General features: G+C 36.4%; 13 protein-coding genes across 23 annotated transcripts; 8 read left to right on the forward strand and 5 right to left on the reverse strand.

Moving 5' to 3' along the window:
* Window positions 1-13,714: 13,714 nt before the first annotated feature.
* Window positions 13,715-17,529, reverse strand: LOC306881994 (homeobox protein zampogna-like). Its single transcript, XM_079436406.1, has 2 exons — window positions 17,047-17,529; window positions 13,715-15,790 (listed from the first exon to the last, which is right to left on the reverse strand). The coding sequence occupies exons 1-2, from the start codon at window positions 17,306-17,308 to the stop codon at window positions 15,333-15,335; spliced, it is 720 nt and encodes a 239-aa protein (XP_079292532.1). The 5' UTR covers window positions 17,309-17,529; the 3' UTR covers window positions 13,715-15,332.
* Window positions 17,530-22,182: 4,653 nt separating this feature from the next.
* nkx2.3 (NK2 homeobox 3) lies at window positions 22,183-24,976 on the reverse strand. The gene is made up of 3 exons (XM_079436709.1): window positions 24,840-24,976; window positions 24,390-24,735; window positions 22,183-23,368 (listed from the first exon to the last, which is right to left on the reverse strand). Exons 2-3 carry the CDS (start codon window positions 24,727-24,729, stop codon window positions 22,743-22,745), a joined length of 966 nt encoding a protein of 321 aa, XP_079292835.1. The 5' UTR covers window positions 24,730-24,735; window positions 24,840-24,976; the 3' UTR covers window positions 22,183-22,742.
* A 2,172-nt stretch (window positions 24,977-27,148) lies between these two features.
* Window positions 27,149-35,151, forward strand: LOC306882808 (uncharacterized protein). Of its 8 annotated transcripts, none has more exons than XM_079437711.1 (6): window positions 27,149-27,454; window positions 28,036-28,149; window positions 29,307-30,323; window positions 30,600-30,755; window positions 31,161-31,256; window positions 34,021-35,145. In XM_079437711.1, exons 3-6 carry the CDS (start codon window positions 30,174-30,176, stop codon window positions 34,312-34,314), a joined length of 696 nt encoding a protein of 231 aa, XP_079293837.1. In that variant the 5' UTR covers window positions 27,149-27,454; window positions 28,036-28,149; window positions 29,307-30,173; the 3' UTR covers window positions 34,315-35,145. The 8 variants fall into 8 exon arrangements, with proteins under 8 accessions (XP_079293837.1, XP_079293836.1, XP_079293834.1 ...); XM_079437710.1 differs by having other exon boundaries at window positions 27,349-27,454; window positions 28,036-28,170; window positions 29,264-30,323; window positions 34,021-35,151; XM_079437708.1 differs by having other exon boundaries at window positions 27,349-27,454; window positions 28,036-28,212.
* Window positions 35,152-44,700: 9,549 nt separating this feature from the next.
* LOC306882389 (aspartate aminotransferase, cytoplasmic-like) lies at window positions 44,701-54,229 on the forward strand. The gene is made up of 9 exons (XM_079436980.1): window positions 44,701-44,936; window positions 47,056-47,237; window positions 47,452-47,575; window positions 47,810-47,922; window positions 49,119-49,223; window positions 49,547-49,697; window positions 49,803-49,968; window positions 51,610-51,752; window positions 52,988-54,229. The coding sequence occupies exons 1-9, from the start codon at window positions 44,828-44,830 to the stop codon at window positions 53,125-53,127; spliced, it is 1,233 nt and encodes a 410-aa protein (XP_079293106.1). The 5' UTR covers window positions 44,701-44,827; the 3' UTR covers window positions 53,128-54,229.
* Window positions 54,230-58,079: 3,850 nt separating this feature from the next.
* On the reverse strand, window positions 58,080-76,444 carry LOC306882423 (metal transporter CNNM1-like; the record flags this gene model as incomplete). Its single annotated transcript, XM_079437025.1, has 10 exons — window positions 58,080-58,144; window positions 59,366-59,476; window positions 60,501-60,605; window positions 62,579-62,819; window positions 63,373-63,518; window positions 64,949-65,048; window positions 65,952-66,121; window positions 66,382-66,522; window positions 67,760-67,903; window positions 75,004-76,444. The coding sequence occupies 10 exons, from the start codon at window positions 76,442-76,444 to the stop codon at window positions 58,080-58,082; spliced, it is 2,664 nt and encodes an 887-aa protein (XP_079293151.1).
* A 4,359-nt stretch (window positions 76,445-80,803) lies between these two features.
* LOC306882305 (inactive heparanase-2-like) lies at window positions 80,804-158,094 on the forward strand. The gene is made up of 12 exons (XM_079436843.1): window positions 80,804-81,181; window positions 83,836-83,990; window positions 84,397-84,558; window positions 110,869-111,042; window positions 114,177-114,348; window positions 118,644-118,691; window positions 129,443-129,536; window positions 132,046-132,152; window positions 132,565-132,679; window positions 139,812-139,957; window positions 149,944-150,090; window positions 155,465-158,094. The coding sequence occupies exons 1-12, from the start codon at window positions 80,931-80,933 to the stop codon at window positions 155,625-155,627; spliced, it is 1,734 nt and encodes a 577-aa protein (XP_079292969.1). The 5' UTR covers window positions 80,804-80,930; the 3' UTR covers window positions 155,628-158,094.
* A 6,299-nt stretch (window positions 158,095-164,393) lies between these two features.
* On the forward strand, window positions 164,394-172,412 carry hps1 (HPS1 biogenesis of lysosomal organelles complex 3 subunit 1). Its single transcript, XM_079436430.1, has 18 exons — window positions 164,394-164,520; window positions 165,262-165,383; window positions 165,585-165,719; window positions 166,059-166,201; window positions 166,388-166,496; window positions 166,581-166,741; window positions 166,857-166,956; window positions 167,030-167,099; window positions 167,242-167,297; window positions 168,070-168,225; window positions 168,459-168,638; window positions 169,754-169,830; window positions 169,950-170,081; window positions 170,173-170,238; window positions 170,361-170,505; window positions 170,847-170,960; window positions 171,054-171,136; window positions 171,445-172,412. Exons 2-18 carry the CDS (start codon window positions 165,267-165,269, stop codon window positions 171,605-171,607), a joined length of 2,007 nt encoding a protein of 668 aa, XP_079292556.1. The 5' UTR covers window positions 164,394-164,520; window positions 165,262-165,266; the 3' UTR covers window positions 171,608-172,412.
* A 15-nt stretch (window positions 172,413-172,427) lies between these two features.
* Window positions 172,428-176,471, reverse strand: LOC306882008 (lactosylceramide alpha-2,3-sialyltransferase-like). Its single transcript, XM_079436431.1, has 7 exons — window positions 176,363-176,471; window positions 176,071-176,232; window positions 175,823-175,943; window positions 174,195-174,499; window positions 173,759-173,945; window positions 173,376-173,516; window positions 172,428-172,894 (listed from the first exon to the last, which is right to left on the reverse strand). The coding sequence occupies exons 2-7, from the start codon at window positions 176,202-176,204 to the stop codon at window positions 172,655-172,657; spliced, it is 1,128 nt and encodes a 375-aa protein (XP_079292557.1). The 5' UTR covers window positions 176,205-176,232; window positions 176,363-176,471; the 3' UTR covers window positions 172,428-172,654.
* A 1,896-nt stretch (window positions 176,472-178,367) lies between these two features.
* On the forward strand, window positions 178,368-181,296 carry ankrd2 (ankyrin repeat domain 2 (stretch responsive muscle); the record flags this gene model as incomplete). The annotated part of the gene is made up of 9 exons (XM_079437297.1): window positions 178,368-178,571; window positions 178,814-178,921; window positions 179,751-179,885; window positions 180,007-180,111; window positions 180,439-180,537; window positions 180,623-180,721; window positions 180,801-180,899; window positions 180,995-181,093; window positions 181,198-181,296. The coding sequence occupies 9 exons, from the start codon at window positions 178,368-178,370 to the stop codon at window positions 181,294-181,296; spliced, it is 1,047 nt and encodes a 348-aa protein (XP_079293423.1).
* Window positions 181,297-183,175: 1,879 nt separating this feature from the next.
* On the reverse strand, window positions 183,176-187,612 carry LOC306882300 (MORN repeat-containing protein 4-like). The gene is made up of 5 exons (XM_079436838.1): window positions 187,484-187,612; window positions 187,053-187,131; window positions 186,096-186,210; window positions 185,870-185,979; window positions 183,176-184,265 (listed from the first exon to the last, which is right to left on the reverse strand). Exons 2-5 carry the CDS (start codon window positions 187,117-187,119, stop codon window positions 184,117-184,119), a joined length of 441 nt encoding a protein of 146 aa, XP_079292964.1. The 5' UTR covers window positions 187,120-187,131; window positions 187,484-187,612; the 3' UTR covers window positions 183,176-184,116.
* Window positions 187,613-195,663: 8,051 nt separating this feature from the next.
* nkx1.2la (NK1 transcription factor related 2-like,a) lies at window positions 195,664-198,463 on the forward strand (the record flags this gene model as incomplete). The annotated part of the gene is made up of 2 exons (XM_079436839.1): window positions 195,664-195,886; window positions 197,871-198,463. The coding sequence occupies 2 exons, from the start codon at window positions 195,664-195,666 to the stop codon at window positions 198,461-198,463; spliced, it is 816 nt and encodes a 271-aa protein (XP_079292965.1).
* Window positions 198,464-213,423: 14,960 nt separating this feature from the next.
* Window positions 213,424-270,552, forward strand: prkg1a (protein kinase cGMP-dependent 1a). Of its 4 annotated transcripts, none has more exons than XM_079437573.1 (18): window positions 213,424-213,689; window positions 223,723-223,889; window positions 236,616-236,729; window positions 249,035-249,140; window positions 253,429-253,492; window positions 256,757-256,834; window positions 256,925-257,019; window positions 261,651-261,716; window positions 262,438-262,512; window positions 266,259-266,355; window positions 266,539-266,678; window positions 267,476-267,565; window positions 267,661-267,802; window positions 268,233-268,396; window positions 268,522-268,644; window positions 268,722-268,784; window positions 268,873-268,939; window positions 269,420-270,552. In XM_079437573.1, exons 1-18 carry the CDS (start codon window positions 213,436-213,438, stop codon window positions 269,516-269,518), a joined length of 2,004 nt encoding a protein of 667 aa, XP_079293699.1. In that variant the 5' UTR covers window positions 213,424-213,435; the 3' UTR covers window positions 269,519-270,552. The 4 variants fall into 4 exon arrangements, with proteins under 4 accessions (XP_079293699.1, XP_079293696.1, XP_079293698.1 ...); XM_079437570.1 differs by lacking the exon at window positions 213,424-213,689 and adding an exon at window positions 216,845-217,395; XM_079437572.1 differs by lacking the exon at window positions 213,424-213,689 and adding an exon at window positions 221,392-222,737.
* A 2,765-nt stretch (window positions 270,553-273,317) lies between these two features.
* dkk1a (dickkopf WNT signaling pathway inhibitor 1a) lies at window positions 273,318-275,718 on the forward strand. The gene is made up of 4 exons (XM_079437574.1): window positions 273,318-273,509; window positions 273,661-273,802; window positions 273,884-274,042; window positions 274,786-275,718. Exons 1-4 carry the CDS (start codon window positions 273,321-273,323, stop codon window positions 275,034-275,036), a joined length of 741 nt encoding a protein of 246 aa, XP_079293700.1. The 5' UTR covers window positions 273,318-273,320; the 3' UTR covers window positions 275,037-275,718.
* Window positions 275,719-288,358: the final 12,640 nt, after the last annotated feature.

Here is a 288,358-nt window from a genome sequence, read left to right on the forward strand (position 1 = left end):
TCAGAGCTGCTCTGCTGAAGAATCCCATTGTCTGGCTTCCCGTGAGTAGAAAGCGGTTCCCAGGACTTGGCTTGTCTAAATAAGCCATGACAGAGTGGGCTCTCTCCTGCAATAGCCTCTCTGACTCACTTATCTCTGGCAGATGCACTCTCAACACAAACCAGTGCCGTCTCTCTGTCACACAGCCTAATCTGTAATGTCATGGTTCACTGAAACACTCCCACTCTCTCCAAAAACTGGCACGACCTCCTTCAGCACTCTGATGGTCCAGTACGATGTATACACTACCATTCAAAAGCCTGGGGTCGGTAAGATTTTTTATTGTTTTTGAATTAAGTCTCCTTTGCTCACCAAGGCTGCATTTATTTGATCAAATGCACAGTAAAAAGTGTAATATTGTTAAATAATATTATAATTTTAAAAAACATTTTTTTATTTTATTATATTTTAAAATGTAATTTATTCCTGTGATGCAAAGCTGAATTTTCATCAGCCCTTTACTTCAGTCTTCAGTGTCGCATGATCCTTCAGAAATCATTCTAATATGCTGATTTGCTGCTCAAGCAACATTTCTTCTTATTATTATTATAATTAATCTCGAGAACAGTTGTGATACTTAATATTTTTTTTGAGAAAAAAATACTGATACATTTTTCAGGAATCTTTGATGAATAGCAAGTTCAAAAGAAGAACATTTATTTCAAATAACATTATAAATGTCTTCTCTGTCACTTCTGATTCATTTTAAAGCATTTTTGCTTAATAAAATTCATTTATTTGAAATATTTGAAGGAACCCCAAACATGTAAGTGTTTACAGAGTGAGAATTGACACCTTGAGAGAAATCAGCATAATTTATGCACCTGATCAAACATTTTTGTTGGGAAAAAAAGCCTACAGCAGCCCTAAAACGTAATAGCCAACACTATGAATAGCACTGAATTAGGTAACAAAATATCAATATTTAAGAAACATAGTACAAGCTAAGAAAATCAGTTTATGCATCAGAGTAATAAAATATTAAAGTAATTGTGATTTATATCTCACAAATGTCCCATAATTTCCCAACAAGTTTCCCATAATTGTTTCTATCGCTTATTATGAATTTAATTATGAATCTAAAATTTTTATTTAGTTTAAACTAGCATTATTTGTTTGCAGATACCTGATATTTTATCATGTAATGCAATGACATTTGTAATTTTCTTAAGTGTTGCTTTATTGTTCAAATACTTTTTGGCCTGCTGTACTTGCTCAGTTACCAAGCATTCATTTAGCAGTAAGTCTATTACATTATACGAGCCACACGTCCACACAAGCACACACTCTCTCAATCTCTTCCCTTCTTTTGTGTGCCTAAACCGATGTTTTGGAAACATAATCTATAGGTCAGAGCCCCTCAGCGTGTGCACCTGTGGAAGAGGCCACTGACAGCCCAGGTAGAGTAAAACATGCTCCACACCTAAAAAAGAGAAAGCAGCAAAATCCTAGAATCCTCTGCTGATACTGTTGCCTTGCTTTATAGACTCTCTGTTGACAGACAGCTTGTCTGGTCTCATGTCTATTGGCCTGTAGGCATGAGACTTCATCCAAACTGCAGTTCGGCAGTGTGTTTACACACCAGTAGTCAAACATTTTTCTATTATACTGTTGACAATCAGGAGACAGTGAATCATTTCGGTGAATATTAAGTTTAAACTTGACAAATTTGTTTATAAGTCTCGCTGTAACACTCGCACGATACTTACCGGGTGAGATGGGCACATGACAAGTCTTCATTCTGACAGATTACCTGAAGCTTTGTGGCTCTGTGAAGCAGGCAGAAACCCTGAAAGCGGTTTGAAAACACACCTGCCCTGCCTTTCCCATCCCTTCCCTCTGCCTGTGCTTGAAGCTGCTATCTCTCTCTGGCTTCTCTTCAGTTTGAGCCGAGGGACATAACAGTTGCGTAGTTCTTTGAGTTGGTTTGTTATATAGGTTAATCTGTCTTTCTGAAACACTAATGTTCCAAAAAGTTGACTCTGCTCAAAAAGGCAGCAGAATTTCGATCAAAAATACAGTAAAAATAGTCATTTTGTCAAAAAATAATTACAGTAATCGTTTTCCATTTTAATATATTAATTAATATTTAATTTATTCCTGTGATGATTTTTGCATCATTACATGATCCTTCAAGAAAAAAATTCTAATATGCTGATTTGCTCAAGAAACATGTCTTATTATAACCTAAGTTGACAACAGTTGTGCTGTTTCATATTTTTGTGGAAACCATGACTCTTTTTATTCTTTTTATTCTTTTATTTATTTTTAATGAATTTAAACTTAAAAATAACAACTGTCACTTTTGATCAATTTAATGCATTCTTGCTGAATAAATATATTAGTATATTGCAAAACTAACTAAATAAAGTTTACTTTACCAACCCCAAAAATATGTGACAACCTCAGTTCTCAGTTTGACACCATGAATACCATGAATAAAACATGAATATTACTTGAATATTAGTAGCCACAATAATTTGGACATTATATCAAACAAAGTGCAATTGTAACTTATTTCAAAAAGTGAAACGTTCATATATTTTAGATTCATTACATTTAAAGTAAAACATTTCAAAAAATATTTTTGTTTTAATTTTGATGATTAGAGCTTACAGCTCATGAAAGTCAAAAATCAGTATCTCAAAACATTAGAATATTTACATTCAAGTTTCAATTAATGACCATCCCTACAGTATAAATTACGGGTATCTCTTGTTCTTTGAAACCACAATAATGACTTGGCAATGATCCAGAAGACGAACATTGACGCCCTCCACAAAGAGGGTAAGTAACAGAGGGTCATTACTGAAAGGTGTGGCTGTTTACAGAGTGCTGTATCAAAGCATATTAAATGCAAAGTTGACTGGAAGGAAGAATTTGGGTAGGAAAAGGTGCACAAGCAACAGGGATGACCGCAAGCTTGAGAATACTGTCAAGAAAAGCTGATTCAAACACTTGTGAGAGGAGTGGACTGAAGCTGGAATCAGTGCATCAAGTGTCGCCACGCTCAGACGTCTTCAGGAAAAGGGCTACCAAGCCACTTCTGAACCAGAGACAACGTCAGAAGCGTCTTACCTGGGCTGTGAAGAAAAAGAACTGGACTGTTGCTCAGTGGTCCAAAGTCCTCTTTTCAGATGAAAGTAAAATTTGCATTTCATTTGGAGATCAAGGTCCCAGAGTCTGGAGGAAGAGAGGAGAGGCACAGAATCCATGTTGCTTGAAGTCCAGTGTGAAGTTTCCACAGTCAGTGATGATTTGGGCTGCCATGTCATCTGCTGGTGTTGGTCCACTGTGTTTTCTGAAGTCCACAGTCAACGCAGCCATCTACCAGGAAATTGTAGAGCACTTCATGCTTCCTTCTGCTGACAAGCTTTATGGAGATGCTGATTTCATTTTCCAGCAGGACTTGGGACCTGCCCACACTGCCAAAGGTACCAAAAGCTGGTTCAATGACCATGGTGTTACTGTGCTTGATTGGCCAGCAAACTCGCCTGACCTGAACCCCATAGATAACCTATGGGGTATTGTCAAGAGGAAGATGAGAGACACCAGACCCAACAATGCAGATGACCTGAAGGCTGCTATCAAAGCAACCTGGGCTTCCATTACACCTGAGCAGTGCCACAGGCTGATTGCCTCCATGCCACGCCGCATTGATGCAGTAATTCATGCAAAAGGAGGCCCAACCAAGTATTGAGTACATAGAAATGAACATACTTTTCAGAAGCCTGACATTTCTGCTTAAAATATCCTTTTTTTATTGATCTTATGTAATAATCTAATTTCCTTGAGACACTGAATTTTGGGTTTTCATTATCTGTAAGCCATAATCATCAAAATTTCAAGAAATGAAGGCTTGAAATATTTCACTATGTGTAATGAATCTATATAATATATTGGTTTCACTTTCTGAAATGAGTGAAAAAAAATTGACCTTTTTCATGATATTCAAATTTTTTGAGATGCACCTGTATGTGTGATTTAAGTGTCTAAATAATTTTTGGGGCCAATATAACAAAACAGGCCTGCACAAAACTACCTAACTGACTTTTTTCATCATGCCATCATGCCATTTTTCATCATGCCATCACTGTAAAGATCATATACGCATCAGTAAAGCCTGAATGATGAGGAGCTCATGGTATTTCTCTCCACTGCGAGTGAAACTAAATTGCATGTTTTTTATCTGAGTGCCTAAATATTCACCCAATGTGTGTGTACAGATTTAGTTTTTCATGTAAAGCGTGCGAAGGCCTATGAAGTTCTGTGTTGTTTTGTGCACTGGTTTAGGCTTGTGAAACAGGATATTTCACACCTTTCATGAAATAAAAGAAACTCATGCAAGGCTTGCTGTGAACAGAGAGCTCCCCCTAATAAATCCAGCTGTTTATAGTTCTGAGACACTCTTAATGGCCTCTAGACTTGAGAGCACAGTGCACAGTCTTGCTCTCACAAAAGTGATAGATTAATACCACACAGAGTGTTGGCATTTACGCATGAAGACAGTTGTGAAAATGAAAGAAGGGATTGGAGAGGATGGGCTGGTCTTATTTATTCTAGATCACATACACTTAATCCAACAGAAGAAAATAAATGAAAAGGCACGACATATTTGAAGTTATGATTTTAATGTAAATATGCTGCTTGCAAAGTGATTTTTGACTTAAAATTAATTTGAAACTTCAAATAATTCAGTAAATAAAGATTGGAGTTCACAGAATAGTTCACTCTGAAATCTTTTTATCATTTGATCACTCTTATGTCTTTCAAAACCTGCATGACTTTTTGCTTGAGTGGAAGGCTAAAGGTGTTATTTATAGCTTACAGTCAATTGCTGCTGTTTCCTGAACTATGAAAGTGAACGGAGACCAAATCTGTCAGGCTAGATTTCAAATAGTATGTCAAATTATTGCTACATTACATAACTTAATTTAGTTTGAAATGAGCAAAATTTAAATAATGAACCAGTACATCATACAACCATATTCCAAACGTTGTTTCTGGCTTACCCTAAAGACTATAACATTATATTTTAGAGCTGTATGGACGGATTTCGTGACAGCATACTTCCTTTATTTGTGAATGTGTATTTATGTTTAACCCTATCAGTACTGTGCCGACAGGGGGCGCTGCAAAATCATCATCACATTACTTCATATCTACTTACTTGAACAGCATAAAATAGGTGTCATTTTAAGATACTTGGCTTTACAGTGAATATAAGGAATATGACCAACTCTTAGCAAGTGCTGTTAAAATTGCTGAAATATTAGAGGTGCTCCATTTTCATAGCATAAGAAAAATTACTCTACTTAAAAATGCGATGAGTAAGAGCATCATAATCTTGTCAGTGTTGGGGAAAGTTACTTTTAAAAGTAATGCATTGCAATATTGCGTTACTCCCTAAAAAAAGTAACTAATTACGATACTTAGTAACTTTTTTTTGGAAAGTAATGTGTTACGTTACTTTTGTGTTACTTTTAAAATCTGGGCAGGGGTTACTTGTTTGTTTTTTATATAAAAAAAGTTATATTTTTGTCAAATGTAAAAGCCCTGTCACAACAAAAGTGAAATGAATACACCTCAGACTGAAGGAAAAGTACATTCACATCTGTACAGTACAATGCAGAAGAAAAAAGTTCAATACACTTCAGCAATAAAAAAAGAAGCACAAATGTTTATCTAGAGTAATTTTTGCTTATTAGTATGGTTGAATTGGATCATCAAAGGTCAGTAGCAAAGACATTGGTTAATAAAATGGAATAAAATACATAAATATTTGTCTTATTTAACATATTTAATTATTGCAGGTTTGTATAATACTCTGAGTTGCATTTCACTGTCTTTATTCATTTTGAGGAATGCTGTTTATTTTTTTTTTTGCAAGTGAGATGAATTAATGCATTTTCACATTTATTCTAGAACTATAGTAACATCTTACTCCTGATTTCTCTCAACATTGGGACAGGAGAGCTGTCAATCAATAAATGGGGGGGGGGGGGGTAGCTGGCATTACTTATTTGAAAAAGTAACTCAGATACTTCCTTCCAAATTAAAAAATAATCTGTTACTTTACTAGTTACTTGAAAAAAGTAATCTGATTACGTAGCTCGCGCTACTTGTAATGCATTAGCCCCAACACTGAATCTTGTGTCATATATTGTTGAAAAGGTCTCAACTAGCAGAATATAAAAAAGCATATCTGTTTCAGCTAGAGACCAAAATATTCAGAGTTTTGTATGTAAAATCTGCTGATGCACATGTAAGCAGTATACACACTTGAGGATTTTGTACCTCGTTTTGGCTCATAACACGAAACAATCGTAAACCACAGTAGTTCTTTATTTAGAGCAGGTGGTCTCGATTCAAACAAGCCCACACACAACATAACACGATACGTAGATCATAAGAAAATCCCCATGGAATAACATGAAATGCTGCTTGGCTAAAGCTATTTGACTTTCTGGATCTGATCGTGTCGTGATCTTGACGCAGTGTTCTCCAACGTCATTTGAAAGTTCACAACTAACATTTAATCATAGCTTTTGATTACTTTGAGATATCAACATAACATTTGGCCCAGATGCAGTTCACATGATTGTGAACAAGCCAAAACTTGATTTTATGACCAGTCACATACGCTTTCTAATAGTCATCATGTCAAGCATGAATAATAACAAAATAAATCTATATAACTTTTTCTTGGGTTTTCTCAGCAGTGTGCCAACATAAGAGACTCTAAACATGATCAAAATAAATTTTCATCAAATTTGAAGTTTTTCTATCAAAGGAGACCATGAACTTGATGCTACTTTTATTTATTTACTTATTTTATTTATTTATTTTTTATTTTAAGTTATTAGCCTTTACTTTTACGTATGTCACTTAGACATGAAATCATTAAAAATACCTTCAGGGTGTAAAAGGTTAATAAAAGAAAGAAGGACAGACTACTGCTAGGCCATAATCAGTTTAAGTAGGCCTAGCTTGAAGCCAAAACAAATGATCCTCAAACCGAAAAGCGTTAGCAAGCAAAAAAGCAAAAGCGACAGTTCCCGTAATAAAACACGAATCAACATAGTTTGCATAGCATCAAATGAGCTGTGCACTGACAATGTTTTCACAAAACAATGTTTTTGTTGGTTTCAATGCCGATCTCTAATCCACTGCTTTGGTCTATTTGCCTATAAATAGCCTATAGGCAAGTTAATAGTTTCCACCAAATTACCTTATCTGATATGAATAGAAATCGTTATGTCTAATATCAACACTGCCAAAGTTTTGTAACGTTGCATTTAAAGCAGGTGTTTTCACAACAGCGACATTTAAGCCACCTGCCCTCAAGGCCTATTTTTGGATATCTTTTTGGCTACTCTTTCGTTAATGATATTCACTTTGATACAGTGCACCTCAAGCCATCAGGGTCATGTAATTCAGACTTGGGTTATTACCAAAACAATGTCAACCCATCAGATTCACGTAAATCAGATTTACGTAATTACCAAAACAATGTCCTCCGCAAGCAACTTTTAGTTTTTTTATTTCATCCACTAGAGGGCCAGAGGTTACATAGGGTAGCTTTAAATTTAATCTTCCATGAAAATGGTACTTGTGGCTTCATAAGTCTTGAAATTTAGTGCATGATTCGTATGGAATTTGTTCTTGTTGCTTTCCCCATCCACTTTAAATATATGACAAGAGCAGCTTGAACATTCTTCTAAACATCTCTTTTTGTCTTTCTTTCGGGTTTGAAAATAATGATAATTTTTCACTATACCTTTAAGGCCACACAGGGTCTAAAAGTAAGCCGATTTTGTGTGCAGGTGTACAAAACTTTCTCTCTTTTGACTGACACCCCTCCAGCACAAGTTTTTTTTCTGCTCTCTTGAAAAATGCCTCTCAGAAAGTAAACAAGGACATAAAATATCCCGACAAGACCCTCAAAGGGAAGTGTGTCTGCTCTCTCTGCACAACGAGCCAGCCGTCAGGTGACTTCTCTTCCACAGGTGTGGAGAGGGCTGAGCGGAGAGGAGGGGTCTCAGCTGGTTGGACAGAACAAAAGCGCACCGGACAGAGCTGTCTGCTCTATGTTGACCTTGAGCAACAAACAAAAAGCCGTCTGTCATTGAGAAATTTCTTTGCTTGCCTCGACTGGTCATTCCATGACCATTCATGGCTAGTGACGGTCCACTTTGCTGAAACTTTGCTCAAAGCAGTGACTGCCAACCTTGTTCCTGAAGTATTCCAGACTGCACATTTTAAATGTATCCTTTATTTAAAACCTGATTCAGCTCATTAGCAGAGGCTCCAGGACTGAAACTGGGTGTGCCAGATAAGGGAAACATCCAAAATACAGTGGTGTGGCAAATACTTGGGAAACACTGACTCAAAGCATAGTTAAAGCAAATGTAATGAGTGTTTCGTTTTTTAAACGCAGCATACATTTTTCTCTGACAATTTATTGTAGTGTTTTTGGTAAAACAAATAGTTTTCTAAAAATCTTGGAGTTTCCTCATGTTATCACTGTGAAGATCATATGGATCAGTAAAGCCTGAATGAAGGTGCTTTGTTACTTGGGAACTGTATTATATTATATTATATTATATTATATTATATTATATTATATTATATTATATTATATTATATTATATTATGTTATATTATTTGCCTGAGCCACTTGATATAATGCATATAGCCTTGCTTCAGTTTACAGTAAAACAGTAACACGGTCCATGTATCCTTTTAGTCATAAAACAGATCATTTAAAAATACAAACAAAAAGTCAAGTCCTTTCTCAGGAATACTTAATCACGATAGCATCAGTTCAAGGTCAGGTAGTCTTCTTTCTAAGCTAGCAGTTGTGAAGACCTTGAATGTTTGCATTTTACCTGTCTGACAATAAAAGACATGATTTAGGCAAAGCAAGAACAACAGGACACCATTCCAGACAGTGGAGGAGCGGATGTGTGCCAAATCAGAGCTGGTGAGCAGCCCTAAGAGGTTCTAAGTGGAGGTCCTATCTCTGCTCTGATAAGTGAAGTTGCCTTGTGTCAGTGTTTTTCAATGCACTCCTTGTTTTTTCCTTATCTACAATAATTAAGACATTGAAATTCCTTTCACGGAGCTCAGGGAGTGAGAATCAGACCTGTTGGGAAGCATCTTGTGGAAATGTAACAGGTTGGAGCATATCAGAGCCCTTAGCAACCCATCTATGGCCAGAGGAGTGTAAAAATATTCACACACTGTTGCCAGAAAACATCACGTTCCCACACTCACTCACAAACCCATCTTTCAGCCCAAAAAGGAAACCACTTTTATCCATCTTTTTATGGTAAACAACAACTTCATGTGCATATTTTGAACTCAGCATGTAATACTGTTCATTTGCTTTGAGTTCAGAGTTTGTAAACCACTGCAGAATAATATGTAAAGGAGAGCAGGGCTAGTTGTAAAACACATGGTTTAAACTGTTGTACACATGCTAGCATGACTAAATTAATGCAGTTGCCATATTTACATTATATAGTGAAAACGTTCAAAACATCACAGAACGTGTATAGCGATAGAGGCGACTTACACTAAGTGCAAATAGCAATTAGTTGCTATTTACTCTAAGTGAAAATAACATATTTTCTTAGCGATAGATACTATTTGTGCAAATAACAATGGATTATATTTGCACTTAGTAAAAACAGCAGGTTCTTCATAGCGATATGCTATTTACACTAAGTGCAAATAGCTATAGATTCTATTTACACTATGTTAAAATAGCAGGATTTTCTGCAATTTATACTACTTATTGCAAATAGTGGGAATTATCTGCACCTCAGTATTGTACTATACATTATAAAACAGTATGCAATAATAACGTATTGAGTGCAAATTATCATTTTAATTCAAATCATTAAATAGATGCCACCTTATTGGGCCCTCCCTACACCTATCCTAACCCTTCCCAATAATTTATTTTCAACTTTTCGATAAGTTCCTTCATTTTTTTTTTATTGAAAATAAATGCTTTTCCGACGTGATATGAGATTTTAAAAGGGAGACAAAAGTTTAGCAAAAGGTGGATTCGAACTCGGGTCAACCGCGTCAAAAAGAAAATAGCCTACCATGCGATTTACCATCATTGGAGCTGTTTCTTCATAGTCATCTTTTGTAGTGTTGACTAGCCCAACAACATGTTTGTGGGTGGAGTTAGTGTAAATAGTGTAAATGCGGGGTATTTGCACTTAGTGTAAATAGACACTCCGTTAATTTAATCATATAGCAAAAGACAATTTCTTACTGAAGTAAATTTTTCATCTCAGTTTTTAGTGTTTATTTAAAATGAGACAAATCTGTTATTTAGCAGTTTCGATAGCTAAATGTTTGCATGCACACGAGGGAAATTTTTTCGTGTTCGCCATGCTTTGTTTCTGGTTTGTGTATGTCTGATTTTCCCTTTTGGACACAAAATGGTTGACCGCGTGGTCTAATGGTTAGAAAAAAAATAATGTAAAAATATATTCAGATTTGTGGTATAATGGTAATGTCACGTGTTTGCAAGCACCCCCCGGCCTAGTTCATGTGAAATCTTTCTGACGAGGGCAGTCGTGGCCTAATGGATAGAGAACTGTACTTGTAACCCAAAGGTTGTGGGTTCGAGTCTCAGGTCTGGCAGGGTTTGTAGGTGGGGGGAGTGAATGTCCTCCACCCTCAATACTATGACTGAGGTGAGACCCTTGAGCAAGGCAAGTGTGTGTGTGTGTACTACTCACTGCTGTTGGGTTAAATGCAAAGCACAAATTCCGAGTATGGGTCACCATACTTGGCCACACATCACGTTCTTTCCTTTCCAAAAAGTGTATTGTTACGCATGAAAATAGTCTCTTGCGCACATAAAAATGTCCTTTTTATAAAAAAAGTCACTGTAAAGTGGATCATCTCAAACTTAATTTAGCGAATCGTATCCTACCATAATCATATCCAACCAGATTCATTTTTTTAACCTTATTTAAAAGAGTTATTTATTTATTTTTCAATGTAACGTAACCTGAAACAACATTCCTTTGCAGCTGACGTCATGAAATCCTTCTCTTCCAATAGCGGCCACCTGCCCTGGCACAATTCTCCTGGTATCTAATTAACAAATCTAATTAACAAATCAAGTCCTGTTTCACACCGTTTCTCTTATAATATTTAGAGCAGCCTATCAAAAAGTGAAATGTGTTTAATTCACCAACTGTCAGAAAAGCCACAATCACTACATCACTACACTTAAAACATTCTAATCCTTAAAAGAAAAACATATTTTTTACATTTAATTTTTTTCTAACCACACACTCATAAAACTCTAGACATTTCAATCCAAAGCTGTACTTGTGGTTATAAAGCTCAGTGTGTGTTTTCACAGAAGAGAAGCAGAGTTAATGGCTGATAAATGCATCACACTGGAGGAGAGTTCATCTCGTATGATTTTACTGTAAATGTTTACATTCCAGCATGCCGTGATGTTATCAGCTAATCGTTTTTGGAACAGACTGTGGAGTCCTGTGGGTTGGATTATTGGTGGTGGTGTTGGGGGGTGATTCGCCTGAGGAGACAAGGTCAATGTGAAGCTGTGCTCTCTCCAAACAAAGGTATTAACTTTGGGCCATTTCTTTCCTCTTTCATGCCCTTTCTATAGCCTGGATGAATGCATTAACGTCTCTTTCCACTTCACACACATGAAAATTTAGCTTCATGTTACTTCCTCACACCTGGAAGCTTGATCATCAAGTATCATATGTGAGTCGTTAATGCATATCATGGATTCAATGACTTTCTATTTTGAAAGTGATATGTGTCATTTTTTTTCAACTTAAAATACTTTCACCTGTCCCAGATTATACAGAGACAACTTTAAGTAGGCTGCCAACTGAAGTAGGTTGATTTCCCTAAAAACGTTTAACATTGTTGATCTGTGGTGGTGACAAAATATTGCAAAACTGACTTGACTGATTCTTTTTTATCGCTCATCAAGGAAATTGTGTGACATTCTGGAAGTTGTTACAGCTCTTTGTGTGAAATGTCCTGTTTGAAGACAGACTCTTTGTACTGCATTAGATGAACTGGGAGGGTCCAACTCATGGTTGATGTATTTTGAATCATTTCTTTGTCTCACCTGTTTTAATTTCCTCACAGATGAATGTCAGAGTGAAACATGGCAAAATAACAATTGTGTCAATGTGAGGCTTAATTGCTAAGGGTTTTGTCGTAGCAGGTAATAATGAGCATGTAGTGGGCGAACTCTCCCTGCCACTTTTGTTGTCTTTGTGAGGGTTTATAAGCCTGCTCACTCTAGTCTGCACGAATCGTCTGCTCTACTCAAAACCTGTGTTTACATACTTTTTCAGGATAATTTTTTTTGTATAAACACAGACATCCATAAGGTGCTCAACTGCGCCCTAATTCCTGTTCACATCTTGAGTACTATAGGCCTTGTGCTTATAAAGACCATCATCATTAAGCGATTTTAATCATTTACTTTTTCAAGTATTTTAAAGCATTATATTTACTAGCATTTTTGTATTTCATTATAGTAAACGTTTACCCAAGCACAAGTAATTGACTCTGTACTGATGGTACACAGGTGGCATAAAAGTATATTTTAGTGCACTTTAGTTATTTTCGTTCTGCACTCTGTTGGTGGATTGTGAACGGAAATCTGTGTTTTGCCCTCAAATGGCGCTCACAAAATGAACATGGTATGTCATTATGATTTCATCCATGAATCTGGATTGACTATGTGTAAAACATTGCTGTCTCAGAGAGTGTGTTTGCAGATGGATGCTGTATTTTGGTGATACTGAACCTCCTTTCTCTTGCCTTTATGAGGGTGGTGTCTCCTCAAACACACATGATTAATGTGCTCTGGGCTTTAGCCAGACTTTGTTGTGCAACATGGACATGGTCTATTGACAGTATCTGAATCATGCAGATATCACGAAAGGGCTGCTTAAACTCACGTGAACTGCTTTATATTGTGATGGTTGAAATAGAATTATATTTCTCATCCCCCCCATATTTTTTTTTTTTTTTACTGCAATAAACAGCTGAATAATCCTTGGGTGTGTGTGCAAGGCAGCACAGCCTCAGTCACGTGGAATAACACACATCTCAACATCCTTACCTGAAAACTTCAAACAGTTAATGAACAGGCTAAATTAATTGGCTAAATATGAATTAATTTATTAATGTATTGCAAAATGATCTGCTTTCCACCCTAGTAAAAAAAAATAATATATATATATATATATATCCTATGCCATAATTTATTTAAAATACATTTATTTCATGCTAAGTATAGTTAAAATCAATTAACATATTTAGTGACATATCACTTAAGACTTACTGATATAAAGTATTTCTTTACTGCACAATGCACATTTCTTAATATTATGGCCAAAATGTGTTTTGATATGACTATTAATGAGGATTGTATGATCTCTGTGTAATATCTCTGTGTCTTTAAATGCAAGATATTTAAAGTGTACCTGAAGCAAGTATATCTTAATTTGGACCTATTCTGCACAATTAAAGCATATTAAGCTCAAAATTAGTTGTTGCAATTTAGCAGACTTTAAGTATACCCGGTAATATCCCGCAAGTACAAAATAAATGTAAATTAATAAAAATCCATGTATTTCAAATACATTTTAATATATATTTTTTCACTAGGGCACTGGAACAAAATGGTGTAAAAACAATTTTCATTCAGAAATTGCTTGTAAATTACAAAATGAAAGAAACAAAGAACAAAACACATTGAATTAAATGTGAAATATGTAAATAAAAAGACTAAAATTGATTTTTTTTTTTGTAAAGCAAACTCCAATGCGTATTGTTTGTTTACTTCAAAAACATTTTTAGTCAATCAAAATAAATTGGTCAGCAGATTATTTAATTTAAATTTGAGAGAGTTTTATTTAAATCATGCATTGTATTGTAATTCAGCATTTTAGATATTTAATCTAATTGATTTTGGAGAAAGAAAAACAAATAGATGTTTAATATTTGTACTGTTTGCTGTTGAATAATCAAGAAGTATGTTATTTGGCACGTAAACAACACTTCATTTGTAAACGTGTTTGACCTTACAGTGATACTGTCCTTCTCAAACACAGGACTGCAGACTTTGTTGTTCTTCATGAAAATGTACGGCACAGTCTTGCATGTGAGGTCAGAGACAGGGCAGATTATAGAGAACTTGATATTTCTAACGCCAGATTGGCTCACTTTTCATATTTGTGCATTCATTATGGTTTCAATAAGAGATTTTGGTGTTTGTTTGTCTAAAATTGTATTGAATTATTACTTTAATGTTACCGATGGTGTTTTCATTGGCTTTTATCTGTATGATAGTCTGTCACCAGTCAAGCCATTATTTACAAAGAATCTTTTGATGAGTTCTTCCTCTTAAATGATTGCCTTTAAGGCATTTATCTCTGTATGTTGTGTTGACAAACCCACTTTAAGCTTTCTGCTTTTGCGGTTAGTTTGTCTCAAGACACTTGATAGTTTGATTCTTCTTTTTTTAAACCTGTATTTTTCTGTTCAATACAGTGACTTTGAGACTGGATTTAGGCATTGAATTAAAGCAGTTGACACATTACAAGACTTAGTGCATTATAGAGTGTATTTTCCATTGTGATGGAAATAAACAAGAACTTTAATCAGTGACAAATACTAACAGAAAACTCTTTAAACTAGCTTAACACTCCATATCAAAGCATTTACAGTAGACCTACATTTGAACACTCAAGCAGCACTTAAATGCATGAATGCCTTTGCATTAGATAACAAATATTAAACTGAAAAATTTGAAAGCACAATAATGCAAAACATTTTCGATTTCAAATTATTAGACATTTTCTGACTTTGTCAGAACTTCTATCTAATAAAAATAGCATTAAAAAGTAAGCATCATTTTTTTTTGCAGAGACCAATTTTGGTTTAATATTTTATCTAAAGCAATATAATTCATAGATTTTGTGTATTTGTCCATATGCATTACTGTACAACATTTAAAAAAGACAGATATAACTACAAATGATGACAGTGAATTCTCTTTGCTTTGGCTTAATGATCATAATTGAAATGATTGATAGTGAACATCAGTGTATCCTATTCCTCTTTTGGTTTCACGGTCATAGTTTTATTATTGATAATCCACGGAGGAATAGCAGTTTTGTTTACTCTTTGGCTTTATTTTGACTGTTTGTGTCTCCACGGTTACTTTCCACATGTTGCTACAGCTCATGAAATCAGTACAGGCCACCGCTTAAAGTATTTCCTGAGATCCACGGCTGGAAGCAGAACATGTAAGGATAGTATGGGAATGACTGGTATAATGGAGGAACAGACGGACTGGGCAGCTCCTCGGTGTTGTATTGCCTCTGGTCGTTTCTCACCAGTACTTTCACTGCCACTCTCTTTGCCAGGGTTGTCCTGGGAGTTGTCACGAGCTCGGCTGCCATTTGTCGCCGTTTAGTTTTGTATCTCCTGTTCTGGAACCAGATCTTCACCTGTGTCTCGGTCAGTTTGAGCGCTCCTGCCAGGTCGGCCCGCTCTGGGCCAGACAGGTACCGCTGCAGGTTAAAGCGCCGCTCCAGCTCGTACACCTGTGCATGAGAAAACGCTGCCCGTGACCTTTTTTTGCTCAATTTAGGGTTGTTATCTGCAAAATTGCAGCTCTGTGGTTTATCTTGGTCCTTGTTGTGATCTGCACAGATGGATAAAAACAGGTTTAGACTCTGGAAAATCAGAGACCTTTGTGTTACATACAGAAGCCGATATGAAAAATAAAATCTTAAAATAGTTGTATAATACTGAGGAGGGGCTGTTAAGAGCTTAATAGGACTATAATGTGAATTGATGTGTATTTGAGGAGATCTTTACTTTAAAGCATGCGGTGAGAAATTCTGCATTGTAAAAGGAGACAAGGGCAGTGTTTTTTTATTTGAGCTTATTTACCTTTATTTGTCTTTGATATATTACTCTGGTATATAAAAGTGTAAATTAGTGTCAAGTGCTGTTTTTTAAATCCCATATGTTAAAATTCAAAAGATTACAAATGTTGTAAATGCATTTATTGTTGTAATCAAATACTTAATCATGCCACCCCAATTTAAATATAAACACTTTAATTCAAAATGGTCACTTTTTTACTTTAAAATAAACAAACATGCATCAAATATATAGGTTAGCAATTAAAAATCATAAGTGTCTGTGCGTATTTGTTTTTACACCTCATCTGTTTGTTTGTTTTTTACACATATTAACAGATGAATGTTATTATCAAGCATTATTCAAATATTCTTAAAAAGAACACATGGATGATACCAGTTATGCCATTTAATTTACCCTAACACGATTATAGATCAAATTTTATTTCTGTGTAAAAAATATTTACAGGTATTTGACAAGACAAAAACTATTTTTGGATAGGAAATTATAATTGTTTTACAGATTAGCGATAATGTTTAGGCTAAACGACGGAACTTGTATCATGTGAATTAGCAGTTTATGTCGTTTAATTTTGTTATATTGTACCCACAAAAGCTAAATAAAATAAGATTGTTTATAAGCAAAATTGCGATAACACACGCATTGTTACTACAGAGATTAGTCTGTTTTACTTATTTATATAATTGCATTTAAAATGCTTAATCGGCCTATATGTGTGCCGTTTTTAATTAAAATATTTCAACTGAATTTGAGTGATGCATAATAAATATATATATATATTTTTTTTGGGGGGGGGGGGGGGGGGGGGGGGGTTGATTACCACAATAAATTAATGCATTGCCTTGACGCTAAATAACATAAGTTTTTCTAAACGTTATTCATTTGTGGCAGACAAATATGGGAATATTTTAGCCAAGTTTGACACGTGTAGTGCAAAAACCTGTGGTTGCAAAATGTTTTACAACACTGCCCGGTCTCCAATACAACGTATAAGAAGTATTAATGGCTCACCGTGCCGTCTTTCTAGTGAATTGTCTTCTCCTCCTGTTGATCCTTCCTCACATGAATGCTGGTCGGAGGATGAGGAGTCCAGCACGAGCACACAGGAAGAGATGCTCTCAGCTCCGGCGGTCTCCACCGGCAGAGAAGAGCTTGAACAATCCCGCGCCTCCTGCTCTTCTGCGTATTCCTCAACAAGACCGGCATTTTTCTCGCAATCAAGTCCTCGGTTTAATATATTGTGAATAGAAAAGGAGGTGCCAATATTCGCCATTTAAAACATAACCTACGTAACCCGCTCGTCAGTTTCCGATGGCCTGCAGTTTTGCGCTTTTATCTGGGAAGCTCCTGCGCTTTCATGGCGGTGAATTAGTCCGCGGTGTAATTGGTTTCCTCTTTGCGTGTCATTTAATTGCGGCAAAACGTCTCCTGACTCAATCAACGAGCAAAGTGTCAGAAAATGTCATGTGTGCATCAGTTCCTCTCTTTCCTTTCCAGACGCGTTGCCAATGGGCTCACTGGAGCATTTCGCTCCTCCTCTAAAATATACGTGTAGAATTGAAAATGCTACCCATCCAAATCTGTTTACTACCACATGCTCTTACTGGCTTTGTTGAGTTTGAAGACATTTTTCGATGACAAGCAAGAATGTCTGAGACGATTAAAAGGAAAAATATTTTTTATAGTTATTTAAACATAGCTGTATAGCCTGTGTTCTTTGCCTTTCATTTTTTTCTTCTTCTCTTACGTTCTAAAAAAAAAACAACCTCCTATAATTAAAGTCGTTATAGGCTACTAAACGCTTTGCTACACGCGAGTATACATCATTTTTAGAAACGTTTTATTTTCAATATAGGCAAAAAATCTACTCCATTCGACCAGAAAGCGCGTCTTTTAATAAATATGGTCAACATATCTGACAATATTACGAAAAAACATAATGGCTTTGACACAGACTCATGAAGGTTTAAAGGAAAACCTCTCTATATTATGATTATTTTGTCGAAGGACAATAAAAATAGCTTCCCGCATGCTGGTTACGCCGCACTGACAAAATTATGTCAAACAACTTACGCCAACATTTCTCTCTTTTTTTCGCTTTTTTTTTAAACAGTTAATGTAGGCTATATTGAATTCTAGTGGGAAAATCACGATGCATTGCTATTATAAGAGTTATACATATGATTGATTGTTTTTTGCATAGTCCTATTTGATGCCTGAACTTTATAACTGACAAAAAAAAAATGCGTGTCACGTCAGTGGCCCATATTAAACGCCATAGGGTCATATTTTCAAAGGTAATGCTAAACTTTTGCATCTAAAAACATTTTTAAAAATTAAAAAATAAAACAAGCGTTTTTGTATAGACTGTGTAGGCTACATCTTACAACCAGCAATTAATAAGTAATGTTTGTTATTTTTTACGTTCAATATTTGTGTTGTTTAGACGCATAAAGTAAACATATTTGATTACTAGAATGAATCAAATTCTTTGCTTTTGATTCAAGCTTTTGTATCTGATCTGATGCAATTCACGCAGTCAATATATGATTTTTTTTATGTGTAGCTTATTACATTAGCTGTTATATGGCTATTAGATAGTTACTTGTTAGGATCTTCATTTAAATTCTAAAACACATTCTTGAAACTAAAAATACGATGCTGTATTTACGTTTTTCGTCTGGAAAACGGAAACATTTTTTCTTCTGCTATTCTTTTACTTCGAGCCTAACTCAAACGTTATTTATTTATAGGCCTTTATATTTATTTAGCAATGGGATTTGATTTTGCATCTAGAATTCAAGCCTGTACTTTTAAATATTTTGTGTTTATGTGCATTTTTATTTTTTTTGTAAATGCTTATTTGTAAAGCACTTACAACAGTCATTTCAATTCAAATGTCTTGTGTAATGCTCTTTAGCCTGTTTGTAATATTTATAAGTCATGCAGATGTTTTGTGAAATCTCTCTCTCAGCTCCTGGCAGGTTTTCTAATGAGTTATGCAGAATAAGCACACTAATAGTTTACAGAGACGTTCCAGTGAATGTGAGTATTTCGACTGTATGACATTATGAAGTAAATCTCAGCTTGCTGGAAATGTTTCTCAAAGCCATTGTTCTCCGTTTGTGTTTTAAAGAAATGCGATTGTAGCGCCTCCATGTGGCCAACTGATGTTCTGCTGTGTGTTTGAGCAGCCAATGAAACTAGCTGTTCCGAAAGCTTTAAAATAATAATAATAATAATAATATTTTTTTCCAGATAAATCTTCCAGCATTCTTAAAAATAAAAAAATAATAAAAAACAATTCTATGTGACGACATAATTTTATGCAGTCAGATAAAGACAGCATTTTTATTATGATAGCCTACTGCTTGATTTTCTGTTTTATTAAGGTTTTAAATAGCCTATTTGATGCATAGTGACATATTGTAGGCTACTATATGTACCTTTCATTGAGTGTTTTTCACTCACCCTATTCCAAATGATAGATTCTGATGCTCAACAAGGATCATTTAGGCTTGGTAGGTTATATTGTTTTCAAGATATTTGTACAAAAACAGAAATACAAAAACTTGCTGCGCTTGTATATATTTGGTGTAAAGTGGTTCATTTTTAAAACAACTTTTAGCAGGATGCTTTTCTTTTGTTTGCACTTCCACGACGGTTAACCAAATAAATATTACTCTGCTGTTGTTTATGTTGAGTAAGCCATATTGGGAGGTCTGAAATGTTGTAAATGTTTTTCACTCTGAAGAAATATTCTAATTCATCAGGTCAGAGGTTACACATCAGATTCAATTGCCAAGTTTATTTCTCTTCTTTTCAGATGTCAGATTTATTTCATTTTGTATTCTGTATCATATTCTCAGGTACCTCGTCTTCATATATTAAAACTGTCTTTATGTTTTGTATGAAGAACGTGAGTTTGGAGGACGGATATGATGTGACCAGCAGGGGGCGCTTTCCACCCTGAGCTCCCAGTGTTAAGGTGCTGACAGTATAAATTACATTTAGGATAACACCCAAAGCTGTAGTACTCAACCTTTGTGGATTTCTCTTAAGATATGCCATTTATCACCTTGAGATTTGAGACAAAATTAAGACCTGTTAATAATTCTTTATCTGCATATATTTTCCTCCTTAGTTAATGTGTTGTTCATTGTCATTCAGATTGTGATGTTTGAGATCAACATATAGGGTTATGAAAGCAAAACATTCAGATGCTGTGATTTATGCTTATGCAGCTGAATTCATCACACATTCTCTCTTTTCCTCTTTCGTTTTCATTAGCCCTTGGTTTCAATAATTGTCATCACTTTAATGTATTAGCTTATTTACTTTACGTTCTCCTTGTTTGCTCGCTTTTCAGTTGAAGATGAATTAATGTGGCCTTATATCTTTGACCTCATGTTCTCTTGAAATAATTATTGTGTTCGTAATCATCTTTTTTCCTTCCTTTTTTATCTCCATACAGATAACCAGTCCATGCACTGTAGATATTTTCTTCCTTAGTACCTCCTTGATTTAGGACTACTGATATTTTAGTAGTTATATGACAGTGATTAATTTTAGAATTCTAAAACTGTTATAAATGCATTTATAATATTTTAACCATATGTGGTCAAGCCAACGGTTTTTAGCCTTTAGTCATCAGAAATGGCCATGCAACTATTAATATTTGGCCTATGACACTCTTGTTTGGGGGAACTAACCACACCCTGTGCTGATATTCGTCCAGAAATCCTCTCTATAGATTCATATCTGTCGTCCAGCACTCTCTATAGCGGCTCATCCTGAGGCATCGCCGCTCTGTCGCCATGAGTATTTACACTGAAGTGTCTGGGCCACTTACCCTGAAAGCAGGTATGTCAAATGGCCTTGCAGTAGCGAGGGGAGCTGTTCTTCCTTGCTATTAGTAGATACAACCCCCCGATTACTCTGTTTACCTTTCTATTAATCTTCATTATTAGAGTGGGAGCTCTGGTGAGACCGTGAATGGGCTGAAGGATAAAAGAGTTACGCAGTGCGTAATGGACGAACATATACTTGTTTCAATCAAAGCTTTATGTTTGTTATTACGAAATCAAAATGATGAATTATGTAGTCAGGAATTGAAATACAGTAACTGAAGCAGGCCATTTTTTTTTCTTTCTACTGTTTCTTTTCTTTTCTAGATGATGTGTTTTATTATTTTACAATTTTATATGGTTATATATTGTCATTATAGGAACTGTCAGGTCAAAAGATGCTTAGGCCAACAATCTCGAAGGAGTTTTTTCGACAACTCGAAAATTGCAAAGTGCGAAAATATTTGTAGGTAATAATAATAATAATTCCATGTAGTATCCGAGTTAACAGGTTTTATTGAAGTAATGTTTAATATAATTCATACTTATATAAAGGTTGCACACCTTAAAGTGATTTGCAGGGAAATATAGGCATATATATATATATATATATATATACACACACACGAGATAAACGCTTGTAATGCTATTAAACACGATGTGTGTGATTATAGACTATTCAGTTACATCGTATAACAACATGCAATGACTATAGAGAAGATTGAAACCTGCTATTGGAGGAAGAACAAATAGGGTCAATCTCCCTTGCTAACAGTGCTTATGAATGTATTTTAAATCAATTACAGGTGTGAAATTATAAATAAAAAAAAATCATATTTCAAACACAATCAATCATGCTTATCAAAATAGGCCTATATAAACTTTTAACTTCTTGTCTGTCATGTAAAATCGGTGTATTGAGTGGATTAAAGTATCGATTTGAAGCGTTTTTGACCAAAACGTTTTATTCTTTGCCATAGTATGTTATGTATTTGCTTTCCCAAAAAATCAGGTAATTGACGTTAATTTTGTCACCCTTTTGCCTTTGAAAAACTGGGAATTAAAAGCGAAAGATGAGTTTAAATGTAGACGTAATTAATTTATGAGACGTCCGAATCTATCGTTATAACAAATGTGCTTGTGAGACTTGAGAAATTCGAATTATTGTTCTGAATATTAATAATCATCGGTCATTAAGCGTAGCTAGTAAAATAAAGCTCATTTATTTAAGCTGACTTTATATTAGAACTGTTTATTGAACGAAACATTATAAATTAATATTTTTAAAAATATATATTTTGGCTTGTAGGTTATTGCTTATATTGTATTTTTTTCTCTCTGAAATTGTCCACCTTATTAAAACATTTTTTTGCGTCTTGAATTGTACGTCTTCGATTTAAATTAGTCACTCTCTTTCTTTCACTTGAGCGTTTTTTAAATGTATAGATTCTTATATCAAATAGTAAATATTATAGTATCACCTTTTAAAAATAAAGTTTACTGTTTTTATTTTTACAATGTTTGCACAAAATTACACACACCGTTGTCAATATTCGTAACATTTCTTAGGTAATAACTTTTTCATCGATAAGTGCAATGAATGAGAAAACAGCTGTCTCCATGGTACCAGTCTAAAGCTAGACCGGCAAATGTTCCGGGAGTATATGTTGTCCAAATAGGTGGTCAAAAATTGCTATGAATATTCATGTGCATTCGTTCAGCCATCATGGAAGGGTTGCTAGAGGAAATTCACTCAAGTTCATACTGAAAAAGTACAGGACCCTAGGCCTATAAAACATGGCTAACTGTGTGCTAATATTGTAAAGCTATTTATATACAGACGAGTGGGTTGCAATGGCACTACCATGCCCGAATACCCTGCAGAGTCCCTTGGCACGCGGACACGGGTGTCCCTTGTGATGTCTGAGGTTGGGAATATGTTCCGAGGTTGTTCAGACTCATGCTCATCAGCGCATTAGTGGATGTGTTTGCTGGGAGAGGAGGAAGGCTGGGATATGTACAGCTGTAAGGGTTTGTGTAAGCGGCGTTATTATAAGACGAGTAGCCGTTATATGTGTAGGGGCCTGGGTTCACCGCGTACGTGGCATTGTAACTCTGTGATCCCGTTAAACACGGTTTGCCGTCCCGGACTAGGACCGGCACCGCCACTCTCCTGGGCGGCGGCGGGTGATGGTGTCCTGCCATTTCCAGTGTTTTGTCTTGACGCTGTCGCTTGCATTTGTATCTGCGGTTTTGGAACCAGATTTTGACCTGCGTCGATGTCAGTTTCAGGGTACTAGCCAAATGTTCTCTCTCGGGAGCCGATAAATAGCGCTGCTGCTTGAAGCGCCGCTCGAGCTCGAAGACCTGCGCCTGGCTGAAGAGAACCCGCGGCTTCCTGCGCGTCCTCTGCCGCTGCGCTCGCTCCGTGTCCGAGTGCACCTCTCCCTCGCACTCCGGGGATCTGATGATGGCACCGCAGCTCTCTAGAAAAACATGAGACATAAAAAATACACAGAGCTAACTCGGTTAACTCTCACTTCGCGTAATTCACAGAAGCATTTAATTGCATGAACAAAACAAAACCATAAAATTGCGGTTTGTCTGGGTGAAGGCCTTTATCAACAGTTTCTGTGTCACTTTTACAATCTTGCAGATAGAAAATCACCCAGGTGGATTTTTTTTCTTCTCAGAAATAACGTAGAAATAAAACTACAATTTGAATTGTATTAGCAATAATATAAAATAAAATAAAATTATAGCGCATAGTATTGTAAGATCAACCAACAGAACTTATACGAACAGGAGAACATATTGTGCAGCGGTCAGGAGATAAGTCTTTTAATTATGTAGTGCAATACATAAACAGTAAACAAGTGGTCAGTCAATGTTATTTATATATTATATATATATATATATATATATATATATATATATATATATATACACACACACACACACACATATATATATATATATATATATGTTTATGTACGGATGTCTCTGCTGGGTTAGATCGATAGAAAGTACGAAAGTGATCAAAAAAATGTCATAGCATGCAATATTCACATTAAACATTGTATAATGATAATTGTATAGCTTTATCATAATTACATACTTTTACGAGGTGCCTTACATTGAAGACACATAAAAATAGGCCTACCTCAAAGCTGCTGTTTTATGCAATCACAAAACAGAATGATTTTTTTCTTTTCAAAAGCTATAGTTTCATTTGTAGCATTTTTCAAAAAGAGTGTGGTAGTCTTAATTTACGCATTAACACTGCTAGTCAATGCAAATGACCTAATTAAAGTTAGTTTTATATAAGCTGTATGATTCGTGCAATATTTAATATTTGTTAAAAAACACAAAAATACAATGGCACTTTGAATTATTTGTCTCGTTTTTAATCTTTCTTTCTCCCTCTGTCTTACAGTATTTAGAGACACGATCAATTCGATCTCCTAGTCAGTTTCAAATTCTTTCAGTAAAACACAAATCACCCACTCGTTTCGTGGTCCTCAAGTTCATCTTCAAGTTTAGTGTCGACGTGTCCCAGGGCCGGATGGACGAACATAGGAGGCGAAAGACTGCTCTCCACTAAACTGTCCTGCATGGAGAGAGAGTTCAGAAAGGACATCTTCTCGTCGTTGTCTGAGAAGCCGGGGCTGTCTCCACCTCCGAGAAAACAGGATGATGGTGCCTGGAATCGCTCCTGCAGTTCCGGATGCAGTTGCGCGTGGTGTTGCGCGGGATGCAGAGATTGAATGTGGCGAGATTGCTGCTCCAGTTTCAGTATATCCTTCACAGAAAACGGCGTTGATGTAACCGGGCTCGGAAGCATCATCAGGCGCTGTTGGATTACATCTACAACGTTATTCCCGATTCAACTAAGCTTCGAGCTCTAAGCCCTGTTGAACAATTGTTTAGATAAGCAACAATTTCAAGTAAACATACCTAAATGTGTCGATTAATCTCCCATTTTGTCATGGCTGCTTGATTTGCATGAAGAGAGGTGAGGACCGCTACTCGTCGGTGTTAAACTGTTGTGGGTTTTTCGTGGAGTCCAGCAGCACAAGGCAGTTCTTCTGCCTGGTGATGTCACGTTACCGGGGCGGGATGTAATGATCCTTCCTACAATCCACAGAGGAAACGCATAGGCTATACAATTTCATACCAGCAGAAAAACAGCCTCTAATATCCCACTATATACGTTTTCGATAGCTACATCCAGGCCAACGTAATCATTTATGAAGAATAATCCTTGAAGAATAAAAGTTCTTCAAATTGTCCTCAGTTCAACAGAGCAACATCTTCTCGTCAAGTACACTGTTTTATTCATTTTTTGAGTCTGTTAATATGATTCTTTGGAGATGCACATTCTTGATTTCACCTTTAAAGTTTTTCAAATGGTTTTCTAAACTAGAAAAAGTTCTTTACGACGTCCTAGGAATCATTTTAAATTCTAATCGGAATCTTTCATTTTAATTTTAAGATTATGTGCTCCGAAAACCCCTACAGAGTTAGTAAAAAGAAGGCTTGGTGTGATCCAGCTCAAGAATACATTCTCCCACAAAGTACTTATGTAAATCATGTTAAATGACTCGTGCTCATCTGCTCAATGCAAATCCATTTGTTCTGCACAATTAAAATAATATTTCAAATTATATGTTTGACCACGATAAGACTGAAGTATATGTTTTATAATACACTGAATCAAAAATAGTTTTATATCCTGATGTCGTATAAGACTTTTTCGAGCTTTGGAAATAACTATTTATTTTTTATTTCTTGTAAGAGCCCAGAAACAAAAAACGCTTATCTGAAGAACCAATAATATGACATCAAGAACCGTATAATATTATATATATTGCATATGCCTTAAATGATAACTGCCTAAAAGCGTTACTTATATAAAGAGGAATTATTGCTGAAATTAATTGAACAATTATTCTTTTGAATCAGCCGCATATTCTTTGAGTTTTCTCTGGAAAAGACGCTTAACCTTGCTGCTGCTATTATCCCATTTAGATCTGACCTGCAGCACACTTGTGTGCCATTAGACAGTCAAGCTGGAGCAAAAACAGCTGCAGACTTTTGACAATTAAGCAGCCAGCGGATTTAAACATAACTTTGTTTGTGCGTGTGAGAGACAAATGGTGTCTGCATGTGTGTGTGTGTGCGTCTGTATGAGCGAATGGTCTTAAGTAGTTAGTTTTCAAAAAAAATAATTAAAAAAAAAATAAAATAAAATATGGAAAATCAATTTTAAGAAGTGCGGATTTCCATTAGTGGTCAAACTTACTGTAAATTATTTTCTATGGAAACGCAACAGGTTTATACCTGGATTTTTTTTTTTTAAAGATGTCGATTCTGGTTTAATCGAGAATTTTCACCTAATCTTGATTCCAGATTCTTCGTCGTAATCTTCTAATTAATTAATTTAAATTTCGTCGAATGTAATATTCACCTTTGCGTTTTGATCACTTTACGCACAATCGGGTAGGAATACAATGGTTAAAATTGTCTGTAAAATTCAGTGACTTTGTCGCATCGATTACCTCAGTTTCACTAAAAGGAACAGTAAGCATAACATTAAACTTTATATATGTTGTTTCGTTTGTTTTAGTGCCTATGACTGATTAAAACTAAACAGTTTTTCATTCAAAATATCAAAAGTTATACATCTATTTTGGAGACCCCGTGATGTGCTTCATTTGCGCCGAAGAATAAATAGCACCAGAACCAGAAATCATAGGTTTTATATATTTTTTCCCCCATCCTGTATCCAGTCCCAGGTATCGATCACTTATTGTGAGGAGGGTGCACAGGAAACCTGTTTGAGGGCGCAATGATGCGCATCGGTGTCTCTCTGAGCTCCTGCTCCGGCGCCAGAGACAAAAGCCTGCCAGAGACTACGAAGGAGAGAAAAGAAAAGGAAAGAGAGACGAGATTATCTCATCCGTTAGCTATCAACAGTGCTGTTTAGATCAGCTTTGTGTCCTCCAGTCCCAAGTCTAATGGATCAGGAGGAAAGTCGAAGTGGAGGGCTTCTAGCTTTTCTCTTAAGAACCGAACGGCAAGGTACATTAATTTCATGATATTTGCTGTAATTCACTCAATAATCATTGCCTTGTTTTTATTTATTTATTTATTCATTTATTCATTCATTCATTCATTCATAAGGATTTGATGATGATGCCTTATCTTTATCGTTAAACAGCATGTTGGCCTTGTGACACATGCAGTTGTTAATATATTGGTGTACACTGAAAAAAATGATTCTGACCCCTTGCAAATGTTACATGTTTTTATCTGGTTAATTTCACTGATTTTAATGTGTTATTTAATCCTACATATTTTTTATTATTAATTTTCAAATTCACTGCCCTTGTTTAAAACAAGTTAATTTCATTCAATTAAAAGTAATTAGAAAAAAATACGTTTCATTTAATTTCCATATACTGTCCGGTCTGCGCATGTGCAGAGTCATTTTTTTTCTGAAGGCGCCAAAGTGGGGGGATTGAACGTTATGCACTCGTTTGAATGCTGCATCCAGCTCTGCATTTTCGGTAAGTAAGCAATATATAATCATTGGTGTGTTATATTTGTTACTTAAACAGGGTTCTGTTTACACTTTTAAACGTTTTATAGAAAAGAAATGTGTTTAGCTAATGCAAAGTTTGTGTGTTTTTATATAAATTACATTAGCTAAGGTTTCAGCGACTAGCTTAACCACGTGAGTTGTGTAAGGTTAGTAAGTTAACTTTTAAGTTAATGCTTGGTGAATTCAGTGTTTGTCTTGACTTATTTATTAGTTTGTGGAAGCCGAAAAAAAGCAAAACAGTTTTACGTATGTTAACGTTAATTGTACCAGCATCTTCCTTGCTGTCTAGGCTTGTATGTTACGTTAGACTGGCCAAGCCTAACATTACATTAACGTTATTCCTGACTGGCTGTAAGCATGTTTTCTAATCTTGTCAATTAACATTAGGACAAAATACACCTGTGAAATCATGTTGGTAAAATGTGGTTAATGTGCACTGACGGCAATAATTTATGTTTCTACATAATCATAATGGCAGGCCTAGGTAACGTTGGGTGCCTGAATTGACCGTTTCTTTAAAACTTTGTATTTTTTTGACACCCGTAGACCCGCCCCTACTCTGCAGCTGACTGGCTCCGACCGACCGTGACATTTTCAAGGCCTGTCACTCCACTTGCGCAAACCTACCCAACAAATGCAACGAACACTAGCCAATCAGAGGCAGGTATTCGCGGAATGCGGGTAGGAATAAAATCAAGCTTCTCTTTCGTGGTAGCATCATCGGTAGCAGTCCTCGTGGACGGTATCCGACTCGCCTTATCAGAGCTTAAAACGTAAAGGTGTACATGTAAGTGAAAGTACATGTAGTAGAAGCATGCAAATATTTCATAACTAAATAGCAGGAGATTTGCAGATGACACGAGAGGACCAGCTATACGACCACAGCCGATAGTCCAGTGAACGACCAGTTAATCTGATGTGGTAGGCAGAAGAGGACAGGAATAAGAATGTGGGTTAAGCTAGCAGGTTGATGTTATTCAACTTTGTTTCTGCTCTAAACAAAACGACCAATTATGTTGGCACTGCATCTATTGCTCCCAATTTCAAACTAATACTTTAAGTATAGAAGTGGAACATGAAAAATACAAATACTAATAGAGTTAATGATATGGCATGAAGAAAAAATTAATTAATTAATTTTAATGAACAAATTAATTAAATTTACAAAACTAAGAGCTGGCAGGGGTCTTGACTTGTTGACTCAGTTATAATATCTCACAATGTACTTAGTAGTTGTAGGCTTGTGGACTGCATTGTGAAGAGATTTTTCTAGGGAAATAAAATTTTTCTATTAAATTTTTTTTTAGGGAAATCCAATCCAATCATCTGACATCTCCCTGTACTAAACTACCCTCATGTTGCCATTATATAAATGTACATGTTAAGGAAAACATTTGTGACTAAAATAATACAAATTCGTGTTCAAATCCGTCAGTTTAACCCCTTAACGCCTACATTTATATTTTTGTGTAAATAAAAAAAAAAATGTGTGTTTTGCCTTCAAGTAGATGGTAAATAATGTTGTCAAACGGTTTGTTGCATATTTATGACAATAGGCGTTAAGGGGTTAAATATATCATGTTCAAAGGAAGAACTACCACACAACCACAAACAAGGAAAAAAATATCTCAGTGTTCTTCATTCCACGCAAAGAAAGTAATGGTAAAAATTCATTGTGTTTTCAAGTGCAGAATAGCATTACAGATTGGAATTGTGTGGTGGTATGATCCTGCTCTGGTTCGGTTCATTAAAAGTTATACCTAAGTAACAATAGTACGAAATGCTGATTTACCTTTTTTTTTGTCTTTAACAATTAGATTGAAGAATGGCACAGCATCTGAAGTTGAGAGTCATTGTGGGCGACGATGACTATAGAAGACTTGATCTCCATTCAGGAATGCCAGAAACTTTGGCAGAGTTCCACAATACAATTTGCCAAGCATTTGGAATTGAAGCAGACTTTCGTATTCAATTCATGGATCCTGACTTCAACAATGAGTTCATGAATGTTACATCAGTACACGACATAAAGGACAGAAGTACAATCAAGTTGGTGTACATGGCAACCCTAACTCTAACCCCCCTAAATGATGTGGGTTTGAGTCCATCTTCTGTAATGCAGAATGCTCCCAGCACTTCTGGATCATCTGGAGCACCAATGAGCAACCAAACATCTCCCATTTCCTCACAGGCCTCATTGCCCACAACAGACTCGGATGACACCATCATTCTGCCACATTCAGACAATGAATTGAGATCACGTGCATGGCCACGTGAATTCCCCATTCCTCACTTTCCATACAATGTAGAGGTGCAGCTTCAACGTGGAAATGACAGCTTCAGAGAAACTGGCACTCAACTGAAGATTACTCCAGGGTTGAAGTCTGACATCTTAGAGAAGCTAGCCGAGGAGATCTTCCAGTATACAGCGTACCCACAAAATTACCAAATAGATGAGGTAGCAGAGGCACTCATCAAAAAATGTCCCTGTTTGAAGGAACCATCTGCCACTGGTTACTATGGCTGGATGATTAGCCTAAAATATAAAATGGCTAATTACAGAACGTAGTGATGACTGCCTCCCAGCCAAAAATGTAAAGAAGCCTAAAAAGGCTGAAGTCAACTTTTGTCCTTCACACCCTGCTGGCGAAACGGATGAAAGCTTAGAAAATGTCAGACTTGAAATGTTGAATGATGTCAGACAAAGAAACAGTGCATCATGTGTAAAAAAGATGTCAAAAACATTCTCCTATAGAAGAAAAGAGGTAGTGCAGGACAATCCAGCTGCTGGAGAGTTTAAAGCCAGGTGGCCTGCACTTTTTCACATTGATGAGGTAAGCACATGCTTGCTCCCTGGGTTTTTACATTGCACTTTGACCCCTTGTATATAAAAAAATATTAAGGTTTAAATAAGGATGCAGGATGCTGGTCCAGTTTTGATTTCTTGCCATTACCCTTGATTGATAGCAATACATTTGGCTAGAACACACTGTACACCTAATATAAGAAAATTTGAATATATCTATTTAATAGCTACAAAATATCATTACACCAATGGCTGATCACAGTGCTCTTTGTCTTCTGTTGTTGTTTTTTTGTGTGTGTAATAGATAAATGCTGAATTCCAGCGCATAACAACCGTCCCACTTGAAACAACCTTCATGGCTCAGTTGGACAGCCATTTTCCCCAGCTGACATCTATTTTCAACAAAAAGGGAGGTGTTTCTGGCCAAAAACTAGCCAAACATTTGGCGATCTTGCAAGAGGTAAACATGTTTTTACATTTTAGTAGAAAATATCTTATACACTGTGGAGAAACCTGAAATATACCCGTCTAGTGCCAGCCTTGATTATTTGTAAGGGGCAAGGTTCCTAACGCTACATCCACACTACTACATTTTTGTTTTAAAACGGAGACCTTTTGGTACATTTGCACCTACCATGCAGACTGAACTGTCACCCTATCGCCCTACACATTCAGACCTGATATTTAATGAAAATGAAGTCACAATACACTAACATTCTTTAGCTAAAGAAGGCAGTCCATTTACAAAATATATAATGAAGTCATTGTGTATATATTTTTGAGGCTACCACAGGTTTGAATTATTCTACAGTTTCAAGACATTTTTTATTTATTGTATTTTAATAGTTTTAGTCCTTTTACACAGGCTAGAAGTGGCATCAATCTTAAAAGGGCAGCAGTCCTCAAGGCACTTTGCATCTACCTTGGTGAGGATGATGGACATCTCATTCGGGAGTATAAGGCAAGTCATTGTAATTGCATTTATCAGTCTGATGTACTGTCTTGTATTATAAAATTTAAGATCCTAATGTCACTAACCCACTAGTTAGAAGAAAATGAATTTAAAGGGGCACTCAACAAAACAAACCCGATGCATAACAAAATCAGTGTGTTGACACCAAAACTATGGCAGCTGTAGTCCTATCACAGTCTACATGCTGTCGTGTTTTGGGGTCTAGAGCTATTATAGTGTGGAAGCCTGCTGTTTATTTAAATCAACTAATGCAAAACTTGAAAAATGCTCTAGCCACTAAAGCATGTCACTATATAGGATCATACTGGTGTTTTTATGTTTTAGCCCATTGATGACGAATGCATTAAAGGAGAACTCCGGTCAATTTTAACATTGAGCTCATTTTTTTGTAAATTTGGAGTGCTGTCAGTACAGAGAACCTGTTTTTTGGTCCACAGTAGTCGATTGTCGAGTTCAAGCGCATAGGTTTAGTTACCTATGATCACGCGCGTGATCTCGACAATCGACTACTGTGGACTTCGACCGAAAACAGGAAATAAATACAGTAGGGGTGGGCGATATGGGAAAAATATCATATCACGATTTTTTATAGAAATATCACGATTCACGATTTTTATCCCGATTCTTTGTTAGTTTTACTATTTTGGTTTTACAAGTTGTCTGAGCATTACAGCCAAACTAGAAAGACAAAGATGCATGGCAGATATTTAGGCCAAAGTGGGTGAAGATAAAAAATCTTTGTCATTATTTTATTTTTCTTATTAAAAAATAAGAACAAAGATACACATTACAAATACACATAATATACAAATAAAACAAACAGTGCTTTATTTCCAGGTACAATAGGTGTATTTAGCAGAGCATTCAATGAAATTGAATGAACAAATATAAAAATAAAACACTAGATAGACTGATTCCTAAAGCAACTGTATTAAAGTTTTTCAGTCAAGAATAGTGAGTGATTTTTCTCTGTGTTTTGTTGTTTTGTTAACGTTAAATGAATAGTTCCCCCACAAATTAATATTCTGTCATCTGTCTGTCAATTCTGTCATAATGTTGTATTTTTATACCATCATTTACTCAAAAGTTGTTTTAAACCGGAATGAGTTTCTTTCTTCTGCTGAACATTTATAAATGCCATTTTGAAGAAGGTGGAAAACCAAACAGTTGCTGGTCCTCAGTGACTTCCATAGGATTTTTCTTTCCTACTATCAAAGTCAATGTGGACCAGCAACTGTTTGGTTTTCCACTGAGTAAATAATGACAGAAATTAAATTTTAGGGTGAACTATCCCTTTAATGACAGTCGACAGCACGTTTAGTGTCCTGTCCCTTTAAGAGCTGCACGCATCTAATATACAGTTCAGGCACGCATCCGTTTCTCTCTTAACTATTTACTTTCATTTTAGAGATAACCAACTCAGTCTGTATGTAAACCTTGTGTGTTTTGACAGTATTAGCGCAAAATATAACTTAGTTGAGTAATCAGGCGCTGTTAGACAGGCGTTTTAGTGCGCGTGCTTCAGGTGTATGCGCTCAGAACAAGCGCACACAGACCAGCGCGCGAATTAAACATTTAACCAGCAAGGCTTGTGTGCAAATAATGTACTTTTGCGATCGCGAATAAGTGCAGTGTCCTGTCTGAGTAACTCTACTGCTGTATGTCGTGTTGTACAGTACATAGAGACGGCGGCGCCAGAACTGTATTTGACAATGTGCGCGGTAGCGCGATACTACGATATTTCTTCAAAAGCAGATCGTGGAGACATTTTTATCGTCCACGATCAAAAATCGTCATATCGCACACCCCTAAAATACAGGTATGTGCGCTGGCTGCATTAACATCACTTTTATTCATATCTTTCACATCTGCTGCAGTCAGATTCACCCGTGTTCACTTGAAAGGAATCACTCACATGGCTGGGCATTTGTAATGACACATCAAGGATGTTAAGAGGCTAAAAGCAGGTTTAAAACTTGCCCCATTGAAGTCAACAGGGTGCCAATTTTAAAAAGAGAATAACACTATGTAGGCAACCGATTTCTGTCGTTTTTCTCTGTACTGACAGCACTCCAAATTTACAAAAAAAATGAGCTCAATGTTAAAATTGACCAGAGTTCTCCTTTAACATTACCACTGACCATTTTCCAAAGCATCAATTTTAACCATATAAGTAGCCATAAGCTTTAGAATATTTTTATAAAAATCAACAATTTGCTGCACAGTTTTCAAAGCAGGTACCATTTTCTAAACACACCCTGGTGCATTCAAGAACTCTGACATACGATAATTATTAACAGACTCTTACAAACTTTATGTTGAGGAAATTAAATCCTGCAGAGTAAAACAACATGGATGTTGTCACAGGATGATGTACATTTGTCTGTGTCTGGACTGGAGATGTTCAGTAATTGGCTAAAACATTTTAAACCATCAGTTTGGTTCTTGAAACAATAAGGCAGGCTTTATTCATTATTTTTCTTATTGTTCAATTAAAAGGCCAAAACCAACAATGTGTTAGTCCATCTCTCAATCCATTCTGACTTCTGTGTCTCTGCTCCATTTGCAGAAAAGTTTGGATATTTTTCACAATGCCATAAAAACAAAAATCTGTGGTTTGTTAATTTACATGAACCTTTATTTTACTGACCAGTGTAATTATATATTGTAAATATAAAAAAATTTAGAATTTTCAGGTCATTAAAATCTATTACATAAATTCATGTTTTTCTTATATTCTACAAATATACAGGACATTGAAGGAGATGACATCCAGAGAGACCTGCAGAATTCCACCATGGGCGTATATGTCATCAACAAGGAGGGTGGAGAAATTGGAGCACATGATGACATTGGCATTTATGTTGAAGGAGAAATCATTCTGGACAACATTGGATCTGTAGCCCAAGCATGTGCAATGATGCTGGGAGTCATCTATGTATTGAACATGGCTTACCCCAAAGAGCTGAAATACTCCTATGAATTCTTTCAAAAAGTGCTCTTGAAAATGGATGGAGAAAGGCTTTCCCCCAAATCCTTGGACTAAAGAACAAAATTATTGCTGGACTGTAGGATTTCTTCAGCTGCTCATGTGAATGCCGCTAAGCTGCATTTTTAAATCTGGTTTGGGAGGCGATAGAAAACATTTAGTATGATGTAAAATGCAGCCCTAGAAGATGCAAAGTGAGTGGTGGACTGTAATACATAGCCACTGGTGTGAACATTTAAAGTTGTCATTTAAAATTGAGGCATTGCATAAGAAGAGGACGCAATGAGATGACGTCATTAAAAGAGCTCCAGTCAAAGTTCAAACGATGGAGAACCATGTGTAAAACATGGAATTATGACATTTCTTGTTAGTTTCATGTAAGAATGTTACAGCCTCCTCATTGCTCCACACAAATGTTATGTTTCATTTGCACCTATTTTTATTATTCTCAGGAACTTAAGCTTCAGTGGACATTTAAGTCACGTTTCATTTTATTCAGTAAGTCTTTAATTTTTTGTCCTATTACAGTATTTTTTGAATGTAACTGTTTGCAGTTTTTTGTAATTTCAGCATCAGGTCCACTGTGTTGCAGCTGTGGACAGTTCTTGTACTATAGTATTTTATGTTCTGTATAGTAATGGTGTATTTTGTTATTTGTGTATGTTGTGCTCTTCCAGCTAATCTGGTTCATTTGTTTTGTTTTTGTTAAGAATGGTTCAATGTATTTTATGTTAATTAGTGATACTACTGCAGAAAGCAATTTGAGAAATGGTGACTATTGAGATACATTACTGAGACTCTTGTTTGGGAGATTACTGAGTTACAGTACTGCCATTCTTGTTTGAGTGAGCAAAAATATCTCTTGGATCACAAATAAAGTTAAAGTTGAAAATATTGGGTTTGCTTTATTTGTCTGAATATTAATGAAAGATACAATAGATTAAAAAATATTGGATTAAATTAATTTTAATATGTAGAAATTAAACGATTAAATTGATCTGGTTGCACAATTAATTTGAGTAAATTCTACTCAAAATAGTTTAGCTAAAATTATGAATATAATTAATCTGAAATTACTGAATGGATTAATAAACTCAATGTATAAAATATAAGTACAACCAATTTATAAAATATAAGTAAACTCAACTTATAAAATATAAATTCACTCAACTTAAAAAATATATCTGGATTTAGATAAATTTATTTCGTGCAACCCCTTGACGTAATAAAATTAAGTAAATTCAACATAACATTTTTTTCAGTGTACTCATTGGCAGTGGGCCTAACATTTTGTTTAGGTTTTTGATTTATGCTTTATACTGCACCCTCAAAAAGATCAGTTCAGAAAGTATTTTTATTCTTCTTTTAAACCAGCAGCACTTATCTGTCACGGTTATCATAATGTTTCCCACACATAATGATAACTCCATGTGCTGACACGATGACAAACACCAGGTATCGATCACTTATTGTGAGAAGGGTGCACAGGAAACCCGTTTGAGGGCGCAACGTTTTGGTCGTCATGTTTAGTCGTCAAAACGCGGATTAAATTAAAAGTATATTACAAATAGGCCTTATATTAACGCAGGTATCCTTACAGGCCCATGACCAGAGCTTTGGAGGGTGTCCGATCACAGGATTTGGAGGTTGTCGCGTGTTTTTATCCGATCAGTAGTGATCTTTGCCCCACACACGACTAACGTGTGTGAGTGTTTTGTCTGGTTAATAGCACCATTAGGATGAGGACAGTCTCAGTCAAGCATGAAGCCAAGCTGACCGTGAAGAGCTCATGTCTGCACAGGACTCTCCTCTGGAGTCTCCAGTGTCCTGATGGATGGCCATATTGATGATATCAACATCAGAATAAACAGCAATAATTGAAACGCTTCGTTCGGTTTGCCCGGCTTGCCCGGGTAAAATGGAAGTACTGTTAATAGCCGATTTGCTTTATTGTTGCGTTAGCTTAACAGAATAAGGTCGAAAATAAATTAGAACGCATTCAAGTGTTTTTTTTCCCCCTCCGGTATCCATTTGGAAAAAACATATTATATTATATTATATTATATTATATTATATTATATTATATTATATTATATTATATTATATTATATTGTATTATATCATATTATATTATATTAAAGTCTAGACAGTTTTGTTAATATAATTTGCGATTAAATTAAATTAAATGTTTTGTACAGCTAACCTTAACAAAGCAGTGGCTTTATCTAAGACAAAAATATTTCTGAAATAACCAGAATTAATTTTAATTGTCAGACCAGAACAACTGCATGTTTTTTATTTATTTACTTTTTTACAATGGGCGACTTCTATCAGATCGCATGATGATATTGGGGGGGGGGGGGGGGGGGGGGGCTTGTGGTGGATCTTGAAGTCAAATAATTAAACTTTTAACATTTTAAAAAGGATGTTTACATAATAGGCTAAACATGCACATGATTCGTTGTTTATTTATTTTTTGTTAAATTGCACAAGGCAATTGTTTTTGAGCATCTAATTATATTGAGGTCAGCTTTATAAAAGTGTAGCTATTTCATGTTCTATTTACCTTTTTGCAGGATATATTATGAATTTAGATTTTAAGATGTTCGGGTATTGTAAATTAAATGAATTATTTCATTCATAGACAGCTTATTCTCCAGACTGTGGTGTTATTGATATTGTCCAGTAGCTACTTGTCCCTTTAGTTTTTGTTCAGAAGTTCGTCACACACACATCTTCTGTAGCTTTGTTAATTATCATTTTTATAATTTTTGTTTACTTATTTATACAAATATTATCCATATGTTACCAATACCTTCAGCTATTGCAGCACAGCAAATTATTTAGCCTATCTTAAATTCTCCCATCCTCCAAAATGTTTACTGCATGGCGCTTAAATGTTTAAAACCATAATTATCTATAGATTAATTCTTAGAATTAAAAAACATTCTATCGTGTAGTACCCAAACACTGAGGTACCGAAACGGCTGCATGCCGATGCCAGTCCTAAAAAAAAGAAAAAAAGAAAAAGGTTTTAAGCCCATGTTTATGTAAAGGAAGAGCCTGTTTCCTGGACCTAACAAAACCCAGGCCTGAGCACCATGACAGTGAGGCGGTCAGCAGAGGGAGGGAGAGGCCAATAGATCATCTTCATCTGGACGCTGACTGAGGTTAGATGTAGAGGTACCAGAAGTGGGTCAAGGGCCTGCGTCTTTTCGGACCATCAACTGCTCATTGACATCACAGCATTCTGTACAAACTCAAAGCCAGTGAATGCTGTGAACATCAGGAGAGTGTTTAGGCTCAAATCCAAAGTCTGTGAGAATAGAATGTCAATTCATGTTTATGAGTTGAGAATATGTTTTAGATGAATATCTGCAGCGTTTTAAAGCAACTGTATGTAGTTTTGTGTATTTTTGCCACTTTGGAGCCCCCTACAGTTAAGTGAGTGGAATTCCCTGTCGTAAATAGGCTGTATCAATGTCGTCATTACAGTGGCTAGCTGATCAAAATAGAAAAGCCTCCTCTCTGAGAATAAGTAACCACTTAGAGAGCAGGTAAAAATGAGTTCTGTATGGTTGCTTCACTGCCATTCACAAAGGTGGAGAACGTGGGAAAGATACAGAAGCCATTTGCCTTATTAGAAGTCAGTGTACCATCAAAATCATTCTGAAACTAACATTTCAAAGTTTATATTTATAAATGTACATACAGTTGCTTTAACCCATACTCTCTCCCATACTCACAAAAATAAATGTTCCAAAATGTTTCATATTTCATTCCCAAATGAACCTTTCAGTGAGCAGTTCGTAAAAGAACCATATTTTCTTAATGTGAAGAACATTTTAATAATCAAATGTTATTTCTGCTATAAACAAGCTTCTGTGAAATAGAAAGATTACTTGGATGTGAAACGCTCTTCATGGAACCAAAGATGCCAATAAAGAGCTGTTATTTTTAAGATCGCACGCAGGTAAGGACTCGTTCGCAGTGGCCAACTAGAGGAAATTTCCTCACACTGTTCTCAGCAGGCCCAGAAAACCTTCCATATATACAGAAGGCGTATCTGAGGAGGTGCAGATCCTGTTAGGTCCCGGAAGGTGAGTCTTATCAGCTCCTGGTTTCAGGCCGTGTGCTGCGCCAGGCCTTGAGACCTCGCCGGGAACCATTGTGCATCTGACCCAGCCATATGACTGATAGCCTTCCCCGTTTCTGCCGCAGACGGGGAGGAAAGGAGGGAGGCGAGGCGCTGCAGCACCAGACATTCCCTGTCACACCAGAGCTCTGAGTTAGGGAGGTCTGGTCTGGAAGCCCGCTGACGGAAGTCAGGCCAGGAGAAATCCACACAGCCTCCTGGGACTAATAAATTAGACAGCTGTATTTTCCCTCATGGCCTTAACCCTGCAGGTGTGTGTTTGTATACATGTGCACAAATTACCGAGCGTTTAGCCTGTAATGTGTGTGACCTATGCCGTGGGTAATGTGGTGAGAGAGGAAGGCTGTAACCTAAATATTCGATTACAACAGACAGGGGTGATTAAGACACTGAGTAGCTACACAAAGTCTTCGAGTGGGATGTGAACGGCTAGATTTCCTCTTTTTTTTGTCTAAACATTCCCTGGGCCGTGCCAGAGAGGCAAAAATAAAAGGAAAGGTTGCTTCAAGTTCATCTGACCGCTGGTATGCGCACAGTTTACAAAGATTGTCATTCAAACAATAATACAATTAATTTTATTCAGATTTATATGTTGTTCATTTGGGGATGCACACCACATGACCTTCCACTGGATAAACATGTTGCGAGCGGGGAGCCTGTGTTACTCAGTGCAGCCAGTGTGGCGTCTCCCATCAAACTGACAATTTGTTTCTATTCGAGCATGAGATCCCATTCATTCGCCATCACAGCTGTAAATAAAAAGGAAGCTCGTTTCTGCTCCTACATTTGCCTTGGGTTTGGAACGGCTCGTTTCTGTTGGGAAACAGGCAGTTGTGTGCAGCCCCTGAGATTGCAGTCCTGGGAATCCCTTGGTTTGTACAAGCAGGCCTAGTTGATCAATTGACAATTGTGATAAACAGTTGTGGTGCCATTTCCACCACAACCAACAATTTTGCCCCAATGATGTTTTTTCAAAACGTAGTATACTTGGTTACCAAATAGACAACTGTGGTCTCAAGAAACGTGAGAACGTGAAACTAGAGAAGGAAAATATACTATTCTGCATTGTTTCAGATTGAGATATATCTTGGTCAAAATTTGCTTTCAAAAGTAAAAATATTATTTTATTTTGTTCATTTTGGATGCATGATAATTAAGTAGAAATGGCCGAAACAACTCTCACCCCCAACCAGAAAATGGCAAAAAATATATTTTCCACTGAATAAAAAAAAACCAAAAAACTTTGAGATGGAAATGTTTCAGAACAAGAATGTTGGAGGATAAAATAAATTAACTTTTTATTATTATATTAAAAACTCTTATTGATAATAATGAATGATTATACCTTTATCTTTCTTAACATATTAAAGTCGAATTAAAGACTTGTTGAAATTAGAGATATTAAAAAAATTAGAGAATTAGAGATATTAAAGACTTGTTGAAATTAGATTGATTACCTTTAATGTCTTTATTTGCTTGGCTTCTTAAGGGGAAAAAATGGCAGTATGACAGTGTAGGACGAAAAGAGAAATTCTCAGAAGAATTCATAGCAGACGTGTAGGAACATGCAATCTTCCAAGTTGTCAGGCGCTGTGATTGCGATGGATTTCTTTCATTGCTGTGACTTTACTATTTATTGCTGAATAATCAGAAGTATTAGCGTGCCGCATTTATAATCTCTGAGACCATATAGATGTGGTTTCTTGTCAAATCTGCTTTGCAAATATTTGTGCGATTACACATTTGTCAGAACTGCTAATTCAAACAAGCATAATTGTGTGGTTTCACAACCTCCAAAAATCATGGCAAAGAGATTCAGTTTGTTTTTGATACATTTTTGCGAGTGACAATCCCAGTGTTCATACAAAGGCTCTGAATCTGGTGTGGACAGCTGCATGTATCAGCTATGTTTCTGCTGCCATTTTGACATGTTTGTGGTGAAGTATGAATTAAGACAGTGTTTGTACGGCCCTTTCGTGTATGTTTATTTGTTCTTTTCAATAAGACGTAAACCAATTGGTGGCAGCAGACATGTAGACATAAGGTTGCACTTCCTCCCATTGTTTAAAACGGTCAGATCGAAAAGTAGTCGAGGTCAAAATTGGAAGAAAAGGAACATCTGTTCAGTATGTAGACAGGCGCACGCATATCTGTGTTGTGCTACAGTGAAAGTCATACAAGTAAATGTGTTCGGCCTTCAATAAATAGGGTGTGACTTGTTCTGTTTGTACAGAACTATAATGGATTAGACTTTCAATGAGTAATGACACTTTAATCACACTTAACAGCACTTATGCATCATACTTTTATTCATGTTGACATACAGGGCTGTAACCACCATAGACAGAGGAAGACACTTCATCTCAGTGTTCAGATTAGTTCAGATTTGGTTGATTCTTAAGTTGATGGTTATTTCTTCAGTGTTTATGTCCCAAGGGTTAAATTTGAGAAACTTTTGTTTAATGAAGATTACATTTGCAATATCCTCTATGTGTAGTTTGTATTGATTCACTCTTGTCACAAACCCAACCTTCCATCTTAAACTATAAAAAACATCATATGAATTATTATATGTACAAGTATTTGCACAAATTACAACAAATGTCCCACAATCGATATTCGCCAAATCTAACAATTTTTCCCAATTGCATTTATTTTCCAGAGGTCACCAAATAGTTTTCTGTGCTGTCGAGAGGTAAATATCACTGATGAATAAGTTATTCTGCATAACTATTATGTATTTAGGATACATGTTAGCTATTAGATAACCAAAACAAGGAGTTAGCAATTTTATTTCTAAAATGTTTAAAATGCCATTTTACCCCAGAATGCTATTTAAAAAATGGATATGCGATGGAAATGTTTCATTATTTTATTAGCAGACAAATTAAACTCCAGTGATTTATATAATAAAATAAACAACAATTTAAATGAAATTAAATTTAAATGAACTTTTAAATTGATGTAAATATATGATGCTGAAATATATTGATATTTCAATTTAAAATAATATTAATAAAATAATAAGTAGCACCTGATAACAAAATAACATGTTAAAATGGCCATAGGGACAAATGTGGCCATAGACTCTATTACGTTTGTTGCCCCAATCCTGAATATGCAGTTACATGCTTGCTGAGATACGATGAGTTTCAGTGCTGTCAGATGAAATATGTGTTGTTGGACATTTTAGCCCATTTCTCCAACAGCGTATCTCTTACCAACATATCCCTCATAACATGCCCACTCTGGATCTTTAAGAGGTGTCTCCTGCTACATTTTTTTTTCTCCCCACTTTCTTTCTTCTCTCTTTTCTTAAAGAGTGACTCATGATATTTAACCTACTTACTGAGCTCCACCTATAGCTGCTCTCTTTTGGTCTCGGTAATAGGACCGTCTCGGGTCCGCAAACTCAGAATGCAGTGAAGGGAAAACATGGTGGTCTTTCAGTCAAGTCCATCAAACAAAATTGATGAAACTGAAAACAGAAAACAAAATAACCAACATGAAGTTTAGAAAAGGCCCTCACTCAGCGAAGTGCGCTGACCCTTAGCAGGGAGGCTAATGTAACACGTGAACAACACGAGAAGGTCCTGCACTGGAATGTCGCTCTGTGTACATGTTTGGTATGAGTTGCTGACTTTCCGTCATGGTCCGTGCATGTTTTTGAAGTCAGGAAGACTTCTCAAATTCTACCTTTTGAACACTGTTTTGTGTTTATTTGTAGAGTTTGTTAGAATGAAGCTGATCATTATGCAAGATTTAATGAGTTCAGATGTTTGTTGATGTTATTGCAAACTTATAATGTTATAATGTTTTCATATTTGTTGAGGCGGGTCTCTAATGAATGCTCTTTGATATGGTATTAGCTGACAGAAGCTGCAAACGTTTTCCCCAGGAGGCACTTGTGTCATACGCTTCGGTGGTCTCCGCTTTTCTCTCAGCCTGTCTCTCTCTGTCTGTCCCCAGGCCAATAAACCTTGTGCTGGAAGCTCCAAATCCCATAATTACAAAGCTGACAGTTAACACACAGGTAAGCTACCCTTACTGACCGGCAAAGAATGCAAACATCTACTGCACTGGGGTTGAGAGACGGAGATGGAGGCCATGCTACAGGTGCAGAAGTTACTCTTCCATATCTCCTGGGGGTTGTGAGGACATAAGATCCTCCCAACACAAAACTGAGCGATGGAGTTGGTAGAGTAATCATGAGAATTATGCATATAATATTTCATTGATAGGTTCACTCTTTAAAGCAAAGGGTCTTTATGCTTCATCCATGGAACCTTTTCTTTATACACTTTTAGGGTTCCAAAAGGGTGTTTTCACAGTGATGCCACAGTCTGTGGCCCACAGAAGAACTGTTTTTTGGTTCCCCAAAGAACCTTTCAGTGAAAATTCTTATAAGAACCTTTTTTTAGTGTCAAGAAAATTCTAATAATTAAAAAAAAATAAAGAACCTTTTTTTTTTCAATGAAAAGTTTCAATCAATATTATCAGTAGGTTCTTCATGTAACCAGATGCAATAATATAGTTTAAAATGGTTCTTTAGATTATTAAAAAATGTTCTTTAAACAAACAAAAAATGGTCATTTTAATAACTTTTCACTAGAAAGGTTCTTTGGAGAACCAAAAATAATTTATCTGTGGTATTATTGCAGTATTAAAAACTCTTTCGGAACCTCTATTTTTGATTTTTTTTATTGAGAAGCAGAAAAAATACTTTCCACATTTGCATAATTTAATAATTAAAATCTTAGGATAAAAGTTATTTAAATTATTTGCTCACTTTCTCACACAAGACAATCACAGTACTTGAAATACAGGTCTGGGCTGTGCGGGTGATTAGAGGTTGATAAGTTATCTGATGGTGCTGCCACTCTCTCTAAGCGGGAGATGGTAGTTTCGTATCTTTTTCAGGTTCATATCTTTCGCTAATAGCAGGTCAAGAGAAATAAAAGCATGCAATCTCTTAAACTGACAAAAATCTACCCTTTTAGGATACACCATACAGGCTGCCAGGAGTGGCTTTCAATCTACCTATCCTGACCATTGAAATATATCCTTTAAAAACAAACAAATAAAAACTTATTTAATGTTTTTGAAGTTTAAATGTATTATGACCATTTTTTAGCTAACTTCAAAATAAGTAGCCTATTATGAAAGAAATAATTTAAAAGTTTTAAGATAATGAATAAGAGGTCACATGTTGTCTGAACATACATTTTTAGAGACCTTCATGATATAAATACCACAGAACAGCTCATGTTTCGTTTTTTCCTCTTGGGCCTTGAATTATGATTCCATTAGAGACCTTAAAACACGTGGGACAGTATGAAAAGCTTAGACCACCACCTTGTGGCCTCACAGGCACATGACATACAAAATATATTTTTTCTTCTCTAATCGTATTTGTATATGCCTATGTACAAAAAATAAAAATAAAAACATTTATAGACTAAATACATAATATAAAGGGGATATGATATGATATGTCAGCAATTAAGCATTAATGATAATAAAATGTAAAGGGTATTTATATAAATTTGGAATGCAAGTTGTAAGGTTTTAATAAATTTAAGGTTTAGCTTTTGCATTTCTGGATGAGTTTCATTGTAAATCTTGATTCAATATAAATAGCCTAAATATTGAGGTCAGTTTTGCAAAACACGGTGTAGAAATTGACTGTATTTTATGCTGTTCTTGTTGTCTGAATACTTATATATAGCCTAACATAAAAAAAACTTAATTGTATATATTTGTGATGATTATTATTATTTGTGAAGTCTATCCAAAACAGGTGCTCTACTTCTTCAATTAAATTAGCTAGGAGTGATATTTTACCACATTTGTATAAACGTACTGTGTTGTAATTTGATAGCAATATCAAATACAGCAGTGTTTTTGATTGATATCTGGTGGAAGTACAGAGTACTGATAACATCATTAAAGGGAACTAAGCAAGATATTATGAAACGTTTGAAACAGCCATAAATTACACAACTTCAAATATAATCCAGATATCTGGATATGGAACTCAAATAACTCTGTGGGAGTGAATGAAAACAACGCTGCCTATTGAATCAAACGTAGCCCGCCCTCTCTTCTTCATCATTGGTCAAAAGGCACGTCGCTCTTACATGTTCGAGTTGTCATTGGTCCCCGCAGTTATCGACCGTGTTCTTTGATGACGTCGCGGCTTGACCTTCCAGTACTAAAAGGTGATTGGGTAATATTCGAGTCAAACATAAACTTCTGGGTTTCTATTGGTTAGTTTAGACACGCCTGTCCTCCATTGTCCAAATCTCTCATTTGAAGGTTAAAGTCTGCCTGTCTCCATCACGCCGTACTTCAATCCAGCGGTACCTGCGTATCAGTCTCGCTCATAATTTGTAGAAATATTAACACGACATCATGTCGATATTTGGCGAAGTCCCGCAAGCTGCTCCTGTCGCAGTGTTTAAACTGACAGCAGATTTCCGTGAAGATCAGAATCCCAGCAAAGTGAATCTGGGAGTCGGAGGTGAGAGATGCGCTTTATATCAGCACGTGCACACACACACACACACACACACGCATGCACACACGTGTATATCAGAATATATGAATATGAATGTCAGTGCATGCTTTGTCCATGCACACACTGTTATCCTCTTTGACAACAGTAGGCCTCATATATAATAAGAACTAAACACACCTGTCTGATCTGCTTCATGCATTTAAAAATTTACATTTTATAAATTATTGTGGAACATAGCCTGTTTCGTTTTGAATGGTTATAATGGTGGCAGCCACATCACGTTATTACAGATCAGTTATCTGGAATCCAATAACAGCATCAGTAACATGAGATACTCCATGCATGGTTTGACATTAAACTGTTATATTCTTAACTGCAATAGGCAAGTCATGCATACAGATCTGATATTTTATTTGGCCTGAGTGAATGGACCCAACATTTGAACTGCATGCTTAACTGCTTAATGCATGTTTGAAATTGAATAAAGAATTAAAAAATATATTTTCTTTTTTATATGCTATTTAATTATAATTTCAAATCATTTACATACTAATAATCTATTAAATACTGCTTAAGAAGCACCCCAAAAATTGTGCAGAGCTACTTTAAAAAAAAAAAAAAAGTCAGATATAACAGATGTTTGTTTTATAATAACTATTTTTCCATTAGTCTTATTTCATATTTTTGATGACTTGACGATTACTTTAAAATATAGACAATATATAATAAAAAATGAATTGGTGTTAAATTGTAAATGACTTTTATTATATCACATTAAATTAAACGGTGATCTGACATTAAACTAAAGTCATTGCATTTAGCTCCAGAGGTATCTAGGGTTTCTAAATATATTAAAGGATAGAGTTACTCTTCCAGCATTGGTCGTTTCTATTGTGGACCAGGTCCATGTGCAGTGCTGTTAACTGGGGATGAATAGATTGTGATATGTCGACAGTATTATTGTGTCATGTGTCATCTGCTGTGGAGTTATTCCTGATCCCGGTTAGAGAGCTTGACCTCAGAGGATTCTGGGAGGATTATCTTTATCTTCCGCTTTTCCTGACGCTCCGTTGACACCACGACTCCTGAGGTTCTGAGACACGAGCAAAAGATGAAAGTCAGATCTCTGAAAATCCCTGAGTCATGATTGCCCCTGGCTTGTGGTCTTTCCTCAGATTGAAATGATTATCCCTCTTGAGCAACCCAGAACACTGATTTCATGTGCTTTCTACAGACATTTACAGTGTCTAACTACATCTTGTCATACTTTTGCAAAAGGTGACAAAAATATGCTTCAGAATATGCTTATTTTGTCTTTTAAGGGCTGATGATTATACTAAACTGGATATGTTGTTGCACCATAAATTGCTTATTAATCTAATATTTGATGCATTCAGACATGCAGATTCAAATCATTGCTCCTCTTCACAGTCTTTTTATTCAAAATCTTTACCAGTTTATGTACAGAACGTATGTTCTGTATTTGTGAAGGATTTTTCATTCAAGAATTGCATCAGGATATGAACAGTACACGTTAATGTTGAATAAGCTAATTTTGCTCTTGGGTAAAAGTTCACAGATAAATCCTGATTATAGACAGGCCTGATAAAAAAAGGAACTATTACGCAGGACAGATATTGATTAGATAGGAATTCAGGGTGCTGTAATGTACACTGTTCAAAAGATTTAAAAAAAGGTTTTGCTCACCAAGGCTGCATTTATTAGACCAAAAATACAGTAAAACACCAATGTTGTGAAATATCACAATTTAAAGTTTTCAATTTTCTTATATTTTAAAGTTTAATTTATTTCTGTAATGGCAAAGCTGAATTTTCAGCATCATTACTCCAGTGTTCAGTGTCATATGATATTTTTGGCTAATGTTTGATGAATAGAAAATTCAAAAGAAAAGCAATTTTTTTAAACTAAATAGTTTTCTAACACTGAAATATATATGCTGTCACTTTTTGATCAATGTAATGCATCCTTGCTGAATAAAAGTATTAATTTCTTTAAAAACAATACTTGCACCAAAGATTTGAATGGTAGTGTACAATTCAAGTTGTTGCCTTTGTATTTTGAAGCAGTCTGGTTTAAAGATTCATCTTCTGTCTCCCCTTAGCCTACAGGACAGATGAATGTCAGCCCTGGGTTCTGCCTGTGGTGAGAAAAGTGGAGAAGATGATCGCTGATGACCATAGTTTAAACCACGAGTACCTGCCCATTCTAGGCCTGCCAGAGTTTCGTTCAAGCTCATCTAAGATCGCTCTGGGTGAAGACAGTCCTGCATTCAAGGACAACCGGGTCAGATGAGATGCTTAAAAATCTGTTTTGTTTTAAAATGTAATGTATTCCTGTGATGGCAAAGCTGAATTTTCAGAAGCCGTTACTCCAGTCTCCAGTGTCACATGGTCCTTCAGAAATCATTACATTTTCAAATTTAGCAAATTGTTTATTTGAGACCTTGTTACACATTTTGAAGTGGTATCATTCTAATGTAGATATTTTTGTATTGCAGGTAGGAGCTGTGCAGTGTTTAGGTGGCACTGGTGCTCTGAAGATCGGAGCCGAGTTTCTTCGCCGTTGGTACAATGGAACTGACAACACAAAAACACCAGTTTATGTGTCTGCACCCACATGGGGTGAGCACAAGATCTATTTACACAAGGAAAATACTGTAAAAACTGTCATTCTACTATAAACTATATGTTAAAGTTTTGCCTCAAAAGAGCTTAAAGGGATAGTTCACCCCAAAATGAAAATTTGCTGTTTTCATGCTGACCTTAAGTTCAGTAATTCACTTTTTTTATAATTTTTTTTATTGTTGTCTCAAATGCTAAAAAATATTCAATTCAGTTTGTGGTCTTTCATTCAAGAGAACCACAATGCCGTTTTCTCTAACGCTGGATTTGAGGACATCCGTCCATACAAATACTGGGATGCAGGGAAGCGTGGACTCGATCTGGGAGGTTTTCTGGGTGACCTAGAGGTTAGTAGTGATTTTGAAATTCCATGGTCTTTAACGAAACAAGCTCTTCATAGTTACTTATTTATCAGTAATTGATAAATGTTATCTAAAAAACCTTTGATTATGTGCAAAAAGAATTGTTGAGCATTACAATCGGTATTAGTTCAGATTTTCTTTCTTTATTGGCATTTTCTAATGGCTCTAAAAATGCTATTTTTAAAAACGTGGAGTACACTACCATACCACGTTTGGTGTCAGAAAGATTTTTTAAATAAATGAATACTTCTATTCAGTAAGGATGCATTAAATTGATCTAGTTTGAAACTTTTACATTGTTACATTGTTAAATGCTGTTCTTCTGAACTTTCTATTTATCAAAGAATCCTATTTTAAAGTATTAAGCAGCACAAAATGATAATTTATAATTTTAAGAAATAAAAATGTTTCTTGAGTAGCAAATCAACATATTAGAATGATTTCTGAAGGATCATGTGACACTAGATTGGGGTAATGATGCTGAAAATTCAACTTTGCCATCATGGGAATAATTTCAAAAACATTAAAAAAAATCTTACTACCCAAAACTTACTTTTAATGGTAATGCATTTTTTAAATGTGTATATATATATATATATATATATATATATATATATATATATATATATATATATATATATATATATATATATATATATATATATATATATATATATATATATATATATATATATATATATATATATAAAATTTATATTTATTAATTAAAAGATTAACTTGCTAAATACCAGAGATGCCCAAACCAGGATTTGTCTCAAATGATACAGGTAGGTGGAACACCTGCTAGGCATTACTGCCGGTCACACCTCCTCCGGTGCCCACGAGTTTAAATTTTTAAATATTTAAAATATTTATATTCTAATATTTAAATTTGTTTGATGATCTGAAACATTAAATTGTGACAAACATGCAAAAAAAAAAAAAAATCAGGAAGGGGGCCAACACTTTTTCACACCACTGTATAAGAAACAACAAGTGAATTTGATTAAAAAAACAAATAATTATATATATATTTTTTTATTTAACATATTTTAATATAATTAGATATAATGCAATGTTTAATTTTGGCCCACAGCCCTAAATGAAATTATATTTTTAACTCTTTGTATTAAAAACCTATGTTATATACAGCCCAAATGAAAACATGTCTTTCCCGTCAGAGCGCACCTGATCACGCCATCTTTGTGCTGCATGCCTGCGCTCATAACCCCACCGGCACAGATCCCACCCAGGACCAATGGAAGCAGATCGCTGATGTCATGAAGGTGAGATCATCACAACAACCTCACATCATCTCACTCAGATTAGAACACTGAAGCTCATGGTACAAAAATGGATCCTAATTGCATGTAATAAGCCATTTAAGCACAACGTGCAATTGCAACCTACTGTTGTCTAAGTTTAAACCTTAGCAGTTTCATAAATACTGAAATAACTATTGCATAATCACCTAAAGCCAACATATCATATCAAAATTGTAGAGTAATGCAGGACACAGAATGTTCCTGAAAAGTTTCTCAATGGAGCTGTAATTACCTAAAACACATTTTTTACATGGCTTTTTTTCTTCTCTCTTGTCTCTCTTCAGCGAAAGAGTCTGTTTGCCTTCTTTGATTCAGCCTATCAGGGTTTTGCCTCAGGAAATTTAGATAAGGACGCCTGGGCTGTCCGTTATTTTGTGTCACAAGGTTTTGAATTGTTCTGTGCCCAGTCGTTCTCAAAGAACTTCGGTCTGTACAGTAAGTGGCTCCAGTGTTACATGTTAGAAATTACATTTTAATGCCTTGTACTGTGTGGTCCTTGTTCAGAAGCATTTGATTGTAAAAAATAATCTGACTCCACAGATGAGAGAGTGGGGAACCTGACTGTTGTAGCCAAAGACCAAGACAATTTGAACCGTGTATTGTCTCAAATGGAGAAGATTGTTCGAATCACCTGGTCCAACCCTCCATCCCAGGGTGCACGTCTGGTTGCCATCACACTGAACACCCCTGAACTCTTTGCTGAATGGTGAATGCAATTCAAATGAATCTAGTTTTATGCATTTGGTTCAAAAATAAAATATTTACTAGTGCAAGTATATAATTTGTAAGTGATTCTCATGAAAACTATGCACATTTCTCCCAAAATTCCAATTAGTGTAATTTTATAAAAATCATTTTCATTACTGTAATGGGAAAAAACAATTAGCCTGCATATTATTTAAATTGTAAAATATGTATATATATATATATATATATATATATATATATATATATATATATATATATATATATATATATATATATATATATATATATAATATATACAGTGCCCTCCATAAGTATTGGAACAGTAAAGACAAAATTGCTCTGTTGGCTGTGCAGTTAAGACATTTGCAAAAGATGAATATGAGACAAAACTACAGAATGTCACATTTTATTATTAGCCGTTTCAACACATATGTTTTACCAAATAAAAAGAACAACAATTTTAAAGTTCATCCTACTCATTGATGTGAGCATAAGTATTGGGACAGTTGAACATAAGGCAGATATAAAAGATTAAAAGATATTATTTAGTTGCAGATCCCTTGCGCACAATCACAGCAGTGAGTCTGTGACCCGTAGACATCACCAGACTCTTGGTCTCATCCTTTGAAATGCTTTTCCCAGCCTTTAATGCAGCCAATTCCAGTTGTTGCTTGTTTTGGGGAGTTTCTGCCTTTACTCTCCTCTCCAGCTGGTGAAATTCATGTTCAATCTGATTTAAATCTGGAGATTGATTTGGGCAATCTAAGACTTTCCATTTCTTTGCCCTTATAAATTCCTTGACTGAACTGGCAGGGTGTTTTGGGTCATTGTCCTGATGCAATATGAAGCACTTCCCAATGAATCTGGTGGCATTTTCTTGAATATTGGTAGACAAGATGGTTTTGTACCCTTCATTCATTCTACTACTGTCATCATACATGAAGTCATCAGTAAAGTTGAGAGGGCCTGTTCCAGAGGCAGCCATGCATGCCCATGCCATGACACCACCTCCACCATGCTTTACATATGAGGCTGTATGCTTGGGATCATTGCAGTTCCCTTTTTTTCTCCATATTTTTGCTTTCCCATCACTTAGATAAAGGTTCATCTTTGTCTCATCGGTCCATAAACACAGTTCCAAAACTCTAACTGACTTCCTCTTTTCTTTTAGCATCCAAATTGCTTGCTTTTCTCTCAAAGTCAGCTCCCTCGTCTTCATCCTGGTTTGTGTGTGTCATCATCGAATGCAAGATTCAGAATGCAGAAGTAATGGATATAACTGATACGACACAGTCCCTGCTTTTAATATCTGAAGAATTAATGCAACAGGACACAGCTGATCACTTAGAAAGACCTGTGAGGCAACTGTTCCAATACAAAAATGTTACATTCTGTAGTTTTGCCTCCATATTAATCTTTTAATCATATTTGTACATGGTAGAAAGTTTTATTAATATTTTTACATTTGTTAGTTTGTTTCAGATACAGGGCTGTGCAGGACTTTTTTTTTTTTTTTTTAGATTTTGGGATGAAATGTGACCTGGATGTGTTCTTGACAGATTTTGTGAGATTCACCAGTGTATGTGTATGTTTTGGTTATGGGTTATTTATGGTCTGGCATTTTACCATCTTTCTACAGGAAGGACAATGTGAAGACCATGGCAGACAGAGTCCTGCTCATGCGTGCTCAGCTGAAGGAAAAACTCAAAGCACTCGGAACTCCAGGAACCTGGGAGCACATCACTGAACAGATCGGCATGTTCAGCTTCACCGGACTCAACAGTAAGCATCTCCTTTTAGCACTTCACACTCTGTTCATCACATGTCTCACCACTGGACACATCTGTTCTAACATGGCAGTCACTGATGCTTTAGCTACTGATTATTACACATTACTGCAACTGAAGAGAAATCTTTGATGTGGTTTCAAATCTTTATTTGAAGCCTTTTAGGTTATAGGCTTTAAAAGAAAGAGTACGTAAATGCTCGTACCAAGAACATAGTTAACAGCTAGTACTGAGAAAATTAAACGCTAGTACTGAAAAAAAAAGTTAAAAGCTAGTACTGAGAAAATAGTAAAGTTAGTACTTAAAACAGTTAAAAGTTAGTACTAAGAAAATAGTTAAAAGATAGTAATCAGAGATTAGCTAAAACTAGCGTTTAGAAAAGTTAAAAACCAGTATTTAGAAAATGGTTAAAAGTTATTACTAAAGAAAATAGTTAAAAGCTAATACTTAAAAATAGTTAAAAATGAGTACTGAGAAAGTAGTTAGAAGCTAGTACTGAGAAAAGTTAAATTCTACTGAGAAAATAATTAAAGTTAGTTCTTAAAATGGTTAAAAGTTACTACTTAGAAAAAGGTTACAAGTTAAGAAAATAGTTAAAAGCTAGTACTTAAAGACCCGGTTTCACAGACAGGGCTTAGACCAAGCCAGGATTAGACCATAGTTCAATTAGGACATTTATAAACATGCTTGGAAAAAAAAAACATTACTGTGGTGCATCTTGAGACAAAACAAAGGCACTGATATATTTGAGGATCAGTCAGTGCAAGTTTATTTCAGTTGAAACAGCGCAGACTTCTATTTTAGTCTAGGACTAGGCTTAAGCCTTGTCTGTGAAACCGGGGGAAAAATAGTTAAAAGCTAGTAATCAGGAGATTTGTTAAAACTAGTATTTGGAAAACAGTACTTGAGAAAATACTTAAAAGCTAGTAATGATCAAATAGAAGTTAGTACTGAGAAAACGGTTAAACCGTACTGAAAAAAAAAAAAAAGATTAAAGTTAGTACTTGAGAAATTAGTTAAAACTAGCACTTAGAAAATAGGTAAACATTAGTACTGGGAAAATAATATAAAGTTAGTTCTGGAAAAAGTAGTTAAAAGCTAGTAATGGAAAAAAGCATATTTTGTTTTCAGTGGCCACTTAGTTTGCTGTTTTGTTAATGTAATTTATGAGTTTCAAATTTACACAAAATGTCACTAAACCATTTCAAAATGTTATTTTCTGTTTTACAGCTAAGCAGGTGGAGTACCTGGTGAAAGAAAAGCACATTTATCTAATGGCAAGTGGTCGCATCAACATGTGTGGCCTAACCACCAAGAACATCGACTACGTTGCTGAGTCCATTCATGAGGCTGTCACTACAGTTCAATAAGCACCTTTACCACACTTCCTGTTTGTGTGTGCGTGTCCACAGGAACATGGACACGGACACGCACAGACACACACACACACACACTGATACACACCTTCACTCACCAGCTTTGCTGGTCTAATTTACTCATCAGCATTTCAACATTCTATTTTAACTGTAATTATAAAGAAATGAAACGGTCCCAGAAGATATATAAATATATATATTTCCCTTCGCCCTTCTCCCGTGTCTTCAGAAGAGAGTGTTGAAATATTATCCGTGGTGTTCATTTAAATCTCGTTTCTATGATTAAGCACTTTGTGGTGGGATTTACAGTCAACCGAATGGTTCTCTCTGGATTTCATTAACCTGAAGGTCCAGCTTCACTGATTTTACGATCCTTCATGGTCTTGGGTTAAATTCAAACAGGTTAATGTGACTGGATCAGAGTTATACACAACCTTTGTGTTGGTGGGTGGAACTAAACTAGCCTTTAGTGCTGAACCGAAGGACGATGTGCATGTTTTATGATCTATATGTCTGTATTATTATTATTATTATAACATGCACACAGAGACGACTCTGGAACTTGAATGATGGGGGCATTAGATTGTGTTAAACTGTCAATTCCTGATGCTCTTACCTCAATTTAAATGGCTTGAAGAAACATTTTACCTTGAAATCCAATTTTTGTGATTCAGTTTTAAAATTATTGTAAGCAACAGGAAGAAACCTGGTATTGTGGTCTGGGAAGAGGTGCATTCTGGGTTATTGGATCTCTGACAACTGAAAGAGAGTGAATTATACTGAAAAGTGATTTGGGGGTTGAATGTTCCTTTAAGCTTTTTGTCTTTGATGTTCTGGAAATTCTGGGTTGTGAAGAGCCCAGGCGTTGTTTTGCACTATATTTTCTGATGTCTTTTAATTCTTGTCCATCACTTTCACTGCTATGTTCTCGTGTTCAGGCTCATTTGTGCACTTCAGGACCGTTTAATGAATGTGCAGCCATTAGTCCAAGTACATTACTAACCCACCCAGTTTAGTCGCAAAAGATCAAACCTCTAGGAGGATAAAAACTCAGAGCACAAATATACTAATCAAAGTGCATTGAAATAAATTAAGTAAACAAACAAACGTGTTTTCTGGTGTGTTTTATTAGCCCAAGTCACATGTCCCAGTGACTAATGATAGTAGGGCATGAAACAAACACTGAGTAATGAGATAAGGCTATTTTTGCACCTTCGGTTCTTTTCAAAACCTCTAATGTTCAGCTTTGTAAAGTTTTGACTATAACAGGGTTGGAAAATATATATTTTTTAAAGATAAATCCATGGTGTATTATTTTAAAATATGTGATTTGTTAACTGCACGCAGAGAGTGATTGGCACTAGAATTTATCTATTCGTATTATAAGCATGTCAATTTTAAACTTACTGTGACAAGCTTTGTTTCTTCATAAGAATAGTTTAGGAATAATTTAGCATTATATCACTTGCCCAGCAATGGATCCCCTGCATTGAATGGGTGCCGTCAGAATGAAAGTCTAAACAACTGATAATAGCATCACAATAATCCACAAGTAATCCACACCACTCCAGTCCATTAACTAACATTAAAAAAGTTGCATGTTTGTAAGAAACAAAGCAGTACCTGTTGTTCTCTCACATCAAATAAAGGCCTCCTGTAGCAAATCCAAGTGTTTTTGTAAGATAAATATCCATATTTCAAACGTAATAAACACTTTTCTCACTTCCGCTGACTGTCGTACGCGGAAGCCGTTCCTGCGGATGAGTAAAACAGCTCATTTTCATTTTTGTCTTCAAAAAATCCTCCAAAAATGGATTTGTTTCTTACAAATGTGCAGCTTTTCGCTTCACAAGACATCAGTTGATAGACTGGAGTCATATGGATTACTTGTGGATTATTGTGATGTTTTTAACAGCTGTTTGGACTCTTATTCTGGCGGCACCCATTCACTGTAGAGGATCCACTGGTGAGCAGGTGATGTAATGATACATTTCTCCAAATCTGATACAGAAAGAGATCTACATCTTGGATGGCCTGAGGTGAGTACATTTTCGGCAGATTTTCATTTTTGGGTGAACTATAACATTTCACTCTGTGTAAAGCTATAACCATATTTTTAACTTTAGGGAGCAAAAGTTTAAGGATCTGACATTTTACAGGCACAGATGACACCTATATTGATAGGCCTTCAATGTAGAAGATTCTGACTTGAACACCATAATAAACCTTTGGTGTTGCTATATTGCTTAAAAGTGTTCATTTACTGCATTTGAGCAAAACCTTTGGTGTTGCTATATTGCTTAAAAGTGTTCATTTACTGCATTTGAGCAAAAATGAGGTGTTCCAAGACAAATTTGAGTCAAAACCTTAATTTATTGGTAGGTCAGGTGGTACTTTTCATTCTAAAATACCACATCGAGATTTAATAGAACATTTGATATTCTCTTTATATATATATATGTCCTTATATAATCAGAGCATCATTTTTTGTAAAGTCATACACAATTCATCAGGTGTTTTCAAATAGAAGTCTTTGTAAACTCTGTAGAAACATATATCTATTCTTCGGACAACTCACTGTACAGAGAGCGAAAGCTGGAGAGGATTTTCTAAACATCCTTAGCAAATACCCACAGTTTAAGGCTTAAATATACACGTCATTGAATGTGTTGTTTCAGTCGATGTCTTGTCTAAAGCAATCAGTGGATGTGTTTGTTTGGAGGGGTTGATCCAGACGTCAGCATGCTTCACTCGGCCCACCCTGCAATGCAGCACCATGACGTAAAAAGTGCTGCCCCCTGTTCTTTCTGTCTTTTTCTCTGCCAGCATGTGCTCTCTGTACAGTGACTTTAGCTCACAGTATTGCACAACACAAAGTGTCTATGTGACCTGAAAGCAAGCAGGCACATTCAGTTCACTCCAGATCATCAAGATGCAAAGTAACTTTATAAAAGGGGCTAGCTTGGTTATTGCTATTAAATATTAGGGATAAATATCAAGGGGAAAGAAACAGACATCCAGTGGTTTCCAGCCTGAGTCTTTGTGCTTTCTGTGTTCAACTTCCTGGTGGTGTGGTAGGTCACTATTAGCATAGAGGCAAACGAATCTCGCTTGTGGCCCAACAGTCTCTACATATCACCAGTGTCTGCTGCGTGCATGCAGGAGAGAGGTATTAACTCGACATACTCTGTAAAAAACAGCCTTTCATGCAAAACACATTCTATGTATAATCCCCTGGCATAATGTAATCATGTGAACACAGCATGCTGGGAATGTCATGGCAGTGAACCAGTGATGGCAGCTCAGACATTTTTCTGATACTTTGGTGATTGTACACTTCCGGTCAAGAGTTTGAGCTAGGTAAGGGATTTTTTGTTCATGAAAAAAAGTCTCTTATACCCTATAAGTATGCATTTATTTGATTGAAAATACAGTAAAAACACTAATACTGTGAAATGTTATTACCAATTAAAATAACTCTTTTCTCTCTAAATATGCTTTAAACTTGAATTTATTTCTGTGATGCAAAGCTGAATTTTCAGCATCATTACTCCAGTCTTCAGTGTCACGAGATCATTCAGAAATCAATCTAATTTGCAGATTTGGTGCTCAAAAAACATTTCTTCTTATTATTAATTCTTATTATTAAAGTTCTGCTTTTTAAAATATTCTTTGATGTTAAAATAAACAGTATTTATTTCAAATATAATTTTGTGTGACAAATATCTTTCCTGCCACTTTAAAAAAAGAAATCAATTTAAAGCATCCTTTCTAAATAAAATTATTAATTGCTTAAAAAAATCTTACTGACCACAAACTTTTGAATGGTAGTATGAATGCTATTTAAAAAGGCTTAATTTACAGGAGGTATGAAGCTTGAAGATGAAATTCAAGTAGCAGCATGCTTATGAAAGGAAACGTGGGTGAGATTTTTAGCATGTTGCAGTAAATTACTAAGTATATTGTTTTCAAAAGGGCTCAAAACTTGCATGTTTTGGATATTGCTTATGTTTTTATATATATCTGAGGTGACATTTTAGTATCAATGCTTCAAGTTTTTTCAAGTTATGGCTTGCGCATATCCTAAATATCTATATTTCATACAGTAAACACAATGCTGTTCTAATAATAGCAATAATAACACTGTTGTTTGAGAAAAGCATGCCGATATGATAAATATTATTTTTAATCAAATAAATCTATTGTCAAATGCATGTGCTTGGACCATTAGCACTGGCATCTGGGACTATATTTGAAAAACTATTGAATATGGCCTAAAATAGCTAAAAAGCAAAAAAGCCATATCTCTTTGTACACTGCTCTCAGCCGAACAGAAGTGCAAAAATTAAAGCAAAATGATAAAAAAAGATTCTGACAGAACTTACCTAATATAGGTATTTTTTCTCTGTCGACACCTCAGCTATTCAACAGAATATGAAATAAATGGGTCTAATCTGCCTCAAAGTGCTCTGATATCTTGATTAAGTTCCAGGCACAGCCTGACAAATACCTCTCACTTAATATGATAGAAAATCCCACAATAAACACTTTGTTTCTACTGAAAGATGACCATACTAAAGGTTCTGCCCTCTCATCGGTCAAACGGTTGGCTTCAGCTCTTCAGGCTTGTGCTTGCTTGCTCTGCCCGGGGTCAGAATGACATCATCACAAACCGCCATCAAAACTGTAGTATATCAACGGTTATGTAGCATCTCGTCAATGAAAAAAAAAAAGACATGTCTTGCTGCATGTTGTATGTTTCAGGTTTGTTGTAACAGTATATTCCAGAAGGCAAGGTTTTCTGATGCTACATCTGTTGTGGTGGTCATTGCACACTGGGTTGTGCTTTCTCTCACTCAGGATCCAGAGGAAGGCTGAAGAAGATTTCACATTTGTGGGAGAAGCAGGTGAGAGAGCAAGAGAGAAGCACACCCTAACTATGAATGCTAGGTCTTCACCTGTGATTGTTCAGGATTGTCTCCATCACGAGACTTCTTTCTTTGTTTGTTGCCTGGAGAGTAGAAAGTGAAATGTAAAATGCCTAGTTTTGAACTGACCTGAAAATTTGAAGTAAAAAAAAAAGCTGCCAACTGATAAGTATGAATAAGTGATGAAAATGTCTGATTGATGAAGACTGCGATTTAGCAAATAGAACATGTTTCTGGCAGGGTTGTGAACCGTCCAGAATTCAAGTAAAAGTGCTGTTAAAATTTCAATGCAAGTCCTGAATTTGAATTAAATTTGAACTGTAACAGGATGCAGAATTGCAATTTGAATTTGAATGTAAGTAGAATTAAAATCAATTGAAATTCCTGCTAAAAAAAAAAATAGTTTTGTGAGAGTAAGGTTTGGCAATACTTTGAATGTTAGTTTGGCATATTTGAAATAAAACATAACATTGAAAAATAAATATTATATATTTTCAATATATATACTGGAATTTAAATTAATATACTGTAAATGTACAACTTAAATGAATACACTCTAACTGTAATCGTTTTAGACTTTCGAGAAAGAATAAATAAAAGACAGATTTGTAAAAAAAAATAATTTATACGAAATTAATTAATATTAAATATTATGTATTTAATTAATGTAATAATTAAGAAAATGTTGATACATAAATCATATATATATATACAGTATATATATATTTTTTTAACATATAAAACCTTGAATATATATTATATAAACATATACAGTATAGAAAGCTTTACAAGCTATAAGTTTGTAAGTTATAAGTTTGCTTCCCAGCGAGGTATGTACTTCAAATACAATCTGAATTGCTTTATTAAAAAAAGTGTCTACTTCATGCATGAATGAAAGTAGGAAACATTACTGAACCGATGATGGTTGACTAGTCTAGTTGGTTAGGCTAGTCAGAAAGCCATACAAGAGCAATTTTTTAACAGCATGAATGATTTCTTGATAAAATTGTTTTTGCAGGAGCAACAAAGGTGGCTGACCCAGAAATATGTCCTATTTGCGTAAATCACATTGTTCTGAGTGACTTGTATTTATTTATTTTTTATTAATTTATTTGTTATTAATGTGTGGGCTGCAGTTTGCCTGGCTGGTTGCTAGGAAACAGATGGAGTTTGAAAATGCAGACTAAAAGCAGGTTTGTGTGTGTGTGTGTGTGTGTGTGCAGCTGTAAACGCAGATGTCGTGTCATTACTGGGCAGATTCACAAATCTGCGATTCAGTCAGGTGCTTGTCAGCTGATACACACTGAGTTTCCGGAGCAGTCTTTTCCCCAGGTTCTCATCCGAACCGCCCAGAGAGTGAGAGCTGATGAGCTGGGATGTAGACAGGTCCGTCTCCATGGGTACGGCCGTCGCATCTGAAATAGATTGGACACACTATGACAACGGGCCACGATCACATGACAAACTGGAAAGTCATTGGTTAGTCTCTTCTCTTCTCTTCTCTTCTCTTCTCTTCTCTTCTCTTCTCTTCTCTTCTCTTCTCTTCTCTTCTCTTCTCTTCTCTTCTCTTCTCTTCTCTTCTCTTCTCTTCTCTTCTCTTCTCTTCTCTTCTCTTCTCTTCTCTCAAACTTCATGATTCTTGATTTAGTCATTCCCGTTAACCTCCAGTCATAACAAGCAGAGCTGAAATGGACAGTTCTAGCCTGATGTCAGCATTCCTTTGCAGGTCATATAAACAGAGACTAGAGCTCATGCATTTCCTCTCCCTGCAGTCTGTCAAACGTCTCGCTCGCTGTCAAACAGTCACTCCAGTGTTTGAAAGTTTGGGTGCATTTAGTCAGAGAGCAGACCACCACCCTTCTTAAAGGAATAGCTCAGCCAAAAATCTAAATTTTGTTATTGTTCACACACCCTTAGGCCATTTTCTAACCTGTATGCTGTATTTATTTATTTTAAAGACATACAGATATTTTGAAGAATCTTTAGGAACCTTTTACTGCATAAAGGTATAATTAAAGTAGTCTATACAACTTCAGTATTAAAAACGATATTCTACAAATTCCTGAAGTCGTACTGTATAATAGCATTGCTTGAGAAACAGATAAAAATGTAAATGAATTTGAAAGTAATAAAAAAGAATATTCTTAACAAATTTTCTTTGTGTGTGCATGGAAACCATACAGGTTTGAAATGGCATGAGGATGAATAAATATGTCAAAATAAAATGAAATAAAATAAAATAAAAATAATTCATTTTTGTTTTTCAAAAAGTGCAGTGTCTACAGTGATTTATGTTCACATAATGCCCAGTCTCTTCTTTTGAGTTGGTTTTTAGCAGCTTTTATAAACATTTTTGGACTTACTGAGGTAAACACTGTATATTAGTGCATAAAATGAAGTCATTGTTTGGCTTCAGAAATCATTCTTCAGTTCACCCACCAGTTCCTTCTTTTCTCTCCACACGATTGTTTCTTATATATGGGGTGTCATCCATACGCAGGAACACAGAGTCACTGGGGCTCTTCTGTCCGTCTGACTTACTTCCTACAGGGGGAGCCAGAGAGCCACAGTCAGCTCATCACACAGGAAATAAACAAGACAGGAGTTTGTAGCACTATGCAGGAGTATCTGATTAAAAAAAAAAAAACTATGAGCAATCAGAGACATTTAAAGCTTTGAGTCCATGTCTTTTGACATAAAAATTCAAATTGATTTACCAAACACAAAATTTTGACCTGTGCTCAGTGCTAACATATAAAACAGCATACTAGCATACCACTCTTACTATTTCTGCAATATAAAGCTAGTATGCGATTATCAATGAAGCCACATTTCCTATTGAAACAGGAAGTTGGGGTGGATGTATTGAAGGTTGTGGCTAGAAGGGATACAGCTCCGACCGGAAATGAACAATGAAATACATTTTCTACCTATTAGATTGTGTTTTATTAACATCTACACCTACCCCAACCCTAAACCTACCCCTTACAAGAATGAAAAAAGTAGTAATTCTTGTTGTACAGTGTGACAAAAAGTACGCTGTATTGATGTGCGCATGCCCAGTAGTGCCACACGTATCCCTTCTAGCATGAACCTGTATTGAAGGCCTTGACCTTTTTTAAAACAACCAGTAGGTTTTAATTTTCATGACAACCTGAGATTAACCACAGTTTTTACTGAGGATGAAAGCAATGAAGACTCTTTACAATGAACTGTGGACTATTTCTTACCAATTCCCGAGTGATGAACAAGAAAATGATTCTGCATTTGTTTTTGGATTATGGAGAAGATCCCGATGAAGGATATGGATGGTAAGAGTAATTGCTTATTTTGTATTTTTGCTGCTGATTATTGTTGTATCACTCGATTGGTGGCATGTAGTATTTATGTATATTTCAGACTGTAAGAGATTTCATGTTTATTAGACAAAAATCAACACCTCAAAACTCATTTTATTTTTCAAAAGTTATGTCACACAATATTTTAAAGACTTGCTGTTAACTGATTGTATTTCTGTTTCCTTCAGGAAAGCAAATTGTGCATTGATCATATTAATAAACATGTAAAACAAATCATCTTATATATCTTATATAATTAGCATTTATACTATTATTTAAATGAAAATAAATTTAAATTTAAATTTAAAGTCTACATTAAATTCTATAAAAAAATTATGTAATATCTTTGGTCAATTTTTCATTCCAGGAAAAAAAAAACTTAAATATTTTGGATGTTTTACACTTGACTTCAAATAACCTCATAGCAAATTTTGACAAAAAGCCAAGCCGTCATGATTTCATGGAGGTTTTAATTAAAACTCAGACTCTGGCTGTGAAACTGCTGTCATATCAAGTTTTAATCTGTATTGCATGCAAAGTGTATTAAATATTTACAGCATTTCATATAAATGCAAGCATTGATGTGATATTGTTTAACAGTGTAATTTGATTACCCTGCATTTGATCCTGTGTACAGCCCTCATTTATTAGAGGAAACTGAACTTAGTTGTGTTTGACATTTCTTAGTGATTTCTAGCTTAAGAATCAGAGTTAAACCTTTTCACACAAAGTCTGATTAGTTTTAGTAAGAGGATTACAGTTCGGCCATCTGTCTTGTCTTGCACTTGGAAGCTGTGAGATACGTCCTAAATCCATCACATGTACCACCAACATGCATTATCTGCATCCTCGCTTTCCACAAAGATTACAGTGACTGACACTGATATGTCATGATTATATCTGAATGTATTCAAACTTATAAAACAACTCTTTTGCTGTTCCTCAAACAGTGGCTTGCCATTATGGTTATGCAATCGCTGCCAACTTCAGAAAAGATCAGAAGCCTTTGGAGATGAGCTCAAACGGTCTGTCATATAAACTTTTCTGACTGTTTCCTAGCTCCCGAGGAAATATATTTCAGTACTTTCATGTCAAACTGTTTTAATATTCACTTGCTGCCTGAAAAACAAGCAAGAGAACCCAAGAAAGATGCTGTAAATGAGAAGCGAATGCACTCACGGACGATGCGGTTCCTCTCATTAAGGGTGGTGGTGCTGTCTGGCTGTCTGTAGAGGTGGCTGTGCTGGTGGAATCGGGTCAGACAGGGCCGTGGTTCTGTCAGAGGAAGGGCAATGCTGTTGGAACGCGTCTCAGGGATTGTCATTCTCTCCCCGGGCGTTTGACTCTCTGCGTCAGGTGTTTGTGGAGAGCTGTCCATGCGTGTAGCTGTCAGGGCGTTCTGATAATGGTTACGAGTGATCTGGAAAGAATGGCATAACATACTGAGACATCTCATAATTCTATTTGATTTTTAACATATAGCATTAGAATGTCTCATTATTATTTACATATACATTATTTAATATTATTAAAATGTATTTACTTTTGGAGCAAAGCTAAAGAACACCGAAAAAAATAAAAACTTGTATATATTGAAAGTAAGTATATATTATGGTCATACTGAATTTAATGCTGATAAATATTTTTAATTATATCAAAAAGTAGTAAAAAAAATAATTATGCATTATTTTATTATTGAAAAAAATAAAAGGAAACAAATAATAATGTATCTAGACAGGATTATTTTCATTACCATAATAAGAATGAAATTCTCTTTCAGCATTACAGTAATGAGGATTTAGGTTAAAAACTTTAATGGTCTTAAAATAAAATAAAAAAATATAATACAATACTAAATACAATACTAATTTCTTTAAATATCGGGGTATGAAAATTAACATGACCCTGAATTTTCCCCTCATCCAGCTGTCTGAAAAACAGTTTTTGTTTTTTCTCAGCATGGTCAACTTTACCTTAATGATCTGTAGGTCTGTGAGCTGGCGAACTGAATAGTCTGGTAAATACGGTCCTCCGCTGATGCTCAGTTGACCTAGACTGCCTCCGTGGATTGTAGAATCTGAATGATTGAGACCACTACTCCGGGATGGTGATCTGTGGACTGGATCACACCAGTAGAAGTCATTCAGTTAATTATTTCTTTAATTATTGCCACAGATATCAAATTTTTCTTTACCTAGCATATTGAGAGTCTGCTTACTACTTTATATATATATATACAGTATATATATATATATATATATATATATATATATATATATATATATATATAAAATATTTATTTATTTACATATATATATATACGTATATTGAGATTGACTCCCTACATATTCAAAAATTCAGCCAAATGTACACAACTTGATTAGATTTATTTATTCACTGCAAAAGTGAGCTCTTAATGAGTGTTTAATTTTTTTTAATCTAAAATCCTTGAACCAAAATATTTGTACTTGATTAGAAATCATTTCATAGTAGAGATTATTTTAGATTTAAATTTTTAAAGGCACATCTTGAGGGAAAAATCCCTAAGTGTGCTTTTAAAATTAATTCAATACACTTTTAGAGTAAATGCACTTATATATTCAAACATTCAGCTAAATGGACACAACTTGATTGGGTTTACTTGTTCACTGCTTTTATTTAATTTTTAATAAATATTTAAAAATCCTTGAACCAAAATGGCTGTACTTGAATTGAAACACTGCATAAGATACTGTGATGTGTTGTCATATATTGTATCCTGAAATTAAGTTTATTTTGTCTTATGTACTGTACCTTTAGCAGATATTTTGCTTATTTGTTTATCAGTTGTTTTTTTAATGTTTATGCATAAAATAACTGGAACATTCTGCCAGTGCAGTAAGACAAAATGCTCTCCTATTAAATACAAATTCTCTTGAAAGAAGTCTATATTATCTACAAAATACTGCATCAAAAAAAATTTTTTTTCTCAAAATAAGAAATGCAATGCTAAAAAAGCAGAAAAACTTTTAGTGTTGTTGTGTGTTACGACCGTGATTATGAGAGCAAAAAAAAACAAACATATGCCATACACAGAATCTATTTGTGACCATGTAGATGTCATATCTCATTAGCAGAGGCTAAAGTACTGGATGGAGTGTTTTGGCATACAGTACGTGTTTGTGTCTTTTCTTTGTGTGTTTAGATCACTGAGAGATGCAGAGAAAACCCTCACCGGAGAGACAGACTATATGATTTTCATCCTTCTATAATAACATGCCAATTTACTTGAGTGGGCAGACAAGAGTTTCTCTCCTGCTGTAATTATCCGACTCTACTCTCCTAAGATTTACATAGCTGCTCTATTTAGATTTGCTGCCTTAATTATCTCTGGAGAGCGTTTCTGGAGGGGTCACGTATGCTCCATGCTCAGTTTTTAATTGCTCATTAATATTTTTTCTGCAGGAAAAACTTGTTCGAGATATTCTGGAAACTCAGGTTGATTTATTTAATGAGGCACTGTTCAGCTCCAGTGATGAATTCTGGCAAATATTAAATCAGCAAACAAACCTGTGGGTAGGATGGTCATGATAGCAGGTAAGCCGTAGTATGTAAATGGCCCATTTTCAAACTTTAGTCCCTCTTTTCCGATCTCTACCTCCACTCGACCCTGCAGCCAGAGAGAGATGGTTCACACATTTGCGCTGTTGAGACCTTTAAAATTGAGTACTATGAAAACTGAGAAAAATCTCCACTTACAGTGAGTTCCAATAGTGAAAATGCTTTTATTTTGCATGCAGTTAATGTAATATAATTTCCCCATACATTCTTTGATTAGCATAAGAGTTTGAACAAATATATATCTTTTCAAATATTTTTTATTAACTAACAAAATGCAAACTGAGGAAAATCGCATTTTCCTCCCCCTATATAGTGGGGTCCAATAGTGACAGCTTTTATTTAGCATTTAATTAATGTAGAAATAATTTTGTCATAAATTAATTGATTAACATAACAATTTAGAATTTTTTTTTTATAATATATTATTTAATAAAAACTAGTTATTTTTCTCAGTTTGCAATAATAACAATTTAGGAAAGTGAAATTGTTTTCCTCTTACAGCTGGGTCTTACAGCTGGGTCCAAAATTTTATTAATGTACTATAATTTTGTCATAAATTAAAAAAAATAATTTCTATAAATTAATTGATAAGCATAACAAATACAGTATTTGTTAGAAATATATATATATATATATATATATATATATATATATTTTTTTTTTTTTTTTTTTTTTTTTTAATGATTTAATAAAATTATGTATTTTCCTCTGTTTGCAATTACTATATGAAAACTGATGAATACAGCATTCTCTATAGCATTTCTCCACTTACAGCAGGGGCCAATAATGAAAACGCTTTTATTTTGCATTTTATTATATGTAATATAATTTTGTTATAAATCTGCATAACAATTTGAACAAATTTATTTTTTAATAAAAAATATTTTACATTTTTAAGATTTATTTATATGAATGCATTTTAGAATGTCTTTTAAAAATTGTAGTACTTTACCTGCAATATGAGGATGAAATAATCCACTGGCTTGTTGCGCTGGAAGAGGTAGTGCTTTGGTGATCGCTTGTTTTTCTCATCAAACTTGAGTTCCTGCACCACGCTCGGGTGCTTTATCAACCGCAGGAGGATCTTTTCTGAGAGATGCGTCGACTTAAAAGGCTCTACTTCTACCGAAAGAAAGAGAACAGAGAGGACAACAAACATTAATGATTTTGTCAATGAAACAGCAGCATTCTGATCCTTCATCATTTGTTGACTCATTGCACCAAATGAGTAGATAAACTAGATTGTCAAATTATTGTGAACACATGCTTTTGGTCTTGAACTATGTGCTTTAATCCTAAAACAACTTTCAGTTTCTTAACATTTCAAATTCTATTAATCCAAAACTATCTGAATTGATCATTGGGTCAAATATTGAGATTACCTGTTGCTAGAAAGCGATGAGTTGCGAGCAGAAGCTGTGGTGAAACTTTGACCTTCATTTCACTCTCTGACAGTTTAAATATGGAGAAATCTTGCTGTTTCCTCTCATGGTGAGACACTCTCCTCTTCGTACGGTTATCAGCTGCCACAACACAACAGCAATACATATTCATATAACACAATTTATACAGTATTTCACTCAAGATAATTGGATTGAATATAATACACTTTTTTGTTTCAGAAATGTGCATTGAAATGTTACTTCGGCTTTTTGGAGGCCTTAGGGTTTTTTTTTTTAGAGCCCTTAATTTTTATAGATCTTTATTTTTTTATAACAATAATAAAATGAAATGATTAGCCATACCCACTAAATGAATGAATGAATAAATAAATAAATAAATAAAAATTGTGGCAAAAACACACTTTGTTTGACCTGCACAACAATTTTCTTATAGTTATATATAATAACTATATATATATATATATATATAATATATCATTCAAGAATATAGGATATTCATTCTGATATTTGTTATTTTAGTTTTTACTTTTTTTTACTAAAGTTTTATTGCACAATTGTATTGCACGGTGTCCATTATTGCTAAAATGAAATGCAATTTCAAATGATTATGCAAATAATATTTTATTTGTTTTATGAAATATTATATTTTTTATTATATTATTTTAACTTAAATATAACAGTATTGTTTTTAGTAGTATTTAACCTAAAACATGTGTTAAGTATATGGTTACTGCTGAAGATTCAAGCTGAATCCTTCTTTCTGCTCCATAATCTGTTATTGCACTATAATTGCAGGTTCCCATTGTGACCATTTACCCCACTTTGGAGCTACTGGGATATGTTGTCACAAAAGGTCAAGATGGTATTCATAACTATAACTTATTTCCTTGGCAGAAAACCTTTTTCTTAGTCAAGATGTTAAGGTAAATGTCTGTACAGAAATGAATTCACTTTTCAAGCTAACTTACAAAATATAGTAAAAAGTACAAACCCTAGTCTCCCCCAGTATGTTAGCACTGTTAATCATGGTTAAATATGAATTGATAATTGCAGAGAACAGGCTTTGCCAGAAGATAATAACACAGAGTTCAATAATTATTTGCAACAGGGTCACACTGTTATCAACTATGCATGAGGAAGCAATAGGAATCAGGGCAGGTTTTCACTCAGACAAATGCTCTGGAATGGCTGTATAGAGAAAATATTCTTTTTATAATTCACTATTAGACTGATTTTGTAACTTTCAGATGTTTGAGTGTTCATCTGAAGCTTTATTATTGAAAGATGAGAAGATAGAAAAATAAATGAGGCCTAAGATTAGCAAAAGTGCACCAGAACAGAAATAGTAAACACTTACTGTAGAGGTCCGTTTCGTCCACAATCTCAGACTTGATGATTTCCTCGATGACGTCTTCTAGAGTGACGATGCCCATAACTTCGTAGAAAGGATCTCCTTCTCCTTCATTATTGACCCTCTGCACGATAGCCAAATGAGATTTCCCTTTACAGTGCCAGAGAAAGACATAGAAGCATTATAGCATGATACGCAATTGGCATTTCATTTTATACTCGTAATCTGCATCCTCATTTATGCAAAGTATATTAAAGCCAATTTCACAAAACTACAGTGCCATTAAATCAATCCATGAATCAATTAAGTTATTAGGCAAAGTATGCAAAATCAATAGTCACACAACTTTAGTAAATGAAGCCCTGTCCATTTATTTTACTCTTTGGGTACTTGTGTATGTCATTTCTGTTGCAGAGAGTCTTTTGAACTGTTAAACTGATTTGTCACATGACATAAAGAGTGCTTGAAATGAAGGCTCATGACGAGATTAACTATGACAGTTCTGAAGCTTCAGACCTGACCTTATGTAAAGAGCACTGAGGGGTTATGCAATGGGGTTTGGGAATGATGGAGCATGCTAAAAACCTGGAATCTGTTGCAATTTGCTATTTTTGAGTCTTTAAAAAGCTGCTCGGGCATTAATGGCTATTCTGACAATAGTTCGCATCTCCCTTAAAACTGTATTAAATTATGATGCCAAAATGTGAAATCTTCTATATTTATATATACACTACAGTTCAATGCATTAAATTGATCAAAAGTGAGAGTAAAACATTTGTAATGCCATAAAATATTTGTATTGATATAAAATGCTGTTCTTTTGAACTTTTTATAAAATCAAGGCATTCTGAAAAAAAATATATGGTTCCTAGAAAAATTTTAAGCACAGCTGTTTTCGACACTGATAATAATAAGAAATGTTTCATGAGCAGCAAATCTAAATGTTAGATTGATTTCTGAAGGATCATGTGAAAACTGGAGTAATGATACTGAAAATTCAGCTTTGCGTCACAAATTAATTCTATTTTCAAATCTATTAAAATAGAAAACAGTTTTTGTAATAACATTTCACAATATTACAGTTTTTACTCTATTTTTGATTAAATAAATGCAGCCTTGGTGAGCATAAGAGACTTTCAAACACATTGTTACATAAACATATGTGTATTTAGGCTACACACACACACACACACACACACATACACGCTTGTTCTGCACATTCACAATGTTGTAATGTCAGATGCATTTACGTATTAACAATGGCTATTTAATATTTACCAGAGCCTTGAGGAGTCATTAGAAACTAACAGTTGAAGTCTGGTCATTTCAACAGATTTTTTTTAATAAATTGCTGCTACCATCTCTGTTAGAGATATATTCATTCATATCTTTTTTTGTACATATATTCTCTATCTTTTATTTGTTTAATTATTTTCATTTGCTGTAATTTGTATATTTTTCTTTTTCTATTTTTCTTCTTATTTATATCCTTTATTGTTGTAATATCTAGTTTAATTTCTTCTCATAGTAATTTGTAACTCTACTTATTATTCAACTTATTTCTTAGGATAGAATTTTTTTTCTTTCTTTTCTTATTACTACTTTTATAATATTTGTATTTTAATATATAGTCTATTGCATTCACTACATGTCGTACTGTGTATGATTGTGTATGTGACCAATAAAGTTGAACTTGAACTTGAACTTGAAATCTCTCAGAATGCAATGCAGCTTTGCCAACAGTCTGTTGTTGAAATATGGGGCTTGTTGCTGCAGCAAATATCTCATTTCACATGCAAAGAGGGCACTTACATCGGAATCTTAAAGGAACATAAGCAAAAAAAAAAAATAGTCATAAAATGTATATGACCCTTTTAAAAAGCTTGAAATATGAAGCACGATCAGTGTTGCTTATACAATATTGTTCACTGAATTCCCAGACAGAAGCTCTTTGCAATGGAACAAACGAAACATCCCAGCACTTCTGTTAATCATCAGTCAGTCAGATTTGGAATATAATTTCAGACGGAGAAGATTAAATATATAATCCTCAACCTTTGGATAGAGAGAACCTAACGGACAGAAGCCTCTCTTACGCTGTGGTCTCCATGGTAGCGGCACAAGCTGAGTGAAGTGAAGAATTCTGCAGGAGTCAGGTGGAGAGCAAGGGCAATGCAGCACTCGGCTCGATACACCTCAAAGCTGATGTTCAGGGAACCGCATTACATCACTACGCTATTATATAACGCGCACGCATGCACGCGGAGCCAGGGGGTATGTGAGCCCACGCGGACGTCCCTGCGATTCCCTCAGCTGCTGTGCCAAGCAAATTAACTCGTTAAAGCTAGCACTATACTCTACTCATGTGATGCATGGCAGAGCAGTATGGTGGGAAATGCTAAATAAAGCACAGTGTAGCTGAAAATGGAATTAAACACACAGAAGGAAATGCCTGACTGATTTCTAAATACAATCCAATAGCAGATAGAGTTTGTCCTAAAAATGCATAAGCAAATAAATGCATTCATTTTTATAAATTTTAAATTTATAAATACAATTTTATTTCTATAGTTTTTTTCCATACTATGGAAGTCTATGGGGACCACAGAAGAAAAAACCTCCTACAGGTCTGGTACAACTTCAAGGTCTGATTATTCATGTAGAATACAGTTTGAGGTAGCGATGCAGGATATCCGATATGCCGATATTATTCATCTAATTTTGGCCGATACAGATGCCGATACCGATATATTTCCTTTTGCATGGAAACAACACCAAGTCTCTCCTGTGCAGAAATTATAAGCAAAATATTTTTTTACATTTTGGTTAGTTTTTAACAAGAACTTATGGTTAAGGTTTTTTGACAGTACATTGAAGCTTTGAAAATAACTATAAATAAATTATATCAATCGCTGCATTTCCCCCCCAGAAAGATACTGTTACGATGCTGTGCGGAACAAGGAGCGCACGACGAGAATAGACAATAACACTTTCTTTTAATCAAGAATCCAGGAGCAGAATACATTCAAGGGAGTGCACACACATCAATAATAGAGACAATAACCGACAGTGAGACTAACTAACACAGGAACTTATAAAGGGGCAGATAATTGGGGAGGACAGGTGAACACAATGACTAATCAAACTGAACTAGGTCAAAGGGGAAAACAGAAAACCCGACATGGAACAGTCACAGGGGGAAACAGAAAACCCGACATGTAACATTTCGCCCCCTCCCGGCAAGACGTGACCTCACGTCTTGTCTTGACCTCACGCCGTAACATAGCAACTGAGGAGGAAGGGTGGGGGCTCTGGAGGAGGATGTGGAACAGGAGGGTGGCAGGGAAAAAACATAGAGTCCAAACAATAAGTCCATGGGGGTGTGGAGGGTGGGAGGAGCCAAGGGGGAGCCAGGAACAGGAGGAGCCAGATGACGACCCAGGCCACAGTCAAGATGGTGGCCCACGGGGAGCCGACGGAGGGAGGAGCCATGGTGGAGGAGTGACCGCCGACTCCATGGGGCCGACCCACGGCGGCGGAGCAGGTGGTGGTGGAGCCCGAGGTGGAGACAGAGAGCCGAAGAGCCAGGGTGACGCCGAAGATCCGGAGGTCCAAGGCGGAGCAGATGTCTTCGGCGACCTCGGCGGAGCGACAGAGGACATAGGTGGAGCAGGAGGGAAGGAGGAGCCCAACGGAGCCGGAGGGACGAAGGGACGGGGAACAGCCCAAGGAGAGTAGTCCTGAGGTGCAGGTAGGGGGACGACTGACCAATGCGGAGCCAGAAGGACGAGGGAGCCCGGTGGAGCTGGTGGGCAGACGGGATCCGGTTGTCATACATATTAAAACTCCTTACAGAACGGCGTTTGGACCCGGGTGAGGCTGTCACTGCTGCCGCTGCACATGCTACTGTTTATACACCGAATGCGTCATTCTGTATGTGCTTTCACAGATTAAGTGCATCGATCTAAATCAGTGAATCTAATCATCATTCAGACAAAACTTTGCTTCAAGAATGAGCCACACTGATGACATAATCTAATCCCTAGCACACCCTGAGCACATGTGAGTTAACATATTGTTAACATATTCCTCTTATCGGCAAGACATATTGGCATAATTTCTCATATCAGGCCGATGCCGATATTTGCATTTAAAGTCATTATTGGCCGATTCCGATATCAGTCCGATAATATCGTACATCCCTAGTTTGAGGAATAGGAATTATGTAGCTGTTGATCCTGAAATTTGAGGGGCCATACACTTTAGGGGCCAAGCCCTAAAGGTCGAAGGCACCTATTTTGTTTCCTTTGGTAGAGTCTATGGCAACTCCCTATAACTCTCTATCTCCACCAACAGTTAAAAATTTCACATACATTTTAGCTGATAATTTATGAGCTGGATAGAAACTAAATTCTCTCCTTTCATTCCCTGGCGTGGTTTAAATTTCTAGATTTATTGCCATTTTCTTCTCTCTCTTATCTAGTTTGGCCAGTTTTTGAGCAAAGCGAACTATTTTCAGACAAACCCTGAGCCTTTGGATTGTTTGTTGTTTTAGCACCATTTTCAACATAAACCCCAGTGGAATCATTAGCAAACATCAATGGGCATGCCACTAATGTTCTTGGTTCTTTTAAAATGTATTTGTATCCGCTTTTTGTCTTTATAGGACAGACCAGCAGAGTTAGAAGAGGAAACATCAGAGAGAAATGAGACTGCCAACCAAATCATGATCTGTCAGATGCTGTGTGATTTCTTGTTTCTAAATTTATCACATAGCTTAAACTCTGCCTATGTTTGAATACTTTTGATGTTTAAAGGGATAGTACACACAAAAGTGAAAATTAATCAAGCAGATATTTTGAAAAATGCCTCTGGTTTTTCCTCCCAATGAAAGTTTGGGGGTTTAAAATTTCTCATTTTTGGTCCAAAGAATAAAGTATTACAGTTTTGGAGAATGTACCTGTTGGGTTGAACTGGGTAAAGTAGCAAATTGTAAATAAGTGTATGTTTGAAATTTAGCATTTTATATCTATTATGAGCTGAAAAGAATAATAGCTTTTACTATTTTTAAAAGTACAGATACACTTAGTTTTACCACTTCAGTAACTTAGTCTTCAGAATAAGGTCATTTTATTCAGCTTCACCTTTACCTGCTGTTCAGCATCTGCCTTACTTCACTGAGTGGAGAGGGAAAGGTTGAGCCTGCATATTTCATAATTCCTGCTGTAATATGTTCACTAGAGGCAGAAGCTTCATGCTGAGTGCTCACAGTGTGAGGAAGCAGATTCTCTTCTCTCTCGCTCTGCTCTTTTTTTCGATATGGTCCCAAGCTGAGACACTGATTGGACCAAAAGGTCACTGCTGCAACTAAGCTGCCCTGATGTTTCTATACAGACAAGCACTTGGATTTAAAGGGATAGTTCACCCAAAAATGACACTATTTTTCATTTACTAAACCTCATGTCATTCCAAACCTGTATGTCTATACACAGCTAAACTGCATGTTATTTTTCCATTTTATTTTTGGAGCTTATAGAATAGTTTTCAACATCAAAAATGATGATGGAAATTTACTCACCCACAGGTCATCTGGAATCAACAGTTTGAAGTTAAAAACATCTCAATGATGGATTTGTTTCATGCAAACACACAGATTTTCGCTTCACAAGATATTAATTGATAGACTGGATTTGTGTGGATTACTTGTGGATTATTGTGGTGTTTTAATCAGCTGTTTGGATTCTCATTCTGACGGCACCCATTCACTGCAGAGGACCCATTGGTGAGCAAGTGATGTAATTCTACAGGTAGATTTCTCCAAAACTGTTCTGGCAAATTTTCATTTTTGGGTGAACTATTCCTTTAACAGCTGCAGTCACTGTGAACTGTCATAAAAGAGGTGTATAAAGATTCTTAAACATTTCCTTGAAAAAAAATACTGTAACAACATACATCCTTTACAGTTCCATTTAAATGGAGTGATTACTGAAAATTGAGAGCAATGCACTACTAGGTAAACTTTGACCTCAGTTCTAAGTTTAATGAATTCTCTCAGACAGTTCTGCTGTGTGGTGGAAAATAAATTCAAGTCTTGCACAAAGATTAAACTCAATCCAGGGTTAAAGTGCAATGCGGTGTCAGTTTGTAGTGAAAATCATATTTTTGGTCTGGATGTTGCCTAAACTGCCCTGGATTCCTGTGGCGGTTATGGAACTGATACTGTTGATGATCCCTTTACTAAATCTACTGCGTACGAACATAGTGCCCTGTGGGGAAGGTAAATCCGGTGAATCTTGTACCCTGTGAGAGTGGTACATCTGACAGGTTACTGCATTACAGCTGAATTATGGCACTCTGCTCCCTGCTGTTACTGCGACTCTGTGCCTTCACAGAAAACACCATGAATCTCAATACGACATTATTACATAATTGTTACTGTGATGCAGTAAAGGCCAAAGTATGATATCATACCAGGTGTCAAAACGCATCACATCACTGTCTAGACTTTGTGCAGGGCAGGATCAAGAAGAAATGGTATGCATCCTTGCATTCCACACAGGTCAGTGCTTGGCATGAGTAATTCATGGATTTTCAGTAAAAGGTGTGTAAAATATGACTAATACGAACTCTCTGGTGAACAGTAAGCAATGATGACAGAATGAAAATGGTTGCCATGGGAACAAATTCAAATTATTTGAGTCCAGCTGCCAGCCTCTCTGCAGCTGAAGCGTGCAATGCGTGATGTCAAAATAAAGTATTATGTGTGTGTGTGAGTGTGTATAAACATACAATTATTATATGTATTATATGTTAATTACTATGTTACATTATCACAATATATTATATGCGTTATTATATGTTATAGACTAGATTTATACTTTCATTTACAATTCCATAATTTCAAAGTACAATATGTTCTCCCATACACTGAAGTTATTGAACAGTTCACCCAAAAATATATCATCTTCATGTTTTTGCATTCTTAATTGTATGCACATCTTAATTCTGTGTGGAATGCAAAATAAGATATTTTGAAATGTCGCTAGTGTTTTTTTTTCCTCCATACAAATGAAATTTAATTAAGTCCAATGTTTTATTAACATGATCTTTAAAAAAATGCATACAGGTTTGGAACGAAATGAGGGTGAGAAATGGTTTTTGTGTGAATCACCCTTTTTCACACTGATTTAAACGTTTTTTCCTGTTGTAACTTTACACAACCGGAGTCCTAGGATATGCAAAGATCTTACCTTTCTTGAATTGCTCCAGCATTGCATCCAGTTTGGTGTCGTTAAAGACATAGTGCAGCGGGTGCTTGTAGAACTGAGTGATGGTTTTTAACGGGGTGCAGTCATCTGGATCAACAAAGGCCAGATCTTTGACGAACAGTATATTAACAATATTAGACCGTTCGTTCTCAAACACAGGAATGCGAGTGTATCCGCTCTGCATCACGTCTGACATGGTGTAGAAGTCCAGGATGGCATCCGAGGCCAGCATGAAGCAGTCATTGAGAGGTGTCAGCACATCCTCAACCGTTTTGCTCCTGAGTTCCAGAGCTCCCTGGATGATGTTCAGCTCTTCTTTCACCAGGTCATGATAAGGGTCGGAAACTCTCAGCATAGCCAGTAACTTCTCACGGGTGTAGAAGTTGCTGATTTCCTGGTGCAGCATATTGTCTAGGAGTTTGCTGATGGGATATGTGATGGGGAAAGTCAGCAGCATCAGCATCTTGGTCAGCCACACGGTCTTGGACGCGATAGCCAGCCCGTGTCTGGACGCAACGGAGTGCGGCAGGATCTCTCCGATGAAGAAGATGAGAAAAGTACACGCCGCAGTAGAGACGGGCGTCAATCCGAGGATCTGGCACATCCAGACCACCAGGAAAGTGTTGGTGAGCACGTTGCACAGCACCAAGGTGCACAGGACGTAGTTGCCGTGTTTGCGCACCGACTCGATCTTGTGCGCGTACTTTTGCTCCTTGTCCGTGCCGCTGTTCTGCAGCACTTTGAGCTCCACCGGGTCCAGCGCGAGCATGCTAATCACCAGCCCGCTGAAGAGCGCGGAAAGCGCCAGAAGCAGCACCGAAAGACCCGCTTGTAGCCACCCGCCCGTATGCTGCGGCCGCTCCACCACCGCCAGCCAGAAGTCGCGCGTCCGGTAGTGCTCCCATTTGATCCCGTCAAAGGCGCACATGGAGTAATACTTGATGTTCTCTCCTCTCCGCAAGTCTTTGGCGAGCAGCTCCACTAGGATGGAGTTCTGGCTGGAGGCTGACTTGAAAGATCCGAGGAGCTCTATATCCGAGCTCCTGGCGCTCTCCTCCACGCACAAGTTGTGTTTGGGATGCACCTGCCCCTCTCTGCCTGGCTCCGGTTCTTCTATGAAAGCGATCCACGGCGCGGCTGTGCTGCCGGCGCTGCTGACAGTCCGGTTGAGCCTCTGCGGGGATGCTGCATAGTACACGCGTAACATGAACCGCGTCCCTTCGGTGGCCTTTAACAGCCCATCCTGCACGGACAGATCTCCTCCCGTGTCCTCTGGTCGGAAGCCCAGCAGCCCGTGGCTCGGTTTGGGGAGAGCGGAGGCGATCAGGAGGAGCAGGGGCAGGAGGCATGGTCCGGGGATGCGGTGCGGGAGGAGAGCATCCGCAGCATCCGCAGCCATGATGAGTGGGTTGTAGAAGGACATTGGCGAGCTGGATCACGTGGCGATGACACACACCCACGGACACACACATCGACTCTGTTTGCCGAGTCAATATAACAGCTGGAGTCTCGTGTAAATAAAAATGACACCGCAGTGACGTCATGACGCTTTGCAGGGCTGCAATACTGTAAGGAGCAAACAGGAAATATGTAGGCTACAGTCAAGAAGAACAGGCCAAAACACCCAGCCAGAGATTATGTGATACGATTAATGTTTATTTTACCACTGTAAACCCAATAAGCCGGTGGACAGATATATAAACATAGAGAACTTTTTTTTTAAGCATTTTTCATTTAATATTACATTTAATAATTAACATGTAATATAATATAATATTGTATAGCAATACAAGTTATCAAATTATTACTTTAAAGGATAAATTATTAAAGTACTCTGTATATATATATAGCCTATATATATAGTGAATCACTAATTTTGTATTTAATAAAAGTAAAATTATTATTATTATTATTATTATTATTATCACCATATATTCTTAGTGAATGTCATGCAATATTTGTCCTTGTGTAAATACAGGTAGCCTAACGTATATTAACGAATACCTCATTTAGGCTACTTACTGTCCAAAAAGGTAATAGATGTTCTATTAGAACATCTATTTCAAACTTAATGCAAACTTTACTTTTATGTGGAATAAAAGTTAACGAGTCATGACGAATCTTCGCCACAAGGTGGCACTATATAACAATTTGCCTTAACTTCGAATGCCACTGAATAATGGAAACTTACAGACAAGTGATATTGTTCTATTTTGCTAATGATATAAAATTTTATTTTTTGCAAAACAACTTAAATAATATAACATAAATAGTGGCATGACTACAACATATATGTTTAAGAAATGGTCAATGCTAGTTTATTTTATTGTATTTATTTATTTTAAGAGAACGCTTGTTCGGTGGTTCTACATATAGGCTAGTATTCAAAGACACACACACACCCAAACGTATAGGAAGACATCATGATGTGTATCAGTAACGTTTGCAGATATTAAACATCTATAAGATAATAAATCACATTTTGTAATACAAACTTCCAGTATTTGCATTTCCAGCAGTTGTCGTTCCCAAAAGCAAGAAATTCGTTCTGTGGGATTTTTGTCAAATCATTTCGAAATATCAAAAAACTCCCTTCGCCAGAAGCGGGGTGAAACAATAAATTGTGGTCTCGTAAACACTTTTATCCCCTGGGTGTTTGGAGCCAGGCCTCAAGCAGACAGCCAGTGGCACAAATAATAGACAACAGTTTATGGGTAAGATAAAGCTAAGAGAAAAAGAAGAATTTGGAGATGTTTGGCTGTGTGTGCTAACCACTTTCGTCTGCTCAGCATCACTCGCTTCCACCTCGTAAATCAGAGACAAATATGTGGAGTTTTTTTGTTTTTTTTCTCCCTCTTATTGCCCACAGCTCGTCGATATTCAGAGGGACCCGTATGTAAAGCCTTGACCTTGTCGACGGTCTGCAGGGAGGGCTCACAGTACAGTTAGCAGGCTCAGGAAACTTTTACTAATAAGTTATTGATGGTCCACTTGGATGAAATGTTGCACGTCCTTTAGAAACAGTGGGAGTGCCGTGCTCGGATGGTTTCACTAAAGACTCTAAAAGACTGTGTGAGAGGAAAAGGGAAAATCACAGGACAAATAATATACAAAACTGCTATCAAAAGAATAAAGAAAAATCTAATTTATGCAATCATTCGTGCTTATAATTTAGGCTAGTTGTCTAATCCGTATTTACGATTACTTTCGGGAATTACTTTACTTTCACAGAATCCTGTTTAATTTCTTTTGCAAATAGCATAAATGTTCTTTTAATTTAGTGTGCATGGACTTTAAACCTAAACTTTAAAAAGGTGAGTAGACATTTTTCTATTATTGTAATAATAACTGAAGATGTTGACCTGTATTTTTTAATTAGCCAAATGTTTGACAAATTAGCCTACCCGACCAAAATATACTGTCTTAAACATAATTGTAGTGTCTATAATTTTAATATAACGCACTGCAACATAAAACATTTTTAGCTTTAGTTTTAAATCTTTCTCTTCCCATCTTATCAGCATAATATTGCCATCATTTTAATAATTAATAACGCGCGTAAATATTATGTTAGAACCAGAAACTTTTATGCAGAATTCTTTTTTTTTTTTTTTTTAAGTGAAGCTGAAAGGTTTTTATTTTACTAAATTCTAAAATAATTTGTTACTGACATTCTAAAATAAACGCCAAATATATTCGGAAGAAAGAATTAAACTACTTGAATGTATTATTTAGAATGTTTAGAACTTTATCCATGTTGTTTTTATAGCTGAAAGATTTACTACTTTTTTGCACTTTTTATCAGAATGGGAGCAACAGATACACAATCCGGACTACTTTTTATATTGTTTTGCTTCACAATAAACTACAGACTGTACTGAATGTTAACCCTGTTTGATATATTTACTCCCAATAATCACTGAAACTGTTTAGAAAGCTAAAAATGAACTTCAAAAGATTTATCGTATAAAACTTGATAAATCTTGTCATAAATCTGAGGTTAAAGAGAGGCGCCCTGTCTGGTTTACTGGCAAGAAACATACTGTAAAAACAGCACAGAGTCGTATTGTTTTATTCTCCTTTATTCTGCAGAAAGTAGGCTAAGTGGACTGTCGCAGGACGCCCGGGATGTTAGGCCAAAGAGCCCGTCACAGAAGGACAAATCACACGGTTCCCGTTATTAGACTTCAGTGTCGTGAGTCAGATGACATAGCATTATATTATTGTCTATAGACTGAACTGTGCACGTCTCAGGTTTAATAAGAGCATCGAGTGTGCCAGTCACCCATTGAGATGATCGCACGTCGGCTGGTATGTCACGCCAAAAGATGCACTCATAAAACTGAATTTCCATAGGCTAAACCATACATTCAGCAATTTATATTCACATTGCACAGCAAAACTATGCAGTGCATAAAGCAATGAAAGGACAAAGAATAGCGTCAGACCTGTGTTGCTCGGGAATTATATTCATTTGAAATATGTATAAATGGTTTATATATAGCCTACAATTATTTTATCGAAAAGATGGGAAACTAGCTCGCGCTGGGGGCTTTGTAAACGAATATTTCAAAAATATAAAGCTAGAAATGTTTTCAGACACAAAGACCCGTTAGGTGTCGAAAATAATTTAATTCTCCTCTATAAATATGTAAAGGTTGTTGTAGTATATAATAGTTACACATTGTATTATATTCTTCAATATTGTGCATTTCTTTATTATTTCCCCCACGTGATTTTATAAGCTTTTATCTGTGTAAATTATCTTTAAAAAATTCCATAGTCCTTTTGAAGAAAACCTCATATGTACACGTAGAATCACTTGTTAATGCATATCAATTTATCAACTTGTAAACAGGTTTTTTAAATAACCCTTCAGTTGCAAATCTGCACAATATTCATCTGCAAAAACAGAAAGGTCAACTTTAAATGCTCTTTCCGTAAACGTATTAAACGTTTCACTATGTGTAGTCATTTATGCACGAAAAAGTCAATTGCTCGAGGATAACGACAAGAGGACTGAGTTTTAAAATAAGGTGAACAGTTGATTAGTCCATGAGTAATCATATGAACCGTCACTCTTCTTTTTAGACGACTAAAGCATAATTACGCACTGTTTTAGTAATTCAGTCTTGATGTAACTAAATAATAATAAAAAAATATATCTATCTATCTATCTATCTATCTATCTATATATATATATATATATATATATAAATAGCAGAAAACAAGCCTTTAAAAACAAACTTTCCAATTACAACCAGAAATGACAGAAACTCCACTGGAAAATCTTTTTAAAATACAGAAAAAATAATAATAATAATAATAATAAAAAAAAAAATATATATATAGGCTATATATGGTTTAGAAAACAGTCATATACTGAAAAAAACAAACACCAGATATTGTGAAGAACAAATAAATGTAACATAAAAATAGCTTTTTAACTCCATAGAACCATATACAGCCATAAATAGTTTTAGATAAAATAGGATTCTTTGCGGAACCAAAGAATGTCTGAAGAACCATAACTTTTTTTTGTTTGCGTCTATTTATTTTATATTTGTTATAATTTTTTTTTTCTTTGTGTGCAGACAGAGAAATTATGCTTCAGATACCCCCCAGCAGAAGAAGCTTCTGATAAATAAGAGTCATCTTACCTTTAAGAGCTGTTGCGTTACTACAGAGGGCGGTGCAGGGGCAGCGGTGTGATGGAGGCTGGCCCTGGGGCGTGAGTTTACTCCAGCTAACTCCAAAACAGCTGAAGATAGGGGTGCTGAAAGAGACACCAGTGATCCTCGCTCAAGGAGGGGCATAAAAACACTTCAGGTGCTTTTTGACCGGGTTTTATAAGGAGATCTCTGCTGGATCTCCCTCACTGCGCTCCGCCCGGTGCTTGAGGACAGAAGATGCCCAGGCAGTTCCTCTGCCCAGTGTTCGGCTCGTCACTGTGGTTGGCACTGATACTCCAGTCTCTCATTTCCTCCGCCGCTACCTACAGGAGACCAGTGTCCGGAGGGAAGAGACAGAGCTTTCTGGAGAGAACCTTGATTTTACTGGACGTGAATACTCGAATCCCGGTGAAAGTTTTGAATGACAACTTCCTCTCGTTGCAGTTGGATCCATCTATCGTAAAGGATGGCTGGCTGGACTTCTTAAGGTATTACAGCTTTGCAATTACATATCTTGCGCACAATGATGCTTTGGTGATGCTGATGTGTTGGTGTGGAATTAGAAAAAAAGATCCTAAAGCCGTCCTAAAGCTGGTAGGTGTGTTTTAGTACATGGTAGCTGGTTTAAAGCTGGTAAACCATATTGGAAAAGCAACATACCATCTTAAAAGTGGTCGAACTGGACCAGATAGTGACCAGCCAGAAAACATCTTCCATGTTCCAAGCACAGCTACCCGGCTTAAACTGGATTTTTCCAACGGGAACGCTACTAGACATTATCAATGAATCTTTCCAAGAACATAGCCTATAACTGCCCAAATACTTAATACTGCGGTCTGTTTTACTACTTTTAATCTATCGACCAACATCTTGAATTCACAAATTTTACACAATACCATATTTCTCCAAAGATAGGCTACAAAACCCATTTACTCGTTTATATGCAATTCATGTTTGGTTCTCTTTGGATATAGTCTTTCTATGCGGTGTATGTTATCACGTAAAATACCAGTGTAGCCTATTACTTGTATATCTATTTTCACACGTTTGGACATTAATTTTACGCGCGAAGTACAATTCCACATGTTTACGCGCAATGCTTCAAAAACATCTGTTGGTTCTCAGTGAAACTGTGGGATGAGCTTCGCCTGTGAGCCTATATCTCTCTACACCGCATACGAATATGAATTTATATATTAGAGCGCGAAGCCTGAATATACGCGCAGATTTGAATGGTTGTGTTAATTTGCACACCAGGGCTTGACCAGGAAGTGAATATGAGTGTCCCAGCCCCCAGAGGAGAAAAGACACAAAACCATACGGAGAACCGAAATGTAAGTGTCTTTCATAGCCCAGGACAGGTTTCAGTATCGATGTAGTGTTTACTACCGATATATTACCAAATAATTATTATTATAGTCTGGATGAGGTATTGGAAAAAATGGAATTTAAGAACTGGCCCACATAAATATGAACCCCAGTCTGCTGTCGTGGCATTATTGTCAGTTTTCTGTTGTGTACAGTGCAAGTTATTGCAGATTTAGGGGTTTGTTTGCTTTTTACATTTTGCGTACTTCATTTCTTTTAATATATGGAAAGAAACCAGGACTGAATAAACGCGGAATTTGACATGACTACTTGGACATTTGTATCCACGATATGCTATTTTTACCATCTTATATGGTTTGAGAATAGGCATTCCACAGATTTGAGGTAATAGTGATATTTATGTTTGGCTAAGGATATGCACATGCTTGCGTACAATAGTTCTCATTATGTTAATGCTAATGGGAACAATAATAACGCAATGCTGAATAATTTATATGTTAATATATCGCAGTTATTATCGCTATTATTCTGCCGTAAGCTGCACTAATATTTTGTTCTTTTAAATTGTTAGATTCTAGCTGTTGTAATTTTCCCAAAATAACATGCTTAGTCATGCTTCGTGCTTGGTATGATTAAATGTAATTATTAACATTATTGGACTTGACACCAGATGAGCGAAATGTGAGTTTGCGACTTTTCTCTTTCCAAAATTTTTTTTTTTTTTTTTTTTTTTTCTAAAAATCAGTTTCGGCCCACCGTCCAAACACAGGCTTCACTGATTATGGTAATTTAGTTCGTTTTGCTTTTCACAAAACGATTCACATAGTATATTTATTTTATTTTATTTCACTCCTATTTAATTTTTTTCTTCTTTTATTTTATCGGTTGTTTTTAAGTTATTTGCGCTCAAAGGCAAGGGGATATTTGCGCAATTTATAGGCCTATTTTTATGAGCACCTTTTACAGCTTTTCTTTTTACGACTGGTACCGTATTATGTCTCATTATTTAGGAAAGCACTAAAAAAAGCAGGTATGTATTTATTTAGAAAGAAACGAGCGTGTAGCACCACAGACTGCAGCTCTGTTGATTTCAGCTCTGCGGCCTAAAACACATTCATACATTACACTAAACCTGATGAATGTCAGTCTAAGGTTCTGTAAGAAAGTTACGCACCAGTCTAATGGCGAAAACCAGGTCGCTGCTGAATAATAATAAAAAAAAATCAAATAAACAAAATATAAGTTTTTAATTAATGATGAGCTTTGAGATATTATTGCCTTGTTCTGCTCTGAAAATCATCCCGTTTTCTCGTGTCGACATCGTCAAATAAAATAAGACACAATGTCGCAAACAGTGTAGGCTGTATATACTTGATCTTATATTGCATGCTGTGTGTTTTATGTCGTATAATGTGTGTAGCCTATATACAACCTAATTTCATTTGAAAGTATATAGATCCTGTATAAACAAACCTTAAACAAAAAAGCTTTCTTTCACTCTCATAGTGAAAATCATAAAGATAATCTCTTTTTATGATTTTATGCACTGTGCAATCTCTAATCAGGTAATCTAAATAGCTTCAAATGGTCACATTTATGTTTTATTAAGTACAAAAGTATGACAATTCACTGGACTGTATTTTTTAGTATGGCTCAATCATAATAACTACTTTAGATTGGACTAATTAAATTAGGTAGACCCACAGACAGCTCCTGTAGGTAATGCTAGTATTTACTTTGTACAGTTCAGCTGTAGCACTTCGGGTTTCTCTGAGCGTTTGGATCTGTGATCTACATCTTTCTGTATCCACAGCTCCAAGCGGTTAGTCACTCTGGCACGGGGACTCTCTCCAGCTTATTTGAGGTTTGGGGGCAAACGGACCGACTTTCTCCAGTTTCATAACCTGAAGAATCTTGCAAAGTTTAGAGGGCCTGGACCAGACTATTACCTCAAAAACTATGAAGATGGTGAGGTCTGATTTGGTCATTTTCAATTAGGCAGGTATTTTGCAGATTGAGTGAGAAGTTTTTTGTGTACTTCATGACAAACTTGATGGAAAATGTTCCAGAAATACTGCTTGGAATCAAAATATTAAAGCAGCGTCATTCCATACGATGTGGATAAATATGCATGCATAAATCCAAAATATATTTGGATAAATATTGATGAATTTCATTTATGTAGTGCATGCCTGTTGAAAAGAAATGGCTTTTTAATTACCCAGACTTTTTATCAATAAACATGGAAGAGAAAGAAATACATTTTGAATATCTAGTAAACATGTCCACAATGCAAACCACATGCATTGCGCTTTTAGTGGTTAGTTTGTCCTCTCGTTTGTACTCCTAAAGCATTCTCGCGGTTTCCATGCAGACATAGTGCGCAGTGACTTCGCTCTGGACAAACAAAAGGGTTGCAAGCTGGCCAGCCACCCAGACATGATGCTGGAACTGCAGCGGGAGAAAGCGGCTCAGATGCAACAGGTCTTGTTGAAAGAACAGCTCTCCAACATCTACAGCGATGTCACGTTAACAGGTAGGAGATTACAGCAACATGCAGATACTGAGCCCATACAGTGAATATCATGGCTAGGCTTTGTTTTTTTGCTTCAGAATTTCACAAAATAGGCTATAACACATATTCACTCTCAGACAAAAAGATACAATGTTGTCACCAAAAGTTAATAAAAAGTACATCTTTTTGTACCTTGTTTATCCCTAAATGGTTTATATCAAGATATATATATATCAGTACCTTTTGAAAGTGTATCACCCAGTTTTGTACCTTTTTTCTGAGAGTGTATAACAAATGTAACCCTGGACCTCAAAACCAGTCATAAGGTCAATTTTTTTTAAATTGAGATTTATAGATCACATGAAAGCAGAATAAATAAGCTTTGTTATGATAGGACAATATTTGGCCGAGATACAATTATCTGAAAATCTGGAATCTGAGGGTGCAAAAAAATCTAAATATTGAGAAAATCGCCTTTAAAGTTGTCCACTTGAAGTTCTTAGCTATGTATATTGCTAATCAAAAATTAAGTTTTGGAAATTTACAAAATATCTTTACTTATTATCCTAATGATTTTTGGCATAATTTTGGACTTTAGTTGCTTTGTTCAGGACTGTGTTGTCTTGGATGCTTTCTGTGTTTATGGCCCGGTTTTATATTGTTTAAGCTTGTCTGAACTATGTTGAGTTATTTTGTCTCATTGATGTCCAGGATCATAGGTACTCCAACAAATGCAATGATGTAATTGTTGCTGCTTGCTCCAGAAACACATAGGTTTAAAATGATGAGAGACAGGACGGTCCGGCGAACAGTCAGCCAAGCATATGGTTTTATTGATCACTTTCAACAGCTGTGCTTTGCCTGTTTGTAAATCCAGTGTCCAATTTCAGATTTCAGTCACACACACAGACATTGCCCCAAATGTTCAGATCATTTTATGGGGGAATATATGTTTGAAAGGCAGAAGTCTCAGAGGATTTGTTAGAAACCTTTATAGTACCGAAAATGTCAGATCAAGGATTGAATGAAGCTGAATGATGACATATACAAAAGGCCAGCTGACAATGAACTTTGTAAAAGCACTTGCTATAAAGTAAGAAAAAGGAAGGTTTTTGCGTGCAATTGGAATCAGGTCAGTAGTATCTTTTCGGTGCATATTTAAATCACTAAAAAATGTGTTATGGTTGGATGAGCTGTGATATTTTGTTTGGATCATTCAGTGATTTTTGTTGCAGAGACACTGATTGAATTCTGATTCTGAACTGAAGGGAATTATTTTGGGGTTTTTCTTTATAAGACATGCTTTTTTTGCACAAACGCCATTGTTTTATTATTATAATCGTTGCAGTAATCTCAATGTAAACTCAAATCACTATCAGGTACAGTCAACCAGAGAGAGATTATTTGTTTAAAGCAGATTTAGTGTGGAAAGATTATGCTAAGTTTTATGTCAGACGCTGTGCGAGTTCCAGTGCGGGTCAAGCCGCACATTTTCTTATTAATATTGATATATAAGCTCAGATGAGAATTTCTGAACTGCACTTGGCGTCAAACAGGCTGAATGTTGTTCGTTCACATCTAAACCATTACTGTCTTCATGCCAGATTCAGCATAAAGCACTCTTCTAGCTTTCACCCTTATTTTCCAAACATCTTCTTAAGCACATCTGCGTTTGACAAGGCGGCTGTAAGAGGAATTAGAACTAAACACACTTAGCAAAGGAATCTCTCCCTCCGTGGATCTCAGCATGTGTGCTGTAGCAAAAAGCCTATCGTGTGCATGACTGATTGGTGAGAATGAAGACACCTGGGTGCATGGCACAAACGGGTCTGTTAGCAATCAGGACGCCCCCTGCGCCGTCACTAGCAGGTGGCAGGGGAATTGCAGTGAGATAGCCCTGCCCCATCCATTTCCACTCGGCACAGGTCGGCTTTTCTGACCCTTTCTCATTAGATCTATCAGTAATAGGCGCGAAAGCCCCCTGCCAGTTAAAACAAACCGTGGTGAGACAAGCCCAAGGTCATACTAGTTTTCACCTCTACACTCGCTACAGTTTAGTCCAGTTTCGTTAAAGCAAACCATCTGAGACAAGTCGAGGTCAGGGCGCTTAAAGCTCTCAAATTGCTACAGTTCCATGCCGCTTTTATGTTCCATAATGCTGCCTGTAGTTCAAGCTGCATATTCACTGCATGCGCTTTCAGAATTCAGTCATTGTTATTTTGTTATATGAAAAAATAGCATTTCCTTGAAAAAATAGTGTTAAATGTGTGATATTATTGTAATAATCCTAAAAGAAATTAATAATAATAAAAAAGTGAAGTAAGGTAAAGTACGTTTTTTTGTTTAAATCGTAAAAAGCCTACTGCATCATATTCAATACACAAATTGGAGGAATCTAAATTATCGACTTTATCAAAGCTTTGCTGAAAAAACTACTGCATGCCTTCTGTCATCTGATTGAGTTTATACTTTTTTAAAGCAAGTAAAAGGCATTTAGTATAATTGTAAATATCCATCTTCAGGTTGTGGTACACATGTCTATATGCTGTAAAATCATTTTTATATCATTAGTAATATTTGAAGTTGAATACTTGATGGACTGAAGCAACTTAGGTTTATTTTATTATTCATGCATGTTTTTCTTTAGAAAAACTAATGTTAAAATGTCAGTATCAAATATGATCATCAGGCTTTTGAGGAACGTTTATTTCTACATCTCTCAGTCATCATTGTATTGCATTGCATTTTATGCCCCCCCCCCCCCCCCCCCCACACACACACAATGAAAATGAAAGAGCTTTGATTATAAAACTAAGCATTTAAATGTCATCTTACTCAGACATATTATTGAGTGAAGTAGTGATAACATATATTTATCAAAACCAGCTTAATTGTTAGGCTTATAAATATCAGCAGCTGCACCAAATTAAATACTTTTGTTCAGTTTGGGCCTCTGAATGAAACCAAAGTGTTTTTTTTTTTTTCTCTAATATGAGCTCCATTTTCTTTTATATCATAATATATGAGCCATAAGAGCCTGATATGGTGCTTAACTAAAATACATAATACAATAAAAAATACAATGATACATAAACACATTGGTAGCACTTTATTTTACAGTCCTGTTCCTCAAGTACAGGTACATCTCAAAAAATTTGAATATCGTGAAAAAGGTCAATATTTTTTGTCACTCATTTCAGAAAGTGAAACCCATATATTATATAGATTCATTACACACAGAGTGAAATATTTCAAGCCTTTATTTCTTGAAATTTTGATGATTATGGCTAGCAGATAATGAAAACCCAAAATTCAGTGTCTCAGAAAATTTGAATATTACATAAGATCAATAAAAAAAGGATATTTTAAGCAGAAATGTATGAAAGTATGTTCATTTCTATGCACTCAATACTTGGTTGGACCTCCTTTTGCATGAATTACTGCATCAATGCGGCGTGGCATGGAGGCAATCAGCCTGTGGCACTGCTCAGGTGTAATGGAAGCCCAGGTTGCTTTGATAGCGGCCTTCAGGTCATCTGCATTGTTGGGTCTGGTGTCTCTCACACCAGATGGTCTCTGGTGTCATAGATTCTCTATGAGGTTCAGGTCAGGCGAGTTTGCTCGCCAATCAAACACAGTAACACCGTGGTCATTGAACCAGCTTTTGGTACCTTTGGCAGTGTGGGCAGGTCCCAAGTCCTGCTGGAAAAGGAAATCAGCATCTCCATAAAGCTTGTCAGCAGAAGGAAGCATGAAGTGCTCCAAAATTTCCTGGTAGATGGCTGCGTTGACTGTGGACTTCAGAAAACACAGTGGACCAACAGGTGACATGGCAGCCCAAATCATCACTGACTGTGGAAACTTCACACTGGACTTCAAGCAACATGGATTCTGTGCCTCTCCATTCTTCCTGCAGAGTCTGGGACCTTGATCTCCAAATGAAATGCAAAATTTACTTTCATCTGAAAAGAGGACTTTGGACCACTGAGCAACAGTCCAGTTATTTTTCTCCACAGCCCAGGTAAGATGCTTCTGACGTTGTCTCTGGTTCAGAAGTGGCTTGGTAGCCCTTTTCCTGAAGACGTCTGAGCGTGGTAACTCTTGATGCACTGACTCCAGCTTCAGTCCACTCCTTGTGAAGCTCTCACAAGTGTTTGAATCAGCTTTGCTTGACATAATTCTCAAGCTTCCGGTCATCCCTGTTGCTTGTGCACCTTTTCCTACCCAAATTCTTCCTTCCAGTCAACTTTGCATTTAATATGCTTTGATACAGCACTCTGTAAACAGCCACACCTTTCAGTAATGACCCTCTGTTACTTACCCTCTTTGTGGAGGGCGTCAGTGTTAGTCTTCTGGATCATTGCCAAGTCAGCAGTCTTCCCCATTATTGTGGTTTCAAAGAACAAGAGATACCATGAATTTATTCTGTAGGGATGGTCATTAATTGAAACTCAAATACAAATATTCTAATATTTTGAGATACTGATTTTTGGCTTTCATGAGGTGTAAGCTCTAATCATCAAAATTTAAAAAAAATCTTTTGAAATGTTTCTAAAATATATGAAAGTTTCACTTTTTGAAATGTTACAAGAGAAAATGAACTTTTTCACGATATTCAATTATTTTGAGATGTACCTGTACATACTATACACTTATTGTAGTAATTACAATAACTAGGTAATAACTAGGTACTAACCCTGAGCCTACCCCTAAAACTAACCCTACCCCATGTAGTTACCTTATATTACCAGTACTTTCTTGGGTAAGTACACTGTAAGTACATTGTAAGTACTTGTAGTTACACGTACTTTAAAATAAAGTGCAACCAACACATTTTTTAAATATTTTGTCCAAAGGTTAAACTGTTCCATTTAAAAAAAACTCTTTATGGATAACTGATAACTGATGGGCTGCCATTTTGAAGATTATTTGAATAGCAAACTACTACTTGGCTGACTGCAGATAAAACATTTGCCATTTTTAGGTTAAAACAAAACTCAAAATAAAAAATTGCATGATATCGAGTGGCATATCTTCCACCTTTTTTAAACTTTCATTTTAAAATATTCCATTATAGCTGTATTCCAGATATCCTGACACTAAACAAATTATTACATTTCCATTGGCTTTGCACGAGAATCAATATGCAACATTTGACACATTTGGCAATATGGTTAAATAGATACAGGAAACGAAAGACCAATTGCATTCCATTATGCAAATTGTAAAAAGGAAATGTTCTAAATGACATACAAACCCAAACCAGAATGTTTGTGAAATATCAATCCTGTGCATTTTTGAATTGACTAGTAATGGCCAGTGAAACATTCACCTTTAAAGACATTTATTTGGACACTGTAATCATGCATTTCATCAGTTTGGTAGTTTCCAGTGCTGATGGATTCATGAATATCATAGCTTTCATAACCTCACAATAGATGTACTGTATATATCATTCAGTAAAAGCAGACATATTAAGTATGCTAAATATCCACAGTACACCTCTCCAAATGACTTATGCTTGCTTTGTTCGTATCCCGTTCCTGGAAACGCCTCTCTTCCACGGCTGTAGAGGGCTTTATATTTGTCAACGTGTGATTCATAACGTATATCTGAGATCACGGTGCACTTTAGATTGCCAGACTCTCAGGAGAGCAGCATTTATCATAAATAACTGTCCCTTTAAATCACATGAATTTTCTTGCTTTCGCTCTCTGCTCAAAACATTTCTCCTACGTCCGCTTCAAGACATGAGGGAGTCCGTCTGCGCGATGCTAACATGTTAAATGTAGCATAGCTACATTCGAAGCTATTTCCTGCCTGTTTGCTCTAAGACAAATGACAGGAAGTTGTCCAGTGAGGGCAGATTGGGTATTAGCTAGCTGACTGTTAGCCTTTAGCCTCTCATTTTTGTTGACAGCAGTAACTGCTCGAGCCCTCAAATAGTCATTAGAAGTAAGGGAATGTCGTGAAAATGGGCTAGAGGTGGGGAAGCCTCCTGTAATCGTTCTCCATACAATAAGTGCTTAGAATTGAACGAAAATGAGGAGTGGCTTTGACCAGATGCAGTCTGAAGTGAGATGGTGCCATTTCCAATACTGCGTCATTTGTTTTCCCTCCACAAGTGTGGGTAACATGCCCAAGTTGCTCAGAATTGTTTTTTGGCTCGTGGAGACCAAGTTTTTGTCCAGTTAGAAACGATTGCACCAGAGTTGGGCGGTTATTTAATTGAAACGATTGCTGGAGTATTTTGATGAATACCGCATGGCAGACTTTCTTTTGCCAGTCATCGAATAGTCTTCCTGTCCTCTTCTCTCTTCTTGTGCTCAAAGTGACACAAAGAGTTTGGAGACTTTTTCCTCCTCCCCCAGCAGCAGTGAAAACACACATGTGTGCACTCAACACAAACACAGTGAGTGCACGTAAAATAGTGTGCTAATGATAGATCTGAGGCTCTGACAGATGTTTCTGCCTGTGAAGGAAAACAATATTTTTTTTCTATATCTGAGACATTAAGCAGATACTCACACACATGCTCAATATTCTCCAGAAGAGCTAAGAGCTGAATGTATCTGAGGCCATACAAAGAGAAAACGTGAAGCATGCTTGACTCACAGTTCGTTTTCCTTTAGCGTGTTGCAAAGCTAATGAACCACGTTCTACATTAAATATACATTTTTAAAGAAAGAGAAAGATATGGAGAGAGAGATGTTGGCAACATTTACAATCTCAGTATGTGGCATGAGTGAACAGAACTGTAAATAAAGACACTAATATGTTTAACAGACGCTTCACAATGTGTCCACATTGGCCGTTACTCAAGGTCTTCTAAATGACCATAAAACATCAACAGAACTGGAAAAATAAAATGTGCCACAACAGAAGGATGTGAAGACGGAGTGGGCTCTAGACATCTCGTAAATGTAACAAAAACTGTCAGACTGCATGACTCAGACTGCGCTATATATTGCTGTTCAATTTGCCAAATTAAGTGATAAACTAGCCTTTAAATTAATTTGCAAGTAGAAACAGATAATAGCAGCATATTTACAATTTTCAAAATAATGAAAATAAACTGTGACCAAATGTTAAGAGAAAACAGATGTTTACAATGCTTGGAAGGAGCCGAAATTCCCTGCTGGGTACACAAACTCAATCTAATAATGATGTTAGCGTCAAAATTATCTGATGTGTTTAAAATGGAGTTTCAGATCTTAAATGCCATGCAAATGAATTACACTTTTAGAGAATATCATATGGTTCAGTGTGGGTAATTTAATTGCAACCAAACAGGGTTTTAGAAATGAAAGTGATAATTAATAACTCTGTTATTTAAGATAATCTTCATATGTGGTGATGGATTGCTGAGATGATGGTGATATTTTATTTGACCATAATGCACATTTATGATACTTTACAGCTGCCACGTTACATTTGGAAGCACAGCATAACCCCGGCAGAACCAGCAAGGCTGGAGAATATCATTTTATTCAAAGTCTTTTTTTCTGAAAAATAAGGTGGGCCAGGATATTTTGCTTCAGTTTTCTTGTGGAGATAATATTTCTACGGTTGTGGCCAAATTCTGAGCCAGGACTTTGTGGGAACTGGACAGGCCACATTTTACACTTTTGCATCTAGCAGTTCCCTTTAGTATCAAAATCTAGGAAATTAAAGATGACATGATACATTCATCTACGTCTCTTTAGCGGTTTACCAAGTCACACATATTGGAGTTATTTGCCTGGCCTTACCATGCAACACAAAATACTAAATAATAATCCAAGATAATCCCAGCGAAGGAGTTTCCTTCCCGGTGATTGTTATTAAGCCGTGAGCTTTTAGTCTGTGAAGTTTCCTTTTCATTTGATTCATTCATTTGATAGTGGGTTTTAAATGAGTCATCAGTCATGCACTCATTGTGCATGAGAACTGCACTGCAGCAGCTGCGGGTAGTTTAATACCACCCCTTCATAAACAAATATTAAACCTCTGTGATTCCTGAAGACATCTGCGTTCTTACCACATACGTTTCAAGTGCTGACATGAGTAAAACCTTTATTAAAAATCAATAAAGAATGTAATTGCATGAAATGCTTTAACGAAATCACCGTAGCAATCGCAAAATCTCAATGGGCTTCATTCATGAAACACGAGCAGAGCAAATTTCTGTGCAAATCGTTTGCAAAACCGTTGCAATGCAAATTGCTGCATTTAATTCAATTGGATTTATGAATGTTTTACATAGAGATTCGTTCTGCTTGTGTTTCATGACTGAGGCCCAAAGGATTTCCCATCTGCACACTAAAATGCACTTACTTTGTTCTTGCACAGAGATTTATACTTTTTTTGACCATTTCAAGTTCCAAATATTGTTCAATCTTTGCCAATTATACACATCCAAGACTTAGAATTTGGAACTTGAGCTAAAATAATATAACAAAAATAAGTGTGTTGTACTTTAACTTTCTATTTAAAAAACAATCTTCTGTTCGACTTCAATTCCACGTTCAAAACATACGTCCTTCATTACTTACAGACTTGTAGCATTTCCCTAATTAAGCTGTCAGTGGATATTCACGAGCTTTGGCCCTGAGCTCCATTATATTCACTGTTTTTTAAGGAATTAGCACTGTTGGACATTTAGTTAATAGCCGACATCACAAAGATTGAAGGAAGTGATTGTTGTGGCAGCTTGGCGTTGTGTGAGTTGAAGTCTGGTTATATATAGCCTTGGTGATTTCACCTGGCAGCTTCAGTACTCTCAGCCTGGTTGGACATTGATTTAACTAGTTTTAATGCTCCAAGTTCCAAGGACCATCTGGCTTCACCACAAGTTCACCCTACATGTTTCCACCCTACTTTCTCCAGGAGAACTGCATATGCATTGAAGTCAGGGTCGTGTGCCATTCTGAATTAAGTGAATTTTAAATTTAAGTTCAATTCCTGAGACAGCAAACAGGATGAAGGATTGTAATATGAATCTAAGAAAGCTTTTCAGCATGAAATATGCTTTAAACGTATTATATACACAGCATATTGGGTGTATCCATATTTGCATGTTTGCACAGTTGCACAGTGACGCAACATTTTATGTTTTTTATTTAGGCCTAAGATCTACTATAATATATATATATATATATATCATAATTTAAATATACTAATAAAAATATACAAATTTTCAGAATAGATAAAAAAAAACATAAGTTAGTCAACACTTACTTAAAAAAAATGGAACTGTTAAATTAAAAGCCTTAAATACAACAGAACCCTTTGTGTGATATTGCTTACTTATAAAGAAATCTGAAAACAGTGTGGTGAATATTTTGTGATACTGTATGGCAACAATTTTTGTTTTGACACTCAGTATTGAACTCAGTTTAGAGATATATTTCTAATCAGACAAAATGTATTTCACATAACAAACAATATATTGAATACATAGTCAAAATGATTGATACTTTTTGGCACAATTAGTCAAAATTTAAGTTTTGTAGCAAAACATGCTGTAAATGCTTTTCATAAATGGAGTACTGAATCTCCTTTGTGTGACATTATTGAATTTCCTCCTCTGTGGCGTCAAGTTCCAACTCATGAATAGAAAGTGAGCCAGAACTTACAGAAGTTATAAAAAGCATAGACTGTTTAGCTCACTAAAATACCTATTTCAATGAGATAAATTCCTAAAATTTCACATGCTGTCAATGAGTTTATTCATTTGTTCCATTCCTTTCATTTTGATATCGAGTTTCAAAATAGGATAGGATGGTGTGGATTGTATTTTGCTTGAAGATCTGATCCAGTACAGATCATAGTGCAGGAAAGTAAGTATATGTCAGTGTTATTTTCATATTCTGGCTGATCACAGGCTGCTGGCCTTGTCCTCTTCGCCATCATACGTGGTTCTGTGATGTTTCAGATGCAGGAGAGATGTGTGGTTCATGAACGTCTCATCTGATTTGTGTTCTCACTCCACCGTGTATCAGGTTACTCTTTTCTCCTAGACTATTTTTTAATAGTACAGCTGCTAAACTCTTCCTTGGACTGTTCACACTGAACAGAGACCCCAAGCTCAGTGGGTCTGCTGCAGAAATTTATTAAAACTGCCCAAAGATATGTGAATTATGTGAGGAGCTGGCTAGATCTGGATGTTAACACCTGTGAAGAAGGTATTATTCATTTTTATTTTCTTTGTCAGTAGTTGTTCTGCTCCTGCAAAACAGGTCAGGGATCATTAATCATTTGGATGCTTCTCGCTGAGGTCATTTTTGATTATAACTCTCGTGTGTAATTTTTTGTCCCAGGATCAAAACCGAGGCCAGAACCACAACCATGATTGGCAAACCAGGACATCACACATAAGCAAACCGTTGCTAAAATACAAGCCCTCAATCCTTAATATAGCTTTCTCCAGTGAAAAATTCACCTTTTACAAGTCCAAAACACTTCTAAACAAATATGTCGGTAGATTTTGATGTCCTTTCCAATTCTGTTTACCATTAAGTAACAAAACTCGGAGTAGGTTTGATGTCAGCTCCTGCAAAACCAGTAATTAATTCTGCCTCTAAGTAAGTAAAGCTTTGTTTATATAACACCTTTTAAAAGTAGTGTTTACAAAGCGCTGTACAGAAGAAATACAATGCAACGTTTGGTAGATATGTCGGCCAATCAGATTGGAATGGTCTTTTTTCATCTAGCTTTTGCCATATTTTTGTTTGCCATATGGATTAGTGAGTGGACCGTATGTGTGGCGTCTGAGACTGAGATCACGCTTAAACACTAGTGGGCCAAGGCCAAATGAGGTCATTGCACGATTCCTAGATATTACCATTGATAAGGAAGGTGTCCGTCCAAAAAACATTTCCAAAGTTTTGCTCTTTGACACTGTTTATAGTTTCTCAGAGAGTGTGATGCCAAGCTTATGTTTGGAAATCTAGGATCTACTGTGCAGAACAGCCAAAAATGCTTTCATTTCAGTTTTTTTCCCCCATGAAAACTCTCGTTGTTAGATGACAAATAATGTTGTATACATTTTATGCAACTTAGAAAAGTGGGTTCTATTTTTAGTTGAAAGAGAAAGAACAAGAAATTAAATTAATTTGCAGTCTCCAATTTCTCCCATTCCTGCCCAGCTATTTGTTTATTTGCAAATCCAGAGAATTTGCCAGAAGCCTGAATATTGACATGTGGAATGCAGAACTATTGCTGCGCAGACTAACCATACAAGCACAATTGTGCGTTTGTGTGTGCTTGTGTTAGTGTTTGTTAAGGTAGAGGGTGTTTCCAAAAGCACTAAAGGTTTGGAATAAACACTGTTTCTGAACAGCATGTACAGTATTTTCATATCATATATTATGACTAAAGCATAAATTCATGTTACTGCAAAAAAATCCCAAACACTTTATGGCATTTTCCCCAGTATAATGCAGTGAATTTTAAAGCTGCAGTCCATAAGTTTTGCCTCTTTGTCGCCATCTCTGTTTGAAAACCTGGAATTGCAGTTACTTGCAGTATTATCTTCCTTGCGTGGGGTTGTGCGTCGCCATGGCTCCAGCGTGGATGAATCTAATGTTTTGAGGTGAATGTGTAGCGGTCAGTCACCGCACTGGTGTGGATATTTATTGTACTTCGCAATCACAGATTCTAGCCTACATCTTGGAATAAATGACCCAAATAAGGCTTTTCACCATATATTTCCATCTGAACAAGTAAGTAACAAGTCTGCCACGTTTGTTCTGACCAACTGAGAAAAAAAGCATTACAATAAATCGCGTTACTCATGGTGATTAAATCTAACGATCGATTAGCTCATATCACATCAAATCGGGCAAATTATTATTATTGTTATACTTTATTCTCAAATTATTAATGTTAACAACATCAACATTGCATGACTATGGGTATAGTGTGTATTAGCGTGTAGATTTCAATTTATGTAGGCTACAGTCTAATCTAATTTTCATGCCATTCGAATTTCATATTAAGAAATTATTTTAACCCAAAAAGCTAATTATGCTCCCTTCGAACTGGTTTTCTTTAAAATACAAATCTTGTGTAATCCCAGGCTAATCTGTAATCAGAAGCACATGTAACACTGGAATAAAATTTAATTGCAGTCACATGTGTTTCATAAACACTTGGATTACAATCCGCCATCAAAATGATATGTTTAATTATTCCAGCTGCTGTGAGAAAAGGCTATAAACGATCCGGCACCTGCAGGAACCTCACGTGCAATAGCCTACTAGCCAGGACAACTTCTTTCTGTTTACAGACGTGACTTAATGACGCAGCAGCATGCTCGAATTTTCTGCGAAAACCTACCCATACCACTCAAATTAGAAAACATTATTATAAGATAACCGTTGTGAATCAGGCTAAAGTAAGGCGATAGTTTTGAACACTGGCTGGTTATGTACTTGCTCAAATATCGATTTCAAAAATATTTTAACCAAAAAAAGTTACTGACTGCAGCTTTAAGATGTTTTGGCAAGGGAATAGTTTAAAAATAATAATAAATAAGAAAGACTTTTAATATGAAAAGCATTCATTTAAAGGGATAGTTGCCCAAAAGCTTTATTACTTAATTTCTTCCATGGAACACAAAAACAGCTATTAAGATGAATGTTCTGGCAACTCTTTTCCATACAATGAAAGTGACCACAGTTTCTGTTCACAGTTTTTCTCACAGAAATTCTGTTGAATATGTCTTTTAGGGTTCCACAGAACAAAGAAAGGCATACAGGGTTGGAACAACACAAAGGTGAGGAATAGAGTTTTCATTTTTGTGTGAAAAATCATTTAAATATCCCTTCTGTGGTCTGAAACTAGAACCTTTGGGTTAGCAGCCCAGATCTTTCACCACATTCGCAGATTTGTGATTGGCTGATCTGTTTCCTCTCAGGGTGCACTATTAGAAAGCTGAAATCGATCAAGCTTTGAACTGAATTCAACTGAACTGGATGAAACAAAAATATGTGGCTAAATGTCAGCACTGCAACAACGGTGCTAAGACCTCTGCGCACCTCAGACGTTTTGATGAAACCGCGCGTGAAGAAAGCTGTATTCTGCAAGGAATTTTATAAGTCCATAAACATGTAATGAAATTTGCTCTGGTCTAGGGAACATGGGTAGGAAAAGTAAAATTGAGTTTTCTGTGGCAGACTGGAGTGCTTTAAAACAGCCTCCAGTCAGGAGGCTAACCAAAACCCCTCTGCTTTATTTTGCTCACTTTAAACTTGAGTGACAAGACCTGACTGTTCTAAGCAAAGGCAGATGGAGAGCGCCCGTTGACTGAGCACGGCATAAGGCCAACAGAGCACCTCTACTGTGCTGGTGCCCCATTGTGCTACTGTTATTAGCACAATTTGCAGCCGCTTAGAGTGCTAAACATTTTAATAATGGCAATGTCAGTGTACAACACCGTGATCCCATTGCTCTTTGGAGGTATTTGTGCATAAAGTGTGATTCACAGATAGACAGTGTTACGTGCAGTATAAACACATGGACAGCTTTTAAAATGGAAACACTATGTATAGCAAAGCTTCAGAGATGGACAAATGTTGATGAATTGAATGCACAGGATTTTATATATATATATATATATATATATATAAAAATAACGTTTATGCATTTGGCAGATGCTTTTATCTAAAGTGACTTGCATTGCATTTAATGTACACTTTTACGTTGTAGCAGTTCTTGCTTTCCTTGGGAAATGAACACATGACTTTGTTGTTGCTAGCACCATTGTCTTCTGTTTGAGTTGCAAGAATATTTTATTGTATTTATAATAAAGTTACAGCATCATATTGATTTAGTGCATACTATCACACAGTGTAATCTGAGTGTTAAACTTGGTTCAATACACTGTCTTGGCAATTCTGTTTTATGTTTTGGCGAAACGGTAGCTAATTTTTATTTGTAGAGTCTCATTTGTATGGTTTTGTACGATCTGCTTATGCCCTGCTGCAATTAGGTTCAGGGGTGAATCTTAATGGTGTTGTACTAATCACATCATATGAATTCATACAAAATAACCACCTTGTAAAACCTGCACAAATTCACAAAGTCTTTCAAATATTTGTAAAGATTTAGGAAGATGTAAATACGTAAATATATTTGCATATTAGGTGCTGATGAAACTTAGAAATTGTACGTTTAAGTATCTGTCAGAATGTGTGCATGCACTGCGAATACACTCTAAAAAATAATGGTAACACTTTACTTAAAGCCTTTATGCATACTGCATTATAAATGGTTATTACAGGCTATAATGCATTGTAATAATGTGCATTGTAATACATTCATATCTTGTCGTAAATAATTATAACCAAATTAAAAATGCATAGTGTAAAAATTAATTTATTAGGAATTAACTACAATTATTCATGAGATTGTACAATGCATTATAGGGTGCATTACAAGGCATAATTAATGCATTAAAACTACTTTTGTAATGCATTACACATAAAGGCTTTAAGTAAAGTGTTAACATAAGTTTCAAAGTTGTAAACAAAACAAAGGCTATTATGTTTTACATGTAGAAACTCTTTCTACGTCAAAATTTTACATGCATTTTCATTTACTTTCTGTTTCTTTGTAATTAAATGTGGAATTTAGCCATTTCTGAGTAAAAACTGCAGCTATTTTCAGTGTATGCGCACCTTAAATTTGAATTAGATCCCCTTGATGTTGAATAATAATGTTTTTGAATATAAAGAGCAAGACAAATAGAGTCATAGAGGTCTGTGAGAACAAGTTGAAAATTTGCTTTGCTTCTAGGTTGTTTTTGAAGCTTCAGTAGTCGTTTTACACTTATGCAGTGAGGTCAGACGAGCTGATGTCTGTTTCAGGCGCTGACTATGGTAAGCGTGATCTGTCTACTTGAGAATTTACAATGGGAACCCAAGACTAATGTTTTGATGGCTTGTATCTTTGGAATGTATTTATTGAGGTAAAATGCTTGGAAAAATGCTCTGTTCTTTTCAGAGAGCATCTGGTGGAAACATGCATCGCAGTACTGAAGTCTTTTCCAGCGCTGTCAGACACGGTTACTACAGAGACCTAACTGCTCTTTACGTCTGTACCTCTGATGCAGAGTTGAGGTCAGCGACTGAACTGTGGGGCCTTATCTGATGAGATGAGTTATTACGGTAACTCATCATTTTAACATGTCCTGCGTATGTGGAGGAATAATTCCGGAAAACGAGTTCCATATTTGATAACCGGTGCAGGTGGTTTGTCTGTTTTGCTCGGTGGTGGATTTGGTGTTTTGACTCATACGCTATGTAAACTGTAATCAGTTGGGGTGTAAATATTTGCATGGACAATGGTTAATTATGATTCGTTAGAAAATGATGTGATGCATCAAGAAATTTGGTTATGATTAAGGTTATAAAATATCTTGACATTTTTAAGCCTTTTGAGCCTTCTGTCGGTAAGATTTTTGTTTTTTGAAAGAAGTCTCTTGTGCTCATAAAGGCTGGATTTATTTGATCAAAAATACGGTAAATATAGTTCTATTGTAAAATTTTTATTTCAATTTAAAAAAAAATTAAATATATTGTAAAAAGTCATTTATTCCTGTGAGTCAGTGTCACATGATCCTTCAGAAATCATGATGATTTGCTCAAGAAACATTTCTTATCATTATCACCGTTATCGCAATATATTTGTGCAAACCATTTTGTAGGATTATTTGATAAATATACTTCAAAAGAAAAGCATTTATTTGAAAATATTTGAAAATATTTATTTGAAAAAAACAAAAACTTAGCAATATAACAGTTAGTGTATATCTCAATATTTATGTATTTGCTCTAAAATGGCTTAAAAGTTAGATTTTTATTCAATTAAAGAACCATTTCAACCAAAAAGCCCTTGTTGCCAATATATTCTGAATGTTTAATGCGATAAATAAAATACAGTAGAACATTTTTTACAGTTAATGAACACAAGGAAAAATATTTTATTGATTTTTTTTATGGGCAACAATATAAAAACAGCAAGTAATAAACCATAATATTCAAAATATATTGCCACTTAAAACACCATTTTCACTACTGCAGTTTAACTACTGCATTTAACTAGCCTTTTTTTATTTCAAATGGCACATAGCAAAACAAACTGTCACTTTTCATTTTTCCATCTAGACCAAAAACTGAATTTGACCTTATGCTGACAGTGAAACGTCTGACAACATAAAACTAACCTTTGTGCTCTCCATGTCTGTGAGGGGAAGCAAGCATATCTTCATATACTATCTTCTCCATCATTTCTGGCGTTGAAATGACATGTTCTTGAACAGTTCAGTATTTAATCACAAAGAGCATTTGTTCTGAGACCAGAGAGCTGTTTTGAATTATTGCTTGCCATTTAGGGAATTTTGCATAGTACGTTGTATCCTTCACGCTTCATGTCTCGGATCAGCGCTGTCTACTCATCTTCTTTCAGCCTCAGATGGTTTTATTTGGAGAGGACCAGCTAAGCTAACCGGACAGATGTTTTTTTTCTTCTTCCCTCAAATCTATACACTCCGCATTACTACAAGCGCATATGTTCCTCAGACGATGATTTACTGCCAAAAGACGATTCATGAAACATCCTGTCACTTAGAGCTGAAAAACACAAACAAACATGTCACTGGGGTTCCTTTTGTGTGAGAGTGGCTTGCGTGTAAATGAAACCGTTCCTGTAGCTCTGACAGAGCTGAAAGACGAAGGCAGGCGATCTGTATGTTTTCTGTGAATGACGGGCTGCACTGATTCTGTTGTCTGAGAAAGGAAATCCTTTGAAGAGGTGCTGTAAAACAGCTCAAGGGCTTTTTTTAGTGCCTCACCCTTCTTATCTGCACTGTCTCTTTAAAGAGATCATGGTGTAATTACGGCATTAGTAGGTAATTAGGATCATTTTGGCAGGTATGTGAAAGAGCTGCTATGTCCTGAGATGAGAATGGCTTGTGAAAATGCACAGTTGGACAAATAAAAATGTGTTCCTTTTTCCTTTTTGGCGTAATGGTATTGGAGTTGCTACTGTAAACACTACTGGATTTAGTTATGACTCTTATTGGATAAGATACATTTTTAATATATTACATATTTATGCATTTGGCAGTAATTTTTATTTAAAACAACTTGGAATGCATTCAAAATAGACATTTTAGTTAATTGTTTAGTTAATGTGGCTCCCTAGGAATCAAACCCATGGCTTTGGGGTTGTTTCTAGTGCTATACTGTAATTGATTCCTTTGTCAAGCATCCGATTATGATTATCAGATTATGCCATAATTTTATTACCCTGAAAAATTGCTGAAGACAACTGGTTTTGCATTATTTTTGCAATTACTTGCAGTCATTATAGTTGTAGCCAGTGGCTCTTCAATGCTCATCTGATCATTTCTGTGCGGAAATTAAAATGAAATTCTTTGACAGATTTCTCTTTTCCCTATATCCTCATACTTATCATGTCTCCCTGACACCGCAAATAAATGCAAACCTCTTTAAACCTTTCAAATGATGACATAATTATGCTGACTGAAGATTAACTCTCTCTTTCTTTGAAGATCTGTTATTATGAAATATGCTACCTTTAATCCTTTAAGTCATAAACGTGTATATACTTGTTATACTGTTATATATATATATATATATATATATATATATATATATATATATATATATACATTTTTAAATCAGAGTTTTGAACCGATTCACTTGAAATAGATTTAGCTTGATCTGATTCACTAAAACTAATTGATTGAATTGAACTCATTCTATCACCATTTTCACTACTGCAGTTTAACAACTACATTCAACTAGCCTTTTTGATTTTAAATGGCACATAACAAAACAAACTGACACTATTAATTTTTCCATCCAGACTAGAAACTGGATTCGATCTTATGCTGACAGTGAAACGTCTGGCAACATAAAACTAACGTTTGGCTCTCCATGTCTGTGAAGGGAAGCAAGCACATCTTCATATATGCAAACAATCTTCCCTATCTTTTTTGGCACTGAATTTTTGATTGAAATGATATGTTCTAATAGATAATACTTTTCTTGATAAAACGTGCCCGTAAAAACATTTATAATGTTACAAAATATTTCTATTTCAAATAAATGCTGTTGTTTTCTCATTAAAGAATTCTAAAAACAATGTATCACGATTTCCACAAAAATATGAAGCAGCACAACTGTTTTCTACATGGATAATAATAAGAAATGTTAATTGAGCACCAAATCAGCATATTAGAAGGATCACATAATGCTAAAGACTGGAAAGACTTTGCCATCACAGGAATAAATTACATTATCAAATATATTAAAATAGAAATATAAAAATATACAAAATATGTTCATAATGTTTTACAATATTATTTTTACTGTGTTTTTGATCAAGTAAATGGAGTCTTTTTTTTTTAAGCGGTTTCAAATCTCACCACCCCTACAAGGTATGCGGTATATATGACTTTCAAGTTCATAAGTGCAAACTTTACAGAAGGTCTTGAAGGCAGTAAAAGTATTTCACATCCGAGAAAAAAAAAAATCTCACTGTGAAAGATTCAAATTGGAAGACAAGATATTTACATTTTTAGGTTTCGGCTTATGATTCTTATCGCAGGTCTGATTTCATGTCACAATAATGCATTTCAACACTAATACTTGAAGGACATGTTTAGAAACTCTTGGTATAGTCTCTTGGTCAACTTTGCCCCCACAAGTGGTTTTGGTTTGAATTTGGATCTTATATAAGACATTTTAAAGCGGTTGATGTAATTTGGCACACGCGCTCGTCTTTGAATTCATCAAATGCAGCTCCAATCAGTCCTGCGCCCAGGACTGTTGACACTAGCAGGAAATCAAAGTCCAGCGCGGCAGTCCTGCACTGCCCAAACCATGTGCTTGTGCATGAGGCAGCCTCACGGGGAAGATTAATTAGTGTACACAAACGTGTGTGGATGTTTATACACCAGAGTGTGTTCTGAGATGTTAACATATCAGTCAGCTCTTGCTCTCCTTCACTGCCAACCACATGGCCAGACACATGTACACACATACGCACAGACATGTATATACTCACGCATTTATGTGTGTATGCATATGCACACAAAATAATGTGGCCTTCTGTGTGCAAGTTACATACTTTTCGATGCACGATAAGAACCATAAAGACATAAAGCGCATAGATAGCTATGTACACTGTCCAAGCTAGCCATAATTGAATTAAAAACAGGTGTCTTCATAGTTTGCATTCTTCCCAAACACAAAAGTGGTTTGACCTGAGCGGTTTTGAGTGTGTATCGAGCCCTATCAAACCAGGGTCTCGGTGTAATTCTGTATTTATAAATACGAGTGCATTTGGGTTTGTGTGACATGGACCGTGTGCTACAGACTACCACAGGCATAGACCGACTATTGAAACCATATTTGCACCCCTTTTCCTAGCACTTATTTTGAAGGGAAGCCTGTCGTACATCACAGGAACGCTTTGATGGGGGTCTCTGAAATGCCTCAAACTGATCCCTCCTAAAACTGATGTGCGGTGGGATTGGGTCTTGCTCCTAAGTGCTGCACTAACAGCAAGCTTGTGTGGTTGAAAAATTGAACGGAAAGCAAGTTCAGAAGCCATTCATTACGATTTAACAGGATATTACTTGTTGTTTAACATTTTAGTTACTTAGCAGGTCGCCGTTGTAATGGTTTAAAAGCGTGCGCCAATAAAAATGGCTCTAAGTAATGCACGTAGTGATGTGGTGTTTTCTTTTCCTCGAAAGGAGCGTTGATGGAGGGTTGGGATGGTATCCGTCCTCTTCACAAACCGAGGATTTGTCCGGCATCCGTAGTCATTAGTCATAATTAGCCATGGTTATTTTTCCACTGCAATTGAACAATTAAACTTGAAATTGCTTTAAAGAGAGCTGGGAATTAAAATAAGCTAAATAATAACATTAACTTCCAATGACTGGAAAGCTCTCTCACAGTTTAGCAATAGAGAGCTTAACATGCCACGTGAAACCAGTGATAACTCATTTTTTACACCGTATGAAGAAATGTAAGTGGTCTGTGGCTATATCGACTAAACTATGGGAGCAATAGCACATGCTTAAATTAATGATGGTCTTTCGTATCACTTGTGATGGAATCGGTGGTTTACAGATCTTAGGTGAACGAATCGCTCTCATTCATGTCCATGCACTGATTCATATTTCGTTAACCAAAATCACTTTTTGCAATGACCATATGCAATTAAAATGAGGTAAGGAGTTTGTTAAATGATTTAAGTTATTTTAGTTTTTCTATAGTTTATTTTGTTATCATTTGTAGGAAAAAAAAGGGTACAGTATGATGCAAATACAATTTGGAGTCTCTAGATTTTGTAGACAAATGTTAATAAAAAAAAAATGTTTTAATTGATTTTTTTGATTGAGTGTATTAATGAGTACAATAAAATGCACCTACTTGTCGCCACCAACTGGAGTAACTATGTTACGTAAAATCACGTGAATCGATCAACTAATCTGAACAAATTTTGGAGTGAACTGATTAAAAAAATTTGGGTCATTTGGATGAATCCAAATTGCTGTGGAAAGTCTGATTCATTCAAGTTAATCGGTCTGTTTAGACAGTTCATAGCTAAATGAACTAATTAAAAGCGAATGATTGATTCAACTCCCTGCACTTTGTTTTCGTTGTAAACCCTTGATTAGTTTTAATGCCTGCAAAGTACACTCTTAAAAACAAAGGCTTCAAAATGGAATTTTCACAATGATTCCAGAAGAACAATTTTGATCTCTCCAGAGAACCTTTTTTCTCTATAAAGAACCTTTTGTGCAATTGAAAGATTCCGTTGATGTTAAAGGTTCTGCCATTTCCAATAAAGAACCATTATTTTTCAGATCGTATCACTCTGATAATGTTAGATAATGCTCTATTGTAATTATTTGAAGAATTATTGCTGTTGTTAATGGGGTCACTATCTATAAATTGTTATAAATAAGTTATTAATTTGCCATGTGTTTCAGATTTCAGATAGACATAACTAACTTTTATAGAAATTGACTTGCTATATGAATATTGTAGTTCAATTTAAGCAGACGAGTCATTTTTTATTTAAAGATTTTTAAAAAAGTTTTGCTATCATTTATCTGTTATATTTACTGTATCAAAATCCACTTAGCTAAATTTGTTTGCATCGCTCTTTTGGCATATCTCACTTAAAAGCAGCTTCATCATTTGGTCTGAAGTGTTCAGTACAAGTGTACATTTCCTTTGTTTAGGTGTAACATGAGCCCACATGACTTCTCCACTGTCCTTTTGATATGAACGCTGAAGAATGCATCCCATGTAATTAATGTAATTGCATCCCATGTAATGTAGAGGGGCTTGCATGCAATTAAAATTGATTACATGGTGAGGAATGTGAACAGCATGTACATGTGGCGTATGATTATAAAAGCAATCTGGTCTTTTTTAAATTCATTTTGAGAAATGGGCTGCATATAGCCTAGTTTCATTTAAACATATAGGGGGGTCCAAACATCTGATGCAGCAATGCAAAATCAAAATATAAATGAGGGAGATGTAAAAAATAGATACATTTTACTCAGACTTTTGGACTTTATAGTTTATTTATAAGATACAAAACATGCAGTTTACTTCTCGTAGTTGTTCCCTCCTCTTGAAAACAACTTCAATGGAAAGAGCCCTATAGACATTAATTTAGAGATGTTTCCATGGTACAGAAGTGCTTTGATCTCTTTTTGGGATTTTGGGTGTACATTGTCCTGATAGTTGCTGTAGGTAATCACGTGTCATAAATGGAAATAAGCTGGCTTAGAAATGAGCCGTAGTGCTCTGGTGCAGTCCAGCTTGTTATGGGAGTCTTATGTCTGTGATCAGATAGCTACCCTGACAATATCCAGACCCCTTTCTGTTTCCATTACATTGGGAGAGGGGGGATCGGGCACTTTAGCTGTACTCATTGGGTTCAGCAGTTGCTGAACTTGCTACAAAAGTTCACACAATCGACTCTAAGAGAGTTCAAAGGCACCAATTTTTTTAATATATCCATGCGTTCATACTCATAGTTGCACTACATTAGCCAAAGTTATTGAAGAGCTCCTTGGCAGCGTTTTGAAACTAAGGCCTGTTTCACACAGCACACGAAAGCAGTGTGTATGTGGTGCATATTTATTTTGGCACCCATATTAACAAACTACGGGGTTCACACTAGCTAAGCTGTGCAGTGCTGTGTAGCAGAGGTGCGAGTAGATTTTTAATGCTGGTGAAGTGCACTACTCGCTCATTCATGAAACGTTCAGAAATATATGAAAAAATGTGGAGGAAGTTGTGCATTAAATGGGCCTTCCTGAAAAAACGATTCATATTTGATGTTAAAAGTGTGTATTTTACACATTTGTAAACAGTGCGCACCTGTACTTATTATGAATATTATGTGAATCACACGTATAGGAATGCTGTAGAATCTTTTGCACTCCCTTCACAGGTTTGGGAGTATATTGCATAAATGCTAAAGAGACTAATTGGCTCAAAAATTGTCATTATTTTATTAACAAAAATGTTAAGCTTGCAGACAAATTCCATTGGCGCTCAGAGTAATAGTGTATAATAATAATAATAAAAAAATAATGGACAATACAGTTTTCATTCATTTTTGTTTATCAGTGAATTAAATTTTTTTTATTATATATTTACAGTGTTATCAAAACGTAGTGTCTGAAAGAACACAATACATTTGGATGTTTTACTTGCCATTTACTTATATGTGGATAGAAGCAGGTGTAATAACTGATAATTTTGCAAATACAAAGACGTTCATGAACCCAAAAATTTACATCAGAACATCATTATAAACAATTTCCAAAAAAGTATTTTGCTTGTGTTTCATGAATGAGGTCCATTGTTTGAAAAATAGACATCTGTGGTGCTTGATCCATGTTACAAACACAGTAACAGGCACACAAACACTTTCTCTTCAATAAATCTGACTTAAATTTAACTAGTTCGGTTGTTCTGTGTATATTAATTACATTTTCATAAAAAAATGTACATGATCCTTATTTAAATTATAGGTTTCATGACCAGTTTGGGATAATACTCAATGGCACACCCATGATGACCATTTTTCGATTTATGGCTGTTAATAATAGAAATACTTAAAGGGAAAGTTCAATTTCATTTTCAAAAATGTCAATTTCAAAAGTTCAAAAGTTCATTTACTCTAACCCTAACCCTTAATTTGTTCCAAACCTGTGTGAGTTTTTGTCTGTTGAAAGATATTTTGATATTTTGATTTCAATATTATGGAAAAATACTGTGGAAGTCAATGGCTACCATAAACATTCTTCAAAATATCTTCTTTTGTGCTCAACAGAAGAAAATGTAAAGGTTTAGAGCAACTTATGGGTGAGTAAATGACAGAATTTTCATTTTTGGGTGAAATATCCCTTTAATGTTGTATTCCAGAAATCACTTTTTTTTCTATACAGACTTCCTTTTCTGTTATGCAGTGGAAACACATCAGTTTGAGTCTGCTGTTGTTTCGCTTACAAACTGCATGTATGTGTTGTGTGACACAGAAATGGAGTTTAAATGCTTTACATTTTACTAAACTAAAATCGAATTCAAAACATGAGATGTGATCATGGGAGTTTGGCTCTTCGAGTGAGTAAAATAATAATAACAAATGTAAGCAAATATTCTATATTGTTATTTTTTATATATGTTATATTTCTATATTGGTATTCTATATTGATTTATTCCTATTGTAATTTACTGATAAAGAATGAATTACAGGTGGCAGGCTAACCTGCGAGAAAAGCTTCACGGTTGTCCAAAATCAACATTATTTTCTTGTCTCTTTGACATTTGTCACTATTTAAATTTACCACTGATGAAGAGCAAAACAGTCAAAAACAGAGAGGATGAGAGAGCCAGAGAAAGTGAGGGATAAATAAAGAAAGAACGAGAAAAAGAGCTGATGTCTCTGGAAATCCGTGTGTTCTCTGTTCTTCGTTCGTCCGGAGCTCTAGGGAGAGTTTGGCAGGATGCTGCTTAAACACTAATTACCTTATTACTGTAGCTCAGCAATATGGACCTGATCAAACTAGTTGTTTTAAGGAAAACTAGCTGTTCTATCAATGAGATTTACTCCTTAAAGAAAGAAAAAAACGCACTGTACTGCACAGTAGTAACTGTGTGTGAAAACTGTAACATTGTTCTATCTATCATTCTGTCTACCTTGTGATCTATCTATCTATCTATCTATCTATCTATCTATCTATCTATCTATCTATCTATCTATCTATCTATCTATCTATCTATCTATCTATCTATCTATCTATCTATCTATCTATCTATCTATCTATCTATCTATCTATCTATCTATCTATCTATCTATCTTCATACAAATGATTGAAGCACATTTAGCTTGGTTGCTCTGCTGTTTCTCTACCTGATCCAGAGTACGATGAGGAGAGAGATTGTGGGTTACCTGAGGAACGAACCCACATCTGGATCTGTTTCCTCCTCTGCCCTGACAGCACAGTCCTGCTTTCCATCCATCTGTCTTTGATATACTGCGCCGTTTTAATCACCTCACAGTGCTAAAGGCTGCACAACAAGCAGAACTCCCACAATTCTCCACAGACGTGGCAAGGTGGTCCAACATATTGTGCAAAATAAATAACTAAAAACATAAATTAATATATATATATAATGGCATGCTTACTGTATTAAAGCTTTTAACTCTAGTAAACAAGTCCATATAACTGCATTTGTTTGATGTCTGAAAGCCTGTTAAGTAAGAGTGATAAAAGGTCCGTCATTGGGGTTTGACTGCTTGTTTGAATTAAATGTAATCTTGACCTCATTATGGTAATATTTTAACGAGTCTGTAATTGGAACATTTCCCTGCTGCTTTAAAGTGCTGATTTAAAAGACCTGCTTTTATAGTTTGGTACCCAGGGAAGCTGGGTGTTGGATCTTTTTACGAGACTTTGTATGTCTGTACACGTGATTAGAGTATTAGGCTATTTAAGAAATGACACTTTGCTGTTAGTGTTGATGTTTCAAATTGTGATAAAAGCTATAAAGTTGACTACAAAATTAAACTTAAGTTTCGCAGTCACGCCAATGCTTATTTCTGTCTTTGAATTGCTAGCCGTGCTGACTGTTGGTTGTTCTTGTGATTCTGTTTTGATTCATTTGTACATAAACGCTCATGAGAGAAAAAGAACTTCTGCCCATGCCGCAGTCAGAAATATTTATTGAATAAATATCTGAACAGATGTAATAGCACTTTTTTTTTTCGGTGCAGAAATGCCAAGACTAGTCTATGATGTTAGCTGCTTGAATCCATGCCCAGACATAATCTGCAAACCTTTTTCACATTTTCTGTGCTGATTTTGGTGAGTAATTTGTGAAAAAGGGTTTAAACACAATAAAATGTGTTCCCTGAAGCTGTACTACACTCTTATTGGTAACTGAAAGCATAATCAAATATTTAATAAACAAAGACTATGGGAACTTTGTGGAAGATGGGATTTTGGAATTGTTCTAAATGCTTCTTGAAATAAAAAATACAGTTGACTCAACTTTTGAAATAAACCAAGGCTTTACTGTGGGCACCTACTTAAAATAACAGAGTATCCACTTTTTATAAGTGACCTTTAGCTCAGAATCTATCATCACAGACAAGATGAGGCTCCATGTGTGTCTCTCACAGTTTCATCTGCTTCCTTTTAAACACAGGAAATGAAGTCAAAGGGTAGTGAAATATTTGTGTTTATTTTTGCTGCTCTTAACAGATAGAATTTCCAAACATCGGCTAACGGCTGTCCATTAGCAAAATCAGAATTATCATGTCTGTCTGTCGGGCAGATTTAAAATTTGAAAACTTTCTTTGATGCGTTTCTGTTTTTTATTTCCTTTAATCTTCTCTGTTTGTATGTTAGCTTTTGCCCTGGGTATCAAAAGAGCAAAAGTTTCCCTAAATTCATCCAGTCATGAGTATTCTTGTTTTGAAGTATTTAAAAAGGTTAAATTAAAGTTTAAAGAAAAAATAAAATTATGTTATTAATAATAATAATAATTTATATTTTATTATTATAATTAACAACAATAATAATAAGAGCAGGAGTAGTAATGTAATATCAATAAAATGAAGGATAGTAGTATACATTTTATAATTTGATATAATTATATGTATTTTATATAGTCAATATTCAAGAGTCCAAACTAAAATGATTATTAAGATGAAATGAAAAAAATGAAAGTATCTATGTTACAGCTGTGTCTGGCTTTTTCCCAGCCAGGTCTTTAGACAAACTTTACAACTTTGCCGACTGCGCGGGACTGCACCTGATCTTTGGGCTGAATGCCTTGCACAGAAACCCTGACAACTCATGGAACGCCTCCAGTGCTCTGAGTCTGCTCAAATACAGCGCCAGCAAAAAATACAACATCTCCTGGGAGCTTGGCAATGGTGAGTCTTTGCCATTGCAGATTCACAAATTATATTTTTGACATGATATCAGTCGGTGACATGGAAGGTTGTACTTCCATGTGCTTATGAAAGAAGAAGGAAGCATCCATCCCATCAAGCAGTGATTAATTTGTATGCAATTGTTCAACTAAAAGGTTACAGGTTCAAACCTTCACACTTCTAATTCAGCACTACATCACTGGCTCACCAATGGATCTTTTGCAGTGAATGGGTGCCGTCAAAATGAGAGGCCAAACAGCTAATAAAAACATCATAATAATCCACAGGTAATGTAAGTAATCCACAAATTAGGCTTTTATAAGAAACAAATCCATCAAGACATTTTTAATTTCAAATAGTTGCTTCAGGAGGGAAATATGCACAGATCAAGCACCATTTATAAGCAAAATAGTTTTAAACAAATATGTTGGTATATTTTGATGTGAGGACAGCAGGGGATTAACTTTTTCACTGGAGGAAGCGTTATTATGGATTATGCACTCATATTTTGGCCAGAAGAAATAGATAGAAATCATAGATTTGTTTCTTACAAACACAGCTTTTCACTTCACAAGACATTAATTGATGGACTGATGAAATCGTGTGGATTATTGTGATGTTTTTATTGGCTGTTTGGATTCTCACTCTGACGGCACCCATTCACTGTGTCAGGAAATATTAGGCATGATGGGATTAATAGGAAATATTGAAACAAGCTTATTTGTCACTGTCCTTTGTCTCTTTCTCTGTTTATTTATTTATTGATTTATTTATGTTCCAGCAAAAAACGCTCTTGGAGTTTGAGGGGAAATGCTAAATTTGAGAGAAGGCCCTTAAATCTGCACTCAGCTATATTTCGTTTCTAGTGTCTTCTCATTGACAACCATCCACTTGAGACACTTGCAGTTCTTGATGTACAACATCCTACAGGCTGGAAAGTGTCAGCTGGATAAACTGAGAATAGAGAATTGTAGTATTTTTTTTTACAGAAGCATTCTTTACCGATGCATTAAAATTGACCGACATGGGCAATTCAGATGGGTTTAAAAATTTCAGGGAAGCTCTGATCATTATTACATTACCCCACCTCTTCATATAAAACGAAACCCATTCGAATAGGGCTTATGTCAGGGGACAAATTCACAAAGCAGAATCCAAAAGGACACCTGGTGACTTTGTAATCTGCTCTAAGCATTCATTCATCTATTGTCCTGTGCCAGACATGCTGCAAATTGCCCCATTCATGTTACTCTTGCATCAAATGTCTCTCTATAAACATCAAAACAGCACAGAGTGTAAAACCTTTGACTTGAATAATTATGATCTTATGATGATCTGGGTTCCTTGCATAAAATTAGACAGAATATAAGCTATGTTACTGACAGCATGTGTAGCCTGAAATATCGCACACTTTCCATACTAAACACTAAACCTATAAAAATACCAGAGAGTGATTTAAGAATGAACACAAACCATATATTGTCTTAATCGTTTGTTTATTAGCTGCATGTTGCATGTGTCAAAACTTTACTAGCTGTTTGCATAGAAAAACTGCAGGCGTACAGATCGCTGCTTTCACTCGGAGACTGTCATACGAAACAAAGGAAGCAGCACAATAAGCTAGTATTGAATGTAAAATGTAATTCATATGAAAATTAATATTATCAGAATTTAATATCTGTCATGTAATACCAGTTAAGAAGTTATCCTTTCAGCAGAATCTTTTCATTTTGCTAACTCTAAAAAAAGAATGTTATTACTGGAACAGCCATTTGAATGTTTAAAAGCTGTTACTAAATCAGATTTTACAGAGCTGTTCATTCAAAAACAAACACTTTCAAGCGAACAGAGTCCAAATGAAACAAAGAGAAATATTTTCTGCTGTGGGTGGATGTTTATCGAGTGGGTCATGCCAGCGTGACACAAAGTGATGCACGGGTACTGTGATGATTTATTTCATGATTGTATTTCTTGTGTTATTTGTGCTTTTTTTATTTAAATAACAGCATAATATTTTAATGGATAATAATAATGCCTCATATTTTCCACTGGCCTCTCCCTGGTACTGTACTGACGCTACAGCTCAGCATCTCTGTTTCTATCCCAGACACAAACACACACTCGATGTTTATCAAATTCGCCACTTGACTTCTGTGATTTCAAGTGTGCACCTCCCAAAGTGTTGCCTTGTTTAAATAGTTTACAAAGCGCTGACCACAATATAGGTCATAATTCAAAGGCAGTTTGCATATTCGCTTGTGATTGGGTGTCAGGTTGCTTCAGAAGTCTTAAAGGTATATCTCCCCCAAAAATACAACTTCTGCTGGAACATATGAGGATAAATTCTGAAGGATCTTTACACAGCTGTTTTACTGTGATTAAGAAAAAGAAAAGAAAAAAATATATATTTCTATTCTGCAAGGATGCATTAAATAGATCGAAAGTGACATTTTACATTTATTTTTCTATTAATTTAATAATAAAAAAAAAATTATCATGGTTTCCATGATATTGATAATAATAATAAATATATATGTATGTATAAAAATACATATATATATATATATATATATATATATATATATATACACATATACATATATATATATATATATATATATATATATATATATATATATATATTTAAAATAAAATAAAAAAGGGAAATTGTGACATTTTAGCACACTTTTTTAGTTTTTTTTGGAATTTCTAGAAGAGTAGACAGGTCTGAAAAAGAAAAAGGTCTGAATTGTGAGTCTTTTTTATTATTTGTATTTATTTATTTTTTACATTGCGGAAAAAAGGCTTCCATACAAATATTTCTGTAGGATCATGTGACACTGAAGACTGGATTAATGACCATCTAAAATTCACAGGATTTCTGTCCATCACAGGAATAAACTACATTTTTATGCATTCAAATAGAAAACAGGTATTTTAAATTGTAATAATATTTCACAATATTATTGTTTTTTTCTGCATTTATGATCAAATAAGTGCGGCCTTGGTGAGAATTAGAGACTTTCAAAACCATTTAAAAATCATACTGACCCAAACTTTTCCAGTTAAATTAATCAGCTATCTTTATAGTTAGAGTCTTATAATGCATATTTTTTCTTTATTTCCCATCAAAGAGCCCAACAGCTACCGCACAATGGCTGCTCGATCAGTCAACAGCTCTCGTCTGGCTCAGGATTACTCTCTTCTGAAGACGTCACTGCAGTCGGTGCGTTTCTACAGCCGAGCGAACCTCTACGGGCCCAACATCGGCCTTCCTCGAAAAAATGCAATCCTGTTACTAGATGGGTGAGTGTCTCTAACGTTGCTTCAGAAATATTATGGCCTCCCTGTGTGCACTTATTTAAATGTTTGACAGTATGTGGAGAATGATCAATCATAAACTGAATCTGTTACTGCAGAGCTGTGCAGGAAACTCTACAGGTTTCTGTTTGTGTGTTGGTTTAAAAAGTATCCTGGATATTTTGATAATGCTGTCAGATATATTGTACTTTCAACTTCGTTTAGCACGTGATATATTTATGAATATGAAAATTAAAGTTGTGAGGTTTTTAGTCCATTTTTATTAGCTTTGAAGCCTTTAGTAGATGTATGGATTTACAGTTTACACGTTAGTTGACGGTTAGTTTTTTGTTTTTTATTTCTTTTCATGCTTTGCATTCAAAGATGCACTAAATTAAATGAAAGTGATAAAGACATATTTTTTTACATTTCAGATGAATGCTGTTCTTTTTATTCTTCAAAGAATCCTGAAAAATGTATCGGTCTCCAGTAAAATATTACGCAGCACGACCTTTTTCAACATTAATAATTAATAAATGTTTCTTAAGCAGCAAATCAGCATTTTAAAAAGATTTCTGAAGGATCATGTGACACTAAAGACTGGAATAATGACAGGAATAAATTACATTTTGAAATATATTAAATAGTTACTTTAAATTATAATAATATTTAATAATATTACTGTTTTTACAGCAATATTCTATTCAGTATTCAATATTCTATTTTTGATTAAATAATATAGCCTTGGTGAGCTTAAAATATTTTTTTGTTCCGCAAAAACAAATAATTAATTTATTTATTTATTTATTTATTTAGTCATTTAGCAGACGCTTTTATCCAAAGCGACTTACAAATGAGGACATAAGAAGCAATCAAAACCAACAAAAGAGCAACAACGTGCAAGTGCTATTACAAATCTTGGTTAGCCTAACGCAGTACAGATAATTATTATTATTATTGTTATTTTTTAATAAAAAGACATAGATAAAATACAATTAGAATAGATAGTTAGAGTTAGAGGGTCAAGTAATACTTAGATACTTAGATGTCAAATGCTGAATTAAACATGAAACAAAATAACATCATGTGTCCCATATACCTAATATACTGGGCAGTAATCAGTGTGCTAAAAATTGTTTTTTTTCTGAAATAATTCAGAAGCCAATAGAAAAAAGTTGATTTTTTTTATTTCACTGCAAAAAATGTTTTTCTTACTTAGATTTTTGGTCTTGTTTCCAGCCCAGATATCTAAAAATTCTTAAATCAAGAAGGATTTTCTAGACAAGTAAAAATGGTCTTGTTTTCAGAACAAGCTTAGACTTTGCTTAGAACAAGCTAAATTTCAAACGGAAGACAAGAATATTTTGCTTACCCCTTTTTGCAGTATTTAATTTTTGTCAAGGGAACCAAAATCGCATTAGAAATGCAAAATAACCTTTTTATTTGAAAGTCAACTGGACGCCAAATAGTATAAAGTTAATAATAATAATTTATAATAATAATTAATTTATTAAAAAAAATGATTGACCCCAAAATTCTGAATTGTAATGTAGATGACATCATTTTTACTCAGCAAGTAGTGAATAACGGTTCTTGGCTGTGATGTAACTTAAAAAGGACAGATCATCAATCTTCATGCTGGGAATGTAAGCAGTTTAACTGTACGTAGAGAGTCTCAAATATGTTTCTGAATGGCTGTGGCGTTTTGCACTTTCAATGTGAAAAGGCATCATGACGGGTTATGGCATGGTGTTTGCAGAAAGGCTTATCTGATGTTGGACTCGTTTTAATGGCTCGTATAAGAGATCTTGTTTAAGAAAGCGCAGTACTGTCCGTCTGCCTGGAGGAGCACATAGCTGAGTCGTGTTTATGTTGCTCCATGTGGACTGTTAGTCCAGGGGCCTGTAGCACCATTGAAACTCACCATCAGATAAATAAAGTGTCACTCTATTAATGGCGTGACAGAGCAATGTTCCACCTGCGTGTTACTCGTTCCTCCCACTCTCTCCTGCAAGAGCACAGAGACTTCAGTACTACAGCTTTTAATTCTGAGCATTAAGTTCAACATAGTATCGGTTTTTGTTTCCAGTAAGACATTATAGAAGTAATAACTTGCTATCAGTAAATCAAAAACCATTAGGATGGATTCAGTGAGTGAGTCTTTCTGAATGATTCATAGGAGTCATTTGTTTGTGAATTACAATGCGGAAGAATAAGGATGTTCAAAAACTGCTAACAGAAATCAACATCTCGCACATCAACCGTTTCTAATTAACAACAAATGATTAATCGAAAACCCATGACTGAATTCCCTTTAAATTCTTTTTCAAAAGGAGAATCTTGTCTTAATCATTTAGTGTGTGGTTTTAAAGAGAAGGTTTGAGCAACGCTGCCAGCCTTATGCTTCCAAACACATATATTTTTTATGACAGGAGCTTATTAAAGCAGTGCCAGTGTTGATGTGCTTAGTATTAAGACCACATTTTTCTAATAATGACGTCTGAGATAAATACCTCTGGAATTCCTTTGTGAGTGTTCATTTAACATTGTTTGTGTTTTTCTGCTGTTCTTCAAAAACTGGTTTAGTAGAATAATGGCGTTTGTGAGTGGATACTAATTGGTTGTAATTTCAGTGTGACAGAGCCAGAAATAAATCTGTCAGTGCCTGACCAGAGCTTCCTCATTCTTGCAACCAGCGGCTTACTAGGCCCTGTCTACACCTTCACACACACACACACACACACACACACACACACACACACACTGAAATCAACAAGAATGATGAGAGGACAAACACATAGCTCCCAAAAGTAGAAAACAAAACAGGATTTTTTTTTTCATTCACAGCAGAAATGATTTTTTTGTAAATATTATTTAAATATGAGTAATATATAAATAATGTCCTTATATATTTAATTTTCCCTCTCAAGTAAACTTTTATCGGATAATATTTTGTTTTCGGAAAAATTTATTTTCCTATCCCATTGAAATTTTTCTTGGATAATAAAGTTTTTTTTTTTTTTTTTTTGCAGTAAGCAATTAGTAGTAGTCGTGGCAGTATTAGTCCATTTTTTTTTTTTTTTTGATCTGTTTAAATGTATTTGAAATATTTTAAATGTATTACAATTATTTATAATATTATTTTGCATTCTGTTATATAAACAGATGTGTTCATATCAAATGCGCCATTTATTTATTTGTATTATATTTTTTAATAGTAAAAATAACTGATTGCAATGGAAGCTAAGATAATTAAGATTTATTTTCTCATAATTGAGATTTAGGATTTAAATAAGAAAATAAGAACTACAAAATTTGCTTGTAGATAGTTTATGTGTTATTTAATTACTTATTGTTTACTTGTCTTCATTAAGATTGGGCTCTTTTTGTATTTGTAATAGTTATTGTATAGAATGCATAATTGGGAAATTTCAGTGTCATCTAAAAACAACCTATCGTAACAATTATATTGTAAACGTGAAATAAAATGACTCATAACGTAATATTCCAATTTGGTCAGATTGCCAACCACTAGAAGTCTCAATATCTTAAGCAATATGGCTTCTCAGGTAAATGATATTTCAAGAAGGAAAACCTGGGCCAGCACTATAGCTGTCTGTCATATTTTTGGCAGCCGTTTCTTTGCTCTGTGTGATTTGTATTGTGTTGTTCAGGTGCGCCCCTTTACTTTTCTGCCATAAGCCGCCTAGTGTTTTCCTGCGGGGGCTTTTGAGCAGTCATAACTTTGGCAGGCTGAAATGAAACTTGGTATTACAACCACAAGTGCTTTGTCGAAGGTCTTCCTTGGAACGAGACGCCACCCCTTGCTGCTACCAGTCTCGTTCAGATGGAAATGATAAATGCAGTTTTAACTCAGCGGACAGACAAAGGGAAAGAGAGGGAGACGAGAGGGGAATTATGGGACGGCATGGAGTTTTGGAGAGAAAGGGTGGTCGCTGTTTTTCTGTGTGAAACTGCCTTCACACGAACAACTGTTTAGAAACTTTGCTCCCTATAAGGAGTTTTGTTCCCTCGTTTGATTAAGATTACTCAGCTCCCTGGTAAACTCCTCTCTGCACAAATTTACTCACAGCTTGAGAGATCAGTGTCAGCGGCGAAATAAACAGACACCTCCTGTTAACCATGCATGCAGTCGTGTGTGTTTGGCTATCAGTTCTTCTGTATAAGAGTCATTTATGATGGCAGAGCAGACTGTTTTTCCAATGCTATAATAATAACCTTCCATATAATAAAAAAAATACTGATATAAACTGATAATACTTTTTCTCTCTCTTTCACAGGTTTATGAAAAACGGTGGTTCTGTGGTTGACGCAGTAACGTGGCAACAGTAGGTATTTTACCTTTTTTAAATTATAACCTTTTATTATTCCCTATTGTTTATGGAAACTTTGAGATCATCTTTCTGAATTTGTAATACAACATTGCTGTGGTATGAAACAAAACAGAATGTGAATGCAAAAGTGTCAGTTGTTCTCAAATGATGGGTCACGACCCATAAATGAGTCGCAGGACTGTTCTGTTACAGCAGAGGTAAAACAATGCAAAAGTATTAAAAATATTAAAAATGCAACAAGCCATATATAGTTAGGAGAGGAACACAAATAGGCCTAGCCACTTTTAATAAGGAAGTTGCTATGTTGTTCATACATTTACAAAGTTGTTTTTCAAAATTTGTCATTGTTGGGCAGTAATAGTTCTATTACAGTAATACATTTCAGTGTTGGATTTTAAGTGCAATAAACAATGTTGGTACTGCAATGGGTTGCCTCCTGAAGCAACCAGTTGAGAACCATGAGGAAGCCTGTTTCTTCTCGCAATTCCAACTTTTTTCTTACAACTGCGAGTTATAAAGTCAAATTATGAGGGGGAAAAAAATCTTTATATGTCTCACAATTGCATTTTATAAAGTTAAACTTGGAGTTCTGAGGAAAATGTCAGTATTGCAATTTTATGTCTTGCAAATCTGACTTTAAAACATGCATTTGCCACTTTATTTCACACAGTTCTGACTTTATGCCTCGCAATTGAGTTTGAGAAACAAGTCAGAATTGTGAGATGTAAAATCGCAAATGTGTGGATTTAATTTTTATTTAGTGATGAAAACAGGCTTCCACATCGGTAATGGTATTTTGATATTGTTAATTTCATAATTTGTTATGCAAAATAGTTTTTGCTAGTGGTAGGTTGGCATATTGGCCAGGACAATTAAATTTTTTGCTATTTTGAGATTATTGCCATCAGCTTGGTGAATCAAAGAGGTACTGTCTAACGCAGTGTCATTTTCACAATCGACTGCATTGTCAATTAATGACACATTTGTTTGTGTTTTCGAATATTATGCCACATTTTCTGTTTTCAGATATTTCTTAATGAATGTTCAAAAGTTAATATTGAATGTTTTATGTGAACACTGTGTAAAATGCTCATTATCTAATTTGCTTTCATTTAAATTGTATAATATATCAGTCTTTGGCTGCCTGCTCTCTAGACATCAACAGTGGCAATACAAAAAGTCTGTTGTTGTGCTCTGTTGCTTATCAACCGTAGAGTCTGCTGTTCCCCACCTCTGCCTTAATTTCTAACACCTGTGAGGTGGGATAATGTGCTGGAAGGTAAATTTACACTCCTAGCAAACACATGCAGGCCTCTAATTTGAGCCTTTTTTCCCTAATCTGGTTAAGTACCATTACTGAGAAGCGTTGTAAAAGATGTCAACAGTTAGTGTGTGTTCAATAGTACTTCACACTAACAAAACAATTAACATTCCTTTCTTACTTTCAAACTAAACATTTCTATTTTATAACTATTTACACCATGTTTGTTTCGCATTGTAGCGCATTTGTATGTATGCATGTATGTAATATACCATTTTCTATATTTGGGGGTGTGTTTTTGGTCTCATGCTCACCAGGGCTGTAAAAATACAGTAAAACACAAAGTTATTCATTTAAATCAACTGTTTTCTATTTAAATATATTTTAAAATGTGAATTAATCCTTTGATGGAAAAGCTGAATTTTCAGATCCGTTAGAAATCATTTTTAACATGCTGAAGAATGAAGAATCTTTATAATGTATATAGCATATGCATATATATAAATAATATGTATATAAACTTATATATGCATAAATATAAATTCTTCACATTTGTGCACCATATATGAGTTTTATAAGTGCGATCAGTTACGCTTCACCTGTGACAGAACAGTAAAGACTCTTTTCATGGATTAGAGCAGCTGTTTTCCTAAGGCTAGGAGGTATTCATCTCTAAATAACCACTTATTTCAAACCCCTCCATCCTATTAGCTTCTTATGGAGGTAAGGACTGTGTGTTTTCTACTAAGAGAGTGAATTGAGCTGTTGTGTCTGTCCATCACAGACTGAAATGGGTTTGATTAGAATTGTTTGTGGAGTTTGGGAACGGGCATCTCTTGTCTTTCTTTTAGATTGCCTTTGACTTTTATTTTGAACTTCACTTTTTATGTTGTTGTCATGTCTTTGTTCTCTAGCCCAACCCTGATTGTATCCAAGTGTGTCCTCATTAGTTCTAGAGTATTTATGCTGCCTTCATTAGACAGATGTGGGTTTTTCTAACATCATTCTCAGACTATAAAACCAACCCATTCCCAGTGCTTGGAAAATCACGTGTATAGAAACTAAATTGCAATGCTACGGTGAGCTTGGCAGGTATTCGTTGACAACACAGCGGTCTTCTGGCAACCAAATTGTGGAGGATAAATTATGTCGTGACCCGTGATGCAATGATGCCCTTTGTTTTGTATGAATAACAGTCACCAGTTTTTATGCACCTGGCAGGTTTTGCACCAAACAGTTTTCGAATAATGCAATTATGCATTGTATTTGCATAAACTTGAATGTGTAGCATTAACTATGTAGCCCTTCTGGGGTGTTGCCATGTTCATTCATTCACCTAAATTCCGAAAATCAGACAAAACTTCATTTCTCTCAGCCAACTATTACTTCTTCAATGAAAACATTTAAATTTGGAATAGTCCTGAAAACAAAAGTGAGAGTGGCTTCGATAAATAAAAGTCTGGGCTAAAGTGTATTTTATGAATTTATAGCTGTCACTGACAAGTTATAGCTGCACAATTTTCTTTTTTTTTTATTAAATACTTAAATTATATGTTTTAACTTTTGTAAAGACATTTTTCATTAAATAAGTTACAACAAGCGACTTTGGCAGCTGTATATTTGTACTAGCAAAATTATTTTAGCATTTTTTATTTATTTATACAAAATTACACACAAAATTAAAGGAAATTTATAATTTAATAAAAAATAATACATTTTCTTGTTAAAGTGACCCCATCTGTTGTTTTTAACAAAAACAAGTTTTGTTAGAAAAAGATAAATTAATACATCTATTTTAAATGATCTTTAATTTATTTTTCTACTTTCATTTATCTCTCATTTAAATTGTTTATATTTTATTTTATCTTTTTTTATTTTAATATTTAACACTTTAAACACACATTAAGATATGTATTCTATATTTTTTCATTAAATGATACATTTTACAAATTTTTCTATGTAGATTTGTACAGAAGAAAATTATGTAAGTTTAAAAAAAAAACTTTTAATTGAACTTTTATGTATTTGTTTGTTTGTTTGTTTTTGCTATTCCTTGTGCTGGGACCCAAATCTGAACTACTGGCCCGATTGGGTCGTCAAAAAATAAAAATAAAATAAATTGTTAAGCCCTGAAAAGGCTTGTCTGGACATGAGATACTGTTGTGTGCTTTATAACCGCAGTGCCGGGCTGAAGTCTGACCCGTGCAGTCACCGCCGACTGCTGCAGACAGACAAGCCGAGTTCCAGGTCAGCTAGAGTTTTTCCTGTGTGATATCATGAGAAATCACAGATGCTGCGAGAATTTCAGAGAGCTTCAGCAAAATATGCAGGGGTATTTTTTTACATCTTGTTCTCTTTTGAGTTTTCCTTTAATGGGCTGTCGCTTTATAACCTCTCACTCAGAAAGTGCCTGACTTGCTCAACACTGCGTTGCAATATGGCGAACCTTAATAATCAGAAACGAGCTCATTAGCGGCTTTCTTTAATCTCCCAGCACAATGGCGACTGGGTGTGCTTTCAATGACTTTAATTAGTTCCATGCTGAGTGGCTTTGAATTATTCAGTAATGAGAAGTGTTTTATCAAGTGCAATTGCAATAGCTGCGGTCATTAAAAGTTATAAGGACATAAACAAGTTTGCATTTCTCCCTCAATTAGAAGGCCCCCCTGCGTCTGCAGAGAGAGGGTGGCCCAAACAGACTCATTAATCTAGAGGTCAACCCTGATTAAAGGAAACGGAAGTAGGAAAAGGTGTCAGAGAGGAAGATTTCATAAAAACGCCACCTACTCATTCAAACTCAAGCCATATGTGCTCACACGTTCTGATGCGCAATTATCATTTTACAGTAAAGGAGGATTCCTGGAATAAGAGCCCTCACAAGTTATTTAAACACCTCTTGTGGCTCTTGTGCACTGTAAAAAAAAATGATGTAAGGATTATTGAAATGCATTCATTACAAGAATATCAGTAATTCTACTTAAAAATTGCATGTTTAGTTTAACGTGTCACCTGCTGTTTCTTTGGAATTAACTGACATTTATTAGCAATTTCTCAGTGAAAACTGTTTCTACACCAATTTTTTTCTCTATTGGAATTATCCATTTTAAATGGTTTGCTCTATATACTCTACATACTAGAATTTGTCCAGCTGTGTCAAGAGAAAAACCATTACAAAAAACACACTAAACAAGGGAAACTGGCATCTCATCAGCATCATGCCATTTCATAATGTTTTTCTAAATTGTTTTTATAAAATTAAATGAAGAGCCTAGTAGTTTCTTGCTTTGTATTGTACTGTATGCTTTTATTATATTTAATTTTTATTTTTATCAAATAAATATTAAGTGTTTAAATTTAAAATAATTTTAAAATCTCTCTCTCTTTATATATATATATACAGTACATATATGTATGTATGTATATATATATATGTGTGTATATATATATATATATATATATATATGTGTGTGTGTGTGTGTGTGTGTGTGTGTGTGTGTGTGTGTGTGTGTGTGTGTGTGTGTGTGTGTGTGTGTGTGTGTGTACATTTACTTCGTAAATTAATTACAAATAAAAAAAACTGAAATAAGTACATTGCATAAGTATTCATACCCTTTACTAAATATTTAGCTGAAGCACCTTTACAGCCTTTACATTTTGTTTGATGCAACAAGCTTTGTTCATCAGTCGTGGCCTAATGGTTAGAGAGTCGGACTCGTAATCGAAAGGTTGCGGGTTCGAGTCCCCGGCCGGCAGGGATTGTAGGTGGGGGGAGTGAATGTCCAGCGCTCTCTCCACCCTCAATACCACGACTGAGGTGCCCTTGAGCAAGGCACCGAACCCCCAACTGCTCCCCGGGCGCTGCAGCATGGCTGCCCACTGCTCTGGGTGTGTGTTCACGGTGTGTGTGTGTGTGTGCATTTGTTCACTACTCACTGCTGTGTGTGTGCACTTGGATGGGTTAAACGCAGAGCACCAATTTCGAGTATGGGTCACCATACTTGACAATACGTCAAAAAAAAAAAAAAAAAAAAAAAATCAGCATTTGGCAATTATCTGCTATTCTTCTCCTCACCTCTTCACCTCTCAAGCTCTGTCAGGTTGGATGGGGGCAGACACACATTTTCAGGTTTCTCCAGAAATATTTGATTGGGTTCAAGCTCAGGCTCTGGCTGAGCCACTCAAATAAATTCACAGAGTTGTCTATAAGCCACTCTTGCTGTGTGTTTAGGTCCATTGTCCTGTTGGACGTTAAACCTTCTGCCCATCTGAGGTTCTGAATGCTCTGGACTGGGTCTTCATTAAGGCTATCTCAATATTTTGGTGCATTGAGCTTTTCTTCTATTCTGATGAGTCCCTCAGTCCCTGCCGCTGAAAAACAGCCACACAGCATGAGGCTGCTACCAGCACACTTTACTTTTGGGATGGTACTCTGCAGGTGATGAGCAGTGCCTGCTTTCCTTCAAACATGATGCTTGGAATTGAGGTTCATCAGACCAGATCATGTTATTTCTCACAGTCTGAGGGTCCTTTAGGTGCTTTCTTGCAAATTCTAAGTGTGTTTTCATGTATCTACACTGAAGAGAGGATTGAGTCTTGCCACACTACCATAAAGCCTATATTGATGGAGTGTTGCAGTGGTGTTTGTCCTTCTGTGGATTTCTCCTGTCTCCACATATGATCATGGAGCTCAACCATCAGGTTCTTCGTCACCACTCTAACCAAAGCCCTTCTTCATCAATTGCTCAGTTTGGCCAGGAGGCCAGCTCTAAGAAGAATCCTGGTTGTTTCAAACTTCTTCCATTAAGGGTAACAGAGACTACATGCTTCTGTGACCCTTCAATGAAGCAAAAATTTTTATGAACTCTTCCCCAGATGTGTGGCTTGACGCAAACCTGTTTCTGAGCTCTACAGACTGTTCTTTTGACCCCAGGGCTTGGTTTTTGCTCTGATATGCATTATCAGCTGTTTTATTAAGACTTGAGTGGCTTTCTAAATCATGCCCATTCAACTGAATTTGCCACAGGTTATCTTCACTCAAAGTCTAGTAACACCTACAAGCAATATGAATGCTCCTGAGCTAAATTTCAACTGTCCCAGATAAGGGTATGTGTACTTATGCAATGGAATGATTTAAGTTTTTTATTTTTAATAAATTTGCAAAGATGTTAAAACCTTTTTTGCTTTACCATTATAGTGAATGGAGTGTAGAATGATGTGGAAAAAAGTAATTTAAAGTAGTTTAACATAAGTCAGCAACATAAAACGTGAAAAAAAATTAAGGGGTATGAATACTTTCGCAAGGCACTGTATGTATAATTTTTTTATGCAATTTACTCCTGTGTTGGCAAAGCTGAATGTTCAGCATGTGTAGAAAATATTATATCTTTTATATGTCTCATGGTCTTACAGTATGACAGAATTTCAGAGGAAACATCTGAAACAAAGTTAATATAAAAATTAAAACATAAGAATTCAAATTAGTGTCCTGTGCTATGAAAGAGAAGCCTTTGAGCTATAAAACCTTTGTCTAATTTATTCTTTATCTCTTACATTAGGAGTCACTGTCTCCCATGGAACAGATGCGCTTTTCTTTCACTCCTCTTCCAGATGTTTCCTCTGTTTTGAATGCTAAATTCAGAAGTCGGTCGTTGAGAATGTACCTTGAAAGCAGAATCTAAAAGACCAGAAATGGGTACACATTAGCTAAATATAAAGCTAGGGAGGTTGAGAGTTGTTCATTGCTGCTTGAGGTCAAAAGATAACGAAGATTTGTTGCCTCTAGATTTGTGCTGCTTTAATCCCATAGAGACTGTAAATTTTGAGGGTCAGTGTCCACAGAGAACCACTTTTCCTTCAGATATGTCAAGATCTTCAGACGTATTGCTTGAAAATGGTGCAGTTCATTGAGGCCCTCTTTTCACACCCTCCTCCAGATGGCCGGCCCACAGCTACTTCATCCCCAACTCCTCTCCCTCTCTCTCTCTCTCTCTCACACTCACTCATTCGCTCACTGCAGCGGCTCTTTGACCAAAAAGAGCTCTGTCTCTTGTCACCGCTGTCTGCTTTTACATCTTAATATAATTCATGGGCTCAATCTGTTAGTTATTTTGTGTATAAACCTGCAGACTGCCCTTTAATGGCTTTAATTCATATTTTGAACTTTGCTCACTGAAGTGGGAAAATGTGGATTGTGTTATTACATATTGTACTGGTAACATTAAGATTGATAGCATTGCCATTTTGCTGTTTGTTTTTTATTCTATGTTATTCTCCAGGCATAGGTTTTTTTGTTTTTTGAGGGAAAATATCATTTTATTTTTACACCGAAATAATAAGTTAATAATCAGTTGTTGAATCACAGTATAGTCTGTGTAGCTTAAAAAGAAAATATTTTTGTAAATTATAGCACACAATCATACTCTCTCTCTCTCTCTCTCTCTCTCTCTCTCTGTGTGTGTGTGTGTGTATATACACTCACCTAAAGGATTATTAGGAACACCATACTAATACTGTGTTTGACCCCCTTTCGCCTTCAGAACTGCCTTAATTCTACGTGGCATTGATTCAACAAGGTGCTGAAAGCATTCTTTAGAAATGTTGGCCCATATTGATAGGATAGCATCTTGCAGTTGATGGAGATTTGTGGGATGCACATCCAGGGCACGAAGCTCCCGTTCCACCACATCCCAAAGATGCTCTATTGGGTTGAGATCTGGTGACTGTGGGGGCCATTTTAGTACAGTGAACTCATTGTCATGTTCAAGAAACCAATTTGAAATGATTCGAGCTTTGTGACATGGTGCATTATCCTGCTGGAAGTAGCCATCAGAGGATGGGTACATGGTGGTCATAAAGGGATGGACATGGTCAGAAACAATGCTCAGGTAGGCCGTGGCATTTAAACAATGCCCAATTGGCACTAAGGGGCCTAAAGTTTGCCAAGAAAACATCCCCCACACCATTACACCACCACCACCAGCCTGCACAGTGGTAACAAGGCATGATGGATCCATGTTCTCATTCTGTTTACGCCAAATTCTGACTCTACCATCTGAATGTCTCAACAGAAATCGAGACTCATCAGACCAGGCAACATTTTTCCAGTCTTCAACCGTCCAATTTTGGTGAGCTCGTGCAAATTGTAGCCTCTTTTTCCTATTTGTAGTGGAGATGAGTGGTACCCGGTGGGGTCTTCTGCTGTTGTAGCCCATCCGCCTCAAGGTTGTGCGTGTTGTGGCTTCACAAATGCTTTGCTGCATACCTCGGTTGTAACGAGTGGTTATTTCAGTCAAAGTTGCTCTTCTATCAGCTTGAATCAGTCGGCCCATTTTCCTCTGACCTCTAGCATCAACAAGGCATTTTCGCCCACAGGACTGCCGCATACTGGATGTTTTTCCCTTTTCACACCATTCTTTGTAAACCCTAGAAATGGTTGTGCGTGAAAATCCCAGTAACTGAGCAGATTGTGAAATACTCAGACCGGCCCGTCTGGCACCAACAACCATGCCACGCTCAAAATTGCTTAAATCACCTTTCTTTCCCATTCTGACATTCAGTTTGGAGTTCAGGAGATTGTCTTGACCAGGACCACACCCCTAAATGCATTGAAGCAACTGACATGTGATTGGTTGATTAGATAATTGCATTAATGAGAAATTGAACAGGTGTTCCTAATAATCCTTTAGGTGAGTGTATATATATTGTATGTATGCATATAATATATAGAGACACATATAAACAATGTGCAATAATGCAATATATCTATTTTCTTTGTATATGTGTGTGTGTGTAGACACATTTACACAATTTGCAAAAATCCAATATATCTATTTTTCTTTTAGCCTATACAAGTGAAAATATTTCTAAGTAAATGTTTTAGTGTGTGTGTGTCATTTTGTTTAATCATTTAATAGATGAAATTATGCATATGTTTTATATTTTATATATATACAGTCGTGGTCAGAATTATTGGCACCCTTGGTAAATATGATCAAAAAGGCTCTGAAAATAAACCTGCATTATTAATCCTTTTGATCTTTTATTTTAAAAAATCACAAAAATCTAACGTTCCGTTGAACTAAAACAATTGAAAATGGGGGAAAATCTGATTATGAAATATTTTCTTTTCTCAAATGCACATTGGACACAATTATTGGTATCCCTAGAAATTATTATGAGTAAAATGTCTCTGAAGTATATTCCCATTCATATTTACAATTTTGAGCACTCCAGGGGGATTATGAACATGAAATTATCCAGCCATGGCTTCCTGTTTCACAGAAATATAAATAGGAGGAAAAACAAAGTCCAAATTCCCTTAATCATCCATCACAATGAGAAAAACCAAAGAATATATTTTGGATGTGCAGCAAAAGATAATTGAGCTTCACAAATTAGTGAAGTGGCTTTAAGAAAAGAGCTAGAGCAGTGAAAATTCCCATTTCCACCATCAGGACAATAATTAAGAATTTCAAAATAAACAATGAAAAGGATTAACAATGCAGATTCATTTTCACAGCCTTCTTTGATCATATTTACCAAGGGTGCCAATAATTCTGACCACGACTGTATAATACTAATTTATTCCTCACATAAAAGTTTTGGTTAGTGTGGTTTTTAAAAATAAATGAATACTTTTATTCTACTTTTATACTAATATTAAATCATATTACAATAAAATATTACAATGAAATTGCAATTGCATTTCACATTATTGCTGCTTTTACTGTATTTTTTATCAAATAAATGCAGCCTTGGTGAAATTAAAATTCTTTCAAAAACATTAAATCTTCTACTTTTTAACAGTAGTTTATATTACTCTATATGAATATATAAATTTCATTTTCAAATATTACTATATTGTATACATATATTTTTAATTGAACAAAAATACATAATATATTAAATAAAAATATGTGTATATAATATATCAATAAAATAAATCTTTTTTTTTTTTGAGAACAAGAAACGAATAGGTCATCATGGGTGTTACAAAGTCAAGACAATACAATTTCCATACATTCTTTGGAGTATAGTTTTACACTTATCCTCAGCGGTATGTGTACACAATCCATTTATCCCAATACTTAATACATTTTTACGAGTTAAGTCTAACAGTAAATGTAAGTCTCTCCATGCAGTATATTTCATTTACAATTCCCAACCACTGGTTCTTTGTTGGAGGGTCAACCTGAAACCATTTACGTGTTATGGCTTTCCGACTGCTTGCTAAAAGTATTTTTAATAAGTATTTGTCACTGTCTAGAACTGTCTTAGGTATTTTTTCTAGGTACAGTGTAATGAATGAAAAATCCAACTCCTCCCCTAATAATTTCCCAGTTTCAGCTGCCACTTCATGCCAGTAAGACTGTATTTTTGAACACGCCCAGAAAATATGAAAATGATTAGCCATTGAGGTTCCACATTGAAATTAATCAGTTTTATGTTTCATATCTCTTACAAAGATGTTCTCTTATGTGTGCAGTTACTACATTGACAGGCGGGTGACCAAAGTAGAAGACTTTATGAAGACAAGACTTCTGGACACCCTGTCTGAGCAGATTACCAAGGTGTTGAAGGTAAGGTTTTTTTTAATGACACCCAGCCTAGATATCTTTTGTTTTTGAATGTGTTGGTCCGAGATGTGCTGATACGTGTTAAGGTTGTTGTTGTGAGAGTGTGTAAGTCCCTCCAGTGCTCATTAACTGTGTTTATCTCAAGGGCCCGGGTTTGTCCTCAGCTGCATCATCCAAACAAGCTGTCGCTGGTCTGATAGGTGGCCTACCGTTAAGGGAGCATGGGTCAGGGCACAGTAAAGGAGGAAAGCGTTTGATTGGGTTTACAATTTACAAGTTCCCCCCTCAGCCTCATGATGTCTCAGTTGCTCTGGGAACAGTCCCCTTTCAGTCTAATAAGCAGTACCAGGTTTCACAGCATTTAAGACTTCCCTGAGGAGGCCCAATCTATAAATAAACAGCTCTCCTGTTTTATGTATCTCAAACTCACACATCTGGTCCAGTGTTCCCCTAAAAGTGAAAGAGGGGGAAAACTGGCCTTCCTCACAAATATCAAACAAAAGACGCCAAAGTTTGGTTCACTCCCAAACCCAGTGGGACGGTGATTAGAGCCTATTACATGCGTGATGTCAGACGAACAAGTGCTTATTCCACTTCTTAGCTTCAAATCCAAAGGTCATTTAACATAAAAGATGAAATTCACATCTCTTTTTTTCTGGAATGGATCTGCAGGTGTTCTTCGATGGTTTGGTGACACATGTACCCTTCTGCTGTCTGTCAGATTTATTTTGAGAGGTGATTTATACTTGAGCGTTGATTCTCTGGATGTCATTCACTGCAGCAGGTCCTGAGGTTCATAGTGTGTCTGAATCAGAAGTAGAGAGTATGAGAGGCTTTCTTTGGCTTATTATGGAATATGCCTAATACCAGACATGTTTTCTATTATAACCAGACTCTGACCCTGCAGCTGGACAGCAGTCGGTTGTATATTGTGCTGCAGAGTTGGGATCTCAAATCATGGCCGTGGACAGCCATGGACAGTCTGATTTATATTGAGCACAAAAACAGGAGTCAGGATGCAGATTTCTATCAGTCAGTTGCATGGGGGAAAAGTTGTGTTTGTGTACCTGGCTTTTAAAAAGAACCAACATTTGTTATTCATTTTCGATAGATAGTACATACAATTTGTTTTATTAAATCTTTTTATTTGTTCATTATTTTTAGCTACAGTACTATTCAAAACATTGGGGTAAGTATTTTTGAAAGAAGTCTTTTATTTTGACCAAGGCTGCATTTATTTGATCAGAAATACAATAAAAACTGTGCTGTGAATTTATAAGTGACCCTGGACCACAAAACCAGCCTTAAGTGTCAATTTTTCGAAATTGAGATTTATACATCATCTGAAAGCTGAATAAATAAGCTTTCTATTGATGTATGGTTTGTCAGGATCAGATAATATGTGGCCGAGATACAGCTATCTGAAAATCTGGAATCTGAGGGTGCAAAAAAATCTAAATATTGAGAAAATTGCCTTTAAAGTTGTCCAAATTAAGTTCTTAGCAATGCATATTACTAATCAAAAATTAAGTTTTGATATATTTACAGTCAGAAATTTATAAAATATCTTCATGGAACATGATCTTTACTTAATATCCTAATGATTTTTGGCATAAAAGAAAAATTGAGCATTTTGCCCATACAATGTATTTTTGGCTATTGCTACAAATATCCCCCAGCGACTTAAGACTGGTTTTGTGGTCCAGGGTCACATATTTTTAAATATAATGAATTCCTGTAATGGCAAAACAGTCATTACTCCAGTGTTCAGTGTCACATAATACTTCAGAAATCAAGCTAATATGCTGATTTGCTGCTCAAGAAACATTTCTCATTATTATCAATGTTGAAAGCAGTTGTGCTGCTTAATATTTTTGTGTAATCCATGATAGTTTTTTCCATATTCTTTAATCAACTGAAAGTTGAAAAGAAGCATAATAAATGTCTTTACTGTCACTTTTGACCAATTTAATGCATCCTTGATGAAGAAAAGTATTAATTCTCTTTTGAACAGTACTGTATTTTGGATTTCACATTTATCAGTCTAAAATGACCTTGGTGACTATAAAGCAGGGCCGGTGCCAAGGTGGGGCACTCGCGGGCCGTGCCCCCTCCAAACGAGTTACTGTGCCCCCCAACTTTCCATCCTCTCCCCTCCTTACTGAACGCGATCGATTTTGAAAGCGAAAGTACCGATAAAACAGCGCATGCTTTAGGGAGCATCAGCAACTGCACGAGATCACAGATTACACGCTTCCCAACCGAACCCATCCCCCTCCACACCACACACACACACACAAACACACACACAACGTGATTTGTGCCCCCCATAGAAATTTAAATGCCCCCCCGATGGAGGTGCCCTGGCGCCGGCTCTGCTATAAAGTCAGTCATTTTAAGTGGCCCAGACTAGTAAAAAGAATAATAAATCCTGCCCAACTCTCAATCACTCAGTTATGAGTTATTGATGATATGTCTCATCTGATAAAGTTTTGTCTTTGTTATCTTTCAGATTGTTCAGACTCATGCTCCAGAGAAGCGAGTGTGGCTGGGTGGAGTTGGTCCGGCTTGGGCAGGGGGCACCAATAATTTATCCGACACATTTGCTGCTGGTTTTCTGTAAGTAAAGTATCTTCGTGTAGTATATAGGGACTGCAGTCAACTTTTTTGATGATCCCCGTATAAAAATATCATTACTTGTATTACATACAGGATTTCAACAAATTATGATTGAGCTAACCGACTCCCTCCTCTCTCTCCGACTTCATTTCCTATCTACAAAGGCAAAAATGCCAAAAATAAATCTTAAAAAATAAATAAAAACAAAGTGCTTATTTGCCTTGTACAACCTGCACTGTACATTTGTTTTCCACTGCTGTTTTTCGAGCGTGTTTTTTCCGATAGAAATTGCTTTTTAAATACTGAAAGGAGATGTAACTAATTAAAGTTGTTTTTTGGAAAATGCAAAAACCTGAATAATCGTTAAATTCTTTTGCATTCCTAATGATGTCAATGTTTTTGCTGGCTTCAGGTGGCTCAACACTCTCGGTATCGCCGCAGCTCATGGGATTGATGTTGTACTCCGACATTCTTTTTTTGATTATGGATACAACCACCTCGTCGACCAGCACTTCAACCCTTTACCTGTAAGTTTAAGCACATAAACAGAACCCAAATCAAAAGCAGTCAAAGCCGTTTAACACTCAGACATTACCTGCAGACAGTTTTGAGTCATATACCACACATACTAAAGGTTAAGCAAATTAACACCATACGCAGTGATCTGTGTGGTATGCTCGTTACCGTATTATAAAAACCACCTAAAACGAATCGGAAAAAATGACCCAGGTGTAGTTTTTTACATCATGAAGTGTATGAAAATAGTCTTAGACAGAGTCTGTCTGTAGCATGTGGCTCAGGCACCTTACGGCTTTTCCCGTGGGACCTATTAGCCAAGATGAAAGGTGTTTAGTGGTGTTGAATACTGGGCAGCTGAGGCGAACTGCACTGAAATTCAAGCCTGAGACAGTGTCACCTGTCTCCCTTCCCCTCTACATGTGTGCCCCACTGTGTGGAACAGCCAGATGCTGACAGCACTGCAACCTGAGCCGAGGACACTCCACAGGTATCCCCCGCCCTCCAGACCGCTGCCAACTTCATCCTGAATTATGTAGATCTCACTCTTTCACAGTGTCTGCAGGTCAGCCCCCTGGAGACAGGACGGACAGAAGACTTCAATTAAATTTCAATTTGATTTGCGTACCCGTGTAAAAGACCATGACTAAAAGAAACATGACCCCTATGTTCTGTGGATCTTTTCATCGCTCGGGAAACATGCTTAATGTTGAGTTTTGGTACATCATAACTAATATTGTGAGATCTGATTCTGAACTATATTTCAGTTTGGCAATTTTAGATGTGCAAAATATTTTAGGCGTGTCAGAGACTCCAGATATAAAACGTGAATAAATGTACAAAATTTTCATAGACTAACATTACATTTTCTTATTGGTTTACAAACTCTTTATAAAGCACTTCTGCCAGCTGTTTTTAATTAAATTTTATTTTTAACAATTCTTTTAAATTGCTCTCAATATTTTACTATAAAACTTTTATCAGTTGTATAAATTCAAGTGGTGTGTGTATATGTTTTATGTATTTTATATATTTTTTGTATATACCTATATACACTTATAAGTGTGTGTATTAAGAATTTGTTTTAGTTTTTTTAATTAATTTTTTTTTTTCTAAATTTCAAAATATGATTTTCTATTTTTTTTCCTGCCAACATTAGCAGGTATTTGCTACAGCATTTGCAGTTGCAGTTAAAATTATGAACTAATGTATTAAATATAATAGATTATATATATATATATATATATATATATATATATATATATATATATATATATATATATATATATATATACATACATACATACATACATACATACATATATATATATATATATATATATATATATATATATATATATATATATATATATATATATATATAACATATAAAATATAAAAAACTATAAATTACATTTATGTGAGACATGTATGTAAGACATGCTTTTTATTCATATTTATCTTTTTTCATTGTAATAAATCTTGCATATTTTTGTTTGTCTTTGGAACATATTAAAAGAATTTAGGAGAAAATAAATATTAGTTTTAAAATTGCTAAATTATTTTCTTCTCTGGGACCCAAAACATAAATAATGTAAAATCCATCTCAACAGCACATAAAATGGAAATTTGGTACTAATGGAAATTGGTTAAATGTATTTATTTATTTAGTCATTTAGCAGATGCTTTTATCCAAAGCGACTTACAAATGAGGACAACAGAAGAAATCAATTGTAGTTTTAAAACAACTAAAAACAGATGCAAAACTAAAAGCTAAAACTTTATAAATACTACCTATACACATTTAAAAAATAAAGAAATTAAATAAAAATGACAAATGCATACAACAAAATTTCAAAACTTAACATTTAAATGAAAAACAAAACAAAAAAAATCAAAATATTAAAGAACAAAAGGTATGGGTATAATAATGATTCCTAAGCCAAACACCAAAAAGAAAAACTATATGTATATGTACATATAAATACACATTTATAAATTATATATATATATATATATATATACATTAGTATGTTGAAGTATTAAAATAATTAAAATTAAATAAAACTAAAACTTAATAAAAGACCTATACAGACATACTAAATTCAGACATTAACTAAAATTAAAATAGATAACAAATACAAATCATGACAGTATAGTTTATAAGTAATCCTAAGAAATAACACTGTCAAACACAAATGCTAAAAACAGCAACTTAATTACACATAGTAAGAAATGGTTAAAAAAACTGAAACAGAAGTGAAACAAGTAGTAGAAAAGAGGAGAAATAAAAAGTTATATTTATAAAGTAAAAAAAAATAAAAAGTGAATTTAGCTGGACACACTTTCCTTATTTTTCCACAAAAAATGGCCAAGCAAGCACAGACACTGACAAGATACGCGAGATCAAACGCGATATCAGCACGTCTCCACACAGTAAAACAAGCGTTTCCTAGCAACGACAACTGCCCTAAACACTAATGAGACAAGTAAATACACTTATGAGCTGCTTTTAACTTCCACTGATAAAGACTGCTTCTCTCAAAGAGTATTTCTTTACATTGTTTTCTGCTGGTGCTTGAACACACTTTCCTTACTTTTCCACATCAAATGGCCAAGCAAGCACAGACACTGACAAGATACGCGAGATCAAACGCGATATCAGCACGTCTCCACACAGTAAAACAAGCGTTTCCTAGCAACGACAACTGCCCTAAACACTAATGAGACAAGTAAATATACTTATGAGCTACTTTTAACTTCCGCTGATAAAGACTGCTTCTCTCAAAGAATATTTCTTTATACTGTTTTCTGCTGGTGCTTGAACACACTTTCCTTACTTTTCCAAATGGCCAAGCAAGCACAGACACTGACAAGATACGTGAGACAGAACGAGGCCAAACACGATATCAGCACGTCTCCACGCACAAATTTGTGACTACAAATGAAATATAATTTTTTTTTTCTTTGAAATGATTTTCAGATTGACGAAAACAAACTGCTACTTCCCCTCTTAACACTGAAGCAGACTCACTGATTTTAGCTTCACCTGCAGCTTACCTTCTGGTTCCTACATGCAATCCTCACTGACTCCATATGCTGATAGATACATTATCTGCTCGTGGCCCTCTGTTCTTTTACAGCCCACCAGCAGTGGAGCGCCAGACCTGTTCCTGTGCAAGTAATAAAACCAAAGGAAGACGTAAAGAGGAAATATACAGCAATGGTAGAAATTCTTGATTATGCAACGCTTCACCGAAGGCTAGTCTGGATTTCTCAGAATCACAACAGGAGCACTGTTCTTCAGGGGCAAGCCAGAATGAGCATCTTTCCATTAAAAGCACTTTGAGTTGCGCTTTCGTCAAGCACTCCTCACAACTTTCAAAACAGTCATCCCCCCCCCCCCCCCCCCCCCCCCCTGCTTCTCGTTCAACATTTCTAGTTATTCCAAGGATCAATCGCCCCCTGCTGGGATCGCAATGCTTTAAACATAGCTGGATGTCTGTGGGAACTGCCAGAAGCCCCACTGTGAGAATTCGCAACAGCCGCAACCTGTCGGCCTGCGTGGAAAATTTACGGTCCAACCTTTTCTCTTTAATCCCTTACTGAGTCATGTCTCAGTTTCTTTGCCTTCACACCTCAGCAGATGATCTCATCCCCTCTTCTTGCTTTGTTTCTTTTTTAAACCCCTTGTCTCTCGCTGTTTCTTGTGTTTTCACTCCCGTCTTTTTGATTGGATTCTAATCAGAACCAGGATATTCCACAAGTGCACTAATAATATATTCTGTCAATAATTTCCATATACGTCCACCCCTTTAAACTATTAAGGTGATATGTGTAATTCATTTGATGTTATAATAGTTTCTAAATCCAAGTTCCAGTCTTTTCTCTAGTAATTTTTCTTGCTCATATTGAATATGTTCAATAATTAGCATAATAAGCAATTACATGTTGGGTGAAAGCAATATCACAGCGCTCTAATGTGCACATTCATTCATTCATTCATTTTTATATATTTATTTATTATGTATGTATGCATGTTTGCATTTAATCTGCTTTAATAAAAGCAGTATTACACCTCTTTTTTGTAATCTGCACAATGATATTAATAACAATATAACTTTTTTATTAATACAATTACAATAAAAATATTATTGCATATTATGTAATAGTAGACTTATTTAATAATCTGTACAATAATATCAATTAATATCAATAATATTTTATTCAATTAATTGTTTTATTTATAATCTGCCAGATGAAAGAATAGCACACCTCTCTTCAATACTCTGCACAATTATTTATATATTTATTTATTCAGAGTTTTTGATCTGCTGGGTGAAAGACAGTACACCTCTCTTTAATAATTGCACAAAACTATTTTTTATTTATATTAAAAACATCAAAAATCATTTAATAGATTTGTGTCTCTGCTGGGTGAAAGCAATGGCACACTTCTCTATATTAATTTTATTAATTTATTATAGTTTTTCATTGGTTAGGTGAAGTTAATAGTGCACCTCTCTTTAATAATCTCCACAATATAATTTAATAATTTAACAAAATCATTTAATTTTTTTTTTTCTGCTGTGTGATAGCAATAGCACACTTCTCTTCAGTAGTCTCTACATTAATTTTTATTAATTTATTATAGTTTTTCATTGGCTAGGTGAAGTTAATAGTGCACTTCTCTTCAATAATCTGCACAATAATATTATTATTAATAATTAATATCAGTATGAATTATTGTTACAACTGAGGTTATTGAGGATGTGCTATTGTTTTCACAAAGCACTGAAAAGGTTCCCCACACATATCTCAGATCAGAATAACAGAGAAACTTGGAATTGGGCTTTGAATCAGGCTAATCGGGCAACAGCAACATGCCCAGCAATATTTCAACCGCACAATATCATAGAGGCATGTTGGAAGGCTTGATCTGGGGCCTTGGCAAACTCCAGCATCCTGGCAGAATGTTTTACACTGGCAAAAACTACTCACATATTCTTTAGAAAATCTACCCGTCCAGTCATTTTCACAATTCCATTTAGTGGCAGTGGTTAGTGGTATGAAAATTACACGCTTCACCTTTAAATATTATTAAAATGTAGGTTCTTATTGCTCCCAGTTGTTTATTATGTGGTTAGAATTGCTTCGTTTTTGTTGCACACTCTCACATTAAGGTAATATGTGTGTGTCTGACATTACAGGACATGGCATTTGCTTATATCCTGTTGGTATTACAGACAAGTAAGTTGGTCATATCCTTTAATCTCTTAGGTCTTTAGTGGTTTGACTTTAATTTATTCATTATTAAAGTGGTTTCTATATTATTCAGTCATTATAGCCTCTGCAATTACTCAGTTTTGAGAAATGCTTTCTAAGCAAAATTATCTGCCAACACAGGGTTTTCATCGCTGAGAAAGTACGATAAGGGAAGATAGTTGAGGTGAGCACGCCTGAGCTTTATTGTTATTTTTTTTGTTTGCTGTAGTGGCCTGTAGTGCACCTGCATTAGCTTAACATTTTGATAGGCTAAAAAATGCATAAACCTTTCCATGCAGATCAGTGTATACCCGTTTGAAACCCTTGAATCTAGACTCTGGTCTCTAGTTCTAGATTGTGCTCAAGCTGTTTTTTTTTAATATAGCCCTAAGATGTTGACATTTGCGTTTGAAATAATTTTTTGAAATCATATTGCGTTTAAACAAATTTTTATATTATTTTATAGTTCATTCAGAAGTTTCACTGCGTCATATCACATTGCAATACTTAAGATTTGTATTTTTGCATTTTTAAAACAATGTTTTTTTGTGGTTGAAAGAGACCCACCCATTCCCGAATCTCTTTTTCCCACTGCCTATAGCAGATGCTGCACAATGTACACTGCCGGGGCAAATTAAGTTAAAGTTTCCCTGAAAAAGAAGCCTTTAAATGCTGCCATATGCAGGATTGCATGGGAACTTCCTGATGCACACATGCTGCTTTGAACCAGTTCAATTAGGTGTTGAATTTAGGAACTGATGAGAGGTATTAGGAGAGACCTATTGCAGTCATGCATGTGAAATTCGGGTAGCCATTGCTCTTTTCCATGCAATAAAAATGTATGCAATCATAGGAAACTGTTCTCTGGTTACACTATAGGCTATAGTTAATGTATAATGTGCAATGCATGTGATGGTATTTTGGTTTTACTGGATCATAGTAGATTAAATGTGCTGATAGTATGACTTTTGGACCAGAAAATGTAGCAGGATAATATTTTGTATGCACAAACACACACACACACAAACACACACATACATACACACACACACACACACATACACGTGTGTGTGTGTGTGTGTGTGTGTGTGTGTGTGTGTGTGTGTTGGCTTGGGTAACACATTTAGTTCCTTTAATAAAATCAATGAGTACAAGTTGAAAATTCATGCCAGCTTTAAAGCAGGTGTTCTAGGAACCAAATTTTTCAAAGGTACATTTTGCAAATACATCTTTATCAGCTTTGCTTTTCCTGTACGAGAATGACTGGAAATTTACTTTGTTCCCCCTGATGGCAGAAAGCTAAAAATACAGTATGTATCTTTCAGTTTTATGAGCTATTTCATTTATTATCGTCAAGAGGAGATGTTTTTGCTTTGTTGTTTCTCAATTTTAACAGGAAAAGCTTCCAAAGAAAGACTATGCTTATATCTCTCCATTCGAGCATCCAAGAAAATGTCTTTCTCAATAAAAGACTGAAGCACATGTGCATTTTTTTCTATCTCTAAAAAAAGAAGAGTTGTTCTTATTAAAGTGAAGCCAGATATGAGAAACTTATGTTACGCCTACATTTTGTTTCTTATACTTTTTTAAATTCAGCTTTCTACAGCTTTCTCTTTAACAATTCTAAAATTAAAACTCCTTTGAAAGATGGAAGGATGCTGGAATTCATTGGATTTGTTCTGGCACATATCTGTTGAGTGTATTTAAACCAGAATCATCTTGCATGAATCATGTTTCTTGTGCAGAGGTGCACCACGCTAACACGATTCTATGGCAGAATCGCTTGACCTAACACGTGTGTTGACATGGCAGAGCTCCAGTAAAAATGGCTCAGTGCTTTTTATTTTGTAACATGTGTTTTGTGTGTTGGCATTGTAGGATTACTGGTTATCTCTGCTCTTTAAACGTCTGGTGGGCCCGAGGGTGCTTGCAGTGCACGTCGCAGGTCTCCAGAGGAAACCACGCCCTGGACGGGTGATCCGGGACAAACTGCGCATCTATGCACACTGCACCAGCTTTCACAAGTAGGTTCTCATTAGACTGTCTGATGTAAGATCTATTCATTCAAGTATATCAATTCTGTTCCAAAACCTAGTAAGCTGCCTTGATATCTTTAAAAAATATATTTTTAGGACTGTCAAAATTAACTGATTTTATAAGGTTGATTGCAGGTGTTTTATTAATGTATTTATTTATTTAGTATTGCCCATTTCAGCAATTATTTTGGCTTAATATATTTGTAACTGATGGCATGGCTAGAGACAGTGAATGAGATCACCAATTTGTGTTTAGCACTTAATGTGTAGATATGAAAATATATTGTTACATGCATGTCTATTGTCGAAATATGCATCCTGTGTAAAATTTTGAACTCTATAGCCTTGGCATAATTACATGCTGAAATGTATTTTGCATATTTCCAAATACTTCCCCATTCATCTTCACTTATAGAGACATTAAGTTATATCTCTCCCTAGCAAGTCTAGTATTCAGAACTACAGTTTTCTCGAATGCAGTATTGAGTCTATAACTCACTCACTGACTTTTTTCCAGGTGTCTGAAAAAGTAGTTTTTCTATAGGAGACAGACTTGTTATGACATAATGAGGCATCTTTGAAAATATAGTTTCTAATTTGTAAAAAATGAAAAAATTGCTTCTTTGGCAATTGAAACCGCTGTATTGACTCCTCAAAAAACATCAAACCTGCTTCATCAAACAAATCAATAAGCTGACTGACACTGGTTCACCCAAAAATTAAACATTGCATCATATCTCTCTGGTGGGATGTCTGGATCGCTCACAATTGGAGTGAGAGCAGAGGTTCATTAAATGTCTCCAAAAAAAATTAAAAATAAGACCACACACTGCGTTCAAATGCTTTCTTTGCATCAAGAGAAAGCACTAATCCCTTAATCTCATGCTGTTTAAAAGTTTGTATAAAATTAAGGAGTCTTATTATTGTTGCAAGCCTCTTATAAAACCTACTTGGTCATCCTTGATAACATCAGTTATTTACCTTCTCCAGACAAGAAGCCAGGATTTTAGGTAGCAATTTCCTGTCAGTATTAAATAAAGATACAGGTGTATATGAAGAGTAGACTTTGTGAGGTTTACCTTTTCTAATATAAAAGAAATATGAGCTTCTCTCAGAGATTCAGGAAGCCACCCAATGCTAAATGAGTGATTAAACACACTGAGCATGGGTTTAAGTAATAAGCGTGCCGTTCTTTATCAAATTCACAGCCTATTACATCCGGGCCTGGCACATTTCCATTCTGCTTCTTTAAAATTGCCTCCAGTAATTCTTCCTTATAGATAGGATCTCTACTTTTAAAAAGATGAGAAGTAGGCTTAATTAGAACCTCCCTGTTTTAATTTTAAATCATCCTGTTTATCTAAATGTGTTTCTTGTAATAGAGCTATACCAATCTTCTCTTTTCTTATTTAAGACAAAACATTTTTCCTTTTAATAAGATTATAAATTCCTTGGACATTCCAAGTTCACACACCATTGTCATAGGCCTCACTCGAGAAACAGCTGTATCTTAACATCTTTGAATGGTACAGATAGTGACCTAAAAGAGAAATATGCTGATCTGAGCAAAAACAACAACAACAAAAAAACTTTTTCCTGAACTATAGTATAAATACACAAATATTTTTAATAATAAAATAACAAATAACAAAAAATAATAAACATGGGAACCACCCTTTCAACCATCTCACAAGGCTTTCCAAACAAACCTTGCTGTGAAGAGAGACACAAACTTGTTTTAAAACGCCATTCTTCATCTTCATAGAAAGTCATCACGCCATAAATCAGGCATCTGCAAGGCTGCGCAATCTGTCAATCTGTTCTTAATGCAATGAAAATGTCATTCAAAGTCTAGGTAAGATCTGCAGTGGAATTACGTCGTATCTAAGCAGGAACTTGTTGGGAGTCGAGAAAAACTGTCACCTCCTCTAGAGAAGTGAACTTCTTGGGCCTCCGACTGACTTTTTTATGCCAAGCGTGGTAGAGTAACACATTACCCATTTGTAGTGCTCAAAGACAAATTTGAACTTTATTGTTAAACTCTTCTCTTCTCTTCTCTTCTCTTCTCTTCTCTTCTCTTCTCTTCTCTTCTCTTCTCTTCTCTTCTCTTCTCTTCTCTTCTCTTCTCTTCTCTTCTCTTCTCTTCTCTTCTCCTCTCCTCTCCTCTCCTATCTTCTCTTCTCTTCTCTTCTCTTCTGAACTACAGGAGCTGAATAATCTTTGTAAAATGAAATTCTTGGAGTGTCTGTGTCATGCGAAGATGTTTGTTTAAGGCTGGAATACACTACATGATTTTTGCCCTGGTTTTGCTCCGACTTACAGTTTGGATAAGTCAACGGATAGTTGCCAAAAGTTAGAGCCAGTCTGCAGACTAGAGTTGACATTTCATATAAAATCACATAGTGTATGATGGTAACAGACTTTTTGGCACTGCAAGTGGTTTCAGTCATTATGATTCTGTACAGTGTTTTGAATTTCAGACGATTGGTTATATCAACATTTGAGCATTTGACATTGTCATTTATTCCTGTGATACAAAGTTGAATTTTCAACATCATTGCTCCAGTCTTCAGTGCCATATGATCCTTCAGAAATCATTCTAATATCCTGATCTGCTGCTTGAGAAACATTATTATTATTTGTGTTCAAAACTGTTGTGCTGTGTAATTTTTGCCTCCCAACGTTTTAAACTAAACTATTTAAATATGGCCCAGACTACATTTAATACGGCTTCACTTCAAATAGAGAAGTGTTTTAAGTGGTGTAATAATGGATGCAGAGAGCATGAAACCACTGTAATTCAATTTTGTACAATCAACAATTTTGGTGCTGTGTTGGGTTGCCACTTGATTGCCAATGTGAAAATTGGCTCCAGAACCAATGTCTTAGAAGTCAGTGAAATGCTGTTGTTGACTTGGTGTCGGGAACATGCTTATGATGCCTTAAAATGCTGTCTTGGTAGGCTGCTTGTTAGATTATGGAACAGATTTCCAGTGTATATCGCAAATACATCACCATAACACGATTGTATGTGTAAATTGGCTTTTTTTTTTTTTTTTTTACCTGTAGCATTATCTCCACACAGATTCCCGTCATCTGAGTACATAGCCGTAGTGGAGGATTTAAAGGCTTACCTGCTCATTCTCAAACACATAAATTACAGAGTCCAGACAGCCACTCTTTCAGAGTGAGAGCCCATAAAATTTAACAAGTATCAATTGTCAAGTGTGCGGAGTCTCTTTCTACAGTGTGCGAGGCGCTGAAAGACACCAGAGGCTCAGGCAGGTGAGGGGAGTAGAGCTGCGGGACAATAGGAAGGTCTGTACCCAGGCCAGATAAAAAGTGCCATCGTTCCCTTTGATGATTATCTATTACCCAAGAATGATGTGAGCGGGACCTGCCAGCTTTTCAGCAGCAGTGTAGGTTTACGGTCTACAGATCCCTGTGTCTCAGCTCAGTTACAGCTCTGTGTCTGTGCTGCTACAGGCCCCTGGCTTCAGGATTCCTGCAGGACAGCAGACATGTAAAGAAAACAGCGTTGGGAAAGCTGCTTTGAAATGTGCTGCTCGTAAAGTACAGTCGACAAAAACATGAAAGCTTTTTAAGTGTATCGTTTTAAATGCACTACCATTCAAATGTTTGGGGTCAGAAAGAAATATTGTGAAATATTATTGCAATTTAAATTAACAAATATTTATATACAAGATTTTTATTTATTATTTTTTAAAGTGTAATTGATAAACATTTATGAAATATTTTTAATTGTCAATGTTGAAAACAGTTGTGTTACTTGTAGGATCCTTTACAAATACAGAACAGAATACAAAGAACGGCATTTATTTGAATTATTAGAAATCTTTTGTAACATAAAAATGTCTTTGTCACTTTTCATTAATTTTATGCACTCTTGCTGAATAAAAGTAATCACTTTAAAAATAAACTTTTGAATGGTACACTCTCAGAAGGTACAAAAGCTGTCACTGGGGCGTTACCTTTTCATAAGGTACATGTTTGTACCTAAAGGGTCCATTTTGGTACCCTGGTAATTAGTATTTAAAGTGTACATATTTGAACCTAATAGGTACAAAAATGTACCTTTTGAAAAGGTACCGCCCCAGTGACAGATTTTGTACCTTTATTTGAGAGTGTAGTGAAGTCAACACAGATAACATCTTTTTATTTATAATGAGAGCAGTGTTTATCTGGCAATAACTGTGAGGATCTAAATTTAGATGACAACATTAAACTGAAGAGAGAAATTTGTTAAACACAAATAACAGAACTAAAAATGTCATAATTTGTATTATTGAGTCAAAAGCTAGCAGCATTTACATATTTTGTTAAATAAAAGACAACATAAGAGGTAGAGGCCTCTCCCTCGGGGTCCTGGACGATCTGGATGGGTAGAGTGAAAGTCCTCCAGTAGCGTGGGATCGAGAATGTCATTTCTGGAGACCAAGACCGCTCCTCTGGACCATAACCTTCCCAGTCCACAAGATACTCTAGGAGACCACCACGGCGCCGGGAGTCCAGAATCTCATGGACCGTGTAGATGGCACCTTCTTCCTGAATTAACGGGAGAGGGGGTTCCACTGTCGGGCCAGGATCTGTGGAAACAGAAACAGGAGGGTGATATGGTTTGAGAAGTGAGACATGGAAGGAAGGATGAATCCTGTAATGTGAGGGGAGTTGGAGTTGATATGTGACGGGGTTGATCTGCTTCATGATGTTAAAGGGACCAACGTATCTGGGACTACGTTTCTTGCAGGGCAGGTGCATCCTGATGTCCCGGGTGGACAGCCAGACCTTCTGACCCGGCTGGTAAGTGGGAGTTGTGGCCCTACGAAGGTCGGCTGTCATCTTGGTTCTGCGCACTGCCCATTGCAGCTGATGGTGTGCTGCCTCCCAAACCCTCTCGCTCTCTCGGAACCAGTAATCGACAGATGGTACCTCAGACGGTTCCCCTGACCAGGGGAACAGGGGAGGCTGGTAACCGAGAACGCACTGGAAGGGAGTGAGTCCAATGCATGGTTGACATGGCGAGTTCTGTGCGTACTTGGCCCAGCCTAGGAACTGGTTCCAAGAATCCTGGTGGCCATGTCAGAAGGTTCGCAGGAATCATCCGACTTCCTGAATTGTCCTTTCTGTCTGCCCGTTAGACTGAGGATGATATCCCGATGAGAGACGTATGGTCACACCTAGGAGTGAGAAGGCCTTCCAGACTCTGGATATAAACTGTGGGGCGTGGTCTGAAGCAATGTCTTCTGGAATTCTGTAGTATCTGAAGACGTGATTAAACATAATCTCAGCGGTCTCCATGGCAGTGGGCAGGCCCTTGAGTGGGAGAAGTCGACAGGACTTTGAGAATCGATCAATGACTATAAGGATACATGTGTTCCCATCCAAGGCTGGCAGATCCGTGATGAAAATCAACTCCTAGGTGTTACCAAGGGCAATTGGGGATGGGCAGCGGAAGGAGCTTGCCGGAAGGGAGATGGCGAGGACTATTGGAGATGGCACAGACGGAACAGCCCTGGACGAACCTTCTCACATCCCTAGCTATATTAGGCCACCAGAAGCGGTCCTTTAGCAGCGAGAGGGTGCTGTTGGCCCCTGGGTGGCCAGTGCACAGCGAAGTGTGAGTGGAGTGGATCAGAGGGGTGCGTTGTGCTCTGGGGACATACTGCAACCCCTGTGGACAGCCCGGCGGAGTGGCTGTGGAGGCATTGGAGGGAGATGGATGGGGTTAACGAAGATTTTCTTGGGAATGATGGTATCCGGTTCCTCACTGACCTCTCCAGGAGCATACAGATGAGACAGCGCATCCGCTTTAACATTCTTAGGTCCTGGACGGTAGGAGATGGTAAAGTTGAATCAGGTGAAGAATAGCGCCCATCTAGCCTGACGCAGGTTAAGTCGCTTGGGATCTCGCAAGTATTGGAGATTCTTATGGTCAGTGAGTACGATGAATGGGTGTTGAGCACTCTCCAGCCAACTTAATAGCCAGGAGTTCTCTGTTGCCGATGTCATAGTTTCTCTGTTGGTGACCAGGACAGAGATTTAGGCTTGCCTCTAAACAGACTGGTGAGTGGGTTGGTTATGGAGCTGTAGTTATGGATAAATATTTGGTAGAAGTTGGAGAATCCCAGGAATCGTTGAAGTTCCTTGATGGTAGTTGGAACTGTCCAATTCCTGATGGCCTCTACCTTCCCATCTTCCATCTGGATGCCACTGTGATCGATGATGTATCCAAGGAACTGCATTGAGGATTGGTGGAAGGAACATTTCTCGGCCTTTAGGAAGAGATTGTAATCTCTCAGGCGTTGCAAGACCTCCGCAATGTGGTGGTGATGTTCGGCCATGCTCCGGGAGTATATAAGGATATCATCAATGTAGACGAGGACGAATCGATGGAGATACTCGTAGTGGTCAGTAGGGGTGATGAAGGCGGTCTTCCACTCGTCTCTCTCACGTATCCGGATGAGGTTATACGCGCTGCGGAGGTCTAACTTGGTGAACACAGCGGCTCCACGGAGATGTTCTAATGCCGCTGGGACGAGGGGAAGTGGGTACCGGAATTTCACCGTAGCCTTGTTGAGTGCCCGGTAATCTATACAAGGCCTCAAACCTCCATCCTTCTTAGCCACGAAGAAGAAACTCGAAGCAGCAGGGGACGTGGACGGGCTAATGTAGCCTTGTTGCAGAGCCTCCTCAATGTACTCCTCCATTGCCTTCTGTTCAGGGAGTGATAATGGATATAATGAAGCAGATCAATGGCACAGTCCCATGGCCGGTGCGGGGGTAACTGGGAGGCCCTCTTCGGGCAGAACACATCCTTGAAGGGGGCATAACAGGTAGGAATTTCCACTGACTGTTTGTCGATGGGGCTCTCTATGGATGTGGAATTGACTGGGAGTGTAATCGATCGAGGAGACTTGGGTTGAGGTGCATGTGGAAAACAGTCAGGGAAGCAGTTACTGCCCCACTTCAGGACCTCACCAGTTTTCCAGGAGATGATGGGATCGTGTTGCACAAACCAGGGGCGCCCTAAGATCACATCAGCGGTGGAATCCTCCAGAACCAGCAGATGTAACGTCTCCTCGTGTAACTATCCTGTCCTGAGTAACAAAATTGTCGAAGGAAAGGGTTACAGTACCAGCTTGTGCCCATATGGTTTCGGCCCATTGGAGCGCTCGCCCCTTCAGCAGGGAAATCAGAAATGCAATCTTGGCTTTTTAGGTTGGATACAGCTGCGGTTGCATCTCAAGAACCAGTGAGCATTGAAGCAGGAATCCGTTGCACTCCTCTGCCAAGCCAGAGAAGGGCGCTGGTTTGGCCATGGGACTGGAAAGTACCGGAGGAGAAGGAATGGTGTTACGGATGTCCGGTAGTACGGGTGATGGTGGAACTGGTGGTGGAGTGAGAACCCACTTGAGGGCATCCACGATCTCCTGGAAAGGGTCCAGTGCACTCATGATGCTGACTCCTTTGTGGGTCCCATCTTCTGTCACGGAATGACCCTCGGACAAAGGAATAAAGGTAAAACAGGTGAGTTTATTGTCAGCAACAGGTGTGGGTGCAGATTAATGGTGAGTGTCCTGAGTGATGTAAGGTTTCTTGACTTGAATGAGCTTGTAACCATGGTTCTTGGTTCGCAGGAGATTGTGGGACGGAGATGGAAGTAAGCACACACCTCGGATGATGAGTATGGAGATGATCCACAATGCGATGGAGACTGGAGAGGACGTTGGAGCTAGGAGCAGAAGGTAACTCTGGAGAAGACACAACAGGTAAGTAAACAGGGTAGGTATCTCAATGTATCGGTAGGATATCATGGAGAGAGTCCACTATGTCTGAACGAGATCGGACATCGAGTGAAGTCAGGGGTGTGCTTATAAATGCTGACTGATGTGAGGTGAGTGAGCCTGACCGTTCTGTGACAATAAGAAGCTTGAATGAATTTCTGAATCATGAAAATTAATTATTAAAGCAATAGAATTAATCATTTATTCACTGAAATGAATCACTGAATGCCTAAAATGAATTGTTGAATCACTAAAATGAATCAGAATATCAAAAGATACTTAAGTTAGAGACATATTAAGACTATTGCTTCTTTTTGCTTGCCAGTGAGTGACTTTGTAATAGGAGGTATTGCTACTTTTACTAAGTCCCTAACACTGCAGTTTAGGAATAGGTTTGAATAAAATTGCACCTGTATGTTCTTCTATTAACATAAAAAAATATATTTTTTTTCAGGCTTTTAGGTCTGTAACCATGAGATATTTAAAAGCAATTTCTGATAACATAGGCCTACAGATGACAGAGGTTTGGGCCACGTTCAAAATCTCATTACGTTTTGTCTTATCCATCAAACCGAAACCACCACAAACCGAACAAGTAATCTCTTTAAATGCCATGAAACCCAAAACAGCTGATCTGCAGCTAAAACCTATTCACTAAACGCATAGCTGTTGCTTTTGCCTGTCCAGTGGCAAGGTGACATTGATTGTTTTTATTGATGATAGACAGGCAATTTTATTTAAATGAAAATGTTTTTTATTAAAATGGCACTGTTAAATGTCAACAATCATATTATCTAATACCCAGAATTTCCTCTGTGTCAGTGGAAAAGCGAACAATGTTCCAACGATGGGTTTTTTGCAAGACATTCGGGTCTCATTCGCTCCAGCCTCTTTCAAGTTTTTCGTTCTATTAGTGGTTAAAATGGCCGGTCAGACAAGTCATGGATATGCTTTCAGTATCTTCACTAATCCATCAAAACACCCTTATACAAAACAGGCCTCCTTTTCGGTGCTTTGAGTGGTTTCTCCGCTCCACATTTCCCCAGGACCATTCGCTGACATCAAACAAAGGATTCCATGTTTACGTTCCCCATGCGAATGCTGGAGAGGCACATTGTTTCAAAGTCTTGGACAATGTTTATCATTTTTCGATCTGTTCGTCTGATCTAATGCGCCCTTCTGGAAAATATCTACCCAAAATACTAAAGTCTATTAAAACTGAGACACCGCACATGTATCACATGACATGAGAGATGTTTTCATTACACAGTCTCGGGTTTGTCTCGTTCCTGAATTTTTTTTCCCTTGAACTCTATTCAGTGTGCGCCAAGGTGTAAAGATGCACATAGCCCGGGTTGCTCGCGATTGGTGAGATTACTAACAGGCTTGCCTGACAAAAGCCAAGCTCTGACCGGTGCAGTTGGGCCTTTAACACATGTGGTATTCGTGCACTGCAGCTATGTTTTCCTTGCCTTTACCTTAGAATCCTTATTGAATTTTATCATGTTTGCCTAATCGTGTTGCCAGATACTTATCTCCAGTTAATATTCCCTAAAGCTAGCTCTTCAGCGGTTTCACCCTGAAACAAGGAGCAGTATGCTGGAGTCGCTGCAACGTAAGCACGATGATCCAACACATATAAAGCTTTTGTTACCCCAGTGAATTTGGGAGGGGAGCTAATGCTTTAACAGTTGTTATGTGAAAAATATCAGCTCTTTTACATGATGTAGTCCTGGGGCCTCCTTTGCTTATATACAGTACTTTATAATTTGGTTATTGTGTACTGAAATTTAATCACATCAGGGTTTGGACCCTTATAAAACATAACACATTGTCTCTTGTAAAAGGAATTCTGGGAACAGAATCAATGTTTCTGTCAGTATTACAGTATGTTCAAATGGTAAATGAGGAGAGTTTGATACATTTTAGCTGCAACATCTGCCCATATTCTTTCAAATGTGTTGATTTGTTTTTGATGTTTTTATTAAATTATCAGTATTGAAGGCTTGTTAACTGTAAAGTCATCAAAGTAGTTTTTGAAATAAGTCTGATGGCTAAGCTGAATTTTTTAGCAGCCGTTAATTCAGTCTACAGCGTCACATGATCCTTCAGAAATAAAACATTGCTGTATTATAAATTGTAATGATTGTTTTTTACTCTTTCCTGCAGTCACGATTATGTCAGAGGGTCCATAACCATCTACATCATCAACCTGCATCGCTCACGGAAAAAAATCAAGCTGGCCGGGACTTTACGAAATAAAACTGTTCACCAATACCTGTTACAGCCCTTCGGCACAGATGGACTTCACTCCACGTAAGTCAATTAACATCCATGACAGCGATTTACTGACAAGAGGAACATAAAATAATATGTTGAATATAATATATGTAAAGTATATATTTAATTTTTAGGAGAACTGACAAATTAATTTTAATTTTGTTAAATTATATTACTCTTCAAAACGGTTTCATGTTGCATTTTTTTGTTTTATATTATTATATTAAAAGAAATATAATAAAAAAAAAAAATTAATTTAATTTTATAGTATATTTATATTTTTAGTACCAGTGAGTGAAATGAGATTCCTATTGGTGGAAGAGTTGCATTTTAAGTTTTAAGTATATTATATCATATCATATCATATTATATTTAGAGCTGGGCAATGATTAATCACAGCCAAAATAAAATTTTGGTTTGTATAATGTATGTGTGTGTTCTATGTAAATGTATTATGTATATATAAAGACAGTATATATTTTGAAAATATTTGCATGTATTTACACGTATGTATTTATATTCATATAATTTATATTATATATGCATATGTGTGTATTTATATATACATAATAAATATACAAAGTAATCACGCATGTATTATGTACATAAAAACTTATTTTGGATGTGATTAATCATTGCCCAGCATATTATATTATATTATATTATATTATATTATATTATATTATATTATATTATATTATATTATATTATATTATATTATATTATATTATATTATATGTAGTATTACTAGATGATAAAATTAGGAATGCAATATGTTAAGAATTATATCAAATATGGTATTACTATATTATATTATTGTACTATACAAAATTGTGTTTTATTAAATTCTATTAACTTATTATTAGTTACCTCAGCTTTTTTAAGAATGTGGTTTATGCTTCTGTTCTCGGTTTACTATAATAATCAGCGTGGAGTGTTTTTACTAAACATATTAACTCAGACGGAACAGATAAATCTGGTGCTCTATAACTGTCTGCACACACAGCTGTGCTAACTGTTTTCTGACTAAATATTCAACTCTTCCACAAATGGGGATCCCGTTTTGCCAACACTAACCTAATCATGGAAAGGGCAAAAGAGAGACCTGGGTCATAAAAACATGGTCTGTTCATCCCCTCAAACTCTTAAATGGGATTTGAGGATTATCTTGTTGGCGCTCGCTTACTTGATAAAGCCAAAGCTGAAACAAACACGTCTACATGCTCAACATCTACAGTATCTTGACCCTTGTAGAAGTTTTCTTTTGAATTCTTCTGGTTTTATCTCTTCTGAATGTGTTTTCAGTTATTGCGTTCGATGTTTTCTATCACATACATGCTTCATACAGTGCCAAGTAGATTCACAGCTTTAAAATACAACATTTCGTTGTTCTTTACAGGTTATTTCTAACGACTTGTTCAACCAACATGACATTAGTCATGAATGAGAAACTTCACAAATGTGATTACTTAATTACTTCGCTGATGACAAACACCCCATTTCGCTCTGATATGATTCACAGATTGTCTGTATTTTTACTCGGCTTTTAAGAAACACATCATATGTTTCATTTAAAACACCAGAGAGTGTTCTGTTTTGAGTTTTCCACTAGAAATAATTTGAAGCCAAGAACAAAACATCAAAACGTCCATTAAACATGGACAATCCAATTGAGTTAGCGTAATAACATTGTCTTGGTTTATTGAAGCTCAATTCAAACTGAATGTACAGTGAAATGCAGCTTCCTTTGGGGCAGATGTTGGCAATAGTTTTGTCAGCAGCTTTCAGCTTGAATTTCAACCAGTTTTTGCTCTCCTCTCATTTTTTTGTTTTCTTTTGAGGAATTGTGATCCAGAAGGCCACCTCTGTCTGATCTTAACGTCTGTTATTAGGAGTTAAGCATGATACTTTGAAAACATGATCGTGGTGTCGATCAGTGAAATAGAAACTCTTTGAATAAGTCTACCTTAAATCCCTCCGCCCGGCAACAGGAGGAAAAATTGAATGAAGGATAGAAAGGAATATTCAGAAGAAGCAGAGAGTAATTACCAGTCATATCACAGAGAGCAATCTATCATAAACCCGTATGAAAACAAACCCATACTCATGTGTGTTTTGATAGACCCATTCCCACGGTTAATACTCATAAACCATCCACTTGCCATGCTCGATAATATTTATAGAAATATGACTTCTTTTTGATTCTTAAACTCGAAAGCTTGTAAATCTACAGCCATTTTTCCATCAAATCTGTACTTTTTATTCATTTTATTCTCATAAAACGCAGTTATTAGATTAATTAGTCTTGTCTTCCCACGTTATATTGTAGATATAGTGAAACATGCGGCGTATTTGTGTCTTCAGAAATGCCCACAGCTCCATATGGGCTGAATCAGTGTGTTCCAGAGCAAATTCGGTGAGTAACATATACAGGCAGACTATAAAGTTACTCATGACACATTCCAATACTTAACTCCTCTGTAACGCATATGCAGGGAAATTAACTGCTCATTTTGTGGGGTCACACTTAAACACTCTCAGACAGAGTTGCTCTTTTCAAGGATATATTTTCCCTACAGTGTTTGGCCGATCTGTCTGTCTGTTTTGAATTATATTTCTGTAATTCAAAATGGAAACAAAGCGAGGGGTATTCAGAGAGTGGGGTACACTTACCTGACATTTAAAAATTTCTGTGTAATAATGTAACATATATGTATAAAATTATCATTTGTAATTATTTTTTTTACATAAATTAATACTATGCGTTAAATTGATCAAAAGTAAATGTATATATAATGTAACATATATGTATAAAATTATTATTTTTAATTATTTTTGTCCGGTTTTTTTAAGAAATTAATAATATGCGTAAAATTTCTCAAAAGTAAATGTGTATATAATGTAACATATTTGAATACAATTATTATTTTTTATTATAATTTTTATTTTATTTTATTAATATTATGCATTAAACTGATCAAAAGTAACTGAAGGCTTTCATATTGTTACAAAAAACTGTATTTCAAAGGAATATATTAAAATATATTTAAAAAGAGTTATTTTAAATTAATACAATATAGTGTTATATATATATATATATATATATATATATATATATATTAAGAAATTAGTGCTCGGATGCATTAAATTGATCAAAAGTGACTGAGAACTGAAGGAATAAATTAATTTAAAAATATTTTAAAATAGAAACCAGTTAAGTTATAAAAATATTCCACAAAATTACTGTTTTACTGCATTTTTTATCAAATAAATGTTATAACTTGTGTATATATAAATACTTACATAATAATTTTTTTTTTTATTATTTAATGCATAGGTACATTTCTTTTTTTCCTTTTCAAGACTTTAAACATATTTAAACATTTTAAAGGCTTGATCTTTATTTATCTATATTTTAGTACATGGTCTGCTGTTCTAAATAGTAATATTTAGAGAAGGAGAACAAGTTTATAAATACTTAAAAAAATTAGTATAGTCTTATTCTAAAAAAAAAATAATAATAATAAAACAGTGATATAAGAACAGTTCTTTAAGTCACCTGCTTTTCTTTTTTAGGCCTTAAAAGCTGATTAATGTAGAAGATGACACAGCAATGTTGAGAACTTCAGAGCTGGAACTTCTCAAACCAGAGCTACTGTGTGATCACGGCTGATGTTTGTGATCTCTCTGTGCCTTGAAGGGGTTGTCTTTTCAGGTCTTTTCGTTTCTCAAACACATACTACATCTGTAGCCAGAGGTCGTTAGAGTTCCAGAACTATCTGGAGACTTTAATTCAATTTGAGTTCTATCCAGAGGAAATGCTGATCTTCTTCTGCAGAAGCCCTGAGTGAAACACCGCTGACTGTGTTCTTACATACTTCTGTCTGCTTTGAACTCCTGAGCATAAATCCTCCCCGGGGTAAAGCTGATTGGGAAGATCAACAATCCCACCTTACCGTTGCGTCTGATGCATGCTGTCACACTGCTCTTCAGATGGGCTTCAGGCCCAAAGCAAATGCAGCTTCCTGTTCATTTCAGTCTGTGGTACCATAAGATAAGATGAGGTGATGGGTCGAATCATCCAGACGTCTGCTGAAAGAGTAGAACTATAGGACATAGGAAAGCTTTTCCAAACTAACTGTGTATGTAGGCAAAAGGTTTTTACGTTTTTCATAAGAATAAATGTTTAAACCTTCAACTGTTAGGAAAGAGTATTACCTTGTAATTAGACTCATGTTAAAGGGATAATTCACACAAAAAAATGAAAATTCTGTCAACATTTACTCACCCTGAAGTTGTTCCAAACCTGCATGAGTTTCTTTCTTCTGTTGAACATAATAGATCATATTTTTAAGACTGTTGGTAACCAAACAGCTGACGCTATCTTAGTATTTTTTTTCATACTATGTCAATGGCTACCATCAACTGTTATGTGGACCACTGAGACCAAAGTCATGGTAATATTGTTTCTATCACCCAATAAGTATACTGTGTATGGTATATACAACTATCCAATTTAACTATCATATTTGCATATTGTACAGAATATTATGCCACAATACAATGTGATCTTCCATTTCCCTAATGGAGGCACGGGAATCAATAAATGACATAAAATAGTTGTTATTATGCATTATATTTAGCGTGAAATATTTTTCAAATTAAATTTTGTTTTAACAAAACAAAAACGGAAAAGTCAGGTTATTTCATTTATTTATTTATAATTATTTATTTATTTATTTTTGAAAGAAGTTAATACTTTTATTCAGCAAGGATACATTACATTGAATAAAAGTAAATGTAAAGACATTTATTATGTTAAATGTATAAATGTTATTTTGAACATTCTTTTAATCAAAGAATCCTGAAAGAAAATATATAAAGACAGCAGCATTGTTTTCAACCTTGATAATAATACTGTAATAAATATGTCTTGAGCAGTAAATCAGCATATTAAAATGATTTCTGAAGGATCATGTGACACTGAGCACTGAAGTAATGATGCTAAACGATTCAGCTTTACAAAAATAAATGACATTTTGAAAACTAGTAAAATAGAAAAGAGTTTTTACAGTATTTTTGATCAAATAAATGCAACTTTGGTGAGCAAGATTTTTTTTTAAAATCGTATAAATCCCAAACTTTTGTACAGGAGTGTTCCAAACACTCTCAAATCTGAATGTTTGTGTTTTCTATAAGGTTGATAATGCATCTGTAGCGCCCCCTAGCGCGGGATCAGAGGGTTTACTGTTAATGGAGATTCCCCTTTACACTTGGTGTAACTGGGTCCTAAAACCAGCTATTTTTGTCTAAAATTATGCTTTGACTCTCTTCTTATTTATATATCTTAAAGTTCTCACACTGATATATTGACATTGCATCCTAACACACATGTCCCTTTGCTCTGCAGGTCTGTGCAGCTGAACGGAGAGCCCTTGCGTATGGTGGACAATGAGACGTTCCCTGAGCTGAAGCCACGGACACTCAGGGCAGGAAGAACAATAGCCATGCCACCTGTATCTATCGGCTTCTACGTCATCAAGAATATTAATGCCTACGCCTGCCGCAGATAACACACACTGACCGACCTCAGACCATCCTCATGGCCTTCTCCTCTTTTTATAAGCCCACCGAGACGTAGAAAAGACTCCTTGGTTCAAGCAAGGGTTGCACTGAACGCTTCCAACAACATTTCTCCTCTTTTTTTAACCACAAGAAAAGCTCGACTTGTGGAAAGTGAATGTATTTTGGTTGCCCTTTTGTGTTTTTTTTGTCTTTTTCGGTTGCAGAGTGTAATGAAGTCTCACGGTGCTTCACGGAGAGCTTTGTAATCCGATGTTGAAGACCAGCGTAAGCTATGAACCCAGTGCCAATGTGCGGTTCAGATGCAGTACGGCGATTATGAAGTAAATCGATCAGAATCGGTCCTTTTTCACATTTTCAGCGGTAATTTTGTGGGAAAGTCTGTGCAATGGGTTTGAACATGGTAAAATGTGTTAAACAGATATGACAGCACTACATTCTCATTGGTAGCTAGAAACATTATCATATTAGCCAAAATATTTGAATGATGAAAATGCACGGGACGCAAGCGACAGCCGTTTCAGTTCTCCGGAGTTCTGTGGGTGCGGATTCTGTGTGGGCCTGTCTGTCAGCTTAATGTGATTTAGCCGAGTAGGACGTGTTCCTGGATCAACATCCTTGTTGGTTCTTAAACAACATTCCAGCTTGACAACCAATCAGATTTTAGGGTTAGATTTAAGGGGGAAATATAAGGGGATATTGTTCTTTCAACCAATCCTTTTAGAGGTAGGTTATGCTGCAAACCTTAGAACTATGATTGCTGTTTCAGGACCAAGAAAGGAGGTCAATCCTGTTAAATCACATTGTACAAATAACAGTTTGATCTGAATTACATCTCTCTTGTGTACTTTTTTTGGATTCTGGGGTCTAAAGCCACTCAAAAGGCACAGGGCCAAATCTTGATCCGTAATCTTTCTTTTCATTGCAGGACAGTAAATATAAACCTCCTATTTAAAGCCATCTTTATAACATTTAACACTGACCCATGTCCTAAAAACAGCCTTTTTTTTCTTCGGTTGCTGCTTTATAATTTCAAACTGTAGGACGATGAAGGTACTACGGACAGATATTTCCTAAAACATCCTTATATTTTAATGCAAAATTAGAAAGGAATCACATAACACAATCTTTATGCAATCTTTATCGGTTCTCTGAGAAATACTGGTTTATATTTACAATGTTTACATGTTTGATTTCCCATTGTAGCTCAGACTCTTTTGAAGCTGAAATGAAAGAGTAGGGAGTTTTTGAAGGCATTGTTTTGCTTTATGAAGAACTATGTATCATAAAGTTGTTGCAGAGCTCAGGAAATTAACTTGTCCGATAGCATCATGTCCAAAGTTTTTTTTTTTTTTTTTCTTTTGTTTTGCTATAACATTGTGAACCTGAGCATAGTTCTCCAGATTTCTTCTTCTATATTAACACTACCTTACTCTGTGTTGATACTGGGGCACTGGAAGGTGTTAGACAGTTAAGCCACACTTGAAATTTTAATTACTTTTAGACATTATATCAGTTCAAGTGGTATTTATTTTTCAAACAATACATACCACAAAAATACATTTGTCAAGTCATTTAAAAAGTAATTGCAAAAATGGCAAAGACAAGTATCGTACATTCTGGGAAAAAAAAAAAAAAAAGTATTTTTTTAAATGTTTTTGAAAACATTTTAAGTGTCACCAAATTGTGCTTACACTTTTAGGGCCACTAAAAATCCCATGTACAGCGATTCATTTTTGCTGCTAGCTGCCTTGATTAAAATGAAGCATGATGAGTGACAAATGTTTTTGTACAGGTACAAACTTTTTTATATTAATAAATGTACATACAATTGGTTTTCAATTTAAAGTGTGTGCTTCCTCGCGCTATAAATATTATTTATATAAATGTATATGTGTGGTTATGAGTGTGTGTGTGTGTGTGTATATATATATATAAAAACAGTTGACTTTTGTCCACATTGGCAGATAACTATAATGTACTTTTTGTAAAGCATAGCAGAGACTGATTTTAATGTTTAGCAAAGAAACGGCCCTTTGACTTTCAAATGTATTGAGTTGTTCAGTATGCACATTTGTGTATCACAATGTTTTAAATTGTATATTCTTTGGTCACTCATTCACAATGCAAAAAAAAATGGATTCAGCTTTCAAACGGTTTATATGAATTCTGTAAAAAGGTTTTGTTGTTTTGTTTTTTTTCCCTCCTCGGGCTTGGTTATGACAGTGATTTGATTTTCCAGGGTCAATAATTCTGTCAGCATCTTAATATTTCCTTAGATTTGGAAGACTCTGATATGATTTTAGAGATTTATAGGGTCTTTGATTTGTAAAATGATACTTTCACAAGCTATTTTCCTCCTTGAATGTGTTTATTGCAAATTTAGAGTTGTTAATATTTTTCAGTTAAAGAGCATTATTTTATTATGGAAATGGTTGTCTGAATATTATTTTTGTCAAAATATATAAATAAAATAATAGTAAAAATGTTTATTGAAGATCTTGTTTTTGACTTGTCATTTACAATATTATATGTAAATGATGTATATGAAATATGTATTGAATATTCAAAGTGTGTATACACTATAGATAGATAGATAGATAGATAGATAGATAGATAGATAGATAGATAGATAGATAGATAGATAGATAGATAGAGTGTATATATATATATATATATATACACACAGTATTTTATATTATATATTAATTTCAGTAAATGAAAACAAGTCTTTTTTTTTACATCTGAAATACATTCATTTAGGTTTGACATTTTATTTGGTTTGATATTTACCAAAGATGGTTCTTCTGGTCTACATTTCTGTAAATTATAGTTATTCTTAATTTCTTATGTAATTTTAAAATAAATTAATCTTGGTTTGACTTTTTTTTTGGTTTAATATTTAACAAGAACAAAAATGCTAAGAACGCTTCATTTTTAATTTTATTTTTATTTTTCAGTGTACGTTCTTAAAAGTTAGTGACATCTTTGATGGTTTCTGTGTTCTAAACGTCAGTAAATGAAAGTTATTCTTAATTTATGTAACTTTAAATCTGAAATAAATTAATCTTCGTTTGACATTTTATTCGGTTTCACATTTAGCAGACAAAAATGCTAAGAACACTATTCATTTTATTTATTTACTTCTGCAGTGTAAGTTTATGAAAGTTAGTGAGTACTTTGATGGTCCTTGTGGTCTAAATTTCAGTAACGAAAGGGCCTTCTGGCTCTTGTCAGACTTTGTGATTCTTGATCAAGTGTGAATGAGCGTAGCTTCTGTTTATGAATCCAGGCTTTTTCAGCCTTCAAAAAGAATCTGGGAATTTGATTTTGTAAAAGTTACAAATATAGAATTATATTTTGCACAATATTAGTTTTATAGTACAAATATTAAATGAAAACTGAACAAGTACAAACACTGTACGGTATGACTCTTTAAAAGACTGTGCTGTGAGATAGAAGCTAAATTGTAGTATTCCAGCGCATGTTCAGGAATGCACGATAGCTGGATAAAAGCAAGCTAAGAGCTCTGTGATTTATCAAGAGCCTGAACACAAAGAAGTACAGAAATAAATTGTGACAGTGCGCTACAACTGGTAACCCAAGCCCGAGAGCTTTATGTCCCATCAGGTCAGGGGGAGAAGATCAACTCGCCATTCTTCAAAGGCCTGGCAGGGTCCCCATCCCAGCGCTGGAGGGTTCACAAAGGGAAGGAGCCAGTTTTCAGCGTGTACATCAGCAGATGTTCCCTGTCCAAGCAGCTTGGAGCAGCTTGAGGAATGAGAGCGAACTGTGGTGTCAGAACAATCATGTGCAGTACTAAGTGATGAGAACCATTTGCACCTGAATGAGACTCATATTTAGATAAAGGGGATTTTGATCTCGTCCCATCAAAGCTGGTTCAAGACATGTTTTAAATTAAATAGCCATGTAGATGCGTTATGTATTTGGAGCAAACCAAAATATGTTGCCTTGACGCAGTTATTAAATGAATATACTACCTATTAACTGCACTAAAGTGCATACAAAATTATAAAACAAAACATGTCTGCAGTTCACATGTGGTTCATCTTAACAGACTCAATGTGGTTCACTCATAAACAGAATCCAGACTCATTCACACTTGGTCAAGAGTCACAAAGTCTGATATGACGCAGCAGGCCTTTTTACATATTTACTGAACTTTAGACCACAAGAACCATCAAAGTAGTCACTAACTTGCACTGCAAAATATAAACTAAAATTAAATAAAAATACAAAAATATATATATTTTTTCTGTTAAATATTAAACCAAATAAAATGTCAAACCAAGAGTAATTTATTTAAGATGTAAATATTGCATTAAATATTAACAAGGGTGTAGGTTTGATTTTGGCATTGGAGGGGACATAATGCAGACAACAGACATTTTGGCCTAATTTATTTTATCAAAATTATTGCTAGGGACAATTGAGTAGTCGCTGGATATTGGTAGGGACATGTCATAGTGTCCCTTTTAAATTCTACACCCTTGAAAATCATTACATGCGATGTCTGACAGTACAACTTAATTCATTTGTGTTTCCTGCTAGCTAAATTTCACATACGTAAAAATCTGGCTCTAAACCTCTCTTTTCTTTAAGTTGATCTATGTATATTGAAACTATCCAAAGTTCTGTTAAACCTAAAGCAGTGAAAACTGCACCTCTATTCATCCTATGTGTCCTATTAAGGTGAAAGAAACAAAAACAAAACATGTCTACTAGTTAAACCATGGTAAATAAATTAACCAAGGTTTTGCTAAACTAACCATAGTTTAATCATGGTGTTTGTAGTAAAAAAAAAATAATAATAAATAAATAAAAACATGCAACTACACTTTTACTTTAATAAAACCGGTTAATTTTCTTAAAGATTTTTGTTTTCTTTATTTTTCTTTGTTTTGTTTTTATAACTGTACTGCCTTAATGGTTTGATGTTTCATACTGTTTCATTTTAAAAAAGAAATCAGAATCAAAAGATTCGCAAACCCGCAACGAAGTTCCAGTCTGAATCAAAAGATCAGATCGGGACTTTGGAGCATGGAGCATGAATCGTGGATCTTTCAATTTGTGTTATGATTAGCGAACTCGCTATGAAGTTCCGATCTGAATCAAAAGATTCACGAAACTGCTCCGAAGTTACAATCTAAATAAAATGATTCATGTTATGCGCTCCGAAGTTCCGATCTAAATCAAATGATTATTGAACCTGCTCTGACATTTCAATCTTACTCAAATGATTCACGAACCGCTGTCCGAAGTTCCAATCTGAATCAAAAAATACATTAATCATTATTTCAGAACGGGACTTCGGAGCGCGAATCATTCAATTTGCAAAATGATTTGCGAACCCACTCTGAAGTTCCGATCTAAATTAAATGATTCAGGATATGCACTTTGAAGTCCAGATCTGAATCAAATGAATCATGACATGCATTAGTTCCAATCTAAATCAAACGATTCGCAAACCCTCTCCAAAATCCTGATCTAAATCAAATAATTCACGTTCCATGCTCTGTAGTTCCGATTTGAATCAAAAGATTCATGAAACTGCTCCAAAGTTACAATCTAAATCAAATGATTCATACTCACTCCGACGTCCCAATCTGAATCAAATGATTCAAAATATGCGAAGTTCCGATCTAAATCAAATGATTAGTGAACCCACTCTGAACTTCTGATCTATGATTAGTGAACCAACTCTGAAGTTCCGATCTAAATCAAATGATTAGTGAACCCACTCTGAAGTTCTGATCTAAATCAAATGATTAGTGAACCCACTCTGAAGTTCTGATCTAAATCAAATGATTAGTGAACCCACTCTGAAGTTCTGATCTAAATCAAATGATTAGTGAACCCACTCTGAAGTTCTGAACTGAATTAAATGATTCGCAATGTGCGATCCGATTGGAGCGCTTCAAAACGGTGAATCATTTTGTGAAGAAGCGGTTTAACTGATTCCGAGTTTCGAAAATGGGAGAAGCAGAACACAAAACAGCATACCAACATAAGACCATAGATTCTCTATGGGGTTCAGGTCAGGCGAGTTTGCTGGCCAATCAAGCACCGTAACACCATGGTCACTTAACCAGCTTTGGCAGTGTGGGCAGGTCCCAAGTCCTGCTGGAAAATGAAATCAGCATCTCCATAAAGCTTCCTGGTAGATGGCTGCGTTGACTGTGGACTTCAGAAAACACAGTGGACCAACACCAGCAGATGACATGGCAGCCCAAATCATCACTGACTGTGGAAACTTCACACTGGACTTCAAGCAACATGGATTCTGTGCCTCTCCACTCTTCCTCCAGACTCTGGGACCTTGATTTCCAAATGAAATGCAAAATTTACTTTCATCTGAAAAGAGGACTTTGGACCACTGAGCAACAGTCCAGTTCTTTTTCTCCACAGCAGGTAAGACGCTTCTGACGTTGTTTCTGGTTCAGAAGTGGCTTGGTAGCCCTTTTCCTGAAGATGTCTGAGCGTGGTGACTCTTGATGCACTGACTCCAGCTTCAGTCCACTCCTTGTGAAGCTCTCACAAGTGTTTGAATCAGCTTTTCTTGACAGTATTCTCAAGCTTGCGGTAAATCCCTGTTGCTTGTGCACCTTTTCCTACCCAAATTCTTCCTTCCAGTCAACTTTGCATTTAATATGCTTTGATACAGCACTCTGTAAACAGCCACACCTTTCAGTAATGACCCTCTGTTACTTACCCTCTTTGTGGAGGGTGTCAATGTTCGTCTTCTGGATCATTGCCAAGTCAGCAGTCTTCCCTCTACTGTGGGGATGGTCATTAATTGAAACTCGAATGTAAATTTTCTAATGTTTTGAGATACTGATTTTTGATTTTCATGAGCTGTAAGCTCTAATCATCAAAATTAAAACAAAAAAACTTTTGAAATGTTTTCCTTTACATGCAATGAATCTAAAATATATGAAAGTTTCACTTTTTGAAATAACTTACAAGAAAAAATGAACTTTTTCATGACATTCTAATTTATTGAGATGCACCTGTATGTGAAGCACGCAGTTGGGTTAAGACTAGAAGAGAGACAACTGTGGCTACTGGGCGTGCGCACATCAATATAGCCCAGCATAATTTTATCACACTGTACAACAATAATTTCTATTTTTACACTATTGTAAGAGGTTGGGGTAGTGTAGACATTAATCAAAACACAATCTAATAGGCAGAAAAAAACAGTCGGAGCTGTTGGCTATCACTTCTAGCCACAACCAGTAACTATCCACCGACCTGAGAAGGTAAAGTAAACGGTTGTGTGGCTCTAAACCTGTCCCTTACAATAATGCAAAAATAGTCATGATTGTTGAACAGTGTGACAAAAATTACGCTATATTGATGTGCACATGCCCAGTAGTCACTTCTAGCCTTAACCATGAATACTGGTAGCATCTCTAGGCTACTAAATTCTACGCCCTTAGATATTAAGAATTGTTTTCATTTATTGAAATTTAGACCTAAAGATCATCTTAGTCTCTAACTGTCACTAATTTACAGTGCAAATAAATACATACATTTTCTTAGAATTTTTCTTTGTTTATATAAAATCAAATAAAATTTCAAACCAAGATTAATTTTGAGATGCAAAACTGCATAAAGAATTATTTCCAGAGTATATATTTAGACCATGAAAAAAAGATAATTTTGCGTTTAAAAATAAATAATAATATAATAACTTAATGTTTTCTAAAACAAAAAGCAAAAACAAAAAACTCAGATTTGAGTTTTGTTTTGCCAGTACAAAATGTCTTGACTGACCTGCAACCTTGGTTTGATTATGAATATGCATGATCCTTGTGAAGCAAGCAGGTAGGTCTTCTTGTCATCTGATCAAAGCTGACAATCAGCAGCATGGATTCATACACAGACATAATGAAGTGTGACGTTTCTTTCTCTGTATATGCTATGGACTGGAGCTCTGCGAAGAGTCAAACTACCTTTGCGTGACTGCCCTGGCTTTGCCATGCATACTGTAACCAAACCCAGCGTGAAAATGTTTATACTTTTGACCCTATTTGGAGTAGCCAGAACCCATCCCCCTCAAACCAAGATGGTGGATTTCATGGTGTTTATACTATGCAAAAGCCAATTACATCGAGGGTTAAAGTTGATACAATGTTAAATTCTTACATGTGTGTGTCATACACTGAACAAAGGAAAGGTCAAAGCACCAAAATATTTATTTAGAATTGCATACAGGAAGAAACAAAAAGAAAGAAAGAAAGAAAGAAAGAAAGAAAGGAAGAAAGAAAGAAAGAAAGAAAGAAAGAAAGAAAGAAAGAAAGAAAGAAAGAAAGAAAGAAAGAAAGAAAGAAAGAAAGAACTTTACAATGAGGTTCATTGGTTAACATTAGTTAACAACATTAGTAAACATGAACTAATGAACAATACTTCTACAGCATTTATTAATCTGTTATGTTAATTTCAGCATTTACATTATTAAAATCACAACTTAATTTACATTATTAAGTATCAAACTAGGCTATTAAAATCTTTTTTGTTTTGTTTTTTGAAAGAAAGAAAGAAAGAAAGAAAGAAAGAAAGAAAGAAAGAAAGAAAGAAAGAAAGAAAGAAAGAAAGAAAGAAAGAAAGAAAGAAAGTGAGTTTGAATTAGTTTATTGTGTGAAAGGAGTCACGCGCTTCAGATCCGCCGCACATGATCTGAATTCCAGACGTGTCGCGCGCTCGCGGCTGATCATCAAATCACGTGACGCACACACACACACACACACACACACACACATTACGGAAGCGCTGCTGCAGTTCACAGTTGATGCCAAACAAACTGGACCAGGATTCGTGCGCAATGATACCCTTCTGTTCTAAAAGAACCTTAAAATAGTAAGTTTACTTTAATAAAACATATGCAGCTAGAAAGTGTAGTGCAAAAAGTTCTCGCTCAATCTTAGACATCAGTTGAGTCGCGAGCTTTAGTTTCAGTCTGGAGGAACCGAGAGGTGTGAGGGCTTCTGCTGCAGTTTAGATGCGACCACAGTGTAATTCTAGCTGCTATTGTTGTGTACTTGTTTGCATGGTATTGTATTTTATTGTGTTATATTGGAAATATTTATACTGAAAACTTTAAGGAAGTTGGATGGGTTTGCAGTATGAGTTTCAAATTCCTTAAAGATTTTCTGTTCATTTATTTTAGTGTCTTACAGGAGCTTTTATCCCATTCATAATGGCCCTTTATGGAGAAAAAAAATATTTGAAGAGTTAATTTGCAAAAACCGATAACTGTTTTTAACAATTTTCAAAAATCATGATTTTTCATTTGTGCATTCCAGTTTATCTCAATCAAACTGCAGCTGGGTTATTTTGATTAGGTAAAAAAAATAACACAATAAAAACATGATAACAATAAAAAAACATGATTTTTGAAAATTTGAAAAAGCAGAGTTAGCTGTTTTTGCAAATAAACTCTTCATTTCTTGTGTGTTATACTTGAATACATTACAAATTATTAGTCTATTGTTTAGCATTCAGAGGTTTATGAGATGAAGCCCTGTTAGAATTATGCAACGTGAAAGAAACGGTGTGACTAGGATGAACTCTAATTCTAATAATTGAATTTGTGTTCAGGTAAAATGAAGTGTCTTCTGGTGGCCAACGAGAGCGCAGAGGTTCTGTTCTACTGGACTGACACCGAGTTCGAGCAGCAGATTCAGGAGCAGTATGGCGTTTCCCAGGAGGAAGGAGAACAAGTGAGAACGATGTTCAAAATGAATGCTGTTTGATTTACAGAAACATGAAACCGAGATATTTAAATTGATAAATATTTAATATAATTATTGTTTTAAGGTTAAATAAATAATAATTTAAATATGCATACATTAGACATGCATGCATGCATGTAAGGGTGGAATATTGAATGGGTATTAATATTATTCTTCATGTGTTCTCAGCTGCCTGCATTCGAAGACAGCATTAACACACTCTTCGCACCCATCATCATCTCCTGTAGCACCATGGTGGACCGACTCGGGGACAATTATACCTCCTTCAGCACAGAAAACAATCATATCTATGTGCTGCATCAGGTAATCCACAACAGAATGAAAGAGTCATCTGATTTTACACTAATAACATGCATGCATCCTGTTATGGACAGATATATCTGTTATAATCAAATATATATGAAATATATAATTTCTTTAAGTAATATAGTTAAATAAAATAATTGTTTTTATAAACCAAATATATATATTTATATAAACCATTTAATGAAATTTAACAATATAAATTGTTCTATAGATCCCCCCTTTTCTTTTTTTAATTTTATGTATTTTTCAAACTCTTATACTATAACTTTCCCCAACTTTTCAGATTATTCAAATCAGTCTGACACCAACATGCTAACGTTGCTCTCTGTCATGCAGTTTGAGGAATGTCTGTACATCACTGTGAATGGAGATGGAGATGAGACAGAAGAGGATTTGAAGAGAAAGATCTATGCCATAAAGAAACTCACAGAAATCATGTTCGGCATGGTGACGATCAGCGGTGCCCTCTTGAGGAAAGAGTGAGAACTGCATTTTCAGTTCAAAACCAGATTAACCTAACCAAACTGTAGATTTTAGTATATTGCATTTCACTTCAATATTATTATTTTTTTATATACCAAAGACTGTTACAGTAGCCTTTGAACTGAAACCTAAGCAAACAAATCATTCATAAAACGTTTTTAATGGACTTTTTATTTTGTCAGATTGCGCCCTCAAGATACAGAGCAAAGGAACCGGTTGTGGAAGAAGCTACGAAGCCTCTTGGAAACATACAGCCGCTTACGAGAGAATGACCAAAGCTTTTTAGTGGAGGTGTGTGCAAGTGCTGTTTTTTAATTAGTTGCATGCTAGTTTTAGTTTTTGATCATGTTCAATAAGTTCTCTGCCTCTGTTCAGGCGGTGGAGAGGTTGATCCACCCGACCCTTTGTGAGCAGTGCATCGAGTTTCTGGAGCGTCGTCTGGTGCAGCAGATCAACAGCAACATGGACAGAATGGGCGAGGAGGTGCTACACGCTTTCATACTGGTGCACACCAAACTGCTGGCCTTCTACTCCAGGTACAGCAAGCGCTGATTGAGACCGTGATGTTTTGACCACAACATCAGAAGGAAATTACAATATTGTGCTACAGAGAACTTTGAAGTGATCTCTGATTTCTTACTTTTTGTGCAGTCGAAATGCCAGCAATCTATACCCCTCTGATCTCCTGGCTCTGATCATCCTGGTGCAGGATCTCTATCCCAGCAAAATTGACTTAGATGACACTTCTGAGGTTTGATATCTCTTAATTATAGTCACAGTTGTTTTTTCTTCATTAAGGCTTTAATTGTTTTCTGTATACTTAGGAGTTAGAGAGCAGTTCAGTTCCTGATGTCTTCTACACACCTGAGCCCTCTCCTCCTGAACGAGAATCAGGTGACAAAAATGCATAAACATTGTATCTAATGCAATGCCATTCAGATCAGTTTATTAAAATACTGAAATTCTCTAAGACTGATTGTGTTATATAATTAAAAGCTGCATGTGTGAATATTTAGTTTTTGTTTTTAATGCATAGTACGACCAAGAGGTGACGGTCCTCCTGTCTTCCAGTTTGTAGATCCTGACGTTCAGGTGAGCTATCTGTTTTTCCATCACTGTTATAAAATCTGTTTATGTTCAACAATTTGTAAGTCAGTAAAATATTGTTTTAATATATGTGACCCTGGACCACAAAACCAGTCATAAGGGTACATTTTTCGAAATTGAGATTTATACATCATCTGAAAGCTGAATAAATAAGCTTTCCATTAGTGTATGGTTTGTTAGGCAATCAGACAATATTTTGCCGAGATACAACTATCTGGAATCTGAGGGTGCAAAAAATCTAAATATTGAGAAAATAGCCTTTAAAGTTGTCCAGATGAAGTGCTTAGCAATGCATATTACTAATAAAAAATTAAGTTTTGATATATTTACAGTAGGAAATGTACAAAATATCTTCATGGAACATGATCTTTACTTAATATATTAATGATTTTTGGCATAAAAGTAAAATCAATAATTTTGACCCATACAGTGTATTTTTGGCTATTGCTACAAATATACTGCAGCGACTTAAGACTGGTTTTGTGGTCCAGGGTCATATATATATATATATATATATATATATATATTTACATACACACACTTATATAACATAATACAATAAATGTCTCTAAATTTATAAAACATTTAACTAACATTAACCATATCATAGCACAACATTTTTCAGCTAATACTAATAATAATAATAATAATAAGAAATTTTTCTTGATCAGCAAATCTATCATTTGCAGAATGATTAGAATGATTTCTGAAGGATCCTGTGGCACTGAAAATTGGAGTAATGATGCTGTGATTTTAGATGGCCGAGGACAGTCTGCAAACTCTTGAAGCTCCCACCCCTGACCCTTCAGCCCCATCCAGAGTATTCCTGGAAGCCAAAGAGTGTCTCATGATGCCTCACTCCATGTATTGCCTACCTCTCTGGCCGGGAATAACTCTAGTGCTGCTCACCAAGGTGACAGTCTTTCATTATTAGACCTCTAAAGCAAAGACTATTTGCACTGCATCTTCTATGTCATAGATTTTTTTGAAGAGCACATTTGGACAGACTTGCTTATTTTGAAGCACAAGATGCTCTTTGGATCATTTTCAAATCATGCTGAATAACGTGATCATGCAGGTTTTATATAAATGTATGGAGTTGTCAGCTCGTCTTTCCATTTTATTTACACATGCATATATCAACAGATTCCTAACAGTCATGTGGCAGCATCTGTTTGCTACTTTCTGGAAGCTTTCGTGAAGCTAGAGAAGAGGTTATGTGAGGGGCATGAAGGGGCCGCGGCCATGCGGGGTCAGCCCTCTGTCCAGGAGCAGCGGAGCAGACTGGAGAAGTTAATCAAAACCTGGGCCAGCATGGACATTCAGGTCAGTGGACAACAGAGCACACACTTCATCAATTCCACACTGTCGGATCCACTTTACAATGTGCTACAATTAGGGATGGGATTTAAATTGGAGATTTAAGTTTTAATAGTTTTTCTTCATATTTCAATTCTGAATGATTCTATTTATTTAGCACTTTTGAAAAAGCATGTTATGATCAATAGTTGATCCTTACAGGTTTTTGATTTAAAAATAAATACTGAGCAATTTATTTAAAAACTTTTTCTTGTAAAATGTTAACTTTTAATCTTTTTTTTTATAAACGTCTCAAAATGAAAAGGTTATTTTACTATGCTCCACATAGTTTTAATTATATCTTTTCATAAAAAAAACTGAGTAATTATAAAAGTCATGGAAATTCCCATGCCGAATCGATTTTCTTTTTTCGAGTTACACTTTTGTTCAAAAGTTTGGGGTCAGTAAGTTTTTGTTTTTAAAAATGTATTCAATAAAAAATACAGAGGTATTGTGAAATATCATTACAATTTAAATAACAATATTCGATTGTAATATATTTTAAATTGTAATTTATTCCTATGAAGGCAAAGCTGAATTTTCAGCATCATTACTCCAGTCTTCATTATGTGATCCTTCAAAAAATCATTCTAATATGCTTATTTGATGCCCAAGAAATATTTCTTACTACTATCATGTTTAAAACAGTTATGTTTCTTAATATTTTTTTTGGAAACTGGGACACATTTTTTGTCAGGATTTTTTGATAAATATAAAGTTCAAAGAACAGCATTTTTTTGTATTTGAAATCTGTATTTGTATTTACTGTCACTTTTGGTCAATTTAATGCATTCTTGATGAATAAAAGTATTATTTAGTATTAAAATAAAGAATAACATTTTACAAACTTTACCTACTAGGATTTGCACACTAAAATGTATATTTAAATCCATTTAAATTGATAAATTTCAAGAATTGGTACCTGATATACCAATAAAATAAAAGCAAATCATCCCTATCATCCTCCATAAATTAAGACCTGTTAGAAAAGTTTCAGAAATGTATTGGTCAGAAATGGTGGGAACCCTGTAGATATAATGGCATCTTTTTTTGAAAACTCGACTCTTCATTTATATATTCAGACCTCCCAACTTCAAAATGCATGGACAGACTTTAAGAACAAGGCGTTTAGCAGATCAGGATCTGGATTCACAAGAGAGTGAGTGCTGTTCTCTTTATTGATAAACTACAAAACTCTGTTTTTTGCTCGCTAAATTCACTTATTTGATCTTGGATACAGACAAAAGTGACTTAAAACTCACATTTTATTTGTTACAGTTTGCTGCCCTCTTGTCGAAACATGAAGACTCAGTTGTGTGGAGTGTACAGGCAGTTTTTTGCAGCTGAGTGCATGGGCAGCAGTCAGCGATTGGCTCCTCATCTGCAAGAACGAGCTCTGAGCATGGTCCAGTATGTCTGAACATACTCCTCAATAGTACTGAAGGATGTTTATTTTAATGTGCCTTAACATTAAATCACGTTTCTCTTGTATTTGTTGCAGAGAGAAGTTAATGGACTGGAAGGATTTTCTGCTGGTGAAAAGCAAAAGAAATATCACAATGGTGTCATATCCTTTTTTGTTGCCTATCCTCCCTTCAATCTATTTAGATGGGTTGCATTCACACTTCAATCTTGAATCATTCTTCTTTTGTCATGCGACATTGTTATAATCTTTAATCATGATCTCACATACCTGGAAGAGTTTCCAGGTCTCATCCACTTTATCTACGTGGATCGTTCAAATGGTCAGATGATTGCACCCTCCCTAAATGTGACAGATCGCACCGTCTCTGAGCTCGGAAAGGGGCCTCTAGCTGACTTCATAAAGAACAAGGTATTTTTGTGTTTATAGATATATACAATATATTGCAAAGAAATCAGCATATTAGAACGATTTTTGAAAGATCGTGTGACCCTGAAGACTTGTGTAATGATGCTGAAAATTCATCTTTGTGTTACAGGAATAAATTACATTCTAAAATATCTTAAAATGCAAAATGGTTGATTTTTAAATTGCAATAACATTTTGAAATATTACTGTTTTTACTGTATTTTTAATCAAATAATTACAGTCTCTTTTGAAAGAGACGTCTTTCAAAAACATTTTCAAAATTAATTCACAATTGATTTCATTAGTTACTGACTATATACCATTCTCATCATGAATCTGCAAAGGTTTGGAGTCTTGTTGCAACAGCACAGCGGTACCTGCAAAAGGGTTACGCCACCGTGACGCTCCGGGATGGAGATTATTTCTACTGTTACTTCCTGTGGTTTGAAAATGAAACGGTAAATGACTGCTTTCGTCACCTTTACAGTTACTATAATACACATAATGAAAGTTACATGGTCAGTGTTGATGAGGTTTAAATGTTTTGACAGGGTTACAAACTGGAAGTGATAGACATACCCAGCTCCCCAGATGATGCCGCTCCAGTAGGAATGCTCACCTGTGATTATTACAGGTTTGATTTAGGATAATGAAGAATTCACATACAAATGATTGTCGCTCATAAATTACTAGTAAATTTCACAAAAAATTGCAAAGCAATGGCAAGTAGCACATTGAATAAAATGTTAAAGTTTGAAGTGGAAAGACTAAAATAATATTTTCTTGCAAAATGTGCTCAATTTGTATAACTTCAAAAAAAATTCACATTGCAACCCTAACTCTTATTTGAGACATGCTACATGACACCAGCTGTATGTTCTTTAATTCATGCATTAATTCATGTATTTTATGTCTACTCTGTCTGCTTTGATGGTGTGATAGGAGACTGCTGCGGTATTACAGCAAAAAACATCAGAATGAGGTGGTGAAGTGTTATGAACTGTTTACTGTTCATCTGGGTGTGATCCCCAATGAATACATTCTTCAGCACTGCAGTCAGCTGGCCCGTAAGCTGTGGGAGCCCACCCGTATCCCGCTCCTGTGACCAGCACAGACCTCAGAGGATTATGGTCCATGCAGCGGTGTTCACTTTATTCATGATCTGTAACCTACGTGGAGAGTTTTTTGAACTTTCTGCAAAAGCACTTCTTATTTCAGTTATGGTAATTGCAGAAAACATTGGGTCAGGAAAACAAACACTGCACTACTTGTACTTTCAATGAAACTGAGTGTAATGTGCAAGTGAACATTCTCAAGGTGCTTATAATGTAGAAATTGATCTGCTATTAATGGATTATTTTTGTGAAACCAGGACCAAATAATATAGGACAGTACTCCTTTTAAATATATTATTACCCAGATTTTATCAGGTGTCTGCCTTATCAATGTCAGTTAGCAGATTTACAGAACTCTTAAAAATAATCATTAATGACTCAGTTTTTATTGTGACAGCAAATTTAGTAAATAAATTGCCAAACATAAATTTCATTGCGATTTCTCTCCTTCCAGTATGTCAGCACTTTTTTTTTTTTTTTGCTGTAATTTATGATCATGAATTTTGTTACAGAAAGCATTTTGTATTTAAATTTTAGTTTTGAGGTTAACTTATTGATAATGAAAGTGCATTTGTTTTTTTGCCCTAAAATGTGATATTTCACAGAGCTGATTGTTATTACTAACTGGAATATGTCATTTATATTTTGCTGTAATATTGCTTGTATATATACATAATGTTATGATACATTTTTACACACTATGTAATCAGTTTTCAAGAAAAATAAATGGTAAATAATTTATTAGGATAAAATCTTTTGTCATCCTTAATAAAGCTGTATTTGAATGATGTCTATTATAGTAGCTTTGGTTTTAATTTTAGTAGTCATTTACACTTGTTTTAAATGCCTTTATATTACTGTGGCATTGTCTATGTTGCATTTTACCCAAAAATTGCAGTTTTGAAAAATGTTGAAATTATACATAGAAATGATGAGATTGTGACATTGAATGTGGCCTGCTTAAGTCCAGGTCTCTGGACTGTTTTCTGTTGTTTGTCGTCTCTCTTAACTCTTAGAAACATGGAAAGTTTCTGCAGTCATGACAGTGCACCAGTGAGGTCTCGCACCGCTCCAGATTTGACCAGCTCCCGCAGTAAGATGGTCTCAGCGCTGACATCGTGAACCACCTGTGTGTTCATGGCATCCATGCGGAGAGAGCCGTAATAATGCAGCAGAGCTCCAGGGTGCTGCAGGTCGTATCCAAATCCAGCTAAACTCACCTCATCACACACCTGCAGGGCCAGAACTACCGCCGTTATACTCAGCGTCGGCACTATCTAACAAACAAAACAAAAAACGGACTTCAACGGACAGTGCTTTCAGAAGATTTACAAGTCTAAGGAAACATGAATCAAAAGTAAAGATAGGAAAGAGATTATAGTATTGCAAAATATATCTATTTCAAAAATATGCTTTTCTTTTGAACGTTCTACTTGGCAAAGAATCCTGAAAATGTATTAGGGTTTCTATAAGAATATTAAGCAATAGATTCTGAAGGATCATGTGACACATAAGACTGGAGTAATGGCTGAATTAGAAAACAGTTCAATCACAATTATATTTCAAAAGTTACAGTTTTAACTGTATATTGATCAAATACATGCTGCCTTGGTGCATATAAGAGGATAATCTGACCCCAAACATTTGAATGGTAGTGTGTATATGTTTTAGAAGAACATTATCTATTTAGTAACCTTTTGAATTCAAAGACGGCTATAGTTTGAATTTGCACATTTGAAAAATCTTCTCAGTTCTGACCTTTTTCTGTTGCTTTGCATAGGTTTGCAGCACCTGTCCAGTCCTGTATATGATTTCAGGATTTAGGATGCGGACATGTTCTGGTTGAAGAGGTATTGAGTCTATTACATTCTTCCAGAACCACAATTTAGACCACCAACTCTACACACAGAACATTTTAGAAATTAAAAATTGTACTTTTTTGGATTTTTGGCCATTTGTGTTAACTTTAAAGTAATCTATATAGTAGTGCACTGCCAAAAGATGACAAAAGCATTAACATTTTATAGTCACTCTGTTCCACGAACACAGACTACAACATTTCTTTCACTAGTTTTGTTTTGTCCAACAAAATACTCTCTAGAATGAGAATATCCTTCCCAAAAACCTTCTGCGTTACTCACCAAAGGCTCTTTGGTTACTACAGAGATGAGCCATGCTAAATCTAAACTCTTGAATGCCACCAAAGCCACCACTTCAGTACTCTCGTATTCTTGTGACTGAGAAGGAGCCCCTTCTGGATAAATGAGCCGAATGGTGGTTCTAGATCCAGCGTCTTTTTCATATCCAAATACTGGAGCATTGTTCACTCTGTAGATATGAAGAGTAAAATATTAATATCGATATAATTAGTTTGAGTTAATATGAATCATTAATTGCATATTAGAATGATTTATGAAGGATCATGTGGCACTGAAGACTGGAATAATGATGCTGAAAATTCAGCTTTGATCACAGAAATAAATTATTTACAACTTAAAATATTTTTAAATGTAATTTTCACAATATTATTGTTTTACTATATTCATGACACCCATACGTGTTTGTTAATGAACTAACCTGATGATAATGTTGTACTGGTTTATATGAGGTCCAAGATTTTTGCCGTGTAAAATGCCACCGCTTCCAACCACCACGCATCTCCTGCAGGTCTCTGGGCCAGTGGGTACAGCAGTATAAGGCAGGGCTTTCAGGGCCTGGGCCACCATCTCCTCACTACCCTGCAGACCCAGAGGAGGAGGCAGTGCCCAGTCTCCTGTGCCGTTCTCCAGGAACACTGGAATCTTCAGCAGCCCAGCAGGTATAGACAGCGTCCTCACCCTCTCCACACTCCAGCCGATGCGACAGGACTGATTCAGCAGAGCCTGAGGTGTGTACAGATGAGACAGGTTTACAACATGCGCCTTTAGAAGTCAGTATTATCATTATAAGTGATTTAATATGAATGGTTTCGTGATTCATTTACATATACACTACTGTTTAGAAATTAAGAAGCTAAGATTAAGAAAAGCTTTTATTTAGCAAGCATAAGACTTTTATAATGTTACAAAAAATGTGTATTTCATATAAATGCTGCTCTTTTGAACTTTCTAATCATCATAGAATTGATGTATTATGGTTTACACAAATATGTTAAGCTGCACAACATTGATAATAATAAGAAATATTTGTTGAGCAGCAAATCAGCATCTAAGAATGATTTCTGAAGGATCATGTGACACTGAAGCCTGGAGTAATGGGAAATTCAGCTTTGCCAGCATTACATATTAAAATAATAACTTATTTGAATATATTTAATAATGTCACAGTATTACTGTTTTTGCTTTATTTTTAATTAAATACAGTCTTGATTAGCATTTTCGGTTGCACTTGATTTTACAGTACGTGTACTTGCATGTACTTACAGTGTACTTAAAGTGTACATACCTAAGAAAGTACTAGTAATATAAGGTAACTACATGGGGTAGGGTTAGGTTTAGGGGTAGGTTCAGGGATAGTACCAGTTATTGTAATTACTTCAATAAGTACATAGTATGTACATGGGGAACAGGACTGTAAAATAAAGTGCTACCACATTTTCTTTCAAAAACATTTGTATATTGTAACATTTATAAACCGTCCCCAAACTTATTATCAGTATAGTGTATAATTATTTATTTGACAAATCTATTTTATTCATTTATTTGAGTCATTTAATGACATATATTTATTATGATACTATAAATTCTCTATAGCCCCAACATAAGTATCTTAATAACTTAATTTTAATATCTTAAGTATCTTAATAACATAGGTAAATAATCTTTATTGACTTGACTTGTTTACTACTAAAGATCACTTTTAGTTAAAACTTGTTTTTCCTGCCCTGCCGGAAATACTTGTTACCCAGATATTGTGTTATAAAGATGTTTTGAGGCCTAAAAAGTTTGAAAAGGTTAACTTGGATTGGTTAAGTTAAATTGAATCAGTGTTGGTGAAGCTTTATATAATTAATTTCACTAAATGAATGTACAGTAGGGGCATATCAGATGCACACACACTGTATACAGTTCAGTTTACAACTCGTCTCAATCTTGCAATAACGTGGAATATGAAGTCGCCTTGATTATAATAAGTAAGATCATATTCTTCAAACTGACTCAATTCTTCAGTTTCATGTGATCAAGACAAGCAGTGAATGTCAGTACCAGAGTTTCAGCAGAACTGTCATTAGTCCAGGTGCGCTCTGGGGTTGGCAGATACGCAGGAACCAGAATGGCCGAATAACAGCTCAACAACAGAACAATGCTTAAAATGAAGTTGTTCCTCCTGAAATCATAAAACAGCAGTCTCATGAAGCTTAAACTCTTATGGTGTTTCAGAAGCTCTGTGCAGCGTGTGAATGGCAAGCATGTTTCACAGCATGTGTCACAGCGCTTATCTCGGGCAAACCCACCAACTAAGAAAGAAGTCTCTGGATTCTGCCCTGCTGTGTTGGGTGGTTGGGCTCTCCAAGCTGCTGGCTTCCGGTAACAGAGGAACGCTGTCTTCGGGATTATCATTAACACTCAAGTGTTTCAGAGTCACCATTCTTTTTCAAACCAATTCCCAACTACACCTGTCAGTTATGAAATATGAATTGAGGAGTCATAGTTTGCTTTTTTGTTCTGTAGAGTCAATGATCTACAACCTTCGTTCACAGAACATTTAATCTGAATGCTTTATCTATGATTTGTGTTGCGTCTTACCTCTTATTTCAGCTGCTGTCTTCTTTTCCCAGGTGTAGAGATAGAAACATGTCTGTGTTGTATTGAAAATGAGCTGTGCTTTTGTCCCTTTCAGTCACAGCCGTGTTTTGTCTCGTTCTGATCCCTCCTCCCAGTTAATCATTTATCCGTCTCAGAGCCTTCTCTTTGTATACCACAGTACTTTATCTAGTATACTGTTCAAACAACCACACAATTCCGTTTATGATTATGCTTGATATTATTCCTAAAAACCATGTTTCAAAGGTCCTTTATATCCTTTATACAACTATTGCTCAGAGCAAAAATAAATAAAATAGCAAAAATCTTAATAACTAACCATAAGTAAATAAAATGAGTTACACTTTGTGTCATTTTGTTCACTGTTTATTCATGTTAATTAATACATTAACATGAATAAACAGTGAACAATGCATTTATTACTCTATTAATCTTTGTTAATGAAAATACAGTTGTTCATTGTTTATTCATGTTAGTTCACGGTGCATTAATGTTAACAAACACAACTTGTGGTTTTAATAATGCATTAGTAAATTCTGAAATTAACATTAAGATTAATAAATGCTGTAGAAGTATTGTTCATTCTTAGTTCATGTTTACTAATGTTGTTAACTAATGAAGCTTATTGTAAAGTGTTACCATGAAAGGTATTGACTTTACTAATTGGCTACTAAGGAGAAATTCTCAGATTTAAGATGTAGCTTTAGTGCTCTATCATTTAAAAAAAAATGATTTGAAGTCTCTTAAGCTCTTGTTTGATCAAAAATAAAGTAAAACTAATATTATGTAAACTATTACAATAAAAAAACTTTTTATTTCTATATATTTTGAAATCTAATTTATTCCTGTGATGTGAAGTTGATTCTCTTCAGTGTCACATGATCTTTCAGAAATCATTTTAATATGCTGATTTGCTGCTCAAGAAATATTTCTTATTATTACAAGACAGTTGTGCAAATTGTTGTGTAAACTGTGATCGGTTTTAAGGATACGTCAATGAATGGGAATTTCAAAAGAGCTGCTTGATCTGAAAGAGAAATCTTTGTAAAAACGTGAAAGCCTTTTCTTCCATTTTTGATTGATTTAATGCATCCTTGATATTTTTTAAATATATTTACAGTGTATAGCGAAATAGAGGGAAATCTGTATTCATCTGGCAGGAAAATAATCAGATCTCAGTTGCTGAACAGATCCATTTTCACTTTCAAAACTTACTGAGAAAAACTATAGTTTATATTACTCGGTAAAACACAAATAGCAGCACTTTTAAACTATTATTGCTATATTTTACAAAAAGACAAAAGATGCATCGAACTTGTTTAATTATGAAGTCTTAGCTGTAAATCTAAACGCTGCTGCTGCTTAAAAAGTAATACATTATTTAAAAAATACATTGTTTTTAAAACAGTTGAACTACTAAATCCTGTAGCAGAATTGTTAGTTTTAAACAAATATTTGAATAGATTTTTGTCAGTTTTGGGAATTTCCCTATTAATATTTTATTTTAAAAAGTAGAAAAAAAAGCTATCAGTGGCACTCAACATTTTAGTCAACTGAAGGGCTTGAACAACATGACTTTATTATAAAACCAAACCAAACAATTAGGAGTAGGCCATTTACTCTTGTCACATGTTCCGCGTGATTATTTGCTGTTGCTCAATGCTTGGTACAGTTTGATTTATTTGTCAAATGATGATGGTTTTATTTCTTAAATGTCAACTTGATCTCACCTTCACAACAACGCGCTTCTGTTCTTCCTTCCCTCCTTCTCTCAAACACTTCATCATAATCAGACATTTATGTGCATTCTTGCCCACATACACCTAACAGGATGTTCCTGAATGCTGTTCAGTGATTGGACATTGTGTGTCAACAGGCGTTCTTTGAAACTAGAAGGCATTTATGAGGTATCACTTGACACTAATGAAACGCTTATAAATAACATAATCTCCAAAACGGTGTTTATTGGGCCGTGATTCTTGTAAAAATGGACTCCCATTGTGTGGCAGAGGGCAGGCCTGTCGAGGTGGACGGCATCGGGTTGAACGGTGAGCTCATGGTCGCGTGTTTGTGTGCGATCCAGCTCTTGTCCACAGCTGTCACACAGGGCCTGACGTGGCTTTACATTCCTGCTGTGAGCTATAAGACCGGGTCAGATCTCAGTCTGGCAGGACTGCTGTTATTTGTGAAAGTTTGCGACTTGCAAATACTCTGGGTTAACTTCTTTATATATTTGATTTTGTTATAATGGAAGAGAACATCCTGTGGGCGACGGCTGTGGTTGATAGAGCGGCCCTTAATAAACGGGAGGAGGTACAAGTCTTTAATTAGATTTATTTCTTATTTTGAGCATTTACTGTGTATTTTATGTGAATTAAGTCTGGGGAGGACCTGTCTGAGAAAGCTTATTTGTCTTGTATTGAAATTGTTTAGAAGCGTCGAGCTCGGGCACGAAAGTTGGGGATTTTGGTTGTGGATGCATCTTCTGTGGCGGTAGAAGGAGGGAATGAATCCGTCCATCAAAGTGTTGCAAATATTCAGGTGAGTGAACAATCAGAGGAGAGATCAAAATATGGACTTTTAAAGAAAAGATGAACATTTTACCAGTACGAGATAAACTGATAAACAGAGAGCTATAGGAGCAACCTCTGAACATTCTCCTAAGGGGTTTTGACAAATGAATAGCAGAAAAAATTACTTTAGGGTATTAAAAAATGTAGAAACTGAAGAAAAACAACATTTATTATTATTATTATTATTATTATTACTATTTAGCTGTTCAAAATGTCTGAAAATGAAGTGTCACTCCATAAAATGACTCTTTTTGCTCCCCAAATTTCTAATTTGGTTCCTCCAAAGTTCTAAAAAGAACCACTTTTTCTTCGTGTGAAGAACATTTTAAATATTTGAATAACTTGTTTCCACTATAAATATGTTAAAAGTTATTTAAAAGATGTTAAAAGTTCTTCATGGAACCTTATATGCTAATAAATTTTATTTGTTAGTGTTCTTGTAGTAACAAATGGTCATGACATAACTATGTTATGTTGCTTATTTTTTAATAACTAAAGCCTATTTACATTTTATTTATTACTTGTTTTAATAAGGGGGGCAGTGACTGTACATTTTCCACTAGCGCACATACACAGAATGCTGTATTGGTAATATTACTGACTAATATCAGAATTGGCATCTCATATCAGTTTTATTCACAGCATTTTATACAACTGAGAAATTAAAAAGATTTTCACAATCCTTTCAATTAAAAAAAAAAGTATGAACCAGTTTTATTGTAAGAAGTCTTCATGCATGTACTTTATGCACAAGACTGAATCAGTCAGTGATGGAGAGAGGTGAATTCTTGATGCAGGCAGAGGAACGAGTGAGAAAGATCTCTTCTGATCTGAGGCGTGAGATCGTTTATCTCGGTGGTGGAGAGAACATTATTAAGAAGATGATCAGGAACAAGACTGCAGCTCCTAAAGACCTAATGGATGTTTTAGTGGTAAGGGAAACCCTTGTTGAATAGTACATATATTATAAGATTTGATTTATTTTGTTATTTTTATTTTTACATTTATTTATTTTTTGATTACGCATCAAAATTCATCTCTGGTGTTTTTCAGGGATCTGTGGAACCGGAGGAGTTTTTAAAAGCGGCGGCTCAGGGAAAGTCGAAAGTAGTTGAGAAATATTTGGAAGATGGAGGAGATCCAAACATCTGTGATGAGGTGCAGTCCAGTGACATGTTCTATCCAATTTTATGATCAAGATATTATTATAATTTTTGCAAAAAATTTATTTAGAATTTTTTATTTTTAATTTTAAATGTATAATTAAAGCTTTCGGATTTTGTTGTATTTTTGTCTTATTGTAGTTATGTTTTATGTTATGTTTGTATGTAATTATTATTATTTTTTTTTTCAATTTTAGTTGTTTTAGTATATTAAATGGAAATAAGAAATGTTGCTTTTTCACCTAGCTGAAATAAAAAAAATTATATTTTATTTTAGTTGACTAATGGCTCTGATTCCTCTGTGACAACTGTTTTGTCTTAGTTCAGGAAAACAGCGCTGCATCGGGCTGCTTTGGAAAATCATGCTAAAATAGTGGAAAAATTACTAGACAAAGGTGCTGATATCAACTTTAAAGATAGGGTGAGATCAATAAATTGGTAAAGTAAATAAATTTTAGAAAATATGTTGTGATTGCACTGATTTGCTTTTGTTGTCCTCGGTTTAGCTGGACTGCAGGGCTGTACATTGGGCTTGCAGAGGTGGAAGTCTCCCAGCACTGAAAGTTCTTCAGGACAGGGGAGCTGACATCAATGTCAGAGACAAAGTAATGCAAAATACTGAAAAGTATATAAAATAAGATGTATGGGTGGTATTATAAAATCTTCTTATTCTCTCCCATACAGCTGCTTAGCTCACCTTTGCATGTGGCCACACGGACAGGTCACAGTGATGTGGTCCAACATCTTCTAACCAGTGGAATCAATGTTAATGCCAAAGATTGGGTAACAGATTAATAATTCATGAGGAAAACAGTTGTACTGAACATGCAGATTATAATTCAATTAAAATATTTTAAGAAGGTTTCTCTTTTTTTAAGGAAGGAGACACAGCACTGCATGATGCTGTCAGATTAAATCGATATAAAATTGTCAAACTCCTTATACTGGGAGGAGCCGATATGCAGATCAAGAACGCTGTAAGTACTTATTAGTAGTAAAAATATTTGGCAGTAAAAATATTTATCTATTATAACAAATATCGAAACAGCTGGATATAAATACTTCATTTTCTTGTTTTTAGGAGGGCATTACAGCCACAGAACAGGTGAAGCAATGGCAGTTTGACACAAAGGAGACACTGGAGAAAGTAGAACAGATGAGAGAGGTTGGCCTGGCCTGACAGACACATGGAGATGCATTGGATTCATTAGAGCGTCTGTGAACAGGTGCACGGCTGGAGAACATCCCCACCTCTGAGTAACTATTTACTTTGCTGAAAGGTGCCTGTCCTCACCAGCTCATTAGTATACTGGATGAATGAGCCTTTATTAATCTATATAAAAATGAAGGCTTATAATTTGTATTTTTTTTTCTATTTAAATAGTGGCATAGTATAACTTGATCAGATCAGTATTACTGGTCAAAATTTTGGAATAAATAAGATTTTTATATATTTTCAACAGTCTCTTATCAAGGGTGCATGCCTTTACTGTCACTTATGATTAATTAAATTTAATCCTTACTGTATGACAGTATTTATTTCGTACTTTTGAATGGTGGTGTTTGTTTCCACAAAAAATATTAGGTAGCAAAACTGTTTTCAATATTGATAATTAATAATAATAATGTTTCTTGAGCAGCAAATCAGCATTTTAGAATGATTTCTGAGTGATCATGTGACACTAAAGCCTGAAGTAATGATGCTGAAAATTCAGCTTTGTATCACAGAAATAAATTACATTTTTAAATATATTAAAATAGAAAACAATTATTCTTAATTGTAATAATATTTCACATTATTACAGTTTTTTCTGTATTTTGATAAAAACAAATACAGCCTTGGTGAGCATAGCATCTTAATTATTCTAACTTTTGTCTGGTGTGTGTATATATATATATATATATAACAAATATTTAAATATTATGTTTTGTTATGCATATTATTAAATCTTAATGTTGCTGCTTATCATATTTCTGCATTACTCAGGTGAACATGGTTGGTGCATTATATTATAAAAGTTTAATGTCAAGATGGTTGGCACTAAGAACATATTTACTATTTACATTTTGCATTTTGACTAGTTTGCTAGCTTTGTCTTTCTGAAATGAGAAATGCATGCACAATATTTAGTCTATTCGACTTCTACATAACGTATCTTTCATTTGAAACATATTTAACATGCTATAGTTTTGTCTATGGCTTACTGTGCCAGGGCAGGCTCATTGCTGTGCATAGTTTCCTGATGCATCAGATGACAAGGCTTTGGGTGGAGGAAACTGATATGCCCATGTGTGAGACATACGTCATCTGTTCTTATTATATAATCACAATCCAGCAGCCTGAAAGCAAACATTTGCCCCAATATAAGGTTGTTTATGAATCAACAATCCAGCTCTTCTCTTTGTAGTTACTCTGTGTGTGTTTTGCTGCTGTATTAGAGATGTAATCCATGGCCTGGCTCATCCAGTTCCCAAACTGATCTCTCGGCCTGCTGTCATGAAGGGTTTCCCTGTGTCACTGGCAGTCTCGTTGATAGAAACATCACACAGTGTGCCTGCGAATGACTTGTTTAAAGCGCTCAGTTGTTCTATGATTAGAAAGCTTTTAGTCACGCACTGCAGTGGTTTCATTTAGCGGTTGGATTGCTGGATAAGTGCTGTGCCCTGTTAATATTCTGTTAACTGAATCTTGAGAGAGGTATAACAGGCTACGTATGTTCAAATAGAAATGGTTATGTATTAAGGAATTCATTTGGATGAATCTCTGGGGCCAGGGAGATTTAATAAGTTGTTCCTTTATTTATCAAAGATTCCTGAAAAAAATATTAAGAAGCACAACTGTTTTCAGCATTGATAAGAAATGTTTTTTAAGCACCAAATCAGCATATTACAATTATTTCTGAAGGATCATGTGACACTAAAGGCTGGAGTAATGATGCTAAAAAATTCAGCTTTGTTTTCACATAAGTTACATTTTAAAATATACTAAAATAGAAAATAAAATGTTATTGTGACAGAATATGCATGATTAATAAATGATGCACCAAATTTAGATCAGGTGGTGTTTTCTGACTTTTATTTCACTTTATTTTTTGATTCTCTGCTCAAAAAAATAACAGTGCAAAATGCTTTTTGGTGTCAGTATATTTCAGATTATAGTGACTAAGGCTTCTGTCTGACACAGTGGATGATGAACAGTGAACCATTAGCAGTCAGTTTGGAAAATAAAGTAAACACAAATCAGTCATCAAACATCTGAAGTGAATATACAGTACATCTGCCCAATGACCCAATACTTTTGAAATGATTTCAAACAGTTCTCTGTAATGTACAAGGAAAAATACAACAAAAAAGAGTGTCATAATATTCTATAATGTGTTAGTCAATTATATGTACTCATTTTAAATGAATGAAATTAGCAAATAAATAAGACAACTTGCAGAAAGCATTCCCTCACTGCTGTTGTATGTCAGTAACAAGATTTTAATCCAGCACTATTGACTTTTAATGCAATAACTAAGGCAAATGTGCAATAAAGAATGTTGATTCAAACAAACAGACAGTTACAATAGTAACGATAGTCAAACGTTAGTGATACAATCGCAGACTCACAAAGGCAAATTTCATATATTTACTATAAACATCATCACGTGACCACGCTTCCGTACCTGCAATGCCTCCGATGGTGACTTGTTTTTCCATGCCTCCATAACAAACATACAGAATTTTGTGATGTTTTTAAGCCACAGAGGAAACCAAGGCAGAGCAACAATGTGAGAGAAACAGAGGTGTGTGGAATGGAAACACTTTCATCCATCCCTGAGGGTCTGATGGGTCTCACATATTTTTGAGCTCCGTTGTTTGGTGAAGGCAGAGATCACCCCTGAACGCAGATCCACAGTCAGCTTTGACTTCTTTACTTGTGACACTGCAATCTGTATGTATTCGGGGGCCTGATCTGAAAGCCGCAGTTAGGGGTGCTCTCACTGAGGTCAGTTTGTCATACAGAGAGGCCGCGGGCAGTGGATGCTGAGTTCTTGGCTCTCTGCACCACAGCCTGACACTTTTCACGTTTCCGAAGCTTGTTGTTTTCAAACACTCCCTCATTCCGTGGAGCACCATGGGAACCATCTGGAAATGTCAGCAGCCCTATGGAAAAAAAGACCACATTTATTCATGCTATAAATCTTCACAAATCATAAACACAATGCCACATGAATAAATAATAATTACTTTTTATTATCCACCTTATAGCATATAGCTTCCAGTTATTTCAGCTGTACAAAAACAGCTTTATATTACAAAATGGTATTTCTTGTCATATTTTAATTTATTGTCATAATCAAGAATGCACTGGTTTGTAGTGCAAATAGTTTTACCATTTGTTATTCTTCTAGTTACAGCGGCAAATGAATCTGAAGTCTTGCACATTCACAGAAAATCTTGTACTTCCACATTTCAAAATAAGGTGGATATACAAGAGCAATTCTGATTCTGACTGTATTTTCCAACATCAGTCGGAATTAATAACTGACATTTTTGCCTTGATGACATGTCTAAAAATAAAAGCTTTTTTAGCAGATATTTAATAAATATTCAGGTTTCTAAAATGTGACATGCAAATAAACAAGTTTTTAAGAATTCAATTCATTGCGCATATACGTTAGGAATTTTTAAATCTGATTGATAATAGAGTCCGATTCAAGCATTCACGTGCTTATTTTTTTTCCCTTATAGGTTTCAGGTCTACACCAACCATTTCAATCTGATCGAAATTTCATTCAGATAAAGCTCAATCAGGGGTGCGTTTCCTAAACCATTGTTAGATAAGTTGTAATTACCGTCATAAGTTCCATTGTTGCTTATGTAGTTCAGTGATTGTGTTTTCTGAAACCATAATTCAAAGGAACATTCACAAACAGCATCGCAAACTTATGTGGTCAGAGATACAGCTCTCAACCTGCACTAACGGTAAAAAACTGTGAAAATGCTACGGTAAAAACCTGTTACATGGTTAACGGAAAGTTCCTGTAAAATTTACAGGGAAAAACCTAAACTGACGTTCCCAGAATTCCCTGCGTTCCATTTCAAATTCTGTTTGAATTTGACGTTTTTTCTTTGAAATAACTGTTTCTTAGTTTTTTCTTATCAGTTATGTTTATTAGGGTTGTATGTTACATCTAATGTTGTTAAATGAATGTTTATAGCATATTTCAGTTTAATGAGTCTCACCATGATGGTGTTTAGTGCTTGTGTGAATGACACTGTGCACCTTCTGAATATGTTATTGTTTAAAAGTTGCTTGTGATGGGCTTTGGCTCATCATGTGACTTTCTCCTCATCACCTGCATTTGGTGGTTATCAGTGTATTTCAAAGGAACAAAACAGATTTCAGTACTTTAATAGGTTGGTATATTAAGATTATATCAGTTAAAGAAATTACGGTATTTAACTGTAAATTTAAGTTAAAACCTAAAACGTTGCTACCGTATTTTTAACGGTAGAATTCTGGCAACCACAGCTGCCAGTTTTTTACCGTAAATTGTACAGATTTTTTTTACAGTTTGTGGTTAGAAGCATGGTTTCTTGTTAGTATGGACTTAGATCATTCTCTTGAGGACAATTGTATGGACACTTGAGGTTGTTGTAGGGGCAACGTACCCCAGATCGACTAAAGTGTTTACGTTAAGGCTTTTCAGTCCAATTAAGCCATTATTCCGATCATAAACAGATCATTTGGGTGGAATATTTACCATATCCTTCAACACGGCCACTTTTGAATTCTCCTTCAAATTTCATCCCGTCACACCTGCTGAAGATTCCGACCCCTTGGAATTTTCCCTGGGCGAATTCACCCTCGTACCTGTTGATCAGAAGTGGTGTTGTTTACCCTGTAAATAGTCTCACAGTGTCACTGCCAACATGTTCATCTCTGTTTAAGTAGGTAAGTATTTTGAATCTGATCACATGCTCACTCACCTGGATCCATCAGGAAAGACTAACACCCCTGATCCGTGGAACAGGCCATTCTCAAAATGACCTTTATAACAGGTGCCATCAGCAAACTTCAGCTCGCCTTTACCGTGCCTCCGACCTACACAGCAAACACACTGCTTCTTAAATGAACACTGAGGTTTCATCCAGTAGACTAATTCTATGGGCCGCTCTCTAGTGTGTTAATGGCTCTGATAATTAGTGCTATAATTAGAATGTCATTCCTACTTGAGATCACACCTGCATCTTTTACATAAGCAGTTTGGATCATGTTTAAGCCTTGTGAACATGTTTAAGCATGTTAATATATGCAGTGGGACTGGGGCTAGTTGTCACATTTTTATCTCTAGTGAATATTTCTCAGGCTAGGGTCATTTTTTAGAAGTATGTCTAGACACACTATAAAAAATAATAATAGCCAAAACCGATATCACACTACATGAGGGTAAGTTGTCACAATGTGAACCTGCCATTAAACAGCCTATTGTAAGCTTTTCATTTAACATTTAGTCAATAAAATATGAATTAGATCAGTCACTACACCTAAAACAACCGGTCCTTACATCATAAATAAAATAAATAATATAGATTAATATAAGAAAACATTTCTTCTGACAGATATAAACCTCTTTCGTAAGGTTTCAACAGATACAGTACAACTGAAAACAATTACACTGATATTTTCTGTAGCAATCATAGTAACGTTATGTCAAATCCATTTCCCCAATTATAGAAAAGATAATTTCTATAAATTTTAAATCAATCCTATTGGTAGCTAGAATATAGCTATACAGTAGACAGAATTGTTTTTGTATCTGACAGTGTTGATTAATCCAAAATATTTCATATAAAAAATGTACTTGTTTTGACAAATAAAAATAAAATATAAGTAAAATGTGCTGAGAATTTAAATCAGTGCAAGTTAAAGTGTTTATGTCTTGCCTTCCTTCCATTCTCCGGTATATTCTTCTCCTCTGGAATAAGTGAAGGAGCCCCTGGTTAAAGTCATACCTCCACCAAGCTACAGACGACACAAATTAATATTAAGGTCGGTGGCAGAATTAACAGAATAGAATTAAATGATAATAAACAGAGGGAAACAAAACCAATTCTATTTCATTTATTCATGTACAATAAAATATTAAATAGGACATCATCACCAATGCCCACACACAAAGCTTACTGTGTGCTGTACAGTGCTCAGTCTAATAAAGTGGGACCCAACACTGTATAATTAATAGGGTAACGGGTCATTTACACCGATCACGTTAAAACATTCACGGGCTGAGAGAAAGCGGCGGTGACGTCATCCCGCCTCTCATGTAAAGCCGTCTGGACGCTATTTCACGGCCGCAGATGAACGTATCATTTACCTGTGATGTTTCTGTGCAGTCTCAAGAGCATGAACACCCTTCGCTTTGTCCAGCGGATCCGCAGAGAAGGAGAATCGGGTTCTGCTCGCCGGTGTTACGGTTCCTCGCGCTCAGTCTCGCTCAGTCTCTGAAGATCTCGCGTTGTTTTGCTGCGTGAGGTGGATGTGTGCTGAGCGCTGATTGGTTGATCAATGACTACAATAGGTCTTCTCTAGGAATGTGATACGCACTCGTTAGTGCTGTTTACTAAGCAGGTATGTCCATTACTACTGCTCATACATTAGTGCTCAACCTCTCTTTTTGACTCGAGCCATTGAATAGCCACATGTCAACCACCCACAAGCATTGTAAAATTTGTTTAAGCCCGTCTTGTGATAGAAGTAGCAGTGTTTTATGTAAGTGTACAGCTAACAGCAATAAATATAAAATAGTTTTGAGAATAGATTTAATAAAAATAACTTAATCTCAACTCATTTGAGTGAGAAATTGCCCTGGAAGTCCAAATTGTTTACAAGTGACACCTCCAACAGCTTAATTACAATTACAGCAGCTAACAGTTATCGTTTTAATTAAATCATTATTTGGCCCATTCATTAATCGTTTTATTATTATTATTATTAATGAGGACTTAACAGTTATTTTATTATTTGTCTGAGGAACTTGACCCTCATAATGTTGTCTTGCAGACTGCACTGCACTGTTGAAAATGTCCACCATTATTGACAAAAAAATTAATTCAGGGCATGTGTTCAGACTATATGGGGTAAGTTGTCACAATTAGGCCTAGAACCTGTGCTGTTTATTGACACCGATTCAAGACGAATACCTTTTAGTAAAATATGAAATGCTATGTACTATATACTTTAAGAGAAATAGCAATCTTCTACAATTATATCTGAATTTTCAACAATTCATGAAACAGGAAAAGATGAAAAAGTAACCAGCCAAAATGATTATTGATGATAATTGGCCAAGATTAATTAAATTAATGACCTTTATTTAATGTAAAGTTACAACATATTAAACACACGCTGCCCCAATCTGACATTTTTGGAAATACCCTGTCTGGAGAACACAAACGTTTGATTGAAACTTACCTATAGTCGATTATACAGAAATGGAAAATGTACTGGCAATTTTCTGCCAGGACATTATTCATTATTATATGGACATTTTGTTACTCTAGAAGACAATGCAATGCAGTGAAAATTTCAGTATATCATTTTTTTTTAGTGAGCTTTCATTTTATTTGGACTTCTCACAGTTAAATCTAGTCTATCCTGGTTTCCTGTATAGTGATGTACTCTCTCTCTCTTTCCTCCCTTAGGTCTTTAAACTTGACCGGTGTCATTGCATCTTGCAGAGATTCGACCGCATATGCCCTGACAGCTGATCTCTTCATAAAACACAGCACCACAGGGAGCCATTTATGACCGTCGCTATAAACACCAATAGGTTGGTAATGAGAAATGTCCAAACAACAAGAATCCCATTTCTTAAATACAGTGCAATATGTCAAAAGCTGTGCAATATGGACAAATATGACCATGCACGGACTCATTTCCCAATTTATTTGTGTTTGGATGTGTACATTTTAAAGCAACCAACTAAAATAAGAAATGGTAGTTAAAACCATACTAACTGTAAGGTAATTGATTGTCTATAAAGGTTTTTACCGTTCATTGCTTTAACCTAAAGACCGTGAACAAACACTCACACACTGTGATTGGGGTATAATTTGGTCTCTGATGACTGTCCTTCACTGGTAGTAAATCAGCATGGCAATAATGCCCCAGGGAAATGGGCAGTAGAGTCCATATGCCCCAGAGTCACAGGATGGGCCCTGCAAGCATCACTACACATGAGTGCCCATCAAGCACGACATGAGGACTGACCACACTACGAGCACACATCATTGCAATATAGAGTCTGCTCTCCTTGCAAGAAAAATCGCAAAGGTCAACTTCTAAAGAGGAAGGATGGTGGAACAGAGGTTGTTGATGAGGGTCGTCTCACTGACCGAGCCTAAATTGACCTATAATTCTATGCAAGCCATATGAGGAAAGATTGTCGTACGTGATCGGTTCGTCCAACATCAAGGTTAGAGAAGTCATGCTATCATGCTCCTGTTCTAAATCTCCGGTCCCCGAATGGACAGAGGCTTTTATTTCATAAGCAATTGCATTATCCATGAATCTGTCTCTCTTTATGATAAAAAAAAGTAATGACATAGTTTTTGCTGCAAATCTAAATTTGCTTTTATCTGTCAAGGCAAGAACCAATCATGTGCTTTATTTTTAATTAGGTGTCAGTCATTATTTATAGCTTTATTTCTCAATAATTATGTGGTATAGAAATTAGGATGCCTTGTTTTCATAAATTGGTTGAGGTGATATTTTACCTAAAGTCAATTTATAGAGACCCATTTATATATATATATATACTCAGAAATGCAGCTAACTTCATGCTGTTTTGTGTAAATGTATGTGCTATAAAAGATCAAACAGTTATTTTTTTTATATATATGTAATATTTTATTATTAAATAATATTTGAGATGTATGTCTTATATCTTGGTTTAATTAAACATCACATTTTGGACATTTTATCACAGGTATATCTCATGATTATTGATTTCTTTCAATAGTGTTTATCCTAGGAATTTGTATTTAAAATGTCAAAATGTAGAAAATAGATTAGCATTACTTTGTGCGTTTTAGGCGTACATACAGCAAAAATATGAAATGAGCTACATGAGGTAGCACAAGTTCAAGACAGGGTCTGGAAATATTGTGTGTAATGTTAAGCTCTCTTCTGCAGTGTTGTTTTAAGATTACATTTTACAGTACCGAAACATGCACACGTACACACACTTTTTGCTCATGGCATAGCCGTAGACCTTCCTGGGTCAATTAGAGGAGAAATGAGGGCAGAATCACTGGGGGAAATGGCTAGTGAAGACTTTATTGATTAGTAAGGATTGCCTGATCCAGCGCTCAGTATAGCAATTATGCTGGTGTCAACAGAGAGCAAAGCTACGAAAGACTTTCACTAGAAAAAACACTGCATGTCTAAACACTGCTTATGATCATACATGTAGAGTACATCCATTCTCCATGAAACTACTGACGGGTATTTCATGACAATTGAAATGAAATAATTTTTGAGTACTGGAACAAAACATACTACAGAACTGATTAACAGAAGGCTAGATAAAAGAAGGTTTGGGTTAATCTGTTAAATTTAATAATTTATGTTTGGTTTCACTTCTTTATCTTTCTTAATCTGTTTTGTCCCATGTCTCAGGAATCAGTACATGCCAGTTTTAAGTTGCACACATTTTGCAAAGATTTGGAAAAGCATCACCAACAGAGCAATCTGAAAGTGAGGGAACCATTGGATAATTCGGGTGTGTGTTGAAGGGACAAACACAATCTGTTTCCTCCACAAATACAGATGAATTCAGTTCTGCCTCCTTCCACTCCATCAGCCATGCCTGACCAGTTCTACCCAGTGTCTCTCTCTCTGAACAGCCATAACCATTAATCCCAGACACCCTATTTATACTGCCTAATTGTGATGAGTATGAATTATCAATTATCGTGAGTACCTAATTGCCCTTCATAAAGTCAGCCTCCCCCCGGCTTTAAAGAGGGCTGTTTAAATAATGTTACTAATAGCTCTCTTCTTTACATGGAGAATATATCTTCATTTTTGAGCTCGCTGAGCGTGAGAGTCGCTCGTAATTTAAAGGGGCAATTGAGGAAAGGCATGCAGGTGGTTCCAGGGGGACTCGTTAAGATTTAATGAATTATGATGTGACCTTCTGCGAACAATGAGCAATCAATGCAAGTGCTGAGTGACAGAACATCACATCGACTGCGGCCCCTAACCTCAGACCGTGTGTAATTCTTTCTTTTACACTCTACATTAGCAGTGCACTAACCCGAGTATCCATTCACAGAAGACTCCATGATTATTCTGCAGTCCTAAAGGCATCCCGTCTCCTTGTATCTGGGGTTGCACTTCTTCTCAGCCAGTGAAGTTAGGCATTTCTGCATGCATCTCTAAACAGCTGACACAAATATGTGTGCGTCTCCATTGTGACAGCCGCCAATAGAAATTTACACTGCTCACAGAGTCCTGTCATTTCTACTGACGGTAAAAGACCATGCAGACATGGCAAAAGGCAGAAGTAAATTTAGGTTCTCAGATGAGATTTCCCTTCACCCAATGTCACATAATTAGGGAATTATGAAGATTGCTTTGTTTGGTGGCCTTTCATCTAATTTTGTCATTTCCATTAGTCTCAATTTAATTGTGTGGCAGTGAGTTCTGTTCTGTTCTATTATTTTCTGTTGAGGGCCAGTGTCAAACTTTTTTTTTTTTTCAATTATCATAAAATTGTGTTTGAAAATCAAATATCTACTCTGTTCTGTTCTGTTGAGGGCTAGTGTCAAACCTTTTTTCCAATCATCAAAAAATTGTGTTTGAAAATCTAATTAAATTCTGTTCTGTTGAGGGCCAGTGTCAAATCTTTTTTTTCCAATCATCACTATTGTGTTTTATTGACTTTTTTTTTATTATCTTTTTGTTTCTTTCACAAATAGTGGCTGATTCAATTTAGCCTCTGTTAAGTTTAAAGGTATTTTAGTTGTTTTTATTTAAGAACAAAAATAAAACTGTGTTTGGAAATCAAATATCTATTCTATTCTATTTAGGGCCAGTGTCAATTCTTTTTTCATTCACCACTTTTGTGTTGATAAAGTTTTTTCTTTGTTTCTTTCTTTCACATTTCACTACGGTTAAGTTTAAAGGTATTTTATTTGTTTTTATTTAAGGAATTTTATTTAGAAAAAAAGTGCAACCATAATGCAATTTTCCACCAGCCCCAGTTTGAAAATCTATTCTATTCTATTCTATTCTATTCTATTCTATTCTATTCTATTCTATAAACTATGTGAAGCTTTATTTCAATGAATATATTATGGTTGGATTCTCTGAGGTTGTTTCTTCTGTCATTTACATCCTTTGGCTGTATAGTGATAGCTGTAATGTAAGCATGTGTAAAGTCTGTAGAGTGAACTGACCTTTACCTCGGGGAAAGAGTGTGTGTTTGTGAAAAGGGGGCCAATGTCCATGAATGTGTGACTGTGTCCCCTGGTCTAATTGCCCTCTTTTGCTATGATCCAGGCCCTTAACAAATCACCCAGCCACTTTCCACATCTGCTGCATGTCAGCATCTGCCAGACGCGCTCACCCGTCCCGGACGCTGCCAGCAAGCCTTCATTACGCCTGCTGCTGAACAGGTAGAACCGTTTTCACAATTACCAAACAATGCTGCCGACCTTGTCTTCGCCTAGACGTCCTAAAACATCACTCTCATATAATGCCCAAAAGTTTTGGTATAATGCTTTCTGTCCAATGTTTTTGACACTTACACTGGATGAGCACAGCAATTTGATTCCAGTTCTTTTGTGTTCATGTATTTCATAGGATTCTGATTGTTTGACAAGTATTATGCAATTTATTTTTAGATAAATCTTAACAATTCTGCAAATTCAATATTTGAAATGATAAATGAAATTTGTCAACAAAATTTGTATTTTCTGAAAAAAAATGGGCAGCAGCAGGAAGGTAGCAAGTTGTAGGCTTTGGTTCTATGTCAACAACAATCAGCAATCATAGTTGACTAGTGACAGTGTAAAGGCAGTTGTAAGTAGTATATTCAAAGATAATATGATCACAATTCTGTATGCAAATCATTTATGGACAAAGACCAATCGCATATCTTTATGCAAATATTATGACTCCATCCCTGAACAGTTTTAATCTTAAATTAAATGAGAATAATGAAGTTACAAAACTAAAATACACATTTGTTTGTAAAACATTTATCCCTTAAATGTGCTATGTTAAATCTGTATTAAGTGGTTTGGGATAAGTAGTAGTTTACCTTAACAGAAAGTTTGAGGAATATCAAAGCAATGCTGCTTCGCTGTAACAAGCATTACTTTTCAGAGACAGATAAGTTAAACTCTTTACACCCCTCATAAGATTTTTAAAGTCTCTTCTTAATTTAAAGAGGGGAATCCATGAGACTTTTAGTGCTCTGAAGTTGTAATCTTCAAAAGAGTGGCATTTCAGCAGTTTTCCATTCTATTGTCCACTGCACTCTGGATAGGAATAAAGGGACAAAGCCAAACAAAGAGTAAATGCCCATCAGTAAACAGAGCTCCACCACAAGACGCGACTACATGAATGATCCGACATTTAGCAGATATTCCTGGTGCTCTGATGAGTTTATGGGTCAGGAGGTGGGGTGCTGGAACAGTGGGGTGGTTTGTCCGTAAGTGTGCCCCTCTCCCCAGGCATTGCGCCCAAAGTTTTCCTCTTGGCTCCAGCAGCTATCTTGAAATTCTCCACCTTACCTCTTGTGTTCTTTATCTTCAGAACCTGAGACTACTTTGTGCCCCCTGGGACATACTTTTGTGCTCTGATCCTGTGCAAACAGATGTGCATATAGTGTCAGTCCTGCAGAGAGGAAGTTGTAAACTTGCAGGAAAGACTTCAGCCCCATTCTTATGGAGCTCACTCAGCGCAAGCCGCTGGGTTTAGACATGCTAATGCAGACAAACAGTCCCAGCGTCTGAAATTTGACCATGTTACAACCACAAAATATACACTGCAGGCTGCCAGCAAACAAGAAGAAATACAACTGAATGGCAGTGCAGGGGAGGTTAAATCACTCTGTGTCATAAAGTAGAGGAGAGGAATCAACATCTGTGATCTGAGAAGAGGGCAAGGGTTTGATGGTGTTTGTGAGTTTGGGATCCGGCCACAAGCACCTCGTATCCGACCACAAGCTGTGTGTGTGTGTGTGGTATTCTGACAATGCACTTGTCTTTTTGATCTACAGTGAGTATTTGCCACTTAAACATGAAAAATATCGAACTATGTGGATAATTGCAGAAATATGCTTTTCTAAAATCTAACGTACTCGTTTTGCAATTACGTTTTTAGTAGATGTATGAAGTTAATTGCCTTCAAGTTCACACAGGTGTAGTTAATCTTAATATATTCCTTTAAAATAAATGTGATTTGTGTCTATGTTTTGTCATCTAATGTAATGCCATTCATATATTTGTAAGGGTTAGCTCAACCAAAATGTAAAATTAATTTATTTACCCCCATTATTTATTTATTTATGTTTTGATTGGATTCCATTGACTTAACTTAGACATTATTAAAAAATATCTTCTTTTATGATAGACTTTCCACTTTTAGTTAATTACCCATTTAAGTGTGCCCCCTTTAAATATCTCAAGCTTTAATATATTAGATGCCATAAGTCTACTAAGTCTGAACCAGAGTCAGTAGCTTTGCATTTTTATTTTATTATATTGTGTTTATATATGTATGTATTTTGGGGAATAGACTAACAGAAGTAAATCACTAGCTAGATAGTGAAACAGTAGTGCTTTGAAGGAGAGCTTCTCATTTATCAGTGCAGGACACACGTTTATTGATTCATTCCAAGCTTTGGCAGATTGATGCCACATAGTGAATGTGAAGATACTGGCTTAAGCTATTGACTATGAAATAAACCAACACACTGCACTGACCCCACATAATTTATTTGCCAGGAAAAATATCTTTGATAGCAAAACTGGCTTTTTTTTTTTTTGCAATGATAATATTTCTCATTTGTTACTGAAAAGGTTTTTTTTTTTTTTTGTCAGGAATAAGGATTGGAGGATTTAATAAGGATTTAATGACTATTATTTATATCGTGCACCTAGGTATTATATAGCTCATTCACAGTGTAAAAATGATCTTGCTAAACATACTGTGCAAACGAACACTGAGTGTAGATTAAGGATTAGATGCAACAGTTGAGTTATGCCACTTGTCAGCCTGGGAACTTGTCCGTATGGTATTGATTGAAATGAGCGCAGGTTTAAGTACAGAATGCTCTCAGCCAATCGAAAGGGATCCCGTTAAACGCTCGTGTTCTCGCTTCTCCTCTAATGGACCTGTTAAAGAGCTCAAGCACACCTTCATCCACTGACATCTGACCGAAGCGCCTCGGATCCGACCACAAGCTGCATCCACTTTCTGTGTCTGCTTTGTAAGAGAATACAGAAATAAGCTATCAGAAATACTACTGGAATTTGGAAAATGCTTGAATATCAGGAGCCCGGAATGAAAACAACCTCAGGTCATCGGATTTCCTTCTCGATTATTGACATATTGGATCCTAAAAAGTTCACAAGTAAAAAAACACATGCTGTGTTGGAGAAATCATCTTCAGAAAACACAGAATTTGGAAGTTTGGAGGAACAGCGCAACGGAAAAGAAACTCCTGGGCGTGAAGAATCGCTTTCCATCTGCAAAAATATAGGTGAGGGAATATGATTAATAATAACCACACCAGTGCGAATTATTTCAGAGCGGTCAACTTTTGAAATAATTTCGGTAAGTATTTTTGATTGCTTTCATTAGAGGTTTATCTTGCATTTTAAACAAAACGCTAATATATTTCTGGTGTGAAGCCTAACTCTAATGTGACAAATAATCCTGTTTATGTTCGCGATGAGCGATCGAGCAGCTGTTATTATGGTTATCATCTGATTATCGACTTCTGTTCGCCGGTGTAGCGCACTCTGCTAACTTGTAATCCAACTTTTGTGGTTACTGAAACATTGTATCAACGTGGCATATAGGCTACTTATATGTTACAATAATACATATGTTTGAGACCACCACAACCTTTGTCTTTTGGGGTTACGCCTTTTAGAAATGCCAGAACATGCCACTATAATATTCTGAGAATTTTTTTTTTTTTTTTTGTAAAATATTCCTAGATGTGTTTGTATGATTTCACATAGGCCTATATAGTAAACAATAATATTGTTAAATATAATATTTTCACTGTATATCTCCCCCAAACAGACCTTTTGTATCATATTGTGAATTTGACCTTCCCCTCTTTTCCAAGACTGCGTTTTCTTTAAGCAGCCGCAGCTGAGTAAGTGATTGCCACTGGGACAGTCAGGGCAGATAATTGTTTAAATCGTCCCATTGAGGATGCCTGCGCTCACTTTGATCGATATCCTATTACTGGATGCTGCATATCTCCCTCCAGCAGCTTGCGGCTCCCAACTTCAAACCCCTGCCATGTCTGATCCCAAATATGTTCGATTAAAACTTCCCTTTAAATAGATGACATTTATCGATCTGCCGACAAATATGAAACTCCATTAGCGCGTCATGGCTGGATGGCAGAGCTGGATTTAACTAGGGTTTCTTTCCGCAACATGACATTTGAGGCGATTTGTGATTTTGAAATTGTTGAGGGATTATGGCCAATTCCACGTCACATACAGTAACAACCTCCCCCTATTCCTGTACAGGACTATACTGCGCTCCTGTATATTTTATAGTTTCATTTATTTGTTTGTTTATTTATTAGCTACTAGGCTACATAAGGCCTAATATAAAATTTTCTTTCCTATTGCAAACCGTATCAATTATCTTAAATTCTGTAGCCTAGCCTACTATTAATAAAAAATCTATATTAGTTGGTAGTTTGTATGGAATACTTAATCCCCCTATTGTTAATTAATTAAAACTAATTAAATTATAATAACATTTTTATAATTAAAACTATAGTAGGCTATGTATACATACATTGCTATTCTGATTATTATTAATTCATAACAATTTAAATAATTATGTTGGCTATACTTATGCGTTACACTTATTTCATCCCTGTAGGCTATTTAGGCGTTGTAGAGAGCAGCTAGAGCACCTCAGATTTAGGCCTATAGACCAGAACACTTCAGCAACACCCTGTCTGTACACTGTAAAAAAAATAATCGTAAAAAAACCGTCAAATGACTGGCAGCTACGGCTGCCAAACAAAAACCGTAAAATAAATGAAAAATATCTTAATTCCAATAAAGTGCAAAAACTATCATTTTACAGATCTTTTCATTAAAAGTTTTAGAAAAAAACCCTGTTATTTTACAGGTTTTTCCTTGTTTGAATTAAGATATATTACCTTAATTTTACGGTTTTTGTTTGGCAGCCGTAGCTGCCAGTCATTTGACCGTTTTTTTACGATTATTTTTTTACAGTGTAGGCATCTAACTGCATTTAAGGCCTGTATTCTTATAATTTCCAACTTTTAAAGCTAATTTAAACTTTCAGATAAGGCAAAACAAGGTCAACGTGATAGTTCTGTTAAAAAATAAATAAATAAATAAATAGGCTAACACTGTCGTCTTGTGTTCTTCGGTTCTATCGTCAGAAATTAAATACAATTATTAAAAACTTTACCTGTCTGAAAGAAACTTGACATATCGATATATTTTTATTGACAGGTGATCGATCAACCGATGACCATCAAAGTTGCGTCAGACTCCATCCTCCTGATCCAGATGTTGGTTTGGACTCATCAACCTCGCTCAGAAATTTAAGATCGTGCTTTTCTTCTTGTGAAGAAGCGGATGAGGCAGGTGAAGAGAGAGTGACTCCAGCGCCGGATGATCTGTCGCGTCAGCGGCGGCGGCGCTCAGATCACAGCTGCGGGAAGCCGCGGCGCGCCAGAACCGCGTTCACATACGAACAGCTTGTGGCTCTGGAGAACAAATTCCGCGCTACGCGTTATTTATCCGTATGCGAGCGACTAAATCTCGCGCTCTCTCTGAGCCTGACCGAAACCCAAGTCAAGATTTGGTTCCAGAACCGAAGAACCAAGTGGAAAAAGCAGAACCCTGGCGCAGAGAGTTCCCTGCAACCCGGTACGAACATCAGCCCGACGTGTGGGTCCACAGCTGCCCTCCACCCTCCATTCAGCACCGGGAACGTCATCTTTCATTCTGGCCCAGTGCACCTGGCATCTTCCGGTGGGCTTTTGCATCCGTTTTTGCCTGATGGCTTTCTCCAACCAGCATTCTTCCCCCCTCACTTATGAAGTCTGGAAGGAGGAATGATCATAGACTACGTGTAAATGTGAATTTATAGTGGATTACTTGTTCAGTGATCCTCAACAGGATGGGATTAGTCTTGGCTTGATGTAATAATTAATTAGGTCTAAAATTAATTTATATGCAGCCTAATTGTTTTCACTGATATAGCTGTGAGCAGAAATATAGTTAAGATGGATCCAAACCTGGGCCTCAAGAATGATAAATCTGAAAGATCTGCTCACCCAAAGGCAAATGTAATATTAGATGATCTGAGAATCTAATCGTAGGCTGACCCACCTTGGGAACAACTGTAAATCTTAAAGGTGAGATGTGCATATGTATCTTTCTTTTGTATATATTGGTCCTGTCAGCAGTTTGATACATTACTGTGGATTATTAGCATACAATTCTTTATATAACTGAAATGAAAGACATTGATGTTCATTACAATATGTAGAAACATGTTAATGAGGGCATCAATAAAATCAGACTGAATGTAATTTCTTATATATATATATATATATATATATATATATATGTCAAAAGTGTATCGATTTCTCCGAATCTCTGTAATAGTCGATTTATTTGGTCTACTAATGCATCACAACCAAATAGGTTAACGTCTATTCTCTTCAAAAAACACTAGATGGCATCACATGAAAATTTATAGAAGAGTTGGAGACTTCATTGGTGACATTAATATATTAAAAAATATATTACCCCCCCAGGTAATCTACATTTACTAAGTATGCAATTTGCAGTATGCAAACAAACCAAACTGACCGTGCTCAGAATAGCATGTTAATACTGTTGCTGCAGTAATTATTTTGCATACGTCTTGAAACTGGATAGCGTGTATATTGTGCACAGTTTGCAGATTTTCTGTCTAGATCAATGGAGCAGCGGGAATAACAGCTTTAAAGTGTGTGAGATCAAGAGGGCCTGGGAAATATTGATCTGAATGGCACTGCAGGCAACTAGTACATTACTGAAGAAGAGCAATAACACCACATGACCACTAGAGGACAGTGCGCACTCAGATGTCATTAGATGAATTTAGAATGAATTGAATTCTGGACTGCTGATTTCATTTGATTTGTTTGGTCTCAAAATATGACTTTAGATAGTGTTTTCACATCACAAAGGATCTGACACTAGCAAAAAGGAAATGTTTTCTCATGAAATGTGTGACTGGCTAGGAGTATTGTTCCAAGAGATTGAAATTAAACACCTTTAATTTAGATACAATTATTGGAGGGTTAGTAATGTAAGTCTACACCAAACTAGGCTTTGAATATTTCATAACCCTTCAGTTTAAATTTAAAATCATGTGTTTTCTCAGCAGAGATGATCAGACATTCTCTCATCCTTTGGAACTGATTCCAGCACACACTACAACTTGTTTTCCAAGTTCATGTTTTTTTTTGTTTGTTTGTGTTTGTGTGTGACTGTGATATCATGTGGGTTGTGTGTGTGTGTGTGTTTGTGTAGGAGTGAAGTGGGAGTTGAATCCAGCCCTTATGGCCTGTGTGTTTCTCTGGCTGAGTGACATTCTGTATTGTCCTGGCTCTCGTTTCATCAGCCTGTTCTCCAATCTGGAACCCTGTCAATCCTCACCACCTCCTGCAGATTTCATGTGATAGTCCATCACTTCAGTTCTATTACATTTTTTTTTTTTTTACAATTACTTGGTGCATAAGTTTGAAGATGTTTTCAAAAAGTGTTTGTGGACACTTTTATTTTGAAGTAAAAGTTATGAAGTTTTGAGGTTCTCATATATGTGGTGAGATATTCAACTAAACCTTCTTCTAATACAAATTGTAATATGTATGTATGAATAATTATTTCTAGTCCTGTCTGTTGACTGGTCACTAGTGTTCTATCAACTTTATCAGTCAGCTCCTGCTCATAAAGGCTGTAGCATGATTATGCAGAAAAGTAACCAAAATAAAGAACTAACTATATAATTTTAATTAATAATATATTATAGTAAAATCTAAATAGGTTTTTTTTTCAATTAATTAAATAGTGTACAGTATATATACATATGCATACAGTAAACGTGTGTGTGTGCGTGTGCATGAGTGTATATATATATATATATATATATATATATATATATATATATGCATCCACATTCTTTTAGCATGATTCAACTGAACTCCACTGAGATGAATGAAGATCCTAATGGATTTCCCTTTCGGTTTGGTTAAGGTAGTGCTGCTCCAGAGTGTTTGTGAGAGAGCATAGTGGATATTGTGAGTGAGAGAGATGGCAGGGTGGGAGATTTACAGTGTGCTCTATTTTGAGGCAGCTGGGAAAACAGTGAAGTGTTTTGGTCAAGGAATAGCTCATGAGTGTATGCCAAGGGCTTCTCCAGTCACCCTGTTTCTCTCCCATTGTTTCATGGAATGCTGGGATACATGTGGCCTAATGTGGGGCAGTGTAGTCATGCACAAAAGGCTGAAGCAACGCCTTCTGATAGCTATTTCCCTAAAATGTGAGCTTTGAGTGTGCAGTACATTCCATTTGTAGACATCTTTAAACACAAGGAGGACCACTTTATAGAGAAGCCCTTACACAAACATGTACAGACCGAGATTAGACGCAGACTCTCAGGAGGAGTTTGACGCTTTTTGTTTTATCTGAAGAGATCCGTACATTAAATCATGCTTTTATTTTGGTCTTCTGTCCTAGGGCAATGTTTACTCTCTTGTCTGACTCGCACTTCTAGTGTTCTTGTTTGTGTGAGCTCTCATTGCTCTCATAGCTCACAGCTACACACACTGCCACAGTGGGGAACAGTAAAGAGGACCATTAAACACAAAATATGAAAGCCTCCCTCTATGTGTGTGTTGTTTTTCAGATTTTAGCTTCTGTCTCTTTCTTTTCATTCTGTTTTTACTCACCTCAACAATAACTTACTAACTTAAGCCCTGTGCTTTCCGTTCTGTGGGTTGTTGCTTTTCGGATTGTACGATGTGACCGCAGTGGCATCTTGGGTAAAAGCTACAGATAGTCCAAAATGTATATCTTATCATATTGAAAATATGATCATATTACCCCAATTTTACAGTCTCTGCACTGGCTACCTATTAAGTTCCGTATCATTTACAAAATATTATTACTTGCCTATAAGGCCCTAAATGGTTTAGCTCCTGCGTACCTAACTTGTCTTCTACCACGCTACAATCCAACCCGCTCCCTAAGGTCGCAAAACTCTGGACTTTTGGTAGTACCTAGGATAGCAAAGTCCACTAAAGGATATAGAGCTTTTTCACATTTGGCTCCCAAACTCTGGAATAGCCTTCCTGATAACCTGATAACTTCCTAATAGCCTTCTCTGTTTAAATCTAGATTAAAGACACATCTCTTTAGCCAAGCATTCACATAATGCATCTTATAATCTTGTACTGCAGTTATATCTGATCAAATGTACATTATTATTATTCTTTAGCTTGGGTTGAACAAATCATTTTTGCTTAGATGGAACAGCAACTACGCTAATTATGTCTCTATTTGTTTCTCTGTTTCTGCCTGTTTCTGGATTAACATCCCATGGTAACTAAGAATTACAGAAGCTTCAGTCTGGATCCAACCCTTAAATGATCTGAGATGACCGAACACCTGAGAAAAGATAATGCCAACCCCTCAGAGGATCCCAACGCTCAGACAACATACAGAATTACCAAATTTTGCCATAAGTTAAATATATTAAGGTTCTGCAATATATAAATAAATTGTGGAAACTTAATTTCCTGTAGAGCTACTTTGCAACGATTTGTATCGTAAAAAGCGCTATACAAACACACTTGAACTTGAACTTAAAAGCCAATGCAGACTGTGCTACATCAACTGTCTTTTGTCTGATTGTGTGATTATTCATCTTAGTTAATACTGTTCTGACATCTTAAAGGAATAGTAAAAATAAAAATTTGCTTTCCCTCTGGCCATTTAGGATGTAGATGAGTTTGTTTGTTCATCAGAACAGACTTGAAGAAATTTAGCATAACATGACTTGCTTTCTGAATCCTCTGCCACGAATGGGTTCCGTCAGAATGAGAGTCCAAACAACTGATAAAAACATCAGTGAACAAGTGATGCTAAATTTCTTATCTACAAATCATCTACATCTTGAGGGTAAGTATTATTTAATTTTCTTTTTTTGCAAATTTTCATTTTGCGAGCAAAAATGGCTGATTATTAGACGCCTGTTGTAGGAGCAGTCTAAGATTCACCGTATAAATGCAATTATTCGCTGTCAGTGAACATGCCACACCACGATGAAAGAAACTCTCTAGGATCCTTCACATTGATGAGTCCTCTTGTCTTGATATCTCATGAATTGCCTTCCCTAAATTAACTTTGTATGAGATTAACTGATCCTGTGCGAGATATCTTTGTAGTAAATTATTCTTCCTCATGCACTCCGAGGTGGCACTTGCTGTCGCGTGCTGATGCTTCTCTGAATGAACCCTGATTGAAAATCTCTGACTGTTGGGAATCACACTGAGAGTCAGATTGCTTGATTGTGCCCGAGTCTTGTTACGAAACACGACACTGCTTGATGTGGCAGCTGAGAGAGAATGGAAGGCATAAATACTGCATATGTTTTAATACAGACACGTATGATGTTCACCTTTTTCCAATAATTAATATTCAGTCTTTCATTGATAATAAACCGGAAAAGGTACATTTATTGCATTTCACAGAAAATATAACAGGTCACTGCATGTCACACTGTTAGGTTGTTAGGTGGTTGCTTACTGGTCCAAGACAAAAGAGTCTATGATATTTTGATCTCTAAGATACAACTTCCTAAATGCAATTCTATGAGATTTTTAAGGCTGTTTTAATAGCTATGAGGCGAATTGTAGGTGTGTCCCAATTCACAAACTTAGGCACTATTCTGTCCTGTTTTGTAGTATGTTTTTTTGCAAATAATTCATTCACAAGAAAAACAAAACAAAAAAAATACACAAAAAAACAGATAATGCACTTAAACACCCCCAAAAAGCAAAGTGTGGAATGTTGGACACTTCATGCACTCAACTATTGCAGTTAAGGTTATGTAGTGATAAAATAAAATTCATACACTATGCATGGTTGAGTAAATAGTGTATAAGTGCATAGTGTATAGCGCATAATTTGGGAGCAGCTATTGTTAGTCTGCTCATTTGGAAAAGTAATAGTAGTTTACTTAGTTCACCTGAGCAAGTTGCAGTAGTGAGGCAAAATTAAATTAAAAATAGTGAAAATGAACAATTTATCAGTGCATGCTGTTCTTTTGAAAGTAATGATTGTTTTCTTCATTTCATCAAAATATAGTAGCTTGTTTTGCCTTTTGAAACGACTTTCCATTTCAGTGACTGTCACCAAGCCCTCAGTAGATAATATAAAATCCTAAATAATCCACTAATTCAGTAGCTCACATTTGTATCCTTGTTTCATGAATTTCTTTTCTCCCAAGATTCTCTATAATTTCTCCCTAGTCATCTGTTTGTATTCTCTCAATTTTTCTCAGCAACAGGTGTCTGGAATGTGTGACTGGAAGCGGCAGTAGATCTTGAGGCTGTACTAGATCAAACTCACTAGTGGTCAGAGGTCAGAGGACCCTTCTAAGCACTAAAACACCTGAGGCACAGCTCTTCTGTCAGAGACGTGGACCAGAGCATGTTTACTCAGGGTCAGCATTGCAGTGAACAACAGAGCAGACTGACATAACATAACGGACCTATACTGTGCACTTTGGGACTACTGGAAATAGGGCAGGTTTGTTGTTTTTAGGGTTTATATGATGAGAATCTAGAGCATGTGTGCTTGAGTTTCAGAGGTGATGTTGTTTTTGAATCAAAGTTTAAGGGTGGTTTTACCAGAGCCCATCATGCAGTGATTTATGGAAGCCCCTATAGCAGTCTACATCTATCTTTAGGAAGCTGGACATTTACGAGGACAATTTTGTTTGAGCGAATCAGTATATTGGTGGGACAGCTGACCTACTGCTCACACACTGACTCTCCATAATGCCACAGTGTCATGCCTGACATACCTGCCTGAGGTCTACACACACACACACACACACACATTTGTTGAGCTATTTAAATTAATACATACCACTTATAAATATAATAATTGTAAAAATAACATGTTGTTACAATAATTTACAATTATTGTAAAAAAAAAAAAAAAAAACCTTAAAGGTGCCATAGAATGAGAAACTGTATTTACCTTGGGATAGTTGAACAATAAGAGTTCTGTATATGGAAATGACATACCGTGAGCCTCAAACACCATTGTTTCCTTCTTATGTAAATCTTGTCCGTGCAAAAGACCACTGAAAAAGAGGCGAATCCCAATATAACACCGACTGTGACATTACAGTCAGGATCACTAATGTTTACGCCCGCAACATTTGTACAACGTGTTCTAGACCAGCCCGACCTGCACAGCCGAATCATTGATGCAGTGGTGCCAGATATTGCTATTAAAACAAACAAAATTATTTCTAATCTTTTGCAATTAAGATAACGCTGACCCTAAACTGCAACATCCTACTGTATTAACTTTCTAAAGTGTCAAAAAGAGTGAAAAGACAAGTTTCAAGAATGCTTATTTCCAGGCTTTCCTGTAGCTCAAATAGTAGAGCATGGCACTAGCAATGCCAAGGTCATGGGTTCGATTCCCAGGGAAAGCAAGAGCTGCTAAAATGTTAAAAAAACTAACTTGAATGCAATGTAAGTCGCTTTGGATAAAAGCGTCTGCTAAATATGTAAATGTAAATGCTTATAACAGTTGGATCTGGCAACACAGAGGCTGTGGCTGCACCCTCGGTCACAACACTCTCTCAAGCCTCGTTCACTCCACCAGCATCTCGCAGCGATCATGTTCATACCACAGACACTAAACATTCATGCAAAATCTCTCAAAATCTGTATCTTCGTCTGATACAGGCTCAAGCATAATATCTCAAGATGGCGCTGCGCATGGCAGCCATGTGTTTTAGTCAGCAGAGCTGCAGCTAAACGCTTCAGGACGCGCAGACTGGGGAAGCGAGCCGGCGCGCTCGTGAAGCTCAGACAGCGCGGATTTCGAATGCCGTTATCTAGCATCCATCTGGGGAATCTCTGCTCTCTACCCAACAAAACGGGCAAACTCCTTCTGCTTTCCCGGTTAAACAAGGACTTTTCAAACTGTGCTGCTCTGTGTTTCACGGAAACCTGGCTGAACACCGCCATTCCAGATAGCTCACTTCATCTGCCTAAATTCACGCTGATCAGAGCAGATCACGACGCGGAGTCAACTTGGAAATCGCGCGGCGGTGGGACATGCTTCTACATCAATGAAAGGTGGTGTACAGATGTAACAGTGTTAAAGAAGATGTGCTGTTCTGATCTAGAAATGCTAGTGTCTACAGTCCACCGCAAGTGCACGTGAGCTCAGCTTTACAGAAACTCGCTGATCAGATCACAGACACAGAACAACAACACCCGGACTCTGTTTTAATCATTCTAGGGGACTTTAATAAAGCAAATCTCTCCCGTGAACTGCCAAAATACAGACAGCACATCACATGTCCCACCAGAGACAGTAATATATTGGATCACTGTTACACAACAATATCACTCTGTCCCACGAGCAGCTTTAGGACTCTCTGATCACTGTTTGGTTCATCTTATTCCGACCTACAGGCAGAAACTGAAATCAGCAAAACCTGTATTAAGGACTGTAAAGAGATGGTCTAATGAGACAGAGTGGGTTTTACAAGCCTGTCTCGACCTTACTGATTGGAGTGTTTTTGAAGCTGCTGCAAACGATCTGGACGAGCTCACAGAGACTGTAACATCTTATATCAGTTTCTGTGAGGATATGTGCATTCCTACCCGGACTCATCTAACGTAAAACAACGACAAACCATGGTTCACTGCAAAACTCAGACAGCTCCATCAGGCCAAAGAAGATGCTTACAGGAATGGGGACAGAGTCTTGTATAAACAGGCCAAATACACACTGAAAAGGAGATCAGAGTGGCGGAATTATTCCAATAAGCTAAGGACCCAATTCTCTTCCAGTGACACGGCTTCAGTGTGGAAAGGTCTGAAAGATATCACCAATTACAAGACATCATCCCCCAGCACTGTGTAGAATCAACAACTGGCAGATGACCTGAATGAGTTCTACTTCAGGTTTAAAAAACACCATTCACACCTCCTGCAACCCCCCTCTCCTCCACACCTGCACTGCAGATAAGAGAAGATGACGTGCGCCAGGTCTTCAAAAAGAACAAGAGAAGGAAGGCACCAGGCCCAGATGGTGTGACACCAGCCTGTCTGAAATCCTGTGCTGACCAGCTGGCCCCCATCTTCACACAGATCTTCAACAGCTCACTGGAGCTGTGTGAAGTCCCCTCATGCTTCAAATGCTCCACCATCATCCCCGTCCCAAAGAAACCCAATATAACAGGACTTAACGACTACAGACCTGTGGCTCTAACATCTGTGGTCATGAAGTCATTTGAAAAACTGGTTTTGGCTTATCTGAAGGACATTACTGGACCCCATGCAGATTGCCTACAGAGCAAACAGGTCTGTGGATGATGCAGTCAACATGGGACTGCATTACATACTGCAACACCTGGACAGACCAGGGACTTATGTGAGCATCCTGTTTGTGGACTTCAGCTCGGCCTTTAACACTATCCTTCCAAACTTCCTCCTGCCCAAATTAACTCAGCTCTCCGTCCCCACCTCCGTCTGTCAGTGGATCAACAGCTTCCTGACAGACAAGCAGCAGCTAGTGAGGCTGGGAAAATTCACATCCAACACCCGCACCATCAGCACTGGAGCTCCTCAGGGCTGCGTTCTCTCCCCACTACTCTTCTCCCTCTACACCAACGACTGCACATCTAAAGACCCCTCTGTCAAGCTATATATATATCCAGAATATTATATATATATATATATATATATATATATATATATATATATATACATATATATAAACAAAAAAAAATACTGATGTTAGCATCTCCAGAAAAACATAAACATGCTGGTACAGGTCGAGTCTAGCTTAAATACTCCCAAGAGCCCAATCAGTTTGAGGACTCTGTAGAGGGACATTGTTCAGAACATAAACGCTGAAGAAAATAACATCTGATTCCAAAACTTGTACTTGCTCCTCTAGGAATATATGATTAAAAAAATCTGCTTTGCCATCTAAATGGGTTTATTTTTAAACAAAAGTTTTGACACTGCTGGAGATTCAGCAAATGTTCTGTTCCCTCACAAAACAAAAATGTTCTAGTTCTTTTGCTGTTTTTGTTTAATGACTAGAATATAATGTACAGTATCTTTATTATACAAGACAGACTTGAAAAATCTCTACCCATTTCTTGTTTGGTGACCGATGTAACATTTAGACATTGTCCTTTTCTCTATATAGATGTTAAAAAACCCAATACTGTGCATGCATTTGTTGGTGATATTAAAGAAATGCTACTCGTTGAATAAAAGATAAGCTATCTACAGAGAAAATAATTTAGACTCATCCCACAGCTTGCAAAAACAACCAAAAATCATGTGTACAGTGTAAATCTATGGGGTAATTGCACTAAATGTTGAATGCTGCAAAGAGACGTATTGTATTGTAACTAACCGTAAAGTACTGTTTACATAGAGCAAATTTTCATTTTTGAGTGAACTGTTCCTTTAAAATAAGCACTTTAACAACAATATAAGCTATATTTGCATTTTAACCCTCAGGGATGCATGAAAGTGCTTCCTTTAGTCTATACAAAAATGAATAGAGTTTGTGATAAAACAGGCCTTATCCATTCCAGTGCCTGTGCAGGATGTCCTCAGTAAGGATTGAGTCTTTATGAACTTCCACATGTTTTTCCACCTCTGAAAAACACACAGCAACTTATGTTCTCTGACAGCCTTCCCGCCTGTCTGCTAACTAGACATCTGCCTGTTGACCTTTCTCCAATGATTCCTTTCCCACTTGAATGATAGACACGCATGTACACACACACATTTATCCTAAACACCGGAGCGCCCACACACAGGAAGGGGCAGCGATGTAGACACATATTCTGTTTTTTCATTGCAGCTACAATTAGATAATCTAATCATGATCTAGGTTATCTAAGGAAGGATTGTGACTGTGGTCTATGCCGCTCTGTCGCTGAAGTAGGGTGATCTGTTTGCTGTCTTTAGGTTCCTGCCAGGAAGAGGGTCCCACCGCGGTGTTATAGAACACAGCCGAACCATGTAAGGTCTGTTACGCACCACTCACACACGTGCAAACACACAGCGTCACTCTGCACCACATATATCATAGCCTGGCCTTAGAGTGCAAATAAAACGCCAAAGTTGACACAGTTACATATCTATCTAGTCATCCATCCATCCATCCATCCATCATTCCGTCTGTCTGTCTGTCTATCTATCAATCTATCGTTATATCATTATATTGTCTTGGACTCCATTCTCATGTACGGTTTTAAAGGATCTGATAAAGTGACCCAGTCTAGTGAGAAGACATTTGGATTTAACCAGGCTTAACCTGAGATAAGAAAGGAGCACCCGCATAGACTGTCTGGCTATCATCAGAGAAGCTTTTTGTTGGACTCTTGAGGAACAGGTCAAGAAGGAAAGGCCATATTTGAGACAGGGAAAGGACTCCAAAGCCGAGACCAATAAATTCCACCAGATGTGGGCAGTCTGTGAGAGGAAATCTGACGGTCTGACATAGCAGAAGATTGTTTGGCTTTGTCCCTACATGTTGATGGCAATGACAGCACTGAGAGTAAATTAATGAGTCAGATGCTGAGTCAAAGTTCTGGTTGTTCACTCTAAATACAGTGTACAAAATATTTCTCTAAAAGCACAAAAAAAAAAAAAAATAAGAACGGGGGAACAACTTGGCACTAAAAGTTATCTAAACAGTCCTCTTAAATTGAAGTGCATGAAATGAAAACATTACAGTTTTAAGAGAGAGATGAGATAATCAGCCCATTTGAATAGTCCATTGGATGGCATCCAATCACTCCCTATTTTCCACAAAGAATGAGGTCTAATAAGATGCCTCTACAAGACACCTGAGTAAGTGGAAATAATCCCTCTTTGAGAACAGCGTGTAAAAACACTCCTCTAAAAATATAACATGCCTAACCTGAGGGGAGACAACAGCGTGAGAAACAGAGAGAATAAGTGAGAAGCCGGCACACACACACACACCGAGAGGGAGATGAAAGCAGGAGTCAGTTCAGTTTAAATCAATCTGAATCTCTTCATTTAGAGAATGTGAGCACAGGCCGTGTGAAGTGACATTCGATAAAATATAAGCAGACATGAGACAGTAATTAGCATAAGTTTGATTCTCTCACACAGGCTTTGAGTTGACTGCTAACGTTGTGACATTTCTCAAGCCTTGTTTTGTAAAAATGCATCTGGAAGCTGCTGAGAAGAGCGTCCCCACCTCAGAAAATGTACTCCTCCGTTTAGAAACAGAAATGTTTGCATAATAAATCAGCACAGGAAGATTACGATATGGCAGTCTGAAACTGCTTTTACATTCTCTGGAGAAAATATGAGTGGTGTCTACTTGTCCTCGATGCTGGAGTATTTGCTAATCCATTGCCAAGGTGTTCTGTGCAACTGTATTTACTAACAGCCGTGACTTACAAATTGTCCTGTATATACAGGCATAGATTGCTCTGTATGGACAGATAACAAAAGTCAGCTTTTATAGCCTTGAGTCATGCCTGTAAATACAGCAACTGATAGGAATAGTAAATATAAAGCCTTTAAGGTCTTTAGGGATTTAATTTTTATTCTCAGCTATTTTGGGTAACTCCTGCTGCTTTCATCCTATCGAGTATTCATCCAAAAACTCTCCAGTCCAGTTTGTTCTTTCATTTAACAGGAATTGTGTCTTGTTCTCCACTGGAGTCTGCATAATACACTTATTTAGCTGTTTTTCACAACCCAAGATAAATTTGTAACAGCATAGAATAACTCACAATGCCATGACAATAATTACCTTCTTCTGTATTTAGCACATTCACAATTTTGTCAGGACATTTTTCCTTTTTCTGTATATTTTTATTACTACTTTTATTTATAATTTATTGTATATTCTCTTTAATATTAGTGTTTTATTACCTCAACTTTATGTATGTTTGCACTTTCTGTACCGGAAGCTCCTAACACCAAGACAAATTCCTTGTGTGTGTGTGAACACACTTGGCAATAAAGCTCTTTCTGATTCTGATTCTGAATAATGTGACAAGCAAATAATTCTATTCAGTTCTATTCATACAGTATAATACAATTAAATTTAATTTAATTGCATTATGTATTAACTGTAAAATTGTAATATTAATTTTACTCTGCAAATATAATATAATTTTTTACTATGAAAGTTTATTGTTTACAAGGCATTGCTCTACTAATGCAAATGCCTTATTAATCTACACGAACAGAACTGTGTATTTAGCACTCCTTTCAGGACTACATATATGATATTCTGATATTGCAGGAACTTACCACAATTGCACATTTTTTTTCCAAGTCTGGTTATTTAGATAAGTAGAAACACATGTCTCGTAGTTAAGCTGCCTGAATTGAGGTATTCTTCATGACTGTAGCACATGCTGTATGTATCAGCAATAATAATAGTGTTCCATGCCTTAGTAAGCACCACCAATAACACATGATCACTGAACTCTTGATCAGGTCTGCCGTATTGACCATATCTTCTTACTGACTTCCTGTATCCCAGATTTCAGAGCATAGCGGCAGAACTGATCAATGACTGACAGAACGTCCTCTGGTCCTGGAGCTCAGAGACATCCGATTGGGTTTCACTGAGAGAGAGGGAGAGAGAGACTGTATAACAGGAATGGGATGAGTAATGTCTGCGCCAGCACCACCCACCAGCCCCACCCCACCCAGCCTGTAATCCAATCGCTCCCTCAGGTGCACAGCAGTCCTGTGCTAATCACTGTGTCATCATTCACACAGCAGGAGAGCCAGAGAATGAGCTCCTATCACATCTCTGTGATCACACCAAAGACAACAGATTTTGAATCCTGCTTAACTGATAATGATAATATAAAACATTAAAAACAAATAAGCAGTGATTAGATCAAAAATAAGGTGAATGCACAGCCATATAATCTTACTGTTTCTTGTTATGATCCCACTTTGATGTTCACTCTGAAAACACTTTAGGTTTTTATCATGGATAAACGGTAGGCTAAACCCCCTTAACCAAGAGCACAGTTGTTTTATTTGACTGATGTTGATATAGAATTATAGCATTAATATAGAGTGCACATTCACAGGTGTGCATTTATCTACATTTACAATGGCTTTAAAAAGTATTTATTTTATAATAGATGTGTAGCTACTGTGCTGTATAGGGCTTCTTTTACAAGATGTTTTCTGTTCATTGAGTGCCTTTCAAAGAAAAACAATAGATTGTTAGTCACTCTTTTCTCTCTCTATCCCTGTATCTGATTTACAGCCTCTCTCTCGAATGTGAAGAGGGATGATGCTTTCATATCATGGCTGGATGGGCATGAATGCACAATAGTCTACTGTATGTCTCTCAGAGTGCTCATGCTGCCAATACCAAAAAGCTTTATTCAACTCACAGGATAAAATAATGTGAAATCATTTTCTTTTTCTTTATAGATTTAATAATTGATCTAAGATGCCTAAGTATTACAGGATGTGATGCATGTGTCAGGTTGCACGAAATTACGTCATCCATTCATCACATGACTTGGATGAAGAGCCACGTTGATTTTGGGACTGTGAGGGGGTGCTTTAGCATTATCTGAGCGTGTGGAAAAACACTTAAAAAACAAAATACAACTCACGATTACTCTATATTTTATATGTGATTACAGGCTTAAAGCACAAGATACTTGTAGGCTAGGCCTACTACATGTCTGCTTTAGAACTGCCACTCAGACTCGCGCTGTCTAGTACATTTAAGCGAATCGGTTCTTTCGAACAGTTCGTTTCAGAGAACAGGTTCAATACAATTCTTTATGTCAGCACGTCGTCCCGTGACGTATAAAGCCACATAGGAAGGTTGTTTAGGATAAATCCCCCTCCCCCTCCCCCTTTTTAATTGATCTATAGGATTTTACTGTAATTTCTCTTGTTGCAGCCATTAACCACTTAATTAAAAAAAACGAAATAAAATTTGCATTTAGCCTACATTTTAACAATACTAAAATTAATATCTTAGCTAAAAGGTTAAGCTTTTAAAATGCTATTTATTAAAACAATTATTTTTTGTATGTGCTGATGAGACTCACTAGCTCTGCTATTAAAGGCCTTACTAACTTTTCGCGCCGCCCTCTTTCAAATCCTGGGTTCAATCCAGAACTCGGTTCAGTGAGTCGGTAACTGCCCGGACAGATTCAAGTCTAATTGAATGTTAAACCGATTCATTGAAGTGAATTTGACTCTTTCGAAGAATGATTCGTTTACATATACCGGACACTGCAACTTAAATTGTCAAATCAGTCAGAGCGTTTCATAGTACAGTTCACATAGGCTATTGCAACTGTATTTATACCACCTCGGCGCTTTTAAAATGTCCACGTAAACGTACCTTATATCGTGGTATGTGCAGGATATAGAGTTTCCGACGCGGCTTTTCATCTTCCCGCTTTAGCCCACCCAAGCACAAAGCGAAACTCCGCCTATCCTGAAGACCCCGTGTATGAGGAGACAGTCTGTACCCGGTATGGTGTGTGTTTTTTCACGGGGATGATTGGGACAGAAGTGACCGACAGCGGGACCGACGCCAACTCCAGTTTCCAACTGTAAACACGTGGATAGATCAGCTGTTTTACACTGGAGCTTCTCAACCAGAGCTCGTCTGGGCGCGTGATACAGTTTGAGAGCGCGCCTGGCTGATTTCAAGGGGATTAAAGTTTTTTTACTACCTCAGAATGAGCGACCTAGAGGAAGACTTTGCCAAGATTTTAATGCTGAAGGAGGAGAGGATACGAGATTTGGAAAGACGTTTGCTGGAGCGAGAAGACGAAATCAACGAGCTGAAGAGAAAGCTGCACAAATGTCAGTCCGTTTTACCGTGCGCGCAGATCGGACCCCGGACGCACCGCGCGCAGGGAATATCAGCCGAACCGCAAACGCACCAGGATTTATCAAACCAAAGCCTTGGGAGAGTTGCCAAATCTGACAGGTGAGATTTCGCAACTAACACATGCAACTGATGTTTGATGGGTTTGCACAAGTCTTGAGTCAAGACTTTTAATAGTTTGATACTTCGTTGGCACTATTTGATTTGGTTCCATCTGTAGATCATTAGGTGTATTTGAGGTCGAGGATTGAGGACATGAATGAAGAAACTCTCATGATGACAGAGCATCTTTGTGAAGCTTCAGAGAGAGGGGAGGAGGTGGGGGAGATAGAGTGTATCATTGATCTAAACCATCATCATCATCATCATCATCAGCTCCCAGAGGGCTCCGAGCACAGGAAGCTCGTGCATTATCGGCTTTTAGGGTTTAAACGTGTAGCGCCCAAGAGCTTGTCTCAGGATATTTAATACGCCATTAGAAAGTGCTTTGTTTGACCATATGCTTCCCCTCCCATCAGCCCTATCCATCTGATTCTCTGAGTATCTTTGTAGAAGATCTGACTGAACTTTTTAAGGGTTGAAAAATATAAATCAGAAGTACTTTGCTTATTGCTTTTGGCTTTTCAGTTGTTATTTTGAAAAAATGCTTCAATATCTCTCTCTCTCTCTCTCTCTCTCTCTCTCTCTCTCTCTCTCTCTCTATATATATATATATATATATATATATATATATAGAGAGAGATATATATATATATATATATAGATATATATATATATATATATATATATATATATATATATATATATATATATATATAGAGAGAGAGATATATAATTTCTTGAATACATCTGTATTTATAGCTTAGTATTCAGTCAAATGCAAGAATCAAATGCCACCACAGTACAGAAATCCTTGCTTCCGATTACAAATTGTGTTTGGGCTGAATCTCAAGACTCTGTGGGAAATATATCAGCATCACCTCACATTTGATTTGCATGCAGCAATGCCCACAAGAGGGCAGAAGCTCTTTTGTTGTTGTTTTCCACAATCACTTAAGGGCCATCACATCACTAATATCCAAAAGAACCTGGTCTTCATAATTGCGTTTTTAGGAATGCTCAGCCTTGGAGCGCATAGCATGTGCAATTATGTATTTGTGCTGGTGAGAAGTTAGTATGAAGACAGATGTGCTGGCCTAATGACTCATGCCTTAATGCTTTCATTATAGAAGAAGCAGAGGGATAAAAGCTGTTTGTAGCTTAATGAGCGCTGAGACCATATGCTGATAAACAAACTTTGCCTTATGATGCATCATCTGACTCTCGGTTTTTCCACTAATGACTGTAATTACAATGAGAATCCTACTTTTAGCACCTTGTTAGTGATGGAGAAATACTGTATCACAATTTATAATCTGCAATATGAGTTAATGACACTTCCTTTCATTTAAATTAAGCTTAATGTGTATTTTCAGAGGAGAATTCCCGGTGAACGGTGTTACTTAATTAAGGAATAGTCAAGACGTTGTCTTCTCTAGATTTGTGCTGGAATTATCGTTGAAAGTGAGATCTTGGTGTCATCTAAAAAAAGAGCTGGTGCACTTGTAAGGGTCCCAAAGAGACAAAATAGCGGAGTCTGTGGCAGAAAAGAGCAGCCACACTAGTCATGTTACAACAGATCCTCTTTCCATCGATCCACAGAGGAAGGACCCTGCAGGAAGAGTTTATAAAGGTGAAATTTAAAGCCTGTTTTTCTGGGAGAGGTCCTTTCAAGGACAGTGACAGCGAGGAAGTGATGGAAATGAACAGCAGAAAGAAGAAATAGCCGTGCATTCCTCGTTTGTTATTTTCAGGCATTGTTTAGATTAATTGTTCTTTGTGTGTTATTTTTGTCTTTTATAACTAAAGAATGGTAGACATCTGGGTGCTCTTGTGGGCCTTTGAGATCTTTCACAAGCCGTTTCAGTTTCAGATACCAAAGATGAGGGTTTATTTCTCTCATGCTTGCCTGCTCATACTGCCTTTGCATCACTTTAAGTTCTGTCCACACTAGTTTATAATTTATTATTTAGCTAAAGCTGGCAAAGAGAACATTGCAGGCTCGTACAATTCATCCAGAGAGTTAGATTCCCAATGGTGTGTAGATAGTCTTCTGTTTTTTTAGAGATAATTATTATCACTTAGTTTATGCACAGATCGTCCATGCACAGATACCATTGTTCTTAGGCAGGGCTGTGTCCTGCTTGTCATTATAGTAGCCCTCACATCATTTCAATTTTCCTGTGTGTCTTTCATAGTCTGACACCAGAGGGCGCCTTATGTCCTTTTATAAACTTAAAAACAAAATCAAGCATGATGTATCTCATACTAGCTCTCCACATTGGAGGTAAGTCAAACTATTTAGGCAGTCTCAGTGAATATTAGAGGTGACGGGGGCTAATTGTCCCACATTTTATTCTAATGAATGGATATTTCTCAGGCAGGTTTATCTGTGTAAACACCTTGAGTCTTGGCAATTGATCAATCTTACTGCCCATTAATAATATAAAGGTTTCAAACGTGTTTTTTTTTGTTGTTGTTTTTTTTTTTTTTTTGCAGTGATGCAGTTTATAGAACCATTTTGGGTTCTTTAAAGAACACTTTTGTCTTAACATTTTATTCAAATAAAAACCTTTTTCCACCTTTTGTCAAATGGAAAGATTCCATGGATGTTAAAGTTTCTACATGGAATACTGATAAATAAACTTTATTTTTAGTAATGCAGTTCATTTAAATATCACAATGTAGTCACATTATTTGGGGTAAGTTGTCACAATGAAAACCTGCCATTAAACAAACAGGCTTTTTGTAAACAGTAAAACTAGGGTCTGTGGTGACAGACACATTTTAAATTATACTTTGGCCAACAGAAATGCTTAATTAAAACATTTATAATGTAATGTAATTAATAATGTTAATGTTTGGTAGTATGTTAGTTTGTTTAACCAACAGTTGTAGGAAAAAGAAAAATGGAATTTTAGGATTTGATTTGGAATTTTAGTTTGAAATTTCTTTGACTTCCATGACCTGTAGGTAGGCTACATGTAAAGCCACTACTAGAAAATGGGGTATTTTGTCAGGGGTAAATTGGATGGTTATCAGCTGTACAGAGCTGAACTTCTGTATTCTGACTGTCCAGGAATCCCGCGCTCTTCTGTGATGCGCGCGAGCGAGCTCCACTCATTCATCACGTCACTGGCCACGAGCGACGCGCGCTCACACGGATGCGCGCCTGTCAGAGCTGTGAGGATTCCAGCGGCTCTGTGGGATTGAGCGCTGCCTCTTTCCGTTTTCTTTTTTTTTTTTACACGGATACACTGCGAGACTTTTTCCGTCTCCACAGGTTCTTCTCGTTTTGTAGGTCCTTTTAGACTAGAATAGAAGCTGGTTTAGCGCACGGCGTTTCTTCTCGAACTAAACTTGCTAAAAGTGCAGTTCTGGGAGGTTTTATCGGTTCGGAAGGGATGATGATGGGGACTTTACGCGACCTCCAGTACGCGCTTCAGGAGAAAATTGAAGAACTGAGACAGAGAGACGCGCTCATTGACGAACTGGAGCTCGAACTGGACCAGAAAGACGAACTCATTCAAAAACTGCAGAACGAACTGGATAAATACCGCTCCGTGATCCGCCCGGCGACCCAACAGGTCCAGAGCCGCTCGGAGCTGCAGGAGCATCAGCGCACCAAGCGACAGGCGATCAGCGCCGAGCCTGCCAACGTCCAGCAGCTGAGTCACGTGACCCTGCCCAACGTCCCCAAGAGTGCCAAGTAGGTCAACTCGACACAATATAACATCAAAATCAAAACATACAAGGTAAAAGTAATCAAATGCTACTTTTAAACCATCGAATACGTCAATAAAGGCATACCTGAAACTCACTACATAAATGCTAAACATTGAGAGGCTACAAAGTTGAGTCATCACAACATTATGCTATCTTTAAATTATTTATTGTGTTATTTGAGGAATTAAAATTCTTAAACACCACATAAAGCTCTATAAACACAACATTAAAGTCATATAGCCATAAAAGTAGCACACTAATCAGGAAACAATGTAACGATGGGAAACAAATTTATTGCACTTAAATACAAGCCGCCCAGCTCACAGTTATCGTTTTTTTTATATGTATTTTTTATATTTCAACTTTTGAATCTGACAAGATCCAATTCCCACAGAATCCAAGGTTAGCTTAAACCCTGTAACATGGATGGATCCCTACAAGGAGACAAGGAGCTTCACTTCAGAAGATGCATCAGTACACCAAATATTTGTCTAGTTTGTCATACTGTGTATTTGCTCACTGTATACTGATTTGACATACTGCTTAGACAAGAAAACAATGCACACTGTATACTTTACTGAACTCACCTGTTGTTTTTCAGAACATCATCCATAAAATGACCTTAGGTTTTGCTAAAGGGAACTGGTGTGTGGCCAAGTGTGGTGACCCATACTCAGAATTTGTGCTCTGCATTTAACCCATCCAAGTGTACACACAGTAGTGAACATACATCCGGAGCAGTGGGCAGCCAATGCTGCGGCGCCCGGGGAGCAGTTGGGGGTTCAGTGCCTTGCTCAAGGGTCTCACCTCAGTCGTGGTATTGAGGGTGGAGAGAGTGTTGGTTATTCACTCTCCCACCTACAATCCCTGCCGGACCCAAGATTCGAACCCACAACCTTCAGGTTACAAGTCCAACTCTCTATCTATAAAATAGTAACTAGTAAATATGTTATTTCTAAACAATTTTTCATCCATGTATTTTTTCTTTTGAAGGCAGTGGTGGCTTATATCTAGTAAACATTTTACTGTAGCAACACTAACCGGAATAACTGGTATTTTGGCAGTGGTTACCATGGTAACTTTCTTGAAAGGCACAGCAATATCATGGGCTGTGCAGGTTGCACATTTGAAATTGTGATGTCTGTTGTAAATCTGAAAACTCACAGAGACATACTCATTATACTCCGTTCAAAATGCCATTCATTGACATTTGCAGAAGCATCTCATTGATGACACTCCAAGAAAGTTTGATTTTCCACAATGAAAACATCTGAACCAGGAATAATGTGTCTGTACTGAGCAGTTAGGAGCAGTGACGTGGGAAACACCCAAAGACTATAATAATAACTGCTTTGTTTAACGGACTGGTAATTTGCTTATCAAAGCAGCCTGATATCATGTAGCAGGTGGATCACGAAAGCTATTTACATGCTCAGCTGTTATTATGCACTCAATAGTGTGTCGTGTTGTGTTTTAATTGAAATAGACTCTGTCAAGACCAGAGGATCTGATCAGACTAAACAGTTCCCCTGGAAGTGAAGGATTTTTGTGTTTCAGCCTGCTGTCATGAACACACATACTCTTAATTAATTTGCATCTAGTGGTTTGGCAGAACATCATTCTTCTGTTTCTGACCAGCATGGCCTCCCCCTTCTGCTGTGCATCTGACATTTGACAGCTCAACACTGTACTAATTTACAACGCAACCTTGTTTTGTACAGAAAAACTCTTTGAACCCTATCGCAGCAGAGTCTTTTCTTCTATTCTGCTTGCATCTTGAGCTGACCAGCACTTTAAGGAATGATTATGAAGATTTAAAAGAAAAAAGCTTCCGTGTTGGGCTGCCAGATGGGAACGAACTGCCATCAATGTTGGTATACTCGAAATAATGTTTTGGAAGAGGATTCTCTATATCTTTGTGTGTGGTCAGGGAGATGACTGTTATTTTTTGATGAAAATCCATTTATCTTTATTCTGAGTGTCTTTCTTTGCTGATGCAGTAATGCATCCACTGTTCTGTTGCTTTTTTTCTTCGAAGTAAAGGCAAATACTGTGCTTTCTCCACATTTCATAATAGTGAGTGATGTACCCCTTTCTTTTCTTTCAGTAGAATGTGTTTTTGCCATTTGAATGTCACTCACCATGTCTCTGTGTCATAATTGCATCTTGTTTCTGATTCTTTTTTGCATTTACCTTTGCAGTGGCACTTGTTACACTTATGATGAAAGATCAGAATTTTTTTGATTGAAATGTCTCTTCTGAACTCATCTTTGACACCTGGGCTGTCTGAGGTCTTTTGAAATATCAGAGATCAGAAGTTCTGCGCTGAAATAGGAATGTCTTGGACCCTTCGTCCTTTGGATATGAGAATTCATCACACATCTGAAAACTTTGTCATGTTTCTTAGTGGTTAATGAGCCTGTAGAAAATGAATGGTAGAAATGGATCAATATGTCAGCTGTCAGAAAGGAAGTTTATTTTTCAAGTAAAACCAGCTGACTTATTGGTAAAGAAACTGCTTTGTTATGTTGTGCCTGCACATAAAAAAGGGGAGATTTTTGTTTAGCTACACAAAGGCTCTTTTATAATTCATCATACCATTTTGTCAGATTTTTTATCATTTAAAAATGTTATTAAATCATAAGCTTACTCAATAGGTTTTCCTTTTAACCAGATAGGATTATTGTAGTATATTATAATATAGTATTTATTAGTATTTTGTAAGTACATTTTTAGTTTTCATTAGTAAAGGCGTTAGTAATGCTATTTTGTGATTTTATAATTTTTATTAGTTTGTCAAATATTTCTATCCATTTTTTATTTCAGTTTTAAGTAATTTTAGTATTAATTTAAACTTTTTTTTCAGTTAGTTGCCAAAGCAACATTTAAGTTGAGCTTTTTCAGCTAATATTTATATTTCACTATAGCTTAATTTCAGTAACCAAAGCCGATTTTTAATAGTTCTCGTTTGAGTACTTGTATACCTATTACAGGAATAAAAAATGGCAATATGAAAACAGAGTGGACTAACTTAACCAGACTGATTCAGGTTGATTGTTCCAGTATTACGTTCACGGCCGTTCTATGCCGACATTGCAGAAAACATTTTTTTACAAACTTTTTTTTCCATTTGTGCAGGTATAAATATAGATTATTTTCTATTCCACTGAGTCAGAATATGGGTAAAAGCAACCACAAAAATGCAATGCAGATTTCATTCAAAAAATAAGAGAAAGTTTATTTGCGGCTTCGTTCTGCAGAATAAGCCTAAATCTATAGAAATAAATCAGCTTGGTCATTCTTTTGTCTCAGGTTATTATGCAATGTCATGTGCAGTATGAGCTGCTATATGCAGTGAGAGTTTACTTCCTGTTTTAGCATTCTGCACAGAAAATAAGTAGATAGAGCCACAGATCTACCAATGCTTTTTCCAATGAGGACAGAGCGATTGTGCAGTGAGGCCAGGGTATGTGAATCAATACAGACCCACCAGTATCAGTGTGCATATCACCATACTGTGCAGTACAGATTGTTTCAAAGCAGCTTCACAGTAATAAACAGGAAAATACCAGGATCATTTCAGGCAAACTTCATCAAATAAGAGACAAATTCAAATTTTGCTGCAAAGCCACTGTAACGAAACAATAGTGTTACTATTCAGCTCGAGTCGGTTCAATGTTGATTCATTTCAGTTCAGTTACAATGTTGCAAAATTCAAGTATTTTAAATTATATTCCCTTGACAAAAAAAAAAGTTTCAAGACAAACAAAAGGCCTATACTAATAAGAAACTTTCTTGCAGATGTTCAGCCATTGTGGCTCCATGTCCACAGCTTTCTCCAATTTACTCTGCTTTAAGCCGTAGCATACTCTGTCCTTTTAAGGGAGACAGTCTGTCGACCTGTGTGATGTGAATGTCCTCCTGAAAAAGGCAGTGAGTAAAATTCGAAGTCAAACAGAGGCTGGTTACAGGATGATCCCGAGGTTGTCTGCTGTAAATAAGGCCAGTGATCTCTGTGCTTTTACTGGATGTAAAACTTCTCACCTGGCTGTTCCCCCAGAGAGCCAATGTCCTTTAGATTTCAGACTGCCATCCAAAAATACCACACAAGTCTTGCAGAGATTACTCTGATTTCGCTCTGCATGTAAACGCCTTTATGGACCTTCACATGGCTTATGTCGGTTTATGTTTTGATAGCTAAAAAAAAAATGTCTTGTTAGTTCAAATGTCATGAAAATGCACCGACTAATTCATTGGCTGTTTATATCCATCCAATATGTAGATGAGTTTATTTCTTCATCAGAACAGATTTGGAGAAATTTTGCATTAAATAACTTACTTATCACCACTTGCTCATCACTAGCATTTAATCACTTGCTCACCTGTAGTGAATGGGTGCCGTCAGAATGAGAGTCCAAACAGCTGATAAAACATCACTAATCCACATGTAATTCACCTGACTCCAGTCCACCAGTTTGTGTTTTATAAAGAGGAAAGCTGTGTGTTTGTAAGAAATATCCAATATTAAGGTATTATTACGTTTAAATAGTTGTTTCTGGTTAAAATATGAGTCCTCTCTCCATAATATTGCATTCTCCAGTGAAAAAGTCTGACTCAGGAAAGAAATATGCACAGATCAGTGAAAACGGTCCAAAAACAGATCTCACCATGTTGTGGATTTTAATATGGATTATTTTTATTTTATTTCTTTGGATTATTATTATTTCTTTGGATTATTATGGATAGAGAACTTGTATTTTGACCAGAAGCGACGGTTTAAAGTTCATATGGCTTAATTATGGATTTATTTCTAACAAACAATCATCTTTTCGCTTCACAAGATGTTAATTGATGGACTGGAGTCTTGTGGAATTAGTGATGTTTTTATTAGCTGTTTGAACTGATAGTCTGATGGCACTCAGTCACTGCAGAGGATCCATGGTGAGCAAGTAATTTCTCCAAATCTGTTCCGATGACGAAACAAACTCTTCTGCATCTTCGATGGCCTGCTGGTAAGTACATTTTAATTTTTGGGTTAACTATTCCTTTATACTGAAAACAAATTCAGATGTTTGCTGAATGTCTTGCTGCTTAAATATTTCTCCTCAAGGCCCTACTAATCGCAAATCAACTGAGCAGTGCTATTCACTTTTATTTCATTGCTCTTTAATTTTATTGCAATGTATGCCAACAGTTGTCTCATTTGTTTCTATTTTTATATATTTAAGTCAATACAATTTTCCTCAGGGTGAGACTGTCCGTGTGTGTGAGAGCCAAATGAAAGGAGCTCTACGTGAAGTACTGCAGACATCTTGGAAAAAAAAGGTCTGTTTTGCTCACGGCGGAGCATGTCTGTGGAATGTAAACACAGTGTGGTTCATAGGTGAGCGTTTGTGGGTTTTTGCAAATAAATCAGACGTCTGGCTTAGGTCCAGGTCCACAAAAACAGAGGAGCTGCTGTCTCGATAGGCTTTTTGTTGAGGAGTGCTCGTAAATGTCATATAAACAGCAATAATTAGATTTAAAAAACATATTCTACCACATTTTTTCATCCACCAGCACTTGAGCAATTAAATGTTATTAGCAGAACTAAATGCATTTGCACAAATAATGACTTGAATTGCATAATGACTCTCTAAGCAGGTTTTAAAACACAGGTTTTCAAAATACAAATCCGTCTTCCATTTTTGAGTCAAACAGATCCACTTGAAAATGGTTGTGCAAGAAGTTCTGTCTGACAATCAAAGCAGTATTTTGAGATGCACATTGTTTACACTCTTCATAACTCAGTCTCTGAACAGAACATTACTGAAGTATTTTATCATGAAAAAATAGAGAACGTCTGATATTTCACAGAATAATCCTAGGAAATATTTTGCTATGAGGTGCATTTCAGAAAATGTTCATTACCGAGTCCCTGTGTGGGAGGTTATATTGAATTTTAATTACTTGAAATGTGTGTATTTGATGCAAACCTCATTTTCAGCTAGTCTTCCATCCAGCGCCTACTAAGAGATTTTGTGTATTTACTTACATCTCTTGAAATATCCTCTTCATCTTTTTTTTTTTTTTAAAACACACATTCCTTGTTGATTCATTCCTGAAGCGTCACATTATTTGGATTGCCATACTATCATGCAGTTCTTACTATTTCAACAATGTGTATATAGTATGCATAGTGTGCACATTGTAATACCCAGATGATGCACAACATTTGCATTAGGAAGTTTCTATTTCAGGCATAGTCATTATTTTCTGTGTTAATTAAATGATGTGGACCTTTTTAACAATGTTTTCCTGCACTGTACAGGTCAAAGGAACTGATCAAGTCAGCTATTCTGGACAATGACTTCATGAAGAATCTGGAAATGTCTCAGATCCAGGAGATAGTGGACTGCATGTATCCAGTGGACTATGACAAAAACAGCTGTATTATTAAAGAAGGGGATGTGGGCTCCCTCGTCTACGTCATGGAAGGTGAGAGATGGGAACAAAAAAAAAAAAAATTGAAAAGAGAGAGAGAAAGAAAGAGTGTTTGTGCTTTTAAATATGTTTAGCAAGACATAGTTCACCCAAAATGAAAATTCTATCATTTACTCACTAATATCTTTGAAGAGTTTTCTTCTTCTGAGAAACGAATGCGTGAACCTTGATTTCAAGTCACTAACTGCGTCCCAAATGGCGCAATATACACTATGCACTTATACACTATACTGCCCTACAAAGGCAAAAGACTTAACTCGCTAGAGTGTGAAACTGAGAAAAATTACTTTAAAGTTTTTTTACTTGTCCAGCCAAATAAATTATAGGTAGGACATTGGAAATTTGGCAATTAGATGTTTTAGTAATGAAAATTATCTACATTAAAAAAATTGTGAGCTCAAACTTGATTTTTACCCCTATTTTGAAGTTAATGCACCCTGCCTTTGCATTGTCTGCAAAAAGTGAGAAGTCACACCAAGGCAAAAGACAGTAACTTCCACATTAACGATTTTGTAAATGTTGATCTGCAACAAAATATTGATAGAGTAACACCTGTATAAAATCTAGTGATCATGGGCTATATCATATAGGCTATTGCATATAGTAATGTAAATTAATTTTGATGCGCAGTTAAACAAAGTCAGAACGCCATAAAACAAAGTGTTCCAAACTAAGTGAAAGAGCGGTAACTGGTGTTATAAGGTGTTCTGCCTTGATTTCTCCAGGGCTTTTTGAAGTTACGGTTAAGACGACCCATTATTTTCTCGGAAAAACAACGAAATTGACTGAAGATACTTATGTACATGATAAAGGATGTCTTGAATGTCCCAAAAATATCAATAACTAACTTTTAATAACTTTTTAGCTTTTTGTCATTTTCAGTGTGAACACACTACTCGCACTATTTATACTACAAAACATCAGAATAGTGCATAAGTATGTGATTTGGGATGCACGTACTGTCAGGCAAAATGTCCCATAAAACTATCAAAACAGTTTTGTGTACTACATACTACATACTGTCTATGCTGTCTACATATGGCATACTGTTTCTCCCAAAGATTCTAAAGCCATATAATAACATTTAGTTTGGAACAGACCAAAAGTGAATCAAAATTGCCAGATCTTTGCTGACTCCGGCTCCAAGGCCATCGTCGTGTTCGCTAAGCCGGGTTGGGTGGAAGCCAGTAACGCGATGTCGTTGGCAAAGTCCAAGTCTGCCAACTGCTCCATCTGCCCCCACGGGAGACTGTTTCTTTGTTGGTCGATGGACTGGCGGAGGACAAAATCCAATGCAATAGGAACAAAAATGGAGACAGGACGCAGCCTTGCCTGACCCGTCTTGATGGGAAAGAAGTCGGTAATGCCATTTTCAGTCCAAACACAGCAGCTCGAGGCGTGGTAGAGGTTGCGAAACAGGTCGGTAAACTGGTGCGGTATGCCATATATTCGGGCGATCTTCCAGAGGGTTTCGCGGTGAAAGCTGTCGAAGGCCTTGCTAAAGTCAATGAAGTTTGTCGATAGCCGCTGTTGATACTCCAGATTCTGCTCGATAATTGTTCGTAGGACGAATATTTGTTCGCCACAAGACCTCCCAACGCGGAATCCGACTTGCTCTTCACGGAGCTGCATGTTGACAGTCTGGCGTTTCCTTGAAATATTCGACCCATCGCCTCTCTTGTTCGTCCCTCGTTAGCAGGGGCTATGGATAGGATCACCACGATGATCAGAACCGATGTCCGCACAGCGGAAAGTTCTGACATCTAAAAGCGACGATCGGCATTGCCCTGTGATACACCCGTAGTCGATTTTGGTCAAGGTATGCCTGTCCGGCGACCGCCAGGTGCATCTGTGGATCATTGGGTGAGCGAAGTAAGTGTTGCTGACTGCGAGTGAATTCGCAGCACAGAAGGATATCTTCTCCACAATAGATTCGTTGATTACACTGTTGATCTCTTATCGTTTCCGTAGCAACTGAGTTTTTTACGGGGGGGTTGCTAGCCCCATGCCCAACCCTCCTCCTTTATCTGGGCTTGGGACCAGCGATGGCGGACAAACCGACCAAGGGCGGAGTTGGATGTGGTCCGTCACTACTTTTTATATATTTGTTGAATCATCAGTGTTATTTGATACTCATTTGCTATTTTCATTAAATATTTGATCTTGTTTTGGTGACACCTGCTGAAGTCAGGTTAGGATTGTGTCGGCCAACTGTCTCTTATGCCATTGCATCTGTCAATACATCTGTCAATTTGTTGTTTAATGAGAGGAAAGAGCTGTTGTGTTTTCTTAGGATCACAGGATTTTCTCCGTCTTTCCTCTTTGTGTTCCTGAGGGATTTTGTTAGTCATACTCCAGAGATTCGATGCTTTTGTAGTACAAATTGGACACTTGCCCAACATGCTATATCCGGGCACAAGCCAATTAGAAAGAGAGACTAAGTGGATATTGGCTGCATACAGTCCCAGAACACATTATGGTATGTTGTTTATCCATAGTAATATGACAAATAGAATAAAATGTAGACAAAAACCTATTTTTAATTAAATCCATTCTCAGCATTAGCTCTACCACATTCAGTTATTTCCATAGAAAACAGCAAAGGATTCAGAGAAAACGGAGATGGAAGAGAGGGAGAATGAGGACTATTCCTTTGGGACTTTCTATTAGAAAGAGAAACAAACTTTTCATGGCAGTTTCTGTCTTACAGGATGAATTATTTACATGTGAGACTCGATGAAATAAAGGATATAGATTGCAAAGGCAGAGCAGTGAAGAGCTTGTGAGATACAGAATAACTTTAATGCTGGAGGAATCCTCTATTCACATCATCCTTTCATCAAAATTGAGGTCTCAATTTGAGAGTAGAAGGTCAGTGATGGAGGTTAGAGGATCAATAATAGTGATCCGAGCTGAACTGACCAGCATTTCCATTTGAAGGCCAAAATCACATTAAGCAAGTCCAGTAGTTTTAAAAGTAAAAGTAAAGTCGTGACGTATTGTCAAGTATGGTGACCCATACTCGAAATTGGTGCTCTGCGTTTAACCCATCCAAGTGCACACACACAGCAGTGAGTAGTGAACAAATCCACACACACACACACACACCGTGAACACACACCCGGAGCAGTGGGCAGCCAATGCTGCGGCGACCGGGGAGCAGTTGGGGGTTCGGTGCCTTGCTCAAGGGCACCTCAGTCGTGGTATTGAGGGTGGAGAGAGCGCTGGACATTCACTCCCCCCACCTACAATCCCTGCCGGCCGGAGACTCGAACCCGCAACCTTTCGATTACGAGTCCGACTCTCTAACCATTAGGCCACGACTTCCCTATGGTCCAAAAGAAGCATTTGTTTGTGAGATATATCAGGGGTGGACAGAGTATTTTAAGCTTTCAGTCACACAAGAGGGACATTTCAGATGAGATAATTAGTTCGGCCTTACGATAGTAGAGCCTAGACAGGAAATGATGCCATGCTATTATTGTGCCTTGAATGTCATATTAGCCTGTGTGCTGAAGTCGCCATGCTAATTAGCTCCAATCTGAATAAATAAAGACACGCTTAATGACTGTAGATAATGTCAGCTCTAAAATTGCAACTTGTGTATCTGATGCACGATTTCATACTACCCAAATGTCATTTACCAGTAACCGTTTGGAGAAGCCAACCACAAAATCCCTCCGTATGGAAAGTGTTCAGTCATGAAATCAAAACTGACCTCATGCTTGATGCACCAGGGCACATTATTCTAAAGAAAAACAAATGTTTTTTACCAAAATGTACTTATTTTTTTCAACTTCTGTAATATTAGTTGACCTATATAGCCAATAGCCAGTGCCGATATGTAGAAATGGTTGAGATATGCCAATAAATTTTACATTCTGAAATCTGACATACAGTATTTTCGAGTGAAAGTGGAGTCATTTTTAAGGGTAGCAATTTCACATGCTGAGCATTTTGCATTATATTTTGATAAAATAACTTTATTTTAGTCAAAATGTTAAACACTGATGAATCAAATGCAATGTTACTTGGAATGTGCATTGAAAAAGCCAATAGGGTACATTTTTATTTCATGCTGACTTTATTGATGGTAAATGAATAGGAATGGATTGACCACAGGACCATAGTCCTCTGCGAGCCTCAAGCTGTAATCAGTTTTTCCAACAATGACTCATTCCAAACATCCAAACAGCTTCATCTCTTCATACTGATGAATGGATTTATTCAGGCTTTTATAGAAAGGAAAAATTAAATGGAATTCATTGGGTAACTGCTCTGTTCTCAATTTTCAATCACTTAAAACATCAGAACTGTGGTTAACCAGAATTAAAGGTGGGCAGGGAGAGTGTGTGCGCAGTAATGCTAAAAATAATCATTATTTTGCCACAAAAGTTGCAAATAAATGTTAAAAATTGCTAAATTTGTTGCTAGGTGCTTTCGGAAGAAATGGTTGCTAGGGTAGTTTGAAAAGTTTGCTAAGTTGGCAACACTGGCTGCATTCGAGTGTGCAAGGCATGTTGAGGATAAAACATCGTCAAGTGAGTAACTTTAAGGACTGTTACAGTATCCACTGTAGTTGTCTGCTACTAAAAACATTTTTTCCGTTTTATCCGTCATTATCCGTGGATCAGGAGGCCCTGGCTGGTGCGACTGAGTGGAGGCGGGGCTAATTTGCATATTCATAGATCCGCGTAAATAGAAAATAAGGCAAGGGTGTAGATGAGTTACATTCAAGCTATTTTAAGGTATGAGAATTATTTTCACAAGAAAAAACATTTCAATATGTCATTTTGATAATCAAAGATAAGTTTAAGGGAAAATGTCTGACTACAAGGGGACTTTAAATCTTTTTACAGTCATTTGATTCACTTTTAATCCCTTTCACCAATTTTGTGAGAGCTTGTCTAAAAGAGACACCCAGTAGAACAGATACCTTTTTTTTTTTTAAGTAATCAATCAATCAGTCAGTAAATCAATCAGTCAATCGGTAAATTAAAAAACGTTTTTTAATGATTTAAGTGTATAGTGTATATATTGCATAACTGTGACAGTACTTATTGTTTACTATATTTAAAAAAAAAAGTTTTGGCACAAAAATGTTATATATAGGCCTACATAAAGTAATTTATTCCTGTGATGGCAAAGAAAAAAAAAACTTTTGAATGGTGTGTATATATATATATATATATATATATATATATATATATATATAAAATCCCAGTGGATAAAATCAAGTCCCGTCCTGCATTATTTCCTGCTCAGTGTTTTGTTTTACTCCGATGTATAGCAGAGTCCATTTCAGCCTGCAGAGTAAACACAAGACAATCTCTCATTATTTAATATCTGTCTTCAGTGGCCTTATCTGCAGTCCGCTCTCTTTTCATTTCATGCATTATTTCATTCCTGCCTGTTCGATCACTTAGCATCTGTCTCCGAGTTATTAATGTTTGTTTAGTAGAGTCCACGTCAGGGGAACATCTGTCTTTAGCTCTTCCTCTACTTCTTATCTCTGTGAATCATGGGTAATATATGATTGGCTGTAGGGCATTAATAGGAGCTGCTCTGAACAATAGTGCTTAATAACCATGACAGAGCAAACAGTACGAGCAATGTTATCTGCCTTACACTGCCAGCCCTTAACATGTCAGTGTGTGTATGTGCATTGTAGTTTTCCATTCTTTGTCAAAGCACATTTAGTGCATGTTGGGAAATGTAATCAGTTGTTCACAGTAATGTCCTTGACCCTTTGGGTCATAGCTTCCTGTGTCTGTCCGAGGAGGAACTGGAGGTCACGCTATTGGACATTATTACTTCCTGTTGTGGTGGTGGGTGTATTAGCTTTTGGAAAAACATTTGAGACACTTAAAATGACTACAGCTTTTCAGTGTGAACAAACTCTGGACTGAACTTTACAACTTTGACCCTGTTCATGCTCATAGTCTTCACAGTCCTTTTGGTTGTATTCATTATTTTTTCTCTACTATGAATGTCATTCTATTTAAAGAATGTTCATGCTGTAGATCAGTGGTCGGCAACAGGCGGCCCGTGGGCCAAAATTGGCCCACCAGAAATATCTGGCCCGCGCCCGCAGCCTTGATTTCGTTTGTGTGTGAAGATTCAAATACAGAAGTAATGGATATAACTGAAACGACACATTCCCTGCATTTAATATCTGAAGAATTAATGGAAATGCTGCTCCACTCCGCTCACATAGCTACTCTGCCCGACACCGCCACAAATGTGGCTTTTTGATAATGACTGTCCTACTACAGGATTTAAACAGAGTAACAGCTCACTACCACTTACAAAAGACACTGTAACAGTCTGTCAGGCAATCCTAGTTGCATTTTTTATCAATTAATTTCTTAAATTATCCTTTGACTATATTCTGGCCCGCAATCTAGTGGCGAATTTGTTTTTTGGCCCGATGCCAAACTTACTTGCCGACCCCTGCTGTAGATATTTAGGCTTAAATCCTTTCATTACCTTATGAATGAATTATGACTTTTTGAAGTGTTTGAGTATGTCCTGTGGTGATGATAAGCTTTGTTCATATTCAATATTTTATTTCTTTAAAGGAGGCATAACACGCACAGTTTCACCCAGTCTCTTGTTAATCTTGAGTACCTATAGAGTAGTACTGCATCCTTCATATCTCCAAAAACTCTTTAGTTTTATCATATTTATAAAAGAAAGATACAGCCTTATGTTTCTCTCCAAAAAAAGCAGAGCTCCTGGAGGCATGCGTGGGTGGAGCTAAAGAGTGACGAGCACTTGTTTCGATCGCGATTTTGATGCGGTTTCACTTACCGTCTGCAGTTCTGAATCATGACCGGGATCTTTTATAGCTGGGACAGCTCCATCTTTCAGTATCAAACGATGTACAAATCCAGCATCGAATTGGGCCTTGTTTATTAAACGTTTGTCAACAAACACACTTGTGAAACTCCATTGCTGATCCGGAAAAACAAACTGCATCCACTGTTCACGTAACGCTGTGTTCTTTTGGGAAGCTGAACAAGGTTAGCTTTCCCTCACAACCGTAACCTACATTCTTCCCGAGCGAGACCCGTGCAGTTCAGCCGAATGAAGCGCGTTGATGGGTGCACTCTTGCTCTGGTCAATGCGTGCACGGGAGCGCGTTCTTCCAGGACAAAAATGCCCATATAAGGAGTTCCACCACAGCAAGAGCCATGATTGAAAAAAACTTGTATGAACCTGGAAGGAAGATTTTTGCCACAGAAATACTGTCATACTTCCAAATCGGTTTTTGAAACTTTGGCCATGCTTAGCATGAGAATCCAACTCTTTAACAGTGTAAATAACTCTGAATGGACCTCCCTTTAATGGCTCAGATAGTCACAGTCTAGTGTTATATCAGACATTTATGTGGGTCACTTTTTAATCAATCCTTAGCCTGTTTTGAATTTTATCTTACACTCTTAAAGCACATGAGAAGTTATTTGCATGTTCTGACCTCTTATTTTAATATGATCTTAAAGTATTTGGTATAATGATTATATTTCTCTCTTGTATACATGCTTACACTAGTGTTCAAAGTTTAGTGTCATTAGTGAAATATTATTACAGTTTAAAACAAGTTGTAAATAGTAGATTTCATATATTTTCAAACTGAATTTTTAAAATATGCTCAATGTGTTCAAGACACATTTTTAATTATCAATGTTGAAAACAATTTGCTTGATATTTTTGTGAAATCTGTGTTTTTTTTTTTTTTCAGGATTCTCTGATGAAAAGAAAGTTCAAAAGAACAGAATTTGTTTGACATTGGAGTCTTTTTTTAACATTATAAAAATATTTTCCTTCAGTTTTATCAATTCAATACATTCTTGCTAAATGAAAGTGTTATTAAAATTTAAATAAATCCCAAAACTTTGAATGGAATAGTAAATGTGTTCCCTATAACCCTGATCTTGGCTACATGAAGATCATTATTAATCAAAACCTGGCATTATGTATGTTGTTTATAGTTCTTAAAGCTGTGCGCAAAGAGATGTCAATTTGTTCAGAACTGAAAAATATTGAGAATATTGAGGTTATACTTTTTTCTCATTTGATTAATTATTTGAGAAGTCATAATCAGGGGATAAAATTAAAAGCGCAGAATGCATAAATGAATAACATTTGGCTTTAGTGAGTAAATAAAACGGGTAACTTTATTAGGAACAGCAACATTACATGCTTTGTCAAACTGTAAGAATGATAGACAGACTCTCTCAGTTGTAAGTGATGTGCGTTTTTCAAATCGAAGACATAAAGCATCTACTCAGGAAAACATCTGTTGCATCGTTTACCTCAGAGGAAATGGCATCAGTTCATCTAGATTTTCTGAAGAACTCCATGTGGTGATACACATACAGGTGCTGGTCATAAAATTAGAATATCATGAAAAAGTTGATTTATTTCAGTAATACCATTCAAAAAGTGAAACTTGTATATTAGATTCATTCATTACACACAGACTGATATATTTCAAATGTTTATTTCCTTTTCATTTTGACGAGTATAACTGACAACTAATGAAAGCCCAAATTCAGTATCTCAGAAAATTAGAATATTGTAAAAATGTTCAATATTGAAGACACCTGGTGCCACACTCTAATCAGCTAATTAACTCAAAACACCTGCAAAAGCCTTTAAATGGTCTCTCAGTCTAGTTCTGTAGGCTACACAATCATGGGGAAGAGTGCTGACTTGACAGTTGTCCAAAAGACGACCATTGACACCTTGCACAAGGAGGGCAAGACACAAAAGGTCATTGCTAAAGAGGCTGGCTGTTCACAGAGCTCTGTGTCCAAGCACATTAATAGAGGGGCGAAGGGAAGGACAAGATGTGGTAGAAAAAAAGTGTACAAGCAATAGGGATAACCACACCCTGGAGAGGATTGTGAAAAAAAAAAAAAAACATTCAAAAATGTGGGGGAGATTCACAAAGAGTGGACTGCAGCTGGAGTCAGTGCTTCAAGAACCACCACGCACAGACGTATGCAAGACATGGGTTTCAGCTGTCGCATTCCTTGTGTCAAGCCACTCTTGAACAAGAGACAGCGTCAGAAGCGTCTTGCCTGGGCTAAAGACAAAAAGGACTGCACTGCTGCTGAGTGGTCCAAAGTTATGTTCTCTGATGAAAGTAAATTTTGCATTTCCTTTGGAAATCAAGGTCCCATAGTCTGGAGGAAGAGAGGAGAGGCACATAATCACCAAGATCAACACGTTGCTTGAGGTCCAGTGTAAAGTTTCCACAGTCATTGATGGTTTGGGGTGCCATGTCATCTGCTGGTGTTGGTCCATTGTGTTTTCTGAGGTCCAAGGTCAACGCAGCCGTCTACCAGGAAGTTTTAGAGCACTTCATGCTTCCTGCTGCTGACCAACTTTATGGAGATGCAGATTTCATTTTCCAACAGGACTTGGCACCTGCACACACTGCCAAAGCTACCAGTACCTGGTTTAAGGACCATGGTATCCCTGTTCTTGATTGGCCAGCAAACTCGCCTGACCTTAACCCCATAGAAATACCCTATGGGGTATTGTGAAGAGGAAGATGCAATACGCCAGACCCAACAATTCAGAAGAGCTGAAGGCCACTATCAGAGCAACATGGGCTCTCATAACACCTGAGCAGTGCCACAGACTGATCGACTCCATGCCACGCCGCATTGCTGCAGTAATCCAGGCCAAAGGAGCCCCAACTAAATATTGAGTGCTGTACATGCTCATACTTTTCATGTTCATACTTTTCAGTTGGCCAACATTTCTAAAAATATATTTTTTTGCATTGGTCTTAATTGATATTCTAATTTTCTGAGATACTGAATTTGGGACTTTCATTTGTTGTCAGTTATAATCATCAAAATGAAAGGAAATATACATTTGAAATATATCAGTCTGTGTGTAATGAATGAATCTAATATACAAGTTTCACTTTTATACAAGTAATATACAAGTTTCACTGCCTTCGCAGGCAGACGGAGACTGGCTCATCCAAATTATCATCTAAATTATTCCATTGTATACAGATGTTAAATACAATTTTTATGACTTGTACATTTTCTCAATTCATTCGCCGTTGGCAAGTGTGGCAAAAAGTTCATTTTGAACCATGATAATTATGAATGCAGAGAAAGGTTTGATTAGGTCAAGGCCACATGAAAGTCAGTCTGCCCCATAATCCTGTACTGCCAGAGCTGAATATTAATGATAAATTAAATAGTCCATCATAAGGGAAGGGTCATCAACTCTCTCTCTTTTCTCTCATTCTCTTGCATTCTCATATCTCACTATCTCTCCTCTCTACAATCTTGATATGCCCTTCACACCTTTTCAATATCTCTCTCTGCACTACTCTCTCATCTCACATGGTCGTTCACCTGTGTCGTCACCTGTCTGTGTGATTAGTTGCTGAAAAGTGAGAAAAGCTGCTTGACATCCTGTTATTCTGCTCAGTGTTTCAAATCAGCACATCTACAGTTGACACCTCTGAGAGAGAAAGAGAGAGAGACAGGTGTATTTTAATGTGCAGTTACACTAAAGGCGGCTAAACATTATTTATATATATATATATATATATATATATATATATATATATATATATATATATATATATATATATAAATACAGTGCCTATAGAAAGTCTTCATACCCCTTAATTTTTTCACATTTTATGTTGCATTCTTATATTAAACTGCTTTAAATTTCTTTTTTTTCCCACATAAATCTACACCACACTCACCGTAATGACAAAGCAAAGACCGGATTTATCATAACTTTGCAAATGTATTAAAAAGTAAACACTGAAAAAAATGACATTGCACAAGTGTTCATACCCTTTGCTTTGACATTTGAAATTTAGATTAAGAGCATTCCAGTTACACTTGATCGTCTTTGAGATGTTTCTATACTCCGACTGGAGTTAACCTGTGGCAAATTCAGTTGATTGGACATGATTTGGAAAGGCACACACACGTGTCTATACAAAGTTTAACAGCTGAAATGGATGTCAGAGCAAAAACTAAGCCCTGAGGTCAAAGGAATGGCCTGCAGAGCTGAGAGACATGATTGTGTTGTTGAGACAGATCTGGGGAAGACTACAAAAAAAATTCTTCTGTTTTGAAAGTTCACAGGAGCATTTGGCCTTCATAGGCCTTAATGGATGAAGTTTGAAACAATCAGGACTCTTCCAAAATATAGCCTCCTGGCCAAACGGAGCAATCGAAGGAGAAGGGTCTTAGTTAGAGAGGTGATCAAGACACTGATGGTCACACTGGTTGAGCTCCATGATCTAATATGGAGATGGGCGAAACTTACAGAAGGACAAACATCACTGCGACACTCCACCAATATGGGCTTGATGACAAAGTGACCAAACTCAAGCTTCTCTTCAGTAAAGATACATGAAACTCTGATTGGAATTTACAAGAAATACACCCAAATAACTCTGAGTATGAAAAAAAAGATTATCTGGTCTGATGAGCCTCAATTCCTTATTCATGTCTGAGGGAAACCAAGCACCGCTTATCACCTGCATAATACTATCCCAACGGTGAAGCATGGTGGCGGCAGCATCATGCAGTGGGGATGTTTTTCAGGGCAGGGACTGGGGAAGTGATCAGAGAAGACGGAAAGCTGAATGCAGCTAAATAAAGATATATCCATAATGAAAACCTGGTTCAGAGCTCGGAACCTCAGAAAGTTCACCTTCCAACATGACAATCACCCTACGCACACAGCCAAGACAATGCAGGAGAGGCTTAGGGACGACTCTATGAACGTCCTCGAGTGGAACCAATCAGACATCTTTGGAGAAACCTATAAATGGCTGTCCACACCGATGGTCCCCAGCCAACCTGACAGATCTTGAGATGATCTAAAGAGAAGGCAAAAAAAAAAAAAAATCCAGATGTGCAAATCTTCTTGCATCATACCCAAAAAGACCTGAGGCTGTAATTGTTGCCAAAGTGCTTTAAGTTTTGAGTTAAGGGTATGAAGACTTTTGCAATGTCATTTTTTTTGCAGTGTTTCCTTTTTAATAAATTTGCAAAGTTGTGATAAATTTTGATTTGTCATTATGGTGAGTGTGGTGTAGATTTATGTGGGGGGAAAAAGTAATTTAAAGCAGTTTAACACATTACAAAATGTGAAAAAAATGAAGGGGTATGAAGACCTTCTATAGGCACTGTGTGTGTAATATATATATATATATATATATATATATATATATATATATATATATATATATATATATATATATATATATATATATATATATATATATATATATATTTTTTTTTTTATTATTATTTTTTTTGTAATTAAAAAAATAAAGCATAAATATTTTATTTTTATTCATAATATATTATATACATGCATGAGTATGAAGCCTATTTTTAAGACCATTGAAATGTCTGTATTTTGATTCTCATTAGTATTTGTTTTTTTCAATTTTGTTTAAAAATGTAATAATGAAAACAAAAATAATTTTCAGTTTATATATTATTACACTTATTTATTTTACTTTTGATTTTGATATTGATATTAAAATGATGGCGACATTCCTCCCAGGTGTCATGAAATTCACCATTATTCTGACTGTTATGATCTGGTTTTAAACTGAACTCATTAAATGGGTCTCTATTTCAGTATGTGTAATGTTTAAAAGTGTTTACTTTGTTATTTACAGTTGTGGTGTTTTTTTTTCAGAGGGAAAAGTTGAAGTGTCTAAAGAAGGATTGAAGCTGTGCACTATGGGGCCAGGAAAAGTGTTTGGAGAGCTCGCCATCCTTTATAACTGCACCAGGACGGCCACTGTGAGAAGTGAGTACAAACAGAGTGCAGTGATAAATAAAATGATCCTAATTTGGATTCTGATGACTTTAGCAAGGGACATTTTGGATTTGTTTTCAACTGCAAACATATAGACTAACACAGCCTGAGTCTGTTCTAGGCCACATTTCCCAATCTGCAACCGTATGATTATAATTCTCGGTACGATTGAAGACAACTAGTCACTCCATCTGTGATGATAATCTGTGATTTCATTGATAGACAGGAGGCCAGATTGAGAGAGATATGAGGGCTGAATTAATATTAGGAGACAACAAATGAGTGAAAAATTGTTCTTGGATATTGTTGTCTGTTATTGATTAATTGTTTATTTGAACAACCCTGTGAGGGACCGAGAAGTCAGGAATAAGGAACACAAGCGTTTCACTAGAAAAATGGGTCTTTATTTGAACCCAAACAAACAAATGACTTTAAAAACTCATAAATCATTCAACAAAAGAAATCAACAAACAAAAAGAAAAAGTCAAACCATTCGGACAGAAACAAACCAAACTAAAAACTGACTTCACAAATGAACAAAGCAACAGCTTATAAAGGGAAAGATGGGCCCATTACAAATTAAGAGGGAAAGCAACAAACTTTGCATTCAACATATAACATTAAATAAATCAAAGTTAAATCAAACAGAGAAACACCTTAAATCAAGATAAAGAAAAACTAAATGTAATTATCAATTGATTTATTTAGTTGTACATATATAATTGATATAAAGAAACTTTCTCTCCTTCCCCGGGCAACCTCAGTGAATGGTATGTCTGGGCAGAACCACTAATGCTTAAATTCTCTGTTCCTGCCCAGATTCCAAATTTAGTGACGCCAGGTTACAAACCCCCTAACCCATTCTTTTCAATTTACCACATTTTCATTAGGCTTTTCTACATTAAAAAAGCTCCAAATTGCTCCAACTGATTATGTAATAGCCATAGTTAATGACCACTGTTAATCCACCACGGGATTAAAAACGCGTCACAAAATGTGACTTTTTATCTCACTCTTTCTTCTAGCAATTCAGAGTTTATATCACACAATTCAGACCTTTTTTTAAAATCTCAGTTATATAAACTTAGAATTGCAAGACATAAGCATAGAATTGCAAGATATAAACAGAATTGTGAGATATAAACAAGTACGAGATTTAACTGCAAGATGTTTATAACTCGCAATTCTGAGAAAAATCTGAATTATGATATATATAAACTTGCAATTGCAAGAAAAAATCTGAATTGAGAGAAAAAGTTGCAATTGCGAAATGTAAACTAACTCAATGCAAGAAAAAGATATAAACTGAGAATTGTCAAATGTAAATTCAAAATTCAAATATAAATTGTGAGAGTCGGAATTTAGTTAATTGTAAGATATAAATTCAGAATTGTGAGGAAAAAAAGTCTAAATTGTGAGATACTAACTAACTTTTAGCCAGATCATCTCGTATGAACAGGCTTGTGCTGTTGGTTTCTGAATTATTTGCAAGCCTTTCTCTTATTTATTATTCCATTCTTCTCTTCATTTTCTTTTTCCTCTTTACCATTGTTCTCCTTCATGCATATTCTGTTCTTGCCTCCTCTTGGCTCTTTTTCTCCTTCCTCTTTTTCTCCACTCTATCTCTCCTCCTCCGGCTGTGTTTATGGTGTTTCTGCACTCCTTTGCTCTCTGTCTCTGGTTCTCTGGATAGCGTCTGGGACAGGAAGTGAGCTGGACTGGGATTAAGGGACATGCATGTGTCTGATCTCTCCATGCACGGCCAAATGCGACACATGTCCTTTGTGCAAGACTGCCACCAGCAAACCCATCTCTAATTTCACACGGAATAGAATCTGGATAATATTCACTTCAGTTGTTTTCACCTCAGTTCATGTAAATTTAGAGGAATTTTATACTTTTTAAGCATCTGTTGCGTGTTGTTGATTACTATAGATAATAATTCCAATTTTTTCCTCAATTTCTGTCGTGCAGTTTTATGGAACCCTAGCTGGAAATTGTACAGCACTGCAGATAACATTTCAAATGAGCAATTATGACACTGTTTTGAAAATAGTCAATTTTTTGCATCCTTATTTGTGCTTATTTTAATTTATGTAATGAACATGTAAACCTAGTAATTTTTACACAATATTCTCAAGCATAGAAAAGGGACGTGGTGTAATCTGGTGTGCTGCAACCATAAACAAAACGTGTTTTCCCACCTCAAAAGGATGATTTAGACAACTTTACATCTCAAGCACAACAAAAAATATGAGCCTTTTAAACTAAGTATGCAATAGCATACCGAATTACTGTATAAAACATCAATATGTAACTTGCCCTGCACTGTTTGTGCTAGAGACATGAATGACACTGCATTAAATATAGCTGCATTTCATTTCAATGCGATTAGACAATTTTCAAATTTTTCGCAACGACAAATTTAGCTATGGCAGACAGCACTTTTCCTCAGAGAAAGTATTTGTATTGCCATCCGAGTGTTTGCGTAGCTGCATGTGTGGTTAATTCATCTTTCTCTCCCTGTCTCTTTCTTTCAAACACACACCTTTTGTTGTAGTTGGTTTCCAGTGGTGTCTGCATGTAAATGAGACTTCTGGAGAAGCCGTGGCTTAGAGTATTAGAATGCACAAGGGAAACAGCACAGATATGTCAGCGCTTAAAGTGGTTTTGACCTGCTGTGATCTTACCCACCCTACATCTGCCCTGTCCTTTCACAGCTATAAACAACAGAGCAGAGCAACAGAGAGCAGGTCCAGTGCTTCACAGGACATGCTAGATGAAGGCTCTTTATCAAAATCCTCTGATGTAATTATTGAACCCAAGTGGATGCTCAACATAAGAGAAAAACTGACATAGCCTAGCAAGCACATTAGAAGCCCGGGGGAAAACTAAGAACATTATTAAAGCAAGCGCATCCATGTTCGTTGCTTTACAGAATCACATCAAACCACAGATGTTCAGTATCTTTCCTATAACTAAATAAGTTGTTGTCTATTAGAAGAGATACAAAATTTACATTAAATGCCGATTCATCAAATTAATCACATATGTAATCACTAAGTGAAGCCTTCAAATTATAACAGTTAGAAAAAAAAGTAAACCGGTCACCTGTAACAGTTCAGTATATAAGTGAATACAGTGTTATAAAATATTTCTATTTCAAATAAATGCTGTTCTTTTAGCTTTCAGTTTTTCCATTTTTTAATAAAACATTTTAATAGTTTTACACAACAATATTAAGCAGCATAACTGTTTTGAACAGACAATAATTAGAAATATGTCTTGAGCAGCAAATCAGCATATTAGAATGATTTCTGAAGGATCATGTGCAATGAAGACTGGAGTAATGATGCTGAAAATTCAACCTTGCATCACAGGAATAACTTACATTTAAAATATATTACAATAGAAAACAATTATTCTAACTTATAATATTATTTTACAGTATTACTACATATTGTTTACTGTATTTGTGCATATGAGACTTAGTAAATTTTACAGACCCCAAACTAGTATGTATATATTTATGCATTTTAATCTAATCTGTCTTTTCATATCTTTTAATTAGACTTCTGTCCTGTATGATGCAGTCCTTATTTGGTGAATTGTTTTCAATGCACAACATTTCTGACAGCTTCAGTTCCAACCCAAAAATCAGTGTATATGCTGGTGGACACCAGCTGAACTGCTGTCCATTCCTTTAGCTTTGGTTCAACAAATTTTTAGCTTTTTCCCCAACACAACCTACTTGAGTGCAATATCATCATAGTGCATCTTACAGGGAACATTTTTATGTCTAAAGTCCTGGGGGTGTGACAAGTGCAGTTTGTATTGTTAAAATACAGTGACGTTCTAATCTTCTTGTGGTGCCAGTCTGTGTCTATGTGTATGTCTGAGATTGTAATGCTCAGGCTGGATATCATCATCACAGGTGACTATTTGAAATGGAGAAACATTTGCAGTAGGTACAAGAGAGAGAGTAAATGGCCAGAAATGACCCATTTAAAAGTATGCAACAAAAGCTGCTATCATTTTCTTGTCTTTCTAGATGGTAATACAGTAGAATTTGTGTGAATATACAGTATATTTTTGTGTATGTAGCTGAGTCATCTCTGTCCCACATGAGGAGGAAGTCAGACATGGAAGTTTGACATGACAAACCAACTTGCTGCTTTGCTAGTATTTATACCTCCATCTCAGAAGCTTGAAAGTCGTAATGCTTTGAGTTTAAGGGATAAGCTCATGGATAAGACTTTGAAGTATACACATTAGGTATCTCAAACTGTGGTTCTGCAGCCTGTCTGATGAAAACTCGATAAAACAGCGGGCATTTTAGTTCTGATATGTGTTTTTGTGTTCGCTGATTATGGAAAACATGCCCAGTAGCGATCAGTTTGCATTTCAGATGCAATTTGCTTTGGCCCAGATAAATTTAGCAGTGACCATCAGTAAGGAACAAAAATGAAATTTGTGTTCTGAGGCATTTTCTGTGCAGCCATCCAACTGAGATACAAACACTTGATGCTGGAGGTGTTTTGTTCACTGATAAAACTTTTACCTAATGAGCCAGCAGCCCTGTAGTGCAATTTCAATTCACTATCTGATGCATACTACACACACAAATGGCACATGCTGGCTAAAATCACCAATTGTAATCTGACTGGCTTCTAGCAGTTTCCTGGAGTCAGGTTTCTATCAGGTTGCAACATGATCTCTTCTGAGGAATAAATAATTGGTGGATTTGCAAAAAAGTGCAATGTTCATGAGTTTTGTTTGTGACATGCAGCAAGTAAAGAATTATTGATTATATTTTTGGCTTTTTCCAACTGCTCAGCATAATGTAAATACGGATTAGGAGGCTGTTTCCTGTCTAAATGGGCAGTTTGCATAATAGAAACAGAATAATTTTTTCCTAATTACTAATTTCATTGCAATCAAATTCTGCCTGACTGCAGCTACTTTTTTCAAATTTCCCAAACTGCTTTTGATTCGTTTTACATTAAATTTGGGATAGATCATCTTGAGACCATGCAGGTCAAAAAGGGTGCCATACAGGAAGTCAGGCTGTATTTTTGCAATACTTTGATGTATTGAAATGAAACCAAAACTACAAGGATGTCAGCTGTATAAAGGCAGTTTGGTGATAGCACCACCATCTGGCCAAAATGCTTAAAACATGGCCAAGCCATGCTTGTTTTTGTTATTTCTTCATATGTATACATTGTGTATTTTTTATTTTTTCATGTCTGATTGTTCTTGTTTTCTCTTTAAATGAAAAAGCCTGTGCCTGACACAGTTTGTCACCTTTAATATCTGCCTGTAAATCACGAGAGTGAATCTGGTTTTATGGGGAGATGAATCTGTCAGTATAGGGTTGGAAGAGAACGGGTCGTGTCAGGGCAAGTGTGGTAGTGATACGTTTCCTCTCCCTCATGAATAATATCAACTCATGTGCTATCAGAAAGCATGCTGGGACTTGTGTTGCCTCTGACCACACAGCTTCTATCTCCATGTTAATTGAGAACATATTTTTTATTAAATATGATTTAATGCGCTTTTGAACTACAGGGAAAGGTGCTTTAACTTGAGCAACACCATGAACACGGACGCTGCCTATAGGCTAATTCTGTCATGTGACTCCACATTTATTTGCGTTAAAGCCCCTTTTCTCGACAAAGTGTTTCCAAACAAATATTTGCAACATTTGAAGTATCGATATGGAATTTATGCGCTAAAGTTAAACGGAAAAAGATTTTGTCGACACATGAGAAATTGAATGGATAATTGGCATTTCCATCAGCTATATCGTAAATATTTTAAAGCGCTAAATATTTTTCCGCAAAAAAATCCTCGGATGGAAACCTGGTTACTGTCTGGTCTCAAACTTTCCATGTCGACTAACCTGACCCACTTACCTTTTGTCTACTTACCAGTTGCTCCAGTGTTCCTATCCCTGTTCTCCACTGCTCCTGTTCTCCACCGTCTCCAAGCTCCACTGTTACCTCCGGATCCCCTGGAAAAGGAAAAAGGATATTCACACTCAGATAAGCCCCTAGAGACATTCCCATTCCCCGCCTGCTTACCTGGACATTCTGCTCATCTCATTCCCATCTGCTACTACTCAAAACTGTTGATTGTATTGCACTTACCTCTGTGTCCTGTGTCTATCTGCATCTATTGTTGTAGTATAATATAATTTTCAAATTCTATTATACTACAACAAATAAACATACGATCTAAGAATAGTTGCATAGCATCATTATTATTATTAATATACAATTTACAGCTATATTAAATGTTAAATATTATTATTAAATATTCATATAACTTTTGGTTTTATTGTAGCCAGTTGCATGGTGTATTATATTATTATACAACGACAAAACATAAGCTCTAAGAATAGATGCATATTGTTATAATAATAATAACTATTATTATTATTATAGTAATTTTTCATAACAAATAGCCTTAAAGATGTTAGTTATTATTATTATATTCATTATTAATATTAATGATATGCAAATAATATTATGTAAATATTCTTAAAGCATATTATGTTATTATTGTAGTCTGTTTCATATAGTTTATTGGGTGCTTAATGTTACTTGTTACAAGGAAAATTGTGAATATTCAATACATTGCACAGACCCATACATAGCCCCTGATTAGAAATGAGATCTGCGTCCAGCTGCGGCGATCACCATTTCCTCCGGCGCCTGAAATACACGCATAAATCAGAGGATAGAAGCTGTGTTGGGTTTTGTTAAATAGACATTTGATCTAGCTTTAAGGAGGGATTTAGATTCAGGTAAATATGGAGTAAATTTGAAATGCAGCACAAGTAATGTTTGTCTTCATGAACATATGTTGGCGGTTGTGTAGGTGGTTGCTGTTAAGTTGTTGTGTGTATCTGATGAATTCTGATCTGCCACGGGGCTAAATGTCATTATGGATCCAAACAGGCGCTGATTTTGCTCTCTCTCTTTAATACACAGCAGAGAGTGGGTGTTTTAAGCAGTAAAGTCACCGCCTGCATAACGGCTGTTTTGCACCACGTAATAAATCTGCCAGGATTGTCTGTCTCTCCGTTGTGTGGTTCATACCTCTCTTTTTGTTATTTGCGCTCACACTTATCCTCTTTCGCTTCCTCCAGGCAGAAGAAACTACAGGTGTCAGATGAAAGTCTGAAGTATTTAGCTTAGATACGATGAAGTTAGTCAGGCACAAAATCTCAACTCAGTCTTAGCAATACCTGTCATGATAGATATATTGGAGAGAATTCTGTTTATTCTTTGTCAGTTATTAGTCTGACGAACTTGGATCAACCTAGATCATATGTGCCTAGAAAATCGTAACTTTTCATTTTCCGTCGGTCTTAGTACACGATGTAACTGCAGAAGAGTCAATCTTTAAATAGGAAAGTTATCGAAACTCTTTGGTTTTTGAGCGAGATGCTAATGGTCTAATCTGATTCAATGATCTATGCTATGCTAAAACTCAACTGTTTAACTCTTGGGGAGTTGTAAAATGAGCCTATTTCCAAAAACAAGAGGAGTGTTCCTTTAAAGCAACATTTACTACACGACTGCAGCATGATAACACCAATATAACCTGCTGCTGGCCAGACTGATTTGTGGACTGGACTTGAGAGAATATTAGCTGTCCATTCAGGCTGCCTGTCTTGACTTGTCAGAGGAGATGATTTCTAAAAACCTACAGGAACACACAACAAATCTTTAGGCTCCGTTGAAGCCGCTATCTCTTTCTTCCACTGTTCAGAACAACACAGTTTCCTTGGGCTATTAACAACAACAACTTTCAGTAAAACTATCAATACTGTTGAGATTTGAAAATATGACTGAGAGCGTCTTATTTCAATAAAAGATAAACAGAGCTGTAAAATAGTGTTGTTAGTGATGTATAATTAATGAATCTGAGCTTACTTTTGTCACAGCTGCTGGGGCATTTTGTCGAGAAGAAAGTCTGTGATTTTGTCTCCACAGACACTTCCTACATCAGTGTGTTACTGCATGTCGATGACGCACCTAAAAGAGAAAAACACTAAAGTCTGCACACTTTTGTTTCTAAATATACCTGAATTGTACTCTCAGCACAAACATGCTCGTTGTTATTTTTGTCAAGCACCACTGATATCAGGTATAGCCTACTGAAGAAGCTTAAGCTGTGTGCATGGGCAAATCTTTCAACTGGGTGGTTATTTATGTTTACAAAGCAAATACGACGAGGTCACATGCATTTCTTACTACATTTGACTCAATCACATCATCACAATTGCATTTAATATATTTAAAGGAATAGTTCACTCAAAAAATTTAATTTGCTGAAAATGTACTTTACCTCAGGCCATCCAAGATGTGTTTGTTTCGTCATTGGAATAGACTTGGAGAAATTTAATATTATATCACTTGTTCATCAATGATCCTCTGAAGTGAATGGGTGCCGTTAGAATGAGAGTCCAAACAGCTGATAAAAAAAAATCACAATAATCCACAATTAAGCCCTATTTGGACGGTAATTGTTTCTCATTTGGGACGCAAGTTAACTGCACCATTTATAGGGGGTAATTGGTGATTTTACTGCCGTCCGAATTCAGAATGTCGATGTTTATCTCTCACCACCCACGTAAAAATCCCCGGATTAATTACCTGCTGTTTTTTGTGTGGTAATTTAATTGCCGTCCGAATCCTCATCTCTGAGTTTTTTTTTTTTAAGAAGAAATGGATTCAAAATGAAATGTTTAAAGGGGTCATCGGATGCCCATTTTACACAAGATGATGTGATTCTTTAGGGTCTTAATGAAAAGTCTATAACATTCTTTGGTTAAAATTTCTCAATGGTAGTGTAAAAAAACATATTCTTTACCCTGTCAAAATCAGCTGTTTTCAGCACACTGTTCTAGTCAATAAATGCTAGTGAGCTCTGCTGACTCCGCCCCTATCTTACGTGGAGTGACGTGCAGACCATAGATATGTGTAGATTCCCTATTCTACCGCTCCAGATACGTTGACGTGTCGTCAGCCATCTTGCATTCACCATAATAATCAATGAATATACAAGCGTATAACTTGCTGTTGTAGACGCACACATTCAATGTGCTCAAAGATTCGCAGACCGTTCTAAAAATGGCGGATTGCAGAATCTAGGTATATATGTCTATGGAGCATACTAAACTTCAGCCACGAAACTGGCTAACTAGCACATAATTAAGAAAGGCGATTTGCAAAGATTCATAAAAACCCTTATACTCACTTCTTCTGTAGATGAAGCTGGATCACGAATGATTCGCTCGAACATAGATGCATTTATGTAGAACGGAGATCAGTCCATTCACTTCAAAACGAAAAGTCTCAGGTTACGCATGTAACCATGGTTCCCTGAAGGGAACGAGACGCTGTGTCGAAACGCTAAGGGAACGTCTTCAGCGTGACCGCGCTCTGAATCACGTGTGTAATCTGTCCAATGGATGGGCGAGACGTCATAGGCGGGTGATGTCACTGAACGGGAAGCACGTGCAGTGGAACCGGCGTCAGCTTGTAGGAATGAAGCAAGTAAATTTTGCATCCGATGACCCCTTTAAATACTTTTTGACCACTGCCGACCACGCACCACTGCGCAATGCAATTTTAAAATGTGCATTATATACTGTTATATACAAAACTATTTTGTGTGTGATTATATACAACTATAGTGCGTCTATTTTCCTATTTTTAAACTGGAGATTTAAATAATCACATAATAAGTAGGATTATATATTATAAAATATGCTTGGAATAATAAGAATACATTTTAAATAAGTGATTTTTTAATACATTTTACACAATAATAAGAATGAATTTGTAAATAAAATATTTTTTTATTTACAGCAGACAATCATGTGACTGGTCGTGTGAGTTCCCGAGTTCATAGGATCACAGAACTCACTTCTCCACTGTGAATAAATTGCCATCTGAATCCATGAGTTTTATCACTGAGATGCCATGCAATTTTTTTTTTTCACACACGTCCACATGAGAAGCAATTACCTTCCAAATTGGGCTTTAATCCACACGACTCAATTAATCTGTAATCAATTAATGTCTTGTGAAGTGAAAAGCTGCCTGCTTATAAGAAACAAATCTCTCAAGGCATTGTTTGGCCAAAATATATAGTTCGTAATCCATAATAATAATGCTTTCTCCAGTGAAAAAGTCCATGCCCTGTTGTTCTCTCACATCAAATTCCACCGACATATTTGTTTAGATTTTGGACTGTTTTTGCTTGTAAACTATGGTTGATCTGTGAATATTTTGCTACTGATTCAGAGGAGACTGCTTTTTCACATTATAGATAGAGGACTGTATGAACTATTCCTCGAAGGCACAGAGACATCATTTGATTTATGCATTTACATTAATTCACACTTGCATTGCATTCCCTGAGAATTGAACCCATAACCTTGGTATTGCCAAAGCCATGTACTTTTGTTTGAGCTACAGGAATGCATTTAATTTACAAAACCAAAGTCTCATCAGAACTTTTAAATACACAAAGAAAGAGGAAACAGTTCAATTGACCTTGTGTGAGTGTATGTATGTATTCTAGCAAGATCTTCAGACATCTCCTCTACTCTTCATAATGGTGGGTCTGTAACATTTAGAAATGGAAGAGGAATAATTAAATCATCGACTGCCTGTGACATTTCCTACTGATTCCCTGTCATGTATTACAATGTATCGAGCAAAAAAATCAATGAGCAAAATAAACATGGTCACCACGGAAAACAGTCACCATATTGTTGCAGCATTTGAAAATGGCCTTTTGTGTTTGCAATGTCTGCTGTACTTTTTAGTTTTTTTAACCTGTACAGTCAATTTGGTACAACGTAAGTATGAGACTTACAGTGTATTGGCTATACAAGTGTGTAAGTGTGGACATACAGTGACTAATTTTACTATTGAATAAAATGCAATATATTTTTACATTTTTATTGAAAACTTAGTGTTCAGATACACATTGCAAATATTTACATAATTTGCGATACTTTATGGAAGGTCATTGCTGAGCTCATTTGGTGCCGTTTTGGTAATCTTCTGTAGGATTATGGCTAATGTAGTTCTTTAAGGGAAGACTGTTATTTATTTTTTTTATTTATTAAAATTAAGATGAAACTTAAACAATAACTTAACAATTTCAGAACTTCATGTTTAGTCTGTTTTGCAATTACAAAATAGACCATGAATTTTCAGTTCATGCTGACTTTAATAGTTTCAGGGAGTGTGATTTTCATGTGTGGCTCTTAGGCTTGTGTGTGTGTCTTGGTGTGATAAATAATGAATGTATTTACACTTCATATGAGAAATAACTCATGTGCCAAGTTAGTATATTTTGAAAGGCTGTTTATTTCCTGTTGTTATCAGAGTCTATTAAAAAATTTGAGTCCATCATAAATTCAGATGAATTCCCCTGCATGAGGTGAGTCAGTGGTTGTATTCAGACGCTACAGCTCTCTGTTTATTTATGCTTCGGTGTTTTCAGATTATTTTTCATCACTGCTGGAACTTTCCTCTCTCTGCAATTTGAAGCACTTCAATATTTTTTTTTTGTGTGAATGCAAATCAATAATAAACACATTTTGACAAAATAAGGCATCATTTCCAAAAAGTCACTTTCACATACATCAATGTCACCTTGTTTTTTTTTTTCCAAAACAACATTGAAGTTTTTTAATATCATACAGTAGTTACTTCTTCATAGACAGCTGTTGACATCTCATGTGAGTGTCTTAAAGACACACTTTCCTAAAATGCCATCTCTTTCTCAAGAGTGCCGTCTTCAGTCCTCGCATTCCTCCTTCGTGTCCACACTTTGATGATGAAATACCCAGCAGTCTATGCTGCAATTTTTTGTAAATGCTTAGTCACGTCTACTGTTTATCATTATGGTTTCATTCAAGTTTGTGGCTGTCATCTTGTTTTAATTTGAGTAATTTAAACATTTTTGCCCATACCAACAGCAATAATTATAATTATATATATATATATATATATATATATATATATATATATATATATATATATATATATGAGCTGATCATGAAATGTTGATATTTTTGTCGAATAATAAATCTGTTTTCTTCACCTAGAGTGAATATTATTAAGCTTGCACTCTAGGTGACTTGAATAAAACAGATATTCATTTCATGATCAGCTCATATTGCAAGAAAAGCTTTGGGTGTTGATGATTAGGAAAACGCATTCACAGACTGATGGTGTGTTTTCTGATGTGTGTTTCAGCTGTCACCAGTGTGAAGTTATGGGCCATCGACAGACAGTGTTTCCAGACCATCATGATGAGGACGGGACTCATCAAACATGCAGAGTACATGGAGTTATTGAAAAGGTGAGCAGCTGTCTTGTTATGGAAGTGCATCTCTTTCTTTATAATCTGACATCTTAATTTGCATAATGGTACCCAGAGAAGAGAGCACGGGGCATATTTTACATATTAAAGACAGAATTCTGCATTGTTGGGCTCCTGAGCCAAACTGGATGAAAGAAGTCTTCATCAAAGACTTTAAAGACACTGAGGCAGAACAGATGAGTTTCTTGGAAGATTCTGCAATTCATTGCCACAGAAACTCTCTATAGCTCCCGATCTCCTTCCTCTCCTCCTTTCATGATCTCTCTCTCTCTCTCTTTAGTTTCTGTGCCTTATGTATTAACATGAGAAAAATGAATAGCAATGCAATCGTTTTTAATGAATCATCTAATGTGGTTTCATCTAATGTTAATGATATTACCCCATCCCTGCTGCTGTATTTATTATTTGAATAATTAGACCTAATTTAGTCAATTATGCTTTGAACTAACAGCCGTTAACAAACAAAAGCAGAGTGCATGTGAATGCATTAGACACTGAGTTGAACTTGTGCATTTTACTGATCTGGTTTATAGACCAATATTTAGATTTCATATTTAGTCCTGAGCTAGTCCAGACTTGGAGATAAGGCTGTGCAATTTGGGGAAAATATCTAATTGCAATTTTTTTGACAGATATTGCGATTGCGATTTCAAATTGGCAAAATCAAGCTTCAGCTCAAAATGATCAATAATGTGCACCACAGTATGAGTATCGTTACCCTGCTGAAAAAACAAAACAAAACAATAGAAACCATCACAGAAATTCTTATAGTTTCCATAAAAAACATTAAATTTTTTTTGTTTTGACATGTTACAAGGGCTGATTTATTCATTTTTAAGTAATTGGGATTTTAAGAACAAGTGGGAAATATGCTGAATGTTTCATTTCATCCAAGTGAAATTGGCAAGCAGTTAGACTTATTTTACATTCGTTTTAAACGCGGAGCCAGGCCTTGTCATATTGCCAGATGTACTCGCTTGCGGAGCAGAACCGGGCGCGTGACCGTGAGTATAAAAGAGCATTACGAGACAGGCTGCATGTAAACGGCTCGTCCGTGAGACACGGGCTGTGTGTGCGGTCTTCTGAGTTAGCGGACATGGACTATAAACTTATTTCAATTTAATCTGTTGGGGAGATAAAATGTGTAAGATAAGGTTCATGTAGCCTACTAATAAAAACATCTAAAAATGTGTCTTTTATTCTCCAGTACTCAAAGCAGAACCGATAAGGGAGCTCTTGATATGCGTTGTGACACAGCTCTTGCAAATAGGCAGCAGCTATTTGCAAATAACATATTTTTTTAGCGCTCGATACTATTTACACTTAGTGCAAATAGCAATGGATTCTATTTACACCAAGTGAAAATAGCTATAGATTCTATTTACACTGTTAAAATAGCAAGATTTTCTGCTATTTATACAACTTATTGCAAATAGTGGCAATTATCTGCACCTCACTATTGTAGTACATTATAAAACAGTACGCAATAATAGTATTGAGTGTAAAATATAGTTTTAATTCAAATTATTAAATGGATGCCACCTTATTGGTACAAAAAAGCCCTCAGTACACCTACCCTAACCCTACCCGATACTTTTATTTTTATTTAGAAGAAAAAGTTTGGCAAAAGACGGGCTCGAACTCGCGTGGATCGCGTCAAAACGCATGCGGCTTACCACCTACACCACTGAATCTAATGCTAAATTGGTGGGGTTTTTTTTGTTTTTTTTATTCCTGACTAACCCAATCACACGTCAGTGGGTGGAGTCAGTGTAAATAGCCTTTGCCAACAAGGTGGGCTATTTGCACTTAGTGTAAATAGACACTCCTTTTTGTTTGTTGTCTGTTATTTCGAAGCTGTAGTTACATACGTTTTTCTTTCGATCTGACCCTTTTTAAATGGTGGGCGTTTATGCAGTACGCTACTGCAGTGCTGATCGGGGAGAACGGAGGTGTGCTCACTATATTGGTTAGTAAGATCGCCACTCAAGGCTGGCAGTCATGCACATGCTCTGGAACAGTGTAATATCGCGTCCACATCGCAGGCTTTGCGATTAGCAAATAGCAACGTCTCAAATCGATTCAGATTCAGGTCAGGACTTTGACTAGGCCACTCCAAAGTGTTCATTTTGTTTTTCTTCAGCCATTCAGAGGAGGATTTGCTGGTGTGTTTTGGATCATTGTCCTGCTGCAGAACCCAAGTTCGCTTCAGCTTGAGGTCATGAACAGATGGCCGGACATTGTCCTTCAGGATTTTTTGGTAGACAGCTGAATTCATGGTTCCATTTATCACAGCAAGTCTTCCAGGTCCTGAAGCAGCAAAACAGCCCCAGACCATCACACTACCACCACCATATTTTACTGTTGGTATGAAGTTCTTTTTCTGAAATGCTGTGTTACCTTTACGCCAGATGTAATGGGACACACACCTTCCAAAAAGTTCAACTTTTGTCTTGTCAGTCCACAGAGTATTTTCCCAAAAGTCTTGGGGATCATCAAGATGTTTTCTGGCAAAACTGAGACAAGCCTTTATGTTCTTTTTGCTCAGCAGTGGTTTTCGTCTTGGAACTCTGCCATGCAGGCCATTTTTGCCCAGTCTCTTTCTTATGGTGGAGTCATGAACACTGACCTTAACTGAGGCAAGTGAGGCCTGCAGGTCTTTACATGTTGTTGTGGGGTCTTTTGTGACCTCTTGGATGAGTTGTCGCTGCGCTCTTGGGGTAATTTTGGTCAGCCGGCCACTCCTGGGAAGGTTCACCACTGTTCCATGTTTTCGTCATTTGTGGATAATGGCTCTCACTGTGGTTCGCTGGAGTCCCAAAGCTTTAGAAATGTCTTTATAACCTTTTCCAGACTGATAGATCTCAATTACTTACTTTCTCATTTGTTCCTGAATTTCTTTGGATCTTAACATGATGTGTAGCTTTTGAGGATCTTTTAGTCTACTTCACTTTGTCAGGCAGGTCCTATTTAAGTGATTTCTTGTTTGCGAACAGGTGTGGCAGTAATCAGGCCTGGGTGTGGCTAGAGAAACTGAACTCAAGTGTGATAAACCACAATTATGTTTTAACAGGGGGCAAGCACTTTTTCACACAGGGCCATGTGGGTTTGGATTTTGTTTTCCCTTCATAAAAAAAAACCCTTTTAATTTCTTAAAAGTTAAAATCAGCAGGCTTGTCAAGCTAAATGATAAAGGAAATAAGATTGTGTCATTTTCAGACCAAATATTAGCTCAGAATGGCCTGTGTGTATCCATAACACCTGTAGGTTTCTCTGCTGCAGTCTTACACTAAACTGTAAGAGGAGACTTTAATGGATGCTTTAATTTTTTATGGCATGTGAAATATTTATGCAGGAGCAGTTATTGATGTATGATCATCTCATGACATGTGGCAGTGAAACATGGATGCAGCCCGTCCCTTTAAATGTGTGTGCGTTTGCTAATGCAACAGACAAAGATGCCCAGATCTCATCAGGGACAATCTACGGTCCCTCGGGACAGCGGATCAGTCGGCCTCTCCTGCCATCTCATCCTAAACATGATTCATTTAGATTTAGATAAATTACAGCATTTATTACGTAATGCAGATAATGCCTTGGCTTTGTGGCAAATTAGCTCAGCATATACAGATTAGCCAGACACAAACCTTTTCCACCATTACGCAACACATGACCAGATATGTTTAGAAATGTTGTATCATGGTGATTGAGGGATATTATTGTTGTTTCCGTGGCAGAGAGCAGCTCTGGGTTTATTTCAATGTGTGATGGTCACCAGCTGTTTCAACCATATCAGGTCAGACTAAAACTTCACCCAATGTACAGTGAGAATAAGCACTGAATTACTGAAAGTGTGGGAAATAGAATTAAAAAGTGTTGAATGTTTCTACATTTACATTTACATTTAGCTGACGCTTTTATCCAAAGCGACTTACAATTGCTATATATGTCAGAGGTCGCACGCCTCTGGAGCAACTAGGGGTTAAGTGTCTTGCTCAGGGACACATTGGTGTCTCACAGTGGATTCGAACCCGGGTCTCTCACACCAAAGGCATGTGTCTTATCCACTGCGCCATCACCACCCCGTTTCTGAGGATAATAATGAAATACTTGTGTTATTTTGAAGGATTTAATACTGAAGTTACATAACACTAACAAACACCAAAAGACACTTCGGCTTTGGATAAGAATTTAATCCATCACACATTTACAGATGCGGTTGTTTCATTTTAACAATGTAATGACGTAAGTTGTCTCTCATTGACAGTGTCCTGACGTTCCGAGGTCTTCCAGAAGAAATACTGAGCAAGCTGGCTGATGTCCTTGAGGAGGTTAGAGATCTTCCTGATCCTTAAGCAAACACAACTGCTAATAAATCTTTCTTCAGAAGTTAATTTGCTAAAAAAAAAAAAAAAAAAGTGTGTAGTTTCATTCCTGGAAATACCCCAAGCATGCAGCAGGCAGTGAAAGGTAAAACATCTACTATGATATACTGAAATATTCAATATTCACAAATATTTTATGCTTCTTGCGAGTGTAATTTTAGTATTATTTATATACTATTATAATATTAATTCAAATTTAAATTAGCTTTTATTTTAAATAGTCCGTTTTTGTTTTAGTTTTAGTAAATTTGTGATTTGATCATTTTTATAATATTTTTAATTATTTTTGTTTATTATTATTACTTTTTTTGCTTTATTTTTATTTCTTGTTTTTCTAATTTTAATACTTCATCTTATTTATTTTTTAGTACTTCAACTTAAACTTATTTCAGTTAGCTGCCAAGGCAACATTTCTAATTTTAACTAAAATTTTTACTAAAAACAATAGTTTAGTGTACAATAACAACTTGCACATTTTTTTCTGTCAAAATACAAAGCTGCTTTTAAATGGTGAAATATGTCTTTTGGCCAGCAGAAGGGTGTATTTAAGGCATCTATCAACAGGAGCTAGTTGTCTCATGTTAACTAGGTAAACACTGACCTATTGGTTGAGACAAACCGGAGACAAACCCACTAAAATCATGCCATTGGTTGAGCAAGATGTTCAGAAAATTCCTCAAACAAACAGAGCAATGTTTTACAAAAAACACCTCAGAGCCACTTATTGTTGTCTTTGCACACAACAGGGATAAAGTATTTTAACACTGAAAAAAATTACTCTTTAAGAAAACACCTGCCAAGAAAATGTAAATGCTTTCTGCTGAAATTTGTTATTTTATTCACTTTTAAACCTGGAAATACGAAAAAAAATAAATAAATAAAATCTGCAGATTCCATCAGGGACTGTTTATCAGCAAGAAAGACTCATAACTCGAGTTATAAAAGCTCCTCATTTATATCATCAGTAATTCGGGAGCATTTTTAGACCTTCTTGTCTTTTAGTGAATACACGTGGTTTAATAAGTTGTAGTGGAGTGAATCATAGAGATGTCTATACTCTCTCGCCCTGAATAAGATGGAGAATAACCGGTTCTCAGACAGTCGACAAATGAGCTCCACTTTGCACAAAGCATCAAAGGAGCAAAATCAATGTTTTATCCAAGAATAGCATGAAAAGATGAGCCGTAGACATTGTGAATATCTTAGTCATCAGTCAGTCTATCATTCAGGTCCACATCACCTCTCTTCACCTCGTCAGTATACAACATTTATCACTGGGGAGTGAGTGATGGAGACCCACAGCTCCATGTGTTTAGGGGTGAAAGGTTGTTGTTTTCCATTCTTTGTGGATTTGTTGATAATAATATGAAGTAGCTGTAGTTCGCCTTTTGTGATAAAACACGATTCACAGCCTCATAACAATAACACAACAACAGAAATTGGTTTGGCTCTTATTATTAATTACATTTATGCTTAATATGTCTAATACAGACACTATCAGATTTGTTCTGTTTAGACAGCGACCATGAAACACTGACAGCATTATAAACAAAGTGGATTGAGTGGATACAGCTCCGTTTCTGACATACGCATTATAATGTTGGTCTCTGGTACATTAGATCTACTATAATATAATGAAATATTCACTGTGTTTATGTTGCTTGCCAATTTTAGTATTATTTGTTATTATTAATTTCACTTTTGTAGTAAAAACAAATTATTTTGTTCATTTTCATATTTGTATTAGTTTTGTTTTTTTGGTAATGTAAAGTGTATGGCATCTACCAGCATGGCTTAGCTAACCAGGCATATTGTCATTCTGTGATATTCACTAACAACAAAACAATAACAGAAGAGCAAATGTTAGGAAGTAAGATCAAATAATGAGTGTTTAATGGCACTGTGAGCTCTGTGTCATTAAAATAACTCGCCTGTCAATCATGATTTATCAGTGAATATTTAAATTCAGGTCAAACTCTCATTCCAGTCCTTTTTTGACGTGACGTGATGTGATTTCTTAAAGAATTTGCAGAGAGTGGAAGCTAATAATTGAAATTTGCTGAAGCTTTTTGCACTTAAATGTTAATTTTGCATGTTTAATTATGTTGGAGGCTCTGGGGAATGAAAGTCTGCACACATAAATGGAATCTTTCCTTCCGCCATCATCTTTGTGGTCACTTATATTTGATGCAACTCCTCCAATAATTGCACATACACAGTGTAGCTGCCTGAATTTAGAGTCCAGATATATCTGAATCTTAACATTGCTGAATATTCACACTGACTTGAGTGCTTTCCATTGGGGAGTATTCTCTCATCTCAAACAGTATTGCTACAACAGTACTTTTTACAATTAAGCTACACTTAAAATATATGCACGTCAAGTTGCATTTATTTAAAATAAAGACAACACAAACACACTTTTGCACACTCAAGTGTAAAAAAAAGCTGTTAAATGATAAAATAATAGATATACTGTTCAAAATCAAGGCATTATTTGGACACTTCTCAAATGTTATGTGCATGTTCTTTGTACAAGTGATGGTATGATATTCAAAAAATTTTATTGTACATCCAAAACACGTCTACAACATGACATCATATATAGAAATCGATATATAGGGTTTTTGTTATAAACTTTTATTCATATTATTAATTAAAAATTTAAATACAGGAAATATGATTTTACATTAACAAAGAAACATATAATTTTAGGACCATTAAGAATTTTTTAGCAAAAGATGTATTTAATTTTAACATATTAAAAAAATAAATAAATTGGCGGCCTTGTGTCTCACAAGCAAGTAAAAAATATGATTAAATTGACACTTTTAAGTAAATAAATCATTATAAGTTTTTCACTTTTGTTTTAAATTTATGATCATTTTGTGGATAATAAATGACAAATTTGTCTCCGGTCACTGCAGGTGTGTATGTGGGTGTTTTGTTGGAGGTCAGACTCTAGGTGATGTTGGAACAAAGTGTTTGCTTGTGTCAGTCTTTGTGGGCTTCGGTTTCCTATCTGCTGGTCATATCTGATTTCAGACTGATGTGTCTGGAGGTCAAGGTCTTAGATAGCACACTGAGGGTCAGAGAGATGTTGTGCTGCCTCTTTTATTCAGACCCTCTTCGTAGAAAGTGTCACCTGTATTTTTCTCCATCATCTGTTTCCATACCATCTTCACTTTCTCAATTTTCTCTCTCTTGTAGACCCACTATGAGGATGGTGACTACATCATTCGCCAGGGGGCAAGAGGAGACACATTCTTCATTATCAGTAAAGGAAAGGTAAGTCTATTTCAGTGCAAAGGGCAAGCAGTGATGCTGTGAAGATGATCCCATGCTAATATCTCTTCCTCTTGTTCTCACCTCGCCCAGGTGACGATGACTCGAGAGGACTCTGCGGATCAGGAGCCCGTCTATTTGCGTTCTATGGGGAAAGGAGACTCGTTTGGGGAAAAAGCTCTACAGGGGTGAGATTGTCCTCTACACTACTGTTAAAGTCAAAGTTAATGCAAACTTCAAACTGGATATTTGGAGGCACATCTGGGATGATTTCTCATGATGAATCTCACACAACCTGTTATGGTTTTATAAGATTTGCATATGCTTAAACAAAAAAAAAGTCTATCTTTAGGACTAGTTTTTGCTTCTCGGTGTCATTTCCCTTCAAAAATATATTTTAATGCAGAAAATCTCATTCTTTTTACTTTTACGAGAACAAATATATTTATAATAATACCTTTCAGTGATAAGAACTGTTATTACAATCACCATTGAGAATTATGAAAAAAACTTAATGCATTATGGGATTAAAAATGACTCATTGAAAATGTCTTGGGCAAGTGTTATAATAATAATAACATGAAAAAATGTCTTATGATCATGTGGTGAAAAGTGACCTGGCAGGTTTTTGTGAGATTTTTAGAGGATGTGGTGCCATCTTGTGGCTGCTTATAAAAGCTCTCTTGGAATTGTAAGAAGTCTTGGAATCATAAACTGTTTAGAGTGGTTGCGCTTGCATAGCAAACACATGACATTACATTCACACAATCTTTAAAAGCACTGTTTGCTCACTCTCTCTTATGATTGAGTAAAAACAGGTTTATTCAGGAGTTATATTAAACAAAATCTTTTTCCAGAAAACTCTGACTGACCAGTTTCACATGCATTAGAGTAACCGACAATACAGGAACATTGTCCATGGTTCCAATTTTGAGGGCTTAAGTCCCTTAATTACTCGAGGAAAGAAAAGGAGAATAGGAGATATGCAAATATAAACCAGACATCATCAGTTATTCTTGTGCATTCTTGGAGTTTCTATTCTATTCTAATGTTTAAATAATTTTTTTGTGCTCGTCCATACAAAATATGCAAAATAAAAAGGCAATAGTATCACAGAGTGATGCCTAGTGACTTATTTTACAAGTGTTCTGAAGGCATACTATACATTCCACATGTTCACATGGGAAGTCGTGGCCTAATGGTTAGAGAGTCGGACTCGTAATCCAAAGGTTGCGGGTTCGAGTCTCGGGCCGGCAGGTATTGTAGGTGGGGGGAGTGAATGTACCGCACTCTCTCCACCCTCAATACCACGCCCTTGAGCAAGGCACCTAACCCAACTCAACTATAAATGGCTGCCCACTGCTCCGGGTGTGTGTCCACAGTGTGTGTGTGTGTTCACTGCTGTGTGTGTGCACTTTGGATGGGTTAAATGAGAGCACGAATTCCGAGTATGGGTCACCATACTTGGCCATATGTCACTTCACTTTCACTATTAACTAAGAGTTTTCCCTCAATAAACTCCTAATTTGTTGCTTATTAATAGTTAGTTGTTAAGTTTAGGGATGGGGTGGACTAAGTGATCTAAAATATGGTCATGCAGAACAAGACATTAATATGTGCTTTATAAGTATTAATAAATGGCCAATATGGTAGTCATATGCATACTAATAAGCAATTAGTTAATAGTGAGAACTAGTCCTCAAAATACAGTGTTATTTTAAGATAAATTATTAAAATTCCGAAAATTCTTACTTCAGCTGTTGGTCTGCATACAAGTGCACCATTTCGAGAAATTATATGCACTATATGAAACAGGGCTCCTAAAGAATTATGCATATACTTTATTTAAATATCTCTGTTTTGTCCAAAGCGGGTTCTTGAATTTACATCTGTCAAGAGATATTCACCTTATCACATGCCCTCATAACACTTGGAAAGTGGGGCACAAGTCATGTGGGATCAGTCTGTGGTACATTACAGTATTTTGCATTTTTTTTTCTTAAAAGTTTGAAGCTGGTTGCTTGTCACTCACATTATATGGACGAGCATGAACAGGATCATTCTTGGGTGAACAATCCCTTTAATTCTATTCATTTCTGTTTTGTTCTATTCAAGTGTGCTTTATTCTGTTCTATTCTTTTTCTGTAGTGGTGTCTGGTTTAAGGAGATCGTTTACCCTGATTATAATCCTGCGTTTGGTTGAGTTACTAGGAAACAGTGATCCTGAGAGCATGTTGATATGCTCCGTTGTGTATCAGGTGTCCTGCTCAGCAGTCTTCTGATGCGAGCTACGAGGTTGTGATCGGAGCTGAAATATAGGCCAGAACATTGTCCGCAGTCAGTCCGATTCCTCAGAGATCAATTAAATACTGTCCTGTAAGAGCTCACGCTGTGCCCTGGTGTACGGCAGAAACCTTGTGCGGTTGGCTCACGATTTACGGAGATCATTAACAGTGTCTAGAACTTGATCAAATAATCTCTCGATCCTGGGATTAAATTCATGCGTGTGTCTATGTGCATTCTGAATCATTTGACACCTGATTGGTTCACAGACACGTTTGGCAGCGCTGTCGGTTTTTCATGCTGTGTTTCCTCAAGCAGGTGAACGTGTCCCACTTACAGCACACTGACCCACACACCTGGGATAGTTCACCCAAAAATGAAAATGATCAATCATTATTTATACTCTCATGACATTCCAAACCCATATGACCTTTCATAAAATCTATGGCAAAAAGATTTGTTGACAACCTATTTTCCATGACTAAAACATCAGGATGCAAACTAAAATGTAGTTTAAAATTTAAAAACTCTTCATATCCTAAATATCTATATTTTCTTAAATAAAAAGAGAGAAAAATATAGACTTTAATAAAGTTTTCATGGGGTTTCCAGTCAAGAAAAAAAAAATCTGCCATCAAAACCTTCTCAGTGATAAACTAATAAATCCTAACATTGATCTCAATTATATATTGTTTGCGATTGTACTGTAGTTGCTGAATAAATGCATTTACACAACCTCTGTGCTGCAACACAGTCTTTTTTGTTGTTTTAATGGAAAAACATAAATATAATTTGGAATCATTGGATTTAATATGAAGCATTTCAATATTTTAGCTTTTGAGGGAAGCTTTTGAGTTTTACTAGTTTTCATAATGTAGAGAGTGTTAATTTATATGATATTTTAGGAAACTAGATGAGGTCAAATAAGTGTATCAGAGTTATTTGTGCTTATAGGTGAAAGCAATAATAATTCTGATCAAATTTCTCAGATGACAACAATCATGATCGGTAATTATGATAATAACTGTGCAAAATAATTGTGATTATCGGTTTAACCATGACTAATAGTTTTCTTAGACTAAAACTAGGCTAAAATTCCCAGACCTTTAGTCAAATAAAATCAGACTAAACAAAAACAGCACTGGTTGAATAAACATGTCAAAGACTAAAATGCACATTTCACACAGGACTAAGACTAAATTTAAAAACATCTGAAAAAATGTAACACTATCATAAAAAAAAAAAAGAAAAAGTCACACACTGAACATAAATACGGATCAGGAGAGTTTGGCTCCATAAAAAAAAAAAGCACTGTACAATCATTCCGTATATAAAGGTACTTTTTGTCCTTTTGTGTAGCCGTTTTAAGGGAAAAAAAGCTATTTTAGCATTCTGCAAAAATATATTTTGTGTTTCAAGGAAGAATGAAATTTATATGGGTTTAGAACGTCATTGAAAGTGAGTAAATGATGACAGATTTTCCTCCTCTCCTCTGTCTCTCTGTGTTCAGTAATATTGCGCAGCAGCTGTGACCTTTGCAGTAGCGTTATTGTGTATTTGTGCTGACAGCTTTAGAGCCGATGTGTTGTGAAGAATTCTCACCTCTGCAAGTATAAGTGTATTTAGCTGGAAATGGATCCGGTGTGTGTGTGTGTGTGTGGTGTCCGGCAGTATTTGCAGTTGGACACAGGAGCAGACGCTGCGCGTACATGTATGTTTAGGTGTTCGTTTACTGTTTAGTGTCCAGCCCTTTTTGCTTTCAGAGAGACGTGTGGGGGAGCTCTTCCCCCGGACAGAACTGCTAATGATGGAACAGATGTCACATAGTGATTGTTTTAGTGTAAATAGAAGTGTAGTGTACTGTAGTAGTACATGCACGCATATAGCAGTGATCAGGTCAGACGGTAAGTGAAAACTCAAAGCATCATGAGGTCAGAGTGGGATTCAGACTCTGATGACTACAACTGGGGCGACAGCGAGGAAGAGGACAGTCAGCCAACTCTGAGGCACGCTGACTTAATTCTTTGATCAGAGTTGAAACTGCAAAATTTTGATATTTTAACTATTTTAGTAACTTATTTGACTCATAAGTCAAAATTCATTTTAATGTTGTGAACTAATATTAATTGTGCATACACGATTGATTATAAATTGATATTTATCTTTATATGTGTATAAATTATATATATATATATTGTTTTATTACTATAAATATACATTTTAATATTCATGTATAATTTTATTATAATTCATTTTAATAGCTTTAATAACTGAATTAATATTAACATGTGTTTATCTAATTAAAATTATTTTAATAGTATTAGAATTTTAATGAAATATTCAAAATAATTCAAATATATTACTGTAGTTTTAACATTATATATTTACATTTATAATATTTTTTTTATTATTTTAATTGATAATATGTAAATTATTTTAATGAATTGTCATATATTTGTTTATGTATATTTTGAATGAATCAGAACATTGTAACTTTCTGATTTTTCTCTGTACTGTGTCTGTGTTTTTTGAACAGGGAGGATATCAGAACAGCTAATGTCATCGCAGCAGAGTCGGTCACCTGCCTTGTGATTGACAGAGAGTAAGTATACAGTATGTCACGTTTATCCTGTGGCAAGAGTTTCTTTATATACGCTGCTTAAAACATCACAAGTGTCAATGACATTGGAAAACCTGGACTGAATGACTTCTGCTGCAGTTCATTGAACATCTGTGGATTTTACACTGGTCTTTCTATTTGTGTGTGTGTGGAACACAGAATCTGTGGGTTTGAAGTGCTTATCTGCTCCCTTATAGAACTCAATAAATCAAGCTCAACCTAAATAGCTAAAGCGTCACGTGTGTCAATAAGCTCAGGCAGAGAGAGAGAAGCGCATATGTGCTCTGCGGTGGGGAAAACTCTCTTTCCTGTCTGACTGAGACTCAAAACCATCAGCCACCTGTGTGACAGCTAATGATGGTACATTTCAGTCTCAAGTATTTCATTTAGATATAAAAGTTTTACTGTACATTAGTACTGACTTTCTAAATTAAGAAAGAGACATGAAATAATAATTAAGAGTCATTTGAGGGATAGATCTTCAACTTTAATAATGATAAATAAATAAATAGCAGTTTTGTGCTGATATGTTCTCACGTTAGACGTGTGTCTTATGAAATTGACATCAGTTTTAAAGCAGATTATATGTGTGTGCTATTTTAAATTGTGGTAATATTTCACAATATTGCTGATTTCCTGAACAGTAGTGTATTTGTAATAAAGATTCAATCTTTCTGAATATGCTGTTTGTGTCATTTTTCAGCTCATACAAACACCTGATTGGAGGTCTGGAAGACGTATCTAACAAAGGCAGTGAGGACGCAGAGGCAAAAGCACAGTAGGTGAAATCATCTCTGAAGATATCTTATTATTATGCTTTCTATTTACAGTATACAACTTTTCATTATCACTTCATCACCACAAAGAAAATTAGTCTTTTTATGATGTTACATAACACTATCAAAAGTATTGTGGACAGTATGTTAGTTAAGTTAGCGGTGTCATGTCCAAATCTGTTTATGTCGAATATGATGCTTATTGCACAGATAAATTGCTCCACTGATCTGTTGGCTTTTTTTTTTTACAATTTCTAAATGTGAACCAGGTTTATCAGTTGGTAAGTGAGTACAGGCTTCCAAGCTGTTAAAGTTATGGTTGTCACTGTATTTGCCCGTTTGTTCGAGGCATTACGTTTCTGAAAGATAATCAGTTTTGATTTGAGACGCAAGCTGCTGTTGAGCGCAGGGTTATGCTACCATTCAAAAGATTGTGGTCAGTAAGATATTTTAAGGTTTTTGAAAGAGGTCTCTTATGCTCATCAAGGCTGCATTTATGTGAACGAAATTTTTTTAAATATTACTGCAAAATAACTTTAAAATACTGTTTCATATACAATTTAATTATTCAAGTGATGTTTTCAATCTTAATGTATTTCTGTGATGCAAAGCTGAATTTTCAGCATCATTACTCCAGTCTTCAGTGTCACGTGATCCTTCAGAAATCATTTTAATATGAAGATTTGATGCCCAAGAAACTTTTCTTATTAAAAGCTGTTGAAAACAGCTGTGCTGTTTAATATTTATGTACAAACCTTGATAAAAAAATTATAATAGGATTCATTCATCAATGCATTTTCAGAAAGTTAAAAAGAACGTTTATTCAAAATCTTTTGTAACATTACAAATATCTTTCCTGTCACTTTTCATCAATTGAACGCATCCTTAATAATGACTCAAAGAAAGAATGAATAAATAAATCTTACTGACTCCAAACTTGTCAACGGTAGCCTGTGTCTGATTAGGTTGGTACAAGTAAAGGGCAGCTCAAGGATGTTTGCTGTAACTGTAAAAGCTTCAATGAGTAAAGCAGAAAAGGCTGTTCTAGCATGCAGAAGACATGTTATATAAGAACCAGCAACTGTTCATGATCTGAAGAAACATGATGAGAAAGCGATGCAATCATTGTGCGGCGATGAGAAAATAATCCGCTCAGAAATGTGAAGCCTTATCACATTTCACAGAGAATATCAGACACTGAGACAGAGAAAGAGGGATTCTGGGATAGTTCAGAAACTCATTTCCCACTTCAAAAATCTCTTCTGTGTCATATCTGAACCGAAATAGAAACTTTTCCTCCTCTTATCTGCTCATCTGCAATGTAAACGAGCTCTTATGAATAATGAAGAGGTGTCTGTAGCCTGTGTGACTGTCATAGATTAAAGCTTATTAAGACACATCTACAGCTGTCACCTCCTGCACTGCATCCCCTGTGATCCAAAATGCAAACCTGTAAAAAAATCTCCAGCTGCCACGCTGACAGATAGAGAACACTCTGAGACGAGTGCGTGCAGCTCTCCTCTCCTGTACTTAAGATGCCATTTCTGCATCACTAGTAGCACCAAACAGAAAAGCTCAAATATAGACTCTTATCAACTTTTGAACACTCCTCTTGACTTCATATTAAAATATATATGCAATGTGTGTGTGTGTATATAACACAAAAGCAGTCATAAGTAGCACAGGTATATTTGTAGAAATAGCCAACAATACATTGTATGGGTCAAAATAATAAATTTTTCTTTTATGCCAAAAGTCACACATCTTGTAAATTTCCTACCATACATATATCAAAACGTAATTTTTGATTAGTAATATGCATTGCTAAGAACTTCATTTGGATAACTTTAAAGGTGATTTTCTCAATATTTAGATTTGTTTTTTTTTTTTTTGCATCTTCAGATTCCAGATTTTCAAATAGTTGTATCTCGGCCAAATATTGTCCTAACAAACCATCCATCAATGCATTTATTCAGCTAATTTATTCATGCAATTCAAATTTTAAAAAATTGACCCTTATGACTGGTTTTGTGGTCCAGGGTAACATATATATAAATGTGCAGTTAATGGCATGTACAATTGATAAGCCATTACAAATACAAAAGGCAAAATATCACCAAATATATTAAAATATTTATTTACTACTTTTAGAAATACTTATGAAAAAAAAAATTTTACTTAAAATGTTATATTATTTAAATTGTTGCAATATTTTACTTTTTATTGTTATAAATGAATATATTTATAACTTTTTAACTTTTAACCTATTAATTTAAATATGTATAATTAAATTTTTATTATTATTAATCATAGTACAAATCATTTTTACTGATCCTTCCATTTAACGTTTAGTTGCAGAAATGCACATACAAGGGAAATCAAGGCATTGCAAAATACAGTAGATGCTCTCCATAAAGAACCTATAGAGCTCCAAATTGCCACCTGGTGGCCAATCAAATTAACCATTTCACCCATGATGAATTAGAGAAACCATGAGCCTTGAGCATCACATGTGCTTAATCAGCAGTGCCTTCCAGGTTTATATTTGAATCAAAGCAGTTTTAAAATTGATTTTGTTGATTCCTCAGGCATAACATATCTGTAAATTGTCCAGCAGAAATGTGAACATGTCAGTGTTGCTAGGTGCCAGATCGTTTTATCAGCATGCATGAGCACGAAGAAGGCTGGAAGCTAGCACCAGTGTCAGAAATGTCCCTCCCTGATGGTCACACACACATTCCTGTTTCCTCCTTGAGAGTTTTAATCTCTGTTATGCTTTGGTTGATTGACTTAAGACATGCAAACATGCAATTGAATGAAGAGAATATTTTCAGATGGCTGGACATTGCAGAACATGCCAGCGCTGCACATCTCTGACCCTGCCAGCCTAATAACGGATTATGTGAAAAGGATTGAATAATATCTAAAGCACGCTTTGTGTATGTGCGCTGATTTTTAGGACCCTTGGCAGTGTGCTTGGAAAATCGTAACCTGTGTGACACTGCAAAGCGGTTTTTGCCAAGCTAATTTGCAGCTCAATCGTGTCATTGGCCATGGCTCAAGTGAAGGGATTTGATTGGCCAGTTCTGCATCATGGGCTCGTATAAGCACTCCGACCTGGAGGAAAATATGAAAGTATCACAGGTCACAGACATCCAGCAGAATTTTATTTGCAATGTTACAGAATCCTTATGCCATTCTGACCTCTAATAAATCATCTGTATGATTGCAAATATCAGTGGTGAACAAAAATATTTTTATGAAGGTGAACTAATGCAAACTCCTTGATCTTCACAGCCAAAACCCTGATGGTTGCATTCAAAATAAAATATTATATTATAACAACAAAAAGTAACCCATAATTGTTTCCCAAATTTCTACATTTTTATCCCATTTTTGGGGTTATACATAACAGACAGTGAATAAATAAATAGTCCAATTTAGACTCCTTGCCCTTCAGGACTTAAAACTAAAATAATAATAATACTAATAATAATCGGCTAGTGAAGGAAAAGCACCCAGCACATATGTAAATAATCCTGTTCAATACGGTTTAAAAAGCATCCCAGAATGCACCTTATGAAGTTTCAGAATACATCTTGCTTGTGCAGAGCTGTGATCTAGACAAAGGGTTATGAAAATGACATGAGATTTGAGTTTTGATTTGCTTATCAAGATTTGGGTTGCCCCACAAGATATATAGATTGTTTTTCTTCCATTCACTTTTCTTCTGTTTGTTGAAATGCAGATACGAGGCAGAGAATGCATTGTTCTCCAACCTAAACCTGTCTGACTTCAACATCATCGACACTCTTGGCGTTGGAGGATTTGGCCGTGTTGAGCTGGTAACACAGAACCTCATGTTTTCAGTACAATATGTTTTAATTATATAGAAGTGTGCATTTTTGATCATATTGTGTATTTCAATTATAGTTAATAATATTATAGTCATTAATTCAGATATAATTGTGTATGTGAGACAAATAAAAAGTTGAAGTAATAGTTAACTCCCCTTGTTTTGTTCTCAGGTGCAGCTCAAGAGCGATGAGATGAAGACATTTGCGATGAAGATCCTAAAGAAGCGTCACATTGTGGACACGAGACAGCAGGAGCACATCCGCTCGGAGAAACTGATCATGCAGGAGGCACATTCAGACTTCATAGTCAGGTACCTCCAGTGACCAGCACCTTCTACTACATTACACTTCAGTGATTTATATCCAGTTTTATTTTAGTGGTATTTTGTAGTTTTGGTTATATTTTGAATTCGATTTTATTTTTATATTTTACATTTTTATAGTTTACATGAGTTTAAGTAATTTTGTTCATTTGAGTTTATTCGATTTGGTTTTTAAATTTGTAGTTTGTTTATTTTAGCTATTTCAGTACTTCAACACACAAATTAGGAATTTTGCCTTGGAAACTAGCTGAAATAAAATCTTTTTTTAATTTTATTTTTATGGTTTAATTTTAGTTATTGATAATCCATTTTGTCCCCATGGGTCTCTTTGATCACTTTATACATATATAATTTTTTTTTGCTATATTGTAATGAGATGACACATGGTGACTTGTCTAATTAGCTATGTGAACACACAAAAAAAAACATTCATGGACATGATTCAGATATGGTAAAGGGTCGAATAATATAAAGTAACACTTGGTACTGTAGTCGTGGTCAAAAACGACAGACAGAAAATTAATAAAAAATATCAATTTAATGGCAAAAATAGGTAAAAAAAAAAATTATAAATAGCATATCATGATAAAATCTCCCCAAAATTCTAAATAATAATCAAAAAATATTGAACAAAAATGTATTTGATAGATTTTTCCGGAAAAAGTTACATTTCATTTCAAGTACATTAGAGCATTTTTTGCTTAGACATCAGAAATGAGACAACGTGAAAATACATCAACCCTTGAATCTAGAATGGCATTTTGACTGTCCTCTTGTTTTCTTAGACTCTATAGGACGTTTAAGGACAGTAAGTACCTCTATATGCTGATGGAGGCGTGTTTAGGTGGAGAACTGTGGACTATTCTCAGAGACAGGTGAGACCTGTCAATTCACTCTAGATCGATGTGTTTTATACAGTTGCTGTCTGACTTTCAACAACACAACAGTCCTGTTTCTCTCCTAATCACAGGGGACACTTTGATGATTCAACTACGCGCTTTTACACGGCATGTGTGGTGGAGGCGTTCGCTTACCTGCATTCCAAAGGCATCATATACAGAGACCTCAAACCAGAGAACCTGATACTAGATCACAGAGGCTACGCCAAACTGGTGAGGACAGTAAAGGCATCGAATATGGACACCCAGTACTCGCCCTCTTGTAGTCTCATTTGGATAAAAACACAATACGAGAACATTGTGCTTCTTTATTGAGCAGTACCTGGTATTTGGAGACTGAATCTACATTTAACAGTGTATTAATGTTATTATTACATTAGATAATTCACCCTCATGTCATTCCAAACCAGTATGATTTTTTTTGTAACAAGATATTTTGATGAATTTTAAATTAATTCAAAATTATTCAATACCGTATATTTTGCATTACACAAGAAATGAATTCATACAGGTTTGGAACATGAGGGTGAGTAAATAATGGTTCTCATTTTTGGATGGACTGTCCCTTTAAAGAAGTCAGATTTTGCTTCTGTCAAAGGAGGTTCAAGCATGAAAATTTAAATCTTGAGTAAATCTTTTAAAGGTGGATTTTGGCTTTGCTAAGAAGATCGGCTTTGGGAAGAAGACGTGGACATTCTGTGGTACACCAGAGTATGTGGCTCCAGAGATCATCCTGAATAAAGGTCATGACATTTCCGCAGATTACTGGTCCCTCGGCATCCTCATGTACGAGCTGCTGACCGGCAGGTAAGCTTCATGCGTTTATAAATACTTTTTTCCAGATCGATTAAACATTATTAAAGTATTAGGATTTATAATTTATATTACACATGCAATGATTTTTAATTCAGTTTTTCCTCTTTATTTTTCAGTCCTCCTTTTTCAGGACCGGATCCAATGAAAACATACAACATCATTCTTAGAGGCATCGACATGATAGAATTCCCTAAAAAAATTACCAAAAATGCTGCCAATCTCATCAAAAAGCTATGCAGGTATGTCCATCACTGTAAAACCCATAAGATTTCTATTAGCGGTTCTTGTTAAAGCAGATATCTCGTCGTCTTCTTAGAGACACGCCGTCTGAAAGATTAGGAAACTTGAAAAACGGTGTCAAAGACATCCAGAAGCACAAGTGAGTTTGATATTTGCTTTAAAACATGACATGATTCATAAAATTATATCAGCATATTTTTCATCTCATGTAATGAACATGTTTGCAGATGGTTTGAAGGGTTTAACTGGGATGGATTGAGGAAGGGGACACTGATGCCGCCCATCATCCCTAATGTAAGTGCTTACACTCATGCAAGGCAGTTTTTACACTGATGTTAGGCCAGAAACATACTCTGTGCAAGTACTTTATGCATTATTGGGTTTTTACTGTAATGGTCAAAATCTTCAAGGGATAATTCACCCAAAAATGAACATTCTGTGATTAATTACTCACCCTTATGTCGTTCCAAACCCATAAGAACTTCGTTCACCTTCAAGAATTTTCTGAGAGCTTTCTGACCCTGCATTTTTTCTTAAAATAAATTAATGCTATTATTCAGCAGGGATGCATTAAATTGTTCAAGAGTGACAGTAATGTTACAAAAGATTTATATTTCATTTGAATGTCAAAATTTCTTAGCCACCAAATCATAATATTAGAATGATTTCTGAAGGATCATGTGACACTGAAGACTGGAGGAATGATGCTGAAAATTCAGCTTTGCATCACAGGAATTAATTACATTATAAAACAGTTTTTCTTTTTTTTTGCAGGTAACATCATCCACAGACACCAGTAACTTTGATAGCTTTCCTGAGGACAATGAAGACCCACCACCTGATGATAACTCAGGCTGGGACACAGACTTCTAAACAGGCTTAAGCACACAGACACACAACACTGCTCACATGGGACGTCAGCACTACTGGATGGACTGGAGGAGAAATGTGGGAAGAAGCGGAAGGAGAATAGGTGGATGAAAGTGAAGTGACTCTAAAAAGGACTGTCGAGACCCGGATACAAAACATGAATCTCTTGCGTGAGCACGTGTCTGTGTGCGCGTGTTCACCACTGACCCATGATAACCACCTTTACTGTGAGCTGACTGAGGAAACAGTCCATTTAGGGAAAAGCTTGTGACCTCGGCGATTTGTTCTTCTCCCTGATTGTCTGCGAACTCTTCATTCACCGATCAGTGTGCAGACTACTCGAAAGAAGACCACGCTGTACGTCGAAGGAGTCCAGACAGACCTGAATGTTGCTCTTAAAGTAATACTCGTTCATTATAGCACATGTACATAATAGCATCGCATCACTACCCTGAGAAACTCATGCATATGCCGGCATTATCTGTTATACGTGCTTCACACTCTTCAAACAAACACAGACATCATAGACACAGACATCTTCTCGCCTCTCTTCGCTGTTAATTTATTGTCCTGGTGGACGGCCATTACGGTTTATGATATTCTGAGCCCAGCGCTGGTCTTCTCAAACTTCATCCCATGAAATGATGTGCCTCAAATTCATAGCTCCATTAATACTGTACTGTATTTATTGTCTCAGATTTATAAGAATTAGGAGATAAGTACTGACCACTGTGAACGGCCAGATTTGAAACCGGAACAGTGTGTCATTAAAACAGGAACGGAAGTGGGATTGGTTTGCCTTCTATGACTATTCTTAAATTCAAATGCAGGTACAACATAATCCTGATATCTCCAGAGATTCAGCCGGATCAGATCATGAACAGTATTAGTGCCTTAAATCAACGGCATTCTGCGACGCTCCTCATGCTGCATGTCAGAATACGATCCCTTCAGCCTGCTGCTGTCCATCAGACGCTCTCTGTCTAGTTGTTTTTTTACACAATAAAGCAACTGTTTTAGACACTCCCTGTGTCCTCACATGATCTTCCACTCTTTTATGGATCTGAAACGTGAATTGTTTTATGGCTGTTTTTTAATTTATTTACAAAATTATTTTAAAAAATTGTATTAATTCCTGTGATGCAAAGCTGAATTTTTAGCATCATTACTCCAATCTTCAGTGTCACATGATCCTTCAGAAATCATTCTAATATGCTGATCTGCTGCTTAAGAATATTATTATATTTATTTGAAGCTTGACAACACTCGGTCATTCTCTATGTAGAAAAGCATGATCAGCACATTCTACAAAATTCACCTTTTTATAGGTCATGAGGGTTAGTAAATTATACTTAAATTTTTGGGGTTGAAGCGGTACTTAGTGAAATTTAAGCCTACTTTTAGGTCCATTTTTTTTTTTTTTTGCATTGTGACAATCATGCCTATAATAATAATGTAACAAAATATTTATTTTATCAAATAAATGCTGTTCTTTTGAACTCTATATTTTATCAAAGAATCCTGAAAAACATTTATCACCGTTTCCACAAAAATCTTAAGCAGCAAAATAATTTTTTTTGTAACAATGATAATAATAAGGCCCATCATTAATAAATAAGCAGCAAATCAGCATATTAGAATGATTTCTGAAGGATCACGTGACACTGAAGACTGGAATAATGATGCTGAAAATTCAGCTTTACATCACAGGAATAAATTATATTTTAAAATATATTCAAATAGAAAACATTTCTTTTAAATTTGAACTTTTTTAGCAATATTACAGTTTTTACTGTATATGTTTCATCAAATTAATTACTGTTTTTAAAAGCATAAAAAAATCTTAATTATATCAAACTGTTGACCAGAAGTGTATATTCCCTTTACTATATTACAAATACACTGCATTAGTAAGTAATACTGTAAAACATTTTATATTTAAACTAGCCTAGAGATAACATCAAATACTTGGGCAAAAAAAAAGGGCAGGTATTTTATATGGTTTTAAATGGCTTAAAGACTTCATTTACAATATTCTTTATTTCCTTTTGGAATGAAATATAATCAAAACATTCTAGTTTAAGACTTTCATATTTCCCTTGCTTCTCGTCTCTGAGCACATCCTTAATGACAGAACACGGGTAGGACCTCACGTTTGATTATTTACTGCAATTAAACTACAATTTGTCTGGCATCACCAGAGGATATGATGATCATCTGCTGTTTTCATGCAGGAAAGGCCATATAGACTAGATACTTACCCTGGAGAAATGACACTGAAATTAGAAATGAGTTGCATGGTAAGTTCACTGTGCAGTCAGGCGGACATTCAGCCTCAAAGCAGAAATTACTTCAGATTCATTTGTTCCACCATTAATGAATTTGCATAGAAATATGCAGCACGGCAATAACGATACTGAAACTAACAAAAGTTTAATTTATTTTTCTAGACCTATCACTTGTCTTATTCTTTAAATGTTCCATGTATAAAGTGAATGCCGAGTGCCTCTACTAAAAGTTATGCTGCTAAAATAATAAGCTGTCTTAAAATATTCTAAACCTCAATTCTGTATTAATTAAACACTCCATACAAGATTTTTATAGACTCATGATCTGTAGGGGGCAGCAATTCACCATTTCACACAAAAGCTCCAGCCAAAGCCAAGATTCATGTGAAGAGCACTAAAGGTGTCTGTTATAGCCGAACCTACAAAAACTCAGTCAGTGACAGTTCTATGAAACTATGAAAAATAATTAATTGAATAGAGTTTTAATAATGCCTCAGCTAACACTCAACGAATAAATTGTTACAACTAAAGTGATTTAATAATAATACAGCTGATAAAAGAACAGCAGGTGTTAGGTGTTTCCACAATGTATTCCACACAGAAATCTGATTGTTTAGCAAATATAAAGAGTCTACAATTAGGGCAATGCATTTAGTTGAAAAGGTTTTTATTCCACTTTAATTTATTCCAGTAAAACATTTTTCCTCCACTTGCATTTCAGACTTGTATACTTTTATAAACTTATAATACTGGCCATAGTTCAGCTATTATCTAACAATTCTATTTATGCACCTAATGTAAGCTTGGTGAATCCTGAACCCTGTTAAACTCCATTTATCTATATATATCTATCTATCTCTCTATCTATCTCTCTATCTATCTATCTATCTCTCTCTCTATCTATATATATCTCCACAGAAGATGCACTTCATTTCAGCGAAGAGGAAGATCTGTTTTTATTGCAGTAAGTTAGATAAACGCGTGAAACATTAACGTGCATATTTTCATGCGCTGACAGAAAAATGAGCTGGTGAAATGGTTTAATGAAATGGTTTAAGCTCTAGAGCTAGTTAACAGAGGTCTGCTGACAGGTACCTTCGTGTATAATGATATCCCTTAAATTCCACTTTAAGCACAAAGTTGTCGGTCTGTTTCTGAGGGGGCGCGACGGTAATTACGCACAGCTATTGCGAAAGACGTATTATGATAACAAGGGCGTGGCTTCTGAATATTCATTAGGTTACGCAATAGAACGGTACGCAGCTTGATTAATATTCATGAGGCGGGGATGCTGCGCGCCTCGGCAGAACTATTTCCATCGCCTGCGCAGACATGAGTTCATCCAGCACGTCTGCGCAGGCGATGACTGGGGTGGTGGAGAGCGTGTTTGATGCCCTCGTACAGTCATTTAAAAGGGGCGGGAATATACAAACAGTCCCGCATGTATAAAACTCTTGGAGACGCATGAAGTGCTGTGGAGTTTGGACATTACGCATGACATACTGACAGAGAAGAACATGAGGAACATGCTCTCACTACTCACCGTTGTGACTGTTTATCTCGCGGTTTGGGGCGGAATCACTGCGGATGCTCAAGTTGGACCTGTGTTACGGAACTCCATCAGACATCTGCCCGCAGCATCCAGCCCGAGTGACGCGGTGAGCGCAAGCCCGCGCGTTACCGGCACCGCTGACAGCCACGCTCCGGTACGTGATCACGGGATGCTGAAACGCACAGAGGATTTAAAAGGACTCAGTTTGAGATGATTTTTAAATTCCTTTGGGGTTTCATGACATGCATGTTCTTTTAAAGGAGCCGTTTAAATAAAGTTTATTGTGATCATTTGCTCTTCCACAGTCGCCGCACTGCGCCGCCGATGATGAGTGCAGACTCGGGGAGTTTTGTAACGGCTCTCGCGGAGTTTGTCTCTCGTGCCGCAGGCGGAGGAAGCGCTGCGCTCGCGACGGGATGTGCTGCGCTGGAAATCGATGCATTAATGGTACATACCAGAGATCGTTTTGGGTTTTGTGCATTATAGTTTGTATGAAGATTAATTTTCCCATTCATGTCTCTCTCTCAGGTGTGTGTCAACCTGCTGATACAGACGCTACCGGCACGGTAGATGCCGCTCTACCTGCTGGCAACACGGATGAGCCAAATGTGCCTGTAACACGTGGGCAGAACTTCACACATCCTAAAAGAACCACCATCCTACCAAAACCACAGCAGCCACTCAAAGGTGTCAAATCTGTCTCTTTTCTTTTTTCCCTTTCATTTCATTTGCTCTTATTTTCCTCTCTTCAGCTTCTCATCTTGCCTCTTCTACTCATTTCACCTCGTTTTGATTTGCTCATCTCTTCTTGTCTTTTCTCCTCATCTTAATTCTTCCTGAATTTTCTCCTCATCTCAATTCTTGTCTTTTCTCCTTTTCATCATCTCATCTCTTCATCTTTTCTCCTTTCTTGTTTTCATCTCATCTCCTCTTGTTTTTTATCCTTTCTTTCTCATTTTGTCTATTCTTGTCTCATCTACTTCTTTTCTCTTCACATTTCATCCATTCTTTTACTCATCTTGCCTCTTCTCATCGCTATTATGTTCACCTTTCAACTCCTTTGTCTCTCTTCTTTTCTCATCTACTCTCCAATATTTTGTGTCTCATCTTTTCTCTTCTCCATATTGATGGACTTCTTATCTGAACTCAGCTTTCTTTCGTTTATCTTTCCATTTCTTTTCTCATCTTAGCTCATTTTTTCCTCAGACTTTTCATCTGGCCTCTCCTCATCTTTTTTACATCTCATCTCTTTTCGGTCTCGTTTTCTCCTTTGTTTTGGTCTGTTCTTATCTATTCTCTTATATATTATAATATTGTCTCATCTCTTCTTAAATTCATAAGTCTGAATTCAAAACTTCCAGTACTTCTAACATGCTTGATTTCACAAAAATCTGGAGGAGTGATCGCTGATGTGATTTATAATCTGTCAGGTGGCGAGGGCGAGATGTGTCTCAGGTCTTCTGACTGTGTGGAAGGGCTCTGTTGCGCCCGACACTTCTGGTCACGGATCTGTAAGCCCGTGCTGACGGAGGGGCAAGTGTGCACGCGCCACCGGCAGAAAGGAGCTCACAACCTGGAGATCTTCCAGCGCTGCGACTGCGGCTCCGGCCTGACCTGCCGAGGCCAGAGAGAGAAACCCGGAGCAGAAAGCAGAAACCTCCACACCTGCCAGCCGCGCTGACCCCGCAGAACCGCTCTCTGCTCCACTCACACACCACGTGCATGCATGCAGACACACATGCAGCGGCGGCAAAGGAAAACTGATTCCACAGAAGGATGCGCCAATAAAAGGACTGATCGTATTTCCTGGACGGATGCAGAGAAACTGCACCGTAGGGATGTTTCTTGTTGTACACTCTGCTATTTAAGACTTTTTTCCCTGGGTCATCACAAAAGGCAGATTGCTTTTGTTTCCCTTTATAAGGAACTTCTTATTCTTCTTGCAGTAAATTACTGTATTGTAAATACATAGTCAGAAATTGCACTTAACACTGAGCATATGGATCCTGTAAAAGTAGCATTTTTTGATTCAAACATCAATATTGTAAATGTGCAAGCCATATGATTGAGATGGTTATCAGTACTTTATTTTTATTTCAAGCAAATTGTAAATATGTTTGTGATGAAAACATATAAATGATATGATAACAATTAATGGACTTTTTACGATTTGTACTGCCACAACTGCAATCTAAAGAAACCACTTAGGGAGGTTTTTAATTGTTTAACGACATGCACTGTTTGCTTTATTCAGCAGGTTACGCTTCCAGCATCAATTTAGCGTGACAAAAAATGCAATATATTCTGTGTAGCAAAGTCACTTTGGAAAAAAAAAAAATCTTAAATGAATAAATGTTAATGTGAAGAAGTGTCCTAATTCAATTAATAGAGCTCAAGTAGAAAACAAAAGCTGTCTATGTTTGCACGAATGTCAATTACCACTGAAAAAAGGTCAGCTTTTATTCCAGTTTATAAAAATAACCAAAAAAACAAGTAGAAGTGCACTTTAAATGGAAGTCTTTGGACAACCTATGTACACTTTCTGCATATAGGCTTCTACTGCAACTTTGCATGCACTTGAAGCATGTGGACATGAGGTTAGGTGGATGGCATGTGCAAACAAACCAAAAAAATTAAAAATAAATAAACTTGAAAGCAATACTCAACATAAAAATCTACTCTACCGCATTCCTCATGCAGTCGCCTGCTTTTTGAGCCCCTAGCGGAAGTTATCATGGCAAATAAACAAGCTCGAGCTCTGCTGAAGAGCCGAAATCCTCTGGGTAGTCATATCCCTGTCTGCAGAAAAACACCTGACCACATGAAAGCTTGAATGGGCCCAAACAGCAGGGAAGTACAAAGCCGACAGGAGGATATCAAACGAGAAGAATCCCGAGGAAGTACAAGAGGATCAGCAGCAACAACCTTTGGTGTGTCTGGCTAACTTCTAATTAGTCCTGCAGTCAGGCCTGAATTGCAGGTTAATCATAGAGATATCTGACCCTTTAATTACTTTATTATGTAGCCTGTTTGGCACGCACACAGCATGTATAGATTTAGCAAACTCACGAAGATAAGCATCTTTATTAGTGCGGTCTGTAGTTGATGGCATGGCAAGGAATGGTTCACCAAAAAATTAACATTTTGTAATTTACTCACCCTTATGTCGTTCCAAACCTGTATAAGTTTTGTTTTTATGTTGAACACAAAATATATATAGATATTTTGAAGAATTTTGAAGAACCAAACAGTTGTTGGTCTCCATTGACTTCCATAGTAGGGAAAGAAATACTATGGAAGTCAATCAACTTGATTTCCAGCATTCTTCAAAATATATTTTTATGTTCAACATAAGAGACTCCTACCGACATGAGGTGAGTAAATGACAACATTTTCATTTTTAATGTTTTGCACCTGATCAAATACAGTTGATCGATCTGATGCTATAATCATGACTGAAGACATGAAAGGTTTGTCTAAAGTGCACTTAAAGGGACAGTTCACCCAAATATAATTTTTCTGTTAGCTCATTCCAAAACGACTAGAGCAAAAAGGAGAAACTTTGAATAATGTGTTTGAACAATGTGAATAAAGTTTTCTTTGGTCATCATATAATACAATAACATTCAATCATTTTTAAGTGTGGCATATTGTATGTGTCTTTTTAGGGCCACTTTTTACAAATCAATTCACAAGATGCTGTTCACATCTCCACAGCAACTGGCAAATGTCAGAACAAGACTCTTCATTAGTAGGATCATAAAAGAGTGAATTTTCCACTCCTTCATGCTCTTACGGTTAAATGCAACCTTTCTCTCCATCCCTTGACCCTGCTGTCTCTCTCCTTCAGTCTGTCTCTCTCTCTGGTGACAGACACTGTGGCTGAAAATTACAGACAGGCAGATCTGTTTAATGATGTCAGGCGTCACAGATTCGAGGCCTCACGAAAACTGACTATTTTAACTGTGCGCATGGAGACTAGAGGAGGAGACGGCCTCCACACACACAAAAATCATGGCCACTCTCACAATGTGTAGTTTTGGTTAACTGTCAAAGTTACTCACCTCCTATCTCGGCCAAATATGCAAATTATTCAGAAACAAGTTCAAACAAAACCGCAGAAGAGCATTCTGTTACACTGCAGTACAGCCTGCCAACTGTATGTGTGTGCATGTGTGAACATCAATTAATTGAAACCACTGCAAAATGATCAGTTTCTCTGGTTTTACTATTTATAGGTATGTGTTTGAGTAAAATGAACATTTCTGTTTTATTATAAACTGCTGAAAACATTTCTCCCAAATTCCAAATAAACACTAAATGACAGAATTTATTTGCAGAAATTGACAACTGGTCAAAATAAAAAGATGCTGTGTTTTCATACCTCAAATATTGCAAAGAAAACAAGTTCATATTCTTTTTTAAACTACACAATAGTAGGGTTGGGCCGACAGACGATGCCATACCCCCTGCAATCCGCCGCATCCTAATACCGTGTTCGGAAAGAAAATGAGGTGTACTATGGAACCCCTAACGGTAATAAATATGAGATGGGAGAAAAATATTTCAATAGCCTACTTTCTCTCGAGGTCATATCGTAGGGTAATTGCACTGTATATAAATTGCGGGCATCAGGGAGCCGCTATTATGCTTGGCATTGAAACTGCTTTTGAATGCACAATCGCTTTTTAGTTTCACTTTCACTTTCAAGATTCGCGATCACACATAGGTTACTCTGTTTATATATGGAGCAGCAGTGCTTACCACACATTTTACAAGATGAGATTACAAGATTTTACATGTTTTTCAATTGTCAGTGGTGCTCAGGATCTGCCAACCATTCGCTATCGTCCTCAGTCATCTCTCCTTTATTGATTCATGCGCCCTTCACAAAGACGAAGGTGCCTGATTCCAGCCTTGCTGAAGCACCCCCATCATCACCGATCCTCTACCAAATTTCACAGTGGGTGGCTTGTAGGCTTCTCTAGGTCTCTGTCTAACCATTAAATGACCATGTGAAAGCTGAAAACTGGACTCAGAGACGGTCCAATCCTCATGGTCTTTTGCAAAACTCAGTCTGGCACTTCTTTGCTTCTCATTGATGAAGGGCTTTTTTCTAACTTCGCACGACTTCAGCCCTGCCCCTAGAGGCCTGTTTCGAACCGTCCTCACCATGCACTTCACCCCAGCTGCTGCCTGCCATTCTTTTTGTAGGTCATCCTCCAATTGTTGAGTGACATTCGAATGAGTTGGTGGGCATCCCAGATAGTGGAGAGTTGTTTTCTTCCTCTGATGATATTGGGGACACCCAAGTTAGACTGTCAGTTTGACCTTGTTCTTATGAGCTGCTGTCTTTGAAATTTTAAGGATGGAAGCAACCTGACGCTCACTGTGGGCCTCTGTCAGTAAGCCAGAATTGAACCCTTCCTTTCTTCACTCAAAACTTTTCTTTCAACTCTTTTGGCATGGCCGACAGTTATTATTTGATTCCAATTGCTTTCTTACTAGCACTGTTTTTGTCATCCAGCTGGTCTTTCTGGAAGAGTATAGTGAGGACCATGGCAGTGTTTTTTTTTATACTTTTCCTCGTTAAATAAGATTTGGTTGAGCTGAACACCTAATCAGTACTTTATTAAGCAGAGTGAAGTGTGTCTGTTGGAATTTAACAGACACTGGAATGGAATGGCTGCCATACATGGTATGCCGATTTCCAGAGCTGTATAAACAGTAATTAGTTTTTAAATGATTTTTCATATTATATATATATATATATATATATATATATATATATATATATATATATATATATATATATATATATATATATATATATATATATATATATATATATATATACATATATATATACATACATACATACATACATACATACATACACACACACACATATATACATATATACACATACATATATACACACATATATACATACATACATACATGCATATACATGCACACACACACGCACACACGCGCACACACATATATATATATATACACACACACATACACACACACTTTTTGTATATTCTTTATTTATATAATATTCATAATGTTTATATACTACCTTTTTATTTTTTATTAATTTATTCTATATAAAATAAAGCAATACTACATGTCATGCAAGTACAGCAAGCGTTTTGAATAAAATTACTGTTCTCTGATGACCTCACACAGCTCTTTAGGTTCAACAAACAAACAAATAAATCCAACTCACAACAGCGAGAGTCAAGACAGTTTTTGAAGACTGGCATTTGAAGAAATCTGTTTTTGCTCAGCGCTGTGCATTTTAAATATTTTCATATGTCATTTAGCAAGTCTAGTACTTTGTATGAACACAAACACGCATGCACACACACGGTGACAGCTTTGTGAGTAATATTTCAGCAGCAGAGGGTTGTGGGGTTTGGGGCAGTCTAGAAACCGTGTTTACGCTGAACCGCTCGTTATTGGGCTGACCACAACCCTCTGCTGGCCACAGGCATGTGTGTGTGTATGAGTGTGTGTGTGTGTCTTTGTGGTGATGCCATAGGGGGGAGGGATCTGCTCCCAAATACGCCAGTTAAACTCCAGCCCTCAAAAACAGAGTCGAAGCAGAGATCTGACTGCTAACAGCATCATATTCAACATCTGCACAATGACAATTATCTCACGTTTTTCTCAAGCGTTGGAGTGCAAAACAGAATTGCATCACCTCTTTGACCGCAAAACATGGGCGGGTTGTTTTTGTCGTCTCTGTACAACGCTGCCGAAATTACAAAGGTGATGGTTGATTTTAGAGATAATTTAGCAACAGACATCTCAAATCTCTCAGAATAATTGATTCACGGTTGATTTCTTTGGCACAGGTGCACAGCAACTCAATGTTATTTGTTGCAGCACAAAAACAATGTTCGACAGAAGAAGTGAGCCTTGTTCTCGATGGGAATGTCCGTGTTCATTAAAGACTTCCAAGCAGCTTCTCACCTGGCACGAGTGTGTTTTTACCAAGCTTATCTAAACAGTCTCAGAACAGGTGTCATTCCTTACACCCAGCAAATCTGCTCTTAAACAATATGCTCCATTCATCTTTGTGCTGCGGTTTCAGTGACGATCAGAGGAAGGCGGTTGCGCAAACAGAGAACTGGCATTGCTAATTAAACTCATTTCATGCTGCAGCCAGCTGACCTAAACTGTCAAAACAAACAATTAAAAAATACTTTTGTTCTAAGTGAACAGTAAACAGCTCAGAGCCTCAGGTATACGCATTAGCGACCTGAGAAAGTGCCTATCACTGGGTTATTTCAGCTAAAGTTAGTTCACACACACAAACTAATCATTTACCCTCATATTGTTAGAAACCCTAAAGACTTCAGCTAATCTTTGAAATGTTTGTTAGGTTTTTGTAGTTCTGTAGTCGGTTTTTAGAACAAACCAGTAAGGCTTGTTCTAAAGTGTGATCCACCTGTTTATCCACCTGAATAAGATCTAAGATGGCGCCATAGATGGCAGCTACAGTGCTTTGCGCTTCGGTGTTTGTACTGTTTTTGTTTGTTTTTCCTGTTTTTTGTTTCTCAAACACAATCAGTTTTACCAGGGATGACCTGCTGAACATTCAGCAGAACACACCACAAAATCTTTTACCGGATTTTGATTATTCAGACGTTTTGCTGGACATTATAGTTGGCGGAGCCGTAGCTATGGTCAAACGCTTCAGGACACGCAGACGGTTGCCTAGCATCCATTGCCAGATGGATGCTAGGCAACGCCATTCTAAATCCGCGCTGACGACGCTTCACAAGCGTGGATTTAGAACGGCATTGCCTAGCATCCATCTGGCGAATCTCCGCTCTCTACTCAACAAAACGGATGAACTGTTTCTGCTCTCCCATATCAACAAGGATTTTTCTAACTCTGCTGCTCTGTGTTTCACAGAAACCTGGCTAAATGGCGACATACCGGACAGGGTGCTACATCTGGCTAACTTCCAGCTGATCAGAGCAGATCGCGACGCGTAATCAATGGGGAAATTGCGCGGCGGCAGGACGTGCTTTTACATCAATGAGAGGTGGTGTACAGATGTAACGGTGTTAAAGAAGATGTGCTGTTCAGATCTAGAAACGCTCTTCATTAACTGCAAGCCGTTCCATTCGCCATGGGAGATTTGTTCGTTCATTCTCATGACTGTCTACATTCCACCGCAAGCGCACGTGAGCTCAGCTTTACAGAAACTCGCTGATCTGATCACAGACACAGAACAACAACACCGGGACTCTGTTTTAATCATTCTCGGGGACTTTAATAAAGCAAATCTCTCCCACGAACTGCCAAAATACAGACAGCAAGTTACATGTCCCACCAGAGACAGTAATATATTGGATCACTGTTACACAGCGATAAAGGACGCATATCACTCTGCTCCACGGGCAGCTTTAGGACTCTCTGATCACTGTTTGGTTCATCTCATACCGACCTACAAGCAGAAACTTAAATCTGCAAAACCTGTATTAAAATCTGTTAAAAGATGGACTAAGGAAACAGAGCGGGATTTACAAGCCTGTTTCTCTCTCACTGATTGGACTGTTTTTGAAGCTGCTGCAAATGATCTGGACGAGCTCGCCGAGACTGTAACATCTTATATCAGTTTCTATGAGGATATGGGCATTCCTACCAAGACTCATCTAACTTACGACAACGACAAACGTTCACTGCAAAACTCAGACAGCTCCGTCAGGCCAAAGAATATGCTTGCAGAACGGGGGATAAAGTCTTGTATAAACAGGCCAAATACATACTGGAAAAGGAGATCAGAGTGGCAAAGAGGAATTATTCTGGCAAGCTAAGGAACAAATTCTCTTCTAGTGATTCTGCTTCAGTGTGAAAAGGTATGAAAGATATCACCAGTTACAAGACACCATCCCCCAAGCACTCTGGAGAATCAACAACTGGCAGACGATCTGAATGAGTTATATTGCAGGTTTGAAAAACACCATACACACCTCCTGCAACACCCCTCTCTCCCACACCTGCACTGCACGGTGGGACTGCACTTCATCCTGCAGTATCTGGACAGACCAGGGACTTATGTGAGGATCCTGTTCGTAGACTTCAGCTCCGCTTTTAAGACCATCATCCCAGACACCCTTCAGAATAAACTGACACAGCTCTCCGTCCCCACCTCCGTCTGTCAGTAGATCACCAGCTTCCTGACAGACAGGCAGCAGTTAGTGAGGCTGGGAAAATTCTCATCCAACACCCGTACAATCATCACTGGAGCTCCTCAGGGCTGCGTTCTCTCCCCACTGCTCTTCTCCCTCAACACCAACGACTGCACATCTAAAGACCCCTCTGTCAAGCTCCTTAAGTTTGCAGATGTCACCACACTGATCGTGATTGACACTGATTGACACTGAGTGTCAAACAGCATATGGTGCGCATGCGCTGATTTGTGACTGCGTGTTTTGAGTTTGAGCTCCGTCAAGTTGATTCTTTATCGTCTATTTTCTATCTTAAAAACAATTTTATACACTATCATTTTTGTTTCTATAACGTGTGAATATATCCACTATAGCATTCTAAAACAAAACCAATCAGAGCGCCTTGTTATCACTAGTTTTATTTTGATTTCTCGTGTCTGCTATTAGCTTATAGCCCGTTAGCATCAGCAGCGTGGCTGCCGCTAATCTCGCTTAGATTGCTAATACTCTATTCACACACATTTCCATTGTTTCACTCTTACTTGCTTAAATGGCGGATTTGTGTCTACCTTTGAGTGCAGGTGAGGTCATGCTCGAGCTGCATTCGGTGCAGCTGGAGCTGGAAGCCGTGGAGAAGCAGATCCGCGACCTGGTGGAGAAGCAGGCCCAGCTGAGAGAGCAGAGAGCTGCACTGGAAACATCCCGGGCTGATGCTCACAAGTCCGGGGTAAGTATACAGCACGCTGCTAACACTCCCACCACCTCTACTCCGTGCGTTTCTCTGCACAGACCCTGTGCACCCAGGACGCGATCTTCCCAGATGTCCTTCACTCCGGCGCCAGGACGCTACAGACCCTGGGTGTACCATCAGCGGAAGACGCGAACCAAGCCCCGGGCGATGACCTCTCCCCCTCCACCGCCTCCGGTCTTCGAGATCACCACCCGGAAACCGCGTCGCTCCCCTCCGCGAGACGGAATGCGACGCTGTGATCGTCGGAGACTCCATCGTCCGGCACGTCCGTGCTACGTTCGCTGAAGGTAAAGTGCACACTCACTGTTTCCCCGGTGCTCGTGTTCTCGATGTTTCTGCGCAGATACCCTCGATCCTGAAGGGCGATGAGAGCATCAGTGCTGTTGTTCTGCACGCGGGGGTTAATGACACCAAGCTGCGGCAGACGGAGACACTGAAGAGGGACTTCAGGAGCCTGATCGAGACGGTATGCAGCATATCGCCCGCGACGACGATCATCGTGTCAGGACCGCTTCCCACGTATCGACGAGGAAACGAAAGGTTCAGTAGACTGTTTGCTTTAAAGAACAGAAACTGCTCTTTGTTAATAATTGGAATCTTTTCTGGGAGCGTCCTAGGCTTTTCCGTGCTGATGGCCTGCACCCCAGCAGAGTCGGAACGGAACTCCTGTCAGACAACATCTCCAGGACGCTACGCTCCATCTGACTAATAAGCCAATTCTAAAATAACTGCTATGATGACTTTTGTTCTACCCACTTAAATGATAGAAGTACTTGCGTTGTCCAAGCTATACCGACTGTGTCTGTTCCCCGAATAGCGAGGTCAAAATATAAATTTAATGCAGGATCTAGAAAAAATCTGATCATGATTAAATCAGAAAAACGCAAAATAAATGAACAAAAACAATTTTTAAAGCTTGGGTTCCTAAATAATAGATCACTCGCACCCAAAGCAGTTATTGTAAATGAAATGATTACAGATAATAATTTTGATGTACTCTGCCTGATTGAAACCTGGCTGAAACCAAATGAATATTTTGGTCTAAATGAGTCTACTCCACCAAGCTACTGATATAAACATGAGCCCTGTCAGACTGGTCGTGGCGGCGGTGTGGCAACAATATATAGTGATATTCTCAATGTTACTCAGAAAACAGGATACAGGAGGTTTAACTCATTCGAAATACTTCTGCTTAAATGTTACACTGTTAGATATGCAAAAGAAATCTCTCCTATCTCTTGCTCTGGCTACTGTGTATAGACAGGGCCATATACAGATTTCCTAAAAGAATTTGCAGACTTCCTCTCAGATCTATTGGTTAAATGTTGATAAACTGCTTATTGTCGGAGATTTTAATATTCACGTTGATAATACAAATGATGCGTTAGGACTTGCGTTTACTGACCTAATAGACTCTTTTGGAGTCAAGCAAAACGTCACCGGACCCACTCATCGTTTTAATTGATCTTACCGATATAGATATCGTACCTCAAAGTGATGATGTTACTGATCATTTCCTTGTATCGTGCATGCTGCGTATTACTAATATTAATTATATGGCTCCGCGTTATCGTCTGGGCAGAACTATTGTTCCAGCCACCAAAGACAGATTCACAAATAACCTGCCTGATTTGTCTCAACTGCTCTGTGTACCCATAAATACACATGAACTAGACGAAATGACTAGCAACATGGGCACTATCTTCTCTAATACATTAGAAGCTGTTGCCCCCCTCAAATTGAAAAAGGTTAGAGAAAAACGTACTGCGCGCATGGTACAACAGTTATACCCATTCTCTCAAGAAAGAAACTCGTAATCTTGAGCGCAAATGGAGAAAAACTAACTTGGAAGTTTTTAGAATTGCGTGGAAAAACAGTACGTCCAGCTATAGACAGGCTCTAAAAGTTGCCAGGGTAGAGCATATCCGCAAACTCATAGATAATAACCAAAACAATCCAAGGTTCTCATTTAGCACAGTGGCTAGATTAACAAATAAACAGACACCGCCCGATCTAAATATTCCCTCACAGTTTAATAGTAATGACTTTATGAATTTCTTTACTGATAAAATAGATAACATCAGAAATACAATATCAAATGTAGATTCTACTGCATCTAGTATTTCAGCTTCATTCATCGCACCCAAAGAAAAACTGCAGTGCTTTACAACTATAGGACAGGAAGAGCTAAATAAACTTATCAGTGCATCTAAACCAACAACGTGTTTATTAGATCCTGTACCCACTAAACTACTGAAAGAGTTGTTACCTGTAGCAGAAGAACCGCTTCTCAATATTATTAACTCATCGTTATCTTTAGGTTACGTCCCAAAACCATTCAAGCTGGCGGTTATTAAGCCTCTTAAGAAACCACAACTAGATTCTAACGAACTGGTAAATTACAGACCCATTTCAAATCTTCCGCTTATGTCTAAAATTTTAGAAAAAGTTGCGTCTGCTCAATTGTGCTCCTTCTTACAAAAAAATTCTCTATGAAGAATTTCAGTCAGGTTTCAGGCCTCACCATAGTACAGAAACTGCACTTGTTAAAATTACAAATGACTTACGGTACTTCTTGCTTCAGATCAAGGCTGCATCTCATTGCTAGTATTACTTGATCTTAGTGCTGCGTTCAACACTATAGACCATGATATACTCCTAGATCGATTACAAAACTATACTGGTATTCAAGGGCAGGCTTTAAGATGGTTTAGATCCTACCTGTCCGATCGCTACCACTTTGTTCATTTAAATGGAGAGTCATCCCAATTATCACCAGTAAAGTATGGAGTACCACAAGGATCTGTCCTAGGTCCTCTGCTATTTTCAATATACATGTTGCCTCTTGGTAATATTATTAGAAAATACGGGATTAGTTTTCATTGTTAAGCTAATGATACTCAACTATATATCTCAACAAGACCAGATGAAACTTCTAAACTAAGCTAAAAGATTGTGTAAAAAATGTAAAAGATTGGATGACCAATAATTTCCTCCTATTAAATTCAGATAAGACAGAGATATTACTTATTGGACCAAAAAAACAGTACACAGAATCTCTTGGATTACAATTTGCAACTAGACGGATGCACTGTCACGTCCTCTAAAGTCATAAATCTGGGTGTTATATTAGACAGCAACTTCAAGAAAATCATATTTCCCATGTTACAAAAACAGCATTCTTCCATCATAGAAACATTGCCAAGCTTCGAAACATGCTACCTGTTTCTGATGCAGAAAAGCTAGTTCATGCATTCATGACCTCTAGACTGGATTATTGTAATGCACTGCTAGCTGGTTATCCTGCATCTTCAATAAACAAGCTACAGATAGTTCAAAATGCAGCGGCTAGAGTTCTTACCAGGTCAAGAAAATATGATCATATTACCCCAATTTTACAGTCTCTGCACTGGCTACCTATTCAGTTCCGTATCATTTACAAAATATTATTACTTGCCTATAAGGCCCTAAACGGTTTAGCTCCTGCGTACCTAACTTGTCTTCTACCACGCTACAATCCAACCCGCTCCCTAAGGTCACAAAACTCTGGACTTTTGGTAGTACCTAGGATGGCAAAGTCCACTAAAGGAGGTAGGGCTTTTTCACATTTGGCTCCCAAACTCTGGAATAGCCTTCCTGATAACGTTCGGGGTTCAGACACACTCTATTTAAATCTAGATTAAAAGACACATCTCTTTAGCCAAGCATTCACATAATGCATCGTATAATCTTGTACTGCAGTTATATCTGATCAAATGTACATTATTATTATCCTTTAGCTTGGGTTGAACAAATCATTTTTGCTTAGATGGAACAGCAGCTACGCTAATTATGTCTCTATTTGTTTCTGTTTCTGCCACGGGATTAACATTCCATGGTAACTAGGAATGACAGAAGTTTCAGTCTGGATCCAACCCTTAAATGATCTGAGATGACCTGAGGAAAGATAATGCCAACCCCTCAGAGGATGCCAACGCTCAGACAACATACAGAATTACCAAATTTTGCCATAAGTTAAACATATTAAGGTTAAATTCCTGTAGAGCTGCTTTGCAACGATTTGTATCGTAAAAAGCGCTATACAAATAAACTTGAATTGAATTGATCGGCCTCATCCAGGACGGTGACGAGTCTGCTTACAGACAGGAGGTTAAGGAGCTGGCTGTCTGGTGCAGTCTTAACAACCTGGAGCTCAACACGCTCAAAACAGTGGAGATGATAGTGGACTTCAGGAGAAACCCCCCTGCTCTCCCCCAACTCACCATCATGAACAGCACCGTGACTGCAGTGGAGTCATTCAGATTCCTGGGCACCACTATTTCTCAGGACCTGAAGTGGAACAATCACATTGAGTCCATTGTGAAAAAGGCTCAGCAGAGGTTGTACTTCCTTCGCCAGCTGAGGAAGTTCAACCTGCCACAGGACTTGCTGAAACAGTTCTACTCCGCTACCATTGAATCCATCCTCTGCACTTCAATAACTGGTTCAGCTCAGCTACCAAATCTGACCTCAGAAGACTACGGAGGGTAGTCCGGGCTGCTGAGCGAATCATTGGTACAACCCTCCCCACTCTCCAAGAACTGTACTTATCCAGAGTAAGCAAAAGGGCTGGCAAAATCACTCTGGACCCCTCACACCCAGCACACTCCCTCTTTGAACTGTTACCGTCTGGTCGATGTTACAGAGCTCGGAGAACCAGAACGTCCAGACACAGAAACCTCAGGCAATCCATCTCATGAACACTTGACAATACACGTGGAACACACAACTCTATTATACATTATTTATTCACCACACATTTTTCATTGCTTGATTCATATGGATGCATTTTTCTATGCCTTTATGACCTTTTTGGATCCAAGTTTTGGTTACCTGGAATTTCAAATGGAGGGACAGACAGAAACCATTCAGGTTTCATTAAAAACTTTAATTCTTTAAGACCTTAACTTTAAAATTAATCCTTAACTTTAAAACGCCATTTAATCTCACTGCAAACAACTGTGATATTAACAAGACGTAACCAGTGACATTTTGTATCCTAATGGTGTAGGATAA

This window comes from Barbus barbus, assembly GCF_936440315.1.
Source record: "Barbus barbus genome assembly, chromosome: 16".
Taxonomy (NCBI): Eukaryota; Metazoa; Chordata; class Actinopteri; order Cypriniformes; family Cyprinidae; genus Barbus; species Barbus barbus.

Excerpts from the sequence above, each read along its gene's own strand:
- prkg1a (XM_079437570.1), top strand. The coding sequence starts at position 217,091 with ATGATGATGGGGACTTTACGCGACCTCCAGTACGCGCTTCAGGAGAAA. Across the intron at positions 257,020-261,650 it reads GGGGAAAAAGCTCTACAGGG|GGAGGATATCAGAACAGCTA; the intron begins GTGAGATTGTCC and ends TTTTTTGAACAG. Across the intron at positions 261,717-262,437 it reads TGCCTTGTGATTGACAGAGA|CTCATACAAACACCTGATTG; the intron begins GTAAGTATACAG and ends GTCATTTTTCAG.
- LOC306882389 (XM_079436980.1), top strand. The coding sequence starts at position 44,828 with ATGTCGATATTTGGCGAAGTCCCGCAAGCTGCTCCTGTCGCAGTGTTT. Across the intron at positions 47,576-47,809 it reads TGTGTCTGCACCCACATGGG|AGAACCACAATGCCGTTTTC; the intron begins GTGAGCACAAGA and ends CTTTCATTCAAG. Across the intron at positions 51,753-52,987 it reads CAGCTTCACCGGACTCAACA|CTAAGCAGGTGGAGTACCTG; the intron begins GTAAGCATCTCC and ends TCTGTTTTACAG.
- hps1 (XM_079436430.1), top strand. The coding sequence starts at position 165,267 with ATGAAGTGTCTTCTGGTGGCCAACGAGAGCGCAGAGGTTCTGTTCTAC. Across the intron at positions 166,497-166,580 it reads ACCAAAGCTTTTTAGTGGAG|GCGGTGGAGAGGTTGATCCA; the intron begins GTGTGTGCAAGT and ends GCCTCTGTTCAG. Across the intron at positions 167,100-167,241 it reads TCCTCCTGAACGAGAATCAG|TACGACCAAGAGGTGACGGT; the intron begins GTGACAAAAATG and ends TTTAATGCATAG.
- nkx2.3 (XM_079436709.1), bottom strand. The coding sequence starts at position 24,729 with ATGATGCTTCCGAGCCCGGTTACATCAACGCCGTTTTCTGTGAAGGAT. Across the intron at positions 23,369-24,389 it reads ACTTGAGGACCACGAAACGA|AGAGCTGCGGTGCCATCATC; the intron begins GTGGGTGATTTG and ends ATGTTTTTCTAG.
- LOC306882808 (XM_079437711.1), top strand. The coding sequence starts at position 30,174 with ATGTTGAATGATGTCAGACAAAGAAACAGTGCATCATGTGTAAAAAAG. Across the intron at positions 30,324-30,599 it reads CACTTTTTCACATTGATGAG|ATAAATGCTGAATTCCAGCG; the intron begins GTAAGCACATGC and ends TGTGTGTAATAG. Across the intron at positions 31,257-34,020 it reads ATCTCATTCGGGAGTATAAG|GACATTGAAGGAGATGACAT; the intron begins GCAAGTCATTGT and ends ACAAATATACAG.
- LOC306882300 (XM_079436838.1), bottom strand. The coding sequence starts at position 187,119 with ATGACTTTAACCAGGGGCTCCTTCACTTATTCCAGAGGAGAAGAATAT. Across the intron at positions 185,980-186,095 it reads GTCTTTCCTGATGGATCCAG|GTACGAGGGTGAATTCGCCC; the intron begins GTGAGTGAGCAT and ends TCTGATCAACAG. Across the intron at positions 184,266-185,869 it reads TGGCCGTGTTGAAGGATATG|GGCTGCTGACATTTCCAGAT; the intron begins GTAAATATTCCA and ends TTTTTTCCATAG.
- LOC306881994 (XM_079436406.1), bottom strand. The coding sequence starts at position 17,308 with ATGGCGAATATTGGCACCTCCTTTTCTATTCACAATATATTAAACCGA. Across the intron at positions 15,791-17,046 it reads TTCACTAGAAAGACGGCACG|ATCACAACAAGGACCAAGAT; the intron begins GTGAGCCATTAA and ends CCATCTGTGCAG.
- LOC306882008 (XM_079436431.1), bottom strand. The coding sequence starts at position 176,204 with ATGGTGACTCTGAAACACTTGAGTGTTAATGATAATCCCGAAGACAGC. Across the intron at positions 175,944-176,070 it reads AGAGACTTCTTTCTTAGTTG|GAGGAACAACTTCATTTTAA; the intron begins GTGGGTTTGCCC and ends TTATGATTTCAG. Across the intron at positions 172,895-173,375 it reads ATGCAAAGCAACAGAAAAAG|ATAGTGCCGACGCTGAGTAT; the intron begins GTCAGAACTGAG and ends TTTGTTTGTTAG.
- LOC306882305 (XM_079436843.1), top strand. The coding sequence starts at position 80,931 with ATGCCCAGGCAGTTCCTCTGCCCAGTGTTCGGCTCGTCACTGTGGTTG. Across the intron at positions 84,559-110,868 it reads CAGCGATGTCACGTTAACAG|CCAGGTCTTTAGACAAACTT; the intron begins GTAGGAGATTAC and ends GCTTTTTCCCAG. Across the intron at positions 132,680-139,811 it reads AGCACTTCAACCCTTTACCT|GATTACTGGTTATCTCTGCT; the intron begins GTAAGTTTAAGC and ends TTGGCATTGTAG.
- dkk1a (XM_079437574.1), top strand. The coding sequence starts at position 273,321 with ATGAGGAACATGCTCTCACTACTCACCGTTGTGACTGTTTATCTCGCG. Across the intron at positions 273,510-273,660 it reads CCGCTGACAGCCACGCTCCG|TCGCCGCACTGCGCCGCCGA; the intron begins GTACGTGATCAC and ends GCTCTTCCACAG. Across the intron at positions 274,043-274,785 it reads ACCACAGCAGCCACTCAAAG|GTGGCGAGGGCGAGATGTGT; the intron begins GTGTCAAATCTG and ends ATAATCTGTCAG.